The sequence below is a fragment of the Simochromis diagramma genome, unplaced genomic scaffold, assembly GCF_900408965.1.
Source record: "Simochromis diagramma unplaced genomic scaffold, fSimDia1.1 OVJJ01000334.1, whole genome shotgun sequence".
In the NCBI taxonomy this organism is placed as follows: domain Eukaryota; kingdom Metazoa; phylum Chordata; class Actinopteri; order Cichliformes; family Cichlidae; genus Simochromis; species Simochromis diagramma.
In genome coordinates, this window is record NW_024386764.1 from 6,594,028 (window position 1) to 6,837,820 (window position 243,793).

Below are 243,793 nucleotides of genomic sequence, written 5' to 3' on the forward strand. Positions count from 1 at the left end.
AGAAAACAAATAATAAGTGTTGGTTACCGCATGTGTAGAGATTAGGGGCATGGGCAAAATCAGCCCTCTGGTGAGTGTTTGCATTTTGTCTGAATATTCAAATTTCATGGGATTCATATGATATCCTACAAAGCTCTGTTTGTGAGCAGCTCAGAAGAAATCAATAAAGTTTTTCAGTTTTTAAAAATGTAATCTTAGTGGTTTCTAATCCAGAAAAAATTACTGAAATGTTGGTAATGGATAACTTTAATAAAACACTAACATTAAAACTGCTAATAAAATTGATTTAATTTATGTAACTTTTATCATTTTAATTTGATTATGTAATGTTTTGTGAGTGATTACTGTGAAACAACAGTTTGTTTCCTGAAACTATGAGTTAATTTGTGAGTTTGACCTCAAATACCTTAATTGTTCTAGTTTTTGTAACTGTTAATATTTCTTTTTGTAATGTTGATCCAGGAGTCATCACCAACCAGAGGATGAATTCACCTGACTTTGTTGAGGCTGTAGTTTTCCTACTTTTCCTGCAAATATTCACAAACTGCACAGTCTGGGATGTTTCTGTCTTCAGATCCAACTGTTTGAAGCATTTCTGTGAAATCTATGGATAGTAATGTTCCCATCAAGATGACTTGTACTGACTCAGGAGAGCTCCAGGCTGTTCTTGTAACACAACTATCATATCAGAGAGCTCCAGTACTTGTTTGAACAGGACTTTTTTCCATTGCAGCATCCAGAGCTGCTAAAGTGTATTTTCACAATAAAAAAAATGAATCTGTTGTGAGGCAAGTTTAAATGACTCATCTTCATAAAGCAAGAGGGTGATGGAGAGTTTCCTAAATTTATTTTTATCCCCAATTTAACCCCTAACAAGAAAACACGTAACGAGGCCGAGAGTGACGGAAACTCTTTTAGTTATGGGAGTTCCCTTTTCTGTTAAATGTGAATTTTCTTGTCAGTGAAATGCTGAAACATTTGAAAGATAATAACTTATAAATAAAGTAGAAATCAGTCATTCTTTTAAACAGGCTCGTTCTTATGTGGCACTTTTCTGCTCTGGTTTATATAACATGCCTCATTCACACACGCTTTATTCTGAGATTCAAGATTCACACGCTATTGAACACACTGCAGAGCAACTTGAGGTTCAGCATTATGCCCAGTGATCTTTTGACTGGAGCAGCCAGGGATTGAACCACCAACCTTCATATTAGCAGATGACCCATTCTGCCTCCTGAGCACCCTCAACACCTTAAGCCAGTGGCTCAGAGAGCCTCGACAGGTGAGGCATTTAATGAATCTGATGTTTTTTTAGGGAAGATTAACAAACTTCAAGAAGCTAAAATGATGTAATTCTTGATATAAAGGTCTCCTGTGATTCCGACTCTTCTCTGATCGAGTTTTAAAGGAAAAATGGTCAATGACAAAATAATCATTACTATGATGTAGAAATAGGAATCTATAGCCACTTAAACTAGAAGACTGCATCAGTTATTTATTTGTAAGCTTGTTTTTCTTGGAAATTCTGTGCATTTATGTGCGCAGAGGCCTTGAGACCAATGTAAATGTGTTTATGACTCCTTCCTGTGTGGCCTCATTCTGACTCTACTTGAGAAAACACATTTTGCTGCCAGCCTTTTCTTGGACTTTGATGCATACTCTGAGCTGATAGACAGGTATACTCCTACCTCCATCCTGTACGTACAACTAACTGCTCAGCAGGGAAATTATTTTACAGGTTATTGTTCTGATAAAGAGCCGCTGCTGCTTGGCCTCCAGCTTTGTTTTTCCTCCCTGGCCGGTAATAGCGTACAAAGGTTTCTACAATGTTACCATGAAATGCGGCAGTGAGAGAAACAGCAGAGAGGAGTGGTACCACTGATGGTACAGAATGTGCAGCAGTTTTTATTGCAGTGTTTGTCAGCATTTTAATCATTTCTCAGTTGGGAACGATTGGAACGTGCTGTGATCTCAGGTTTGTGTTTACAGGTGGTTTCTCTGGCCCCAAGTGGCCACATTTTTTTTTCATCCATCATCCATGAACAGATCGTTCTGGTGTTTTACTCAAAAATTACAAATAATTTCCTGATGAACTTCTGTTTTAGTAAGATCAGTGAAAATCTACCAGGAGAGTCTCCTCTGGTGTTGCACAGAGCAGGCGTGGAGCTAAAGCTCAGACTGATCCGAATGATAACTTCCTGGCTTTGTCGTGTTTAATGCACATTGCACGTTCGCTCCTGAAGACAAACCATCGCACTGATGGAAGTAATGACTCACTGAGAGAAACCTTGCCAACACACAAACAACCAGCAACCGCCCTATGTTTCTGGTGGGATGAACTGGGTGTTGACGCCATCCGTGATAACAGAAAACCTTTGATTTGTGGCAATATTAACAAACAAAAACGTTATGATATATTACCACATGTCCTGTGAACAGCTTAAAAGCTTCAAAAGGACCTTGAGAGAGACATGGAAAGAGAGAGACTTTGCCCACTGAAATCAAAGCTCTTTCTTGGGCATAATGGAACTCCAGATTTTTTTCTCCCACACATCTGTGTTTAAAAAAAATGAAAGGTTAAAAGGTTGACTTTAGCTGATTGCAGTCTCCTCTTCTTTTAGGAGGATGAGGGTGTGTCCATCTTTTTTAGGCATGATCCAAGTCACTGTGAGGGTGACCTTCTGAACCAGAAGTCGTGCTTACCTGGAGGAAAAAGAAGCCATAAAACCTTTCAGTGCTTCCAAATTGCTGCAGCTTCCTCCATCTGTACGATCCATCAGAACATCTCCTCATGCGAACTCCTGCACGTCTGTAACTGTGGCTGTAAGAAGAAAAACAGCAGCAACCTGTAGGAGACGTGCAGAACCATTAGCAGGAAAATGCACTGGTATACTGAAATAATTTTATAAATTTCAGACCATTTCTACAGTTTACAGAGGTTACAGCTGGGTGGGTCATGACCACACACAACAAAGAAATAAGTGAATGAGTGACTAAGTAAGTGACTATGGTGCCAGACAGGCTGGTTTGAGTAATTCAGAAACTGCTGGTCTGCTGGGATTTTCCCACATAACCAGGTTTACAGAAAATGGTCAGAAAAAGAGAAAAATATACAGCTCTGGGTTTCTCTGGGTGAAAACGTTGATGTAAGAGGAGAGTGGCCAAAACTGCTTTGCAGATAGGAAGGCAAGAGTAACTCAAATAACCAATTGATAAAACCCAGTTAAGGAGAAGAGTGTTTCTTAAAAAAAAAGGAGTGAATGAGGAAAGACAAAGGGCCCTGGGTTGGAATTGTGTCTCGCAGCACATCTCTTGCTCAACCAGGCGAGATGTACTGAGCTCAGAAGAGCATCTCTGAATGCACAACATATTAAACATTTAAGCTGACGGGCTACTGCAGAGCACACCAGCTTCATTCCCTGTCAGCTATGAACAATAAACTGAGGCTACAATTTGCACAGGCTCCCCAAAACTGAACAATTCAATTCAATTTTATTTATACTTACCATATATAAATATACCATATTTATATTAATCACAACAACAGTCACCTCAAGGTGCTTTATATTGTAAGGTAGACCCTAATAATAATACATAATACATACAGAGAAAACCCAACCATCATATGACCCCCTATGAGCAAGCACTTTGGTGACAGTGGGAAGGAAAAACTCCCTTTTAACAGGAAGAAACCTCCTGCAGAACCAGGCTCAGAGAGGGGCGGGGCCATCTGCCGTGACCGGTTGGGAAAAATGTAACCTTGTGTAACATGTAAGATTGGAAAAATTTAAAATGTTTGTTGTGATGAGTCTTAATTTCTGCTGTAGGGTCAATATTTGGCATAAACAACATGGATCTATCCTGACTCGTATTAATGGTGCAGACTTGTAGTGTGAAGTAATACTGTAGTAATACTGTACTGTTTTCTTATCACACTTTGAGCCCATTAGTACCAACTGAGCATTATTTAAATGCCACAGCCTGCCCGAGTATTGTTGCTGACTATCTCTATCCTTTTATAACCACAGTGTACCCATCTTCTACCTGCTGGTTCCACCAAGCTAACACTCCTGGTTTCTTTGGGATGGAAAATATCATGTCAATATAGACCCGAATCTCTGAGAGTTTTTCCAGAAGCTTGTTGAATCTGTGCTTTGAAAGAAAAGGCAGTTTTAAAGGCAAAAGGGAGTTCAACACTGACAAGGTGTAACTTCTTTTTTAACTGAATGTATTCAGTTGAAGTCATTGTTTGTTTTTGCCTTGTTTCATTGTAGAGACCAAAAGTTTTATGTTTTGATCCAAGTGGGGGAAAGGGTTATCTGTGTATGAGTGTTTCTTAAGAAGTGGACCAGGTCACAGGTCTTTCTACCAAGATCACAGAAGCAGCAGCTTTGCTACTTCTAAGTATCTGTTCCTCCAGGGTGGGATAGTTTGGCTCCAGAGATATGAACTGTTGAACTGCACTGCTCTTCCCGTCCAGAGCCTGCTGTGTTTTCAGTGTCGTGTTGCTCATTAATGTATTGACACAGTGTCATGTCGACCCTGCTGGGTCACACTGACCTGAAAGCATTGTTGCTTCAGCCTTCCTGTCCCGCAGCTCACACTCCATCTTATATCAGTCAGATCCAAACCAAGGTTCAACAATGTGTCACCTCTGCAGTGCTACAGTTCACAAACTGCTTGCCTCTAACCCAAAATCAAACAAACTATCTTGCCAGCTTTCCCCAGGTTTCAACATCTCATGTGCTTCTCAGAACTAATGATAACAGGTTTCATTATAACCACATTTAAAGGCAGTTTGACATTATAATCTCAAACATTTCTCTCTGTTTCCAGGTTGTTTAAACACTTTTTTTAAATCATATTTTTGTGTGTCAGTCAGTAATAAGTGATACAATACGTGTTCTATAAGAAAACCATGAGCTGAGATTTTGATGATTGTGACTCTCGTGTGTTCTCTCAAAGCTCTTCCTAAAAAGAAAAAAAGAAAAAGTTTTTTTCTTTCATTGTTATAGCTCTGTTCTCTCACCCTCATCCCATAAAGACTGTGTGAGGTGAAGAAATGGTCATGTCATCACTGTGAACTGTCTAAGTTCCCCATAAAACAGGCTTATAAGCAAAAAGGAAACTGCTTCGGGAGAGGGAGAGGGGAACTGTAACTTAGTCAAATGTTCCTTTTTCTCTCATAGTTTGTGGTTTGTTATGGCAGCAAAAACAAACCAGATGCTGGATGGTCTGGCTTCCCAGCAGCAGAGAAGGAGTGGCATTGTTCCCCTATTGTTTATAGATTTGGATGAAGGATGGCAATTTCTTGCTTAGTCGTGGGTCCAGGGTGGGGCCCTAGTAACGATCTGTGCAAGGTAATATGGACCACTGATCTTCTATCTTGGTCTTGGTCTGGCCTGACACCAAGGACCAGTTTGTCTTGGAAGACACTATCTGGGGCAAATTTCTCCTGGATAAGGTGAGATGTTTCGGGCAGGCCTGACTGGGAGCCAACCCAGGGCATTATATCTTTTGGCTGATATGGGAACGCCTCAGCATCCACCCCCAGAAGAGCTGGAGGAGGTAGCAGATGAGGGTCTGGGTATCATTGCTTAGACTGCTGCTCAGTGACCTAAAACAATGGATGGATGAATGCTAAACCCAGTAATAAAAATTTATATTACACTTTTTGAGAAAGCAAAGAACAGCTCTGTGTGATATGAAAAAGATAATAAATGGTTGAGAATGAGTGTATTATTTGAATTTTAATATGTTGATTGTTTGAGCTGATGCACAAATAAGAAACAGGTTGAGTAGACTCCAACAAAAATGCAGGCCCAAACTTTGAGCCTCAAGGCCATAAAAACAGATTTCACAATTAATTGCCGTGTAAGCTTAACAATGGTTACAATTCACCATTAACAAGGTTATTAAAAAACCCGTGAATCCTCAGAGACACATTTGAGAGCTGAAAGTACAGAGTAATGTAACGTTCATTTGAGGTCATTTCTGTGGGAAGAAAATCCCTGTGGACAGACCAGTCATCCATAAAAGTTCTTGGATTAAACCCTCCCATAACCACTGACAGCAGTAGTTTCATCTTTGGGGCCATCAGTTTGATTACCAGCATGAAAGAGCTCTTAGGTTTGGACCCAAACTTAGTCCTAATTGCACGCTTATGTTTGACTCATGCATGAATACTCCTATAACCCCCGTTGTGACTCTGTTCTGCATGCTGTCCTGCTGTTAAATTTCATGCAAACAGCAAAAACAAAATGCTCTTTATGTTGAACTTGCTTCATAGCTCAGACCAGAGGACCACTGCAGTAATGAACATGGAGCAAGGCGATGAATTAGAAATGACTGAAGATACACAAGAGCTAAATGCAGCTGTGCACACCCCAAAATACTGGATGAACTCAACAAGCATGTCAGGAGAATGATGCAACATGATAATCCTTAAGTTTTTAGTTTTTTTTATAGAGTCTTTGCTTTGACGGTGATCAAAATGGTGAGAAATAACCAAAACTTACAGCAGAAAAAGAATTTTGGGAATCAATTTGAGATATTTTAACATTTTGTTATGGTGCAGGGCTCTTCTCCCTAGTTAGTCTTTGTTACACTTCATTCAGTCTGGTATCTTTGTGTGTGGCTGATGTCTTTTTATTGTATTAAAGCCAATATTTTCATTCTTTATTTCACTGAAATGACCCTTTACAGTTTCTTTGTTTGGTTTCAAATATTTTGGCTCAGTAAGGTTTCTTTTAAATTTTAATTCAGTATAAAACATTTGGAAGCTTCTTTGTCACAGCCACTTTAGGAATCTTTTTTTTTCAGGCGTCCTGTTTGTTGTATGTAGAGAATCCCTGTGAGTACCTTCATACTGGAAAGACTACAGCGCCCTCAGCTGTTGGATGGCAGGTGATGCAGTTTACAGTGCTTTATGAAGGTACTTTCGAATAATAAGTCAATCATCCCCTTTTTGAGGCCAGGAAGAGACACACAATCCTTGGACGGTTTTGTCAATTTAATATCTTGAAATTTCGAATTAGGCATGTCAAAATCTCAACTTATTAACTCAAAATTCTGAGTAAATACCTCAAAGTAGGACCCAAAATACCCAGTAGGAGTTCAGTTAGACTTGACCAATAACAGCGTCCCCTGCCCTGTGGTTGGTGACGCTGTTATTTGTCATTAATCCTTCACTACAACTGTCAAAGCACCAAATGTGGGAAAATCTCTTGGAATCATGGTTTTTCATCCCTTAGGCAGACAGTCTAGAATAAATCGGCCACAAAGGCGTCTCAAGAAACTTTATTTTTAACCTCTCAGCTCCCAGTTTGGACTCAAGAGACAGACACCCTCTCTTCTTTAAAGATTAGGCTTTAAACTTTCCTTTTTGACAAAGCCCATAGTTAGGGTTGGATCAGGTGACCCTGAATCTTCCCATAGTTACCCTGCAATAAGCCCAGGCTGCAAGGAGCTTCCCATGATGTGCTTCTTCTTCACTGGCCTCCTTAATCATTAGTTATTATTCATCTCTGGTTCTCTTCCACAGCGTATCTTTTGTCTGTCTTCCTCCCGTAGCCCCTAACCAGTCACAGTAGATGGCCAACCCTCCTTGACCCTGCATCTGTTGGAGGTTTCTTCCTGTTAATTTACCAACCAAACCCTTTGAGTTAAGGAAAAACTTTGATCTCAAAACCAGAAATTTTAACTTGTGTTGGGCTTTTTTTTTTATTTATTTATTTTTTTTTTACAATGGCCAAATGACCTTACATGCAAGAAACAAAAGAAATATTTAAAAAATGATTTATGATTACATGCCAGATTTGGCGCCATTTGACCAAACTGACAAACAAGCCCCGCCTATGTGTCGTCGGTCCCTGGGGGCTCCACACAGGGTTCCTGATTGGAGCATTCAGCTGTTTGTCAGTGTTCCTTCAAGATGGAATTAGCGGCAAACTCTCCAAAACCTACGTCAAAATATAATCTGTCGTCGCAGCTAAACAGGAAATGACGGAAAAGAAGGCCTCTGCATTCAAAATAAAAGCCAGTTAAAGCAACATTTCATTAGACGTTAAACCAACATACTTATCATAAAATATAAAAACATAAAAAGCAATTAAAGTCAAAATAAAAAGCTACAAATTCTTATAAATAATATATAAAAGTTAAATATACACTTTAAGTCTGCTTTTGAATGTAAGCATAGTTGTAATTGCTCTGAGGTCAGCAGGTGGCTTGTTTTAAAAGTACCTGAAGAGCACTAATTTTCTGAGATCTGCTTTGGGAACAGTTAAAAGATTTGCAGCCGATAACCTGCTACAACATAAACAAATCACCGCTTCAATTGTTTTCAAGCTTCAGCTGACATTAACCCCCCCCCCCCCCCCCCTTGATATTCACTCACACCAATAGATACACAGCATGCTCACAGAAGATGATTTTCATAGGTTAAAAAAAAAAAAAAAACCCTGTAAGACAAGAAATATGTATAAACACCAATGATGCTTTTCCAAATCCTCATCACCCTGTGCATCCGACAAACACACAAGTAGAGTGGTAGAAAGCAACGCATCAGTCATGATATAAGCAGTCGTGAGTTTGAATTATGTTTGTGTATGCTCTGCCGTGTTGAAAGAAAACCTGTTTGTTGGACTTATTTACTGATCAGACAATGATCTTTACTAAAAATCATGCAAATGTTAAACCTACTGTATTATTACTGTATCACTACTGAGAAATAAAATAATAAAATGCATGTTTTAGAAAATCAATTTTACGATACAAAAGCATGAATGAATAAATAAATTAATTAAAAGTTCAATGCTCTAAATGTATTTATAATATCAGACAAAACATTAGATAACTGAAGCTGACAGGTCTGTCATCAGCGTATACACAAGAGCTGTGATAGAACGTGATTTAAGAAAACGAGATTAGAGATGTAAATGTATACAAGAGATAAAACAAACCCCTTCAGTGCAACGTGGTCGTTTTATTTTGAAATTCTAAATCGGAAACACATTTTAAACTTTTTCGGTAACTTGACCCAAAGGCTGAAGTCAGGGGGTAGGACTTTTTTTCCCCTCCCTCCTTCTCCTCCCAAACTTTTCTTACCTCTCCTGAAGTTATGACAAGCCTCAGTGTGACTGGACGGAGGGCAGCCACAAGGTAAGACAGCAGTGCCCGAGGGGGTCCATGGCTGTATTGATTAGCTGATTATTACTAATCGAGCCTCTGGCCAAAGTAGTTGTGTTTTATTAAACAGAGGCTGCTGCAAACTGTTCCAGTGGATTATTGATAATGTCTGAGTTTGTGTTTGCCTCTGGAACCTTATATATAATATATACATTTTTAAATTATTTTAAATGCTCCCTTTTTTAAATTTAGAGTCTACTCAGACTTTATTTAGGTTTTACTGAACTGTCTGAGTGGATGTGGTTTGTACTGGCTCCCTCGCCTCTAATTTGGCAAACTGAAAATAGTTTTTGTTTCCCAAACAGGGCTTTTCTCCCACCACTGCATTTGCTATGAGAACCATTCACTTTAAAGCTGTGTTTTATTGCCTGCGGCTGTCTCACATTAGAAATGACAGGATTTAGGTCAGTGTTCTTCCAACAGCTGATATCTTTTGTGGTTTTCTTGTTGTGTTGTTGTTGTTATTGCTGTTGCTTTGACTTGTCAAACCTCAGACGAGCCACTTCAGTGCGCATCTCCTTTTACACCTCTTCCTGCAGGACACACTGCAGCTTCTTCACATGTGAAGCAAACTAAATGTAGCTTCAGTAAAGAAGGGAACATCTTTCTGTGCCAGACATTGTTGTGGGAGGGGTGAGGCTGCTTTATAGGACGGAAATCCCCCTCCATCCCAAGTCAGCACCCCCAATATCTGTCCCCCTGGCTGCTTTCCTGTCTTATAATAAAGTGCTGTGATTCCAGTGTCTGGTTTGCCCTGTAGCTTTGCTGGCTTCATCAGCCTCTCACTATGAATCACTTGGGATGATGGACGGCCTGCAGCCACAGCTCCGGATGTTTAGCTTGAAAACAGCACTGCTTTAAAAAAAAATCCTAAGTGGCAGCGCTGTTGGGGGCGTGTTACATTAAATACCAGTGAGGTGATGAGATATTACCCTCAGAGGCTCTTTTTTTTCTTTTTTATTCACACATCCATGAATTTGAAGGTTTATAAGACAATAAAAACTTTTGCTGCATTTCTTTTCGATACAAAGACACAAGTTTTTACAACTCGACTTTGATCCTTCATCCAAACAGAAGAAGTGCACTTTATGTTATGAAGTTATTCAGTGGCTAAAGAATTGTGTTGCTGTCTCACCTGTATTAATGAAACAGGAAGTGCGTATTTAAGCTTTTGGTTAAAGTGATTAACGCCACTACTATTAAAAAACAAGTCTGCATACCCACAGCTTCATTTACCCTAACACTGGCAGTCAGTGTGGCAATGCTGCATATTATGTTGTAGGTCCTGTATGTAACGTTGGATTTTTGATACTTTTGAGATGTTTTGAGTTTATATGGTTGCCATCTTGACAAAGTCTCTGTTGTAAAAGAGATCTTAGCTCAGTGGTTCTGCTATATTAATAAAGTGCTGACTGTGGTATTAATGCTCTGTCTTTAAAATCTGATCAGTTGTTTTTCAACTGAATCTATAATTAGATGTGCATAAGTACTATAAAGCAAGATTGGAAGTTTTCGAGCTATGTGAGCTTGAAGTCCGAGTTTTCTGTTTCATCAAAGTGTCCGTCCTTACCTGGCTGAATCACCATGCAACTTATGCTGAACACATAACGTAGTTCTACTCTAAGTCTCTTTTGCACTGCTGGATGTGCAGCTACTAGAAGACAGAACACACACCGAGAATAGCTGTTCGGTCAGTAAAATTAATTTCACTTTGATTTGCCGACAAACTAAAGTGATCTCCAGGTCTCCTTTATTAGGCTGTGGGACGGTAACCTTGATGTTTAAATGGATCCAGTTTAAAGTTTCAGAGCTCTAATGTGCGGCCATTGTGTTGTGACCTTTGTTTGTATATTAAATAAGAAACCTCTGCAGATCCATCTGTGGCTCAAACCCAAGAGACATGTTTTGATTTTCTGGCCTGTTGTTTTGCAGTGAAGAGTGCTTTGTGCTGCCATCTCTCTCACTCACTCACACACACACACACACACACACACACACACACACCTCATGAATGTCACGGACGTTCTTTCGGTCAGGATGTTGTCGTTATGTTGCACGTCATGGGATAAAACAATTTGTTGCCTGTCTGGGAATGATGAGCTCAGCAGAACAGGAATCATGAGATAAGTAGGTGAAGCAGTGCAGCGGCTGGTGCTCGGTGGCTCGTCGTTACCTCGCTATTGTCAGCAATTCTGGATAATGTAACCTTTTTGGATTTCTTGTCCACCCGTCAGCTCTTCCTTAATTAACTGATGTGGGAGTAGGAAGAAAAAAAAGTGAGCTCATTTATTGGTTCGGGAGTGAAATATAGCAGCCGTATGGATTAACAGACTAAATATCAGGGCTCCAGAAAACTGAAATCAAAGAGGCAGTTGCAGTAAATACATCCTTAAGTCTCTGGATGAAGGGTAAGAGTGAGAAATTGATGGGGGCGATGAGGAGAAGCTCTTCAGAATTTGTGTTAAGCTCTTAATAACTTTGTGGCGCTCTCTCAGGGGAAGCTGCCTTTCTGCAACAGGACCCTGGGGTTTGACTTACTGCTGCCACCTCAAAAATAGCTTGGCAGTAAGTCTACTTGGAGGAGTCAAGAGGTCACTGTAACACTCTTGATACTCGGTGACAGTATTATATACATATATATATTTTAATAAACACTGCCTTCCTAATTAATGCATTCCTGCCTGATTTACACCTCGGAGCTGATGGAGAACAGTTTATTAAATTAGAACTAAATTGCATTTGAGTGTGTGCTCATGAGTCCTGCTTGATAAAGTACATGTGGTCGTATTTTTAGCTTTATTACAAGTGGGTTTAATTTTAGCAGGCCAGTGCACTGCGGTGACATGATGCAGGCAGGGAAAAGAAAGCTGGACGCAGCAGTGTCAGGAGAAGTAAAAAATAAAACTGACATATTCTGACCGGGCCACGTACTGAGATACAGCCGCCGCAGCGAGACCGGGCTATAAATCAATACTTCATTCGCTGTTGTTTTCCTTCGCATTTTGTGCCACATTCAGGTCAGATTTTGGTAATGGTAATTATGAGATCTAGACTTCTAAAGTAATAATTATGACTGGGAAACACAGACTTTTCTGACATCTTTGTTTATATATACCCAACTTGGTGCTGAGATAGTTTCATCAGTGTGGTATTTTTAAGCTCCAGAAACTGTAATCGCACAACTCAACGAAATACGTTTTCTTCTATTCTATTTCTGGGGTCAGTCTAGACTGACCCCATCACCCTTATGTGAAGAATTAAATTTTTGTATTGGTCTGCCCAGATCACGGCGCTCTAAACAAACTAGGTTAGTAAACAAGAGACCGCTGTGTGCCTCGCTGAACTTGGTATTGAATTTCTGATTTTTATTAGGGGTGCAACGATACACAAAATTCACGGTTCGGTTCGATACTTTGGTGTCACGGTTCGATATTTTTTCGATACAAAAAAAAGTTCATGCCTTTTTAATTTGTCATTTATTAAAATTATAAATATATATTTTAACTCAAAAGTACAGTTTTTAAATTTAATGTTGCTGAAACAAACAAACAAACAAACAAACAAAAAAAAATATATATATATATATATCTCAGGGCTCGTAAAATTTCAAAATCCCTGGTAGCCCTTCGGGCAGGGACTCTTCAGTTTTTGGTAGCCCAAAATAAATTTAAGTAGCCCGAATAAAAAAGAGAGCAATTTTTTTGATTGATGTTTTGTTTCCTTTACAATATTATACATTAAAGTATAATATTGTAAAGGAAACAAAACATTAATCAAAAAATTGTTGAAAAACAACATTGTATAAAAATTACAATCATCAACTCAAATACTTGGTTCTAATTGAACAGAAATTTCTATGAACTTGTAAGAACTGTGTAGGACATGAATCAGTCTGTGTCAGATCCTGAATTTGAAATTTCCACTGAAGTCACGGGTAAGAGACAAGTGGAACCAAGATCGAGGCCATTTGCTTTTTGAAGTTTGCAAAGACTGCTAAATTTTGCCAGTGGTAGTTCACTCTTTGCTACATAGTACGCTGTTTTAAACTGATTTTCAGGTTTATTTTTAGTATGTTATTTGCAATTGGTGTTTGTTCTGGGAAAGCTATTGCAGACTGAGCAATAATGCATTTCTTGCATTTCTCATGGGTTCTAATGGGGGCCTTTCTTAAAATGACTGGTCCCAGTAACAAAGGCGCTTGTCGACTCAGAAATCGAGGGAAAACCAACAACACACCCGGCAGAACATTATGTTATTTACACGGGTGCACATAAGTGGTCCGCATGTGCGCATTCGCTGTCAAAATAAAAGACGCGCACCAGATAAGAAGTTGCAACGCGCGTTTGCGTCCATATAAAAGGCAGTGTTTTTGTCCGCTAGAGTGGGATTTTCACGGCACATTCCGCACCACATCTCTGTGCGTTCATCATTTGTTTGAAGCCAGCTCACCTCCTGCAACCACTTTTCCGAGAATACGCGCTTCTTTTGTGGTTCGGACTCCTTCTGACATTTCTTTGGAGGTGGAGGAACACCAAAGTAATTGCTTAAAGGAGCTTGCTTCTTCGACAGCTTTAAGAGTTCTAAACAAATGTCTGTCCTCCAGAAAATCTTATGTACGCAAACACGCGTTGCAACTTCTTATCTTGTGCGTGTTTTTAATTTTTTTTATTTTTTATTTTGACAGCGGACCTGCGGACCACTTATGTGCAGCCCTGGTTATTTAGCTCGTCATATTGCAGCCACAGAAATTCTTTTGTCCATGAAACCATAAAGCTGCACTTTCTTTTTGCCTTATAGTCTGATTTGTCATAACTTCTCCGTTTTGTGGTAAGCTTTTCTTTGGCTGTCACTTCTTCACCCTGACCTGTCAGCAGAACTAAAATATATATCGTGCTGCTTTTACACACGCACTCACATAACGCTCAGCGATTCTCTGCGCGATCAACCTCTCACATGTTTAAGCTTGCTGTGAGAGATTTCACTTGTCAGGTTTGCATAGTAAGCTAACGATTGATAAGACGATGTCAGAGGAATTGGTGCACAAATTATCGTCACTCACCAAACAGTGCTGTCGCTCTCTATACACAGTTCGCGCGATTGCAAAGTGAAAGCAAAAAACAAGCGCAAATTCAATATGTCACATATTGACAGTGGTTCACCGATGCCAATGACGTAATTACCCAGCTACATTTCCGAAAGAATGCAAAAGCATTGACATATATTTTTCCTTCCTACAATAGCCCGACGGGCAAGGCAGAGATAGATTTTGGTAGCCCGACTGAAAAAATCGCTAGCCCCAGGACGTCGGGCTAGCGATTTTGCGAGCCCTGTATCTGATTGAGGAATCACTCATCTTTGGAAAAGAGAGTTTATTACAGAGAAATGGCTCTTTCCAAAATAAAAGCTATACTATACGCTTCTTCTGGGCTATATTCTCAGCAGCATATTAAACATATCAGGTCCCCATAAGGAGAATCATGTGTTAACGGCTGTCTAAATGACTCGGGTCAAGTTTGTAGCATGCATGCTTGTTGTTTTTGTCTGCTTCCACTTGTCTTTGCACTAGGATGCTGTCGGCGTAAATGTGCAGTCATATTCGTTGTGTTCCCACTAGTAAATCTCGTTGAAATGACCTTAACGCCACAACACGGCAAATCTCCGTTAACGAGCTACCCCTGATCGCCCTGTGCGTGGGGCTAGACGGCCAACACGTTAACGAGCTAACTGCGCTAACACACTAGTTCCCACCCATGTAATTGAGCATTGCGTGGCACATCCAACATACTGTTTTACTTTAGTCCATGACGCTTTTACCTTCAGGGTCATACGTCACATGAAAACCAAAATAATTCCAAACGCCAGATCTGAATGAGGGTGGGGGAGGTTCAATTTGCCATGTTGCAAGGAGAGCTTAACTTCTGTCTCGCTAGCTTGCCCTGCGCTCTTCCTTCTGACGATGCTGTCTGTGTGGAGCGCTCAGTGGATCTGCGCTCGACAGTGCAGCCTAGGCGGAGTAGTCGAACGCAGATTCACTGAGCGCTCAACACAGACAGCATCGTCAAAAGGAAAGTTGATAAAATAAATTACAAATTTTGTATTGTTCCATACATATGCGTACCGAACCGAAAGCACTGTATCGAACGGTTCAATATCGATACGAGTATCGTTGCACCCCTAATTTTTATGTAGGCCTATTTAAGTAGTTTAAGTAGTATTGATTGAGTTAAAGGGAAATTCAGTCATCATCAGAGTCTCTCTGCAGGTTTTTGGGAGTATTGCTGCTTAACGTTTTTGATAGAAAAGACCCAGAACAATGCCCATAAAGAGCAAAAACAAAAACAAAAAAGATTGGCTGCTTGTGAGGGACTGGGAGTGCTCCAGCAGTAGAGCTACAGTGTGTCCGGAAAGTATTCAAAGCGCTTCACTTGTTCCATTTTTAGTCCTGTTACAGCCTTATTCCAAAATGGATTAAATTTATTTTCCCATTAAAATTCTACACACAACACCCCTTGCTGTCTCAAGTCTTCCTGAGTATGATGCTACAAGCTAGGCACGCCTGCTTTTGGGCAGTTTCTCCCTTTCTTCTGTGCAGAATCTCTGAAGCACCATCAGGTTAGATGGAGAGCGTTGGTGCACAGCCATTCCCAGATCTCTCCATAGATGTTCAGTATGGTTTAAGTCTGGGCTCCTCACAGAGTGGTCCCAGAGCCATTTTCCCAGTTCCTGCTGGTAAAAAACCATCCCCATAGCATGATGCTGCCACCACCGTGCCTTCAACATGTTTTATAGGCCAGGTGATGAGCAGTGTCTGTTTACCTCTAGGCGTGATGCTTGGCGTTCAGGCCAAAGAGTTCAATCTTTGTTTCATCAGACCATAGAACTGCTAATGTAGTACTAAGGGGCCCAAAGTGTGCCAAAAAAAATATATTCCTTACACTGTTACACCAGCACCACCTGCCTGAGGCACTGAACAATACAAGGAGGGATTGAGCATCAATTTTAATTTGTTTACACCAAATTCTGATCCTGACTGTCACAGCAATTCTCAGCAGACCAGGCAACATTTTTCCAATGTCCTGTTGTCCAATTTTGGAGAATTGAAGTCTCTGTTTCCTGACCGTACTGGCAGGAGTGGCACCCAGTGTTGTCTTCTGCTGCTGTAGCTCATCTGGTTGTAACAAGTAGTTATTTGAGTTACCGTTGCCTCTTACCTCTGGCATCAACAAAACTTTTTCACCTGATCTCTTTTTCAGACTGTTCTCAATAAACCATAGAGATGTTGTGTGTGAAAATCCCAGAAAAGCAGAAGTTTTAGAAAAATACTTCGACCAGCTTACCTGGCACTAGCAACCATGCCATGTTCAAAGTCACTTAAATCACTTTTCCTCGACATTCTGATCCTCAGTTTAAACTTCAGCCGGTCATCTTAAACATGTCTATATGCCTAGATGCATTGATCATGTGATTGACTGGTTAGCATTAACAAGCAGTTTAACATCTAATGAAGTGTTCAGTGAGTGCATATCAAAGATGTACTTGGAAATATTTGGTAGTCTTACCCTTACTCCCATTTTCTCCCTGGTAGGTGGTACGTTATTAGAGGAAAAATGGAAGTGAGTGAAGAGTTTCTGTTTTTATTTGTTTCCATCAAGTGCAGTTGTAAGAAACATTTCAAGGGTTTCTGAAAGTTTAAAAGCTGAAGCATTTTTTCCTCTGGAGCAATTAGCTTTAAGTGCGAGACCTGCATGGAATTTCCATAACAATTAGCATGCATCCAGGCTTTTAAAATGGAAATGAACACTTTATGCTAAAGGAAACGGTAGGTCTTTAAAGCACATTGGATTTCTGCATTCAGATCTAGATTTTAAAAGGTAAAAACGCATATCGTAATAGTAATGGTGTTATTGAGGAAGTCTGAAGTGTCTTTCTGTGACTCTCAGATATTTACAGGAATCAAGAGCAGCTCTGTTTCTCATAATTGTATTTGCCTCAATAGTCTCGGGATCATGAGTCATTTACTTAAAACAATTTCGGGAGCTCATGTCCAGTTTTTGAGCTAATTGTACTGAGATTGAGTTTGCATTATATTGTTATCTCGAGATGTCAGACAGTTTTAAAATCATGGCTTTGCAGAAATTTAACTTGATCAGCTTAACTTAATCATGTTGAAACTTGTCGACAGTCCATGTCTGCATATTTTCATTATCTTAATTCCTTGTTAAATGAAATCAAACATTTGTGATCTTTCCTTTTGATACTGTATAATGCTGCCCAGCTATTAGGTACGCACAGGCTCATGAATGATATGATGTAACCACTAAAACTCAATTATCTTGAAAAAATGATGAAGTTCTGATCACAAGGGAAGGCGGTTTGATAATTCAGGACATCTTGTAATAATCATTTGTACGTGATGAAGACAAGATAATTGAGCTGGGTATGGATCAGAAGAAAATCTCAAGATAACAGATTGTGTCTGTAGTGAGGGTAAATGCCCGGAGTATCAGACAACGTAATGTATGTCCTCTCTTATTTAGAAAAATGGATATAAAGATAAAATGAATGTTGCTTTCTGACCTTCCAGCTTATATGTGGCTCTGATAGGCCTCTGATCCTCGGGCCTGTCGGTTTCCATAAAAGAAATCTTAAAAAAAGGTCAAGTATGAGTATGTATGTATGTATGTATGAATCTATGTACTATAAAAAACCTCAGCTAATATGTATATATAGATATAGTCCTTATAATCCATCCACTTGTTCACAATTAAGGTAATGTTTGCCTGCAAAGATCTGATTCTGCCATCTGAACAAATGTGAAAGTCATGTCATAGAAATGCCAGTGAGGTCTCTCACTGTGGTCCAATCAGACGCTCCTCCCTCTGCTATCTCTGCAGTCTGAGAAACACTCAGTGAAAAACAGGCTAAAAATACCAACATCAGCTCAAGTACTAGCAGGGCAGCACTGGGAAAGTCATCAGACTCTGTCCACTAACACCAGGGTGGGAAAACTCCAAATTTACTGAAGACTGGCTGCAAATTTGTAAAGTCTTTACTCAGCCACGCACTGGCCATCATTCAGGTTTTTTTTTCACTTAACTGGTTGGTAGAGTGAGAATGGATTTAATGCTTGTGGACTGAACATCTAAAATATCAGATCTCTCAAAGAACCAAACCACAACTGCTTTTGGAAATTTAGACACAACTTTCAATTTTTGGACCGAACAATAAACGCCCTGTTCGACAGGAAAAAATATGTTGGTACTTTCTCTGACGCCATCTCCCCAATTCTGCCTGACAAGCGTCTCTAAGTGTGAAGTGGGAGCGAGGTCACCTCTGTTCAGTGGTCTAGTGGAACGAATGTTGTGTTTGGTATTAAGGTGACTGTGAAAATGTACCCCTGCCCTGTGAAGCCACTAAATCATATAAAAAGATTTAACAAGGCTCCAACACTCAATGTTCCCTTCCTCATGCTGTTACAAGAGATATAACTGGACTTTATGGTCTATTTAATCCCTTAATACATTTCATTCCTGAGACAAACTCACTCTTGCTGCCAAGTATTGTATGTCCCATCGTTAAAATAAAAAAGATTTATAAAATGACGTCTAATAATACCAGTGCCACTTTGTTCTTTAAAATAATTTACAGGTTATAACTGATCGATGTATTCAACTATTTACAGATTAGTCTTCTTTATTTTGATCTTTTTAATGCTTGTTCGCTTCCTGGAATCTGATCTGGCCATATCCAGCAGCAAGATTTATCCCAAAACCCTAAAAATTACACTAGTGTGGGCACCCTAAGCTATCATCCACCTCTACAGTCTGACCATCCATAACTTCACCTTCCTGACAAACCCAACATCCCTGCACTAAGGTGGATAAAACCATCTTTTACTCTTCTGATCTGGCTTTTGTCCCAGGTATTGTAGCATTTTTCTCCCCCAGAAAATCTCTTTGTGGAGTTTACATGTTCTCCCTGTGCTTGCATGGGTTCTCTGCAGGTACTCTGGCTTCCTCCCAAGGTTAAACACAGTGTCATGCTTGGGGTTAGGTTAATTACTGATTCTAAACTGGCCACAGGTATGATTGAGAGCATGAGTGGTTGGTTTGTTAACTGTGTGATAGAACTGATGACCTGTCTAGGGCATGTACCCCACTGGATAAGCTCCAGTGCCCCCTCCCCCTGTGAACCTGAAGTTGAGAAGCAGAAGAATATTGTTAGATGGAGAAAATCTGTTTTCTGGTGAAGTGTGGAAATCTGAAACCCTTTCTTGCTAGTGCATTGTGGAAACTACTCTTTAGCATTTTTATTTATTTATTTATTTTTTAACAATGACGAGGCAAACGGCAAATATGGAGTAAACAAGGAGGGCAATATAAGCAAACCATATCTTGCTGGACTCAGCAGGATTGTGGTAATATGGCACTCACTGAGTCATCCCCAGACTGCACTTTGTAGAAATTCTTTCATATAGATGACAAAACAAAATGTTGTTTTCTTGAACAAAACTGTGACAAGAAAAGAAGACACGTGGTGGAAACATTCTGCCAACTTTAAACTTGCTGGAAACACTTAAAGACTTAATCCTAAGTTTTAAGTTGCTTGGTGACAAATGGGTCTCCAGATGTGAATGCAACTCGCATCTGGATGGGAAAAACTGGCCAAAGATGCAGATCAACAATCCCAGCTGTGCACAGAAACAGCCAAGCAATCAAGAACAAGAGCATTTTCCAATATTTTCAACATATCGTATTTTAGCTTCACTGTCTGCAAATATCTCACAAAGCTATGTTTGAAAATGTAGCTTAATTGGACAGTTTCTGAAGCATACGCTGGAAATAAACACACAATCCTCACATTCAGTCACACACGTTTATTGAGATTTCTCACGTGATGTCACTCACACATTGCTTAGGAGTTGTCCATCATATTGGATGTGATACAACCAGTTGTTGCACGGGAAATGCGTATTCTCCGAGCGGTTGGAAGGGGTTCCTGGAGGCTGCTGGCCCCTGCTGGAAGAAGGTACCGCGCCTAAAACCTCACCTGATTTAAATGGTTATGTCTAGATTTTCATGGTTGCTGGAAGTTTTTCATGTGTGTCTGCAAATGCTCGCTAGCTATTAGCTGAGCAGTGGCAAAACTTGAAAGAGTGATATGGAGAAGGTTCGCCTTCAAAGTAAAGTTCTTCCTTTTGGCTGTAGCACTAAGACATAACTTTTACTTTGGAGGCAAATCTCCATTTTAGGTTTGTGTTGCACTTTTCACAGTTTCACTATAGCTCAGGGAACAGCTGGTCACTGTTTGTAGACAAGTCTGTCACTTTCATTCAACCTATGATCGTAGCAATAAGCTAACGATCAAAGCAATCACAAGGAGGATTGAGCCAAAGGATTGGGATGCACATTTTTCTCTAATGACAGGTGATTGCCATCTGGGCACTCACTGGTCTGTGTGACTGGATCTTCAGCAGTCATTTTCTTAGTGACTGCCATCAACCTCCACCAGCCTATTGCCTTCACAGCCAATGGTTGCCAGATGGTTGTGAACCATTTTCTAGCCCTGTGTGTCTGGGGTCTTATTCACTTCAACCTACACTGTCAGCATCATTGTTACACATCCAAGTTAAAATCATGTGGTTAATGGTCATGTGTCTGGATTGAAAACCTCAATCCATGCAACCTGGCTACACAACCAACGAGTGATGTGATGCTGGTGACATTTCCGTCTTTAGCCTGTGGTAAAAACATTGTGGGGATTGGGATCGATTGATGATTTCTAGTAAATTTTGCAGCATTTTTATCAGAATCTTCATCACTTATGAATATGCCTTTTTGGTGGCTCTTTAAAAAAAATTGCATTGTTACTAAACCACAATAATTCAAAGGGCGGACACATGACATGACACATGACATGAATTTTTCACTTGAAGACGTCTTCAAGTGAAAAATTCATAGATCATTGAAATCTGTTTATGTTCTATCTTTGTCAGTCTAGAGGTTTTAATACTTTTGGATGCAAAAATGTTTGGTGGTTTTCTCATGTTGTCATAAGTGGTTTATAGCCAATGTATAGAGTTTTAATAATCAGGTCTTGTACCAAAAGGATGGCATAAATTCAGTAAGTAAAAAACAGACTTTCCTTGCCTAAAATCACCTGGCAGATTGCCTCAGGGTCAGCCGCAGGCCATCAATATGTTCGGTGCAGTCATGATCCCTGCACGATGTCCAATTGCATCTTAGTGTGAGTACAGCCATAAAGAAGGAGCTAACTGAGTCACTGCATTACGGAAAACTGAATTAGAGCCCACAAACATGTATTTTCCAGAGGAGCAGCCCAAAGCAGATGAAGGTGTGTGTAGAGAGACATCTCATAGGCGGTGCATCCTCTGCCTTGTCATTATACCGACCAGCTCCATCAACGACATGCAGAACTATCATAATTTCATCCAGTGAAGGAAATGATAACAGTATGGAGTGTGTTATAGTAGATTCTGGCAATGAAGCAACAAACACTTGACATCTGGTCTTGTTCTGTAGTTACGACAATCAAACATCTGGAGGCTCCAGTAGCTACTGTTGTGAAGGAGACAAATGGGTCACAGTCTCCTCTTAAACTCAAATCTGTGGACCAGATATCTGGGTCAACTGCAAAAAGGCTTTTAGAGATGTCAAGAGCTGCTTTACTTTCACTGTTCACTTAGCTAGAATAGCAAAGAGCTGAATGGATTACAAAAAAGGGAAATGAGAGAGCGACAGACCTGCAGTTTACATGGAAATAATATGGCTGATTATTGACCCAGATACAAGATTCTACAAGGATTCGGTCTGTTATGGTGGGAAGAGTTTGTGTCACCACAGAGGGAGAACAAGGCGTGTTCGGTCTGAAAGGCAACGTGACGTCAGAGCTGGAAACTGGCTGATTGAGGGAAACTTGACTTATGAACGCTGCTTTGTTTTAAAGAGGGACTGACTGGATGCTGCTGCTGCTGCTGGGATACAAAATGGGTGCGGTGCAGGAAGTGTATCTAGTTGTGCCAATACCATCATTGTTTCAGAAATAAACATGCAACATTTATTAATAAGAGATGGGGTCTTAAATCTTTGGAAGAGGAAATCAGCAGGATGACCAACATAAAACAACGATAGCAATCTGTGGTAGGTCCGTCCAAACGGCCCAGACTCTCTCACAGATTGGTTTAGTTGTAGCCGACATGACGGAAGGAGAGCCTTTGGTCAACAGGATGCATCTAAAAGAAGTGAAAGTCTTAACAGGGTTTCTGTAGGTGCCCTACTGGAGCTGACCCTTCCATCACTCTTGCAGGTCTCATGAAGTGCTGGGACCACTGTGAAGTTGTTTGGCAGCCAGAATCACCCCCTAAGCTAATAAAGTAATCTATTTGCTTTTTCACTTCAATTATATTGGAATTTCAAAGAAATCCAAAATCAAGAAACCCTTGTGCAACTTTTGCCAAGAGAGAAAAATCAGTACTCGTGCCCTTTATTACTGAAGAAAAAGTCCCTATTAATATGCACTCTGCCTTTACAAACATTTCGGAAAGAATGGGTCATCCCAAAGGGCTGCAGGCACGATGACCGAGTAGTCATTCCTCTTACTTATCTGAACTCTGCTTAAAATCCACCATTTGCGGCATATACATAGTTGGTGTATTGTACCAACAGAAATGTACATCACTTGGACCTGAGCACGCCCTAGTGGACTTGCGGATGCGAAAAGTATCATAATTTTTTTTTCAGGATGCTGCAGTAAGCCAGTTGGTGAAATTTCTTCCATCCTACATATTCAGTGATCGACAGTAAGTAGTACTACTGCAAAGTGGATGTGTTCAGGAATTCTCAGCAACTACATAAAGTTACAGAGTGGGGTGTGTAACAGTTTCCAACACTCTGCAGACTCGGGAACTGCAGCGCTCCAAACCACCTCTGCTATTAACATCAGCACAGAAACTGGAAGCAGCTCCTGCAGGTGGCCCAGTATTTTGGTGAATATAAGTTATACGGACACAGATTCCCCGTGTTCAATCTCAGCTTCTGAGGTAACTGGGTTTGGCCGAAGGAGATGAGAAGTTGAGGGCGTGTAATAAGAACCTGTACAAAGTCATGATCAAGTCATCTTGTATAAACTTCATGAAGTAATAGTCCTGACGAGTTTGAGAGTCGGTAAACAGTCGGTATTTTGACCTGCATTTGGAGTGACAACGTCCAACAAACCATAATGTTAACGCTTTCAAGGAAACCTAAGGAAGCAGGACACGGTGAGGTATTTAAGAGATCACAGATGGATGAGATCTGACAAAAGTGGAGTCAGTGGGAAGAAGAAGTCATTATTTGATGCCACCATCTGTGGACAGTGTCCGCCCTCTCTCCTTTATTCAGCAGGATCTCTTCAGCTTCAGATCCACCGTTGGAGCGGCTTCGGCTCTCCATGTTCAAAACTCAAGTGCCGCAGTTCCCCCACGACTTTGCTAAATTCACTTTGTGGCTTTTTGAACCTGGAAATGGGGGAGGAAAAAAAAAAAAAAAGGCAAGGAGCACGAAAGGGAGTGGAGGGTGAGGGGGTGGGATGGTTTGAAGAAAACAACCAGGCCTCAGAAAACTTTTGGAAAACAGCGTCACAACCAAAGAGGCATAATGCTTCATTGTGGAGGCTGAATGTGCATGATTGTGTGTGTTTGCTGGAGAATCTGGAAGGAAGAGGGAGGGGGAGGCGGGACACATGTGATGTTTGAATTCAACCTGATTGTGAATTTTCAAAAAAATAAAACTTTTTTTTTTTCTGTACACAACAAGATGCGATTGAGGTGAATTTTGTTATTTATGACACAGGAAATGGCATCTGGCGGCAAAAACCCTGCACAGAGGTGACTGTGTGTCACCGTGAGTGAGAGCGCGCACAAACACTTAAATGCTCGAGTTCTTGCCAAATGTGATAACATGTTACCTAACCTCAGTGTGATGCATCATGTGATGGCGGATTCAGTGCTGGTGTTGGCGGCAGGATACCTCTTTGTGTGTATGTGTTTGTTCAGCTCTCAGCTTTTGCTTGTCGTATGCTTCATGCTTTCCTGCTGCCTTCAGGAAGCAGCTTTCAGGACGGCCTGATGGGTTTCCTGGCAGGACCCTCTACCCCCCTCCCAGTTCCTACTGGGAGACAATAGGAGGTCTCACAGGGCATGGAGGTGTGTGGTGGTGGGAATTTATTGGGGGAGTAGTGGGCTTCCCTTCAGGAAACTGTAGACCTATCCAAGCAGCAGAGAGGCCTCTTGTGTGTGGATGTGTTGAGCTTCATTTTAGTTTCTGTTCAGCCTAAATGTCCTCATGAGGATGAGGACTCCTGTGAAAGAGATTAAGCTCAGGATTAGCAACTGGCTTTAAGTTTCAGATTATCAGATTGGAAGCAAAGATTCTGAAAACTGACCTGTAAACTCTCTAAATGCAGAGTTGATTCTTAAATGGTAATTACAGAAACTCTCACCTCTATTTCAGAAGCTTAAGTTTTTATTAATGTCCAATGAGCTTTGTTTAAAGACATGGTGTGTAAAATCTCATCACTAGATGTCAGTAGATTGGAAGTCGTAGTCAACTGAGCTCTGTTTTCTTACTTGTTCCAATTCAAGTGCATAATTTTTATAATAATCTATTTTTGCTGCTGTTAGCCACTGTTAGCTGCTGTTAGTGATTGTTTTGTTTTTGTTTTTTGAAATGGCTCTAACATTGTTAGATGCTTAGTAAATAAATTATATGATGTGAGAATGTAATCAAAATGTTTTCAGAGAGAAAGTGTGATTATAGGACATTCAAACATGACATTAGCAGGTTTTAAGCTAATGTTAGCTTAAAACCAGCTATTGTTGTTTAACTGGCTTGTTGTCAGCTGTCCAGTGATGTCTAATCTGATAACAATTTGTCAAGTAATTTCTGCACGTTTCTCACGTTTTAAAGCCCTGACTTCAGTTCATGAGATAAGGCTTAAAGTGAGGAGAAAAAGGATGAGGTGTTGATGAGTGTGGAGGAGGAGGGAAAAATAATGAACCCCTGGAAGATGGCTGCCCCTCCTCGAGCCTGGTCTGCTGGAGGTTTCTACCTGTTAAAAGGGATATTTTGCTTCCCACTGTCGCCAAGTGTTGGCTCTTAGGCACTTGTCTGTTTGTTGGGGTTTTCTCTTTATTATTGTAGAGCCTGTACCTTACAATATAAAGCAGCGTGAGGTGACTGTTGTTGTTATTTGGTGCTAAAAATAGACTAATGAAGATTGCTGACAAAATCAGGCAGGATGATTCAATTATTATATTCATGGATGTACAGAAAGTGTATTAGTTACCTTCAAACAAGAAGGTAAATAAATTCTAAGCAGCTCTTTTACTCTAGACTATTCTAGCTGTGTGTCTGGAAATGCAAGTTCTTTTGAATCTACAAATGCCTGTAATGCAGTGTAAAAATGCACAGATTAATGGATCAAAACTTGATCCAAACATCATGAGAGTTAAATTATATAATGATAAGTGTATGGTATCCATTCTGGGGTGGATGAGTGTGTGTCTGGTTTGTATCTTTGCTTCTATTAGTCTGTACGTGTTCACATTTCTGAATGAGTTTTTTTTTTTTTCTCGTGCAAATCAGTCAGACTGTACAAGCTACTGTCAGGGAGAGGATGTTGGCTTTCGTCCCTCTCCCCCTCATCATCAGTCTAGTCGTGTCTCCTCGTCTCTCTCCCTTTTTCTCTCACAGGCCTCCCTTCTCGGGAAAAGGGTGGCGTTGGGGATGAGGTCATTCTTTCAAAACATGGCTCCGATTCTCCAACCAACATGTTTCCTCCTCCATGATCTGGACTGACCAGTGTTCCAGTCCTCGTTAATAACACATCTATGAGTGTGTGCTGGGATTACAGGATACCTCTCCTCTCATGTTCCATGTTTTTTGAGGGGGAAAAAAATGCAGCAATATTATTCTGTATTTTCCATTTTTGTTGTAGCTTAAAGGTAACTAACATGCTGGGTTGTGTATCCAGTGCAAAGAAGCTCTGACTGATGCAATGAAGCAATTTTGGGAAAGTATACGATTTTATTCATTACTTTGCTAAGTGGTTACAACTTGAGTGCTAGTTTTTTCATTCAGTTAAATTCAATTACATTTGATTTATATAGCTCCAAATATGTGCTTTATATTGTAATCGAAAAGATTTGTAACACAGAGGAAACCCCTAAAATCAAACAACTCCCTATGAGCAAGTAGTTGACAACAGTGGGAAGGAAAACGTCCTTTTTAGCAGGAAGAAACAATCAAACCAAACTCGGGGAGGGGCAACCATCTGTCATGACTGTTTGGGGGTACATGCTTATGCTTGCAACTTTGTGCATAAATTTTTGCAGGTGATAGATTTCAGGTGTGTTTAGTGGTATGACTGTATGATGGATGTTTAGTTTTACTTTTGAATGTCTTAGAATCAAGCTGTTGTTGTTCTAACATATAGACATATTTTGTACCACATCCTATGATGTACAGTGGATATTCTGATGATTTTAAGTCTTTCATCGTTTACGCTGGATGGCTCTGAGGGTGTCCCAAACTCGCTGCAGTAGTGTTCTGGATAATGGCCGTCCCCACTCAGAAAATACAGGTGGTGATGTAGAGGTTTTGTCTGAGTGGTCCAAGAGAGTGGACCATCTCCATCTCTTGGAGCCTGTACTCCTATATCAATCAAGTGGCATGATGCTGGTGTCTTCCACTCAGTCATGTCAGCTTACAAAAATCAAGAAATGCACAACAAGCTGTAATGATACCAAAGTGTAGCTTGTGCCAGCAGACAACAGCAGCTGAACAGGTCTTTATGTTTCAAATATATTCAGTAAAAGTAACATAATACATATATTGTAGCACCAGCTGGTGGCTACTTGGACACATTACATGACTGTGTTCTGTAGCTGTTGCACAAAGCTGGCCAAAAAACCCTGTAGTTTACTAGTGCTGATCTGGATTCAAACCAGGAGACAAAACACAATCCTGAAATCAAAAGCTCATGAACTGCACTGCTAGTGTACCCACCGATGCTACCATTACCTGAGCCAGCCTCTTCCAAATTACAGCACACAATGTTCATACTTATCAAAAGTATTAGACTCTTTGGTTAAAGATACACGAGTCAAAATTTGTCAAAAGCACCCACGAATACAGGCAGTTGGAGCATTTAATTAATTTCCGCTTACAGGTGTTTATTTTTTAAGCGTTTAGTTTCTGTGCACCAGAATAGAGCTCCAGTAGCTATGACTGCAGTTCAGCACCAAATTTTAAGAATTTGTTAAAAACACAGTTTGTTGACATGGGAAGTACTGGAGCTGCTCAGCCACAGAAGCCCATTCCACTGAAGCTCCCAGTGTGCAGTTTCTGTGCTGATGTTAATACCAGAGGAGGTTTGGAGCTCTGCAGTTATTGAGTTTTCAGAGCGTTGGTGACAAAGTATGTGCCTCAGCTCTTGGCGATGTGCTGTAACTTGATGTAGTCTGACATTTTGCGGCTGAGTTGCTGTAAATCCTAAACAATTCCATTTTGTAGTAAATGGTAAATGGCCTGTATTTATATAGCACTTTACTAGTCCCTAAGGACCCCAAAGCGCTTTACACATCCAGTCATCCACCCATTCACACACACATTCACACACTGGTCGGAAGGTACATTGTAGCCACAGCCACCCTGGGGCGCACTGACAGAGGCGAGGCTGCCGGACACTGACGCCACCGGGCCCTCTGACCACCACCAGTAGGCAACGGGTGAAGTGTCTTGCCCAAGGACACAACGACCGAGACTGTCCAAGCCGGGCTCGAACCGGCAACCTTCCGATTACAAGGCGAACTCCCAACTCTTGAGCCACGATCAGCATACTCCTTATGCCTTGCAACAAAGCTGACTTTGTTGCAAGGCATGTCATTACAGTACCATGCTTTAATTCAGTGAATTCTCTAGAATGACTCATTGTTTCAGGAATGTGTGTAAAAGCAGACTGTGTGGTGCTTGATTTTATAAACCTGAATTCAGAGATTGAATGTTTGTGATGTTTTGTGAATAAATTGACAAGTTTGTTCACTGAAACTTGTAGTGTGACATTTGAGATTTGTTGTATTGTTTTAAAACTTTTACATTCAGACAAGCAATAATCAAAAATTAGCCAAACCAACAACAACAAAAAACATTTATCTAAAATAAATTAATGGTAGGACCTAGGATGCTGCATTGCATGTGTTGAGAAGGTTACTTTTGGAAAGTAATAGATTACTTTAGATAAGCTAATAGATAATTTCCACAGCCTGTCTTTATCCTGTCTTCCTTCTCACACCACAACCTGTCGCAGCAGACTGCCGCCCCTCCCTGAGCCTGGTTCTGTGGGAGGTTTCTTCCTGTTAAAAGGGAGTTTTTCCTTCCCACTGTCGCCAAAGTGCTTGCTCATACAATTGTTGGGTTTTTCTCTGTATATATTATTGTAGGGTCTACCTTACAATATAAAGCACCTTGAGGCGATATTTGTTGTGATTTGGCGCTGTATAAATAAAATTGAATTGAATAGATTAGATTAATAATCCCCTGTGAAAATGGATTTAATTATTTTGGAGTAATTAACAGCTAAATTGATCACTTGTTTAAGTAATGCCTTATTTACACAGGAAGGTCCTCTCTAGGTTGTAGTTTCAAATGTTAAAACAAAACCATGTCATAAACAAAATACTGCTGAATTTCCTGCACTGAAACACATTCTTGTCTGCCGTGCTCGTGACCAGCTGGCCACGTTCTCAGACTCCGGTTTCAGAGCAGTGGGCACCAATTTCATTGGCAGATGTGAAATTCGAAGAAGACGAAAGAACAAAAGCAATGCACTAAACTGCACAGTTAAAACAACAACAACAAAAAAAACCCTAAAAGTTATCAGTGGTGTGAAAACAATCACTTTTGAGCTGTTTAAAACGGTGTCACAGCTGTATATCTTTGTGTATACGGTGTGTTTTGTGCCAGCCTCAGACTCTGCGTGTGTGTTTGAGAGTGTGAAAGACTTGACAGCGGGGCTCTCAGCTGGTTAGGGCTCGGGGTGTAGAGGGAAGGAATGCAGCTTCTTTCCGCAGTCTGTAATTTGCTGTCATCAAATCAGAGAGAAAAACAGCAACACATGAGAGGAGCCGAGGGAAATGTGTGTGTATGTGTGTGTGTGTGTGTGTCTGTGTGTGTCTTGTGGATAGCTGGGGGTGAGAAGAAGGGAAAAGTCATGTGAGAAGGGTTAAGATGAGGAAGACAAGAGCTGGGAAACGAAGAGGAGCAGGGAGGAAATGAAGGGAGCTGTGGAGGAAGAAGTGAGAAATGAGAAAGAGGAGACTCGCCCGTTGACTCTTGTTTTAACAATCGAATGAACTTGCAGCGCGATGGGTGACTCTCTTTAATGAGTAATGCCTCAGCATGTCTCAGCATTCAATGTGGTGTTGATTTTCGGGAGTAAAAGTCTCCTTTTTTTGTTTTTTACTTTCTGAATGGCGCCTCTTACAGCAGCTGCTTGTTTACAGTATTTTCTTCAGTTTGTTTTCTGTGTTGCTCTGTATGGTAAACAAATTATCTGAAGTGGAAGCATTTCTGAAGGAATTGTATTAGCATGGTTGCGTCACTAGTGTCAGCCTTGAACTGTTAAGCCAACAATTTAATCATGGAAAACGCACTAATTTCAAGGAGTGTCCTTTCTTCTATTCAGCAAGTTAAAACAGCCCTACTGAACCTGTAATCCAACAGCTTCACATTAGTAAATATGGACATAATACCACAGTCTGCAAGGAGGAGGAAAATATACAACACACAGCACTGTGACTCATACCTAACTGGATTCAATAACAACAGGCTAACTGAACCTTACTAAAGCAAACAACACTGAGACTCAATTTGTGAACTGCAGACAAGTGCTCAGACAAAAACTGTAGGTAGGATTACATGTTACTAAAAGTGACCGCTGAATCGAGATTTCTGTGACTTGTTTTTGAGCTCTGCTTAGCTTGTGTTTGGTTTTAAACAAAGCCAATACAAAAACTCAAAGTACTGCTCTCTGCTTTGGTCGAGGCCACATCTTTAAAAAGCTTTTGTGTGGCTTTTGTCCGATTGGCACAGACACTGCAGCGTTGTGTTTGCTGTGGTCTGGGAGTCAAATGTGGCTGAAACACTGAGGGGAACCTGAAGCCCGTACTACTTAGCCAGGTAACTTAAGAAGTTCATACATTAAAGTCTTTTGTTTTTTCCTAACTTTTTTCTTTCTAGACTAAATATTATAACATATTACAGAGTTAGTTAATAATGTATAACAAAATAGCTCTAATAGATACAAATGGCTCTGCTTCTAAATATCCCAGTATATTGCACAAATTGGATATATATGTGGTTAACACTGAGGTGCCCCTCTTATCATGTGGTACTTTTTTTCCGTAGAGGATGTGTATACTTGTGCATTATATGGAGGAATTCTACGGGCAGGAATAATTTCCTGTGTCGTTCAGTGATGCATTTGGGTAATCTCGGTCTCTCACTGAACGCGCTCCTGTGATTGGCCAGCACGTCATGGAGTGGGTGGGAGGTGTTGTCCAGCATTGTCCTTATTTTTGACAACATCCACCTCTCTGACATCATCTCAAGGGAGTCCAGCTCCATCGCCACAGTTTGAGTCTGTTGGCATCTGCGACCCTCAACCTGCCACAACAGACTCTCAGAGAATCTTGAACATTGTCTGACAGATGTTAAGACGTCAGCTGCTTCAGAAAACAGAGTGTAGAGTGCAGTGGTGTTTATTGTCAATATGTACTCTGTTGTATTTATGAACCTCAAACAGGAAATTTGTTCATACTTGTCTACGGCGGGTCTGTAACCTCTGTACAGTCTATGAACTAACCTTCGTAAGTGACCAGCGTCATTGCCCACGTATATTATACATGTTCATAACCATGCGGTCAGTTTAAATGCATTATATGCCTTACACTGAGGCGATGTTTGCTGATAAATGATCTCACTGACAGATTCAAAAACTGCGGGTTTCCAGGAATTCCCAGGAGGAATTGGTGGTGCTGAACAGGCCAATTACAGGAGTGGCGGGCTGCGTTGAGCCAATGCTGACGTGCTGCTGGTAGACCTGTCCATGTTTGTGACTGGTCAGATGCAAATGCCAAATTTCTTTCATGGCAATGAGCTTGCAGCTAGATTAACAAACCCTGGGTTAACTATTGATAACCGCTTTCGTGTGACCGCTTAGCCTGATTGCGGATGTTGGGGAAAGTGAAGCCTGATAAGGGGGAAAAAAAATGAAACGTTTATCAGTACTGCATTCTTTCTTTTCTTTGCACTAAAGGTTCTTACTATCAAGTCCGAGACAACAACCTCTGACAAGATTTGGAATAGTTAGTCAGCAGCCTGTGTGAATGTTTACGGGCTTTTCTTTGACAGTAAAAGGTGTGTGTGTGTGTGTGTGTGCGCGTGTGTGTGTGTGTGTGTGTGTGTGTGTTATAGTCTGAGCTGTCAGATGATGTGTGTGTGTGTGTGTTTATAGGTTATCAGCAGTCTGCCAGCTAGAAGGACGACTGGCGTGCTTCAACAGCGTGTGTTAGGAATGTGCTTGAGGCTACTGGAAAACGTCTCTGTGTGTGTGTGTGTTTGTGCATGGCTACAACAGTGTGTGTTGTAAACTAAATGAATGACTATGTGTATTCTAAAGTTTTGATTGTGTGTGTGTGTGTGGGTCAGGTTGCTGTATTCAACTTCCTGTATCCAGTCTTTGCTTTAAATCTGAAACACACCAAAACAAGGTTTGTGCCAGTAACACTGACCATCTCAGACGCCAGCCACTATCACAGGTGATAGTGGCATGTGCTTCAGTGCCGGTAGACATAAACACTGTGACAAAGTGGGATTACATGACTTACTTCTCACTTCTCTAAGAGCGAGGAAGCAAAGGTGTATCCAATGTGCACGTCTTTTGATGTGTTTTTACGTATATGCTGCGCCTCAACATGTCATAGTTTATTCATGCAGTAGCACAGTGAGATGCAATATAATGGATAATCTGATTGGTGTAAATTTAACACTGTAGATTGGGCAGGCCAATTTAGTGCAACATGTTGTAGGTAATAACGATGCAAGTAGGTAAATGGTCTGAGAAGCAACGTATACACTGATGCATTAGGTTTAAAAAAAAAAAAGTAAATATTAAAAGTAATAACAGTAATACAGCTATTGGTAATTATTAATTTACTAATCTAACAGCGTTATATGTAAAACTTTCACCAGACTATTAGTGATTGTAATCCATCTATGTATGAATGATGGGCAACAAACTTTTTGACATTTTCATACCAGTGTGAAGGCTCCCAGCTTTGATTTCATTTCATTTATATGGCAGAAACACTGCTAACTGATCAACAATTAAAAAAAAAACTAAATGGATGGATAAATAAAATGCACGAACGAACAAAGAGATGCAAGTGAAGGAAGTGAGGGGACATGTTGGTGTATTAAAAAACAATCGTAGACATGGACTCAATGCCAGCCTCAACTGTTTGACATTAACTCATCAGACTGTAATCAGAGTTGGCTTTCTCCACAGAACAACTTTTGAATTTTATAATAGTTTATTGTTTTGTGTAAAATCTCTAATTTCTGTGCGCATCAGTTGGTGGTGAGCTTAGCCGGTTTCTAGTCTAAAAGCGAACTCTTTCTGCAATGCAAATTCTTATTGCATCACTAATTATCTCTTTGTTTGAAATGAACGTTTTTCTTTTTGCCTTGACTATTTATTGGTGGGAAGTAGCAACATCCTGTAGTATTGTAGTGACAGAGTGAGCCAAACAACTCGAGGCTTGAAAACAAAAAATCCACTTCCTGTATGGCATTCCTGCTCTTTCTGTCTCCTTTCCTGTCTGCTTCACTGTCCTATTCAGCAAGAAAGGTTGAAATGCCCAAAAACAAACCAAAAAGAAAATACCTGGGAGAGAATGCATTCTGATCTGTATCATAGCGGTGTGTGTGTGTGGTAGATTAACAGGAAAAAAGACAAAGCTGTAGAACAGCTTTCTCGGTATTGACCCACCATTTTCCCAGTATGCTCTCACTGAAGGTTGTGTGTGGCATTTGGTCACTGTAAAAGCCAGATGTGATGATTCACATCATTTTCATCTTCAGCAAACTGATACAGAAATGTTGACTCATCAGTTTATTCAGTTCTCCTCTATTGTGACAGAAGTTGTTTATGATGATAATTGATGTATGTCTCACAGGGCTGTGTGAAGCAGGGAGGACGAACGACCTGAGCTCCAGCTGCATGAATTAATCAGTGAGTGGCTGACAGAGATGAACCTCTTTAACACACTGTTTTAAGCTTCACTTTTACGTTTTTCCTTTGTAATTGGTGTCCAAAATTCAGAGTTTTCCACATGCTGTTTGGACCTAGGAGCTTTTCTGCAGCACAGGAAGCATTTTATATTTCCTGAAGAAGAATCAGTTAGTAACAGCAGAGACAGCTACTGTGGCTAAACAAAGAAACCTCTCTTAAAAAGGCTGACTAACAGCAACTAACTACGAGATGGGTTTAACTGAATTAGTTAAAGTGAAAGATGGGGATTCGCAATCTTTTGAATTCAGTCACAGGTTGTTACATGTTCTTACAACCCATAAAAGACGATCCTCTGCGCTTGGTTTAAAAATTTTACCAATTAAGAAAAAAAACCCAAAACATGGGAAAGTCTAAATTCTACTTGCAGAAACTTACTTCTGTGCAATACTTTATAGCTTCCTTTATTTCCACTGGTCTTGGTTCAAGGTCATCTATAACAAATGCATGCATGTTGATCTGTTTTTTTTCTTTAAGCCAGGTGTTGATTCAAAGCTGTGTGCGTGCTGAAAGGTCCTCGTCCTGAAAAATGACTCAGTCTGTGCAAGTTAACCCAAAGCTGCCTGGTAAGAAACTCCATAAAGAAGTCTCTGTTATTGAAATTAAAGCTTACTGTCAAATGTAATTGTGTGTCCTGAATATTTCTGTTCGTTACGCCTAGAGATGAGGTTTGGGGTTTGCAACATGTAGTTTTAGAAATGTATCAAGTAATTTGTTTTGACCTGACAGGACGGTGATGAACTAACCACATTTAGATAATTAAGATGATATCAGAGTATGATGCATCTTTAAGACACCTAAATCAACTACAGTTGATAATGAAATAACGCTGAAAGTGTTAACCTTTGCCAATGCTGAAGCCAAAAAATTAGACATGGCTTTTTTTTCTCCTTTTCTTTTTTTTTTTTTTTTTTTTTTTTTTTTTTTTTGGCGAATACAACAGGAGTGCTTTTTGTTTCCTGTAAAGGTATAATATTTTGATGATAGCCTGAGGGGTTTTAAATCTGTTAGTTATATGATGACACAGTGCTTTACAATCACACTCCTGGTTTGTTTATATAACTGTTGATCATGCATACCAGGATGATAAGGAAGTCTGTGAGGAAGCAGCTGGCAAAGACGGATATAGACAAAGGAAATAAACACATGCACATGTTTAAAAAGGAAACGCAATTCAACTCATTGCCAGGTCTCACTGAAATCAAATGTAACTTCTGTTTATAGAGATGCCCTCTGGAATTTCTTAAGTACCGATCACGTGTTGTCCATAACATGTCTTTCCCCTTTCAGATCTAGGCTCGCCTTTCCATTACCCCAGTCAAGAGGAAGCAGATCAGCAAGCTTCTTACTCTGTCCAGACTCCGTATGGATTTCAGCTGGATCTAGACTTTCTTAAATATGTAGAAGAGATAGAAAGTGGGCACAACCTCCGTCGCGCACCCATCAGTTCTCGACGCTCTGGTCGGGGGCTAAAACTCTCCCAGAGGAGTCCGGGTGTGGGGGGGCGTACCAGTGGCTGGACGTCCACTGAGTCGCTCTCATCCCCGGTCAGCGAAGATGGCAGAGCTCCACCGCCACCACCGCCTCGTAACCGACTTGGGTCAGCTCCCTGCGAGACAGTCTCCCTTTCCCCTGTAACTTTTCTCAACGTTCCTCCGCTATCTGCTGGGGCAAAAGTGCCACCGCCTCCACCACAACGTAACCCCAGAGTTGAGCGGACTCTCCTGGAAACCAGCCGGAGGCTACAGCAGGAACAAACCCACCAGAACCAAAATGGCGCCCGCTTCCAGCTTGCAGATCCTCCCAAACCGCTCTTACCCTCTCCAGCCATGCAGCCTCTGCAAAGTAGTTGGACCAAACCCAGTCCTCAGACCTCTGGGCGCAGCACTCCAGCTGCTGGCACCACTGTGACCCCAATCCCACCCAGCCAACTGCAAACAGTTAGAGAGCAAATGGCAACAGCCTTGAAGCAGCTGAAGGAGATGGAAGAAAGGGTAAAAGGTGTTCCTGCACTTGAGAAAGAAGTGGCCAAGCTTCGTGCAGAGAAAGATATGCTCTTGTTAGCCCTGCAGGAGAAGAAGGCAGCCATGGACTTGGCCCAACAGAAGCAACAGTTTACAGAGACATCCACCCAAACCGTAGAGATCCTCCAAACTGAACACAGTCGATTGACTTCACTGACCTCGACTGGACACAAAGGCTTTGTAAAATCTGGTGAGCTGAAAAGGCTGACAGAAAAGTTTGAAGGGAAAGAGGAGAAACCCCTCAAACTGTCAAGTAAGACTTTAGTAAACGCCCCTGAAAAAACAGTCATTCAGAAGAAGTCAGTGGCTGTAGGGGACGACATGCCGATGGCCTCAGTTGTTTTATACTACAGAGATGGTGTAAAAGATGCATGTGAGGGCACCAGAGTGAATGTTTGCGAGAAATGCACAGAAACAGAACCCCCCCTGGTTCAGGAGGAGGGAATACAAACCAGAGTGGAGACAGAAGAGGCTGAGGTTTGGGTCATGGAGTCACTACTTGGCCTGACCACAGAAGCACAGCGGGAGATAGACACCTTACAGGACACCATTAAATTCCAACAGGAGTCCATTGTGGCTCTAGAGGATCGGTTGAGTGTTGCAGATAAAGACCTTGGAGTTCTTAGAGCGAAGATGGAGGAAAACATCTCCAAAATCACATTTGAGAAGGGGGTTCTTGCCAAACCTGTCATGACAAATGCCCAAGTAGAAACGCTAACTTCTGCATTAAAGCACACTGCAGTTTCTTGTCATCCGGAGGTGGCCGATGCATGTGTAGGTGAAGACGCAGAGTCAGATCAAAGTGAACAAAGCACCCAGACCGATGCATTAGAGACACTAGAAGAACGAGCTCTGGCTGCTCCGGTTGTACTCGTTAGCACCGGGTGTCAATGGGAGAACTTAAGCGAGGAAAAGACTGAAGAGCAAAAAGTTACTGTACCAAAGAGGAGACAGCTGACTATTGCTGAATACAAGGTCTCACCAGAAGAAGAAGAAGTAGTTGGAAAGGTTAAGAATGAAGGAGGAGATGAAAAAGAGAAGACTGCAGCCAGCAGCACCAAGACAGGTAAGTACTGTTTGGCTTTGCTGCTGATTTTATGAGCTGGGGTCAAATATTGGCTTGCAGTTAACATTAAGGATGCATGGATCCAACTTTGCCCAGTTCTGATTCGATCCAGACATCCTAACTTAAACCCAGTGATGCAGTAATGACCTGTAATTATCACCGTTAGAACGAGGCTGAATCATTTATGTGCAAGGCAATGTCAGGCTCAGCATCACGAATTATTTAGTAAGATAATAAGTAACAAAAATAATGAATTCCCATTAGCAGTATTAATTTTGATTTTAGTTTAAGTCATAATTTAGGCATCTAAATTCTTTTAGTTGAAAGTCGACACAAGATCATAGGACACACTTGCTACATGCAACATACCGATAGTGAGAGTGAGAGAAGGCGCTATGTTGTCAATGCTCAGTTTTTCAGCTCACTTGATCACAATTTGCAGTTAAATTTAAAAACTCCTGCAAACATACAAATAAAGGTTGTTTGGATGGCTTGAGTCAGTTGGCTTCAAGCACTTGTTGCTTTTCTGCTAGCCTCTTTCAGGCTATGTTAGCTTAGCGAGTGTGCTGCTAGTGGGAGATATAGTACTGAACTGAATGGCTCATCTGTGGATTGGTTGTCATCACTAATGCTGATTGACTGCAGCCTAACTGTGCTGCCTGCATCTCTCATTGAACCTTCTGCTTGTGTGTGAGACACGTTCTGCTCATGCACAAGCATTTTCACTATTTTTTTCCCTCTTTTATGGCAACAGGTTTGCTGAAATCAATCATGAAGAGGAAAGATGGGAATAACGCAGGGGAGAATCGCAGCAGCAGCAAGAAGAGCCTGCAGTTTGTTGGTATTCTAAATGGAGGGTGAGTTACTGTAATGTGAAACCAAATTTTTATTTTTACCTCTGCAAAAATAAAATAAGTGGCGACAAGTAGTCTCGAGGAGGGAAATGACACTTTGACCAGGTGACAGATTTAACAAATGAGAAATAAAGAGCCAGAGATGAGATATTTGAGATATTTGGCTCTTCCAGGTATGAATCAACATCCAGTGAAGAAGAGGAGGAAGAAGAGGAGGAAGATGGGAGTTCTTCTGGAGAAAGTGTCGAAGGCGAGTGCTTGGACAGCACTGAAGAAGATGAGGCAGCTTTGGAGGAAGAAACGTCAGAGGAGGAGAGAAACGTTAACCTGGATGAGAGTGACACTGATGAGGAAACGCTGAGAGCTGCAAATTATTCATCTGATGGTGTGAAAGAAAAGTGGGTTGTTATGAAAATGAAAGTAAATGTAGTTTTGTTGACTTAGAGTGTAATGTATTGAGGGAACAAAAGGCCTTATCCTCTAAATGCGATTTTATTTCTGTGTTTCAACTTCACACGTTTGTCTGCTTTGTCACAGATTTGAGTTGAGCTCAAAAATGCGAGAAGCCTGTCTCATTCTGAAGAACCACCTAAACGACGACCTCAAAACACTGAAGAGTAAGGAAGTGGTGCGTCCCTGCTTTCCTCTTTTTCAATTTTTCCTCCAGGGGACACACGTAACGCTTTCGCCTGCAGTGAGGCAATATTTAATCATGCAAAAGTGTTTAAAATCAAACTTTTTGCTCCTTCTCTTGATTATATAGCAAAAATATTCTGAGAAAGTGCCAAATGTGTCTTGAATTAGTGATTCATGACTGCCTGGTAGGAACTCTGGGGGGTAAACTGTTAACCTCATCACTGCTAAAGTGTGCCTTGTAGAAAAACAGCCATCATGTAAAGAAAAACTCATTCACTGGGTCTAACTGGCTACTAAAAACTTGAAACAAAAGCAGTTTTACTTGTGTCTATACTGTATGCCGATCTAATTCAGGCACTTGTCTGCAGTTTATAAGTATATATCACTTCCCGTCCTCACCTCCAGCTCTCCAGCACACACACTGTCCAACTAGAGTGGTTTCGTATCTCCAGCGCGAAGATGGCTCAGCCGCCGCGGGTCTCCGACTACCTGATGGCGTTCTCCGAGGTGTCATCAATGCTGCTGGAGCACGTAGTCAACATGACAGATGGCAATGGGAATACAGCTCTTCACTACAGCGTCTCTCACTCTAACTTTGGTGTGGTGGAGCTGCTGCTGGACACAGGTTAGCAGTAGCTTTCAGAGAAGGATAATCCTGACTTGAATTTAATGTTTGCGCACTGTTACTATCTTGATTTGAGGTTTGATAAGATCAGGCAACATGTGGTTCTGTGTCCACTTTATGCTAGGCAGGATCAGCAGTTTTCGGGTTTTGGAGTTTATAATTCCTGTCGACCTTATCACCATGCCTCATGGGAAGAAAAACAAAAAACAGCACACACTTAATGTGCAGCCACAGGAAGTAAACAATGAAATGAAACCTGCTTTTTCAGTGAGTGTAGCACTATCCTTTTGTTTAATAAACTAACAGTCAAGGAGAACTTTCTTGTTTGCACTGTGGGGCTGTGTATACATTTAAAATAATGAATGTTTGAGGCAGATATAAAGGGGAATTTAAAATGGACGATAACGCTCATTTCTAGCTCCTTGTGTTTATTGCGCTAGAGTAGCTTTGCATGATTCATATCTCAAAATAGTTGTAAATGTTATACTGGACCTCAGGGACAGCCCTTCAGATCATCCAATGTATAACTCAAACTGATGGTGTGTGCACTGCAAGTGTTCAACTCTTCTCGCTTGAAGGCGAGCTTCCTTTACAACGTGCTTGCTTATGATTGGCTGGTCCTTGCAAACCTTCTGTTTGCAAGGACCAGCCAATCATCTGGAGCAACCTTGAACATCTGGAGCCATCTGGCTGTAGCCATCTGGCCGACCCTGAGCCTGGGAGTGACGGCCTCCCAGGCTCAGGGAGGGGCAGCCATCTGCTGCGACTCCAACTGGCCCCTCCCTGAGCCTGGTTCTGCCGGAGGTTTCTTCCTGTTAAAAGGGAGTTTTTCCAACTGTCGCCAAAGTGCTTGCTCATAGGGGGTCATATGATTGTTGGGTTTTCTCTGTATGTATTATTGTAGGGTCTACCTTACAATATAAAGCGCCTTGAGTTGACTGTTGTTGTGATTTGGCGCTGTATAAATAAAACAGAACTGAATTAAACAGCAAGAGGGTGAGTTTGCTGTGCGCACAGCCAGAGTTGACCCTCTTAAGAATATACCATCTCTACATAATCATGCAGAGCCAAGAGTATCAATAAATAAATAATACTGACAGTTGACAGCCTCCTAATAGATGGACCCGTGGTATCAATTTGAAAATCCTATGTTGTCTCGTTCTTGTTCTGAGTTATTGTGATCACAAAGTTGGTTACTTGCACACACCTAATTTTTTTTAAAGACTTTCGCCATGTGTATATAGTCAAGTCAAGTCATCTTTATTTATATAGCACATTTAAAAGACACAAAGTCTCAGCCAAAGTGCTGATATACATGATCGAAATATAAGTTGAACATATTATGCTTTTCCTAATCTGATGATATCTTTTTAAAGAAATGGTAATCAGAATACCACCACAGCAAAACTCATTTTTACTCAGTCACGAGCAACAAATGTATTTAAAGCGCCATCTTTGGAATATATTGTTACTTTTTATACACTATTTACATAGTGACAGCATTTTCATTGGCATTTCAGTGTTATTCACTGGTCAACTAACCTAATACCTGCTGACAGTCCTGTCCTTACGCTTCAATAAGTGATAAGCATATCTCCTACAGGTGTGTGCTCTGTGGATAAGCAGAACAAGGCGGGCTACACAGCCATCATGTTGGCTGCTCTGTCAACTGTGAAGAAGGAGGAGGACATGGTTGTGGTCAAGAAGCTCTTCAGTCAGGGTAATGTCAACGCCAAGGCCAGCCAGGCAAGTCATCAGCAGTTCATCATCCAGCTCTTAAAGTGGACAAACATGCCACATGAATGTGCAGATATTTGGAAGCAGCCATTTCTTTCGTATGCTAGTAGCTTATATCCTGTATTTCTCATTTATTTTGTTCGTTTTATTTTGAAATTCCACAAGATTTGATGGGAACAATTTGTGGAAGAAAGTTTTAGTACTCATGTGACTTTAACATGCCAATACTAGTTATTTTTATAATAAAAACAACCTCAGCCCTGGAGAAATGCGAATGCGCAACATGTCTAGAAATGCACACAAAGAGCTTCTGTGAATGGATTTATAAAGCTTATTAACATTTAATAAATAAAAAATAATGTTATGAGTGAATTTATTTTTAGACTACTGTAATTTCTTTATTCCCTGTTTATTTCAAGGTGGAGCTGTTTTATTGTATTAAACTACTATACTGCATTTAAATCTGGAAACCTGAGGTGTGATTGGGCATATCTCAGATTAGATTTAGCAAATGTGGAGCCTAACATGACACAGAAGCCACTCACGAGAACCTGTTGACTTGAAGTCTTCTTCATTCCCCGGCTGATCTAATCAGGCTGAGTAGTGTATGTGTTTTGACACAGCGCCTGATGGGTTTTTCCGCTGCCAAGTCATAGGACTGAATTTATAGCATCACTGTCTATAAAACCAATTACTGCTGCTTGTTATTGTTGCTGTGGGTAATTAAGCACGAGTCACGCAATGCAGTTTTCGGGTAAGGACTTCAGACTATATTTTTTTGCTATATTTACATTTTGGATCAGTTTTGTGCTTAATCAGACAGCCAGAAGACTTTTCTTGTATACTTCTTGCAAAGCTGCCGTCTTGATTCTCAAGTATGGTGTGTATTCAGTTGTGCCAGCTTTCCTTGTAGCTGGACTTTAGGGAGACATCCTCCCTTTAATAATAAAAAAAAAAAAAAAAAAAAAATCAGATTTTAGCATAAGTGTCCATTTCTCTGATTCTTTTTGGCAAGATCGAATCAGCTCATAGATGGCAAAAATTAGCATTGTGTGACTGCACCTGCAAGTGACGATGCAAAATCAAATTATGTGTCTAGAATTTAATTTACTGCCTGCTACTGAGTAAACAGCTGTCTGTTATATGAGGAGTAGTAAATGAGTGAATGACCAAGAGTGCACGATGCTCAAATGTGAGCGTTGTTTTTGGGCAGTAGCAGTAAAAGGAAAAGTGCACCATGCAGGAATGCCATTTATCCAAAAATAAAGCAGTCTGAAGTCTTCTGAACACTCAAGCTTTAAATGGCAGAAGCTTCCTCGTTAATCTAAATCATTTAAAATTCTTTACCTCTGCAGGCAGGCCAGACGGCATTAATGTTAGCAGTCAGCCACGGGCGTCAGGAGATGGTGCGGGCGCTGCTCGAGTGTGGAGCCGATGTCAACGTGCAGGACGATGAGGGATCGACGGCTCTGATGTGTGCCAGTGAGCACGGCCGAACTGAGATTGTCAAACTGCTCCTGGAACAGCCCGGGTGCGACATATCCATTGTGGATAACGTAAGACTTCTACAATTTAAGCATTTGAACTAGCTCATGCAATGACAGAAACATGAGCCTAACACTGAAGCCAGCTGTTTGATGGCTGCCAAAAAACATCCAGGAGCTTTCTTCTCTGGGATTTGGCTTAATCTCTTCTCAGGAAACTGCTCGTCTGTGTAGTTTCCTTTTTTCTCTATTTCTTCTTAGAAAGCTGAGGTGTTACAATCAGATTAGACTAAAACGGATGCTGTACAGAGGAAACGCAGTGACTGGACCCCAGAGGAAAAAAATTAAAACACACTTGCAGATTTCAGACACAATGTCCTGCAGGCATTACACTGGTCCTCTGCATTTTTCACCACTTAACCCATAAAGAAATACAAAAATCTGACAGCATTAAATGCTAACGCTAGCAAAGGTCTGCTCAACACTCCTGCTTTTCTCCCCACTTGTATGTTTTAAAGTGATTTTACAGTGGATTTCTGTAGATGCTTGAAGAGAAGCCAGACAGACAGATATTTGAGCATTAACATCTGTGCCAGAATGAGTTGGCCATTTGGTGCAAGCAGCTCCTGGTTTGTGTTTCAGTACAGCACAGCTGGACTGAGGGGGTGGAAGGAAAAGCCCCCACCTCCCCTCTCCGCTGAAAAAACAAAACTGCGTGACAAAGTTTGACTGCAAGGCTGAGTGGATACAGTAACGACTGCAGAACCATTTTTACTTTCAGTTCACTTGTTATATTAAGCAGTATTGTTACTACAAACCCCATTTTCAAATGTTGGGACCATGTTTAAAATGTAAAGGGAAAGCAACGATTTGCAAATCTAACAAGCTCATATTAGAAAACATATCAAATGTCTAAAATGAGAAAATATATTGGCTCACTTTGAATTTCTTGGCACATTTCATGAAAGCTGGGACCTGGCCACGTTGACCACTGTGCAGCATCCCCCAGTCTGCACATGTCTGGGAATTGAGGAGATGAAGCGAGTTCAACATACCCAGGGTAACTTCCGAAATCTGGATTCACTTACCCCAAAATCAGCGGTCAGGATAAACGGTCACATGAAGCTAGTTATCAACTTTCCCCTCTTTGTTCAAAAGAAAACAGTGGCGCTGCCAGCATCTGACCAATCACAAATAAGGATAAGTATACTGACAGCAGTGTGACTGGTTTTTAAAAAGGATCGTAAAACCAAACAGACACTGACTGAAGGTAGCAAGACACTGTACTTTAAATTCTTTGGCCAACAAAATAACTCCAAACTGACCATTTTGTCTTCCTGTATTATAAACAGTCAAACGTATCATAAAGCAATAAAAGTCCCATAGTTAACTGGTTAAGCAAAGGTGCATGATGGTAAAAGAAATAACAAAACTGTCCAAACAACTGGAAAACAGAGCAACTGTGCGTAACATGTATCACATGGTTGCTCTCACACTGTAAAGCTTTCTGCTCTAGTTGAAAAGCTCTCCTGGATACTCATGTGTCTCTCTCCATCTTTGCTGTCTGTCTGCAGGATGGAAGCAATGCTCTGTCCATCGCACTGGAGGCATCCCACAACGACACAGCTGTGCTACTCTACGCTCATATGAACTATGCCAAGACCCAGACTGCTGCGGTGAGTTCATATTATCAAAGATGGACTTTGGTTTATTCCCGACTCCTTCTTCTCCACTTTCTCGAATACAGACGATTTATTTTAGGCTAAAGGGGAAAATCCGCATAATCGCCACATAATCTTGTCACACTGTGTGAATATTTAAACTGGTAAGAATTGTTAGGGACAGCTGAGTATTGGAGGCAGAACTCAAAGGCGTTTAAACAGTTGAACAATATTTTTATTTCTTTTTTTGCCTCCTTCACAGCAGTAGATTAGTGCACCGTATGTTCATGGCCAAACTAAAGTGGAACGCAAACGAAGAAAAATAATGGAGAACAAAAAGTAAGGCTTGCTCAACATCCAAAGTAAATGTAACAGTTAAGGAAACACTTCTGCACACTGCTATAGAGTGCAACAGTGGTGATCAGGAAGTAAAAGTCCCATTCATATTCTCCATAAGTATTATGAGCCATAAAACTCACCACACATACAACACTGTTCGCATGTTTTCCCTGTGTTTGTGTGGTTCTTCCTGGGTACTCTCCCACAGTCCAAAGACATGCCATTAGTAGGGTTAGGTTAATTGATGATTCTAAATTGGTCCAAAGGTGTGAATGTGAGTGTGAATGGTCCGTCTCTGTGTTAGCCCTGCGTCAGACCTTGTACCTTGCCTCTTGCCCTATGGTAGCTGGGATAGGCTCCAGCCCCCCCTCAACCTTGATAAGGGTAGGTGAAAGAGTATGGATGGATTGCTGGAAGTAATTTGCTGTGGAAAACTGGGATTTTTAATTTTTATGGGATGAGTAGTCCCTCCAATGTTAATTAGGTGCACAGTCTTAGTATCTTTGACTCTTTTTATCCAAATCAAATCTTTTTTTTTTTTTTTGGTCACAATTCACCTCGTAGCTGGTTGGCTCGATTCAAGGCGTAAAATTCATTACTTAAGGACTTTCTCAGACTTCACTGGAGAACATGAGTAGAAAAAAAAAAGTTTGGTCACTCTTGTGCTCTATACCTAATTTTAATAGGGCAGAAAGCTGTAATAGGTTAGCAGTGGAAAAACAAATGTTGTTCTATTAAGAGAATGTACCTGCTCTCTAACTACTTAAAATGGAAAGATATTTCAAACATCAGACCAAACTTCCCCTCCTTAATACCACATTTGACACATTTCCCTAGGAAGTTCACCATAAAAGGAGCCCAAAAGGGCCTGGACTGAACTGGTTTGGCAATTCCTGGGATCAAACCAGACAGAGGCCAAGTTTAGTCTAGAGGAGAGGTATCCAAACTAGCAGTTTCAAAGTCAGGATTCACTCACAAATCTTAACGATTTCATGAATGACTTGGCAACAATACACAAGAAACACAGCATAGTTACAAGCACTGTGTGTTTTGTATAAAGGTCACATGCCACCCTGTGACAAGAATAATGCCCTTCTGCATAAAACTCTAATAAAATGCCACAAGCCTTCTTCACAAAGTCTGGCCCATCTTATATGAACAGGGTGGTTAGAATTAGTTGTGATGCTCGCATTGTTGCTTAAGTTTATCAGATAAGAAGGACCACTTTCAAGAATCAAAATTATAATAGTTTTTAAAACAGTTTCTCTTTTTCTATCAGGGAAACACTGAGCTTCATTTTTCTAATAATCACACCAGCAGTAAACAGAAAATTCAACTTTACACACTTTGAATGAGGCTATGCGACATCACGGCTACATCTGATGACAAAAGCTATCATTTTTATTCAAATCAGCATGTTTATTTCTTCTGAGCGGGCCCGCTTCAAAGAAAGTCTCTTCAAAATGTTTGGAGCGCTATAATACAGTGATTTGGGCCAAACATCACGAGAATTTCCCTTTTGCCAAATCTGATTGTAAAGTACAGTACAATTTGATTAAGTCATCCAACGTCAGCAGAACCGATTCAGCACTTCAAAGAGAAGCCAGGCGGTTCCTTTACAAAACAAAGCCGACCCCAATCCCCCGTGTTCGCCTTGTAACTTTGAGACTTTTTGGTTATCAGCTCCCATCTCCCAGCTATTTTTATATTATGCAACTTACAGTGTCCCTAATGCACATATTGCAAGATTTCACATTGTAGCTTGCCAAGTTTAAAATTAGGGTTGTAAAATCACCTTTTGAATCTAATAAATAAAGCGTGCGAGTTAGTTAAAGTTAGGTCACACTTATAAACAACTTGGAGTGAATGATGCCTCTTGTATTTAAAGGTGGTAGGATCAGTTCCGCTGCAGTGCTCCAAGCTATAGTTAGGGTGTGGGCTGCACTACATGAAGGTGCACCGCTGCCCCCTTTAGGTGTCACCACAGTCATGCAAGCTATGGTCTTCTTGGGAAGGCGATGAAGTGAATGCATACAATCGTTACCATCAAGCCTTTAAAATGTAACCCTGTCCTTTATGTTGTCTTTCAGGGGAGTCCAAAGGCCCAGCCACGGAGCCCCACGAGCCCACACAAGTGCTGGCCTGCAGACTGACACGATCAAAGCCGCTAACTGGGGCAGACACACCAGCAAACATAACTGGATATGAGCTGTGAAAAGCTCCACTGGAATTTACTTAAACGCATATTTATAGTTTGCCATGTCCTCCATTTACACTGATCAGCCACAACATAAACACCCGACGAGTGAAGTGAAAAATAATTGGATTATTTTGTTAATATACTTTGTTTAGCTGGTCAGCTTTGATTTGGCTTATGTCACTTGATAGACAAAATTTAGACTCTCACACCACAAAAACTGCTGAGGCACAGCTCAAGAACATGTGGAGTCAGCCTCCACAAACCCACAGAACCAAAAAAACCTGTTGCCAGAAATCCCTTTTCAGGCTCCAACGAGTCAGAGCCGGGATACTAATGCTGTTGCTGATCAGTGTATAAAATATTGTTAAGAGAATATTATATTTCCATAAGATTCTTCAATGGTTATTATTTACTTTAGGTCTCTAAGATATGTTTATTTTCTCTATGACATGCCTTGAGATGTTACATTTATCATTTGCACACCACTAATATTTTACTATTAAGGGCAACACATCATTACCACATAATGTACATCCAAAAAATACATCTATTGGTTTTCCATACACATGCGCACACAGTGGTGTAGTGTACAGTTATACCCCAATGTCATCAAAAATCATCACATGGACGTCACATCGTCCAGCGTGACTGAACTCAATGAATGTTGCTCTGTAGTCTTCCTTTCCTGGCTAACTGATGTGTAAACCTTAACTGTCATAGTCTGCACTAACCGTCTGTGCATTATGTTGTTATAAAAAAAAAAAAATATATATATATATTATTGTCTAAAATAAACATATTTACATAAAAGTTTGTGGGTGTTGGTGTTTCAAAGCAAGGAGTGCCACATGTTTGAGTTGGCAGCTATAATCTTTTTGTTTTTAATACCAGAAGAACTGAATGAGAGCTCTTTTGCTAATTAGACAAATAGGTAAACCACTGAACTATGGAGCTACACGGTTACATTCGAGTGGGGATAAACAGGACTAATCCGTTTGAACACAGTTTTTAAAAAAGCTGATATTAGATGGTATCAATTTAAAAATTCTAGGTGACATCCTTTTTGAGTTGAGTTTGCAAGATTTTTTTTGGAAAAACTTGACTTCTGACCTGGACCTTGAGGTCAAGGAATCCAAACTGGGAGCTTGGGAAAGGGGTCTGGTAACTGATAACCCTGCCTCCCATTCTACATTTAGAAATTCTGGGAACCACAAGTTACCCTCCAGTCTGAGTGTGACGCGTTCCACTGTGATAATGTGGTACTTTGAGGTATTTAAGATATGATGGAACACGATAGTTCTGTATGTGAGGAGAAGGATTTTAATTTCAATTCTTGGTATAATATAGACCCAATAAAGAGAAGATGATATTTGAGGATTAGGGTCTCTCTCTGTAATCCTTGTTAGTGCTCCTGATTGTCTCATCTGACTTCATAGATAAAAACATACAGTGCTTTCTGATAACATTACCAAAGGGAAGCACGCATAGCCTAAAAAGTCTTGGTCCTAGTGCAGAACCCTGTGGAACTCCATGACTAACTTCTGTGTGAGATTTCTCATTTATATGGAAAAATTGGAATCTATGAGATAGACGATGATTCAAATTCATTCAGTGTATTTCCTTTAACTAGCAAACTCGTGCAGTATGCACACATGTTGGTTCAGTGCTCAACTGAACTTTTTGTGGGATCTGTATAAAGTATTTGTATACACAGTATAGATGATGGCATTCACAGTGCCCTAAGCAATGTTTCATCACGATTGCTCCAATTGTTTAGGAGAAGATGGGGGAACATACATAAGCTAAGATCATTATAGTGTGATGATTATGTCAAAGGTGTATTCTAGTCTCTGTATTAAAATGTTGTGATCAGCATTATTTAATAATGAGGCCTAGCAATACAAGCACCTGAGGAGATAAAGACTGTATATTTCACTCTTAAGCAGTCTTGCTCATTGATTTGTAAGATTGAGTCTACATACCCGGACAGTCAGCAGTTACGCCTCTTCCGCAGCACAAGGCAGTCAGCTGAGTGAGGTTTAATCTTGTGTTTAATCGTCTTTCATTTCAGACCGCTCTCTCACTTTCCATGTAGGCGCCATGAGGGCTGTGGCCAGACGTTGAGTCTAACCAGGTCACTGGAGCTGCCGGAGGCTGCAGATAAATATTCATGAATACCTGTTAACTCTTTCCATCTAAACACCAGGTTATTTCACTGCCTATTTTCCAATGTTTTCCTTTTCTAACAAATGCCTCATTTTCCCTCTCAGCTAGATAGCCAGCTGTGTAAGCAATTGCCTGTCACAACTAAAAACAGCAAGCCTTAATAATCTTCCCCCTCACCCTTCAAACTTCAGTCCAGTGCTGCTCATCTCCCTTTTATGCTTACTCCCTCTTTCTCAGCCTTGCATGTCCTTCACTCCCCTTACCCCTCTTTATTACCTCTTTCTTCAACTTCCTTTTACTTCTTCAGATTACTCTTCTGTCTGTCTGTCTTTCTTTTTTATCTGTCCTCATCCCACTTTTAAAGTTGGATAAGACTTCACAACTGAAATGAATACAACCCTGCACAGGCAGACCAGAGCACATCACAGTCAATAATACCTGCCATGTGTAAAGAGGAAAATGCTTTTCAGACCTTTTGCATGCATCGAATCTGATGCCTATTACTGACTGCGTAAAAGGGCGATAAGCAAGATAAATAATGAACATATTAGATGCATCTTTAAAAATGGTTGATATTATTAAGGAAATCATATTTTCCAAATAAACAGAAAAAAGGCAAATACATCACACCCCTTTCTAACTACCAAACAATGTTTGAGTTTATGAAGTCTAAATAATAATATTTATGATATGAATATTTCTGTTTCTTGCTTTTAATAATGAGCACAAATTCATCTAGAATAAGGAACTGTCCCAACTCTGTTGAATGTGCTAGAAATGCAGTAGTAGTGTAATTTAAGACATATTAGAGAGATGACTGAGCATCAGTCATACCACAAATGTAAACAGGGCACAATTGCAGATGAGCTTTATTTTTTTTCCCCCCTCAGCACTCAATTTGTTTAATTTTTAATGCATGGACCTGATTTGCTGCATTGCTGCTTATATATAAGTTTCATCAACACCATGTGCAAACTGTAGGTAGAAGCAAAATGCTTTAAACGGCAAATACAAAAATTCTAGAGAGAACATGAATCTGTTTTCCCCATTACTGTAACTGTGCTGGCTGGGACATCACGAGGGCGCTTGGGTGGTGGAGGTGAGGGGAGGGGGGTTGTTTTGTCTACAGTGCCGTAACATTTTTTTTTTTATAACCAGTTACTTCCACACCACTTCTTTCATTATGCTGATCCGTGTAGTGGAAAGTAACGCTGGCGGAGTTGAGAGGTCAGGGACTCCTGCTGCCTAGATACATACAGTCTAATATTAGAACATTTCCTTGATTTGTTAGCAGCATCTCTGTTGTCTGCTGAGCACATGGCAACAAGCCGACCAATTGGATTTCAGGAGAATACTAAGCCCCTCGCTCTGTGTAGCAACAGTGGCATCCTTCCCTTATTTATTTATATATGAGTTTTTTCTCCCACCGACTCATTCTCATGCTTCTGTCCCCCCAGTGTGCAGCCACACCGCGCTGTCAAACTGTGCAAAAGAGTTACAGTGCTGCTCTTTTAGTTTTGCTTTTTCTGTTAGCAGCATAAGCTCTGAAATGTACATTGTACATTTAGGCTTTTCATATTTGTTTATATTTTTATAGACACTTTTCCCCCTCTCTTTCCTCACTGCACCCCACTGATCAGTGGAGTTTTTCCTGCTCTCTGCACGTGAAAGTAAAATCAAACTGGGGGAATGTCTCAAGAAGGCTTCATTTTTTAAGAGGACATGTTTTAGTGAAGAGGAGAGGAAAAACGCAGAGGAATGACAGCGTGGGAAAAAGATGGCACTCAGAGGGGACCATTAACTACCAAATGGAGAGGATCTTTAAAAGATGGAGGACATAAGAGGAGAAGCTGTACGGGATAGGATGAGTTGCGGTTGGAGGGGGATGGAGGGACAGAGAATGGCGTGAGGACCGAGGACAGTGGTTGGTTTGATCTGAGCCACGTGTGCGTCCAGCCACGTCTCTTCGCTGCTTCGTGGATACCGATGAAACGCTGGTTTCCCATGTCGCCCGGTCCCTTCTGTCTGAGCCCAGGTAGGTGCGTACTCTCCTGTACATCCAAGTTTGATAATGATCTTTCATTTTTTCAGGTTCTCTGGACGTTAGTTCTACCAGAAGCTGCCATTTTGAAAGTTCTGTTAACGTTTAGCCTTCACGTCTCTTCGTTGTCGAAGCTCTGGTACAGGATGAGAAGCTTGAAGGCGTTGAAGAAAAAAATGGCGTATATTAGCCGTTTCGTTTTTGTTGTGGGGTTCAACATTCATTGATAAGACACTAAAAACACAAGCTAAGCTGCAAAATGACCCCTCCCCCAAATTAAAATAAAACCAAAAAACTACCAAAACCAAACCGGTAACATATGATCAGTTTCTCCAGTACTATCTGAGAGACGTTGGACTGATTACCAACTGTCGCAGACTACGTGAAAGTATGAGACGTTGTGTAATGCAACATATTTGTGAGACCAAACTGGCCACTGTCAGTGGCGTTTCAAGTGGCGTAAATGATAAGGTCACGACTGGAAGATTGCTAGTTTTTCAGATAGGACATTTTTCTGACTTGCGAACCAAAAAAATGGTTATGGTACAGCTGTGCCATTCCAGATGGATTGGGTCCGGAAAGTATTAAAACACGACAAAACTGGCTGGATGCAATAATGACACTTTTGTAAGTTTGGGCAAAATCATGTTTAGTATCTCATCTCAACTGGAAATCGACAAAATGTACGGTGAACATCAATCCATGATGGTTGCGTACCGCGTAAAACGCCATTTTCAATGGTCTGAAAATCTGTAATGTCTGTAATGTTGCATAACTTGGACACATTACATTTGACAATTTAGTAACTACATATGCTTTTTTCCCCTGTTCTAAGTAATCTCAAAAACTAAATTTGACATAACAAAAAATCAGTACATATATTTAAAATCTGGTCAAATGAGAAGTATCACTCTTCTCATTTTACCACATTCTCATTCATAACTACATTAGGTTTTGTTAGTATAATAAATTAAATGAAGCTGATTTGTTTTTCAGTTGCAGCGTACAATGACAGCAACTGCAATCTCTTCATTGTCAAAGACGTTATTCATCACAACATGATGTGCCACATTTGCAAACAAATTTAATTCTTAATTCAAAGATAAACACAAGAGATCAACTATGTGATATTGTCACATTAGTTCCCTTAAATAAGGTCTTGCAAAAGAACACAACTGTAGGCAGCCTTATCAGTATTTTCACAAATGATCTACTTTTACATATGAAGATCTGTTACATAAATGGTTGAATATTTGATATAATATTAATGTTTTTTAATTGGATGTATTTTTAAATCTCACCAGGTATCTCTTGAATAATTCAGGGTGATACCATTTAGTGCTGAGGATTTCACGCTGCCTTGTATTTTAGCAATAAAAAAAATTTAAAAACTATTTTTTAAAATACACGCTGGTGTTTTTATATGATAGTACGTCTGTAAAAACGAGTGTGTCAGAAATTGTTGCAATTGTCTAACGAGCTTTTCAAGTCAAAATACTTCATCACAATGAAAAAAATTAATAAATTTTAAAAAATGCAAGATATACTTTATAACCCAACGGGACCCCTGCCCCTTATTTTATGGTTATTTATGATTTGACTTACTTTTCTCGATTCCACTGGTCTGTGTATGTGTCTCTGTGCATGAGAGAAACACACTAGTGTTGACTGATACATTACATTTGCATTCATTTCATTCAATGAATGCGTAGCAAAAATCTGCAAATAACGCATCGTTTTTACCCAAGTCCTAACAAATACAGCCCCAAACGTCAACCTGGGGAATTTGCCCTCAGTAATGTAGGCAGCTTTTCAGGATTTGTCTGTGGAAATAATGTTATGTGATTCGTGGTCAATTTACCATTTTCTTGTAAACCTAGAGGATTTTTTTAAATCAGAAGTTTCATTATTGATGAATGTGTTAAGATTGAGTATTTCTACTTACATTGTTTCTGACACACAATAATTCAAGGGACAGATGTTGTAAGTTAACATCTGCGAGTTAAAAAATAAACGATAAATCTGCACATAAAAATGTTAGAGATGAACATTTAGCCTGGTTTTCACATGCTGCATCACATTTCAAGCCCTCACAGCTGATATGTGTACATCCGACTCATCAGATGATGCACTGAACACTTCATATGTAAGTAATGGGTTTCTCCTAACGTTAAAAGAATTAGTGCCATTTTTTAAGAGCACAGTTTCGCAGTACTGCCAAACACAGCTCTAATTTCTCTCAACGATGTGCAGGACGTGTTTACACTGAGAGGTCTAGCAGTGACAAAAGGCTACCAAATATCATTTCATGCCAGTGAAATTCAGCCAGTTGTATTAATAACAGGTCCAAAAACCACTGGCTTTGCCAATAGTTGCAGTAAATGCCACACTTTTGACTGCATTTACCAGTAAAATAATTGATGACGCTTATTTTTTTACCTGCTCACACCACATTTGAAGCAATGCTACTCTCGCCAAAGCCTTGATGCTTGCTGTCCCGACCTGAGCAGAGCGGAGCAAGCGACAACGAAAGTGTGAGACGGAGCAAAATTAGTCACAGTATTCCTTCTTCTTACGAATTTCTTGAAAACAAACCAAGCAAAAAACAAACAAACAAACAAAAAAAAGGATATAAGGCTGCAAACAAACCCCACAAAGACTAAATACTGCAACAAATTTAAGATAGCAACGATTTTGACTGAAGCATCTTCTGCAAATGTGCACAAATCTCAAAATTTGAAAACTGCAAACCTTCCAATGAACATCTAAGGCTGACTGTTTGACTATTCACTGTGTCACTGCCATAGTGACTCCCAGTGACCTGGGAGGTGATGTCCCAGATCCAGTTAATAAATCTGAATTTGATCATTCACAAAAAGTTAAATAAGTCTCCTTTCCCTGCCATGCACAGTACAAATTACTTGTTGTTGCACTGCTGTTGGTTGCAGAAACAAATTCTTAGTTTAATGCACACTGGCCCAGGAAATCTGGAAAGTTTCCCTCTTACCGATCCATAGAAAAAATGTAAGCTATGCAGGTGTATAGCTTGCAGGATAGTTATGAAGTAATGTGTATAAGGATTTTGGTCAGAATAACTGAAAATTTGTGCCTTTTCTAATTTAGGTTTCCTGAGATGAGATGATGCACGGGTCCTCGAAGCACGAATTGGGCAGTTTTTCCTCAGCCTGCTGTTCTTTAGCAGTTTACAGCTTAGCTACTAGTGTTGAGGTATATAAGAAGCACTCGTATCGGTAGAGTGTGATTGTTCTCCATTGCGCCTAGATATGAACCCCTTTGAGCAAACAGCGACGAAGCACAAGAGCACCTGAATAAGGAAAACTCCACTGATTATAAGGAAGTGAAAACTGGATCTATTGGCAGTGCCATCAATCTACTATATGATATGCTTAAAACCAAGACTCAAGGTGAGGAACACGCTCTACCTCCACAACACTGGGCAGCCATGAACTCTGCACTGCCACCCTCTCTCTTCTCAGCCATGAGTATAACTGTAAGCTGATAGTATGTGATCAACCACACTGTGGGGCCGACATCCTGCTGCTTCACCTTCTCAATAAATCCTAGCTGCACAACAACAATACTAAGTTAGCGCTTTCAAAATGGCAGATCAGAATTTACAGCACAGCACAGAGGATGACAACCTTCAGCCAGCTGATTACCCAACGTCATCACTAGCATCGCTCCATCTCAGGGATGAGGCTGTTGTCACAAATGAGAACACCAACCAAATCGGGGATAATCCTGAGACCGGTTCAGTATGTCCTGTGGTGATGTCATCAATGTTTAACCAATCACGACAGCAGGGAGACATATCCATGGCTATCAAGCCTGAGTCTCACCCAGCAGATCAAGGTAAGATTAAAACATAAAACATAAAAATGTTTTATAATGTCAAAAATCAATTTGACAGTAATATCAATTTTTATGAATGTAGCAATTATACAAAAAAGATGACAGAATGATCAAGAAACAACAACAACAAAAAAGAACAGACATGCTGGGTTCTCTTCTTTTTGGGGTAACAAACAAAACCACTTCTGTGAAAATGACCAAATTAAAAAAATATTTTGGCACAGAAGGAATCAGGAGGCTCGAAGGATAGAAGACGAGGACTGTCATTTCTGTTGACCGGCCACTTTGTTATGTGAAAAAAGTGCATTTAAGGTAAATCTTCAACATTAAGTTTTCTCGTAGTCAAAGGAGCTTGCAAAGAAAAGTGTCTGGACTTCTTTAGGTTGCTTGAAGACGTCCAGAAAACAGCTTAAACAACCGGAGTATCAATGTGTATAACCATCACTCTATGTGATAGGTTATACTGGCTAAGTTTCGCTAATGAAACTATGACACAAATGTAAACTTTAAAAACCAACCAAACAAAGACAGACAGGTTAAATGTTTTTGTCAGGTCTGAGGCTTTCATGCGGTTAGCTAATGTTGAAGCTATGAGGGCTCAAAGATGCTGAAAAAAGTTGGGGATTAAAAAGTGCTTATGTTTGACCCAAACATATGGACTTTTATTAGCTTGTAAATATTTTCATGGGTACATTACACAATAAAGGATAATCATTAGGAGCCAGTGGACAGAGGCTGAAACACTTTCATCTTAAGGAAGCTTGGAGGCTGTTGAAACACTATCAAACCAAATGTTAAGATTAGTTTGCAACATGTGGGGCATGTCTCCAAAGGTTGATTCTGTTCATCTGGATATAGCGTTTTCAGTAGGAGAAACATTTCATCACTCATACAAATCACTTATTCAGTCCCAGCTGACTGCAGATTTCCCCAATCTTATAAACATGAGGGCATGGTTTAAAAAGGAACCAGCAGATGGCAGAATTTACCCTTCGATGCGCTAAGACCGAGTGACATGGTGCTCTGTTTTGCTTCTGCTGAACTCCAAAAATACTACAAATAGTATTTCTACACACAGTTGTTTAGGGAAGTTGGCACACCCAGGTCAGTGGACCTTCAAAGGTGCAGAAATGCTACAGTGCCTTTATTTAAAAAACAAAACATGCATTTCAGAAGTGTAAAAAAGCCAGTAGCACTTTTAGCCCAGAAGACCAGTTGACTTTTAACTGGAATCAGGTAAAGAGAAGAAGCATTCTCCTGGCAATCCTTCCAAACAAACTTGTGTTTTTGCCTTTTCTGCGAGCACTGAGCAGTCTGACCTTGGGCGAATTTGCTGGGATGTCTCCTCCTAAGAAGATTGTGGTACTGCGTCAACACACTGGAACGCGCCAAACCAGCAAGCTATCAAAACGTCTGCTTTTATAGAGGCGCTCGCACTCATTGATGATCACTTAATCAAGTGCATCTGATTAGCAGCACCCAGCTGCCAATTACCCTCTTAATTCCTATGGCAGCAGTAAAGGTGGGCTTAGTTTTTCACGCTATAACACAACACCATTGCTTTAGTTTTTTTTAAACATTACAAGCTACACCACGTTGAGGAGGAAAATAAAGCAAAGAAACCTAAAGTTAATGAATCTACCATCTACTATCCAGCTTTTTTTTAGTTGAACAGCTTTTATTAGGTTTTTATACAAGGCAAGTTTTGACAGAGCTTCACTGTGTGTAGACCCTGGGTTAATGAGTTGATGCCCTTTCTAATTTTACAACAGTATAAGTATGATTCCCCCAACACACAGCTCTTTCTGGAGCAACGATTTCAAGCATCTCCAGGCATGCCTTCACAAGTGGTGAGGGGACGATTTATGTCAACTGCTTAGAGCACACCTCTTATTGCACTCAGTGCTTGTGTTGCATGTGTGTGTGCGTTTACATGCTGGGAAACACAAAGAATTCCCACATAAATGTAATGATTGCGGAATATGCCTGACAGACCGGGTCTCACGTTTCCCTGCTATCCTAATGTAACACTGACACAACCACACACGCAGGGGTAAAAATCACAAGCATCCACAGTGGAGCATCAGCTCTGGACCTTCAGGCCAACATTGCATCTCGCTGTAGACAGCTGTTGTTTGTTAGGCGAGGCAAGGCGAGGTCGGGCACTAAGCAGCGACGAGTCTAGCCGAGTGTGCCTGAGCGAGGAGTGCCAGTTCTGGTATTTTAGGCAGTCAGACACTGTCACCTGTCAGCGAACTAGTCTAGACACGGTCTCCCACGTGGTGCGAGAATAAGCTACACAACGATATCAACCTCTCAGCAGCTAGTCAGGAGGACGGCAGTGTGTGCAGAACGGCCGCAGAGCGCAGATCGCCAGATACAGACTGATGTGAACAGGCAGGGAGGGTAACGCTGGGTTGTTTTACGGTTGATGTTTCAGAGTTCTTGGAAAGTGAAATGGGCCAAAGTGAAAGTGAGGCGCAGTCCGACACCCTGGCAGCGTTCTTGCAGGACCTTTCCTCTCATGATCATAATGATGGTACGTCTCTTCCAGGAAAAACCAACAGCAGCAAGGAAGGAGGTGCGCTCCAATATATTTGCAACTGACTGTTTACTCCTTAGCAGTTTTGTTTCAAATTAAGGTAAAATGTTTTTATCCTACTTAAAAATGTAACTGCATTTTTTTCTATTCAGAAATATATCCAGAGAACAAAATATACAAAGCTATGGCAGAATGTGACTGCGGCGCTGATGACCACCAGCTTTTTGAAGCAGAGTGGTACTGGGGCAACATCTCAAGGTACTTTATATTTCTATCACTTTTTCTTTCTTTCAGCCAACACCACTGTTACAGCATATCTAATTTTATTGACGTTGTCTTCCTCCGACCGTTATAATTAACAGAACCCTTCATGTCCATTTGATTTGTTCAGAGAGGAAGTAAACGAGATGATGAGAAACACTCCTGATGGTACATTCCTGGTTCGAGATGCTTCCAGTAGGATTAAAGGAGAATACACGCTGACATTAAGGTAACTACTAGAAGATTAGTGACAAGTATGCATATGGCTACACTTTCGTAAAGTGTATCAAACACAACTAGTTAAAGACTGTACCAGGTTTTATAAATTTTATTGCTGCATTACAACCAGTCATCAGTAGTCTGTATCTCATGTGAAAACAAAGTTAACCCCAAATTAAATATATATATTGTAGTCAAAGGTTAGTTATTATTTCCTGGTCTCGGAGTCTAAGTTTAGTTTTACTGGTTTTAAAGTGTAACTTTATACGTTTTGTGGTTTCGCTCTAATTTTAGCGGAATTGGGACAGACCAGGTTTCAGATATAAAGCTTTGTTGATTAGAGTTTGGCGTAGACTCCAGTGTTCAGCAACATAACACCCTGTCCCCACAAGATGTGTTTCACGAGTGTTTTTCCAGTCATCCATCTTACATTTGGATGAAAGAACACACACACACACACACACACACACACACACACACACACACACACACACACACACACACACACACACACACACACACACAGAGAGATTTTAGAGATCTAAAAGTCTCCTGTCAGGAAAAGCGAGAGTGACTAAACAGAACCAGGAGAGGCTCTAATGGGGAACAAAGCTCCCTACTTGCTAGCCTAAAATGACAAGAAGTACCATGTTATTTATGGGACAACTATCCTTTGACTTTTGCAGAAAAGACGCTTCAAACAGACTAATTAAAATCTTCCATAATGGGGGCAAGTACGGCTTCTCTGAGCCACTGGCTTTTTCCTCTGTAGCGGATCTGATCCAGTATTACCAGAAGAAGTCACTGGCCCAGTACAACTCTAAACTGGATACACGGTTACTCTATCCAATATCCAGAAACCAGCAGGTAAACTTTTTGGGGCAATTTAACTGTGAACTTTTGTTTTCTTACATTACAACAACATTGCAACAAGACATAATCAACTGAAGACTTTTACCACATGGTCTGTTACTGGTATTGGAACAAAACCGCCGTGCTAATGTCCAGACTAAATCCATCATCCTTTTTTACCGTTTTGTGCATATAGCAGCAGGTTGTGATGGAAGCTGACATTGATGCAGCTGGAGAACAGCTAAGGATATTTCAGGATCAATACAAAGAAAAAAGCAAAGAGTATGACCGCCTATTCGAGGAGCTGAATCTGACCTCCCAGGTACATGATCTTAATCCTTTCTTTTCAGAGCCCTTTCCTTTAAAGACTTAAAAACAAACAGTTTGTTTTCTCTTCTTCCTAGGAACTGCAGAGCAAGCGAACTGCCATTGAGGCTTTCAGCGAAATCATTCGGATCTTTGAGGAGGAATGTGAAACCCAAGAGCGCTACAGCAAGGAATACATCGACATGTTCCTCACATTAGACAGCAGTACAGAATCCGACAAGTACGTTCACAAAGCACCTGGTTTTCCACTTTTTGTTTAAAAACAAGTTGAATTAATAATAGTTGCTAGATTAGTTGAGTAATTCCTTCATTTTTACTTTCAGAATTCAAAACAATTCAGATGAACTACAGTCGAGGGTGGAAGAGATCCACAGCAGCAAGAAGAAGTTAGAGGAGGAACTGAGGAACAAGGCACTGGTTCACATGGAGGTCGACAGGAAAATGAACAAACTGAAGCCTGACCTTGTGGAGCTCCGGAAGCTCAGAGATCAATACCTGGTGTAAGTTCAACCCTTCACTGTCCCATGTTTAGGGTTGTTGTACAGTGGTTCCAATTTAGGTCCCAAAATTTCCAATATAACAGGAGATCGGTATCAGCATGGGCCAAACTATGACTTTAAACATTGGTGTCAGGGCTGGATTTTACAATCAGTGCGTCAGTGAAGCAAGGACTGAAAGACAAAACACAGTGTGTCCTGCACAGCGTCACAGCTACTGAAAGATGCGTGTTGTGACTTCACAGTCAAACGAGTATCTCAATCTGATTCTTACATTTCATCACATACCAATAACACAGCTGCGTTATAAACATAGAAAATAAATCAGCTGTTCTCCATGTTGTCACAGCTGTGCAGCTCAACTATGCTTGGTATGGAGCTTTATCATAAGCCTGATTGGTAGTGCGTGTCTTTCTAGCCAACTGTTGCCCTTTCACACGAAGTAAACCTGAACAAGTATCAATATAGTTAGCCTAAAGCACAACTGTAAATGTACTTAATTTACTGGGCAGTACAAAAAACAAACAAACATGTAAATACTGTATCTCTCTTTTTACTGTGTAACCCTTTGATCGATGTCGTTGATCTGGATTGGATTTCTAGCATATAGGTGAAATAATCTCCTTTTTAAACTTTAAAGTGACATTAGTGAATCAATAATCATCCACTAATACAATGTGTGTGCTTCTTTGTAATAAGTGCTTATACTTTTAGCACTTTAAGTATATTTTGATGCTTAAAGATTTGCACTATTACTTAACCAGTGGTCAGAATCCTTCTTTAAGTAAAGGGACTGAACACTTAAAGAGTAAAGTTCTACAGCGGCACTTTTTATAAATACCATCCGTATTAGGCGAAAGTGATGCCAGTGAGTCTGAAAATCATAGCTAATGTTTTCTACACCAATTTACTGCTCTGTATTGATTTGGATTTTCTGATCAAATAGCCTGATTACTCATTGGTGTTCCTTAAAAAAAAAAAAAAAAAATCCTGGAAATTACCCTGATAAACATGTAACAGCACTCCAACTGTTTTTTGTCCATGTTTCAGTTGGCTAACTCAACAAGGCACCAAGCAGAGCCAGATAAATGACTGGCTCGGTATTAGGAGTGAAGAAGAAGAGTAAGTATCCTTTTTCTCTTGGCCTGTGGCCACATTAGTCAAATCTTTTGGAATAAAATGTCACAAAGGCATGTTCACTGACAACACACATACTGTATATGTGGCTCATCATGCCACCCATGTTGCTATTTTTGGTTCATATGATCGATACTAACACCAACGCTCAACAAAACTGAGCACAACTGCTTCAAATCATCATACCGCTCCCTCTCCACCGGCTAGCCCATACACCCTAGCAGATGATACCCACCAGGAGGAGAGGAGCTGGTACGTTGGTGCTATGAGACGAAAGGAGGCGGAGGAGCTGCTGAGAGGGAAGAGAGATGGGACATTCCTAATCAGAGACAGCCAGACTCGGAGAGGCTCCTTTGCCTGCTCTGTCGTGTGAGTGTTTTAGGTACTTAATGTTTAGATGCTCTGTAGATAAATCCTGTAGATACCAAATAATCAGTTTCCTCTCTCATACAGTGTGGACGGGGAAGTGAAACACTGTGTAATTTACAGGACGTCCACGGGATACGGCTTCGCTGAGCCCTACAACCTGTACTCATCACTGAGAGAGCTCGTCCTTCACTACCGTCACACATCCTTGATCCAGCACAACCAGCAGCTGAATGTAACCCTGGCCTGGCCCGCTCTCAGCCAGCAGCCCAGCTGAGACACACCAGCACACACCCAGTAACAGTACTGTGGACACACCCGAACAGACACTATTACCAGGCTCAAAACAGCATACCGGTTAGTGTCATCACCGCACTAAAATATTCAGTGCTAAAATTGGATAATAATCTAAACATTGCTTTTATGCCAAACAAAAGTCATTTTATTACTCTTTTGTTATTATTATAATTTCAGTGTTTAAAAAGCCAATTTACTTTTCATCACCAGCTAAAGTTTGCCAGAAGCTTTTGCAGAAGTCAGCAGTAAATATTCAACTAAACTGTCCTAGTACAGAATTCAGCCTCACTAGTTTCCCCAAAGTGTTGCAAAAAGCTGTGCAGTGAATTGGATTCTGAATACAACACTTCCATTAAAAGAGTAACTAAAGCAAAGGCACAAAATATTTAGGAAAACACACAAATGGTCAAATTTGTCATTGCAATGTTGATTTCAATTATTCTTTAGTCCTGAAGCTAAAACAATCCAGCACAAGTTTCTGTATTTTTTTCTAGACGCAAGCACAAGCACTATTTTAATGAAGAAGCCAAATATAAAATAGCTTCACCGCTATCAAGTTTTTGTATTTATAGTTGGCCACGCCTGACCTCTACCACACTTGTTTTAACTTGTTTGAACAAAAACAAACCAGTGTGCATTTCTTAAATTGATTTCTTAAGCTTCGTAATCATCTAACAAATGCATAGAAACAGTGAAGCAACAACAATATGAACAGAAAAAAAGCCCAGTATGGGACAGAACCACCCTGCATTGCTGACTATGGTTATTTTAAGGCCAGAGCATCCACACAAACACTTTCAAAATAAGATAGCCTGAATACACACAGACGATTGGATTCCTGTATTTTAAGACTTCTCCAGTTCAACTTCACATTTAGATGATATTGATATTTTCATTTTCTGATAAGGAGCAGCAAATTTGGATCAAAAAGTTTTTGAAATACCAGGTGTTGGGTGTAAGTGTGTGGGGTGTTAGAACTAATGGAGCAAGAGGTTGAAAGGCTAGTCTAACTGCTTTAATGGTGACTGATCTGGTCGCATTTGAGGCTTCTTAGGCACAAACATGACATTACAAAACTACATTAAGTTATAGTTATGAAAACTAACCTTAATAAGGGTCAGTAAGGAATTTGACAGGATTTGGACCTGCTCAGTGAGAAATCTAAATTTAACAGTCATTTGGTTTGAAGTGATTTTGGTTGGAGTCCAGGAGATTTGTTAATTCAATTCAGTTCTATTTTATTTATACAGCGCCAAATCACAACAACAGTCGCCTCAAGGCGCTTTATATTGTAAGGTAGACCCTACAATAATACATACAGAGAAAAACCCAACAATCATATGACTCCCTATGAGCAAGCACTTTGGTGACAGTAGGAAGGAAAAACTCCCTTTTAACAGGAAGAAACCTCCGGCAGAACCAGGCTCAGGGAGGGGCGGGGCCATCTGCTGTGACTGGTTGGGGAGAGTGAAGGAAGATGGGATAAAAAACAAAGTTAAGAAGTCTGATGTGAGGTGACCTTACAAGGTTATACTACAGGACTTCCAGGTTCATAGCAAACTGTAGAATAGTGCCTTTAAGTGCTTCTTTCCAACCAACATGATTCTCTTGCAGACAACAACAGTCTGATGAACCAAACAGATAGACAAACCAATCTCTAGTTGAATATCTTATAACAAGGTAGTTGCTACTTCCCTAAATGCATGGCGTCTGATTATAAAAACAAAGGTTAATGATTTTAATGATTTTAGCCATGACCCTGGTGGCTACAAACTGTCAACAAAAGACACAAGGAAAAAGAAGCAGGTATGATTGGTTTGTGAAAGCAGTGTGTGTGTGTTGTGGCGTTTTTTAAAGGCTTTATATTGAGTTTAGATTTTAAATTTTCTACTTTTTTGGATTGAGAATGATAAAAAAAAATAAGGGGGATTGGTACCCACTAACAAATTTCGGTTATATCAACACCCCTAGCACATAACATAGAGACTTACAACTGACCAAACAGCTGTAACAATTTTTATCATTACTGCTAGAATTTTGCAGGCATATTCGCTAGCTAGGTATTAACTAATAATGTAAAGATTCCAACTATGGGGACCAAAAACTGTATGTTACAATAAAATTAGATAGGTAATGATTTTTAGTTTTTTGAACCACACCAGCAGACCATACCTGAGAAGTTTTTTTTTCCTCTTAAGTGTAAATGAGATATATACACGGTAGAAAATTGTGTCTATATTGATAAAAGTATCATTTAAAATTAAAACTGTTTACATTTCAGATCTATCCAGGTATGTGCAGCCTTGGATAAGTAGCAGGTTTGTAACCCAGGGACTTCTTTGATTGTGCAATTTTTGAGCAGAGATGAAGTGGTGCTTGTGGATATCATCGATTAAACTATTTTTATAGAGGAGAACACAGCAGTGAATAAACCTTGGTCTGCCCATGAATTAAGAAACAATTAAACATATATAAAGATATGAAGAGTTAATGTTACATATCGTGACCTGTATATATTTTTTCTTGTGTCATCGGGTCACATTAAAATGCACTTCTCTCTTTATGGTCACACGTTCTTGATTGTCATTGCGTATGTACACTTGAAGTTAAATGTCAGACTGTTTATTGCCACGAAGGGAGAGAAACTGTCAAGTTCCTACTTTGTGGCAGTGAAAAGGTGTATATGTTTGATTTTTGCATGCTATTATTGTGTAACAGGTTTTAAAAGGTATAATGCATATTACTAAATCAGAATATTATGGCTGGAAACTGTTTTGATACCAGTTCTGGTATTAGAATGACACCAGCAGCTATGAAATCAATTTTGTTTAGCCTCCATTAATGGTGCTAGGCACTTATTGCTATAGTTTTCCTTTAATGCGTCTCTTTCGATCACCTGTCAGTATTAGTCAAACTGTGACGAGTTCTTTATCAAAGCAAATGGAAATGTTTTCGTGTTGGCCGTGGTCTGTCGTGCTCGTAACCACATCAGTCTGTGAAATAGTGTTGCACAGTAGTAAACTGTCCATCGCTGCATTGCACAGGTCGCGGACGGAGTGCGCCACAATCGTCACATGACAGCGCGAGGAGGACTGAAAGCAAAATGTAGGCGCCCGTTCCTCCGCCACGTTATCTCGTTGTCGTCTTTTTTGTATTTTTTGCACACTGAATAGATTGAGTCTATAAATGCAATATATTTATTTTATATATATATATATATCTATATATATATATATATATATATATATATATATGTGTCTTCTAAAAATGAAGTGTTAGCTATATTGGTAAATTTTGTAGCAAGAATTTAAAATATGAAATCAATTTACACAGGTTATATGTGCACAAAGACCACTGCTCTGTGGAGTTTAGGTTTAAAGCATAGCATTTGCACACACGTAACTCCACATTTGAGGTGGAGATGCTGTGACTGTCTTCACCCTGTTACTAAGGCAGGTGGACATGTGGGATTTGTAAATATGGTCAAGTTGCTCATGAGATTGATGCATAGTAGCACTGATTTTTAATATATATATATATATATATTTATCTTCAGTTGGTGGCATCTTCATTGAGCTGACCACTTAATAGGATTTGTACTTCAGCAAAGTCATGCCTCTTTGTAATTAGCATTTGCACAATTCGGTCTTTTTCTGTCTCTTCGTGTATCTTAATGTTTTATCACTGTGCAAACAAAAACAAAATAGAGATGGTGAAATGATCCCTGCAGGGGATCATGAAGTGTCATCATGATCTGCTACCTAATGATACAACCATTACCATGTTGTATCTGCTGCTGTATATGAATAGAAATATACACAGCTACAGAAATTTAACAAATATTCACATATGTTACAAATACACAGATGTTAATTATCAAAGATAGGCTCTTTAACCAGCCTGCTGAGGTTTATAACTAAATAAAAGAAACAAATGATTGCCATTTAGCGTTTGACCTTTAGAACTGTGTAGTCCTTGAATTTGTATGTGCGAATCATATTAAGGAGGTTTAGTACCAGTAATATTTGTTTTTTCCCTTCAGGAACCTCCAAAAGTTTGTTGGCATTTATGCTAGATACCACAGATTTGTGGCATGAAAGTGAAAATCGGGCTACCGTAATTAGTTTATGGGAAAGTAGCAGCAGAAACAGTTATGTTGAGGTATTAGTTATGTAGGGCAAGAAAGATGGTGTGGCATGTGTTCAGGTACAGTATTATGATGGAGGTTAGTAAGTATGTCAGTTGGAGGTGGTATGTGGGGATGGATTAGGTGGAAGGAGGCTGGTGAGATATTCGTATTCACCCAATCTCTTGGCTGTTGCCCTTTCTTTCATGCCGTAACCTGATGAGATCTAGCAGGTCACGTGATGTGGAACTACTTAGTATAGAATATATATCTGTTTTCTTTCTCACGATGAGCTGTGCATTTGATCCAATGCCTCTGTCTCTGGCTCACATGCATTATCGTATTTGTTAAAATTATGTTTCTGTATCTTTCATTTTAATCTTTTCATTGTGTCTGTATACACTTGTTCTTTTTTTGTATCTGATCTAAAGGATTTAGCTGCATTAGTTGTACGACTACTGCTGTGAGAAAATACTGTTATTGTAACTGTTTATTTACTGTATTGATTATGCAATAACATTCAGCTTGTTGTCTTGAATCAGAATCAGCTTGTGCGTCCTTTGAGGAGTTATAGAGGAAAAGTGGTATTAAACTTCTTCTCCTTTTTTTTATTTTTTTTTTTAAATGTAAACCCCAACTTTACCAACTTCAGAACTGTACTGTTCATGTATGCACTTTCAGATCCCAAATAAAAGATTATAGCTTCACGGGTTGTTTGGAGTATTATTTAATGCCATCATTTCAGCACCTTGTTGGATCTCTCTAAATGGCGTCACAAAACAGCAGCTAATGTAGGCTAGGTCACCGATATTAATGGATCTGTAACGGCTTACAGATTATTAGCCATTAGACTGCTGTCATACAAGCTAGAGTACTTTATCATTTTATCTTATTTATATTCTGGTCAAAGTGGACTTTATTATTATATTTGTTTATTTTTTGTTGTTTGTTTTTGTTAACAGTACAGATCCAGTGAGAGCACGTCAAAAGCATGTTACAGTACGTGTCAACATCCAGCAGCAGCCCATATTCAGTTTCAACACTGTTATCATTTGAATTAAGATTTTTAAATGTGAAAGGGGTTTGCAAGGCACTGTATGTATGACATTATGCATACAAAAGCTTTGGTCCTATAATCCCCTGTGAATTACATAATCATGTGTCAATGAGTCACATGAACGCCAATTATTGACAGAGACAATGAGCAACCGTCTTACTTATCTGCTCTTGAACTCTCTTCACCCTTTAGCTTCTTAGTAAGTTCCAATGCAGTACAGATTCAGTAGTGTGCTTCAACGCAAACGTTAGCCACCCTTTGATCTCAGTAAGAGCAAAAATAGCAGACTTTCTCGTTTATAGCCACAGAGATGCTAACGGTTAGCTTCAAAATTGTGTTCGTGCAATTGGTGAGAATTTAAAAAGGCAAACAGTGGATCTGCCCATAAACAGTTCATAGAATTTTAGACATTACCAGTTAATAACATCAAAATCCAAGGCCAAAATCGAAGATGGCGCAAGATGCCGCCTTTCATCTTTCATTAGCTGTTTCTGCAAAGAAAAGAAGAAAAAAAAACCCCGTCAACGCTTGCTCTGCGTTTCTTTTTTAAATTTTAGTTTAGTGGCTAACTAGTTAAAGCTGGAATTTTTTTTTAAGTAAATACTAATATATATTAAATCCTATCAAACTGTCAGCATTTTCAGATCATTATTTTGTTACTCCCTTATACTCCGGAACCAGAAACGGTGATGTCCGAGGATTACTGAAGGCAGCATTCACACCTGTAGTCAATCAGCTGATTGGGCGGTTCCAGTGAGGAGCATCTTCGATATTCTCCGTCCTACTTTTTCAGATTTGTGTGGATTCCTTTGCAGATGCCAACATGAAGCTCTCGGGAATCCTGGCTGTGCTTTTGCTCGTCTATACTGAACGGAGCGGTTTCGGGATGTGTCATCCCAAACCGGCCTGTCGCTACCCTCCCTCCCAGTGGTGTAGGTCCCTGGAAATAGCGATAGAATGCAGGGTAAGTCTGACCACACTGGGGGTCATCTATGCTCCTACTAGTAATTTTGTTTAGTATAGGCTAGGCACAAGTAAGCACAGCTGAACGAGATTTAAGAAGTTTATTCCATTTTTATACGTTATTCGTGTGCTTTTACTCAGTAGAATGTAAAATGGTCCTCTCAGTATGAAAGCGTCTTCATAATGTAAACACTTTAAAGCAAAGGACTAGCAGGAAAACAAGAGGAAATGTTTAATATTGCTACTGTGCACCCAAATGGTATCATTCATCACTGTCGTACTTATAGAGGACAGTTTTTGTGGAGTTGAAAGTTTCCCTGGTCTGGACATTAATGAGAGTCATGCCTCAGAAATTCAACACCAGTGGTTGTTCATGTGACTGACAGAGCAGCTTGAGGTCAAATCATGCAAACACCTAATCAGTTTAGAGAAAACAGTCTGGAGGAGGAGATGAATGTGCAGTGGCGCTTCCTTAGACCATTTTGAGCTTTGTCTTTTATTAATGTTAATCATTGTCCTTCCCTTATTATTTCAATAATGTAGAAAATGCTCAGAGCACCCAAGAGCTATTCTTTTCAGTTTTCCAGTGATTGTTTTAAACTTAAATTTGCAAAACTGTTCAAGTCACATTTGTTACTTTTTAAAAATTAATCCTTGTACATGATACATGTCATGGAAATGTTCTTCAGCACTGAACTTCTATGTGAGTGTGTTTGATGAGCTTCAGAAAAGTGTTTTCTGTAAATGTAAATCATGTAAGCAGTTATGAAAAACACTTTTTATTTGTCTTAATTCTTACTGAAATGGGATGACATCAACTCTGTTGTTTTGTAGGTGGAGAAACAGTGTATGGAGGTTAATGCTACCAGGCCAAACCAGGCTGTCCCTGGAGTATCTGTCACACTGTACTATGAGAGTCTGTGTCCAGACTGCAGAGAATTTATCACTCAGCAGCTTTTCCCCACCTGGACAATGCTGCAGGACATCATGGCTGTCACACTGGTGCCCTATGGGAATGCTAAGGTCCATCAGTCCTTCCTCTGATGCATGCAGCATTCAAAAACAAAGAGGATGTTTCACCTGAATAAACCTGGGCTTTGTTTCTCTTGTAGGAGCTTCGCTCAGCAAACTCTCCCTTCACCTGTCAGCACGGAGAGCCTGAATGCAGAGGAAACATGATCGAGGTTTGAACAGCTTAAACTTTGCATGTGTTTTTTGTTTTTTTTTTTTTTTTTTCTTCTTCTTCTTCTGCTGGGTCTTCTAGACTGATTGATCTCTTCCTCAGGCCTGCATCCTCCACTTTAACCGAACACTCTCTTGCATTTCACATCATCTACTGCATGGAGTCATCTGCAGATGTTCTGAGCGCTGCACAGTCTGTGAGTAACTTCAGAAAAAAATGTTTATTTAATATAAGGGTCGTTTTCATTTCCAGTGATCACAACTGTTACTGTGATAGCTGAGCTCATGGTCCTGAGGAGCCAGCACAGGCCATCAAGAAAATAACCCCCCTGCTAACCTGATTCACGTCCTCGGGAAAACTTGTTTCTTGATGAGTTTATGGTCTCAATCCCTGGTTTCAAGTCTAATTGTATACAGTGTGATGTTTACTCTCATGCTGATTAAATAAAAACAACAAATGAAAGGAGAAAAGGACGGCCTACTCTGTAACTGAGGATTGCAACAGCCCCTGACATCAAAAAGCAAAAATGGCAATCACAAATGCTCGGCTCAAATTCTGAACGGACCGATAGGTGACATCACATTCGCTATGTCATTGCCCTTTTGCTTTTTCTGTTTTCTTTTTTCTTTTCTCAGTGTCTCCGGCTGTATGCTCCCTCTGTGCCCTGGTCCAGAGTTGACTCGTGCGTCAAAGGAGATCTGGGATACCAGCTGATGCGTGCCAACGCTCTTATGACCAGAGCCCTGAACCCTGCACACACACATGTGCCCTGGATCACCTTCAATGGGGTAAAACGCAAGCTGAGATTTGTTTAACATACTGAGAGGTCTATCTGCTTCTCATTTTAAAAAGCTAGAATTTGAAATTAATTCTGAGCTGCAGAGAATATGAACTAACTCATGTTTTCAGACAAGGCTTGTGCATCTTTCTGCACTTCTAGTTTCTACAGTTATTCAGATTACACCAAATCTGTAAGAGCTGAAGTGAAAAGATCTTAAATTTTTTTTCTTTTTCTTTTAAAAGTACAAAAATCATGTAGTCCCTATCAGCTGCTTAAACTCTTAACTGATATGACAAGGCTGAAATTATTACTGTGGACAGAGTTGTAAGTTTAAAATTCATAATTTGGGTTCAAAGTTTAAAAAGGAAAACTTAAATAATGAAATATTCCAAGCGAATTTAATACCTTTGGTGGGGTTTACAGAAGGAAATGCTGGGACTAAGTGCTGTCCTTATTACAGGAATACACAGAAAAGAATGAAGACAAAGCAATGTCGTCCCTTTTCCAACTGGTTTGTCATCTCTACAAGGTGAGTAGATGTATTTGTGAATGAAGTGCTTTGATTCAAACACAACTCTAGCGCAGGGCTCTAGACTAACTTTTTGCCATGGGCATACCACTCTAGAGCCCTGTAGCGTCTGACTTTTTGTGCATGTTTCTGCTTCTACAGGGGGTGAAACCTCCAGCCTGTACTGGAGCTCCGGTCCGGCTCGACAGAAGCTTCTGCTGAACATGAAAAATAAAGTTATATGTCAGTCCTACAGGCAAACAGCCAAATGTGACACGTTAAATTAGCCATACTAATGTTTAGTTTGTTTCAGTGTTGTCGTTAATACTATGAAAATGTAAGCATATAGAGTATTATAACTTTCTTGTGTAACAGAGCAGATAACTAAGTTGTCTCTTAATTCAAATATGGTTTATAATAACAAATGCAGCCAAACACAGGATAAAAATTTCCATATAATTTATTGGCATTTTCCACTTAAAACACCCTGAACTCCCGAGACTCTTTTGGCTTAAAATGCGAAACAAAAATAGATTTAATTTCTCTGACAAAAACATCGGAGTGGCAGGTGGATACATACTTGTGAAGTATACTTGATTTTTAGGCTCCAGAACATGAAATCAGACATCCTATGTTACAGTACTTTGTATCGACAGACACATCTGAAGAATAAATATCTCTATAGAAGTTTGCACGACACAGAGGCTGAAAGAACAAGACTGCATGGACGTGGGTGGAGGCGGTGTCAGTGCAACACGGCCTCTGTGTAGAAGCGGGAACGCTCCCGCTCACCAACACAGATGGCGCTGTATGGCACTGACGTCTTCCTGCAAAGAGCCACGGTGCTGAGTTTAACCTGCTGTAACTCCTCAGACTGTTCAGTGCTGAGAAAATTACACCTGCTGTCAGAAAACTGTTGCTGTATATCTACTTAAACTATCACACAGGATAAAAATATGAGCTTTTAATTTGTTCATTTTTGTGTTACAATAAGAGAAAATAATGACTAACTGGAAACACATTATTTGTTGTGCCACATCTGAGGAAAAATCAGTTTAATCTCAGAAGCCAAATTTTTGAATGTATTTTTACATTTTTGGATGATTATTCCTTAAATGTAGTACAAATATAATAAACTTCTTTTTGGGGTAAAACCATTGTTTTTGCTCTTTGTTTGTGCTCTTTGATAATGTAGCCATGTGAACATTGCTACATTATGCAAAAATGTAACTAAAATAGGTTTTCTCCTCATAGAAAGCTGTTTGACTCGATCAAAACCAACCAGTGCTAAAGGATCTTGATGAATGGCTGACAAACCAACTTTTGACACGATACATGTGTTTTTTGATGATGTAACAGAAAACAGACGTTTAAATGCGGTGTTTTGAAAATGTTTACTCTTCTGGGTGATGCTCAAAGGCTTTGAGGTTCACTGGCTTACATTCAGCCTGTTACACTCTAGATAATTATAAAACTAGCCAAATGCAGACACTTCTGTCATATGAAGGCATCTGTGGTCAGCTGGATACTGATATCTAAATATGCTAATGAGTAAAAATTACTGCAAAAACTGAACTGCTCTGATTGCAGTGTGAACGGTTTAATAGGAGACACTTTTAATATGACATATCTACTCACAATTATTTTATTAGACCTCTAAACTGTCTTTAAATCTGGAGCCTTTGAAAAAAATCTTCTTTTGCACACTTTGTAAACGTTCTCAAAAAATGTAAGTCTGGCAACAGTTTTCCCACTTTCCTCTTTCTCCACGGAAAAGTGAATGGAACAACAGTCTGAGGATCAGCATTTCGAAATCATCACAGTGGTCCTTTAGCACAAGGCTCAAAACGTTTATAAACCACGTAAGGCTGATCAATAAAGCTTACTAGCTGAAATAATGAAATACTGTTGGACTAGTGTTTTCTACTACTGCCTGACTGGGAAGTGCATCGTATGTTGCGTAGTGCTTGCTTACTTCCCGGTCTTTCTACCTCAGTGACGGCGACAAACACTGTTCTAGGCTGAATGTGTACTTGGTACAGAAAGACAAAGTCATGAAACACCTGAAACTACACACATCCTCGAGTCTCAGCTATCTGATTAGGAAAGAACTGAACAGACGGATCCAAAGCTGCACAAAATCTATTGAATCGTTTGCCTTAAATACTGTTAACATGTATCATTTGTAAAAACTAACACTATAAAGTTAATGACTTTGATACAATCATCAGGTTAAAATCTCTAGTGTAAAAATGTACAGCATTGTAGGCTGGCAGGTGTTTGTGTGTTGTCAACACTTGTGGCACACATTTATCCCAGTCGAGCACTATCTACCAAATAAGAGCTGATGGAGCACAGTCTGTTTAGGATGAACTACAGGTGACTTGTTTCTGCCACCTGAGCTCTCTCTGATCTCTACATCGGTATCTGTCGGCAGGGTAGGAAAACACACCACTGGGATTTTAGAATTCAAAGATCCTCGTTGGGTTTTTTATGGAAAATAAAACAATCTAGAAGCAGCATTTTTAGTTCAGATGTGTAAACATGTTTTACTTTTGACTGAGGTTTGAAGGTTTGTGTGTCGAAACAACATTTTACCATTAAAGGATAAGGCTGGCATTTTTTACATTTTCTAAAATACCTACAAAAAATCAACAGCAAGGGCCTCTTTTATAAAGTGCTCTGAGCTCAAGTATGATTTAATCAAACAGGTGTCAAAGCCTGTGATGAACTATGCTGCTGGTTTTTCTTCCCCCCTCTGTTCAGATCAGATGGTTGATGGCTCAGGTGCCCTCAACATCTAGACTTATAGCATGGCTGAAGCTTTTAAATTTCCATCTATCAGCCATTATAAATGCACACACTGATAGTTTGTCAAACATCCAAGTGGCTTCCTTGGAGGGAAGTTAACAGGATGCTCGCAGAGTTTTGGGAATTCTATCTGATCTGAAAGACATGATGAATACACGTGTTACAGAAGTAATATAGTAGATTACTTGTTACTTTTACAAGAAACAAGCAGTAAATCTTAAATTTCCCTGGACATAAGCACAGATCTCCTCAATAATCTCTCTAATCTCTTATAAGCACTTTAATAAAATATAACCACAAAAACAACTACACAAATGTTGGTTTTAAAAACAAAAGCAAACATTTGAATGAGCATAGAAGTTCACAGAGCTTCAAAACAGTAGTAGCTGTAGCTGCTGATTTTAATTGTAGCAGTACAGACAGAAATAATGTGACTGCATGAATAGTGTTTCCCAACAAACATGTGGGAGCCTTTAAAAAATGAACAGTTTCTTTGTTGGACACATTTTCATCAGGATGGTAGAAATAGGATTGAATGAAAATGGACTAAATTATAATTAGGGAGCATGTGCATCTATGGAACATCTATAGAACAGATGCCACACAATACTTTGTTATAGCAGTGGTTCATTGTTTGCTGATTATTAAAAAAAGAAGGTTTTTGCCAGCATTATTCTTTTATAAGAACAAATATTCAGAATCGGATTCAGTTTGGGTCTGAGGTGAGAGGCTGAGTTTTATATTTCACCTACAGTTGTTGGTGAAAGTTGTTGGACTGTCTCAAAACAAACAGATGCAGTCCTAGAATTCCAATATTATCTGACCGGTAGATGAATAGGAACTTTATTATTGTTGCACGCCATCAAATCCTTTGTTGAGACGCTAGTTTGTGAAAGCTGGTTAGTTTCCCGCCCTGCCTTCTGGTACCTTTAGTCAAATGCTTTGTACTGTGTTTTTGTGATCAGCAGGCCTACAGTGGGTGAAGCCCTTTTTTTGTGACTGAACAGAAGAGCTGAAATGGCCGAGACAGTAAAGTGCTACTGCGGACTGGAGGCACCCTGATTTAAAAAACCGAACAAAACAAATGCTTTTTAAGCACTTAACCACAGACGAGATCAGCTAATGTACAACAAGGAACAGGTTGAAAATCAAAACAGAACAATGACATCATTAAAAGTCATTACAGGTACAAAATAAAATAAAGCTTAAACTAATTATACAGGTGGTGTCTTATAGTATCAACAGGTGAGACTGGGGTAAAGTCTTCTTCAGTGTTCAGTTTCTGTGGTGCTACAAGCTGGTTTAAGTATGTAAGTTGCCAAATTGTATATTAAAGGGTTTTGATTAAATGTAGAGACACACCATGGGTTAAAGTCTCATTTGTCCAGCTTGGAGGTAAATCAAACTGGAAAGACTGTTTGGGGTGGTGGTCAGGTTAGGGGGTACCCAGTACATCTGTGCTACATTAGATTTATGTTTCTCTTCATACCCTGAGGTTAAGGTCCACCGATTTTTCTCATTTACATCCCGTATTTGGTAAAATGATTCATCTCTCACATCATTCTTAAAGAAATCAGACTCACTTAATCCAACGAGGACTCAATAATTTTATACCTTAAACTGAAACTATGGTGCAAAATAATTTCCAAGACCCTGTCACACCACTGCGGTCCTCATTCGCTGCTCGCGTTCAAATGTCACAGTTATTTTGAAGGAAGACATTTCCTTTACCTTGTTACCTCTTGTTAGAGAACAGGCCTCAGCTTCGTTCTTCTTCCCAGAATAAACGCAGCAGTTTCGTTTTCTTTGTTTCTGTCTGGGACTCTCCAAACTGAAGCTATAACAAACCAGGATGGCCTATCAGGCACCCAAAGATAGGCAAAAACTATTCTCCCTGCTGAAAAACGAAACCTAAAACAGAGGGGGAACATTCCTCTGTTCTCCAGAGTGGGTGTCTCCAGTGTAAAGGGACTGTGGTGATTTTACAGACATTATTGGTAAAGGCTTGCCCTGCCTCCATCGACATACATCCAGCACCCGTGTCTCTCAGGCAGGGCAGGTTGTGCTGGTCATTATGTGCCCAAACGCAGGCAGGCCACTCCGTCGCCCTCCTGGCTCAGTTCTCTGTCCGTGTCGGCACCTTCCCGCCCTGGGGAGACTGGCGCTCTTTGAGGGCTGGGGCTCCGCACTGACATGGCAGCCAGGTTCAAGGTCCGAGATGGGTGAGGCGAAGGGGGACGGTACCTGCCGCTGCTGCTGCTGCGGGGGTCTGGGGAAAGAGATGGGGAGGAGGAGTCTCGGTGCCTCTCCGCAGCAGACTGAGACTCATTCTCTATGGGGCTCTCAAGGTCAGAATCTGCCTCCTCCTCTTCTTCCTCCTCTTCCTCCAGAGTTAATTCAAACTGGAACTTGTCCCCTCCTCCTCCTCCAGAAGGAATGGGTGCACCTGCTCCCAAAGCTGCTGGTCCCACCTCAGCCTGGTGCTCTTCTGGGGTGGAAGGCGAGGGGCTGCGGGGGATCATGCTCTGGTACCACTCCCTGTTGTCCTCCAGCGTGTCCAGGATGTCCTGAGCGTCGGGGTGCACTAAGTCGGCCCAGGTCTCCCACAGCGGGTGCACAATGAAGTCAATGAAGCTAACCTGGTTATGATAGTAATGTTAACAATATTACAACAGCAAACGCGACAGGAGTACGATACATAAAGGACAAACAGGATCACGTTTGCAGAGTAAATACTGGAGAGGTGGTTTCAGGACACGTAGGAAGAATAACAAACTGTGCAAATGTCTTGAGCCACTCCTCATTTTTTAAATATTTTTCCCAGAAAAATGGGAAATATGTGCAGCAATTTATATAAATATTTTTAAATATACATAGAAATGAAGTATATGAGGCAGAAACAGCTGAACAATCAGTGAGGATTGCTTGCTGTTTCAGTAATGTTGGAGGCTAATCCATGACTGATAGTGTTCGATTATGTGTTTTTTTTATCCAGGTGTGCTTTTACTGCATTGGCAGTGTGTTTGGGATCTTTGTCATGCTCAAAAAGAAAACCGGTGCCATTTAGACACTTTCCAGATGGTGCTGCATGATGGATCAAAATCTAACTTTACTTTTCTGTGGTCATAATTCCATCAATGCTTACGAAAGCCTCCATTGTGTTTTACAGATATTCACTGTGGCACTTTCTCTCATTTTCAGTCCTGTTCTTATGTAGTTTGGCATACCTCAGCTGTTCTCTGTGTTTCCCTTCCTTAAGAATGGCTTCTTGACAGCCACTCTTCCACTGCATCAGCTCTAGAGCCAGATGCATTGCACAGCACATCCATCTGAAAAGGTCAGGTTCAGGGCCTGAACTGAAAGTGAGTGAAAAAGCATCCAAATGTCTAAAGAAAAACTTTGAAAGACTTTCAGAAATCCCAGAGAACTTTTGCTCAAGAGCACTTTAAAAGGATTATAATAAAGTTTGCCTCCTTGGAAACAAAACACAAGGAAATGAGGGGTGGCTAAAGATATGCACAGCACTGTACTTTTAGATTCAACCTATGAAGGTGTATATATTAGCTCATTGCTTATTGTATTGCAATTATGTATGGAAGCATTATGTAGACAGGTTATTATGAGACTAAAACATCTGTTAACTTTGCCATCTGTCAGCACCTGACTCTTTTCTATGGAGGCGTTGTGTTTGTCACACATGGGGCTGATCTCCATGCCTCTATCCCGCTCCCTGTCTCCCTGGGTGAAACGCTCCTTCATGATGCGGTCCGTCCACTGGCGGTAAAGCTCCAGCGGTTTGGTTGGATTGCTCAAATCTGCACAATGGACCATGTTCTGCAGAACCTGGAAGAGAAAAACGCAGTCAGATGTGGCGTGTCATGCTGGGCAATGTTAGAGATGCAATGCAATCTCAACTGTAAAAATAATCCAGAAAAAAATTCAGTTTGAAAAACATTTTGAGCTTTGGCAACAGTCACTCATAAAGCTAAGAAAGTTAGTTAATGTTACTGTCATTTGTTTTTTTGGGGTCTTAAATCTGTCCATTCAGAGCAGCAGTCACTGCTGACAGTAAAAACTACTGTTTATTCAAACAAACTGCATTTTGTAAGTGCTGTCAAGGAGGTGGGGTATTTATTACCTCTTTTTTTTTTTTTTAAGAAATTACACAATTTATTACTTAGAAACAAGATGAACACAGAACAAAACAATACAGATTTTCATTGGACTGAGAGGTTAAATACCCAACTTTATTCTTTATTACTATGATCAAAACCTTTTACTTCCATCAGAACCTCAATACTCAGCAAAACTGTACAGATGTTATGACTTATCTGTCCAGTAGGTGGCAGCACCGTCACACAGACTGCCTGGTTTAAGTGCACGCTGTACAGCTGTGCACAGGTCAAAATCGAAACACGCTGACACCAGTGTCTTCGAGCCACTGCATAGTTTTCATCTGTCACATTGAGCAATTTTAGTACCAAAATCCTTTTTATTAAAGACCTAATGGTGAAATGTACAGAAACAACTCTCTTCTGCTCATTGCACTGAATGGACAAATGGTTTGCACATGTATATAATTGAAAAAATATAACGTATAGAGATATGTATAATAATTATTTTTAAACATATACTATTAAAGTGTTATGCCAGCAGGAATTGCTCTAACCTGGATACGGTCAGAGTAATTGTCTAGTAGAAGGACTCCCAAACTTGTGACTTTCTTGGTCTCCACCATTGTCTTCATGTCTGCCAAAAAGTTCATGTGTTTGGACATATCTGTGGCCAGCACCTACAGAGGACAGCAACCACACAAACACACACAATGCATTACAATTGTAAAGGTCTCATGCTCAACCTAAAGATGACTTCCTTTTGATTACAAGGAAAAGGAAGGATAGATGCAGGAAGTGAAGTGTTGTCTTACAGTGCCTGGGTTACAAAATGTAATGCTGACAAAGCAAATGCACACAGGCTGTTTTATCATCTATCAGATTCACTGCAGCAGTCCTGAGCAACACCTGATCTCTCTCTCTCTCTCTCTGTGTGTGTGTGTGTGTGTGTCTGTGTGTACCATGTTTACATATCTTTGTGGGGACCAGAAATTTGAATGTTACTATGTTTGTGGGGGTTAGGGTGAGCGGCTACGGATAGCATTATGTCAATGTGATGTGCGACAGCAAAAATTATGTTTCTGAGTTCAGCTCACAACCTTCTGGTTTTCTTTGTTCCGTCCAGTTGTAGATGCGAAAAAAAGGAAGCTGCAATTTTGTTCTCAGGAAAAATATATTACCAAGACTTTTCAGTGTGTCAGCAAGCATTCACAAGACAAACAAAAAACTGAACTGAAATGATCACATTTCAAAGGGACAGTATAACTAATGTTATAATATAAATCGCATAAAAAGGGCAGCGCTCTCACCATGTCAATCACCATCTTGCGGAGAGAGTCTCTCTGTTTCTTGCTGAGGTTCTGGAAGATGTCACAGTTTTCCTCCTGCAGCAGTTTGAAGCCCACAGCGAGATGGTGGTTTTCCAAAACTGACGCGTCATTATACATCAGCGCCAGCTCTGAACCTGGAGAAACGGAGGTAGAAATCCATAAAAACAAAAAACAGAACACCTTGAAGATAATTCTACTTTATTTAGCTTGATGTAAATCGGAGCTCACAGCAACCCACTGGGAATTAAATCATGTGCCACAGTGTGCAAATATAATAAAGAACCTGACCTGGCATCATTTCTATGTATTACTATGTATTTTAAAGACTGGAAAAGTTAAGGAAACATGTTAAAATATTTTGGCTGTAATTATTATTGATTTTAATCTGTATGTCTTTTTTTTTTTTTTTTTTAGCTAATTTTCAACTTTAATGTATTTACATCGTCAATTCAGACTCTTGTTTTTACATTTCTGAGCTGCATCTAAACTATTATTAATGATAACGACTGAACAAAGCTGCTAAAATAAATGTGCAGATTACAGAGATCCATATAGATTAAAATAGACATATTAAAATAAAGGAAATAACCCTTTAATGCATAGTGGTCACTACAGTGGACAGCTATTCAAAGGCTGTGTTCTTGTATTTGTGTCAGTGTTGATGGTACACTTGCACATAAACCACTACAGTAGACACTGATGTGTCACTCCATACCAAATTCATAAGTCAAAACGTATGACTTATGAAGGGCCAGAGTCGTCTCTATTTTTTGAGGCGACTGAGGTCCTTCAACATCTGCCAGAAAATGCTCAGGATTTTCTATGAGTCTGTTGTGGCCAGTGCGATCCTCTATGCTGTTGCATGCTGGGGGAGCAGGCTGAGGGTCGCAGATGCCAACAGACTTAATAAACTAATCCGTAAGGCCAGTAATGTTGTGGGGATGGAGCTGGACTCCCTCAAGGTGGTGTCGGAGAGGCGGATGCTGTCCAAGATAAAGACAATGTTGGATAACACCTCCCACCCACTCCATGACATGCTGGTCAGTCACAGGAGCACGTTCAGTGAGAGACTGAGATTACCGAAAAGCACCACTGAACGACACAGGAAATCTTTCCTGCCTGTGGCCATCTCCCTGTACAACGCATCCACTTAACAGACTGGTTACTGCTACAACTACACATGTTTCTTTTCCAGCTATTTATTTATGAGTGACTTATGTATGTATATATATGTATATATTGTACTATTCTTAGTTACCGTGTTGTCTGTCTTGTCTTAATGTTGGTTTATGTTGGTTTATAATGGAGCACTGTAACAAAAAATAATTTCCCCCAGGGATCAATAAAGTATTCTGATTCTGATTCTGATGTTGTCCACCTAAGTGGACATGTAAAAAAACTCTTTGAACAGTACATGTTTTAAAAAAAAATGAAGTTCAAAAATCTTTTTTTTCATGTCTAAAGATGAATAAAAATACTGATTGAGGTTGTCATAATTCATGCATCAAAGGGTTAAAGGAACAAAAATAACAGAAATCAATAAAAATCAATAGAAAACCTGTGGCGTGTATTTGTATGAGAAAGTGGAATAGTGACACAGAGGTATGCATATTGTTTCAGGTCTGTGAGTTAACTCAGATCAGTCTGCCTCCACCATTTGATAAATATATCATCCTGAGGTCTCGGGGAATATGGCGTTCCGATCTGATATATGTACTACTGTATCTTCTTGACCCGCTGTCAAGCACGCAGGGGATGGTTTGTGCCATTTAACTGTGATACACCTGATTACTGCAGTTATCACTATACTTAGAAAATAGTGTTCATATCTGGTATTTGATACAAAAATGCCACCTTTTGATCCTTAGTGACATTTTGGTGGAATACCTCTTTGAAAGGCGGCTTTAATCCTAAACTTTTAGCTACAGTTTCTTAACAGTCAACTTTTAAACTGTCCTTATTTACCCCAAGCTGTGTGCTGTTTAAATAGAAAGACAGAAGCCTACTGGTGTTTATGAGGAACTGGTTGGTGACTCCTGGGTGGTCAACATCGTGGATAGCACTGGCAAACAGAGCGGCGATGATCTCCAGGTCTGTGAAAACCACCTGAGGTGAACGAGGAAGAGAAAATTAATTTATTCAGAAGAAAAAGTAGGTGGAGCTTTGCTCGGTCCACTGAGAGATCAGAGCCCTGGAGCTGGTAGGGTTAGATAATGCCTTATTTGCTCACCTCTAAAGCTGGGGTGGAGAGGAGGACGTGGGTGGACTGCACCACATCAGCTGCGTGGATGCTGTTGTGATAAGCTATGTCTGCATGGTAGTGGTCCTCTAAGGTCATCATGAAGGTGATGAAGGTGTCAACTGGGATATCGAAGGTTTTCAGAAGGTCTCGCTCCTGTCACATTGATGAGGAGCATTCAAAATAAACATGAGACACAAATTGGGTCGATTCTGGTCTTTGGTGGAGCGAACAGATTTCTACCTGGAAAATGGTGTACATGGTCACTGTCAGAGGACGGTTTCCAGAGTATTCTGCTACTTTGAATATATCCATACCCCAACGATCGATATCCTCAAATTGCTGCAGAAATAAAAGAGAGCATGTAATGACAGCGCATTTGTAGGTGTGTTTGTGTCTTTCTGTCTTTGCAGCGTATGCGCGAACCCACCTTGGCTAGCAGGTTCTCGTGTGGTGTGTTGACTCCAAAGCGAGGGATGGAGGCAGGCGCCAAACCCGGGCTTTGTGTGACCTTTTTCACACCGCTGATCTGTGACATCGGCCTCTTTTTCTTCTCCTTCTCCTTCGGAGGAGGAGAAAGGATTTCCACGTCATGTTGTTTCTCTGCAACATGAACAGACACGTAATGTTATGGCCAGATGTGATCCATTAGATCTGTAGGTGTTAGAAAAACCGTGACAGAGTGCTCACTGCATCCACTTGTGTCTTCAACCAATTTAAAATACACAGCCACTTGATTATTCAGTTCTACCTGCCTTACATTTAGAGGGAGATAATCACGCTGGTTTTCTTATCTTTGCAAAGCTTTTTACTCTGACAAACGCAAAAAAATCAAAAGTTCTCTCAGATCTGTTAAACTGACTCACCAAACTGTCCACAATGTAGCCATTTCTATGAAGCAGCCCTGTTTCCACATAATGCGGGTCTGACTGTCATTTAGACACACTGCTGTTAGCAGCTGTTCATGAACCTAAAAACAGGACGACAACCTCCTCACTGCAATCACTCGCAGAGAGATTGGCAAAGTTCTTGAAAAAAGGTACTGTCGGATTTAAAAATGCAGACAGACGCAGCCGGCACGGTGTAAGCATGCACCGATGAGCGTACCTCATTTGTGATGCGCTTCTTTGGAATTGGGAACTCAATTGATCGCAAAGTGGTTGTACTCCTAGTAAAAGCTTGGCTGCTGAATGCTAGTGTTACTGCGCAGCTACTACATCACTATTGGTGGACGGATTTGCAACCGACTTGCAATTTTTTTGTCAGTTTGTTATAGTTAATCACCATATTGCCACAAACATTTTACATATTGGATGTAATTCCTAATTTGACCCCATTCATTTGCAAACCCATAGGAGGCTGACTCCATCTTATTGCCATTCGATCACAATGCTCCGCCTTAACAGCCCAAAGTTACTTTCAAGACAGGAACTGACTCTAAGTGGCTGCAGACCTGGTCCCTGTTTTTGCAACAACCATTTCAGAGACAATGACATTCCAAGTTTATTGCACAAAATCACAATGATTTTGCTTTTGCTGTGGCCTCCTATCACTGTAGAACTGCCCTAGACAGTGGGAAGTATATGATGATGTGTCTGCATACTTTTAGCTACTGCTACAATTACTACTAATACTGTCAATATTTTAGTAATCATTGCACTACTAGAAACACTTAACTCTGTAAGTATTAGATGATAGTGTGACTGCAACAGCTCACGCAAATTCTCAATACTGCAGCTGGAACTTGTGATTCTTCAATTGTTGCTGCAGTCACATCCACTAGGTGTACTTTATAGACTTACTAGGACTTTAGTTGACATATTGTGAACAGTAGCTGTTACTACAACTGCTATTAACATAGATAATACAAGTCCACCTCAACAACCAACAGTTTATGGAAAACCTGAGAAAAAAAAAGAAAAGCCTGGACATCCATGAAAGACTACAGAGGATTTTCAAAGGATCCTGTCCACGGTAAAGAAGAAGAACTTTTTCACAGCGTGCAGCAGGATGCAAAACACTCCACTCCCAGGGCTACTGTATAGACAAGTTATCAAGAGAAAATACTGAGGGTTCATCAGTGTAAAAGCAATGTAGAAGTAAAGTATGTTACAAACTAAGCTAAACTAAGCTAAGACTACTGAATAAACAGAAAGCCTGCAGTAAATAATCATAAAGGCAGAAATCCACATTTTGGTGATATCCATGAATTTAAGCAATTAATTTATATTTGTGATGTTGTTTTCCACTTACAAAGACTGTATAAAAATAGTGGCAAATCCTAAATGGTTAAAGTATGCATGTCAGTTGCATCATTTGCTTCATTTCAAACCCACTGTAGTGGTGCACAGAGCTAAAATTCAGGAAACCGTCACTGTGCAACCTGACATTTTCCTAAACACATGAATTCCTGCACAAAGGAACTTAAACATACGGAAAACATGTGTAAACCCATCTTCATCAGCAGTATAATGACACATTATCATTATAATGACAATGAGACTCAGTTCACACCACCTGATCAGAAACCCGAAATCTATTTGTTCGTAGCTGAGATAATAAAACAAGGCTAAAAGGAGCAACAACATTGCTGGTTTTGCAGTGCTTGCTGAGAGATCTGGCCAGCTAAACACAATTAATGTAAGTATTGCACAAAAACACCATGAAAACAGATTTTACGGCAGCAGGTGAAGAACACTAGCAGCAAAAATGTAACGATGATGGTTAAAAACCATCTGTTTCCCAGCAGTTTGATGACAAAGCACACTTGATTAAGATCAAAGGCAGGAGATTTTGTTTTTCAACCCAAATTAGAGAGCGTAGTCCTTGAGGCAAAAACACAAAAACACCAAAAGGTTTCCTTTGACGGTATCAGCATCATCTCAACATGATTTGTTGACTCAGAGGTACTGCCCCAGCAGACACGGCTGTGTTGAAGACGACTCATCCATTTTTTGGGGGGTACAAACCAAGGGAATAATGATACCATTGTGACATCACGGACAGCCAGCTTTACCTCACGTCCACACATCCTCTTCGGTATTTTCCATTCATTGTGTTTCATTAGCACAGAGGCACGAAATCCAGATACGAGCACACGGCACCTAAGGATGCACAGCGATCTGAGTGGCAGCGTCACACGAGGCGCTGTCTGGCCTTTCTCACCTCTCTCACAGTGCCTTCTCTTCCTCACACCCAAAACCATGGTGCTCATTTCCAAACGCAGCCAGACTTGAAGAAGAGGCACTCATATCAAAACGGCGTCCGACTGACAGCGCCATCCTCGTTCAGCCGGACCATCCTGCCGGAAGGGCTGTTGAACACTGAGCCTCCTATTCATACGGCACGCCGTTGAATAATGTGCACCCTGTTGCCGTGACAACGCCACACAATGTGTCCGGGAATGCTGTCTGCAGCCCCGCCTCCTTCTTTTTCAGAAAAAGGAAAAATCCTCACCTTCTCCATCTGTCCTGTTAACACAGTCCTCACCTTCTTTCAGAAACGCGCTCTTTTCATTTCCATGTACAAGAAAAAACCCCCACATCCTTTCTCCCTCACAATGACTCCCTTCTTCTATATAGTAAAATTCCCTTTTCCCTGTTCCTTTGGAAAGTCATCCTCTCCTTCCCTTCCCTTCTTTCTGTCTTCTTTTTTTGTCCCTATTCATCCTCAAACCACATTTTTATCCACTCCAACAAAATACAAGAAGACCTCCTAACATTCAAATATGTTGAAGAGCAAAAAAGAAAAACAGGAGATGCAAAGAAGCAAATTAGTTTACTGGCAGTGTTTCCCCTCAGCCTCGTAGTAGATACACCTGTGGTATCAATTTGGAAATCCTTCTTCAGTCGTTGCATTCACAAGATTTCAAAGTTCTAACTTACCGAGGAAGGTGTTGGCGATGTACTCTGACACCTGATTCCCTGAGCGGCTTGTTTCCGATAGCTGTGTCAGCTCGCGGTTCAGCATCCTCTTAAACTGTGTAGACATGACAAAACCATAAACAACACATGGTTAGTCTGCAAACACACACCAAGCATATGGGTGTGCATGTGTGTAGCAAGGCATTTTATTTCAAAATCCTTTCTGTAACTATAAACACTAATACAACATGCCTCCTTCCCTTCATTTGACTCTTAGAACAACAGAGGAAACATGTAGCAAACTACGTTACCAAAATATGGGTGCAAACAAACAGAAGGACCAAACAAAACAAACACTGAAGCACTTTCCAACGTTTGAATGAAATTTGTTTCATGTTCTAAACACGGAGACAAAACGGTAAACAAAAAGGTTTCCAAGGACAAACAAAAACCAAAACAAACAAACCCACAGTGCATGAAAGGTCAACGGAAAAAAATGACTAATATGTTACTACAGACAACCTAATGGATGCATGTCACATTTTAGCTTTTAAATTGCACATTACTAATTTGCTTAGATTTTTGTAACTGCAAAAACGTGGGAGAAATGTGAAGAGGCAGGTGAAAGATCGCATAACTAAAAAACAAATCATTATTTGTGTAACAAAATAGAGGGAAGAAGACAAGGTGCTGTGATGAAGGTGGTAACCTCCATGTATCCACGCTTTACACAATATACTTGAGCTACCTTGAGTTACCTGATACACATGGCTCATATACATAACCCTAAATGAGGAAACACAATCTGTGATCACACCACGCTCATTTAATTTGCATTTACTGAAATTGTTTTATATGTAGTGTATGCATATCATTATTTTTTATAGGTTTGACTCATTTTTAGAAGTCTGTTTGGCTGCTGAGGCCTCTGGGCTGTTCCTCCAGCATGCGGTGCTATTAAATACAGGAGGTGCTGATCGGAACAAACCAAGTATTGTGACTCCATAGGGCAGATAGCTAGAGTCATTTATCTTTGTTCTTTATATATCTTAGTTTTGTGAGTTAGATATTGAGTAATTTGGGGTTTCATTGCTGTTACTAAGCAAACTGTAGATTTTTTTCTTTGTTATTAGATAATTTACAAGTGTTTGTTCCTCACCCTGCTCAGAGTATCTACATTGGTCTGATTGAATCTCTTTGTATCTACTTTATTATACTGAGTTTGGTTCTGTTTATTTAACCTCTTTTAAGTGCCAAGAACTAAACTTGGCACATAAATGAAGGAAATCTGGGTTTGGTCGATTACTTCTTTGTTGCAACAAGGCTTCTGCGAATAAATCTTATACTGTTGGAGAGCCTGTTTCCTCTGAAATGGTGCCACATTTGTAAAGAAAATGCATTCGTGGGTCGAGCAGAATAGTTCGGTATGTGAGTTGTGCCCATGAAAAATGTGGCAAATCTTCTCTGACAATATTAAAACTCTTCTTGACTCTTGTTTTGAGCTTCCAGTAGCCCAGATGCTAACAATTTGGTGCCTGATTAGCAGCAGTTGTGAGCAAGGTCCCTGCTACAGCAGTCAGGTGGTGTCTGTCTGCTCTAAAAGTGCCACATTTGACTGACCTGGAAAGGGCCCGTGCCATAAGGCAACTTCAAGCTGGTGTTTGGGATGTCAGAGACAGGCCATGAAGTGGGTGTCCCAATTCAACATCTCTTTATCTCAGTCGGTGATCCCCACATGCTTCAAAGAGTCCATCATTGTTCCTGTCCCGAAGAAACCCCACCCTGCTTCTCTCAATGACTATCGCCCTGTAGCCCTCACCTCAGTAGTGATGAAGTGCTTTGAACGCCTGGTCAGAGACTTCATCATTTCTTCACTACCAGACACACTGGACCCACTACAGTTCGCTTACCGTCCAAATCGTTCCACAGACGATGCCATCTCTCATCTCCTCCACACATCACTCACTCACTTGGACACTAGAAGGGGGAATTATGTTAAAATGCTCTTCATAGACTACAGCTCTGCATTTAACACCATAATTCCCTCCACACTCACCACCAAGCTGGAGCATCTGGGACTCAGCTCATCTATGTGTCATGTGGATCTCCAACTTCCTAACTGGCAGACCACAGGCAGTAAGGATGGGCGGACATGTCTCAGCCTCCACCACTCTCAGCACTGGAGCCCCCCAGGGGTGTGTTCTGAGCCCCCTGCTGTACTCTTTGTACACATATGACTGTGTGGCCACTACCAGCTCCACCACCATCATCAAGTTTGCTGACGACACCGTCGTGGTGGGCCTGATCTCTGATAACAACGAGATGGCCTACCTGAAGGAGATTAGGAATCTGGAGAACTGGTGACAGAGGAGCAACCTCCTTCTAAACGTCAGTAAGACAAAGGAGCTGATAGTGGACTTCAGCACTAAGCAAGAGAGGAACTACCAGACCCCTGTCATCAACGAGTGCCCAGTGGAGAGAGTGGACAGCTTCAAATACCTCGGAGTTCACATCACGCAGGACCTGTCGTGGTCCTGTCACATCAACACCATGGTGAAAAAGGCCCGTCAGCGTCTCTACCACCTCAGACGCTTGAGAGACTTCCAACTGCCCTCCAAGGTGCTCAGGAACTTTTACTCTTGCACCATAGAGAGCATCCTGACGGGAAACATCTTAACCTGGTTCGGGAACAGCACCATGCAGGACAGACGAGCTCTACAGAGGGTTGTGCGATCAGCTGAGCGCACCATCCGCTCCGAGCTCCCTGACCTGCACTCAATCTACAGCAGGCGGTGCTGGACCAAGGCCAGGAAGATCGTGAAGGACCTCAGCCATCCCAACAACAGACTGTTCTCTCTGTTGAGGTCAGGAAAGCGATTCCGCTCCCTGAAGACCAACACAGAGAGACTGAGGAGGAGCTTCTTCCCGCAGGCAATACGGTCTCTCAATCACACCACCACACAGTACTGACCCACACATACAGTTCTTACACACACTGGACATTCTGGACTTTGTTTTCACTTCATTACTTAAATCACTTTAAGCATATTTGCACTGCAGAAGACATAATGTGGATTGCACAACACTGGACACTACATTCTTCATTTCCGGTTAATACTTGTACAGCTGCTGTTATTGTGTATATATTTATTTATATTTCTTCATACATTCTTATATAGTTCTATATTGTGTATTTTGTTGTACAGTTATTTTATTTTCAACTTTAATTTATATATTTTATCTTATTCTTTCCCAGTTAAATTTACCCTTCATTCTAATTTGTGTTGTACAGTTATTTCCTTTTTAACCTTAATTTATATTTTATTCCTTCCTAGTAAAATTTACCCTTTTTAATTTTTCATATTTATTTCCCTTTTAATTTTCATATTATTCCTATCTTATTCATAGCCTTTTCCTTTTTTGTTTTCTTTAGGTCATGAGCAGTTGTCCAAGCATTTCACTGCATATCGTACTGTGTATGACTGTGTACGTGACAAATAAATTTGAATTTGAATTTGAATTTGAATTTGAATATTACACTACACCATTACGCTGGCATTGGCAACATGTGCACTGGGACCTGAACACTTGGAGGTACATTATGTTCAGTGAAGAGTCCAGATTCTGCCTACAACTATTGGATTGTAGGATCAAAGCTTTAAGAGGACGTGGACAACACTGTGCTGACTGGTGGACCTTCTGGTGGAGGTAGTGTGATGGGGCGGGGTGGCATCTCCCTCACTGAAAAATAAGGCTTGTTATCTCAATGCAGAGAGATGGAGACATTTGCGAGAAATGCTGGTTGAAGAATGGGATGCCATCCAACAGCAGTGTGTGACCAAGATGATGACCAGCATGAGGAGGAAGTGCCATGGCTGTTGTGGCAGTGTTCTTCCACATGCTACTGAGGCCTCCATTTGTTAAACTGTCAGTACGCATCGTTTCTTCAGACTTCCATAATTCAGTCCAGTAAGCTGTTTGCATTGGTAGAGAAAAGTTGGCAAGTTCTTAATGGGCACGACCCACATCTGTATTTTCCTTGTTCATTTTCACTGTTAAAGCCCCAAAAACTTCACAGCCAAATCAAATGTTTCATTGTTTTTGCTTCGATTAAGAGTGAAACAAAATGTTCACTCAAAATGTGGGGAAACCCTAGCAGTGCAGCACTCATAGGATTATGCTCCCAGCCTACAGTCCATGAATACCCTTTGATATACCTTTGAATACCCTTTGAGATATATATATATATATATATATATATATATATATATACACAAAAATCAAAACAAGCTACAATATCTCTATAATATCTCTAAGCACAAAAAACACGTGCACTGTTTGTAGGAAAAAAAACACAAGTGAAATTTTCATGAAGTTTTACTAAATTAAAAGAGTTCAGTGTTACTCCGTTGAATTTGATGGCAGCGGTAGTTTCCACACTGATTATGTAACAGTCTCAGCAGGTGGAAGCTGAGGGAGGAAGGAGGGGATCTGGGTGAGAGTGTGATGCTGCAGTGGCTGCACGGCTATTTTGTGGCACACATACAGGCCAACGCAAACACATGCATCAGCCTACATAACTGTTTATCATCTGTTTGATTTCTCCTGGAGCTTCTCATCACGGCTTCCCCCTTTGTGCTTCAGTACTTCCTGCACGCGTGCGCGCACACACACACACACACACACACACACTTGTTTACATGCGAGCCATTCCTACACCTATGAATCATTTCTCTTAAGATTTCGTGTTTTGTTTTTTGACAATCATGACAACTGTTTCCTCTAACACGCATGGCTATTTTGGCCCTTTTTGTTGTCATTTCTGTCCTACACACACACACACACACACACACACACACACACACACACACACACACACTCACATTCTGCCCCTTTGTGGATCTTGTCCTGAGTCAGATCCGACAGGCGGGCTCACTCAGCATTCATCCCACTGCAAAGCCTGCACTGCTGATCACTAGATCCCATTGTCAACAAGGAAAGCCAGCAGGGCTCCCCATCGCTCACCTGTCTGAGTCTCCAGTACAGATAAACCCAGAGAGCCGACGCAGGCATGTCAGCTCACGCATGTTGATGTTAGTAGAGGCTAAAATCCAAGTTTGCTTGCTTAGTAATAGGCTGCAATTTCCCCACTCAGTTCTGCTCCATGTTCAGCAGAGATGGTCTGGACATGAAAAAAAAGTCCATTTAAAAAATTAAAGTTCCCACAGTTCCTAGCTGCAATCCTGACGATGAAGGGGGGGCGGTGCTGGAGGGATAGGGTGGGGTATAGCTGAGGTAGAGGAGGCAGGAGAAGAGCTCTGCCATCAGGGTGTGACTGCAGTCTCTCATTCAACTACTGTCACACGCTGTCAATGATAAACATAAAGAGGGAGAGCAGGAGCTAGAGTGAGGGAGAGTCTGCGAGGATCCCCTGCCCCCCCTGCCCCGCATGCTGGTCCCCCTTCTTCGACCAATCACGTTAGTCTAGCTTAAGGGGCTGAGTGGAGGAAAGAGATATGATTGGCTGAGTGAGGGAAGGAGGAGGTTTGCAGCCAGACAGCAGGAAGAGCCAGCAAGGACGTGCGCTCAGTGGAGAGAGGCGCCATTCATGAACAGTAGTGTTATTTACGCACGCCTCAAATCTAATTTTCTTCCTGTACAAAGGTAATTTGTGAACAGTGAAAGCAAGTTTGCACTACAATGAAAAAGCTGAAAATCTCGTGTGTAGTTGATGCATGAGGTTAGATTGCAAAGCTCCTAGGACACACTGACTTTTCCCCCTCCATCTACCTTATTACAGCCCAGTCACAGCCAGTCTGTGTACTCTCTCTACAAACTAAAGTACAAAGAAAAAGTTAAAAGATTTTAGTCAATGTAGTATTTCAGAAGAAAACTAGTAATATTTAGTTTTTTATTGATTTTTATATTTTTGTGTGACCCAATTTGCACCAAATCATCTCAGCTGGAGCTGTTATCGGTATCACAAAATTTAAAAATTTTAATCTTGAAAACTGGATGCTAGACTGCCAACAGACAGTCAAACAGCACAGATTGGATACTCAGTTGAATAAATACATAAATACATAAACAAATGGGCATAGATCAGAGGCTTTTGTTTTCCACCTGCACTTCTTCACAGCATTAATGATCGGTATGGACACAGCTGAGTTGAATCACCTCACCTTGTTGGATGCCATCTCGCTGACCGAGTGTCTCGTCTGCAGGGTCTCCAGCTGGTCCAGACACCAGTCCAGCTCCTCCAGGGTCTCCATCGCCAGCTTCTGGTAAGGCTCCTCTGAAAGGTCAGAGGTCAAACAAAGACACGTTGCAGTTTACACCTGGGACTGCTGTGGAAACATCCACATCTTTAACATGTTGCATGGGTCTGCTGTTGATCTTGGTAAGAGAAAACTTGATCCTGTCATGCTGCACCTGTCCTGACTGTTAATGTCTTCACCATTCATTTACCAGCACTGTTATATTTGCATCCGTTTAACTGTAAGAAGCGCATCTTTCAGATTTACCTGAATCAACAATCACTTAATTCTTTTTCTATGTATTTAAAAAGACAACAATATTTTCATTTTCTATGAGAAAGGCACCATTAGTCACAGAGGAACTAGAACCTCTCAGTGTCCCATCACCCAGGGGTATTAACACTGACCTGTGAGACATGGATTACACATGGGCGGCTGGTTGCTGCTTGGCGGCCGCCTGAAACACAAAACAGATGATGTGTCGGTAGAATAACAAAAGAGCAAATTAGTCATCCGCTCCACATCGTGTTTGTGCTCTTACTTGTTTCCCACACGATCTTGCAGATGTGTCAGAACAGCAAAGTTACTTCTCACCGTTCGTAGACTGGCAAGAACCTAAAAAAATGAATAAACAAAATACGTGAACCAATTTTCGTTCAAAATAAAGAACCATTCTTTTAGATGGTTGAACCTTTTTTACCTGTTACCGTGAATATAGTGACTTTGATATTTGTTTTGGAACTTTTAACCCTTTTTAAAGACCCTATCAGGAACTTTTAGCATTTAAATAAAAATGCAAAATGGACTTTGAGTAAGAAGAGAAAAGCTAAGTGGTTTAAAAACATCACACTTTACAGGCACAGCATGCAAGGGTTTCATGTCGCTGATAGTACTATCTGAGCTTAGCTAACTTCCAAAAGCCTGATGTAAGAGAGGAAGCATGCCGAAGCACTGCTCTCTCTCATATCTAACGTTTACTGATGATAAACTTTTATAGGGTAAATATTGGACTTTAGTTTGGAATTATCACATGTACACAGATCATGTTAGTAGGTCGCTGATGATCACACACACACACATAAGAACAAGCTGTTCAGCACAAAGAGAATGTGTGTGGGTGTTGTCTGTGAAAAATGAACCATGTCTTATTTCTCAAACTGATGAGTAAGCAAGGAGCAAGGAGCCATGCAGAGCATCTGGACAGCGCAACGCCCCAAATTAGATGGATTTACTTTGAATGGAAACAATTATATTTCACATCTCACTTCACGGGACAGACGGTCTGTCATAAATAACAAACACTTCGGTAAACAAATATTTTTTTAAATACATCATCAGTGGCTCTATAGTAGCTTTAATGAAATTCACTGTGAAAACAGGGCTTTCAGGAGTTCAGAGAATAGTGTAGTGCTTAGCTGTTTACTAAGCACCATGCTTTCACTGTGGGCTGTTTCTTTATGAACTGCTTACATGTAACTTGCTGCTTGCTGGCTTAATGCATTGATCAGCAGATCTTCACACAGTTCAAACAACTGTTTCAAGTAATAAGTGTATAAACATTCATTTTGATGCAATGTCTGTTAAACTGTAAAGCCTGTGCTGTGTTTGGCCTGTTGCCGTACAGGTTGCCGGCTTCTGCCTGTCATAATATCAGTGCTGGCACCCTCGATCCTGAGTTTGGCTTTGATTCAATGACAGCAAACAACGGAAGCTCTTAAAGGACCAGCAACAAGCATATGCGACTAACCTGTGCAAATGGAGTCACTATCATGTCTTCTCCATGCCTGCAAATTAAAAAAAAAAAGGCCACGTGAGAGGGGAAAGAGCAGTTCATGATGTATTGTGTGATTCCACACCACAAACACACAAATCATGACAACAGTCAGGTTGCTGTTACTGGGATATTTGACTGAGCAGGAACGTCGCAGTTGGATGAGACCGTGACTGGTCTGAATATCACGCTGGACAAAGAAAGGAGAACAACACGTTGTATTAGTTACACAAAATCCTTCTTAGAGGCAAAGGTGCTAAACCTCATAGATATATTGTTTTTGTGACTACGTGGTAATTAAGAGTTGGCAATAAGGAATAGAGGAGCAGGATGAATGTTAGAAAGGCTAGCACTAGTTGCTAGGCAAAAAAACCCTATTCGTATTGTATCTAAGGACTAAAGTTAATTAGTTAAACTTGCATTTAGTGATGTTTTAGTATTCACTTTGATTGACTTCTAAATTTAAATTTAAACAACAAGATTGCGTCTCACAAATAAACCCAGCTACGAGTAAGCTGTATCTCAAGGGAAATGTTAAAAAAGACCAATCCCACTAAAGGTTAGAAATGATGGGATATTAAGTTTATCTATGAGGGACAAAAAATGCCTCTAAGACTTATTTGTATAACTAGAACAACATGCAGGTGAGGAACAGAGCTCATGCTTTGGATGCTTGGGAAACCAGTTTTAGATCAGCTAAAGCTTTCTGGAAGCTTTAGGGTGACAACATGCACACAGACCTCCAGACCTCAGGGTGAAATCATGCTAACTATGAAAAACACTAAGTTGGCCTTCACTGTCCAGCAAACATTTTGATGCATGACTGTGAGCGCCACCTTGTTTAGTAAAATATCAAAATCCTTTGTAGTCGTCAGGTTTGTGACTGAAACACGGGTGGCAACACATCAGCATCTGTCAAATGGTTGCTGGGACTGTTTCTCAAACTTTTGAGCTTGAGATGCTTTTGGAGCCGAGCATCCAAGGTAAAGTTGTTCGGATCGTGTTTGGGAAAAGCGTGGGAGATGTGACTCATGACAGTGTGACACAGGCCAAAGAGATAGACAGAAAAATCACAGCAATCTTCACACTTTGTCTCACCGAGGTAGCCAATTGACTTCCCAATGCTTCAATCCCTCCTCCCTTCAAAACAAAGGAGCGACAGCTATTGGTGGTCGAGGCCCCATTAACACTCTGGCTTCAAACAGACTGCTAGCTGCACAAGAGAAATCTTCAGCTGTATAAACAGACAGAAACTAGTTGCTGAACTAGCGTAGCGTTACCAGCATGTTTCCCGCTAGCTGGCGACTTCACTGCATTTACACCTACAACTGGTTGCTCTCGTGTTTACATTTTTAAACTCTAGCTGTGCTGCCTGAAGTGTCTTTAAAGCCTTCTGCCAAATGCATGTAGTTCTTCGAGTGTAAATAGGACCTTAGGTGAGCTTACTAGAAATAGTTTTAAATGTATTTATTATAATTTATTGTATTTATGACACTGACACAATCAATGTGATCTCGTGAAATGCAAATCATTTCAAACCTTGACTTAAATGAAAATTTTATTTTGTTGTGCTAAAAAATGTTAAACGAAATACACAACTAGCCACTTTATTAGGTACACCTTCATAGTACAGGGTTGGACCCTTGTTTGCCTTCAGGTCTCTTTAATTCTTCATGCATTGATTCCACAGTGTGCTTGAATCATTCCTCCGAGACTTTGATCCATTTTTGACATGATAGCTTCACATCAGAAGCTCTATATTTGTAAGCTGTAGATCCATGATGTGGATCTCCTGTTCCAGAGACACAATTCTCCCTTTCAAACCTTTTTTTTTCTCCCCCAAATTTCTATTTTGTTAAGCTTGTCCAAACTTTCGCTGTTTGTAGGGTCCACTGTGCTCTTCTGCTCTTGTAGAGCATCTGTTTGATGTGCGTTCAGAGATGCTCTTCTGCAAACTGGGACGCTCTCCCCCAGACATGGCATCAACGAGAATAGCAGCTCCCTGGATTTTGCTGTTTTCAGATCGTTCTCTGTAAACCTTAGAGATGTTTGTGCAGGAAAATCGCAGCAGATCAGCAGTTTTCAAACACTCAGACCAGCCTCACATGATGTCAAGAGTCACATAAGTCACCATTCTTCCTGTGATGCTCAGTTTGAACTTCAATAGCTTGTCTTGACCATGTCTGCATGCTTCCATGTGATTGGCTGACTAGATAACTGGTGTACCTAACAAAGTGGATAACATGGCTAACTAACAGTTTTAAAACATATTGCTGGAATCATATTTAAAACTAACTTTAAAGTTTTCATTTTCATTCAGAAAATAGTTTGTTTTACTGTGCAGTTTCTCAGAGATTAGATGATCTGTAGGTATTCGGCGCCTTCATATCTTCAGCCTCTTTCTGAAACGTTTTGATTTCTCTGGAATGATGAGATAAGTTTTTGTGCTCTTAAGCACACTATATATATTCCTCCAAATCCAGCTCTGCAACCCCACCAACAAAAGAACAGAAAACAAAAATCTCTCGGCTTATTGTTGCTGAAACAATACAGAAAGCGTCCGAGAATACTTACAGGTCGCTGGCAGTGGACGAGTTGCGGGACATAGTTTTGGGCGAAAGGTCGAAGTCTGAGTCAGAGCGATAGAGGAAGGACTCGCGGCGCTGACTGTGGGGAAAGTTGGCCTGAAGTACCAGACCAGAACCCGGGCTAGTCTGAGAGTCCAGTGGACTGCGACCCACCGACAGGCCATTCTCCACATCAAAACTACAGAGAAAAGGAAGAGAAGAGAGAAAAAATTAATAAGTATTCTGTTGTTCCTACCCACAAGCTAGCATCACAGCCTGATTTTTAATGAAATAATTTTGTTGCTTTTATTTATTTTATTTACATTTTTGGCATGATTAAAATTGCATGCAGTGACTCAGAGGTCAGGTTAATACCTCTATTAGTATTAGCTGCTATTAACTGCTATAATTGTTGACTACTTACTATAATATAATATTGAGCATAAAACCTAGCCAGAATAACAAAGAAATGCATAGTTCCTACTGTAGGAAAAAAGCACAAGAAATATATGAAAACATGAGACAGGCAGCAAAGATTTCACATATAAATCTCAGACAAACACAACTATTGTGATGCACAGCACTAACAGTTTCTGCAGCAGCTGCTGATCTGCATGTAGAGACAGAAAGGATAAGACCGTGGTGAGACAGGGTACAATTGCACCTCTATGGAACAGCTAAAGTTGAAAGTACAGTGCAGAGGGCTGCAAATCCAAATCAATTTCCCAAAGTGCCCCCAAATCATCATAATGGAATCTCTGACAGCAGACACAAAGGAGCTACAATTATAAAGTGACACAAGAACGGGGTTCATGCGGACTACCTGAAAATTATAGTAATACAATGCACAGGATGCCACTTTTATTGGCAGCACAATGGGAAAAAAATGTATTCAGATAGAGTGTCTCCTCTGAGTTTAAACAGGTGACCTTGTGATTACTGCTTTCACAATCTAGCACACACTCACGCACATCTTTCCCCTTCACCATCTCTGTTTGACGTCAACACTGGCACGTTGCCTCGGTGCAACGACAGCCAATAACCCGCCCCGCCGCTCGCGCTCTTGCCCGTCATAGCAGCGACATCGAAATATGCCCCCAAGTGTTCAACAAAGAGTTGCCGAAAATAACCACACAGTATTTTTTTTTTCCATATTTGCAAAATTTTGATTTTTTTATTGGTATGATAAAAGTGGGATTATGTCAATTCCAGAAAAGCCTCTGTCAGCAAACAGCAGCACAGCTACAAATGATCAGATTGAATTCTTCTCAATTGCAGGTTTCACTATGACAGTAAATTCCCTTTCCCTCCTAATGCCTTTGAACCAAACCACACTTTTTTGTAACACGCTGTCCAAGCAAGAGCCAGCACGGCGCTGCAACCATTGTGGGCAGAGAGGAAGTGGAGGAGAACTCGACTTTGAGTGTTGTCTGGGGGGGTCAAAGCTTATCAGCTCGGAAATTCATCTTCTTCTGCTGATCTCTGCACTATTTGAAGCTCACCGTGAGCCAGCGTCCTCTCGGCTAAACCTCTTTCCTTCTAAGGAATTCACCTGACTGAGACCTCGGAGCTCCATTATGCGGCCGCCGCATGGGTACGATTAACAGACCGTCTTTATCAATTAGATACATTCTCATTCATGCAAACTCCCCCTTTCATAACAGCTGAAAACAGAGCACCAGTCGAGCAATGGAAGCTTGCTCCTGTGTCTATTTTTAGTGCAGCCTGCCTCCAGCGCTCCAACAATAATATTGCGTGATAAATGAAAGATGGCCATTAAGCAATCGATGCTGAATGAAATGGGCCCAGTTCATAGAAACAGTGAGATACAGCGAGATCAGGAGGGGTTGGGGGAGGTGGGGGTGGTGATGAGGAGGGCTGTATCCAGCACAGTGATGTGCTCAGCACCTTGCATCTGATTGGTGCAATTTCCCGGAGGGTGGGTTGGTGGGGGTGATATGCAGCAGCAGGGCTTACCTCAATGATGCCACCCCACCACTACACCTCGTTCAGCCCCACTCTACACACCTCCTCCACCCCTGGCTCGGTGTAATCGGCCGTGACGAGGCTCCATCAGAGGAGACCGGTGACGTCAGAAGCTAAAAATAGACCTGGCTGACAGGAAATAGGGGAACTGGGAGACTTGTGATGGTGCTTACGTAGATGCACCCCCCCCCCCCCCCCATCCCAATGCAGGGTGCAGATGATTTCACCCGTCCGCATGAATATATTTATGAAGGATGATATTTAAAATTCTACTAGGTGAATCCTAGTAGCCATACAGCTCTTTTCCTTCCAATCGTACAGTCTGTGTTTTCTTTTTAGATATCGGCGTGAGCAAGTACGATGGCATTCAAGCACATTTCTCAAGGACATCGTGCAGGTGACACGGCAATTCGTAGCATACGTTTAAACTGTTGCTAAATTTCATTATGAGCAAGAGTCTTTTCTAAACCAGACCAGAGGATCCCACATTTAGAATTTCATGCAATACAATATTTCTGTTGAAATGTACAAGAAAATGACAAGTTTATTTGTGTTCACATCAAATTTTCCATAATGTTTAGGGGTAAATGACAAAGGCTAGATACAGATGTTTTTTAACAAACACTCCTTAAAGTGGACTTGATGAATTTATATGAAGATAACTGCACAGCAAGACCTAAAATATGACAAATCAAGTGTGAAAGAGAATTTTGATGTGGCATAAAATAAAAACAAAATACAAAAGATCTATACAAAGTTTTTCAGCAGCAGCAGCTCACTTCAGAAGGCTTCTGATAGTGAGACAACTCCCCCTACTGAGGAACAAGAAGTACTGCAATGGCCATTGCTTTTGTGGTATGCACAGCAGACAAGTTATGGTTTAAAATAAAAGAATCCTAATACTCAACTCATATCTCATCTCTTGCATCCTGATCCAGGTACAATGCATCTGGATCTATCTGAATTTTGTAAAACACTCTCCACGCAAGAGACTGGCGACCTGTTCAGAACTGCTCTCCCTATGACAGCTGGAACAGGCTCCAGCTACCTCTTGCTTCTCTGAATTGGAAAAGCAGGAAAGAAAATGGATAGATGGACCCGACTCCCAGTAATCTGGCAGTTTCTGTGTCTTCTGTAACACAGTTTTAATACAGTGTGGTTATACTTCCTTCCATCACCAGTAAAGCAGAGTGGTATTCACCAGATTTGACCATGATACACCTTAAATGCACTTACATGTGCTGTTACGCTGAGCTGTGTTAGACTTGTGACCTTTGCCCTATGACAGTTGTGATAGTCACCAGCACTCCCGAGGAAGCGGACGGATGGATGTTAGAGTTAAGTTAAACAGCTCAGTCCTGGAAGTGCTTTTTAAGTTTTTTAAGGTGAATAGTAGAATTTGTTAATATTACATAAATGACGTATTTGTAAAAATGCAGAAAATGTAGAAAGCGTCCCTTTTTTCACTGCACCACAGCTACTGTTAACAAGTGAATGGGCATCCACCCTTTAAACAGAATGACAGGCAGACATTCAGCCAGGCACACTGGCGTCTTGTTCAGTTACAGCGTACATAACACGCTGACCTTGGTCTGTCCCCTGACTCGAGCATTGTTCTTCCTTTCTCTGACGTACATTATGGCTCCCTTTTCTGTCCTTAACTGTGTTTTTGACTGAACTTTTCTCACACATAAACACATCCCTTGACACCCACATCCTAAGCTCTGCTTTTGTTCCCAGGATGTTTAGTTTTTCCCCTTATCACTATATCAAAGAAGGGGAAAAAAATCTTTTGTCTGTAAACTAAATTAAAAAGAACTGCTTTTCTGGTTTTATGATCAGTTATTCTTTTGCTAGAAAAGTGCAGCTATGTCAGGCATTTTCAGATTCATGTTTCCCAATTGTGAGGATTTGCTGAGTTTTGTAATTCTAAATTAAATATTTTGGTTTTAAATTGTTTAAAAAATAATTTAGTGCATTTGTGTCCTTAATCTTGGAGCAACTTTTGAGTCTAAGTACAGATATACTCTGTATAAGTGGACCTTGAGCAAAAAGTTTAAAACCTGTCCGTATGCCATGAAATGAGATGCAGAACTGATTGCAGTTATTGTTCGTTTGTTGTTGTTGTTGCTTGTGATGTGCTCATGGGAAACAAGGCTGAGGGATTTCAGAAAACATTCTGTTGTGTGTGTGAGAGTGACCAGAGTCCAGATGTTATTTGATGGCTGAATGACACAGAGCCGGGGGTTGGAGGTCAAAACACATACTTGCACACACACCCTCCCTCCTGTTTTCTTCCCTTGTAGCGTGGGAATTGGCCAAGGGGCCTCAAACATCACACCAGGAAGGAGACAAGAGGTGAGGGGGAGAGGAGGAAAACAGACCAGGGAATAATTTATACCACTGAGGCTCAGTCTTAGCAAATAGTGAGTTTTCTCCAAGGCTCAGGTTAGCATTAGAGTACAGTGTGTGTCTTCTCGTTGCATTATGTCACTAAGAAAGGAAAGACAGAGAAGCGTGTCTGTGTGACAGTCCAGGGAGTAAAGAGGGTTTGTTTGCTTTACACCTCAAGCCTATTGTATATTTGATCTGAACACAGCAGAAAAACAGCCTGCTTCCCTTCGTCCAGCAGCCTGCCAAACAGATCTTTCCTCTCACTGTCACTCTGTGCAGTTTGCACGCTCTGTGCGTGTGCGAACGTCATCACGACAGCAAGGCAGGGCACGGGAAGAACAAGCAGCGAAAGTATTTGTGCAAACCCAGATTTGAGCATTGCAAAAAGAAAGGAGGCCCCTGTGTTCAAACTCTTCTCCCGCACAAACTGTGAATTCTAGTGAGTTAATGATAAACATGCTGCGCCACATTAGGGAGCAGAACATCATTTTCTGTGCTGATAAAAATGTGCTTTTTTTTTCCTGAAAGAAAAATACATTACCCACACACGGGCAACAAGCAAAACACGCTAGATATCTTCCAGTTGTTTGTGATATCACCGGTGCTTTTCTTAGCCCTCCATTATCTTGCGAGGGCGTAGCAATCCTGTGAGAGTCACAGGATCGCACAAGGTGATCTTGGAAGTGATCTCCATTTATTCTGACAATAACAAATGAAATAGAAACAACAGCTTCAGGCTCATCTCCCACAGGGGAACAGTCCAAAAGAGTTAATCAGTGTGTGGAGCTAGCAGCAGGTTCAGAGTGGTCGCTGAATGGACACTTTTCACTCTTAGCTCTCTATATGATTTGCCTCAGCATGCACAGTGTTTACAACTTACATACAGGACATAAACAGAATGTATTAAAATCAATAATGGTGTATAAATCAAATTAAGCTTTCCAAACTCCCAAATTTCTGTTGTTTCTAACAGTAAATGCACTGAATAAATAAACATGGCGTTCCAATTAAGCATCCTGGAGCTAAACTGAAACCCCAAACTGCAATCAGTTACAGCACTGCCCGCTCACAGTTTCCAGAGAGCAGAAAAGGTGATTTTAATGAGTGGAATTTCTTCTCTACTTATACTGGTCACACGCTGTACAGTAAAATATCACTTTACACTTTACGGCAAGCATATTGTACCATCAGTGGAAACCCTAACAACCCTAACAAATCTATCAGCTCCTCTCTTTTATAAAACTGCACTGGAGCCGCACCTTCCTTAAGAGCCAGTTGCTCTTTCCATTCACCTGACCAGCCAGCCACTGCGGATCGCTGTCCAAACAGAGCACGCACTCTGCGTCCAACATCAACATCTGATCTCAGAGCAGCTCGTGTCTCTCTAAATATAGCCAAGGGGAGGAGAAGGTTGCTGAGAGTCAAACCAGCTGCTGTATTTATTATTTTTCTGTCACCTCTGACCTACAGGCAGAGGAAGGACTCTTGTCTCTGAAAACAGCAGAGCTCTGTTTTAATTGCTGTCACAAGAAACAAAGGAAGGAAGAAAGCGAGAGAAAAATTGGTGTCTGGGGCTGTGTGCATAAATTAAAAAAAAAGAAAAAAGTGTGACACAGTGTTTTGTGAAATCTGTTTGCAGCCAGTACAACGGTGCAGCTATTAACCACTACTGCAACACATCTCACACACATGAATCATCTTATAACATAAACCTAATGCACACATACTGACATAAAACACTCCAATCAGACCATCAGAATAAGAACTAATAGCATTTTTTGTCCTAGGATCACGCCCTTCCATCCACATTTGAAAAGCTGAAACTCTGAACGCTTGAACCTCATTTTAATAAAAGATAATTTTGTAAAAGTGTGTGCCGTCTAACGTAACAGTAAGAAATTTGGCTTTTTTTTTTTTACAGACTTTTTACTGGTGTGGAGCTGAAGAGGTTAAAATTTTGGAGTTCAGGGTGCCTCAAAGGTTGATTCGCTCCTCCGGACGGGTATTGATCATGGAGGTCTATGTGCAGTGATTATCTCTGTCCATCCAGCCAGGCTGAAATCCATACAGTGGCTGATCAGCATTAACATCATTAGAAACTGGTTAGGTGGGTAACACACTAGGCCAGAATGACCCAGAGCTCCACACACACACACACACACACACACACACACACACACACACACACACACACACACACACACACACACACACACACAAAGGCAGTGTGTGATTACAGCCCCAGCGGTAGAGATCCAGATTTGGCTCCAGCATCGACCTGAAAATCGAACAGCCTTAAATCACACTGGTGCGCAACCGGACAGGCCGGTTTGGGGCACGAACAGACACGCATCCGTCTTTGCCCAGCAACAAGCCGTGCTGGGTGCCCCTTTAATCAAGTCCATACGCCAGTAATTGGCGCCTTTCAGTATACAGTGATTGAGTCCAGTGGTGAGGCAGGAGCATGCAACTTCCTCCTCTAATTAGCCAAGGGCAGCCCAGGAGCAGCCAATCACATCTCTGATCAGCAGGACACAACAAAATGGAGACAGCACAGAGAGAGTGTTTTTTCTAACCCTTTGTTTCCCGTAAGGGTGGAGAATCACACTTAGTAAATTTAACAGCTATGAATACTACATACTGTAGTAATGCATTAAAAGGACAAATAAAAAGAGAGCAAAATCTACTTACTATGTATTTATTGATGAGACATGCACTCATGCAATATACTCAAATGGAACAGGCAAGATACTGACCTTTCCAAGTGTATGAGGTGCCAGTCACAACATTACCTGTTCATGTTAACGCCATGTTTGTTGCCATCACTGAGGACTACAGACTCACAATCCAGGTCTGTTGTAGTTTTTCATTAAATGATCCCAGTGCATTCAAGCACATGGATTAGTTTATTTCTTAGGCTTAACAGGGACCCTAAGTTCAGGCACTGGTGTTGTTAGACAGAAAGTCTTATATTCCTATATTTTACTTATATTTTGCATGCATATCTTTGGCACAAATACAGTCCTAGATGATATCCGTTCCCCTACATATTCAACGTCTTTGTTAAACTTCCACAAAGCAAAAAACAAGAGACAAGCAGACTCTGAGTCACTTTTCCTCTATGTCAGTATTTCTTTCTTTACCTTATTGTTCCAGTTGTCTTGCAACTCCACTTCCCAAAAAAGGTTGCGTCATCTTTTTTCATATAGCTCGATTATTATTTAATTTTACCTGTCAAGCCAACTGAAGTGCGATCTCCGGGCTTTCCCTACCTGGCCTCCCGCTGTGTAGGCGGAGCGCTCAAGTCTATGTAGGTGATGGAGTTCACCTGTGACAAACTGAGCAGAAGCAGGCTGCATGTGGACACCTTAATTCCTCATTCGTTAAAAGTCCGGTCAACCAAACTATTGTCTACTGCGAGAAAACAATTGGACAGCGCCTCTTTGTTGAGTGTTTGCCTGGCTCTGAGTTGATCATCATTCCTGGAATCACACAGATGTCAGGATAACACTCAGTCCACTATTCTAGTAGTGATATTCAACATGAGTACACACACACACACACACACACACACACACACACACACACACACACACACACACACACACACACACACACAGTCACACTTGACTGCTGACGTCAGTTGTGGTTTCATAGCTGTCGCTGCAATGCCGATCGACCAGCATGCAGGCCTGCAATTATTCCCAGCCCAACGCTCCTCTCACTGCAGTTTTGTTTTCCACCAAACACAAAGGATGCTATGAAACACGCTAAAGAGAAACCAGCTGGCCGAGCTTGCGGACGCGGTGGGATTTCTGTTGACACGTGTTTGTTGTAGGAACGTAGAGGAGCGACTCTGGGGACTCTGAGTCGAGGCGTCCCGCGGTTCAGCGAGCTGAGCCATCATCTGTGAACTGGAAATGATTTGGGATCATGTCCAGGGAGCAGCCATCAATATTTCCTGTCCTCACATCAGGGCACATCCTTTGTCACAAAACGGGAGATTAATGATGGAGCCTGTTATATTTGTCTTGAAGGTGCTAAATAAACCTCTATGTAAGACAAGAACCAACTGGAGAGGAGAACTTGTAAAGATGTATGGCATCATCGTTGTGTCACATACAAAAAGCTACATCTGGATGACAGATTGAGTGAATTCAGACACAAGATCAGAAGACTAAAGCACCAACTGGGAGGGGGTCAAATGTCAGTGCGGATAAACATTTATAGGGTCCACTGAAAGCCTTACCTATAGATAGGCCATGTTTGCCAACCAACTATTATCACAAGACCAAAGTTCCAGTACAATATCTAACTTAGTTACATAATTACAATAAACTAGAGAGCTTCAAAAAGGCCTGAAAGCTCAGGTAAAAACTCTTTGAAAAGTAAGTAACTTTAAAAATAAAATAAAATAAATTATTCAATTTTCTTGCCACCTCCGTCTAAGTGGAAAGCTGGCTGAAATCCCCTCTCTGCTTTGTAGCACATCCAGGTCTTCGGGGAAATACTTAACCAGAACAATATATGCCATGTTACACTTTTTGGAAGAGTAGTTACTATTGTTGAGATTTGTAAAACCCACCAAACCCATGAAGTTTAAAGAAACCCTGCAAAAATAGAGCCAACAGAGCAGATATACATATCAGTGTGATATGGCAAACATGGGCTGAGATATGCCTGTGACAAGCATGAGTTATACAGATGGAGCTGGTGCAGGTGAGTAAAGCCTAAGCAGCTGCAGGGGCATAATGAGAGCACTGATACTGTCAGCTGATACTCACTGCTGACTCATTCTCACTGTGAGCACAACTCCACAACTGCAACAGCTAACATTACTCTCTATTTACATTATGTGGGAATACATACTGGCAGCTCACGGTGACCTGTGACCATACGGGGAGCGAGCTGTGCATCGCTTTGCCGTGTGTTGACATGGCCTGGGGCCCATGGCGCCGGCCAAGCTGCTGCAACGCCACCAAAGGTCAGCTCTCATTGCTGAACTACTGGGAGGGGACAGGCAGCTGTTTGATTCCACGTCTGATTTTGATTATTATTATTTTTCTTTGTGAATAAAAAAATTAATAAATCACATGACGGATGTTGATAAAAATGTTTCTTTTAAATGAGCTAACTGGTCATCATGTTTAAGTCAATAAATATGTTTTATGTGTGAATCTAATAAGAGTACTTTTGGAGACGTCTTGCGTTTTTCAACTCTTACCACCTGCAGCTAGGACACAATAAAAAGATATCAGCTCAGTTTTACTACTTACAAATGACTGCCTGTGAGGTCAGTGGTTTGGCATTTGATTTTCTGGAACATCTACACGTAATTCTGATAGTAGATGCTCATATTTAGAAACATTACAGGTAACACTGCGGTCTGGCATTTTACAACAACAAGGGAACCCGTCTGCAGGGCAATGCAACAGTCGGCATTGTAGTACGGATCTGACTTTGTGAGGCAGCACTATAAAGTATGTCGCTTTACAAGCAGCAAAGACCATTTCACTGTCATCTTCATGCAAACACCAAACACTTCCGAGCCCATCCACTGAAACCTGTCTGCTCTCACCTTCAACAGAGATCGCACTGAAATTCACTGAAAAACTAAAAAAACAATTCCATCTATTTACATGTAAAAAATCTATCCTATCTATCTATCTATCTATCTATCTATCTATCTATCTATATATCTATATATCTCTATATATCTATCTATATAAATCTTAATCTGCTTAATGTGCAGTTTTAATTTGTACAAACATTTGCAACATTAGCCATAATTTCACAATTTAGTCATTAAAAATGTGTCATGCAATTTATATCATTTTTTAAGGGTAAAAACGCTGATGAGGTAGAAGTCTCAAAAACTCACAAGAGCACATGTACCAAATATGATATTCTTGGCTTTAAAGGGTTAAAATATACATTTATGATTAAATCAGGACAATATAACATCTAGCAAGATTTCCAAGATTTTGATTTTTTATTTTAATTATATTCTGATTACAGCTACAACATAATGTAAGATGTAGCTTTTTTTTTTTAAATTTAATTTAAATAAATGACTGAAAATGACCAAATTGGTCAAAATGCTTACTTTGACAAGGTTGCAACTTAAAAGTAAGAAAGAAGTCATGATGTCTATTTTACTTTTTGCCACCACAGGCCTTACAGTCTCCTTCATTAAAAAACAAACAAACAAAAAAACTTTATTGGAGTTTAAATTGTCAGTGACAAACGGGGGCTTGGTATTGAACTCTAGTATTGAAGTCACAATGCAGAATTACCACTAAAATACTTTTATCAGTTCCTAAGGCTCTCAGTGGTTTGGCCCCTCAGTACACCTCCTGTTTGCTTACTGTTCACAGTCCGGTCATCCCCCTTAGTTCATCAGCTGCAGATCTTTGAACTGTTCCCAGAATCAGATCTAAGTGAGCTGAAGGTGCTTTTAGTCACTGTGGTGCTGTTCTTTGGAACAAGCTCCCAGCTGATCAATTAAATTGTGCATCAAAAGCATTAAATAAATCTATTTTTATCTACGCAGTCCTACAGTAAATAGGAGCTTTTTCTTTTGTTCATTATATTTTGTTTCCTTTTAGGAACTGTAAATGTGTTTTTACTGGTCCTCATTTAGTTTGCATGTAATGAAATGTGCTCTATAAATAAAATTTCCACTGCCACAAGATACACTTAAAAAATTGTACTATGCCTGCTCAGTTCTTAAAGACAACCTTGCGAACATGCTATGGTTGAAGAACAGAAGCAGACACTGAGAAAATATTCAAGCCCAGAACAAAAAGATATTCAGGCTGCCAAAAACAGCAAATCTTTACACTGGAGAAACTGAAAAGAGGCGACAAATAATAATAAAAAAAAGTCGCTTGCATGTGGACTATTTTTTAACTGAAAAATTATCGCATCATAGTCATTAGTCTATAGAAACAAAATTTGTAAACTAAACAATTAATCAGACAAATATTTTATTAAATATGAATCAATAACTAAAATGTTGTTCCGGGTCCAAGTATTTCCCACAATACTTACAGTCAAGTACTATGTACAGTACTAATAGTATGTGTACAGTACAGGTCAGAACAAGGAAAGACAAGACGTAACGCGGTGCTATGAGTCGTCGTGCAGCGTCAGTGTCAGTGGGGAAAAAAAAAAAAAAATCAGGACATAATTAGAAGGGAGGTGAGTGATACATCGTCACTGACGCTTTTCCACTCTCAGCAAACTCCCCCTTAATCATAACCCTAAAGGCAAAAGCTAAATATTTGCACTCTCTGAAGACTCTCTGTAAAAGTACTACTAAAAGTAGTAGGTTTCCCTGTTAAACAGATTTGGCAGATTACACTCCACGTTGAGCTCTCCTTTATGCGGTTCATCCATCAGGCCTATAAATACGTCCAGCTCAGCATTCATTAGGTATCTGCCTTTGAAGGTTTTTTGTTTTTATTGGTGGGTTGACATTATAAAATCACTTTGATCCCCCTCCCTGTCAAACACGGCTTATGTCGTCATTACTTTTCTGGAAGGTCAGCTGCAGAATTAGTCATATTTCCTTCTGTGCCCTTAAAGCAGCGGACACTTTCAGGTATACTCATACGTGTTGTAACACATGAGGATGTGTCAACTATACAGGGTTTTTTTTTAATGTCATATAGAGATGTAGTTAAATATTTCTGTATCTACAACTTCTACATCCATCCATCCAGATTCTGCACATTCAGGCGTCAGCTGTTCCTTCTTCAATCATCTTAAAAAAAACTTCTCTGTTTTGTAAAATCACTACAAATATGGACAATGGTCATACTCTAAACAGTCAGTATTTAAAGTATCAGAGAAAACGAGCTGAGGTGGTCAAGCAGCGGGTTAAGCTGAAATTCACGTATAAATGACGACTATATAAGACGCACACACACAGATTTACAAAAAACTGATTCATAAATTCCAAAGATCTCATCAGTCCATCTGACTCACCATTAGAATTGCAAACCGCACAGACAAACTCTGATGACTTTGTCATTGTGAGCTAAAAGCCACTGTGTGCTTGCATATTTTCCACTCATATGCACATGTCACTCTCTATTCCGTTAATGTCCTGGAATAAAATGATTTGGATCCAGGAGATGAAGAACATTTTTGCACAGTGTGAACATCAGGGGCTTGTTTGGATGTAAAGATACTGTGCTTGTTAAATAACAATATCAAAGTATTCATTGTATGTTGCTTTAAAGGGAAACTAACACACGTACTGAGAGTGCAGCTTGATGGTATGAACACTAAAAGAAAACACGATGTAAATGCCACATACTGGAGGATACACCACTTGGAATTTCATTCTAATTTCTCTAACCTAAATAGACATAAATACACATAAAATAATATGATGCATTAATGCTATTTTAGGTTAAAAAATGCTCTAGTTCTTCATTATGTTGCGGGGGCCAAGTTACAGTTAAACCCATAACTTTAGTTATTTTAAGTTAATATGTTAACATAAAAGAACTTTACTTTGTGTGAAAGAACTGAAAAGTTTTCTTAAGAAAAACAAAAAAGTTCAGACACCAGTGTGCTCAGGGTTGTGCAACAACAACATCTGGATTGAAACCACATCTGGCCTACCGCCTGCGCTTTTGAACGATGTCGATGGGACGGTTGACGGCGCACGGCGACCCGCAGATATTCCCGTTCCGCATTTTGAAGTAGCGATCCTGGACCGAGGGCGTCAGATACACACAGTTAGTTGGTAAACTCATGTCTACAGTTTGTCTCTCAGCTGCTTTTGTTCTCCACTAATTATCCTTTTCCTCCTCCTCCGGGCGCTCCTCTACTCCTCGGCTCCCGCGCGCTCTCTTCTCTCCCTTCACGGCACACCGGGTTTCCACTGACACGCGGGCAGATGGAGGAAAGCCCTCCTCGGTGTGTTTTGGCAACATGACTCCAGTCCGGCGTTTGGAGAGGGCGAAGAAAGGAAAAGGGATCAAAGCAGTGTGGGTTTTAAAGAGTCATTTCCTCAGCGTCATGCTGCTGTTTCATGCGGTGAAACACAGAAAAGCTAAACAAGAGCAGAGCGTGAGGAGGCTTCTTTCTAATCCACGTTGAGGAGTTCAGAGCTGAACTCTCCCTCCCTCTGGAGACACGCTCCTTTCTCCCTCCCTCTGTCTCACTCTGTCTCCTCCTTCCAGGCACATGGACTACTGAGGCTTTAAAAAAGACATGAACTATGTACATGTACACGTACAGTATGTGTGGGTTAGAGAGGGGACTGATATGGGTGTATTTGCTTTCAGTTGGAGTAGCTTCATTGTGTGCATGTGGATATACTTCTGCCATATATCTCAGCGAGGACCAGTTTGAGTTTCAATGAGAACTGTGAGGCAACCTTCGCCTTTTAAGACCCCTTTAAAGAATTCAGTTTTGGTTTAGGGCAGGATTGCGAGCTTAGTTTGATTGTTAAGTAGGGAGGGAAGGTATTATGTAAATGAATGCTGGCACAAAGACGTGTACGTATGTGTATTGTATAAGCAGTGTATGTGTGCGTAAAAGAAGAGGTGTGTCTCCCATCTTACTTATTTGCAGGATCAACAAACACACATGAGTCACGAAGCATTCCTGCCTCACACCTCAAAAATGTCATCACTTCATTCGTTACATATGAATATGAGAAAATTCACCCTATTTACTGTATGAATTTTCCAATTATTACCATTGTGAGGTCACAATAACCTTTGACCTTTAAGGAGGATCTAGTCAGTTCCTCGAGTCCAAGTGATCATGTGAGACAAATTTAGAAAACTACATCTACAGTGGGGCAAAAAAGTATTTAGTCAGCCACCGATTGTGCAAGTTCCCCCACCTAAAATGATGACAGAGGTCAGTAATTTGCACCAGAGGTACACTTCAACTGTGAGAGACAGAATGTGAAAAAAAAAATCCATGAATCCACATGGTAGGATTTGTAAAGAATTTATTCGTAAATCAGGGTGGAAAATAAGTATTTGGTCAATAACAAAAATACAACTCAATACTTTGTAACATGACCTTTGTTGGCAATAACAGAGGTCAAACGTTTACTATAGGTCTTTACCAGGTTTGCACACACAGTAGCTGGTATTTTGGCCCATTCCTCCATGCAGATCTTCTCGAGAGCAGTGATATCTTGGGGCTGTCGCCGAGCAACACGGACTTTCAACTCCCGCCACAGATTTTCTATGGGGTTGAGGTCTGGAGACTGGCTAGGCCACTCCAGGACTTTCAAATGCTTCTTACGGAGCCACTCCTTTGTTGCCCGGGCGGTGTGTTTTGGATCATTGTCATGTTGGAAGACCCAGCCTCGTTTCATCTTCAAAGTTCTCACTGATGGAAGGAGGTTTTGGGCTCAAAATCTCACGATACATGGCCCCATTCATTCTGTCCTTAACACGGATCAGTTGTCCTGTCCCCTTGGCAGAAAAACAGCCCCATAGCATGATGTTTCCACCCCCATGCTTCACAGTAGGTATGGTGTTCTTGGGATGCAACTCAGTATTCTTCTTCCTCCAAACACGACGAGTTGAGTTTATACCAAAAAGTTCTACTTTGGTTTCATCTGACCACATGACATTCTCCCAATCCTCTGCTGTATCATCCATGTGCTCTCTGGCAAACTTCAGACGGGCCTGGACATGCACTGGCTTCAGCAGCTGAACACGTCTGGCACTGCGGGATTTGATTCCCTGCCGTTGTAGTGTGTTACTGATGGTGACCTTTGTTACTTTGGTCCCAGCTCTCTGCAGGTCATTCACCAGCTCCCCCCGTGTGGTTCTGGGATCTTTGCTCACCGTTCTCATGATCATTTTGACCCAACGGGATGAGATCTTGCGTGGAGCCCCAGATCGAGGGAGATTATCAGTGGTCTTGTATGTCTTCCATTTTCTGATGATTGCTCCCACAGTTGATTTTTTCACACCAAGCTGCTTGCCTATTGTAGATTCACTCTTCCCAGTCTGGTGCAGGTCTACAATACTTTTCCTGGTGTCCTTCGAAAGCTCTTTGGTCTTGGCCATGGCGGAGTTTGGAGTCTGACTGTTTGAGGCTGTGGACAGGTGTCTTTTATACAGATGATGAGTTCAAACAGGTGCCATTCATACAGGTAACGAGTGGGGGACAGAAAAGCTTCTTACAGAAGGCGTTACAGGTCTGTGAGAGCCAGAGATTTTCCTTGTTTGAGGTGACCAAATACTTATTTTCCACCCTGATTTACGAATAAATTCTTTACAAATCCTACCATGTGAATTCATGGATTTTTTTTTCACATTCTGTCTCTCACAGTTGAAGTGTACCTCTGGTGCAAATTACTGACCTCTGTCATCATTTTAAGTGGGGGAACTTGCACAATCGGTGGCTGACTAAATACTTTTTTGCCCCACTGTATGTGCAACAGGAACCATTGACACTCTGACGACATGATGGCCAGACTCGTGTGGGAAAGTATCAAGTACTTTTAAAGTATTTTCAAAAGAAAAGCGAGCAAACTCGCTTAGTGCATCTAAAGAGCAACATTCAAACAGCGGTGTGTTAGGGATTCAAGTCAGTTTTGGTAAATATGTTTATATATATATATATGTTTTGAATAATTTAAAATGAAAAGTATCTCATACAGGGAGTGCAGAATTATTAGACAAATGAGTATTTTGTCCACATCATCCTCTTCATGCATGTTGTCTTACTCCAAGCTGTATAGGCTCGAAAGCCTACTACCAATTAAGCATATTAGGTGATGTGCAACTCTGTAATGAGAAGGGGTGTGATCTAATGACATCAACACCCTATATCAGGTGTGCATAATTATTAGGCAACTTCCTTTCCTTTGGCAAAATGGGTCAAAAGAAGGACTTGACAGGCTCAGAAAAGTCAAAAATAGTGAGATATCTTGCAGAGGGATGCAGCAGTCTCAAAATTGCAAAGCTTCTGAAGCGTGATCATCGAACAATCAAGCGTTTCATTCAAAATAGTCAACAGGGTAGCAAGAAGCGTGTGGAAAAACCAAGGCACCAAATAACTGCCCATGAACTGAGAAAAGTCAAGCGTGTAGCTGCCAAGATGCCACTTGCCACCAGTTTGGCCATATTTCAGAGCTGCAACATCACTGGAGTGCCCAAAAGCACAAGGTGTGCAATACTCAGAGACATGGCCAAGGTAAGAAAGGCTGAAAGACGACCACCACTGAACAAGACACACAAGCTGAAACGTCAAGACTGGGCCAAGAAATATCTCAAGACTGATTTTTCTAAGGTTTTATGGACTGATGAAATGAGAGTGAGTCTTGATGGGCCAGATGGATGGGCCCGTGGCTGGATTGGTAAAGGGCAGAGAGCTCCAGTCCGACTCAGACGCCAGCAAGGTGGAGGTGGAGTACTGGTTTGGGCTGGCTATCATCAAAGATGAGCTTGTGGGGCCTTTTCGGGTTGAGGATGGAGTCAAGCTCAACTCCCAGTCCTACTGCCAGTTTCTGGAAGACACCTTCTTCAAGCAGTGGTACAGGAAGAAGTCTGCATCCTTCAAGAAAAACATGATTTTCATGCAGGACAATGCTCCATCTCACGCGTCCAAGTACTCCACAGCGTGGCTGGCAAGAAAGGGTATAAAAGAAGAAAAACTAATGACATGGCCTCCTTGTTCACCTGATCTGAACCCCATTGAGAACCTGTGGTCCATCATCAAATGTGAGATTTACAAGGAGGGAAAACAGTACACCTCTCTGAACAGTGTCTGGGAGGCTGTGGTTGCTGCTGCACGCAATGTTGATGGTGAACAGATCAAAACACTGACAGAATCCATGGATGGCAGGCTTTTGAGTGTCCTTGCAAAGAAAGGTGGCTATATTGGTCGCTGATTTGTTTTTGTTTTGTTTTTGAATGTCAGAAATGTATATTTGTGAATGTGGAGATGTTATATTGGTTTCACTGGTAAAAATAAATAATTGAAATGGGTATATATTTGTTTTTTGTTAAGTTGCCTAATAATTATGCACAGTAATAGTCACCTGCACACACAGATATCCCCTAAAATAGCTAAAACTACAAACAAACTAAAAACTACTTCCAAAAACATTCAGCTTTGATATTAATGAGTTTTTTGGGTTCATTGAGAACATGGTTGTTGTTCAATAATAAAATTATTCCTCAAAAATACAACTTGCCTAATAATTCTGCACTCCCTGTATGCATTCAGGAGCAGGTGTAATTAGATATTCCCCCTTTTTGTGAAATACTTCAGTCTGCAGCAGCTCGAGCACACCAGCACCAGTTAGTCTCACGACACAGAGCGGTGGACTCGGTGATCTCACCAACTGGCTGGCCCGCTGCTGTCGACACTGCAGGCAAATATTTGTCTTTTGAGACAGTGGGCAGGAGCCTGGGTCAGATGTGTTGGCAGACACACGGGAGAGGAGGTGGAGCAGAGGGGGATTTAAATGTCAACCCGTTTTTAAAAAAAATGGTTGGCTAACGATGCCGCCAGATGTTGTGACGTAGTCACAAAGGGGGGGACGCAGATGTTTCACCCTGATCTCTGAACTTTTAAGTGGCTAGTTATGACAAAGTCTTTCTGTGCGGAGCTATTTCTCAATGGCTGGTGTTCCCACAAAGCCACACTTTAATAGCATAGCAATCATCTTTAACTTCAGCAACAATTTTTTTTAATCAGTGAAGATTAAAACAAAAAGAAAGCTCATTATTCATGGCAGGTAAGCTCGCAGTTTCTGTGCGACTCCAGTGTAAGTAACGGGTCTAAGAAACCCTCCAAACACCACCTCTCTCTCTCTGGGACATTGCTGCTGGATGGGCTGCTCAAATCTATGAAAAACATAATAATTCAAGGTGATCAGGAACATGTCTGTGGACACATAAGAACCACACTTTTTACCAGCTTATTATACCATTATGCTGTATCCTGTGTGACTGTAATCATAACTGACCTCCTTCTAGCCTCCCAAAAGAACTGGGTCAGACGCTGGTCCCTCTAAACCAGGGCAGCCTAATAATGACGTCAACACACTTATAAAAATAGTGTTAAACTAATCTGTTGCATTACCCTCATTCATAAAAAAGACCATGGGGAACCCTACACATCTTCTGGTGACTTTCCTGCAAGGGGAATTGACAGTTTCACTCTTTATTTGTCTCACAGTTATAGCCAGATGCAAACTTTCCCTGCACCTAAGTCAGGGACTCCATTCATGTGAATAAAGCATAATAAAAATAAATAAATCAAACTGGTCAGCCGTCACTCATCGTGGAAATTATAATTGTAAACAGACTCACTGGCAACAGTTTTATTGGAATCAAACAATCAAGAGCACGTTTGGTTTGCTCCTATAAATGCAGACAGAGTAGGGCACTCTAAACTGTCACTGTCAATAAAGACATAAAACATCCCTACAAGCAAACCTCCTGCAAACCCATAAAACACATTAAGACTGAATTCCCTTCCAGCCATCTGGCATAAGGTTTTCCAAGAAGCCCAAGAACCATGCATCAATCAGGCTTAACAATATGACCACCTGCCAAATATTTTGCTGCCAAAACAGCACTGACCCATCAAAGCATGGACCCTTACAGGCGTGGTATCTGGCACCAAGAAGTTAGCAGCAGATCCTTTAAATCCGGTAAGTTGCAAGGTGAGGCCATGGATCGGACTTGTTTGTCCAGCACATCTCACAGACGCTCGATTGGATTGAGATACAGGAAATGTGCTTGTTGACACCGTTCTATCAGAACCAGCATTTAATTTTTCTGCAATTTGAACTAAAGTAGCTCGTCTGTTGGATTGGGCCACAAAGGCCAGCCTTCGCTCCCCAGATGAAACACTGGGCTTTGGCCTCCAACGATCCTGTTGCTGGTTCATCGCTGTTCCTTCCTTGGACCACTTTTGACAGATACTGACCACTCCAGATTTGGAACACCCCACAAGAGCTGCAGTTTTTGGAGATGCTCTGATCCAGTCGTCTAACCATGACAGTTTGGCCTTTATCATCCTTACATCTGCCAATGTTTCCTGCTTCTAACAGATCAACTCACTGCTCCCTAAAATGTCCCACCCAATAACAGGTGCCACGCTGAAGAGATAATCGGTGTTTTTCAGTTCACTTGTCAATGGTCATGATGTTATGCCTGATCGGCACACACACACACACACACACACACACACACACACACACACACACACAATCAACAAATTCAGATGTTCAGATGTTGGGTTTGGCAAAATAAAGACTAATCCATCTGCTTAGTCTGCAACGATAATATGATAAATATTTCCTGGTTTGTAAAGGACGGTCTACCTGGAACAGCAGCAGCTCCTCTGGGCGTCTGGTTAATAACCATGTTACACTTTTTGGCATCAGACCATTTTCGGTCAGGGACACAACATCAGCGAGTGCCTGGTGTTTTCTGGGAAGTCTTATTTTCACAATTGCTTCTTGTTCATTTTCCCACATTCCAGTTTATCTCGGAATGCAGATTCCCAGTTTATAGTTTTGTTGAGTTGATTAAATTGAAAAGGAAGGCCTCACAGAGCTAAAGTGGCATTACTAGAATGCAGAATATTTTCAAAAAGGTGAAAAACTAAAGCACAGAGGTACAATTCATTCCTCCCTACTCCTGCATTTTTCCAGCGCTGTCTTAAAGGCCATTTGTAATATCTGGAAAGACAGAATAAACTTATTTTGTTCCGCATGCTGTGATTTCTGGTATCATATTTAAATATTTGTAGTTAAACTAAATGAAAACTCCTGTTGTTTCTCCCCTCCAATGCTGGCATCTGTCCTTGTGAAATGTTCCTGTGTTGGACCTCTAAACAGATGCCAGCGTGGAGATTTGCTGAGAATGAGGTGTTTGTGAGGCCGCTGTGTAACCAAATCCAACTGGCCAAATGACTTCCACGGCCCAGCTGGCTGCTGGCTCCTATGACATTACCTCTGCTAATGAGAATGAGCTGTGAGGGCAGAGTGTCATGAGCGTGTGTGTCTGAAAGTGTGAGAAAGTGTTTGAGGAACTTTTCAGTACAATGAAGTTTTGTTTAACTCCTCCTTTAAGGATCTTTTAGTGCGCTCTGCATCAGAAAGCAGGGAGAGTCTATTCTACAGTTAAAGATGCGAACAGTAAGACAGCAGCACAGATATTCTTGCGCCACCTTGTGCAGAAATCTGTGGTGACCAGTGTTGGGACTAACGCCTTATTAAGTAACGCGTTACAGTAACTACGTTATTATTGTGGTAACGAGCACGGTAACTAGTTATTATGCCAAAATCAGGAACGCGTTAGTCGTTACTGGGATTTAGATAGGGTCGTTACTCGTTACTTCGTGTGGTGGCTATCGCGGAGCTTCCACAGATTCAGTAACATTAGCAAGTGGTGGAGGCCAGCAGGTGGATGAAGGAAAAGGGACGCAGAAGGAAAAGAGACCCGAGGCGGCCGCCGGTCCAAGTGTGAACTGAACTTCAGGTAAGAAGTTATGACCTGCAGTCTATCTGGGTCAGATATAAACCAAGTTTAGGTGGAGTTTATTTTCGTTATTCTGACTTTTTCCGTACTGCGTGCTAGCTAGCATGACGGAGTTTCTATACAGCTGGATGGTGCTATGAAGTTAATGATGTTGAACTTTATTTTGTTCATAAGTTATTAGAGTTGCCAACCGTCCCGTCTGGTATTCAGAGAAAATATTACGCGTTTCTTATTGAGGTGAAAAGGAACAGTTTGTCCCGTAATTCATTCAGCTACAATAAAAAAGGCACAAAGCTGGAGTTATTCTGTGTCTTTACGCTGCACAGCTGCCTCTTCTTCTTTCATTCTCCCCCCTCCCTCTCCCGTTTCTACTTCAATCATGAAACTGATCAATGATCAGCTGATCGGCTTTTCTCTCTTGTTTGTTTATCGCTCACTTTGCGCCAGAAAGAGGAAACCAGCGGATGTCGCGCTAAACAACAGCAGCACGTTTAAGCTTGATCAGCTATTGTTAGAATTTATTTAATATAAATTTCTAGTATCAGCTGATGTTTGCTGGAGCCACAGCTGCAAAAAAGCTGCTGGTCATGATATGGTTTGGTTATCTGGTGAGAGGGAAACATGAAGATGAAACCAGGAGATGTCCTTACTGAATCATCAGAGCTGTGATGGAGAAACAGGTTTACCTTTTAGGTGACATGAATGAGTTGAAGGGAAGTTATGAACTGTTTCTGAGAGACAACTAACCCCAGGATCCTTTTTTAGGTAGCTGACAGCTGGTAACTGTGCAGGTGCGGATCTAGCAAAGTGTTGCCAGGGGGGCATGTAGGGCATTAACAGGGAAAGGGGGGCACAAAGAAATACTTTTCTTTCTTATTCTCATTTAAAATGTCTAGCTTTTAAAAAATAATTATCTGAATCTTACAACAAACGATTGATAGATTGATGCATATATACCATCAAAACAGTGTACATCACTGTCACAACAGTGTTTATTTTCATTCAAAGGCTTTATGATTTTTCCTATAATGGTGGGCGGTCTCTAGTCAAAATGCCCGGGACGATTTTCTGTCCCAGTCCAGCCCTGTATGCAGCTCATCTGCAGTCTGGTGTTGCCTACATCTTCCTATTCAGAAGACAGAATTTCCGAGTTCTGAGTACAATCGAAAGCACCACAACTGCAGTTTTTGTGTTGGATGTAAAAGGCGCACATGACGCTGTGACGTAGGCTAGAATCATGGAAGCAGTCAATGACGGTCCAGGCGTGGGATTTCTCTCGTGGAAATATGCACATTATTTTTTCCTTTCTATTGGTAGGTGGCACAGTGCACTTGTGGCAAGTAAGCAAGCTAGAAGACTGGCAAAGTCATGGAAGAAACACATTAACAAGAGAATTCTGAGTAAAACCAAAGTTACTTTCTCTAGTAACTAGTTACTTTGAAAGTAACGAGTAACTTGAAGTAACTGAGTTACTTTTGAGAGAAGTAACTAGTAATGTAACTAAGTTACTATTTTAAAGTAACTTACCCAACACTGGTGGTGACACAGTGAAGTGCACGCACAAACTTTAAAATACTATTTTCTAATTCAGTATTTTCCAAATGCATTCATACCACATCATTTATAACGAAATCTTAACATACTTTTAGACCTATTACTACCATCTTTGGCTATTCAGCAGTTCACACACTCCTCTTGATGGACTCAGGTCCTGCATCTCCTATAACACACACAACAGTCTTATCTATACCAACTCTTATCATTAGTTTTTTAACATTTATGTTTACTTGTCCAACGCAAGTTAATAAGATGATGAATGAATATGAAATGTGGACATTGTGCAAACAGGAGTTTTGTAAAGCCACAGTTGTGACTGAGCTGAGCTGACAGCCCAGCAGAGGTTGCTGTTTGCCAGTAAACTAAATGGAGGAAAGCCAGACACACACACACACACACACACACACACACACACACACACACACACACACACACACACACACACATAAACAATGCAACAGATCTCTGCACTCGTTAGCACAAATGAGAGTAGAAATTGCAATAATTTGCAATTTCTACTCTCTACTCAGCATCGTGACAGCTACAGTCTCCTTGTACTGATGGAATGCGAGGTAAACATCAACAATACATGATGTGAAAAGTGAATTATTAAAAAACAAAACAAAACTCAAGAGCCTATCATCAGTAATAACCCAGCAATAAAAAAATACCACATCTCTACTTCAAGAACTGATTTAACGCACGCCCTGTAGCCCAAGATGACCTCACACACTCTTTGGTGGAACAATCAGTATGGATTTTGTGACTGGCGGCTATGGCTGTGTGCACGCAAGGAACGACAAACACGTGTCACATTCACGTGTTATTTGCTGCCAGCCTCTGGTGGGGCTGGGGGAACAAATTTAGGCTCGGGGGGGTTTATTTTGGGGGTCTGGTGTGTTATTGTGGTATCAACCCCCCACCCCACATCTCCCCTGCCCTGCTTAGACTCAACTGTGGCGGCACTAGGTCAAAAGTCAGTCCTAATATTAGTTTACTTGTTACAAACTGGGTCTAATGGGTAACTGGTTACTGATATTCTCTGTCAACCTGCCAAATCACAAAGTACTAAATATTCCAATATCCCTCATCTTAAAACACAAAAATTAAAGCATTTCACACAACTTAGAGCTTTGAAGCTGAAACTATTTCCCAAAAAAAGATTTTCTCTTATTTTGTAATTAAGAAAACTGAGTTATGTGACAACAGTCGTAATTCAAAAATAAGGAGCACCAACAAATCCACTAAAAGTAATTCTGGGAGTAATATTAAATATAAAGACGTTTAGGAGGATTTAACTGGATTAATACTCCTAGTTCGCAGATCATGGTCACGGAGGTAAAGGTGTGGTTTTGCTGAGATGTGGCGTGCACGACTGAGTCAACTGCTGAATTGGCAGAAAAGAAGAAACCTTCGGCCCTCAGATTTCACCTCAGTTTACCAGCAGGGAGGGCAAAAACAGGCATGAGCAGTCGAGTTTGAATACACACAAACACAGCACAATAAGATCTACAGAAAGCGTGTGTGCAGTGAGAACTTGTGCAGAAAACTTGCTTATAACTTAAGAGACGTGCAGACGCACGGGAAGCCAGTGAGGGATTATCATTAGAGTCAGCTCCTCATTGTGACGTCAGGAATAACTAACGTCACATCTGTCCAAAACATCTGCCTCCTGCTCGGAAACATCAGTGAGAAAAGTTTGTTATTCATGAAGCGGAGCGCACACAATCATTCGACTGTTTGAGCAACTTTATCTGCTGATAAAACACTTGTCTGTGTTCAGTCAGCGACATATGTGTCGGTTCATCGTGCAATAAAATGTGCGTGACTTGCAGCAGAAACAGGAAGTCTGTTGGCTGGAACTTACCACAAACGCAACTTGCTTCCTCTTGAAAGCTGCTGGTTTTAATGCAAGCAAATACAAAATAATTGCATTTAAAAAAACACCAAACCACAACTTTAAAAACAATGCATTGGCATTGTCAAAGAAGTTGGTACTATGAAATCTAAGTTCCAATTACCAAAATTGTATAATCATTTGAATATTTATCAGCTGCTACACGCCAGCTCTCTGCTGCTGTTTTTTTAAAAAAAAAAGAAGTGAGATCTCATGCCAGAGTGCCTACTTTATCTGCAACAGCCTTCTCTGGGATATGTGTGTTTGTTTAAAAAATTATTATCTACAGTCTATTTTCCATGTTTCTTACTGTCGCAGTGACACTACAAGTGCAGATCTCTGAGCCAATCTCGCTGAGCAGCCTATCTGAACACTCCCTCTCATGAATACGAGTGCCAAGGAGATGCAGGATGCAGAGTTTAGGAACATACCCCAAGCACGAGTGTCTCCGACCGTGTCCAAAACCAGTCAGCCCTCCTTTCCTTGTCAATCGGAGGTCTTTGTTCATTGTCCCTTGAGCGCCTGACTCATATGAGACACTTTGGGCTGTAATGAAAATAAACTGCACATCTGATCTGAGCCTCTTACAACAGTTCTTCACAGTTTAGTTATTTTTCTCCCGTAAACCTCCGGGGGTATCTGGATCGGCTCCATGAGGTTTTGCCAAAAAACCAAAAAACATGAAGATTCCAGGTGAGAGGCAAAAAGAAAATGGAAAGGATCAGATAGAGAGCAGATCTGCCCAATCTTCTGTTCCTCGGGATGCGGGAAGAGAAATCGTGGAATGCTGCAGAGTTTCTGCGCCGAGGTTTCAGGCAAGCCCCAACAAGGCAGACAGGAGTGTGATATTCAATTAGTCTCCACAAGCAAGAAGCACACATGCAGCTGTTGTAACTGTAGACTCAACTGAATTGAAGGATTTTCCACAGTTGTCTGTCCATTCTCATTGATTTGTTGTTGTAAATACCCAAACTAATCCCAGACATGACACTGACAGCATTCCTGAAGGGGTTTTCAGTAGTACAACTCCAAAACAGAGAGAAAACAGGCGACCTGTAGAGAAGTCTGAAAATTTTGAAAGTAGTGTTTCTCTACTTCTCTGTCAGGCACTCACTCACTGTTCGCAGGAAAGGGGAAGGGTTGAGCCACTTCTGAGAGCAGTGACACTGCAGGGTAGCGTCAGTGAGGGTTTGACCTCTTCCTTTGGCAGTGCAAACACTGGAGGAATCCCCCGAGGTCGCTGTGGGAGCTGAGGACAGACCACCACGAGCTCCAATCTGTCTAGTACAGGATATCCAATGTCAAAATGTTCAAGTTACAAACTGGTCGCGTTTCGAGCCACACTTGCAGCTTTCCAAAGAAAAACCTCAAAGAGAGAAAATGCTCCCACATTTAGAGAGTTACAGGGCTGCACAACATTTCGGTGTGTCCCAACTTGTTAAAGGGAGATCTGACTCGACTGTGTGGCTGGCGGGTGTTTTTGTGTCTGGCAGAGCTAGCTTGACGCAGCCTTCGTTGACACGTGAGATCAACATGCTGCCTGACCCAATACCCTCCTTCTGTTGCCCTGCAGCTACATAATTATAGAGGTTATTGTTAGAGTTGGTGCTGGGCAGGGTGGCAACGGGGGCTGGGTGGGCCTGACAAAACACATGTTAGGATTTACGGCAAAAAAACTTGGATAAACTAACCATAGGGAGAAAGCCCTGAGTTTCAACTTGTGCAGTTACCTTCTTTTCTGAAAAAGAAAAGAAGGTAATGCGATGGCCCGGTCAGAACGCAAGCTGACTGAAATGCTGTGGCAGGACCTTAAAGATACCTGAGGCAAAGGTATAAAAAAGAGCAGGCCACAGTTCCTCCACAATGATCTGAGAGACTGATGGAGTCACATAAAAAATTCAAGTTATTGATCAGGGGAATTTGTTGCACATCTTGCATGCAGACTGCAGGATCCTTTTCATCATTTGCAGTCATTGTGAAACAGGCTAAAATTTTGAGCATCAGTTGTGTGTTTTCTGCCTAACTTATCAATGGCAGTGATAAATGATATAAATTGCACGCCAGTGTAAATATATAAGATATATGGATGCATAAGTCACACGTTCCTGGCTTTATTTCCACACTGCTAACAGCAGAGGGGACTGGCCTTTGAGAGCTGTCAGGGCAAAACCCATGCAGATACTGACATGCCAATTCACTTTCAGACTGACGGACACTTGTTGCACGGCAACAACCAAAGACACCACAACCACTTCCCTAGGCACTACATGAACTGCAAACTAAAATAGGGCGTTGTGCTGATAGATCATTTATCTTGTTGTTAGCGCATGTATGTAAAGAGGCTCATAAGTTAAAACAGATCAAATAAACCAAACAGGATGTAATGAAGACAAAGAAACAGTAAAAATGGTCTGGCTCATTTAAATCCTACTGAAAGGTACCTGACAGTGCATGGGCTTTATAATACTAATGAATATCTGTCCTTAATGCTATTTTTTTGCTGTTAAACATTTAAATAAGCAATAAAGGTCGTCTTCCTGATTGCCTGTGGGTTTATTTTTGTCATTACAACCACCCTGCTGTGACTCTTGTTATCCTTATTTCTTGTAACTATCCTTCCTTTAATCTGTCAAAAAAAATGATAAGGAAAAGGTTAGACAAATAATTAAACTCACCACTTCCTCCAAAGCATTTTAACTAGAAGGAATTGATTGAAATACTCTGAATTTTAAATGGCTTAAAGCTGCACTTTTGTCCTCATCCTTCTTTTGCAGTCTTGTTTGGGTTTTAGTTTCTGCTCGGTGTGGTTCATATTTTATTTATGCTGGCACTGAGACTCGCACACCTGACAGGGTGGGGTGGCGGGGAGGCTCACAGTTTAAAACAATAGGATGTTTAAACATTACACGGGCAGGCATCAAATGACATCAGTAAAATGTCACGACTGATGACGTAGGTACACGCAACGTGTTTACAGGTCGCTTCCTCTACATAGTCACAGGCAGGCTGCCAGGGAGGCAAACAGTCAGGGGGTTTGGAGAGAGAAGGGCTGCCGCGGGGGGGCAAAAGCACCCAGGTTTCATGTTTATCTGATAAAGACAGTTTAACTTTCGACTAAATGGTTCGTGACTGCGTGTGGGAGCTTTCTCTTCAGTATGACATCAGTTTGCAGCCTCTATAATTAAACTGATTGGTGAAATGTGTATTTATTGAGAGCACGATTATAATTTTTAGTACCATGACAACTTAAAGGTTAGTTGCTTTATATAATCTGGCATCTTAACGCTAACGTGGGATCATTACACAACATATTATCTTTGGCAAATTTATCTTTAACAATGGCATATTTTACAAATTTAAATATTTGTGTGTGAATTGCAGCTTTTTTTGATGCTATGTTTTAAACTCAAGCATAAGACAGCATTTATCACCATTGAATGAATTAAGAAAGGTGTGTATGGAATCTGTGGTCATGTCCAGGCAGCTCTGATGCCGTTTGTGTGCAAAATTGACAATAACAAGGGTGAAAATGAAAACCACAAGAAGAAACCACCAATATTGCTGCAAACAGCCTGCAGCCACATGAGGGTGGTGACGGCAGAGACAACCTTGTTAAGAAAGTCGTATAAAATGACCTTCCCCTGTTAAAACTCTGCTCATTTTCCAACACTGTGACTGCTCTACAAAAGAGATAAAAACATCAGTTATTTACTACATATAACTGATTTTAATGCTAAAAAACACTTCTACGCTTGTAAACTTGCATCTCCGTGACCCGAAAATAGTTTTTTCCTGGAGTGTTTACATACATGAGAGAAAAATGGGGGCTTTAGACTCCAGGGTAATTTTCACAGCTTTCTCAGAGTTTCCTCAATTGACCTACTGGTCACGATTACGTCCGTGGAAAATCTAAATACGTCACTACCCGGCACTGCTGCTATTATTTTTCTTAAACTACCATAGTGAGTTCTCTTTGGAAAAAAAATCAGCAAATGCCTTCATAGATCACTCTGTTATTTAAACAGCTTGATCCATCAAACTTTGAACATTTAGGCTCTGTCATAGCCTGAACAAGATTTACTCAGCTCCATCTTTTCTGACGTAAAAACAAAAAGCAGGACACAGGCTGCCTGTTTTCAGTCACAAGGACTGACAAAGTGACGATGCAGCATTAAGCGTCATCTTTGTGTTTACTGTGGTGAGCCACCCCGAATCCCTCCAGACTTTAGCTTTGTCTCTGCTACACAGAAACCCTGGTGGTATAGGAAACCTTTCTCATCTCTGGCTCCGCCAGGATTGCTGAACACCTTGGGCACGAAACAAAACCCTCTCTTTCATTGCCTTAACAATAAGGTCCTTTGAGATGACACCGGTCCCGACGTCAACAAAACTGTGATTTCCCACAGTTACCTTCTTATCAGACAATGAGGCTTTTTTGCTACTGCCAACCCATGACACATACCGTGATGACGTGAAAAAGCAGCCTCTGCAATGTTACCTCAGAGCTGCTGAACAAACACTGGGCCTATAGTTTATTAGAGTTCAGCAGAGTTCAGAGAAGATGACCTCTGAATCCCAACCTTCTGATTATCTTATCAACGTACAGCTGAAAGTTGTACCTATAAAGAACTTATACAACATGTCTCCTTCACCCATTCACCCCACTATGTCTTAGTGCTTTCTACCTAACAGCCACACTTCGATGAACACATCAGGAGCAACCCGGGCTTCAGTATCAGATTGAAGCGGCGAGGGATCGATTAGTAGACAACCTACTCTACCTCCTGAGCCACCCCTTACACACAGCTTTCCACATAAGCTAACAACAGTACTTAGATCCATGTCATTGACTCTACCTGGGTGTGTACGCCAAGGTGAAGCGGCGTTGCAGGGCAATGTTACGGTTCATGAGGAGCTTGCGGAACAGCAACGGCGAGTGGCGGGGGGAGTTCCGAGGAGAGTCACCGGGGGACATCCTGGGAGATTCATAAGGCGAGCCGGATGGTGACTGCGGCTTCAGCTTGATGGGTTGAGGACTGCTGAGTGGGAAGGAGCCAGCCTCCCCTGAGCTTTCCAATAGGGCTTCACTCATGCTGTCGTGTAGGAGTTTAACAAAATGTTCCTCTTACGCTGCTCTCTGGTGCGACCTTCTAACCCCTGACAGGGAGTCCAAGTCATCCATCTCAGCACAGCAGCATTTATCAAGTGAATTAGGTAAACGGCTCTCAAGCTCGTCTTGTGATGATGCAGCTCAGAGTCGGAGCCGCTCGTAGTTGGCTCTAAGTGCTTCACAGCCACTTTTGCGCTACGGCTTCATGGCTTTTCTCTACGGAGCCACCTAAAAGCCCTGTTGACGGACGTGGACACGAGTGCAGGAGTGTGCCCTCCCCTCGGCAGTAAGCTCTGTTTACATAGCACTGAGCTCTGCCTAAATATGGCCAGGCCTGAATTATAACGTTGTTAGCTCGTACCTCGGGTGAACTAGCTGCGTCCTGCACACACTTCACAGAGGAGTGAACCGTTTTACGTCGGCTTCCTTCCTCAACTCATCAGTACAGAAATATTAGACAGTGATTACAGCTCTGACTGTGTAGACACATGCCAGAGCTGTGCAGTGTCAAGAGGCCACAGTCTGGGTAGATTTTCACTATGATGGTCGCTGGGGTGGGGTAGTGGGGGTGGGTGGGGGCGACACTGTGTCTAAAAGCAGAGCCTGCTTGAGATAAAAGATAACGAGAATCCTGGAAATGTCACTTAAACTTTTACTGGTATCTTGACTGAGTAGCGTTTCCCACTGGGGCTGAGGGGTGATGGAAAAACAGAGATCAGCTCGAGTTTCATCTCTGACCCCCAGACAGCCAGTGACCCAACCCTCCGCTGCCCAAAACAAAACTGAACTGTACTGCTTGTGCCTAAACATTCCCCTCGATAAAGAGCATCCTGTAAATACATGCTGCATGTGCTTTAGTTGTGCTTAAGTTAATACTCGGCCCCAATCTATTAAACATCTAAATGACAGGTTCGCATTCAGGCAGTCAGGGATCGTTGCCATATTTATCACTGATCAGTACACGTCTAGAGTTACAGCCCACACATTAAAAAACAGATCAAGAAAAGGGAACTGCAAATTACATGAAGAATCTCAAACATTATTAGGAGCTTCACCCAGTAGTTAAACAGTTCAAATTAAGCAAAACTTTTGATTCTCTATTCAAATGTAAAGTATTCAGTGCTGTGCTGGTTCTGCACTGCAATCATCACAGATTGCTTGTCAATCAAACAGTGGACCCACAAAGTCTTTATGCAACACTATTAGTTTCTGGGGTTTTGTGGAAAGGGTTTTTCTTTCTTTCTTTTCATCTGTTTCATTATAAAAACACGAGACCTGCACAGATGGAGTGACTATGACAGCAAACCTTTGAGCTATTTAAGCTACAGTGCCACGAGGGCTGGAGTTAAAGTATGTGAGTAATACTTAAACCTACAGTTACTGTTTTTGTGACTGCACCATAATGCATCTAAATGGGATTAATACTTTCACAGAAAATCCAGCCACAATTATCCCCACTGCCATAATGTCTCTTTGCCTCTGCATCCATTTTAATGATGCATTAAAGTAAGGACGGAGAAGGGCTCTTGAGTTTGAGGGGCTGCCTGCCAAAGTACTGATTTAACTCAGGAGGGAGTGCAAGAGGTCACTGCTATGAGCTCATGAACAAAAACACTGCTGTTGTATGAAGTGCTGTTAAATGTGACCAGCAGATGGCGCCCACGCACAAACACAAGGACACAAATGCTCATGAATACACACACGCACAAACTCAGCATTATGAAATGTCAGTTTATTCTGCAAGGTTTTGAGCTGTAGCTACTGAGCTCTGGATCATTTATTTGCCATTTTCTTTAAAGCAACATAATGCAAACCCCAATTCACTTCGATCCTTTTAGCCCTGGAAATGGCCCACATCATTTGCCAACACAGTATACCGATACAGTTGTGACTAAGTGAAGGTTTGGCTGAAAGGTAATTTAAAAACCTGTAGACTGTGTGGGCCGACTCAGTCATACGGTTACCATTATGAGCCAATGGGGAGAAAAGACAAGGAGATGAATCCCGTGGCTTTTCTTTAAGTGACTAATGCCAGGATATGTGGAACTATTTATTAGACTGAGTCATATAACCATACTCCTCCCACCAGCAACACCAGATCAAACACATGCAAACACACGGCTGACAGCAGAAAACACACACACACACACACACACTGACATAGACATGCATGCACACGGACACATGAATTCATTTTAAAAACACACAAACAAACTGGGTTTCAGCACCTGAAAAGCCAGACAGCATGCATGCTGCTTTATCAATTAAGCTCCAGTATACATAAGTGCATCACATACCCAGTCAAGGATGTTTAATCATAAAAACGATGGAAACAACCTAACTACATAACCTAACTAGACAATTGCAGCAACTGCAGCTATGAGCTCGCAGCAACTCCTAAGGCTACTTACTGTATGTTTTTAATAAAAAGAGACTACTTTCTCATTAATCTGTTTTCTCAGCAGATATGCATGTAAGCAAAATCACATTTGTGGTGTGAAGACAGTGACAGATCCACGCTTTCACAGTTGGTGGAAATTTGGTTGTAAATACAAAGTCACAACAAGTCCAACGAGTATCTGTAAGAACCAAAACGGATTTGTTAGACACATAAAAAACAAACAAACAGTGATGCAGTGGTTAGTACTACTGCCTCACAGCAAGAAGGTTCTGGGTTCAAAACCATCTTCTTCCTATGTGTTTACATGTTCTCTAGCTTCACCCATCAGTCTATAACATACTTGTTAAGCTAACTGGTGATTTTAATTCAAAGCATGAATAGTGGTATTTTTGTCTGTGTTACCCCTGTGATGGACTAGCAGCCTATTCAGGGTTTACCCCACCTTTCATACCCTTGAGAGCTGGGATACGAGACGGGATTGTGTTAAAAAAGCAAGACTGTGACAACATGTGTGCAGTGGGTTGCTGGATTAACCCTTTAAGACCTACCATAGAACCAAGTCCACCAGAGCTTATCTTTATATTTTTACATGCTGTAGTGCCATTTTTGAGAGCATTTCAAGTTGTTATACATCAATACAACCGTTATAGCCCAAATATTAATAATATGTATGCATTAAGTCCACAATAACTACATAAATTTCCAAAAAGTGTAATAAACTCGTTTTTGTTTTGTTTTTTACATACATTTCTAGTTAGAGAAATTTCAGAAGTTTATCCCTCAAAACTGTAAATACAAAAAAGTTGTACAAAATAGTTTCCAACAACAGGAAATGTATTTTGAGCGTCTTCATAGTTTTATTTTTGAGATACACCAATTTTTATGTCCTGCAGGAAAAACAAAAATAAATATTATAATGCAATTTTGCAAAAAAACAAAACAAAACAAGTGCATAAAAATGAACTGTTTCCAGAAGTGCAATTTGAGTTCCAAGCATCCCAGAAACTATTCAGAAAAGCATGAAGTAAAACATGACTTTTAAAAACACCAGTATAGGCTTATAAGGCCCCGAAGGTAAAAAAAATTTCCGCGAAATGACGTCACTTCCGGTTTCGGGCAGGTAATGGCGGACATGCTATCGCATGTCCAACATAGGAAGTGTCCAACATAGGGAGTGTTATGAACAGCTGATCGGATCGGCAAAGCATGTTTCTGAAAAATTATGTTTTTGTTGCTGCAAGTGCTTTTTATGCAGTTTTTGCAAAGCCATATGTGGAAGGAAACCGTGACTTAGGACAAGCTGATGGCATAAGATGTAAGTACAACTCCTCCGGTTTCATATGCAAAAAAATTTATTGTGCTAGCTTACGTGGTTCCGGTTCTACAGGGATTTAAAAATAGTTATGCCGGCTTTAAGGGGTTAATGTGTTCAGCATAAAAGAAGAGATGTACAGTGAGACCTAAAATTGTCTCGTTGAGGCCAAGTTATGGCCAAGTCTCCATCACTCCACTTCCCTAAGTAATTGTGTGGCACCCTGAGTATTTTGAGCATTAAGAACAAGTCTCAGATGTGTTTGCATCATAACACAGAGCGAAAAGCTCATTTGCTCCCACCTGATGTGATGTTAGGGCGATATTTAGTTCCGCCAATAGGTGGCAGTGGCGGCTCAGCCAAACGGGTAACAGGCAAAATAATCCTTCACAAAAGTAACGCTAGTAACATTTGTGTGCTAGCTAAGTCATGTTCGCCTCCTGCATTAATCTCTGTAACCGTGTTGTTCCATCAGTAATGTAAAAGGAAACTGTTAGCTGGTTTCAGTTAAAGTCATAGGAAATAGACCAGCCAGTACATGTTATGTTGTCTATTGTTTACTGGTCATTTTCTCTGTGTGTTAAGGGCTGATTAATACAGGGCCATTACACGTAATGCTACAAAAGTAATGCAGGCCAGTTATTACAATGGAAGCCGCCAGTAACACTGAATTCCTTTGCTGTGTTTCAGCGCAATAAACCTTCATGTGCACCTGAATGAACCCTGTCGTCCTTCAGTGTGTAACAATTGCATTTTTTAGTTGGAAAGGTTAGTACCGACATTACTCATTATTGAAATGAAGAATTATTAAGTTAGATTAGCATAAAAGCACTGTCATAGTTCTTTTTTTAAAATTTCCTCAATTTAATCCAATGGGAGGTGAAGGAAACGTTTTATAAACACAGCTGAATCCCTGTTCACTCTGTAGGTTCACATGCTGACACAGTCTCTGTCTCTTAATACGACAATGTGCAAAAGTCTTGAGCCACCCCTCACTGCTCTATATTTTACAAGGAAACGGGTGCAGTGATTTATTGAAACATGCCAACATACATTGAAATACAGTACATAATGCAACAACCGAGTCTGCACAATTCTTACAAGCTTGAAAGTCAATATTTGGTATTGACTTTCTTATAATTGGCTTAGGTAGTTTTAACGAGAGTCAAAGCTCCTTCAAATGTTGGCTGCCTTTTGTTACGTTCTCTCTGTCAAGATCACACACTGCTTCAGTCTTTTCTGGATATCTTAATAACATGACTTTCAGACTGTTCGCCTGCTGCAGAGGCCTTACTTACTTAGGCCTGCCACTTCTTCACCTTCCTTCTTTCAGTTTCATCCCTGAGGTATGCTTGAATTACTCATAAGTCAGACTGTGCTGAGAATGAGCAAAAAAGCAGCAAATGCCCGAAGACCTTCAGAAAGTCTGGAGAACTATTGCTCAAGACTACACACACAACAAAAGAAAGAAGAAAGTCATGTTTCTTAGAAACAAAATATAAAGATATGCGGATGTGTAACAGTATTGTATGCACTTCAGTGTCCCTTTCTCCAGCATCGACATGTGACAGCAACAAAAAAAAACTTTATCCCATTACCAAATTCTAGCATAATTTATTTGATGGGTGTCAAATCCATCACTGTAGTTTTTATGTAGTTCTCAGTATTCAAATTATTCAACTTCTTTGCCTTAAAGGTTTTTCAAAGCGCATTAAGTGCAGATGAGTTTCTCGAGACGATTTCTTGTCTTTGTTTGTTTTTTCAAATAATGTGCGCCATCTTTTTTTCCTTCTGGGATAAAAAGGATGCATGCACCATTGAGTTGAGCACTTTGCAGTGATTCTGCTCAGATGGGTGGCACATGAAGCTCAAACTAAATAACAGTACTATGTGTGTAGGCAGCATTATGACAGATGATAGTTCATCAAGGTGACTGACAAGAGATGGAGCAGGAACTTGAGAAACTGAAAGGGATGAAGGCTGAATAAATAATACTTCACTCCATCAAGGAGAAAAGATTATTTTGTAACTGGTAATGAAGAATAACTTGATTTCAATGTCTCGCAGTTGCTAACACAAAGAAATTGAATTATTCAGCCTAACCATCAAATTCAGCCTTTTCACTGTGAAGATTTATCTACATAGTAACTATTCATGTTTTCTGCAGGGCAGAATTTCATCACTGGTTGGCATTTAAGAAATGAAGCACATCTGAACATTTATTAGTGAGCAAAAGCAAAGATAGGACACCTCGAAAAAGTGCAGGATAAAACGAAGCCATAAAAGCTGGAACACTGAATTATACATACTACAAACTGTGGCTGAAACACACATACAATAACTCCTCTCCTTGAATGCAAAAAACCCACAGTCTTTCACAGTATTTCCAAGTGAAAATGATAAACCTTCATAATATATTCATACATAAAGAAAAAAGGCAAGGTGAGGAGGAAAGAGTTGTGTTTCTACTCAGACGCTTAAAGAAATGAATGCCCACTGTAAAGACGATTAGATATTCGCTCTTTTCAAGTGGTGTTTGGCAGGCGTTCAGGTTAACACTTAAGTTAGTAACAGCAACAAGAATAACACTAATAATAAAGTGCAAAGAAATATTTTTAGTGGTCAGGGGGCATTATTGGTGATCTCACCAGTCTGTACTTACACAGTCATAAAAAAAACTAAACTTAAGTGTATTAAAATCTCAGTTCTGCACTTAAAAATTAAACATACTCAATGTGCATTGTGATAGCACACAGCAGTGTGCTAGGGCAGCCTGCCCTTTAAACAACGCTCTTGATGGCCCGTGTTGTAAAGAAGTGACCCACTTTGTGTGGTGAAAATCTTTATCGACGGTGAAGAGGATGCCAAGCTGCCACGGTATGAAGATGGGCTCAAGTTTCAGTGTAACACTTGTTGTCAAAGGAGCTTGCAAAGAAAAGCGTCTGGACTTCTTTAAGTTACTTGAAGACGTCTCACCTCTCATCCGAGAAGCTTCTTCAGTTCTAAGGTCAAATGGTGGAGAGTCCCAGATATAAACCTAGTGGGAGTAACCCCCCACAGAGGGACAAAAGGACCCCCTGATGATCCTCTAATCGCTTGAGCCAAGGTGTGAAACTGGGTGTGGGTCCCAATCAGCCAGAGTTTCGGGTGAGCTCATTGTGAAACCTGGCCCCACCTTATCATGCGAATTCCTGAGATCAGATGGCCCAGGATGTAAGTGGGTGTTAAGGCGTCTGGGAAGGGATCTCAAAACTGGATTATAGATGGCAGAGAGTTGGTGTCGTAAACCACCGCCTCTGTTCAAAGATGGTCGCTCACAGTGGACATAGATGGCTTCTTTCACTCCTCTTTCAAACCATCTGTCCTCTCTGTCCAAAATGTGAACATTGGCATCCTCGAAAGAGTGTCCTTTATCCTTAAGATGCAGATGGACTGCTGAGTCTTGTCCTGTGGAGGTGGCTCTTCTGTGTTGTGCCATGCGCTTGTGAAGTGGCTGTTTGGTTTCTCCAATGTAGAGGTCTGGGCATTCCTCGCGGCACTGTACAGCATACACCACATTGTTAAGTCTGTGTTTTGGCGTTTTGTCTTTCGGGTGAACCAGTTTTTGTCTGAGCGTGTTGCTGGGTCTGAAATGCACCGGGATGTCATGCTTGGAGAAAACTCTCCTGAGTTTTTCTGATACACCGGCTACATAGGGGATGACAATGTTGTTGCGTCTGTCCTTCTTATCCTCCCTCGCTGGTGTCTGATCTTCTTCAAAAATCTGTCAAAAATGTTTTAGTACGACTTAAGCTACAAAGCCGCACCGCTTCATAGATTGTCTGAGCATTATGGCTACCGTAGTCATGAGCCTCACGGAGTAATCCAGGGACGTGTCTCAAAATGCTACTTGTGTGTACTTGCGTTCTCGTGGACTTGTGATACATCAGCAGTCGGAGACCAAGTAGGGTTCTAATTCAAAGTACGCATCAAGCTCAGGTCCAAACGCCGCTTCAGGTCCCAAAGTCAAACGAACACTGCGGCATCACTGAGAGTTAATACTGTCTAAATTCTTTCATCTTTAATAAAATGATCTGTGTTGCTGCTTTACCAGGTGTAACAATTAAGTTTAATATCCAGGCATCCATGAAAACAGAATTTATTAAATTTAACAGAGTTAGAAGTTAGCAGGAAGTTAGCTCGCTAGTTTCCACCTAAACATGATATACCATGTTCTGACTGAGAGATTTCTGAAAAAATTCAAACATACAGCTCTGCTATCACTTCCAACATAAATGAAGACAGAAAATTAAAAAGCATTGACTTTTGTAGGGTTACTGAAGTTGGGCTAGCTGATATATAATGATGTGGTACATGATCGCTAGTGACACAGCTATGTTAGCATAACACAAACATAGTGAAGCTGGAGGATGAATGCGAACTTTTTTCCACTTGATAAAAGTTAACGTGAGGGTTCCTGATGGTTAGGGACAAATGCAATCGCATGGCAGGATGCTGTAAACAGACCAAACATCAGTCAGGAGAACAACTGAGATAATCCAGCCGTCGTTGGCTCTGGTTGTGTAATACAAATTACAGATCATCAGGCTGTGATTAGATCATAGAATTTCACATAATGATGAAACATCATCTTATGTTGCATTAAGTGTGTGTAATCACTGCTGTTTTTCCATAACAGCCCAGTGGTTTAGCAGTTTAATGTATTTTTATTGTGCTATAATCATCGGTGATATAATTCAATAAGAATTATATTGCCAGGAATATGCAGAGGCTCAGTCTGGAGAAATTTCTCTGGAAAAAGCTACAAGTTGAGATCAAAGCCAGCAACCTGTGTGAGAGAGACAATTGTCTCAGACCACGTTGTGACAATGTTTCAATTTAATCTTTAGGATTAATGGTTTCTCAGTTTATGCTTCTTAAGACTGCTGTTCATTCAAAATGACTCATTCATCATATTTTGTAGCCAGTGTTCAGTGCTGACAGGCAATTATGTTACTAAAGATTATAAAATACCAACAATAAATGCTTAATTTTAGGAAGCACTAATTAAACGATTATACTACTTTGAGTATTTCCTAATAATAGCTGACTGTCCTCTGAGGATCTTTTATGTAAAATTCAAACATACTGATCTTACAGTATTTATATTACAATACTTTACCAGGCAACATGAGACTTAGCCAACCCACAGAGTTAGCCAGAATAAAGCATCTGGTAAGAAGTTAATGACATTCATGACAACAAATGCAAATGCAGACAATATTATATATCGGAACAAGAAGTTGATCAGCACAAAATCACTCAATACAACTATACAACAATTTCAGTCAGGGCCACTATGATGATCGTAAGATTTATTTACACATTTTGGTGCTATGGCTCTGTACTGGGCAGGGCAAAAATTATATTTTCTGTCATCTTCATGATAACAGAAATTCAGCTTTACTCTTTTCCCGAAACTGTATTAAGCATCTTCTCTCAGTTGAACATCTCTGAAAGAGGTACACATAATGAACTGAGGTGCTGCACAGCCCCCTTTACCCAACACATTTTTCCTCACGTCAGATTTGCATAACAAAACAAATGTCAGTTACATCATTTTCCAGTGTGTGTTTACAAGTACACAAGATAACAGGACATAGATCTCTCTGCTTTTTCATTCATTGTAATGACTTTGATCATAGCTGCTTTGATCTTTTCACTGCTCATAAGGTGGCTGACTTTTGACTAGCTTAGCTTTAGCCACTTTTCCTTTGATACCTTCTTCTTACTGGGCTTCTTCAGCTGAGTGAGGGTGAAGCAAGTCTCATTAGGTTTGTTGTTCTGAGCGTCTTCCTGGTGGTTGCGCCACGGGTTACTTTGGCAAGCTTCCTCACTCACAGTGAAGAACTCGCTAACAACCACAGCCACAAGCTAAAAGTGTGCGTGCAACTATTTGATTGCACCACTGTGTGCATGTTGTGCACAGACTGGACTGACTGGTCAATTACCAGACTGGGCCATGCACGCTGGTAATCGCCCAATTCCAGTCTCTATCTTGATCAGTCAGTCTTGATCAATATATCTCTAATCTCTAGGTTTTCAACTGCTATCAGGTTGCAGACAATAAGAGCGCCAATCTGACACTGATGCAATTATGCTGATGTAATAAAACCAGAACATCAATGACATAGTAACGTATCCAGCTCACAATCCATCACAATTCACATATTTGTAATGTACGAAGTACAAAGAGGATTGTACAAGTTCTGTTGCCACTGGTTGGCTTCACTGCACAAACTAATGAGAATTAACATCCACTACAAAGTCAAGGAGGCTAGTTATATCCAGCACAAGTAAGTCATCTTTCACTAAAATTGGAGTAAGAAGAAAAGTGAAGAGTTACAGATGCCTTGCAATAACATAAGCTTCTCTGATCTACAGTATGCTGTAAATTTGAATGACAGTAATTCTTATATCATAATGTTCAACACCATGGTATGACTCTCACTTATGAAGGTGGCTACCTGTCTTTTCAAAGCACAACCTTGTTGTCAGCGGTTCAGCACTCCTTTTATGCGCCGGCACAAGGTTCAATAAATTCCATGAGTTCCTGAAAGTCGAGGCTATATAAAGCAAAATCACCAAAGCAACAAAACACAACAGTTCTACACCACATCGGGTTATTTCACACAAACAGTCAGAGCCTTTTTAGCATAGGATTTTCTCACTTTTGTACCAACCAGGTGACTGTGTTGATGACAGACTCAGTCATCGCATCCTTGATCACACGGCATCCCATCCAACTGTCTGTTAGGGTCTGCTGCATCTCCTAGGCAACCGGGAGCTCCTCAAAGGCAAGTGCTGTCTTGTTATTAAACATCTCGTCATCTAAGGCTTTACCTACGCTTGGCGACCTTGGACACAGTTGGGCCTACGGCCAAAGAGATGGTGTAGTTTAGCACTTCAAATCCAAAAATGATTTAGGTAAAAAAAATAATCAAAGTTCAAGTAAAGCAACTACTAAGATGATATCACATATTAATATAGTTAGAGTTTATCTTGATATTGTCACGGTTTCTTACTGACAAGCCTTCAGGAGATTTCAAGAGGATTTCTTGAGAGATCACCTTATAAAAGGTTTGGAGTGAAGAGAAATAAACAGCTGAGGGAATTTAAGATTTAATCTGCTGCTGAAGGCAAAGTTCAGAGCAAAGGCAGTAAACAAGGAAAACAGCCCATATGGCACGTAGTTTGTTCTGCAAATATTGCCTTGTTTTTATAAGAAATTGCTACTGCTTTGTATTTATAAGAATCCACCAACGGGCAAATGTCAGCACTCACAGTGGCTCTGAGGACGACGCACTGCCTGGATGTGGGTTTTTACAACAAATTGAAGAGAGAGAAGTTGAGATGTGATCTCTAACGAGTTGGTAGAAGAGTTTGAAAGTTTTTTTTGGCACCCACGTCTGTGAGAAATACACAAAAACTGTGTTAAGTGTCATCCTTATAAGTTCACCATGGCCAGAACAGTATCAGTATGTTCCCTTCTGTTTACTTCATTGTAATGTATGTTTGTTCCTGTTAAGCAAAGTGTGATCTATGTCAAAGTCGGATATTATTGTAATGAAATGAAATGACACTTGTGGTCTGTCAGCCTGTCAGCAGCTCTGCTCCACAAGAGCAGTGTTAATAGTGTAAAAATAATTATTCTTTTTTTCCGCTAAACTAGGCAACTTGTAAAAGTGATTCTCTGTTGCCTTAGTAAGCTAATAGTTTGGTGTGTTTCCTTTGACCTATCTCTCTTATTAAGCCTCCTTTTGGCTTTTCCTTGACTCGCTGACAGCATCAACTCTGTATTTGCAGCGTCGTCATCCCACTAACTGCAATCTCAAAAGCCCTCTGGTAGCTTTGCAGTCACACTCAGCTTACTGGCAACTTAGACAACTCCACAAAACACATTTCACCTGGTGAGAACAGACAGGCAAGGCCTCCAAAAGAACAAGGACATCCTGCACTGAACACTTTGTTAAAATGTTCACAAATTCATTGCTCGGTCTGACACGAAAGCAGGTTCTGTGGAAAATGAGCAGAGGTATCAAATTGGGCAGCACTATGCTTGAGCTCACTTGCCTTGTTTCATGTCTCAGACTAACAAGAATGAAAATTAGACAGTAACTTCCTCACGACTAAGAAACTAAGTGGTTGCATGGTCATTACATTAAATTATTTACTGTCACAGACACACCGCAAGTAGTTGTGGCAACCACTTTCAATCAGAAGGTGATTGCACAGTAGGAGACAACCTGCCTGCAAACAACCGTGATCTGACTCGGCCTGTCAAACTGATTGATAAAGCTTGGAAACAATCACAGTGCAAACACAAACAGATTGCCAACACGTTACAATAAATCTGAGTCACTCTGCTCTGATGACGCATGTCTTTGCACAAGGGGAGTCGACTGGTTGTATTACATTTTTATTTCCTTATAAAAGCAAGGTTGTTAAATTGCCGCCCAACAACAAATATGTCACTGAATTTCTGTTTCGAATCTACGAGGTACTGGCTGGACATTGAATGTCAAATTCAAATTCAAATTTTATTTGTCACGTACACAGTCATACACAGTACGATATGCAGTGAAATGCTTGGACAACTGCTCGTGACCTAAAGAAAACAAAAAAGGAAAAGGCTATGAATAAGATAGGAAATAAATATGAAAAATTAAAAAGGGTAAATTTAACTAGGAATGAATAAAATATAAATTAAGGTTAAAAATGAAATAACTGTACAACACAAATTAGAATGAAGGGTAAATTTAACTGGGAGAATAAGATAAAATATATAAATTAAAGTTGAAAATAAAATAACTGTACAACAAAATACACAATATAGAACTATATAAGAATGTATGAAGAAATATAAATAAATATATACACAAGAATGTAAGTAGTTTATATGACTTTTAGTTTAATTAGAATTAATCTGCGTGTAGATGGCAACAGATTTGCGCTGATATATCACAGCTAATGAATAAACAGATTGCATTAAACTGCCAGACTGACCCCAATCAACTCCACACTGACAACAGATTGACTCCACCTGATTGCTGTTCTATCTTGATGTGCCAAAGTTGCTTTGAAGACAATAAATTGTGAGTAGTTGCAGCCCTTGCCCTGATATTTGAACAATCATTTTAAAGAATGCAAAATCATTGCACACGGTCACGTTATTTATTACATGTCTATTCAGAAACTGATTCAGTGGAAGTATGTATCATGTTAAGAACCCCGGCGATCCTTAGAAAAACTCAAAACAGCTTTGCTAACCAAGTAAGCAATGCATTTGGCTTTTTCAGAGTTTGAAACATCAACTTGTGGGGTTAATTATATCAGCACAGGCTCAACTGTCTCCTCCCTGACCGTACATAAAGCGTTCATGATTCATGTTTCCAGTGTCTTTAGCTGTCTTTTAAACATTTCCCTATAGTCTACAGTATTTTTTTAAAACTGTTTGTCCTGTGCTACCTAAAGTTCACTGTGCAAATCTCTATTTTTTATGTACGGCTCATTTTGTTTAGACCATAAAACTCTTTCTTAATGCTGACAAAAAAACTTAAGAATAGGTGAATTTTCATCACAAAAACCAACGCTTGTTTCAACACTGGAAAGTAGCACCAGAATGTGTTACTAAAGCTGAGGAGTGTTAATTTACACATGTCCAATCTGCTTCTGTTACCATTAAACTACTTCATGCGCACGATGTGTTTTTCATCGGCAGCAGCGAGAACGGTCTGACATGTCGTCAACCTTCCAGTTAAAATGGAAAATCTTCAAAGGAAAACAACGGCTCTCTGAAAATCTCCAAAGATATTAATATTGTCAAAATTAATTCATCTTCGCTTTATCTGAGCTTCTTCAGTATGTGTGGCAGTACCTGTCAAGACTGAGAACAGAAGGTGGCAATGTACTTCCCAACAGGAATATTCAGCTCACTGCACAATAAATTACTGAGGCAGAATCTTTCATGTGTTTATCCCATTTGTCTGATTCACTTTTTCAGTCATGTGTGACATTTTTTCAGTGCCAGGATTCTCTTTTGTGAACAGTAATATATGCTCTCTACAGCAAATAAACTGCTGTAAAGGTTAAGCATCCATTCACGAGACTCCACAGGGAGGGAGAGCTGATCCAAAACAATGGGAAACCACGGACGAGTAAACCTTTTCCAAAATGGGGCAGCTCATTTATAATGTCTCAAACAGAAGGTCAAACTTTTCTTCTGGATGAAGAGCCTTTGAGAGCAATATCATCAGGGGTTCTTGGTTGTTTGGGAGACCATTTGTCTCCCATGAAAGTAAATAAATATCATGATATTTGGAGGCCCAGGGTACCATTTTTCTTTATGTCATACCTGTAAAAGTAATGGAAAAAGGTATCTACACTGACCTTATTGGTTAATTGCGATATTTAAAATTAACGCAGCAAATAATCAAAGACACTGGAGAAAGGTTGACTGCATGAGCTGATGTCCCACTCCCCATCACTTTGTTTCCTCCTAAGTATGTCCTTTGTAATTGCAAGGGAGTGACAAAACTTTAGTATTTAGTAGCATTTACCAAACTGTACTAACTGTAAAACTGCATTAAAAAGACCAAATATTCATACATCTTTTTCCAGAGTTTGTGCCTATCTGCTGTGCCTGGAACCATTTAATCCATAAATTGTTAATAAGAATGAACTCATCTGGTTTTGAGATACAATCCAACAACATGAGAAGTAAAGTGAAAACACTTCATGTTTTGGTGGTGAGAGGAAAAATGACAGCGCATTTCTTCATATTTGGCAAGGAAAATAGGAAATGGATTTATTAAACATGTGCAAACATAAAGAGAATACAGTATATGAGGAATAAGGCAAGCTTTCTTGAAATTTCTTCAAGTAGTCTTCAGGAACAGTTCTCCAGGTTTTGTGGAGTACTTACAAAGTTCCCCTCTGGACATTGGCTGTCTTTATTATGTGCTCTGTCAAGATGATCCCACACTGCTTCGTTAATGTTGAGGCCCGGGCTCTGGGGAGGCCAATCCATGACTGATAGTGCTCAATTGTGTGTTTTTCTATTCAAGTATGCTTTTACTGCATTAAGAGTGTATTTGGCATCATTAAGCCAGAGATAATCAGATGCTTTCCATATGGATCTAATTCTGATAGTACTTTTCTGCATTCACAATTACATCAATTGTAACAAGATCCTCTTTAAAAATTGTGCCTTGGCAGCCAAACTTTCATTGAGACCATTTCTGATAAGGCTTTCATGAACAGTAGTCGATCAACTGAAGGGGCGGGTGAATTTCAGGTCCTGGTCTTGTTTCTTAAGGATTCAATTTTCTGGTATCTGAACACGCTGTAGATAGTTTTTTAGGTATGAGACATGCCAAGTCTTTGACTAACAGCTTTTTGGGAATCAGCTCATTGGTGGAAAAATCCTATTTCATGCCTGTCAAACTGAGTTATCTTTGGCATGTTGCTGTGTAGACACAACACTGGTTCATTGCTTGAGTCAGGTGCTTTTTAATGATTCATAGGTCAGTATTAAGTAACTTAAACAAAAAAGCCAATGATCTGAAAATGGGCAGGTGTAATGGTAGGAAGACCTTCAGAAATCCTGGAGAACTCTGCTAAAGGACACTTTAAAAAATTAGAAGTCTAGCTCCCTGGAAGCACAATATAAAGAGATGTGGCTCAACCTGCAATCGTCATATTGCCATTTAAAATGATTTAGCACCCAGTGAATGATGACAGGTAAATCCAGGTAAATGTTACATAGTATTGAATCCTAGAAAGCTTGCCACAATTACAATAGAAAATACCATAGAAATGAGTGGGACACTGTGCAAGTGTGGGACTGCTAAAGAATGATTTACTTGGGAGCTCTAAGAAGTAAACAAATAAAGCTTTGAATCCATATCCTGATTACCCAGTGATGCGTGGAGAATCTCATATGTAAAACCAACCCAGCAATGTGTCTGCTTGTGCTGCACTGGCAGGATTTCCTTTCAAATTTGATGTAGTTATTTTCTGGAAAATGCGAAGTGTGTGAACAACAAGAAACAATGTAACACTCCTAAGAAACTAAATGTAACTGGATGGAGAATAACATTTTCATCTGCCTCCATAATCCTTATGTAACACATATACTGTCAGTTAGACCAAACAAAGTACTTGAGACATACTATAGCCTGTAGGTAAGTACAGGTAGAAGTGAAGACGCTAGGGTGTCGCAAGCACTTCTCTTACAAACAAATTAAATCAAGAATGACAAATCCCTGTGGCTATGGTTGCCTTATCAATAACAATGGCATACAGAAGTAAAGCTAACAGGAGAATGGTATAGCCAGTAACTGCAGGAGCCGAAATATGAAGCAGAGGCCACCTAAGCAAACTGACATTCGCTAATGTCAACAAACATCTACGCTCAGACCAAACATGTAGCAGAAAAGCTAACAGGTGTAGTATCACTTACTTTTTACAGACTCACCTGCTGCCATTCTTTAGAAAATGCAAACATCAGAATCAACACTAAATACTATTCAGCAGGCCACTTGATTTATTATTCACCGTGCATGACTATCACATTGAAATTAATGTCACCAGAAAACATGCCTCTGGTGCATCGTAATGTTCTGTATGCAGCCTGTTGTTCCTCTAAAGAGCAGTTTCTAACTTGGAATGAATAAATCCCTCTCTTTAGCAATGCACGTTTTTGACACAGCTCAGCTCTCAGTGGTAACAAGAGCTTTCTGCAGCTGCTCCTCAACAAAGAGCATCACCACGACACCGGCTGCCATCGTGGATGTTCCATCATGGCTTCAAAATACCAGCTGTTGCCACTCCAGTTAAGCAGTTTTTCTTTCTTTTACCACTATTTAATGTGCTGCAATCTAGGATGGATAAATTGAACTGAAAATAAGGTGAAGATTTTCTTCAAAGGAGCTTTAAAAAGCTTTTTTTGTGCAGGCTCCGTGTGTTCGGCTGTTCGGCTGTCTGACAGTGTTAGTCTGTCATGGGGATTACTGTCAAGTGTGTGCGCAGTGTTCCTCCTGAAAACCTGAGAGTGTAAATAAGAGAAAAGAAAACCCTTCAAGAGGCCTGCGACTGTGAAAAATCCTATAAGATGTTACAGACCTACCCTAACCTGATGGTCATAGGTTACAATCAGTGTGAGCATGCTAAAGATCAACTGCTGCTGTGCTTATGGGAGGGCAATTATTGTTAAGGTCATAAAAAAGACTGAAATTTTATTGACGTGAAATATTCTCAATATTGCTATCACTGGTTGGCAATAAATCAAGAAGACAGCGAGAGATGTTTACTGACCCCCTCCTAGAACTAAGAGACAGTCTGCATGTACGTGTTAATTAATGTCTTTCTTGCAAAAAAGCTCAGCCATCTTTGTAATTCTCTCAGCAGCTGGGTCAGGACAAGGTATACACATAACAGAGTGCATGTTATTTGTAGTTTTGCACTCTTCAGCTTCATAGTTTCTTTCTGTGTATAAAAGAGATTTCCTTATGCCAAACAGGAATTAAATAACATCTGATCAACAGCCCCTCAACCAGCCTTCTTTTTTAACAGCTTGTGATTTAGGCCATTTATGTGGGTGTATTTCAACACACAAGTCTTCCAATGCAGCTTTAATTCTGTTTGCAATAAATGAAAACACAAATTATTACTTTAATCAAACAATAAAAATCTCCCAAGGCAAAGAGTTTGATTGCTGGCTACGCAAAGCAAATATCCCAGACCTCCTACAACACAGACGCTTGTGGAGGAGACATTAAGTTGGATTAGGAAAACCAATTAATAATTGCAATAAGTCTTCAGCTTCATATTGCTTCTGTACAATAGCCAGACAATAACCCGAAATGAACAGATTGCAAACCATTTTGACAATGTTTTACTTTTTTTTTTTAAACCTTTCCATGTTTTACTTCTAATGACATAACTCTGAAACTTTTGTTTCTTCATATTTTCTATTACATATCTGATTTTTACAGGGCAAAAAGAAAACCGAGCACACCAGACGTGAGCTGGAGGCTACTCATTGTCTGCTCCACGGTCTCTTTAGTTTCTGACAATTAAACGGATGCATCACTGTTAATTTGGCAATAGCACAAAAATGATTAACATAACATTATGAGTGGCAGGGGGACTACTGTCTGCAGCCAGAAGCCCAGACCTTCCAGCTTAAAACAGGAAGAAGAAAATCATCCCGTTCTGCTTTGTCTGACTAATCAGCACAGTGATTCCCCTTGACTCAACACACCAACAGATCTGCATCGCTGTGATGAATCACAGTCATTATGCTTACCGCCTCCTGTTTTGCTCCTAGAACTGATCTGTAGTCCATGCTTCTCATATTACCGGTCAAACTAAAACAATTACAGATATTACAGATGTATTATTTAGACAGATTATTTCTGTGTGAAGTGACAAAGAGTGAAAGAGGAAGGTTACAGCTGCTAACAGGAAAGCAGAAGGCAAAGTGGCAAGTGTCTCCAAAATAACTTCATTTAAATATACAGCTGCTACAGCTCACAGTAACACATGTCGCTGTCACAGAACCCAATACAGATAGTCTCGATTTTTTTATAACATCTTTTGTATAGTTTTCTCTCTGTGTGAGGGCTGCAAAATCATTGTTTATTTATATGTATTTAATTATCAATTCAGAACACCACTCAGGTTCAGATCCCCTCTGCGAATCGTGGTGAAGAGAGAGCTGAGCGTAAAAGCAGTCGATCTACATCCCTACTCTCACCTATGGGTTCACGCATATGTTTCGTTCCCCTAAAAGGGTCCAGGTGGTGAGGGGGAAGTAACAAAAAGTGTCCGGGTCAGAAAAAGGAGTCAAGGAGGCAAAAGGGTTAAATTAAATAGTTTTATTAAAGTAGCTCAACTAAAAGAGACGGACAAGCCGCTATCACCATTTAAGAAAACACAAAACTCAGGCGTTGGTCAATAAAGTAAAACGTAAGCCAAAAAGAAAGAGAGCAGCTCACTAGCTGAAAACACGGACATGCAGCTCACTAGCTGAAAACCACCAAAAAACGCAGCTCACTAGCTGCAAACACAACTAACACTCAGCTCACAAGCTATAACCACAATAATGGCACTCTGGCCCAGAGCTCACCTTTCCCTGGGCTTAAATACTTTTAATTACTGACGTGAGTCAGCTGTGTAACAGGGAAAGGTGGCACCTCAGGCAGAAGAGGTAGTGGGACACGCCCACACAGGCACCTTCAGGAGGAGGCCCTGCTAGGGCCGTAACACCCCCTCCCATAAATACAAACCCATGGTTTGTCAAATGATTATGATAAACAAAACCACAAATCAAGTCCGTAACAAATCAAGTCACATCAACAAATTGAAGGCTTCCCACCTACCAAACCACATAGCAACGGTTAGGCATTTCCTGCGGAAGCTGCCAACCCCATCTCAGTGGGTTCACAACATTGACAGAGAGTGGCCCCAGACCCTCGAAACAGTGTCCCATGTGATAGCCAGGGCTTTGAACCATCACATGTGGAGAACCAAGCAGGCAGCTAGTGGGCCTTACTGAAACACTTTGCAGACGATTCCTCAAGTCACCGGTACAGGCATGTTTGTTAGCCAGGGTTGCGGGTCTTACTGGTGGTTTTATACACAGTCTGTCCCCCTGCAGGTCATTTTGAGGACCTGGGAAATTGTCAACCAACGGCAGCTCAGGGTTAGTTGACCTCTTACACTGATTACAGGGCGCTACTGAGCAATTGTGCTCCAAGTTTAGCCTTTTACTAGGCCTGGCAACCTTGTCGGTTTGAGAACCACGACTGACTTTTCTCAAAGCAGGCCCTTTTTGCATTGAGTGGGCTTTCTGTTTGAGTGCCAGTTTGACACAATTGGCAACCACATGGCCAGGCTTGTGACAGAAGAAACACAGTTTGGGCCTAGATCTTAAAACCATAACTGCATTTGCCTTGTTAGCTGGCCCACTCTTACCTGTCCAGGATGCGCTATGGTGCAGATGGATATCATGTCCTACAGCACTTGCTTTATGAGTCAGCTTAAACTCATCTGCCAGGGTGGCAGCTTGCTGTAAAGTTAAAGCCCTCTGTTCACTTAAATAACAAGCAATAGACTCAGGAACAGAGTTTTTAAAGTCCTCCATCAGCATAAGCTCACGTATGGACCCCACATCGTTAACCTGGCTTGCAGAACACCACCTATCAAAGAGCTTTGCCTTCTCCCTAGCGAAGTCAAGATAGGACTGACCCTGTGCCAACTCCAAACCTCGAGTGGCTAAAATGAGCTTCCTCCAAAGGGTGGCTGGCCTCTCCCTTATAGATAGGGTGAGGAGTTTGGCCATCCGGGAGGGGCTCAGAGTAGAGCCACTGCTCCTCCACATCGAAAGGAACCAGTGGAGGTGGTTTGGGCATCTGACTATGATTCCTCCTCGGTGAGGTGTTCCGGCCATGTCCCATCAGGAGGAGGCCCAGGGTCAGACCCAGGGTACACAAGAAAGATAATATCTCTTGGCTGGCCTGGGAACACTTTAGTGTTTCCACGTACAAGCTGGTGTGGGCAGTGATTACTATGTGGCAACATGGCCACATAGTAGGGTGACGATTCAAACCGTCAACTTCAGATTGTTTTAGTGGGGAACAGTCTGTAAAAACAAGGCTAGACTTTGCATAGGGATAAAATAATTTCCCAGTCAAATGGTTTATGTGATTTCCTTCTTAATTTTTTCAAATTGCGTGATATCCAATTCAATTCAATTCAATTTTATTTATATAGTGCCAAATCACAACAAAAGTCGCCTCAAGGCGCTTCATAGATACAGAGAAAAACCCAACAATCATATGACCCCCTATGAGCAAGCACTTTGGCGACAGTGGGAAGGAAAAACTCCCTTTTAACAGGAAGAAACCTCCGGCAGAACCAGGCTCAGGGAGGGGCGGGGCCATCTGCTGCGACCGGTTGGGGTGAGAGAAGGAAGACAGGATAAAAGACATGCTGTGGAAGAGAGACAGAGGTTAATAACAGGTATGATTCAATGCAGAGAGGTCTATTAACACATAGTGAGTGAGAAAGGTGACTGGAAAGGGAAAACTCAATGCATCATGGGAATCCCCCGGCAGCCTACGTCTATTGCAGCATAACTAAGGGAGGATTCAGGGTCACCTGGTCCAGCCCTAACTATTAGGGGTGCAACGATATTCGTATCGATATTGAACCATTCGATACAGTGCTTTCGGTTCGGTACGCATATGTATCGAAAAATACAACATTTGTAATTTATTTTATCAACTTTCCTTCTGACGATGCTGTCTGTGTTGAGCGCTCAGTGAATCTGCGTTCGACTACTCCGCCTAGGCTGCACTGTCGAGCGCAGATCCACTGAGCGCTCAACACAGACAGCATAGTCAGAAGGAAGAGCGCAGGGCAAGCTAGCGAGACAGAAGTTAAGCTCTCCTTGCAACATGGCAAATTGAACCTCCCCCACCCTCATTCAGATCTGGCGTTTGGAATTATTTTGGTTTTCATGTGACGTATGACCCTGAAGGTAAGCGAGTCATGGACTAAAGTAAAACAGTATGTTGGATGTGCCATGCAATGCTCAATTACATGGGTGGGAGCTAGTGTGTTAGCGCAGTTAGCTCGTTAACGTGTTGGCCGTCTAGCCGCATGCACGGGGCGATCAGGGGTAGCTCGTTAACGGAGATTTGCCGTGTTGTGGCGTTAAGGTCATTTCAACGAGATTAACCTGAAAGCACTAGTGGGAACACAACGAATGTGACTGCACATTTACGCCGACATCATCCTAGTGCAAAGACAAAAACAACAAGCATGCATGCTACAAACTTTACCCGAGTCATTTAGACAGCCGTTAGCACATGATTCTCCTTATGGGGACCTGATATGTTTAATATGCTGCTGAGAATATAGCCCAGAAGAAGCGGATAGTATAGCTTTTATTTTGGAAAGAGCCATTTCTCTGTGATAAACTCTCTTTTCCAAAGATGAGTGATTTCTCAATCAGATACAGGGCTCGCAATATCGCTAGCCCGACGTCCCGGAGCTAGCGATTTTTTCCAGTCGGGGTACCAAAATCTATCTCTGCCCTGCCCGTCGGGCTATTATAGGAAGGAAAAATATATGTCAATGCTTTTGCATTCTTTCGGAAATGTAGCTGGGTAATTATGTCATTGGCATCGGTGAGCCACTGTCAATATGTGACATATTGAAATCGCGTTTGAATTTGCGCTTGTTTTTTTGCTTTCACTTTGCAATTGCGCGAACTGTGTATAGAGAGCGACAGTACTGATTGGTGAGTGGTGATAATTTGTGCACCAATTCCTCTGACATCGTCTTATTAATTGTTAGCTTACTACGCAAACATGACAAGTGAAATCTCCCGCAGCAAGCTTAAACATGTGAGAGGTTGATCGCGCAGAGAATCGCTGAGCGTTATGTGAGTGAGCTGTGTAAAGCAGCAGATATATTCAGTTCTGCTGAGCCAAATAAGACAGGTCAGGGTGAAGAAGTGACAGCCAAAGAAAAGCTTACCACAAAACGGAGAAGTTATGACAAATCAGACTATAAGGCAAAAAGAAAGTGCAGCTTTATGGTTTCATGGACAAAATAATTTCTGTGGCTGCAATATGACGAGCTAAATAACCAGGGCTGCACATAAGTGGTCCGCAGGTGCGCATTCGCTGTCAAAATAAAAAACACGCACAAGGGTTAGGGTTAAATTTAAAAACTGTACTTTTGAGTTAAAATATATATTTATAATTTTAATAAATGACAAATTAAAAAGACATGAACATTTTTTTTGTATCGAAAAAATATCGAACCGTGACACCAAAGTATCGAACCGAACCGAACCGTGAATTTTGTGTATCGTTGCACCCCTACTAACTATATGCTTTAGCAAAAAGGAAAGTTTTAAGCCTAATCTTAAAAGTAGATTAACACAGCATCCAAAATAAAGCCATCCCAATACAGCATTGGGAACTCGAGAAAAAACTCAGCTGATCTCAAGTGAAGCGAAGGTCAAATGGCATGACTTGTTTTGAAAGAAGTTCCTTATTAATTAAATGGTGGCATCATCGTCTCAGTCCCATCCAATAATTCTTGGGAGAGGAATGTTGCAAGTCATAACGGACCACATTATTTTGGAAGCTGTTACCATCATTTCTAATCTCTCTGTATGAGAGAGTTATTAGCCTGAGCTATTAAACTGGCATAACAGATTGGCTCCTAAATGTAAAAACAAAAAAAGTTGCATGGTCATGCAGTGACATAACAGCATGTTTAGAAACTGTTGGCACAGGTGTGTGCACCATCTGACAGTTTCTTTTTTTTTGATAGCATAAAAGATGAAAACGACAACGGAGACATGCAATTTTCCTTCTACTCTACCACTGCCAAGGGTGGTAAAATAAATGAAACAGGACGTGCTTCAGCTTGAGGTCAGTACAAAGGCAAAGATACAAGTCTGTGCTCGAGAGGATGGTTCGGTAATTCATTGAGGTTTATCAAGTGCTCCTGCATTCATTTCTCTGACCTGCTGTACCACGACTGAATCAGCGGGCACTGTATGCACACAGACGAGCGTCGCTTTACTCATCTCAAGAGCTCAATCGCTGAGCTATCGCTGCTCTCCTGCCAGATGGATCAGAAACCCTATTTTCTACTGTGATTGCCAGCTACTTAGAAATGCTTGGTCACCTCACAACCCACACTACTGCAGATAAAGGGAAAAACAGCCTTTAGGTTTTCTTAGTAATTACAATCAACATCGATGAGAAAGTAACTTCCATTTGTTGCCATGTCATTTAAGGACTCAAATAATATTTCTAAATATTTCTAGTCCTTGGCGTTATGCTTCTAATGTGAAATCAGCAAACAAACAGTATGTGTGCTGTATCCTTCTTGCTGTGAGGTCACAGAGCTTGCTGACTCTAAGATTTCACCACCTGATTGTGTTTTGCGGATCCGTCTTCTGTCACTGGAGAATTAATAAAAGAGATTCTTCACATTACAGATAGCATCTGTTGACTCATTTAATTTTTCACTTTCTGTTTGTCTGGCAATTATAATTAATTGTTGCAGGCTGACTGGGAAGCAAGCCACCGTGGGTAAGTCGCTATTTCAAGATAGAGCCTTCAATAAAAGCGCTATTTCAATGTTATGCTGCATCACAAATATGCCACAGTGACAGGGCTCTTTATGTTTTGGCAGGAAGAGGACAAGGGATAAAATGTGTAAATGTCACGCCTGACACTCATTTCTATTCCCTGTCTAAAATTTCAGGCCATTATGTGGTTGTTTTATTGTGAAGTCACCGGGTTTACAAAGAATGTCTGATCAAATGGCAGAAAATTACAAATTCAGGTGAGATTTTTAAAAAACGGGACCATGAGTAAGGAAGAGGATTAGGGAAAATGAAAAATGATTTCGACTCCTTTCTCGGAAATGAGCATTAAGGCCACTGAAAATTTTGGGGTTGTCATGAAGATAAAACAAAAAAAAAAAATCTGAATTCTCAAAGTTAGAACTCTGACTTTAAAAGTCAGGAAAACTTTAAATGGCTCTAATCCTTTTCTGTACCCAATTGTAGGTTGAGGGAGAAGGTGATGAATTCATCTGTATGTTTGATTAATTTTTACTTTATAATAAACAAACTCTGTTAGTGGAAAATAAGGGCTTCGTGGAAAATGTTATCTTTTCTCTGTGTAACTTAATAAAAGCTTCCTTGCCTCCTTTCCTTTGCATTTATTAATTTCCCTAATCAAATAAAATGTAACCACCCTAATTGTCTGTATAAGCGCGCACGCTTCAGTGAATCAATCTGTTGATAATGTATGAGTCATATTTACCCACAGTTTTACAAAGGATAGCCTCAAGGTAATTTATTTTTCGACACTTGAAATGAAAACTACGAATATTAATTTTCTTTTTCAGGAAATTATGACAGTGATTAACTTATCTTTGAAAGCATTAGAGCACCATTAAACATTACATCCTGAGTAAAATTAACAAACAAGTTCATCAAGAGGGCAGCAACAGCGGTTTCCGAGAAACACCTGACCCGTTTCTGAAACAGACGACACGACTCACTGGGAAACGGGAAAGCACTGTCATCTCTGCATGTGTCCGGACACCAGCTGTAAGCAAATGCACCATAAGCAAGAAGGCAGCAATCGTTTGTTAAATGGATGTGCCTTTACATCACAGCTATAAATCTGAGTTTAGGACAAACAGTTCTGCCAGAGTCAAATCTACATGAGATGAAGAAATGAAGGTTTGCACTGTGTTTCCCATGAAATCAGAGAAAGTTTAAGGATCCAAATCGACATGTTTGATCTCCCAGAGTAAAACGGTGTGTTTGCTATGCTGGCTCGAACTACCACACCCTTTGATATGAGTGTTAGATTACTGGAAAGTGAACAGACATCCTGATATGTAATTAGATTTAGTTAGCTGCTAAGTTTAATTATGCCTTGACTTGAGTCTACCCATTGTCCTAACAGCCCGACTGTGATAGCAAGACAACAAGATGGCAAAAAGTCAGTGCACAGTCTGCAATGTTCATTTTTTTAATGTTTATGCACAAATAAACAAAGCACAATGCGCTAATTGTTCAGCTTTAAGTCGACGGTGGGCACAATTTTTTAAAACATCTCTGCAGTCTGATTATGTTCTGGCTCCATTTCTGACAGATACTAACTGTGCCTGTGGAAGAGAACATGACTGAGCATTTTTCATTTAAACCTTGTAGGGAGACGGTAAAATGAATGTTTCTGTGTCTGCTCTCAAACTAAACACACCATCATGATGTCAGTTTTGAAGATCTACGGTTTATGACATAAGAAGCCATGCATGGTCAAAAAGACTGAGGTCAAAGAATGAATATATAAATATAATGTGGCTAAAAGCATATTAATGCAGCCAAGCAAATAAATGAATAAAATAAAAGCTGATAATCAGGAATCAAGATACGTAAACATTTGAAAAGCACAGATGGGATCGCAGACCTCAGAAGCAATGTCCACTGTTTGTCTTCATAATCAGAGACAACTTTGAAATGTCAGAAAATGTGCCAGATTTTCTGTGAGCTGCAGGTTGTTGTGCTGGTAAAACAATTAAATGTGAGGCTCTTTCATAAGAGACAAAGCAAGAGGAGGGGCCTTTGTCTTGCTTTATTCTAGCTAGCATAAATTAAATCCATTATACCTTCTGAGTCTTTTTAAAGAAACTTAATAAGCAATGCAGGCGCGGAGGTACACCTCCACCTCTTAGGGCATTTTAATTCATCAGTGTCCTTTCAAATACATTTTTAATGTCTGTCTTCTGTGCAGTGGATTAATGCATTAAATATATGACAAGGTAGACAACGCACTGTACTTTGACATGGATCCAACAATGAACGAATGAATGTCACAAACGATGATTAGGTACATTAGGAAAAAACATTTGCTAACAATATTTGCCTGAATTTGTTAGCTCATTTTGTTTTGGGTGGATCCAAGAGCCAAAACTGGTACATATGCTTCATCTTTTGATAAAGCCTATTAGCAATTTTCAAGATGGCTGCCAAAAAAAAAAAAATATATATATATATATCTGTTGTTTTATTTCCTAGACGACCCTTTTGAATGATTTTTGTGTGAAATCATGTATGCCCCATCACGTAGAAGTCAAAAACAGCTATAAGCTTTTAAAAATTTTTTATTTTAAATCTCAGTTCTTTAGAATTTTTTAAATATTATGTTCATTTCATCACCCCCGTACAAATGCGATGTCACAGTCTTCATTTGCGTGTTTTGCGTGTTGCCTAACCGTGCCTGGTTAAATATACGTCACCTGTATGTAACTGAACTATAAGCAGTGGAACTTTATTCCATTCATGACTAAAACTGATGAGCGTTTGTGCCAGCATGATAGAGCTGAACCAGAGGAGTCCATCAAGAGTCACCGAATTTAAATTTGAATATCTAAACCTAGCTGTATGCATGTTATCAAAAGGATGGCTGTACAGTTCTTTGTCTCTGGACCATCGGAGCGCCATGTAACATTTGTGTCATTATAGTTATTCTGTGTGACTAATTTCACTTACCTATAGTCAAAAGCATTTAAAAGGTTAAGAGTAAAATCTGGTAATTTAATTCTGGAGCTGTTTCATGGAAATAATGACAATATTGGAATTTTAAATGTTGAAAATTCAAGTGGCTAATGGGATTTTTTATTTTTTTAAATTACTAGCTCCAAAACCTTGCAGATTTTGCTCGTATCCACTTGTGAAAATTGTTTCAGTTTACTGAAGCCAAATAACAGCAGGAGACCCAAAGAATACAGAAATGTTAGACGTAGTTTTTTAGCTCTTTTGTTTAAAAGAAGACTCCAGAATCCTGACCCTAATTGTTATTGGCTAACATATTTGGTGAAAAACAAACTCAAAGACTGAACAGTGTCTCCGTGGACCACTCTGATTGTTTGGCTGACAGTGTAGAGGAAAAATGCAGGCTGCTTCGCATTGCCTCTGTCAGCCTTTCAATAGACTGCAGCGATAATGAATCGATGTTCCTGCCACTGAACGCTCATCTTCACCTTTTACAATAACAAATCTCTTCCAAGCCTCTCCAAAAGGAGCACCACGTACTTGGACTATCAACACGAGCACTGCTGACTGATAAATTAACCATTTACTGACACTCTGTAAAAATCAGACACTAACGAATTCACGTCTTCGCCAAAAAGAGACACAGTTACTAGCATGAGACTTGTTAGAGTAGATTCATTATCAAAGAGCAGAGAAATGCTCAGTAAACTGAAATTCCCAAAGGTTTTTCAGCTTCCTTCCTTGAAATGACAACACATTAGCTGTTATCGGATGGTGAAAACACCGACCCATCAGCACCCTCTAATTTCACTGGAAAATCCTCCCCTGCAGGGGTAGCAGTGGTTAAATGGTGTCGATTAAGTAATGGAAGTTGATTGATGCAACATGCACATAATAAGTGGCACCTGCAGGTCAGCTCACACAGCAGGTATGAAACATGACAACATTGCTTTCACTAATCTTTGCTGTAGTGATGGAGCCAGTCCTCTTTGGGTCTTTTGTCAACATGAGACTGGTTAGATAACATTCAGCGAAACTGCCCCTTACTCTCTGATAACCTAGTGGGTAACCCTTCATGCCATTATCACTGGAAAGCAGGGCTCCATAGCAACGAGTGTAATTTTTCAGTATCACCCCATAAGAAGTGCTTTCAAAGCAGCCCATTCCCGATTCAAGTTGACCAATTCTCCAGATCACAGTTTCTTTTCTCACTACTCATGGCCTGGAGTGTGGAGCCACTGGTAATGCATGAACACACTGCAGACCTAATGACGTGAGAACATCCTGTGGCCACGAAGCCAAAAATCCGTTCCCCCTGGGAGCTGACACACTCGCATCAACAGGACTGTGCTGCTGAAGCCCGTTCTCACTCCCAAAGCGTAACATTTTACGCTAGGTGACAAATCGTCACCATATTACGTTTTCGGCTACCCACCACGTTCCTAAATGACGACCTCGGAAAAAGAGGAAATATGAGAACCGTCTGGACTGAACCTACACATGTTCGCTCTTTTTCTTCAAATCGCTTAGAAACACGCTATTTAACATCATTAAAGTCCTGGTTAAGGTCAGGAATAAGGTTATGGTCAGGGCTAGGGATAAGGTTAGGTTTAGGGCTGGAATACAGGGCTGGAACGTCTACTACCGTGGGAGCGTCATTGCACTGGATTCCAGCCATAACCCGCCGTGTACCATAAGAACGCCGAAGGTCTCCTTTCGCGTTCCTCAGGAACGCCGCGGGATGTGACAAAACGTCGACATGTTACGCCTCGGGAGTGAGAACGCTCTGGCTGAAGACCCCCGAGGAAGACAGTGCAACCCTATTTGTTAATTCATTGTAATTCAGCCTGAAGCGCGGCCTTCAGCCTGACAAACAATCCACTCTGTCGTGTCCATCTGGCCTCTGTCTTTCTGTGCCATTTGTGAGCCAGTCAGCAGGACCCCAGTTACACCTATTAACAGTATTAGGTGAATTTCAGAGTTGTCACTTTCACCAAAAGACTAAAACCTTGAAAGGCATTTGTTCTTTTGATTAATAAAGAGAAAATTATTGAACCTCCCAAGGACAATGATGGCAAACAGAGTTATCATCCTGCTGGACCCCCTTTTGCCTTCAAAAGGAAAATTGCCTGAAGACCTGAACTCTTTCATGGCATGCATTTTCAATTTCTCTTTGCTATTCGGGCTGATTGGGACCTGATGAATGTAAAAACAAAGAATTACCTGATTTTTTCTTTTTTTACCTGAGTTGATTTTTTTTTTTTACCTGAGTTTTGTTTCTGTGAGAAATGAGATCCACAGATGAGGACATTCAATTTAAATTTCGATAGAACAGTGGCAGTATAATGTCCTCGTAAGTGGTTATCAGGTCCTTGTAGAGCAAAATGTAATATCTTGGTTTAGACAACCCAAAATGTGATGTCCACATATGTGGACACCAGGTCCTAGGAGGTTAAATCTTCCTAGCGTAGATTCAACAAGGTGCTGGAAACTCCGAATTCTCAGGGAAGAATTTTGACAAAGTTGCTGCTGATTTTTTGGCTATACGTCAGTGATGTTCTCCTCTTTCACCAAATCCAAAATCCAAAGTGTGCTGTATCATAACACCACCAGATCCACTGATACAAGCTGGGATGGATTGATGCTTTCATGTTGTTTACTCCAAACTCTGACCCTACCATTCAAATGTTGCAGCAACAAGGCAGCATGATCTTCTGCTACTGTAGCCCATCTGCTTCAAGGTCTGACATCTCCGTTTTGGGCCATTCTCTGTAAACCCTAGAGTGTGGGAAGATTGAGGAAGATCAGCAATTTCTGATATACTGAGACCCACCCATTCAACACTGACAACCATCCTGTTCAAAGTCATTTAAATCCTCCATGACGATGCTTGGTTTGAACCCCAGCAGGTGCTCTTGACCATGTCTATATGCCTAAGCGCACTGAATTACTGTCATATGACTGGGTGATTAGATATTTGCTTATTACAAGCAGTGGAACAGGTGTACCTAATGAAGAGGTTGCATAACAGCTGTGCTCCGATATCGGCTGTATTTAAAAGCAAAATTATGGTGCAGAGAAAAAGTTAGAGGAACACTCTTATCTGTCATTGACTGAGTACAGTAATCCAAGAAAGAGCTGTTCGTGCCACAAGAGAGATCTGCTAGCACAGTATTAAGCTCCACATCATTATACCTAATGAAAAAAAGATCCAATTAATATTATATGTGGGTACAGCTGTAGTGGCCATGATTCCAGAGAGATTCTGGCATAGAGAGAGTCACCAAAAATTAAAGTTTGGTCTACTGACTCATTTTTATTAATATTATTTTTTATTTTTTTTAACTGCAGACTCAAATTCATAACTCATTATGTTTTTTACTGGGTCTTACATAAAATTTTAGCCCACGTGTGTTGTAGATGATTTATATTTAAAAATAATCTGAGTCATCCAGAATGATCCACAATCAGAGGCATTCTGGGACGAAAAAGAAAAAAGGAAATACGTACTCAGAGCAGGGTAAAGGCAGTGCCAGCGGTGTTGTCGTTGGTGGCTACAGAGCGGGCTGACTCACTGCTCTTACTCCTACCTACACCTCGAACTGTTTGCATTTTCTCGATCATCATTGAGAGATGAGAAGCTGGCATTCACACTGGCAGGATCATATGGGGAACTAACGGATACGGTAAAAGCAGCAGGCCTACAGTGAGGGTGACGGAAGAGCTTGAGGGTAAGAAGGCAGCAGGCTTCATTGTCCAGTCCACTGTGCCATGACTCTACTCTACAGTGCAGTGAACTTGGACAATCCATTTTAATTTATAATTTGTTTTCACAGACACACGGATATACACAGAAACCTCCCCAAACACATGCGGCATACGGTATCCCTGCCAGTCTGCGCACATACTACCTTCTTCTTACATATTCTACTATAATTGTTTTTTTCATTTCAGGTTAGTTTTTCAGGTACGCTGAGGTCTGACACAAATTGATGTCAGACCTCAAATCAAATTGATATTGATTTAATGTCAGATTGTGACCCAAAAGAAATCCTGTCTGGCTTGTGGCCTTTCTTATTTTTCTGTCCGTCGATTCATAATAGATCACGTTCAGTTTAGCTGCTCTCACATTTGCTGCCTAACTCCCACATTAATGCTACCATTTTGCTATTAACCTCTACCCACTACCTTAACCTCCTAGGACCTGGCATCCACATATGTGGACATCACATTTTGGGTTATTTAGACAGAAATACTCAATTTTGCTCTACAAGGGCCTGATATCCACTTACAAGGACATTATACTGCTACTGTTCTATCAAAATTTTAAATGAATACCCTCATATGTGGCTCTCATTTTTCTTAAAAACAAAAATAAGGTAAAAAAAAAAATCTGGTAATTCTTTGTTTCTACATTCATCGGGCCCCAATATGCCCAAATATCATAGAGAAATTAAAAATGCATGCTGTGGAAGAGTTCGGGTCTTAGAAGGTTAATGGTAACTTAACAGTCAATGTGGGTAACTGCTAATAGTTAAACAGCTGATGTTAACACTTATTAACTATTCAATGTTGTTGAAACAGGAGCTTTACTGACCTCCTGAATTCCTCATAAAGACTTGGACATCAGTCCTTAAGATGCTTCACTCTGCTGAGTTGCTGTTCACATGTTCACCTTCTAGTGAGGGGAGGGGCTGTGTGGCTACCTATCAGCAGCAATGAGGTTGTGTGCCAGCTAGAGGTGAAGGTGAAGACAACACTGTTGGTGTCAAACCGCCAAACCTGCAAATATCTAACCTGACAGTAGTTTTCAGTATCAAGTAGCATTCTATATAAAAAGCCTGCCAACTCAAATGTGGAGCCACCCGCTGTGGTGACCCACTTTAAACAAAGAAGCCGCTGAAACTAGCTAGTTGTCGAGTATCATGCTTTGTTTTGAGGCTACTACTCAGTACATATGGTGCTGTGGTTGTGAAGACCCCCAAAACCAAACAGACACACATGCAAAAAAAGTGCTGTTATGTTTTCAGAATTTTTGTATCGAATGGTGCCATCAAGCATCAAGTGCAGAGCATGCACTTCTACTCAGAAAAGGAAAAATGACCTGTTGGAACAAATTGAATCATTAATGATTATTGCCAGGAGCTGTTGAGAAATGTTCAGTTGATAATGAGAGATGAAAAAGGGAAACGAGAATATAATAATGAGCCAGGCAGGTGTTTACTGTCTGTTTGAAATTATGCAAGTGCAGGAGAAATTTCCCAGTGTTACCCCAAGGCATGTTAAACACTGAATTAATCTCAGTTCAGCTACATTATATCAACACACCAACCAAATATTGCACTAAGCATGCATGCAGATGGAGGCATACATACTTACCTGTTTGAATTTTGGGCACGGCTGCACTGAGCCTCTCAGTGTATTTGCGTTGTTGGTGTTAAAATGAATATGAGTTGCTGTACAGTTCAGACTATCCAGTGACTCAATACTTCAGTTCTGATGCTTGAAAATTGTCCATTTGGCAGATATTAGTGCCAAACCAAGGGTACAACCAAGTTAGCACTCCACCCTCTTGTTACTTCTGCTTTCAGAAAACAAGAAGCTCTAAAGTTGAGACTTCAAAAACCTAAGTCCATAACCAGTTGTTGCTACTGCCATCTTTATACAAAGTCTATATTGTCAGCACATGCCATACACATCTTACCCCGGCCTTTTTCTGTCTTGTTACAAAAACAATTGTTTGTTGGTGATTATCTTATTCTTATTCTCTTGGTGCACTACCAGGGGACAAAAACAAAGCACTTCAGTGTAGTGTGAGAAAGCTCTGAGGCGAGACGAGCTGCCGCATTGCTTGTTGACAGCGTCTGGGGAACGGAGCTGAACTGACAGTGGTTTTCATGCCTGTTCAGCTCTGCTGCATCCAATCACCAAAATATTTTATCAACTCTATAATTCAGCTTTTTCTTTCCTATAGGAAATACCGAAAACCAAGGGTCAGCGCGTGTTACATAAACACGCCAATGTTTCCCTACAGTCTTATTAGCAATGGAAAGACACTGAGCCGGGGTCTAAACTATCGTGGCACTAAATCTCGACAGAGAAAATGAAATAGTAATGAACAAAAAATGAGTTTTGCAAAACTCGTTTAAAATAAAATGTAATTTACAAGGCTCTCAAGTTTAGTGCTTTTTCATTTCTTCTCCTTGAGTTAAAAGCACATCCTTGAGGCTCTTTTCAAACTCAGTACAGTAAAATCACACAAATAAGGGTGAGGCACAAACACCAGCCATCAATCTCTCGCCTGGCAATCTCTGGGTGCAAAAGTAGGGAGAGGAAGTCAGAACCTTTTCCCAGCCTGGCTGAGCAGGTTTACAGAGTGCACCGTTAACTACATCCTCCCTCCTCCATCATTCCTAAAAAGTGAAAGGTGCAGAACACAAAGTCAAGCTCGAAGAACAGGTAGGCAGCCTGTGCAGGAGACACCCACGCAGTCACAGGGGATTATTTCGTGGGCTGAATAATCCAAAACGCCTCTCATGGCATGATCAAAAGGCTTTATGTTTGAGTTTCTTATATGTTAAGAATCAGATTAAGATGAGCAATCAAGGGAGAAGATTATTCAAAAATTGTATGTTACATATTTTTATGAACTTGTAATAAAGAGCAGAATTTTAAGTTTTCTGAGGATACAGCATCAAAGACCCCAGCAATCACCTCTGAAACCCTCCTACGTACAAGGAAATGCGTAACAGGTCAGAAACAGCCTGGAACTAAAAAGTCATATGAGCCTTATCTCTGAAATGTTTGCAAGGATGCAATTTATGCAGGTTTTTAACAAGTCACTATAGAAAAAAGAAAAAGCTCTTCAACAACACAGACGCTGTTGCAGGTCCATTACTGATTCACAGCTCTTATATTTTCTACATGTGAATGAAACATTATCTATAATGACATTACAGGGATGATCAAGGAACTGACCTTTCAGCCCATTGTTCATTCAGTGGGCTAGGTTCAGTTATTGTGCAAATGTACTGTTTATAAGTTTGGGGAAACCTGCAGAAGTCACCTGGATGAAACCTATCTCCCACTGAAAACATCCAAATGAACTGAATCAACCTTTTCGGATGTTAAAGGGAGTTTTTAGGGCATAGAATCTAAAACCCATTTAATATGTTTGCACTGTGTGCTTCAGGGTCTGACAGTCATCACCCGTTCGTGTCAGCAGCATTAAAGGTTTTGGTGGGAAACAACACTGGGGGGGGGGAGCCTCCCCCTAACCCCCAGCCCCACCACCCATGACTGCAACAGGCAGCAAAGACTAATGGCCTAACATCATCTCTCAGACACTAACATCATCTAGCCATCACCGCTCCACTCTGCTCAGCTACATAAACAGGCAGCTGTCAAACTGAGCACTGTTAAGTGTAAAGATTATGACAAGTTACACAGTTTCACTTTAGCTACACAACTCGTCGAGCTTAATCGACTTTCAGAGAGCTTTGGTTTGCGGGTTCTTCTGAACCTTGACAATTAAAACTATCGTCACGCCATTATTTCATCGTGTAATTAGTCAAAGCAACGCTCCAGTGGGTGTTCTGAACTTTTAGGCTTTTCAAATTGACTCTCATCCCGGAAGCGGTGGAAAACAATTCACTTGCTTTTACTTTAGTGACTCGGGAGATTAAAGAAGGTTACCGTTTCAGCGAGGAGGGCCAGGACATTCGGGGTTGCCTCAGTCCGGGACGGAGCTTCTCCAGGGTCCGGTTGCGGCACAGGTAGCGCTCGGTGTCCGAGTTGAAGCGCTGTTTGATGCGTATGTGAGTCCTGGGCTGCCGCCACAGGTGTTTGGGCGGCTTGGCGAGCCCCGCTCCCTCTCTGCTCAGCGTGGTGCACTCCATTTTTTACTTTTACGTGCTCGCTGGATTTTTTTTGTTTTTTGGGGGGTTTTTTTTGTCTGTTTTTGTAAAAAAGCGACTTCTAAGCTACAAACAGTCTCGGAGAACTGCGTAGAGCTCGTCTGCAGGGATTGTGAGGAGGAAGGCACGCGCTTCAGAGAGGCGCGCGCGACGTCATGGTGCGCTGCTGTCCACGAGGCGGAGTGCTGAAACGACTGTGAGCCTCTCAGTCAGTACCAGCTCCCCCCGTCTCTCTCTCTCCATCTCTCTGCTTCCTCCTGCTTCCTCCCCCTCCCTCTCTCCCTCTTAGTTTCTCCCTTCTTTTATCTCTCTCTCTCTCTCTCTCTCTCTCGCCATCCTCACTTCTTACTGTGCCTTTCTCGACCAGCTTCCTCCTGCCATCTCCATCTGTTTCCCTGTCTGTCGCGGTCTTATTTGTCAAACCGCCAATCATCAGCATTACACAACATTGCCTTATCTTTATTGTATTTGCTCTGGTAGAGCAAAACTGCCTGTTCATTATTTGTAATTGATTTTTGGAAAAATCCATCTTTTATCTTTTGTGTCATATAAGAGATATTGAGCATGTTGGTATATAGCCATCATAAGGCCTATAGTTTAATGTGCAGTGCAGCTTCCTATAAGGTTGCAGTAAATTTTATATGTCAGACTTTGTACCCTACATGTCATTACCAGCTGGAAGATTGGGTTGCGTTTTATAAATTCGAATAAATTCAGGTTTATAGGCACAACAGGAAAACAACACAGGGCTGGTTCAAATTACTGATGTCACCAAACCCACTTATTTTTATTATGTAGGAAAAATAGGGGCTGTATCATTAGCTAACGAGCTGTTTATCCAAAAAGGATTTTCAGTCTGAAAAAAGCACGATTACGTTACAAAGATCAGCCGTTTTATTTATTTATTTTTTGGTAATTAATGCCTGGACAGCACACACATGTTTGTAGATGTTCAAACATGAAAATGGTCAGCCTTTATGTCTAAAAGGGAGTCAGGGGAGATACAAGTGCACACCCACACCCACATGCATGACCTTTCAGTGGGAGGTTTCTAACTGTTGTTCCAATTACTAGGCTTCTTTTTTTTTTAAACACAGGAGATGCCTTTCATTATCACCAGAAACCACAAAACAACAGTCCACATTTCTATTTTTGTCTCAGTGTCACACAGACAGCCTCTGTCTGCTGCTTACGAGCACTGACCTACCAAGACAATCACCAAAACATGACCATGTGACAGGAATGTGGTACAGACGAATGAGGCAAATGTCTATTTGCTGAGCTTGACTTACATAATTTGTGTTAATGAAACAGTAACAACAGCTGCTCCAAACCAACACACAAGACTTCATTTCGTGAACAAGAAAAACATGATTCCTAAAACTTTTAATTAGAATGAAAAAAACTTAACTAAAGTACTACACAAAAGTCGGGAGTCACTCCTCATTTCTTTATATTTTGCTGGGAAAGTTATGGTGATTTGCTGAAACGTGCAAAGAGACACATACCGAGTTTGTGCAATTCTAATGAACGCGAAATTCAGTATTCAGTATGTCTGAACTCTCTTTGGCAGCTTTCTTGTCATTTCTTTAAGAAGTCCTCAGGAATAGTTCTCCATGCTGAAGGACATCTTTGAATGTTCACTTCCTTTTGTTTCATTCTCTGTCAACATGATCCCACACTGCTTCAATAATGTTGAGGTCCGAGGTCTGGGCCAGTCCATGACTGTGTGTGTTTTTCTATCCAGGTATGCTTTTACTGCATACACTGGCAGTGTTTTTGGGATCTTTGCCATGCTGAAAAATGACCCGCTGCGAATGACTTGCTTTCCAGATGGTATTGGATGGTGGATCAAAATCTCGCTGTATTTTTCTGTCCTTTAAGATCCCCATCACCACTGACTAAATGCAACACAGACCATGACAGCCTTTCTCTTTGTTTCCCTTCCTTAAAAATGGCCTTTTTTAACTTGTTGGTGCAAAAATGTTATGCCATGCCTGTCGATGTGTTTTTTGTTACCGGCTGGTTGTAACAAGTTCCTAAAGATATAATTTACAGTTTTTCCCAATTTGTCTTTTATGCTTAGACACCAAACATGTTCTTTCCTTGAGTCAGTGTTAAGTGGCTTAACCAAGAAAAAAGCAACTAAACAGGAAAGGACCTAAAATGAATGAAAAAGACCTCCAGAAAGCCTTGAGAGCTGTTGCCCAAGTGCACTTAAAAATGTAAGAAAGTCAGGCTGCTTGGAAGCAAAATAAAATGAAACTATGGGTGTGTTAAAACTTTTGCAGAACAGAGAAAGAAGTTGTCTCAAAATTACTAATCTTATTCTCCATTTCACACAGAGTTCATCATCTGTGTGAATCATCTGTGCATTAAGCTTCATCTGATGAAGCTTAACAGATAAACAAAGCCCCACAGAAAAAGGAAGATCAGCAATTTTCCCTGTTTAACCACATCCACAGTTCACTGAAGGAATTCCTCAGAGGCAAAACAAACAAACATACAAACAAACAGTGTGTGTCACTGACCGGTGCTCATCATGGGTGGCCAGTGCTAGACTGTACAGCTCTTCTAGCCGGGCTAGCGGTAGCATGTGTCCTTGAGATGTTCGCCGGGTATCGAATGAGTGGTCCTGATGGGAGTGTCTCCTCCACAGCGGAGGCAGCAGCAGTGGGCCTGAGAAACGCCGCCGCACCACATGGTTGCCCACTGGTATAGAATCCCGAAAATGCTGCATCCCAAAGGAAAAAGCAAAAACATATTTTTAATGTAATATTATTCTCCAGTCAAGGTGACGTGTGTGGCAACAAGCAGAATACGCACTCATCTGAAAGTTTAATCACTCACAGCCAGTAAAACTAATGCAGTACAACACAAGAGTCCAGAACGCCTCTTTAAAGGATTAAACCATTTTACTTAAGCCATTTGAAAGCTGCTCATAAATCAGTCACAACATTAAAACGCCCATTACGGTGTACTGTGCTGCCAAAACATGGACTGCATTGGCCCTTTGAAAGTGCGCATAAGATGTTAGCAGCAGATCCCTTAAGTCCTATCAGCTGAAAGGTAAAGACTCGATAGAGCTGAGCTGCTTTTCCAGATCATCTAAAGCTCAAGAGAATTTGGTGACTAAGTTGAGACTTTTAACTCTTTGTCACGCTCCTCAATCCATTCCTGACCAAAGTGTCAGAGGGTGCATGCTAAAAAGTGTATCACTGAGCCTCAGGAAGCCTATGCAGAGGCTACCAAAAATGGTCAAGGATGGGCTTCCAGTGAACTGTTGATGGATGCCTGAGGCTCAGTGATTCACCACTCAGATCTTTGCGTTTCTCAAAGATTAACTACAAGAACTGACTGTGCACTTGGTGGATAACAACTCTGAGACCTTAAAAAGTGTCATCATAATGAGATAATCATTTTACTCACTTTTTATATTGTTTTTAATGCTGTAGCTAACTGGAGCACAGCCACTGGAGGCTGCAGTTGTGATTCTGAGTGAAACCACCGAGAGGACTGGCAAGAAATTGGCCCTGCCTAGAAATACTTTGTAACAAGCTGTAAATAGGCCAAAACCAAAAAGTAGCCTTTCCAAACTCTCATCAGACTTTGCTGTATTTTGTGTTTCATGATGATTTGCAAAGATAAAATCAGCATCCTGGGCTTCAGCTGAAAGCGTTCACAGAGCTACTTGCAAGTCTACATTTTCCTAGTGATGCTTGCTCTTGCTCATGATAAACCTCCCATAGTGCGTTTGAAACGTACATTTTAAAGCCTTCTGTATACCGCTTTAAATTTGCTTCACAAATGGCCACACAAGGTTCCCGCTGAGTAGCCTCCACAGTGAACTCTATGAAATTAGGCAAACAAATCACTCAAAGATTCGTTAATAAAAGAACAGAGACGACACTTTAATAGCCTAAATGTTCTGAAGTATCATCTCATCAGTTACAATTACCATATATTTGCAATACGTCACAGTTGATGCATGGACATGTACACAGTTTAGGATGGAAAATAGGATTCATAAGCGTGTACCCGTGACAGACTGAAAGCTGAAATTATTTCACTGCCGCAATTAGAAATAGTTCAATAAATAACTAAAATAAATGTATGTGTATTTTTCCAGGGACACGTGGCATCTACCCAATCTGCCCCGAGGGCACTGCAGGCACAGCACGAACTCTTTCCAGGTTTCAGACCGAGCATTAATTTGACTTTTTTTCACCATTTAATATCCAATGAGTGGAAAGTGATTAGTCAACAGGCGAGTGGGCAGACAGCAGCTTACTCTGCCTGACAAACAACTACATATGATTGTGAGTCTTCTTTAAACAGTACATAACCAAGTCTCCCCATTAAAAGGTCAAATGAGAATGAGGCACCCTGGGAAATATACATTCTCCAAAAATCCATGTCCATTTCGGTCGCTCTGAGCCTCTGCTGCTGTAATTTGGGCTTCGACTGAGTTCACGAGTGGAGTTCGGTGGGAGCTGATGGATATTGATCTGCCATCCAGCAAGTCTCCTTTCCCTGATCGGTGCTGTCAAGCATCAAACATGACATGACTGTCAGGCCTGCTGCCCACCTTGGGCTACAGCGTGCACCTATCATCGCAGACTGCTTCGCCTCCAGTGATCTGGTTTTCTCCACCTCTCTCACCTTTGCCTATTTTCTCCCAATCAATACAAACAAACAGCTTCAACCTTTGTATCAGACTGATATGAAATGCATCTCGTACTCAAAATGTACCCCGCATGGCATTAGCTGACCCTGTTGGAAATGTCATTTACCAGGAGTTCAAATCCACGGCTCCTTTTTCACCTGCACACATTTATGGGATTGCAATAGACAGCGGGCGTGAATGTTAAACAGCTGATTTTGGCAGAATACAGAGATTGTAAAGATGTGGGGGATTCTGAAGGTGCCCAACCATCTGACATGTTGTTCAGATCTTGGCAGCTTAAATGTTCCTGACTGTGGACCTGGTGCTGCATCTAAAGTCTGGTTTGTCTCTTTGTGCCTGCTGGCCTGGCGAGTGCAGACCTGGAATTAAAATCAGTTTGTCATTTGCTGTTTAAAAGAGCTGCTGGCTCTTTTAAAACCACAGTTCAGTGGTCAAAAATGCAAACTTCAAGAACTGCCTCCCTTCCTCTACTGACACGGGATGTGTGGTAACGGGCGGACGATTGGATTGGGTACCAAAGAAATACCTGTCACGTTTCCTTCCTGTCAGTTACTCTGTTGTTTCCTAACTTTCTTCGAGCAGCTATAGGAAATCTGTTTCGCACAGGCATCAGAAACAAGTCCCACATTTCTGATAGCATTCGCACAATCAGTGTTGTTCAGACTGTGCCCAGCTGTGTAATATAAAGTCTACTGTGGTTTCGTGTTGACATGTTCAAAAAAGGTGGACTGTAACCCGGTTATCTAAGGGCCTGTGAGCACACCACAGAGATTTGGAACATCTACGCCTGCATGCAATACTTATTTAACTGCTCGTCTTAACCTGGTTGACTAAATGGAGACTTTTGATCAACAAAAACAAAATTTCTCTCTGGTCCCTGCACACAACCATTTGCCAGTTTTACACAAATCTAATATTTTTCTTCTAAAGCTGAAATTTCCCCTGACAGCAGTTCTTTTCTGATTTTCCTAAACACGTATTTTGACATGACACACATGTCCCGCAGCCAATCGGAACCGGGGAGGAAGCATCTGACTCTGTTATCACCTGGCCGATCTCCTGCCATGCCACACACAGGAAGTGAAAATGAGTTGGTGGCGGTAGGCCTCGTGCATGATAAGATGGGATGGTGGGTTCTCAGCAGGCCTCTGCTGCTAAAGAACCAATGAGCTGATTCCCAATGGCGGCACGCTTTCCCTTTAATCAAGGGTACGAATGAACACTTATGACTCACCCGTTCTCTGGAAGTGCTTGTCGTGTTCTCGGCGCGGTGCGGGAGGACACAGCGAGAATCAAAACCCAAAGCACAACTGCATCTGTGCTCAAGTAGGGCTTTAACACAGCTCAGTGTTAAGTACAGATGGATTTGTAGTGAACAGTAGAACTGATAAATCAACAGTCGTGCATTAAAGCTTCCAGTGTAGAAAAAATTATTGGGCCTAAAACTGCAGTTTGAGTTACATACAGATTTGTTTGTAGCTCAAGCTTATTCATCTTTCAGGGAGATCAGCTAGTTCATATAGTAGTATTCATTTACTGGTTTAATAGTTTATGATTTACAAATCTGTGATTGATCAATACCAAGCCTGCCACAATGCAAAACTCCCAATATGAATCTGAACCCAGCCCTCCCTCCACTAATCCACACTGAAATATCTTTTTAACTTTTCAATTAGTTGAAATTTTACAGACATTCAAGGTGCTAAGAGGTTAAATCACCTAACCTTTTACTCGTCTACACTTCAATTTATGACTAAACGCTTGGAAAATAATAATATTAGGCGTCATATAAAATACAACAATATTATATATCTGTGTGTTTGCACCTTTGTCCATGAAGTCCTCCAAGCCCTTCAGGAACTCAGCAACCAAACTTGGCACACAGGTACATATTAGGACCCTGAAGGTTCTCATCTATATCAGATATTATCATGTCATCACGTTGCTTGGCAACCGCCTAGCAACAGGCAAAAATTACATTTTATTTAGCCTTAATACACCTGCAACGCCATCCTATAACATCTTATCCATAAAAACATTTATGATTCATGCCTAGCAACCGCCTAGCAACAAGCTAAAATAACCTCCTTTTTAGCATATAAACGGTATATGAATATTTTTTACCTGCAAAAATTGCATTGCTTTTCTCAGTTTAACTGAATCCAACAGTGGTCAAACAATACTCTAGTACTACTATAATAGAGTATGTACTAGAATAAGTTTGGTCACTGTGGGCTGTTATAGAAAACTCAAGATTTTCCACTTCTTCTTCACAATAATTGCCTTCAAAGAGCCACTGAAGACTTCCACTGTACAGTAAGGCCAAGAAGGGAAATGACTCACCACCAGCTAATTTCTTTTTGAAATGGGGAAATTTTTTTTTTAGCGCTTTAAGATAATTTGTCTCCCTGCCAATAACAATGATGAAAATTGATAGCTAAAACCAGACTGGTTATACAAACAGCTGCAGGTGATGAGTTGTGAACCTCAATGTGACCCACATAGTGCTGGTTGGAGTAACAAGTGTGCTTTAATGCAACTACCACCCAGCTGCAGTCATGGTAAGCTGACACACTGAGAGACAGACTTCTAGATCAATGCAGCAAAGATTAAAAAAAAGAGTTTTCTGGTCATTTGCACTTCAAAAAAAAGAGGAACCACTGACTGCGCCACTGCATCAGCAAGCATACTGCTGCACTGACATCATCTCATGCATATGGTTGCTCATGAAGTGGTGTTTCACACATATCACAACACGTTATAAATTTGAATCTACCCAGAACATCGAAGTAACATTTTCAGTCTGAGCTGGGACAGCTTGAATTTCTCAGTATTACACTCTGTGCTGTTGTTAAAATGATCCAAGTGGAAAGATCCAAAGAAAGACTGTCTGCAATCTGCTGTGGCTTTTCGAGCAAGTCTTGCTAGTAAATTTATTTCCATTGTGATAGTTTTATTTTATTCTGGGTTTATGCTCTTATAATTTGTTTTATAAACTGAAACTGCATCTAGGCCCTTCTGTTTCTCTCTGCCTGTCTAGCTTTTGATTAGGCAAATGACTTGATTAGCCTGTTGCGTAAATGAGGCAATCAGCATCAACCGCAGTCAATCAAAAGCTTGCGTGTCACATGACAGCTCCTTGTAATTTGGCTCTGGACCCCTTCCACCAATCACTTTCCCCCAGATAAACACTGGAATGCTGTTCATAATCCATCTCCTGGTGTTCATAACAAAAAAGGGTGTCATTCTTCATCAGGAGGACGCTGTGCATTATTTAGGATCTGGCAGGCTTTGTTTATGGCTTACTGAAGGATGTATATTTGCCACAGTATTTGAACAAATTTAGATGCCCAGGTCAAATAAAGTAAAAAAAAGGTTGTGAAGTGTCAGATAATCTCACATTGGGGGGTTTCATACAGCGAGGCAGGACCTGATATTCAGAATGTGTATTAGCATGTGTTAAGAGTGCTAATTGTAGCAGGCCAGACACCTTGCTGCTCTGACCACAGACTAACAAGCATCCGATGCTTAACACCACAGGTATCCCACGATTCACTGGGCTCCCATCTGCTCTGCACAGCAAAGCATCTATGCACTGTGCTCTCACACGTGAAACACAGGTACATAAAGAAACACAGCACACGCACATCACATCCTGTTAATAGCACAATGATGTAATCAGAGATAACAAGACACACTGATCCTTCTTGAACTTATGAAAGCAATCACAGCCAATGCTGTTTCTCAAAATGGGAAAATGAATACTGAATCCAACCATCATAACGGTGAGGGGAGGGGAGCTCAGCAAACCTTCCCGTTGTGTGATCTGTGCATCATTGCACTGGCAATGTTCACCTGTATGCTTAATGCCACCTGGAGGTGCAAAGAGCGCGATTAGCATCGCTCCAGAAATAGAGCCAATCAGACATCTCCCCCTCAGACCTCTCTTTGCCTCTGGAGGTGCGTGTATGTCATGATTAACTCTGCAGGCAGATAGAAAAACAGCATGTTTTCATGAAAGCTGAAATTTTCCAGACGTCACTTCAAAAGTTAACTTACATGAAAGCCAGCGGCTACAGCCAGAGGCTGTAGGGTGGTTACATTTCTGAGATTAGTGTTTTGTAGCTTGTTCGTCTGTAATTCACTCATCTGTAAACAGGATTCAAACATAGAGCAATTTTACTTTTCTAAGCTTAGTGTTAGAAATATTACAGCAAGCTGCACGCAGGGTTAAATAACACTTACACAGGGAGATGCTGCAGTTTGTTTTACAGTAAGATACCATCTGTTAGCTGAAAGCTCTTTGCATAATGAGGTCAAAATCTTACAATTTTAGCAAAAGAAACCCAGTAATTTACTCTTTCGTAAGGATTTAGTGATAGTTGGGAGGAAAAAGGAGGCCAGTAACAGATGTCCACCTCTACCTGTTGGAAAAAGACTTGTTGTTTTTGTTGCTGAGAGTAGTTTTATTCCATGTGCAGCTCTGCAACAACCTGCAGTGCTTTCCGTAACAGATCACAACTAAGCTCTGATTTTGGTGTCTAAGTGTACCTGTGTGCAGTCCAGGACAGAGCACAGGAGTCTGTGCTCAGTTGCTTAATTGCAAGGGTGTTGGTTCAATTCCAAGTTCAAAGTGTACCAAAGTATTCTTGGACAGGATACTGATACTGATGGCAGGAAAGCACAGGGCATAGTGCTGCCCTGCTGGGTGTGTGTGTGTGTGTGTGTGTACATGAACACATAGCAAACACCTTAACACTGCTTGTAAAGCTTCAAGTAAAAGGTGCTGTGGCTTTCCTGCGAGCCTGCAGAGGACAACTGCAGAAAGCACATGGTGCATACTGCTGGGATGACCTGAAATCAACTTTACCTGTCTGAGCCGACATGTTAAGTGTTCTGTTCATGTGAAAGCGTCCAACTTTACCAAAAACCCCTAAAAACAAAAAAACAAACGTTTTCTAACCTCAGGTCTGAGTTACTAAGTAAACTTCATTATCAGACAGTGAGCATGAGGGTCCGTGCAGGCATCTCTGTGCCTGTTTTTGTGGACACGTGGACACGTCCTTGGACAAATTACATTATAATACACTGACTGCAACATGATTTAGAGCTTAGCTGTCATGTTTCCAGCTTTGTGAACTAACTTCTATTGCTGCAGGTGTCATTTAGACAAAGGTGCAACTAAAGCTTCAGAAAACATACAAAATACCAGTTTTCAACCTTTTTACTCATGTTCTTATTCTTGAGGTGTAAAATTGTTGTGCAATAAAATCCAAACCCAACAGATCGTCTGGATGTTAGGTAGGTGAGTAGGTGGAAATATGAAATGTTTCAGTTTGAACTGCTGTGAAGTTTTAGTGAGTGTGAAAGTCGGCTTTCAATAATCTCACAGTATTAACGCAACCCCTCTGTGGAGTTTAATTTTCACTGGTGTAACTTTTAAACCTTCCTGTGTGGCTGCAATCCAGTTTAAGAGCTTTTGAAGCAAGCTCACACTTTTTACATTAAGATGTTATCAAAAGCCTTTTTGAAGTGTTTCTCTCTACGCTCAACAGATTTTAAATGTGCATGCGTTTGTTAGTAGCCCCCCTCTTCAGTGTCTTTATTAACTAACTGTGAACAAAGCCCTGAAGCACAGATAAACCTTTTTACGTCTGCGGGGCAGTCCAAACCAGTCATCATCTGACAGGAAGGTGCTGTGTCACACATGCAGCACAGTCACAATGAGGTTTGGATATTATACACTTATCGCTAAAGTCAACAGACTTGATAAGGCAAGTAGAAAGGGTGTGTTTGCATTTGTGTGTGTGCACAAAGAAAAGGGCCAAATTATTTACCTCAAGCCGAGACATTGATGCTGGTTAAACGTTGCAACAGCCAAACAGTAGCTGGAAGAAAGAAAGAAACAATAGAGAAGAGGTGTTAAAGTGACACTCATCAAACTTGTTATTACATTCAACATAAATCCAAGTTGATCATTAAACTAACTAGTAGCACCTTAATAAAAAAAGAGATTTAAAGTATAAAAGCATAAAAAAAATATTGTTGAACTTCACACGACTCATTAAGACCACCTGGCATTACCACGTGCTGATGATCGGTGAGCATGCCAGAGGCATCAAAAGGCCTAATGAGCCTTTCTATCTAGCCAGAAAAGAGCATGATAAAGCACTTTTATTACTTTGATGTGCTGTTTTTTTGTATTATTATTCTTGACTCTCTCTCTCGCAGAGTGTTCAGCCCCTTGTCAGCCCATGTGGGTTCCAAGGATGCTGCAATAATAATAAAACCTAGCACAATAAACAGAAAATATTGCACAAACAACAGCAGGGACAAAATGTGCCGTCTCCCCTTCAAAGGCAAATTAAATTATCAGACGTGGACATTCCTCAGCGCCTCATATAAACTATGATAAATCAAAAAATTGGCAATGGGCTGGGGTGAAGTTTCTAACTGACTCAAAGTGCTTCTCAATATCTCATATTCAGGAATAAATGTTTAGACTCAACACATAAACTTATGGGTGGAATTCAGGCCGACAAATGTTATTTTATTACTGCCAGTTACGCAGTTAAGAGAACACACTGTGTATTTACAGATGTTTTTCAATTAAATGACTCTCCTGTACTTCTTAAGCCACTGATTCTTTTCCTTTTTTCATGCACTGTGCAGGAGACGACAAAGAGCTTATCTGTTTTTTACCTGTAAGATCATCTAGCAAGTGACACGGGCCTAATCAGCTTTGAAACCACATAAACAGACACCATTGCTCTACTCTTGTGTTTTATTGTTGATGTTGAGATAGGGACAGGAGGAAACAGCGCTGCAATCACGTCAGATGGCATATCAGGCAGATGAGCACTTTAAACTTCTCTTAAAACTTGTAATGATCCAAAACTGCTGCTGAATTTACTTTGTGAAAACACCTCCAGCCATGCGCTTTAATTTTCTGAGGACATACACAACCAGCTACATTAACTCAGGCGGCCTTAAAGTAAAGAGGTAATAGAAAATAAATACATGATTTTAAAAAAAAGCTAACATTAATTTGGTGTTGGGATTCAGTGTTTTTTTGTGTGTGTGTGACTCCCAGCACCTCAAACTGAACTAAACTCTAGTTAATGGCTAAAGTTAAGATACTTTGGCTTTTACTTTTCTACTGTGGTACACACTCACCAGTCACTTTATTAGGTACACCGGTTCATCTGCTTATTCATGCAAACACCCAATCAACCAATCACAGGCTAAGAACTCAGAAGTTTGAACCAAGCATCAGACTGCTTTGAGCTAATAGGAAGGCAACAGGAACTTAAATAATCACTTGTTGCAACCGAGGCATGGAAACGAGCATCTCTGAATGCTAAAGCAGCAGAAGACCACACCAGATGGTCTTCTGCTGCTTTAGCAGAAGACCACCTGGTTGGAAAATGTTGTTTCCTCTGATTAGTCTCGATTTCTGGTGTGATGTACAGATTGCAGGATCGACATTTGGCGTAAACAAAATATAAGCATGGATCCATCCTCCTTGTGTCAAATGTTCAGGTTGATAGGGATCTGTAAAGAGGGAAAGTTTTTGGTACACTTTGGACTTCTTGAGCACTGTTTAAACTTGGCAGCCTACATGGGTATTGTTGCTGTCCATCTCTTTATGACAGTGTAACCATCGTCTAATAGCTGCTTTCAGCTGGATAACACACCGTGTCACAAAGCTCAGACTATCTGAAACTGGTTTATTGAACGTGATGATAAGTTCACTGTACTGAAATGGCCTCCACAGTCACAAGAACTCATTCCAACAGAGCACCTTTGGGATGCGGTGGAACAGGAGATTCACATCATGGATTTGCAGCTGGCAAATCAGCAGCACAACTCCCTGAAGAACGTATTTGGCACCTTGATGAATCTATGCAGGGGGTCTGTTTTTGACTACTAAGAAGGTTGTGGTCAGTATCGGCCCAGTATAGTGGCTAGTGAGTGTAGGTCAAGTTCCCGAAGCCCCGAGTCTTTACACTCCCCCTTAGCACAGCATTAATGGCATTCACCCTCTGGAGCCTCTTTCAAACCTCCAGTTTGTAGTGCAGTCTGGGCGTTAAAGATGAAATCAGAAATCTCCTGATTAAACTCTGCTCCTCCATCACTGTAACATTATCTCTTCCTGAGCCCATAAGACGGATAAGTGTTCCTTATAATGTGTAAAATTGGTAAAATTATCACCTCAGCAGAGGATCCTGCTGCCTTTTCAAAGTCGCATGCTGCACAAGCTCGTCCTCGAGCAGCATTTGACTGGATTAGACTTCATCGGATTATTACTCTTTGCCGCTCGGCTTTGCCATTACGCCTGTCAGTTACAAGCTGCAGTAGCTCAGGGGGACAAGATGTAGAGAGCTGGACAGGAAAACTGTGCTTCAAGCATCAGTTTGAGCTGTTGTAATTCCTGCTGTTAGTCGGTTTGAGAGAAAGAATATCATGGATTATTAAACTTCCCTCTGGGCCATAATAGAAAATTCAATCTACCGCTCGGCTTCATGTTTGTCCAGACAATATGTGTAGAAACTGTCAGTACCAATGTTTAGTAGCACCTAGCTTCCTAAAAAGTGGGGATGGCACACGCGGACACCCAGGATCTAATAACAACACTTTTTTTTCCTGATGTCAGAACCAATCAATACCAAAGATTTTGAATATTTCCTTCCTCTGTGTTGCTAACTCTGCCCATCAGTCTAACTTTTGTCCTATTTTCTGCTGACTGTAAGATCCAGAAAGTGCAGGTCTACATATAATTTAAACACTGTGTTTCACGAACATGGACTGGCTTTCATCAAAGGGCTTCACATGTTTATTTATATATTGTAGTATTGCACCATATATAAATGTACACACACACACACACACACACACACACACACACACACACACACACACACACACACACACATATATATATGTATATATTACTCTATTGAGTTGAACTAAGTAAATGTGTGTTGCTACCCTATTTTACCTGAACATTGTCATTTTTTATTTTAAGTGTTATAAAGTAAAAATTGACTCATTGCCTTTGCTGAGTATGACAGTAAATTCTGGTTTATCTCTGCAGGTAAATGTGACTAATTTATGATTAAACTGGAGTCACAACTATTGTTTCTTCTGTGCTCTTTGTTTCACTGACACCAGAGTTTTCTCTGTTTCAAGTTTGTACATTTCCGTTTCAGTTTGCCACATAACTGAAAACCTTCCTGTGCTGATTTCATAGAATTATAAAACTGATCAGTGCACATGTGCACTATAATTCTGGCTTAAAGACTATGTATTTGCAAATTTTAGCCTTGCCAAACTTTAAGCATGCATTGCAATTTTTGTTTTCTTGTACTTTTCCAGCCCCTTGCATGCCCACATTTGAGAAGTCAGTCTGAGCTGCTTTTCAGATTGTTTCTGATTATTTCTATGATTTTCCCCCAAACTGACAATCTAACATTGGCACTCACTTCACACTGTAACTGGCCAGGTGTGTGTAGGTGAGAGGCGACAGAGATTGAGCTCAATCTTCTTGCGGCTCATTTTAGGTGACTGTTCCTGCAGCATTTCACATGAACACAGTGCAACATTTTCTTAACAGCGTGTTTAACTGGGGTCACAGTGGGAATAGAGCTTACACTGGCTGATAGGAACACTGGGGCTGATTCACACCCACATACTCACATCACAAGGGAACCTAGCATGCACGTCATTGGACTGCTACAGGTTGCTGGGAGAAAGCTCACATGAACAGAGGGAGACTGTGAAGACACTATGGCTCAAACCCAGAACCCAACAACTGCTCCGTTAAGCAACACACTTACTTCACACATTTACTAAACTTCAGTACGAGCTCTTTGCACATTAGAGTCTTGTCACATTTTGCACCCCACCCAACAATTTCTTTTGCATTCTAATATCTGAAGTAGTTAGTACATACTCCTATTGTGTGCATTTATATTAATATTTACATAGAGATGTATAGATTACATATGCACTGAAAATTTAGTATATTCTACATTCTATTTCTGTACCACAGAAATTCCTGATTTGTGTACAAACTTGCCAAAAAAAATGATTCTGATTATTTTTATGTTACTTTTAGATTTCTATATCCAAGATGGTCTACTTTTACCAGGGGTGGAGGAAAAAAAAGTCGAGACAACATACTTTTCAAATATTTTGTGTGGTGAGCCTGGTTCTGCTGGAGGTTTCTTCCCATTAAAGGGAGTTTTTCCTCCCCACTGTCACCAAAGTGCTTGCTCATAGGGGGTCATATGATTGTTGGGTTTTTCACTCTATGTATTATTGTAGGGTCTACCTTACAATATAAAGCACCTTGAGGCGACTGTTGCTGTGATTTGGAGCTGTATAAATAAAATAAATTGAATTGAATTGAAAATATTGTATTGATGCAGGGACGCCAAATGTTGTTACTTTATTAAATAAATGAAAGTACTCTGGGAATAGTACTCATCTCATGCATAATGTTAGCGGAGCAGACTTACATTAAACTGACTCAATTGAAAAACCATCCATCCAACACTGGACACACTTAGCTTGACAGAGCTGCCAAGCTAATGGCTCAGTCACGCTCATAAAAATAGGACAGCACCCTCCCTGCAGCTATAAACTCTATCTTATATCAACATTTATGGCAGGTTTTAGTGACAGTGTTGGTACGCTTGACAACCTCAACAACAATTTTGCAAGAACAAAAGGAAAATGACTAAATTGAGATAACTTTATCTTATTGGATCAAACCAACAGAGACAAAGTTTAACTTTCAGGACAGATAGATCTATCTATCTATCTATCTATCTATCTATGTATACACTATCTATCTATCTATCTATCTATGTATCTAGATAGATAGATAGATAGATAGATAGATAGATAGATAGATAGATAGATAGATAGATAGATAGATAGATAGATAGATAGATAGATAGATAGATAGATAGATAGATAGATAGATAGATAGTGTTATTGCAATACTGCAATACTCTGCATATTGCAAAAAGTAAAAAAAATTGTGACTAAAGTACTGTGACAATATTGTGTCATGGGGTGCCTTTAATTTTTCCATCATCTCCCAGTGCAGCTATTCAAGACACATGCCAACTTCACATTTCCAGCAATGTCAGACAAAATGCTCCACCAGCGTGTTCCTTTTTAGCCCAACCTGGACCTTTGCTTCAGTGAACAGCTCTCCTGTCCACAAGGCGCTGTCCTTTCCTTCCTCAGATGTGTATGCACCTTTAGCAATCCTATAAAACATGCATACACATCTGAGGTTTCTGAGCCAGAGACGTGGAATTCGTTATTAGACTGAGCAGCATTACAAAGGCAGCCGTGCTTACGTGCACACTCTGATAGATGAAAGTGATGGGAATGTACAGAATGAGAAAAACAAACTGTGCTCAGCATATTAATCATTAATCTAAACAGGAAACTCTTCTGAGACACACATGTACCATCAGAGTTTGTGGGTTTTGCACAGACAATAGTATGATAGTTTCACTTTAAACTCAATTAAAAAGGTGAAAGTGCATGATGTCTAAAGTTTCAGTGATGCTGGCTTTTCTGTTTGTTAGACAGGAGTAATTCTGTGAAGTGTGCTGTGTGTAAAGCTACAAGTAATAAAGCAGCAGGTATGACTGTTAACAAAAACACAAAATGTAGGTGTATTCAGTTTAGCAGTTTATGAGAAAGCACAACTACACTGATGTGAGTGAAACTCAGACCTATCCCTATCTGTTCTGATACATCCTTTATTTTCTACTTATCCACAGTCATGCTGCAGGGAAATCCAGAGATCTCTCTCCCCACCACACCTTCCACTTCCCCCCGAGGGAGGCCAGATGAGAAATATAACCACTACAAGGCATTCTGGTTCTACCCCAGGGTCTCTTCTCAGAGTGCCAGGAACACCTCCAAAAACAGGCAACCAGGAATCATCCCATCCAGATGCCGGAAAAAGCTCAACTTAGAAAGCCGGAATGAAATGGAGCTGGTTGACCATGCCTGGAGCCAGGCCTCTCTCCCGGAAAGACACCACCCACAGGGGCAGGCACTGGGGTCATTAGCAACATGAGCAAGGCAGTAGGGGTCTGGGCATGTGGACTAGTTCTGGGGATGTGATCTTCGTTTTGATGTACACCAGAACTTGTTTATGGGCCTTTTTCACACATCACAGTAAGAAAGGTTGAATCCCATTTAACCGCATCAGTTTTAGGGTGCTGATATGACCAAAGCCACCTCGTTACTGAATAAAACAGAGCCACTATTACCAGAAATAAGATGGCCCGATCAAACTGAGCTGCGTCGTCCATGTAGCACACCTCATTACCCTCAAACAATAGACCAAACACGACTTCTCAATTTGAGCTGCAAATTTTCCCTGTGACGTGTGCGCCCGCTAAATCCACCCCTTCGTCATCCCTGCATCCACCTGCTGTATCTGAGGGTATTTTTTACACCATCATAACCACAAATATGATAGATGAGGAAAGTGTGGAGATCCAGTTAAAATTTCTATAGAGGGGAAGCCATCATCCAGAGATAGCACAACACAATAAAGTGAGCGTGTGCGTGTCGTTAGGGCACATCTCAAGGTTTCAAAAGGCAGCAGTTTGCAATGAAAATGCATCTTGGAAGAGATCGTTAAATGCCTCCCCCCCAACCCCACCTCCAATGTATAGATTCCTATACAGTCAATATATTTTTTAATTGCACCGATGATTCAACCAAGAGCGCTGCAGAGGTGCCTCTGTGTGAGTCATGAAGTCCTACCTACTGGAAAAAGGAAAATGAATGGGAGTTTTATGCTCAGAATAGCTGCTTCCACTTTACAACTGCATGACAAATGAAGATGTGTGCTGTGAAAAAGGCCTGCTATTGAGAATCATTGAAGATAGACGCTGTGACAGAAGGATTCTCATCTCAAGTTGTAACACCAAGTGGATCTTTCCAAATTTTTAAATCTTTGGAGAGCTCACTGTGATGCTGCAGTCTTTATTTGCTTTTGCCTATAAGGTAAAAAGGACCTTCTTGAGACCTGAAAACCCTCTGTCCTTTGAAGCGCACCCCAACAGGAGGGTTTTTCTTCTTCTTTTTTTGATGTTCTGGTTTCAAGATGCTTTTTGGTAGAGTGCAGAAACAATTCTTCAAAGGTCTGTCTATTTGTGGCAATCTGTCGCTTCTTGAAATAATGTCAGGTGGCTTTTTTACTTGACAGGAGATGACTTTCAGCTCAGAGGATGATGGGTTTCTCAGGCACAAATCTCTTGTGAATCCTTACTTGGGAACACCCTGACCCCAAGTAAGGTGTAAGCTACCAACTTTCTAAAAAGCAGGGCTCCCTGACAAAACTACTTAATAGAACCACGAATAGCATTTTAGTTATGTGTGCAATTGTCTGCAATGGCTATTTAGAATGTGTGCTGGAAGATGGGTCTGTTTATAAGCATAGCTGGCAGAATATCAGAGCCCTAATGACTATTTAATAAGTGCTTCATTAAATGCAGGCGTGGTAGAAAGGTTAAACCACTTAAAGACGCTGAAAAGTGATTCCAGACCTTTGCATCGGTGCACTCCACTGAGTTGATGGTCCAGGATTGCCACATAAAATTGGGCCGAAACCACACATGGCTGACCCAATGTTAAGCTGGGTGACGGCTGACGATTACCCGTCACTATTTTTGTCAAACTGTGGGGTTTGGCCAAGGAGTAAGGTGATCATCTTTCTCTGCAAACATCAGTTAGACTGGAAGCGACGCCACACTTAAGGTAGAAGTGCAACAAGTTGCAACTTCTGTCTGCTATCAGGCAAAGTGAGTAGTGATGGGTCGTTCGCGAACGAAATGGCTCTTAGAGCCGACTCTTTGACGTGAACGACGCGAGCCGGCTCCTTATCGCGAGCCGTCACGTTTTTTTTTTTTTTCTTTCTTTCTCTCACCCTCTCTCTCTCTCTCGCACTTTTTGTCTGCTTCACTCTGCACGCGAGCCTTGTGCTTTACGCTGGGCAGAGGGGGGAGGGGCGGTAGTTATACTCAGTAGCACAGGAACAGAGCCAGAGGGAGAGAGAGAGAAAGAGAGCCAGGGACAACAATGTCACATTAGAAAGGTAAAGTAATCATCCACAACTATTTTCGGTTGCAGATGATAAAGGATTCAGAAAGTTTATTCATGCGGGCCCATATGACAGAGAATATGCATCTTCTTTTTGTTTTCATATTATAATTTATATTTAATTGTGTTGTGGTTTGCAGTGTTTTGTGTTGTTTTCACTTTAAATTTGTAAAAGGAAACAGCTGAAAATTTAAATAGTTAAAAGTTGAAATGTGAATAGTTGATTTTTGTATTATATGATTTATTTATTACATTTTATGTGGAGTGAATAAATAAAAGTATATTTACGGTGGTCCCTAGAGACAAAGCACATACAAACTTCAAATCACGTACGAACTCTGAAGCATGTACAAACTCCAAAACACGTAAAAACACGTACAAACTCCAAAACACGTAAAAACTCCAAAACACGTACAAAAGACAGCAGAAGTGCTCCAGGATGCTGGGCGCAGTGTTGAGCTTTTGTTATCTTGTGGCTACACAAGCCAGCAAGTACCAACGACCGGATTTGGTGTGTGGTAGTAACAGGTAAATGAACTTTTTTAAAAATTATTTGAATATGTATGAGTGCCTGTGTATAAATACACAAACAATACACACATGCTTTCAATTGTGTAATTTAAGTGATCTAGTAGCTCTACTTTGGAAGTTCAGTTCATGTGTTTTGGAGTTTATAGGCATAACAAGATCGAGTGTTACGCTTTTTACCCAGTGCAATCATGCATAAAAATATTGCGCACATTTCTCCGTTCGCTTAAGTAAACCCAGCATCAACAGCTCTCATTTTACACTACTTTGCGACGCAGCCTTGCAAAAGATCGCACGTTGCACGTTAGTTGAACTCCCCACTCTTGTACAGCACAGCATGTAATGATTAACTATAAGAGCGGCGGCACCTTCTTATACATCCTCCAATCTTGCTACCATAAAGTGAACACCCAAGGCGTCTTCTGATGCTGGTATTTGTGGTGACGCACAGCAGATAGCAGACAGGCTTCTTTCAATCTAGGTTGATAAGACTTAGAAAAAGTCTGCGCAACAATCATGCATGACTTACAAACGGCGCTATAACCCAAATCAAGTGGTTGATCTAAAATGATTGAAAAATGACGCAAATAGATCCTCGCAATAAATGCGACATAGGTCAGAATCAAGTCATGACCGACGTAATTTGTAAGAATAGTAATTACATGAAAGAAACGCTGCTGATAAAATTAAGACTGTAAATTAGTCAGATGTCAATAAATGGCACGGTGACTTTTTTCTCTCTCCAAAGCCTCCCCTTCTTCTTCTCACCATTGTCAATTCTAATAAAGTGACAAGACAAATCTCATTTTTCTGTCAAACAGAGTGAGTCACAGTTTCAGGCACAAGCTTTGTGATTCTGCTCAGATGAGGAGAGCAGGACGCAGGAGGATTAGCAGTGTGGCAGGCTGCCATCTAATGGATGCAGAGAGAACGGTCTCCCTCGGGTGGCTGTGCCTCCAGTCGTACAGCCCCCTAACTTTAGGGTCCGTGATTCAGGAGTCCTTAGGCAAGAACTCCAAGCTGCTCTGGATGACTCCAGGTGGCACGGATCATTCTGCATTTTCTTCCTTGTTTATCTTTGTTTCTCAAACTGATGATACTGCAGGATTTCAAAAGTTTCCCAAGGCAAAAAAAACGGGTCTGACCGAACAAGAAGAAAACTGCAGAATTATGTAACCCGTTTGTGTGAATGAAAGCTCTGGGACAGAGAAAAACTCTCTCACATGTCACAATGGGGAGACCTTATCACTCCTGTTAATGGGTTGATGGAGGGAGGCTTAGAGAATCACTGCTGACCCACCAAAAACTCACCCCATCTCAAACATTCTCACAGAAATGGGGAAAAATGGAAGCGCACACGCCTTTATTGTTAAAAATCAGTTTTGTAAAGGTAGAGCATTTGTTTTATGGTGTTTAAAAGGCAAACATAAAACATACTCCAGTAGAGTTAAACGCGGGAAACATGAGTTTCTCTAAAAACTCAGATATTTAGAAAAGTAATTTCTGATCTGTCATTCCTAATCGGTAACAGCTGTATGTATCTGTATGAGCATTTTCTATAACAATAACCCCAGTCTGTTTCAGGAATGTAATTATATTAGTACTTACAGGAAGGCAAATGCTGCAAAGTGGTAAACAAAGTACAAGCAATACAGCAGAGAAATAACAAATCACCCACATTTGCAAGATCCAATTAGAAGCTTAAGGCAAAGACAAGTGTGCATGCTGAGACATGAAGATGTCGAGACCGCTTTCCTTGTAACTTGTGGCTTGGAAACTATGCGTTTGTTTGTGAGAAAACAAGTCAGAAAGAAAAGGGAGATAACGACAAGGTGATGATCAGGCGAGATAGTATTTCAGCTGTTGCTGTCAGTTTTTTTGGGTGAAAGCAAGAGAGACAGAAAGAAGGAAAGGAAGATCTGTGTGAAAATGAGGAAGACGCTCTGAGTGTGCGGGGGTCACACAGAGAGAGTGAAGGAAGCAGATATGGAGGAAGGAAGGAGATAAAGGTAGAAGGAGGGAACATTCCTTGTGGCTTTGCTGGGGAAGATGAATTATTCAGAAAGTTTAACGCACACAGTTGAAACTACCCCTCGAAATGCTTAATGAATCCTGCCGTTCAAAGTATTATTGACATGTAATAGAGCAGAACTATACCACTACAACAGAATCTTATCACGATTACAAGGAAGAACATGCATGGAAACATTTATGGAGTAGACGGTTTTTTATGTTTGCTTTTGTTTGTTTGCTTTTTTTTTTACACAATGACTATTATTAGAAGTAGGTGAGTGTGTTATATATGATCAGATGTGACGTTACTTTCTTTATGATCGCTCTGAAATCAATGCTGAGTATCTGGGCAGGGTTCTGATCGCCACCGCAAGAGTGTGAAAAGGAAACTGGTGCTCTTCTAAATGTCCTCTCTCATGAGAAAACTGTCAGCGCTGAAGTCTTTAACGTCGGGTTACTCCGTTAAAAAGCTGTTTAGGAATTACCCATCTGAGCGCATCTGAGGTGCAGGTTACAGTTAGTCTGGAAGTTAAAGTCTTATTTCACACTCACCGCAGCGACCCGCCGTCTTGTCTCGTCTCGTCTGCCTTTACAGTGAAGTACTGCTCGAACTTGCTCAGGTAACACTACTGCATTTATCCATTTTTATTGCTGCAAATTAGTCACTTACTTTTAGACTTCAAACTCTGCTGCATGCAGAGGTCCGTGCCCTTCCGTCACTGCGACGTCAGCCAGCGGATCACATGGCAGGAAGCGAAGCCGCGAGACGTAAACAAGCTCACTACGCCGGCCACGAGGTCTGTGGCAGGCCAGCTTCACGCCCGGTGCAGCTGAGTGCACCTGGCTGCTGAAGCGCCTTTGTACCTTTTTACTATTCGATTGATCTGGCACGTACACCTGATTCCGTTTGTTTTGTTTATCTGTCATTTATTTAGGTCACTTAAACTTATCGGCGGTGATATGGTTCTGTTTTTTCCTCCGCGTTTTTGGTAAAAACTACGTTTTATGGACTGTCAGTCTGCGCTCACCTTGCTAGTACTGGATAAGACTATCTTTTGCATTAACACGTGTTCATAATTCAGTTAATACGTGGCATAGATCTATTTAGATTTATGAATATTTAATAATGTGATGGAGTCATTCCTGTGAGATTTTTGGTCCGTATTGACACGAGAGCGTCACACACGGTTGCTGCAGAACTGTCGGCTGCACGATCAAACCCTGGAGATGACTGCGTGGGAAAATCCCTGCAGATCAGCAGTTTCTGAAATACTGGGACCAGCCCATCTGACACCACCAACCAACCATGTTCAAAGTCACTTAAATCACTTTTTTTTTTTTTTTTTTTTTTTTTTTTACCTCATTCTTATGCTTAGTTTGAACTTCTGCAGGTTGTCATGAGCATGTACACATGCTTAAATGTTGCTGCCATGTGATTGGCTAAATAGATATTTGTGGGGTACCTTACAAAGTGGCCAGTGAGTGTATGCTACAGACCATCAGCCATCGTTGTGAATTTGTCTATGTTTGAGTCCAGTATTGAAAAAAAGTGGAAGATTTTACAAGAAAAAGAACAAAGTTTTAAATACTTGTTTGCGTTAAGACTACTAAGTTTGTTTTGCGTTCCTTTTGAGTAATGATTGTGCCCGTTCTCAATTTCTTAGAGGAAATTTCTTTTCACAAAGTAACTTCATCAGCAGATTTGGATCATTATAACAAAAGATCAAAGTTTAAGAGATGCTCAAATAGTTCTTTCCCTGATATGCCATCTGACCTGATTGCAGTGCTTTTTTCCCTGTCCTTATCTCAGCATTAACAATAAAACAAGAGCAGTGCAGTGGTATCTGAGGAATTTAACGAGATCGATCTTTTAGCCAGTCCTAATTTGCCCTGTTTGTTTCCTTGCACGAGTTGCACACATAGTCTTTTTTTCACTGAGTGTGTCTTTCTATCTGGAATTTAAACCTCTCTTTTACTTTCCACTGTCAGCTTGTGCAACTCTTTAGATCCAAAAAAGTTCAGTTACACTCATAAAAGGTCTTGTGCTTTAACCAAACAAGGCTTTCATGTTAATGCCTCACATCTGAGATTCCCACAGCTTGTTTTTGTGTCTCTCTTAAAGGGTTAAAGGGTTTCCTCACAAAATATGAATCATTTACAGTTCTAATACAAACAAAACCGCTTGAGTGGTCACACTTTCATGTAGCCCATTTATATTTTCATTGGCAGGATGTCTTGGTAATGAGGTCCCAGTCACATTCTTATCCAGACGCTCATTTGGTTTAGCCTCAATCTCCAGTCCTCTTAAATAGTCATGGCCTTTTTGGGTAATCCTCACCTTCGAGCCCTGGAGATGTTTCTCTTTATCTTTGGAGTGTGAGTCATGTGTCTGAGGAGCTCTGGCATGTTGGTGCATAGCTGAAGACAACAGTTAGTAGGTTAAAGGAAGTTGCTGGTGGGGTTTTCCAGATAACTGGCTGGGTAAAAGGTTTACGTAATCTTAACCTGAGGTAGCAACAAGGGACACATTACAGGAAAGTGAAAAACACCACATCAATGTTTTTATTTTCATTAAAACATCACAATTATGTACTTGGTACACAGCATGTGATCGTCCCGATTTACAAAACACTGACTTATTAAATCATTTTGTTGAAATAGCAGGAAAGCATTCAAGTCACTGCAAAATTGAGTGTAGGATAGCAGATTTGCCACACAGACTCAGTGTGACAGCATTTCATGAAAAAAGTTACTTTGAGCCACAATTAAAATGTCTAGAAATATGACTTTTATCATTTTTGTGCAGGCTAGCTCAGGGATATTAATTATTAAGGCATTTAAAGCAGAAAGGATCCAATTCTATATTTGAATCTGTTTATAAGCATAAGCAAATCTGTTTACATTTATCAAGATTAGCAAGACAAAGTAGAATTGCACGTGTTTTTGTTGGAAATGAGTCCCGAGATTTTCCTGAACCTGGAAACATTTCTGATGTGACTAATGTGAATGGCCTGATATTAATTTTAGAGTGAACATAGAAATAATTAGCGGTACCTGTTTTAGTGCATACAAATACACAAGTATTTTTTTTTTATCAGTAATAAGAACATGAGCCTATTGTTTAGTGTTTTTAGCCATAAAGATTCTGTCAGTGGCCCCACAGTTTTTCTGATATTTCCAGTGCATAACATATTTATTAGACTACCTGCTATTAGAAAAACAAAAGAAAAATATTTTTGAAATATGCCAAAAAGCTCATTTAAAACAAGTTTTTTAATACCCACACTGAGGATGTCTGTAGGAAGTCAGAAATTAATCAAGCATGATGTTCAAGCAGTAATTGTTCTGTTCAGGAATGCAAGTAAGTAACTGTAATTTAATCAAATTTAATTTAATCATAAACTAATGATGACTTTACTCTTTTTATTCTATTTTTATAACAGTAAATTTGAAAATAATGACAACAATATTTATATTTTAGCATTAAAAATATGATCTTAATTTAAGAGCACACGTTTAACTATTACAGAATCATTAAAAAATGATTTTGGTAAGTACCAGAACTGTTAATTTATAACAGCTATGGCATAAACCTTACACTGGCCGGTGGTCTAAAACATGTGCTCAGCACTGTGACTTTTTGCGTCTGAGCTTTGCTTGCACAGAAGACCTCAGACCCCACAATTCATACGCCATATATGCCACTCCAGATAAGATCACATTTGTACACTTGTGCATTCCAGTTATGACTTTGTTAAAGCGTTATGTAAAATCTAAATCTGCACTCTTATTAAATCACCAGTGTAATTCTGAGTTGTAGTGCTTACAAGATTATACATGTCACCAGTTTAGCAAGCGTTATGTATGAAGGTTACCTTTCAGGCTTATTTTCAGATTTTACTATGGAGGAAGCGACAGTTGTAGTTAGCTGATTACACTTAATTAAAACCAAAATAAATTAAGCAGGTCAAAGGCATTGAATAAAGTGCTACGTAAAGACGAGCCTGATGATGTCAGAGTCGTTCGGCAGGTTGGACCCGTCCCGGGCCTTCGGCGTCCACAAGCGCATTCTGTCATTTCGAGTAGTGGGCGAACGGAGACTCCTCATTCACTTTGCCCTGAGAGTTCACAGAAAACAAACAACCCATTCACAGTTAACCAGCAGTTAGCGTGGTGATAAAGTGCCTGCACTGAATGTCCAGTACCTGCTTTACCATCTGAACTAAAGTGGTTCTTTTACAGTACAATGTGTTCTGTTGTTTTTCTTTTATCCGATTACAGTGATTGCCTGCATTCTTTTCCCCGTTCAGATTAACAATAGGTGAAGTGTTTGCTGTCCCGCTTTAGGCATATTAATGTAATTAACGTTAAGGACTGACAATCAGCTGACGGAGACAAGCGTCTAAAAAAATCGTCTTTTTACCCGTTTTAAATGTTAAATTAGTGAATGTCAGAATGGATTACCATGTGAAGATGAGGTTGAGAAACTCCTGGGAAGGGAAGCTTAAATGTTTCATACTTATCTTATTCTCTTTTCTCATAATGTCAGGAATAATCAAAAGGAAATTGCTAAGAATGTGTGAAGAAAAAAAGCGTCATGGATGTGGTCATACATGGACATTATCTAGATCATATTATCCGATTTCTACAGGGGATTGTTTGTCATTTATTAACCCTGCAAGTTATCATTAAGTCCCGACCTGCTCATTTTGGAAGATCAGTTGTTTTTCAGCCCATGTTGTCGGATATGTAGCTCGTACGGTATAAAGTACACTCCAGCACAATGCCCAGTCATGCAGCAATAAAGATTTACACTCGTAGAACACCTTATAAAGAACACTGGTCCGTACAGCGCGGGTCTTGTTTTGCAGCGGTTACCAGAATAGCAGTATTTTATTCTATTTCACACATATTGGCAGCCTCATTGTGGGTCATCTGAAAAGTCTTTGTGATATTGTCTCTGCACACTAGATACATACATGAACTTGTAAGTGCTCCGTAAGTGTGAGAGAGAAGGTTTGCTTTTCAGAAATCTCATTCTTGATTAGACCCTTGCTGCTGAGTTTGAGATATGCCAACAGTTTAAAACTATCTGGCGACGCACTGATACGGCTCTAATGATAGCTTCTCTTGAGAAATAGTCACCACACTTTTCATACACAGACAATCCACTCACACTTCCTGTTCGTGTAAATGAGAAACCACTGTCCTCATTACTAAGGAGACAGGAACAAGAAGAAGACGACATTTAATGCTGGGAAACTTTTACGTGTTACTCATGGTGGGGGGCTGACAGTTAACATCCCCGTGAAGCAAAATCCTGGAACATGTTGGCCTTGCTCCAAATCCATGTTACGGGCAAATCCATGTTTTCTACGTGTTAACCAGCACCTGCCTCCCCCTGCTGGGATGAGTAACCTACAGCAGGCAGAGCCTCATACTGTAACTCATGAATTATATTCTTGAAACAATATTCAAGAAGTTTGTCATTTTGTGTGTTTCAGTGCTGATTTTTAAGAGGTATACCAGACCTACAGTAAGATTAAGATTAGGATTCACCCTCTGGAACTGTGAATATCTGTCACGTTTTCTATCTCACCATCGGCATATCTTCGAGCCTCTCAAAATTGGATCTCGGCGATCGGATACATTTCACTGTGAGTACCACGAGAACGAGGGCGAGGACGATACAGAAGATGCAAATGATAGCGACTAGGCCGGGGTTTGACGCCAGGTCATCTTTTTCCCAGTCGGATGAAAAACCTGAGGGGGGGACAAACAGAGAAACGATGAGATAAACAAATGCAATATTTGCTGGACACAGCTGAAATTATACTAATGTAAGAAGAAATCATATTTGCTTTGCACAAGTCACACCATTGGTTTTATGCCTCATTTATTAATTGACTTAAACAAACAACTGCCCAGGGGAATTTATTTGTCATGACAAATAAATTCCCCTGGGCAGTTGTTTGTCACTTATGGATATAGTTGTTTTTCTCATCACAATGCTTATCCAGTTTATCACAAGCCAGTATTCTTTGTGTCATTGTTCTTTTCAACAGATGCAGCCTTCCAAAAACTTATAATCATGATAACAGAGCTGATCAGAGAAGTCAGGGACCTCCGTGAGAAGTTCAGAGCCTTCCGTTAATCCTGCAGCACTGACCCTGTTCATGCTAGGGTATTGCCTCTGGATTAGCCATTTAACAACAGACGAGATGAACTGCAATGACCGGAGGCAAATAAAGCAATGGTAAGTTCTTAAAGATTGTGGGACTTTAGTAGCCCTGAACTTTAGAAATTGTCAAATGTGGTTAAACTGCTTAAAAATGGCCTTCTCCTGTATGTTCTGCTTGAATAGACAACAGCAGGCTATCGTTGGCAGATCCAACGCATAGGAATAGAAATGCATTTCACTGCAAATAGTTTAGTTTATTCGTTTTATCTTTATAGGCTTTGAGCTTTTTAACTAATGGCTCTTTGAGAATCAAAGTGAGGCAGCAGTTTGCTGATTTCTGCCTTGTGACTTTCATATTAATCAGCCTAGTAGTTTAGATGCTTTCTCCCTGCTGAAGACAATAGACAAGAGGTTATTCATATTTAAGCTCTAATTTGGCAATTTTTTCTTCTTCTTTTTGTGTTTGTTTGTGTCCTAGATGGCCTGACTCAGCGGGTCAGGGGGTAAACGCTGTTTCTGAGTTTGCCTTCGCCCAAGCAGTGCGTGCAGAAATGTCTCCGCTACCCTTCAGAAAACATGGGTGGTGCAGGATGCCCGATATCCAGTTTGATCCCCGAGTAAACTAAAAAAAATAAGTGACCTGTATCCAATACATGTAACAAAGAAACTTTTTTAAAAATATAATAAATTACTTTGTAATTGATACAGAGATGTCTGTCATTTTTATTACATAATGCCAGATGCTTCATTTTATAGGGATATTATTATGGACATGACAAATTGTAAGACAATGTCCAGCATATTATGGGTTTCCTATTTGTGGATCATATACAATTGTCTTTTTTGCAGGTTTAAGTATTGCTGGTAATTTGCAGCGGTTTTTTATTAATACAAATACCTTTTAAGTACTGATTTTTAATCATGACTTTATTGTTTCAATAGTAACCAAGGGTGCAAAAGTGATGGAAAATCAACATCAGAGTTCAACAGTGATTCAATATCAGAATCTGACATTGTTTCAACACTAACAGTGTTTGAAAATTTGACGTTGAATCAATGTCAGCGTTCAACATTGATTCAATATCAAAACCTGACGTTGTTTCAATATTAGAAAAGGGTGCAAAAGTGACATTGGGTCAACGTCAGATTTCAACGTTGATTCAATAGAAGCACCTGATATTGAAACAATGTTTAGTCAATGTCTCCTTGCTATCTGGGTCTTGTCATCAAAATTTCATTGAAACCTGAGAAGAAATCCACCATAACATGCAAATGAATTTAATCTTCTGTGCACGCAAAAGCATTTTGTTTGCTTTAGGTCATAAAGTATGGCACTGCTATGTATAAATTTGTCCATCTGTATTGTTTCTCACTGTCCTTGAACCCCCAAAAGTGAATTAATTTCTTTTAAAATGGCAAAAAAAGAGCGGACTGGATGTTTTTTGACCTGTGTCGGTTGTGTTCACAGTGGTGGTTGCAGTGATGTTTGGTGATGCTGATGCAGATGGGAGCGTTGTTTCAGTTGGCAAAGCTGTCTCATTTGATGTCTGGTTGTTTGCTGTGGTTTGAGGAGGTGGGCTGGGGGTGGTGTCGTCTGTCTGCTGCGTTTTTGGTGAAGCCGAAGTGATGACGGTCGTGGACTGCACTGTCGTTTCAGCTGTAGGTGGATGTGTTGTCGTTTCAGCTGTAGTTGGATGTGTTGTCGTTTCAGCTGTAGGTGGATGTGTTGTTCTTTCAGTGGTAGTCTGGAGTATTGTTGTTTGTGACTGTGGTTTGTTAGTGGTTGTTTGTGCAGTGGATGGGCTGGAGGAAGTGGTGGTTTCTGCAGAGCAGCAAACAGCACATAAATATAAGATGCTGCATTCACACCTTATTGAGATAATGATCAAGTGGTTTGTTGGCATCTTAAAGGTGCCAACAAACCACAAAGAAAGTTTTAATTACATTTTTCCATACTTGCACTGGATGTTTTTAATGCATGAGAGCACTAATGCAGACAAGCATGGCTTAATGCTGTGCACTAACCCTAGCCCTTCCTATTGACAGAGCATGGTGTTGTTGTAATCATCAAAAAGTTCTGACACAAAATAATTGCTTTGTATGATTTTTTTCTATAACCAACTTTTAGATCATTGAATATCCCAGAGTTTGAATAGCAAAATACATATCTGATGTCTGACACAGACTAACAGAACGTTGCTGGTACTTAAATTTTTGGTAAACTCTATAATAAGGATATATTTCAGCTGCGTTTTACTCAAAATTATTGCTGAAAAATCGTTTTATTGAGTGCAAAATATAGTACAAAAATAAATCCCACGTGATTCTGAAGTGGTCATGTAGGCTCTTATTTCACATTTGATTCATTTTAATCAACTAACCCTACCTTAACCTAAATATAAGCTTTATTATCACAGATTAGAAATTTTGAATGCTACACCTTTAAATTCACTATTCTGGAGTTTTGCCACTATTACTTAAGTCACACGTAATTAACATGATAGTAATGATGCATTACGCAAAGCTCACTTTCACCATGGAACTCTGTACGTTTCATCTTCTAGTCACCGCCCACACCCACTCACACCATGTTTATCATAAAATCATGTTAAGGAAGCTACGTATGTTAGATTCACACCCCTGAGACAATAACAATCTATATGTGCATCATCTTTGTGGCCTCGGACTGTTTATGAAGACGGTTTTAGATTTCTTTACGGAGCCGTGTGGGAATGAAGTTTGGCAGGTGTTCGAGTGTAGGCACTTTAGGGTTCAGGTTGGGGTCCTCATCAACACTGTAGCTGCTCTACCTGTTACTGTTTTACCCCTAAAATCCGCTTTGTGTACAAAGAAAACACACTGGAAAACCTTCAAACTATGACGAAGCTGAGATTTTAAGTGGTAAATACGTGAGCGTTTAGGAGCTTTAAATCACATAACTGTACTTGTACAGTTATGTGATGTGGGCAAAGATCCAGAGGAGCTTAAGGTAAGAATGCTGTGACAACTTTCTGAGGCAAGAAATGGCTTTAAACTTGACAAAAGAACAAAAACAAAGTAAATTTCAGAAAACTACGACATGCTGCAAGTGTCTAAAAGCAGATTGTGTTGGCGCGTAGCAGTGGGTCAGGTAATATTAAAGCAATTGCAGCGTGTGTTCAGTAAAGTGTTTGCCACAGGAGGCTCGACTTCAGCTCACTATCACTGATTAAATATTAGCCCCAGTCTACACCCAGGTGTGAACTTCCCATCTACCTTAACTTCCCCTTATGTTTTACAGATACACGCTTTACTTATGATATGAATTTTGTAGTAATGAACAGCAACAGAATGAATACAAATGTTTCTGTGACAACACACGGTTGCTTCTTATTACACTTAAAACAAGAGCCAGAGCCGCGCTGCCACAGGCAAACCGGCCGACTGTCTCTCACTGCACGAAGCTTCCTGTTTGCATAAATTTGCACTTCTACAAGACTTCAGCCTAACGTTCAAACATATAGAACACAAAATTTTGAGAAGTGAAAACTTGTTGAAAAATGCTGACTTACCACTGATGACTGTCGCTGTTAACAGGGACACCAGCAGAGTGAGGTGCATCGTTGCGGGCATGTTGAGAGGGGAAGTGGCTGGCAGTCATATCAGTGACATTCACAGACAAACGCACATGCACACACACACACACACACACGTGGTAACTACATCCTTGACAGCAGGATGTGCTCTAAACACGGGCTGTTCCATATCAAGCATTAAACCCTTCACACTATCAGTCAATATTTAAACAAGGTTGTGTGTGTTTGCTTTTGCTTCTATTCCTGCTGCAGGCAGCTGCAGATTAGTTTTTACTTCTAAAATAGATTTTAAACATGAAAGTTGTCTCATGCTGCCAGCTGCAATGACCTATGCTATCCCAGGTCTTACTCTGCACTGTGCAGGCTGCTTATGCTGCAGCACAGAGCTGGACACTTTATTTTTGATGAAACAAGAAAATCATTTTGTCCACTGCACGTTTGACACTTTTGTTGAATCAGGTGCAGTGGAGCTTATTTCTGCCTCGCATGTTATTCTTTTTAAGTTGAGTCTTCAACTTTACTTTCTTTCATTTTTATGCTGTTTTAAGGTTTTTGATATTGTGTACATCACTTAAACTTTATACATACAGACCAGTCGTTGTGTAAATTTGACTTCGTGGCATCGATCCTTCCCCTGAGACCATTTCTGATGAGGCCTCAGTGAACAGTAGTGAACAGTAGCTGAAGGGTCAGGTGTGTCTCTCAGGTCACGTTTCGGGTCTTTTCTGGATGTTTTCATTTTTCAAAACGACGTGACTTTCAGACATCGTTCATCTGCTGTAGATATTCAGTTGTCTCTTTGTTTTTCTTAGGTCACACTGCCATCCAGAGGTTCCCAGCTTAGAGCTCTTTAGGAACCTCCATGCTGGCACAACACAACACGCGGTGTTATCGTTGGCATATTTCAGACTCGGCCAAATAAATGGGAACAAATTATGCATTGTTGTGATGGGCTGCTAGCAACAGCATGCCCTGCTAATGTTTCCTCTGAAAATGGTACAGAACAAGGACTGGAGTGAAAATGAGTAAAAAGGCAGTCAATGTCCAAAGGAAACAACTGAAAGAGATCTAGGGAACTATTGCTTAAAGCCACTTTAAAAATCCAAGAAAGTCTGGTTATTGTGAAGGAGAATATTTGAAAATGAGGGGTGGCTCAAGAATTTTGCACAGTATTAAAGAATACATTTTTAAAATGTCATTCATATGAGAATAACTGTAACATTGTCCCTAATATTTCCTGTTAAAACACTAACACAGTGACGGTAATAGCCTCCTCCATTATAAGGAGGGCAAATATAACCATATTTACTTTTGGGTTATAAAAATAAGGGGGGGGCTTCATCCCATTTAATTCTCAATTGCTTCAATATTGATAACATGTTGTAACATAATGTGTCCAAACTAAACTATATGGATAATTAGGATAGAACCACAAAAGTGCCAAAAGAAAGATTTTTTTTATTTGATTTGAATTTATGTGAAAATAAATTCTTCAGCATTCAGAAATCTTAGCAGACTTCTGATACATGGCTCCTCAGTTCTTTTACACAGGTAGTACACCAATGATGCATTTTATGTGGAGAACTCTGGGAAAATATTTCATATAATAAATACATTATACGAACACAGCAGCAGCACCGAAGATGGTGTCGCTCCCCACCCTCACAGTGTTTATGCTAACACCATTTATACTGGTTTTTCTCCCCCCATCATCACATAAACTAAATCATCACTGGACCTGCCAAAGCTAAAAAATAAAAATCATCAATAAATTAAACTGGTAGAAATATACAGTCAGTTTTACTGTAACTAGTGAAAAACTACTGCACAGTTAAAAATTACTTATTTTCAACGGTTATTCTATGTGATATGACAAAATACAAATAGATCCATAATCATGCTTCATTTGACCTCAGAGGGTCAAGTTAAATGGAGTGATTGACATTAAAACAAACGCAGCACTGGATGATATATTAAGGCAATGTTCAAAGACGTGGTTTGCTGCTGAAGCAGTTATGTAGTAGAGCTCTCTCACATCAATATTGATTTTTTATTTATTTATTTATTTATTTTTAAATAAAGCATATTAAAAAAAATAAAGTAAAAGCATTACTAGAATCAGATTTAAAATTTGGGTCCAATGACTTTTGGGACTTTTTAAACCTTCCCCTTAACAGCCGCTCAATTCACTCTGACAGTAAATGCTGTACCTGAGGGCAGTGAAACAGCTTCTCATCCATGCGCACATCATTCACACATAAACAGACACATTTAAACTCTTTGGGAGTTAAGAAGACGTGTACCAGCACTTTAACTTCAAACTTCCCAGAGACGCATCAGTTTAAATCTGAGTGACCAACACAGGAACACACACTGTTGCATGAACACAACAGTCCGACAACAGTTCCAAAGGGAGGAAGAGTATAAATGCATAAAAACAGCAACACGTATCATCTCTACTGAGCTTCTTTAAGCCTTCTCCTCCAACGGTTCGGACTGTGGCAGCACTTCCTTCTGTACATCCGCAACGTTGCTGTCTAATGCCAGCTCAGCATGGGGGTCGTCTTTCTGTCAAGACAATACAAATCAGTGGATGCATTGACATGATCGACATCACTTCACTTTTGTACATAAGTGATTAGAAAAGTCAGAGATGCAATGAACCTCATGGGCAGCGCTGGTGAGTAAGAGTCCCAATATACCGTATTAATCCTTTTGAGCTCATACTGAGCCTTTGTAGAGCCCCTCAGTTCACCCACTGTCAGCCTCCTGCTTAAAGCAGCTTTCCTCCGACTGGCTGCCTGTATACTGGAACCTATGGTTCGGCAGGGATGGCGTTGGCAGTCCAGGGATGGCCTGTCTATCTGCAGGGAGCTCTGCTGTATGATGGAGGCAGCATACAAAGTATGTGGTGCAACCCGTCTGTAGATCATTCTCTCTTGTGCTGTTGTTGGTCAACCAGCCGTGGAGAGAGAGTTCATTTGACATTCAAAGAGCTGAAGTGAAACTGTTACAAACAATGAATAGTGTCCACTGTAGCTGCCTGCGCTTTCCATGCTGCTTTTCTTAATCTTTGAAATTTTCTTCATAGTTCTTCCATTCCTGGTGAACTCCACTGTCACACTCTTCCCTATTTCAGCCCACTTGTCAGCCAATCAGCATAGAGCAGAAACATACCATCTGCTTCCAGTGACACACAGTTTCAGCTCCATTCGCCATCCCAGAGGAAATGTGTATGCAGACAGAACACACACAGCTGGGAGGAGCTGCACACAGCACCGTACAGCTGTTAATTGGTAAAATAAGAGTTAACAAAACCAAAAACTTCCTGTGTGGTTGACTTACTCTGTGTTTGAGGTAAGAGAGGTAGGTGTCCCACCCTAAGGTGACAAAGTTGATGTACACGACGCGGAACTTGGGCGAGAGAAAGTAGAAGTTGATCATCTGAGCAGCGGGCCAAACACAGCAGTCTACCTGTCAGCAAGAACAACACACATAAGATAAACAAGCAGGTACTAATTACTCAGAGAAACAGACAAGAGGGGGGAAGTGTGCTCCGTCTGCTCGGCAGGTTACCAGCTGAGACTGGGAGGTTTTATCTGCTCTGCTGGGTTGGGGTTTTTTTTTTTTTTTTTTTAACCTTCTGAGTAACAACAACAACCTCAAGATTTAAGACAGAAGAGCACAGAGATAAATTGCTACATGTAACTTATAGTCGTAACTCGTAAAGTTCCTCTGTTTGCCGTGTAGAGCACAGTTATATTTTATGTTACTCAATGTTCAGTTACAGTTTAAACGCTAATTTCTCATCTTCTGTTAAAGACAAAGAAGAATTTCAGTTGGGATGAATGAAGAACAATTAATGTTCAACCTCCAGGTTTACTTACCTTGTAAAATTCCCAGAACTTGCCTCTAAACTCCACCCATCCTTCGGATAAACTGCGCCCCTCCATGAGATCCATACCTGCGATAAACAGTTTTCTGTCAGACATGCGTCAATGCCACACTTTATTAAAACCACCCTCAGATAAGCGCTCTTATAAACATGAACTGCTAAACTTGAGCCTACTCGAAACAGATACCCTTTGAACCCCATATATGTCTTATACGCGGGGTTTTTCCTTACCCACATCTTTATGCGCAACCTTTGCCTCTGTACATGATCTCTCAAGTGTGCGTGCGTGTCTGTGCGCGTCACTGACAAACTGTTCAGGTGCTCACACCCTGAACAACGTGTGAGAAGCAGGACTTAGTACCAGTAAAATCCTTCTCACCTAAAAAATACCATACGCCCAGGGTCGGGGAAGCAACCAGCTGGTCCACCACAACCTTCTTGACCAAGGTTTTGAGAGCTTTGCCCGCGTACACTCTGTCCAGCCAGATGTACCAGTAGTGCAGGAGAGGACCCATGGAGCAGCCCACGGCAAACATGCGAGCTTTGAAGCCAAACAGAGAACAGCCGTGTATGAAATTAATCATGATAGCCCAACATGAGATTATTACAAAATAGTAGGAGTTCCTTTTTATTTTGTAAGAATTGTTTTTTTAAAAAGTGTTTAAGCATAATCCTGTTGGCAGAATCTTTGCTGCTGACAACTACATTTGTTTTTGCATATGTTCTTTGGCATGCTCTCCTCTGTATCCCCAAATCAAATGATAATTCTAACAACAATGCAGATGCTTTTGTCCAAAATTACTTGAGTTCATTATATTTTTATTTTAGAAACTGTACAGATCTGGAGCTCTCCTGCATATCAGCCAAAATAAGAAAATGGTGTATGACATTAAATGCATAAAACTCTGTGTCACCTGTTCGGCTCCAGTCTCTGATTTTGCCAGGATCCCTGTGTTTCTCCCGAGTCTGCTGCAGGATGTCTCCCAGAGACAGCATCACCCCTCCACTCATGATATTGGTAACCAGCAGGTAGCGGCCTTGGAAGAACGGCCTCCAGGAGAACCGTATCCGGACCAGAAACTCTTTACCCGCACGGGGAAGCATGATGTTCAGACAGGAGAAAGTACAGTCATCTGTGGAGAAGAAGGAAAAAGACAATAAACATTTAGGGTTCATGCACGGAAAGCCAGCGGATAGGTAGATTCATTGTACTAAACAAATTGTAATAAAAGGAGTAAAACAAATGACACAACTTGATCTTCCAACACAGGGAGAGAGGAAATATAATGCTAGCTGACACGTGGGGGCATGTTTGTTCACCTGTGAGTGTAAATGCACGTGCCTGTGTAAATTACCAGTCAAATACTAAATTAGCGAGAACACTACTTGGTCCCTATTATTTGTTGATTTTGCGCCGCAGTTTTCTCACTTAAAACCTAAAAGCAATTTTATGTGCACAACGTATATTATATATACACAAACTGCGAACCTCTGTGAGAAGAATACCACATATGTAGTTTAAACACCACTACAGACTTTATTAATCTCCGAAAGTGCTGAAAAAGCTGTAAAGCTCCGAGTTCAAAGTTCAACTATCCAGCTGCTGCTCGTTAGCTAGTTTCTGGTCTAACAGCTCAGAGACGAACACTTTGTTTTCTGTTTAAAACAATCCAGTCCCGGTCGGCACTGACGTTTACATGAAATTTTACATTCGGTTTCACAATGATACCAGTGAACGCGACATGCAACAGAGAGACAGATGAGGCGAACCTGAGCCGGTATGTGCGTTTCCGCGTAGATGATGCGTTTCCCTGACTTAACAACGCAACATTAATAAACCCACAGTCAAACACACTAATCCACCAGCAATGAAGAGCGAAACGACGATAAAAACCTTACAGGAAAGAGAAGTTTTTTTTTTCTTGTATCCGCAGACTGCACCCACGACCTGACGGGTGAGCAAATGTCTGATTAGCGCAGTGATGTGATGGCGACACCTGCTGGTCGGGAGGAACAACGAAAACTCGTTGTACAAAGAACACCCACCACCCACGTTCTTGGACACCCCACATTTCTTTATATTTTGCTTCCAAGAAGCCAGACTCTCGTGTAATTTTTTTAAAGTGGTTGTGAGTAAACGTTTTCCAGACTTTATGATAGTCTTTAAAAGCTTTTCTTGGATATTGGCCGTGTTTTCACCCATTTTGAGTCTAGTCCTTGTTCCTGACCATTTTGAGAGGGATGTTGTTTGTTTGTTAAGCCAGTTAACACTGACATATAAATCACTGAGGCATAGAAGTTACCAGATTCAGTGGATGAACGAGTGCTGTGTCCACACAAGGATGAATATTGGTACTTTATGTCAAACCAGTGATTTATGGCCCCCTGTCAAATCATTTATGACTTAGGACAGTAATAAAAGAAGTAAAAAAAGTTAATGGCAGTAATATTTTTTATGAATATCATAAGATTATGATAGTTCATAATTCGGTAATAATCAATAATCATATGTCCCAAAAATATATGGTCATGAAAATATGGTGATGGAATAGGAAGATGAATATGCTTGAGATAAAAATTAAAACTATAGAACAATTTTTGTGCTGTTGTCAAGTTTACTTTTTTAATAAAAAATGCCACCTTGGCAGGACCCTGTCTTTGGGGACCTGTGTATGTGTGTGTGTGTGTGTGTGTGTGTGTGTGTGTGTGAGTGAGAGAGAGAGAGAGAGAGAGAGAGAAAATGTGTTAAACCCTAGTAAAAAGGTTCTTCTTAATTAAACCGGTGCTTTTGTAACAGTGATGATGAGGAGATGGAAAGTTTATTACATTTTATTTGCATTTGTTTAACCAAAAAAGGAAAATCAGTATCAAACTTAGACTTACAACTGTTCCACCTCAGCGGCCAGCGTCCTTCCTGGAGTGGCCAGCCAACTTTCCCAGATGGCGTCTTATCCTTCCAAAGGGCATTACAGGAAAGTAGGAACGAAAATTACGATCTATAGAACAGAAAAAAAACAAACTGAAGAAGAGAAACTTCAACTAGAGGAGAAGTGCAAACAAATGGAGGCACAATATAAACGCCTGGAAGAAATGCACAACGAATTTCTCATGAACAGACAAGACCAACAAACTAACAATACGCAACGCCAGCCCAACATAAAGATTACTTATGAGGGCTGGGGAATCATGTTTGGTCAAGCACGAGAGCAGATGTGCCTGATTAAAGAAAACAGGAAAAAGAGCACTGGATTAAAAGAAATGTCTGACCAGTTTCAAGACAGGGAAGCTTTTATTAAGGAGATACAGTTGGATCTCCAAGGAATATGTACAGAAAGAATCAGGAGCTCCAAAGAAAGCTCGATGAAGGCCTGGAAAAAACCTCAAAGAAAATCAACAGGACATAAAACAGAAAGACATGCAGTGCAAACTCCAAGACACGGAGACAAAATGCAGAGTGCTGCAAATAAGGCTTGATAAAACACTGCACAGAAATGAAGAGTTTCTTCAAGAGAAAGAGCGACAGGAATTAAAACCGAAAGAAATAGATTGCAAGCATCAGAACATCGAGAAACACAACGAAGGCTAGCAAATACACTGAAATGCAGGCGCAAAAGCAACAAAAAGAGAAAATACAGGAAGACCTGTATACTTCAAGAAATCCAGAGGAGAAATCAGCAGTTAGAAGGCATGCACAACAAAGTACAACAGACTCTCTCTGAGCCTGTTTATTCTCGCTTTGTGTTTATCAAGTCTGTATGTCTCCACGGTGGTTTCCTGTTTTATTTTGACAGTCTCTTGTCCTGCTTGTGTTATGTTCAGTTTTGCTTTCCCTGTCATTTGTCTCAGTTTACCTGTGCCTTGTATTGCCCAGCTGTGTTGCATCTTCCTAATTACCTGATTTGGATACGACAAGCAAAGTATGCATATTATGCACACACACAAACACACATGTAGCTATTACCCATTTCTTGTTTTTATGCTTAACATGAATTATTCTTGAATAAAGACAGTGATCTGACACATGTCAAATTTAGCCTTGTGTATATTATCCCTGCCATCTCCCTAACCTGTGCTCTCAAAAGTGAACACAGGTTAGGGAGACAATGGAGGAAATGAAAAAAAACCCCATCTTGCATAACATTCATTCATTCCCATTTTTTTAGTGGAATCCCCGAAAGTAAAAAGTCATTTTTATAGCATAAAATAGTATTATTATGCCTATAAGATGATTCTCAAATAATGATTAGCTGAAAGGTTGGCATATCTTGGCAGGCTCTGCAGTTTTGATCAAACTGGACAGGTGGAGGACAAAAGAGGAAGCAGCAGGCTGAAAACTACATCCATTAAAACAGCACCTGAAAGTCATGCTCTTAAAAAATATGAAAAATTGTGACAGCAGTGCTATGTGTGGGCACTGAACGTGCACAAAAGACTGTCATTAGTTTGGACCATCATTTTTCATAATGGCATCACTACAGCACTGCCAGTGCTATGAAAGCATAACTGGACAGAAAAATATGCAGTTATGAAGTCTCGATGTCTTGATGCATGTTCAATCATCCTGGTAAGGAAATCCCAAAAGGTTGATTGTGTTCATCTGGACGTAGCGATTTCAGTGGGTTTTGTCGCTCATCCAAGTGACTTCTTCAGTCACATGTCTATCTATCTATCTATCTATCTATCTATCTATCTATCTATCTATCTATCTATCTATCTATCTATCTATCTATCTATCTATACATACATACATACATACTATACATACATACATACATACATACATACATACATACATACATACATACATACTTAAATACATATACATATATATGTATGTATGTATGTATGTATGTATGTATAGATAGATAGGTATACTGTATTTCTATTTATGATTGCACATGTTTCAACTTCCAAAATAAATCAATTTTCTGTAAAGCAACTGCCCTGACACATGCCTTACAATTTACAGACAACAGTGGAAAAGCCTATACAGAAACAACAGTAGTATTTTATGTTTTTGTTTATTGAAAATGCTTTTAACTTTCCACATATTTTACATCTTGTGAAAAAATAGTTTAAGCACCACAATAAAAAAAACAAATGTGTTGTTAATATTCACACTTTGCAAAGCCATAGAGAACGGGAACCTTCTGGCCCTTATGTCTGACTCCACTGCTTTAGATAGCTTATATTTTATTATATGGTCTGATAGTGTTAGTAAAACACTTTATCAGCCTCTCCTTTACAACATACTACTGTTGCCCAGGTTGAATAAGCTGTGAAGAGTAAAACGTGTCTCTCAAGCTGCTCCCAGTTCTTTAAACAGCAGTTCTTGCATCACTTTATTCAAATGTCTGTGAGCCTCCACACAGGACAATGGCCCCATTAAGTACAAACACAACACTAACAAAGCCTTTTATTACACCATTATGCAAACATTTAAATCGCTATAATTCAACACTTGCAGGTGCAAACAGTAGCGATAAAAACACATTAATATTTCACTCAGTCGTTACCAAGGATAGGACACTGTTTGAGTTCTCCAATTATGTTTATATAAATAAATAAAAATTGTGAAATGAAAGCCACATTTTGAACTCTGATGTAAACTACTTATTACTATTGTATTATTATATAGACTACATGCTATATATATGATATTACTATTATATAGATTACATACAATAGCAAATAGATAAGTAAAGTGCAGGTTTTTTTTTTTAAAGCATTTTTCACAGACAAGCAGTCAGTTGACAACAAAATACAGAAAAATAAATGAGAACATTAGGTGTTAGGTTTAGATGAGGACGTGTAGCTTGTTGGGAAAAAAATGATTTGATGGTTGTGTCTAAATACAAAAATATGAAAATTACATACAATACATAAAGCATTGAAACTTGACGATTAACTGCATTTTCACTTGGCTGAAAACCGTTTATACAGTTGTTGCACAGCTGTCACTTAAAAGACGCGTTTGTCCGCTCAGGAACACTTGCAGTGTGTTTGTGGAATTTAATAAGGAAGAAAATAACAGCAACATAAGTGCATTAATACATGCTCATAAAGAGACACTGACCATAACACTGAATGGACTTTACAGCTGACCATGTTTCAGGCAGCAGGTCATCTCTAAACAGAATGTGGATACAAGCTGTTACTCCTCTCCAGCAAACAGGTTTTCCCAGTAAAATGCTGTCACCTGCTGACATAGTAACAGCACAGCAGAAACTATGGCAGACAGCCGCAAGAATACTAACACGGTGCCTACAACTGTATTTTCTCTTGCCTTGGACACAGATAAAGGGCTGTTGGGACTAAAACACAATTAGGTGCCTATTTTCATGACCAAAGGAAAGCAACATTTCTATTTTTTTTATCCTTATTATCCTTTTAAAAATGTTATTGTGTCTCATTTCAGCTCACTGGCTCATAAATGTAAACAGTTAAACACTATGATAAAGAACGTTGCTCTCTCTGTGGATACTAAGCATGATTAATAAGTTAAAAAACAAAACAAAAAAAATACTGAATGGCAATTGTTTAATTCCAGTGACATCATCATCACGTGCAATTTCCTACTAAATGTAGGCTATTCTTTAATAATCAGTGACATGCTTTCAGTATAAAAGATCCAGCTGTGCTTAAAATCAGTTTCTTGTTACTTTACAAAATCCGCTCTGCAGCGCTTACAGCTGTCTTATGAAACAGGCGTTGTACCTTACAGCGCATCCGTATGAAACGTATATGAGTGTGATGGTTTTGCAGTGCATTATGGGACCGGTGTCTTTTATTGGGTGGGAATGGACTCAGTGGTTACTGCTGACCCCGTAATCAATAATTCAGCCTCTCCGGCAGCTTTCATCAATAATAAAAGACCAGACCGATTCAGTGTTTGAGGTGGAATATTTCAGGACGCTCCGGATTCGTTAGACAGGACGTCAATCCTTCTCGTACCCCTAAACCCCGCCCACTTGTCATTCATTTATGTCGCCTTCACAACCCGAGTTACAAAACGACTGGAACTCGTTTTTTCCCTTTTCAAAATAAAAGCCAAGTTCAAAGAGGTTGTTTATTCAAAAAGACCGTGAGATATCCGTTATTTGTTTACCAATCGCTGGGATTACAACTGCGTGTATGAAGCAGTTTTTTCAACCGATGGACGCAGTTAAATGAGATAAGTTGGTTTTTGAGGCATTTCACTCTACTAAATAGTAAGTAACTATTTTCATAATCACGTGAGGTATAGGGATAAAAAAAAGAGAAAGATTTTAAAAACCAGAGCTGTGGCTTCTCTTTTCTGTCAATTAATTTCGTTGTTTCATTATTATTTTCCTGCATCCTGACCTTTACTACTACAAATACACGTACCTCATAACGCATACACACTTATGTAACAGTCTTAATGCAGAAAGCTGAGGTATTTGCCTGTGTAAAGGGTCAGAGTACTTTCCAACCCTGTTTAAAAAGTTCACCGGGTACCAGGTCTTGCAAAGGAAGAAAAGCATGTCGGTTCTGATGTAGGACTGTATGTTTTTTCTCTTCACATTACAAAGAATTGTCCATTTTGTTGTAAATTTTAATCTTTACAAACAATTCTGTAATACATATATAAAATACAGTCAGATCAGCTAATCAGAATCGTCTTTATCTTTCAAACACTTTGTGCCGTTTAAACCAATCTGCTTTTATTTTGAAAAAGCCAACAGGATGTTGCGTCGCGCAACCATTCCGACTTAACAGTGAGTGGTGGTGTTTCTGCGGGTGCTGGACGTGGAGGATAGCAGCCAGACAGAAATATATAAAGGTGGGTTTTCTTTCTTTATTAATTTGGAGATAATGGAGATAAAATCGTACATTAAATTTAGCGCATTTAGTGTCTCAGCTGCAGTTTAATTTAATCATCCAGCAAAATATTTCAGATGACAGAAGCCTTGACGTGAGATGCCTGCCTTAACAGCTGTTTCCATTGTGAAAACCATAAACCGGCGTCAGAATAACCCGTAAAAACATGCTGATTGTTGTTATCTGTGTGGATGGATGAGGGCTGCTGCTGCTGCTGTCCTGGATCTCTGGCTTGACTCACGGCCTGTCCTGCAGGAAAAGGCGTTTCACACTGTCCGATGGGTTAAATGAAGAAAACAGGTTTGAATGGATCTGAGGCAGGATCAGTGGAATACAGTACAAACACACGTAGAGCACCCTGCACGAGAGTAAACATATGAAACATGTGGGGGGGTTTAAACCTTTTTTTTTTAAATAGGTTACACATTTAATAGGTTAATATTCAAATAAGCATCATGACATAACTAAAGGTCGGCACAGAGAATCATTCAACAATCCGAATACCAGGATTACAGGAGTATTTAATCCGTGAAACGCGGCAGCCATATGGAGGACTGTTGTGTTCCAATGCTGAGGTAAAACACTGAGTCAGATCTCTGGGAGTAAGTACTGAATGATCTGTTCATTCATTCACAAGAAAAAAAAACCAGACTAAATCATAAATATCGTTTTTATATATTTTAATTATGTGCAGCTAATGAAGGATATGGATGAAAGCACATATGAAACACATATGAAATGCATAGAGTTTCATCTGGTTTAGCTGCTGTTTCAAATTTTATACAGGAGCCTACTGAAAACTGTACAGTGCAGTTGCATTGTGTCAGCCTATCAGCCTGCATTTTGGCTTTTAAGCTTAATCAATAAGTATAATACAATAAGACCGCAAGCATGTTCTTAGGCTTTTTTTAAAGAGTCTCAAAGTGAGCTCACAGCCTGCAGACCACATCTGAATGTCCTCGCTGACGGTAAACTTACTGGCTGAAGGCAGAAGTGACGCATCTGCTGCTTCACATGGCAAAACACACACTAATGTTGCCTGGGAGAGATGCCACTGATATGCAGGGTGGATGCCTTTTTTATTACATTTCAGTCAGTTTGTCAGCAGTAGTCTGAGAGGTGCCTGTCTGAACACATGTGCAGAAAAACAGACTTAAAGATCGGATTTCTTGAGCTAATCCGTGATCATGATGCTTTAAACTATGATTATAGATGCTTTTGAACATTACACACACACACACACACACACACACACACCCACATAAACACAATGTCTGAGAACAAAAGCTCTACCTAAGCAGAGTACAGCTCAGCAGATTTAGGGGGCGAGACTAGTTTAATGACTGTAACAAGCTCTCAAAGATGTATCCAAATACAGCATCTTTCAGCATGAAGTGGGAAGAAGCATTTTCAATCAACATTATAAATTAAGCAATGCACTTGTGTACAAACACACATGACTACTTTTTAATGTCCCGGATTCACCTGCAGACTCTAGCCTCAAAAAGCATCTCTCACATCCTGGCTGCTCTCATTGCTGCTTTCTGTTTTCTGTGCACGGGGGGTTGGGGTGGGGTGGAGAATGAAGTGATGATATTTTTAGCTTCCCCTCCTCTCATCTGCATCTCCACGCTTCCTAGAGAAAGGAGGCACGTGATTGGAGGAAAAAGGGGGGAGAAATGCTGTCTCAGGAAAACTAGGAGAGCCACAGCAGCGGAGTAACGCCACTGCTGTCCAGTTTCAGTAGGTTGTTAGTTATTGTTTCACACATAAGGCTGGTTAGTAGCTGTAAATGTTGCATCACATTGGTTTTAGTAAACATCAGTGTTTCTAGGCTGAGAAACACTGACAAGACACTGGATTTTTCTTTAACTGCCACTGCATCAAAAGCACCGCACAGAAAGACGGCGGTGCAGGAGGAAAGATGCAGACAGCAGCGTTTTGCTAAAGAGGTCAGAGGTGAAAAGGCTGCTGACTTCACTTTTAAATGGTGATCATCCAGCCAGATCACGCAGATTTGAGTTTAACAAGCCTCTTGGCCAGTGTGAACCGAGTCAGTGAAAGGAAAGAGTTCTGCTGCAGCATCCACACACCCATCGCACTGCATTCAGTCTAGTGCTGGATAAACACTGGAGCCATTTAATGCTTCTGCTCCTAGTTGTGAGTCTGGGGTGAAGATTATGGGTAAAAGCAGTAATGCTACATTAAAACAAGATCTTCTTTTATCAGTCAGTTTATAGATTTGACTTGATTTGACTATTGGGTCTATACGGAGCTGATTACGTGACTGTTTGTTGGATTCACAGCAATGTGTCCATTTATAAATGCGTCATGCATTGTAATCTGAAAAGTAAGTAATGGAGAAATGTAGCTAAGTCAGTAAGTGCAGCACTTGAGTAAATGTAATTCATTATTTTCCATCACTGTCTGTTTGTTCTAATAAAGGAAGGAAGGAGTTGCATTAGCTTGCCGTATTGCAGATATGGGGATCTCACCACTTTCATCAGGTTAAAGAGGAAGGTGGCATTGACCCCTCGATTAAGAAGTATTGATGGTGCCTTTTCAGGGTAATGTACTAGGACGAGAAGGAGAAGGATGCTGCAAGGTGGGGACTGCAGAGCAGGAGAGCAGATAAGAGTTTGATTTGAAGATTTGTTAAACATCGTCCCCACTATTGAAGTACCAGTCCAAACACAAAATGATCCAAATAACTGATTTATGAAGGAAAGCACCGTGAACCCTTAAACGAGACAATATTTTTACCCACCTGAGAAAATGTCCTCAATGAAAAAAGGTCAAAACCTTTAGCTTCATGGAGAAGTGACACATATCCACTTCCTCGTCCTCATCTGCACAGCAGACGAAGATTGGAAAAACTCCAACAAAAACTGACATTTATGCTTCTGCCAAAGCCACAAATCAGAAACTGAATGGCATCCTTACAAGAACAATCACTCTGTGACACTCACAAAAATGTTCTAAACAAATGCAGCTTGATTCAGTTTGATGGAACAGAAATAAAACAAAGCAGGCGGCTATCAGTCAGAGCAGTGACACGTGGCTTCTTCGTTGAGCGCTTGACAACCTTTGAAAAATGGAAGCCGTTTTTATAACAGATAGAACCTGTCCTGGTACAGGGACCTGCAGGGAGGATGACTTTTTTATTCTGTAAAAATCACAGATGCTCTTAAGTTTCTGATTTAGTTATTTGTAATAAAATCGACTGGGGATGTTAGGTTCACATAACCGTCCTCTGATGTTGTTAAGAGATGTGGAAAACTTCTGAGTGAGTCATCTCAGTAACCATCTTAAAGCAAGAATGTGTTTAGGTGATCTGGGATCAGCTGTGGATTAGCTGTCCGTCTGCACTAAGCCAGCCAATCCTGATTAGATGAACCTGACTGGCTGGCTGCAGGAGCACTTAGCTCCTGCAGGGACATCAATCTCCTTTAGGTGGCAGGTTTAGAGGGGGAGCTCAGTGATGTCATTGTCCACCAGTGAAACCTATAACTCTTAGTCCTGATTGGATTAGTGTGGGAAAAAAATGGAAAAGACTTTGCCTGTGGTGTTAAGGTGTAACTATTGACAAAGTGCTACTGAGTAAAGCAGAAAGACTCAGAAAACCAAGCTTCCCAGAGCTGTGACTTATAAAGATAGCTTATCCTCTTCCTTTATATCACAGTTTTCTTAGTGACTCATCCTGATCTTACATGTATATATATATACAAACAGAGACTTGAGCAGCCAATCTAATATTAAAACCAGAAGTCGCTGCGGTAACAGATTTGGTTATTATTAGCCATCTCTGCCTGATAAAGCGTGCTTCCCTTCCTCCATCTTCCCTGCACTCTCCGCCGCGATGGAAGGAGTTATCTTTGAACTCTGAAATCTTTTTTTCCTCCTGGCGTTCAGTCTCATCTCCTTCTTATTCAAGACCGAATGCCATTGCTACTTTTCGGATTGTGAGGGAAGATTTGGAAATTTCAGAGCCACTTTGATGGGACCCTAAATGTGCAAATGTACTGACCGTGTGGATCGGCATGCTATTGTAGTTTTCCATCAAAAACACACTGTGTGAAGCCTTGACTTAGACTCAGATATTATTATATCATACTTGATGCCATTTAGCTTCAAATTTCTGTTGATAATTATATATATGTCTATATTATTTAACAGATGATGCAGATGATGACTGTCATGTTAGACTGGATTGATCCCTGTGGGGAAATAGGGATGTGAGTCAGCATAATCAGCAGCTCAAAGAACATATGCTCAAAAATTCAATATGAAATATTATTATACCAGGAAAAAAAAAGGAAAGGGAACAGGAAGAGGGAAGGGATGCATGCGCTTAACAGATGTTGTCACCATCTTTCATCTCAATAACCTACATAAAGGTCAAAGTGAAGTTTGATTATTATTTATAGCTTTGTTTTTTTTAATCAAAAGTGGCAGAAAAAAAGTTCCCGGTTCTCCAGCGTCTCCTATTTCTTTTAGTTTTCAGACTGTTGCTGGATTGTTGGTCAAGACATCCGAGGATGTCACTCTGGGCTGTAGAAGATATTGATTTCCTGAACAGGCGCAACAGATAATTGATGGTTCAGTATTAGGAGAAACAGCTGCAATAACAACAGGGGTCTCGGCATGGGCTTGTGAACCTTCAAGGGTTGAAATCCAAATATCCAGGCAGCTCTTACAGTGCACATACACCTGACTTGCTTGGAAGTTTGCTAGCAAAGCCAAAAGAAAGCAGCGGCATTCTGGAAGCTGAAAGGCATTTGCATAATGAGAATTTGTTAATTACTTTGAGATTAAACACAAAGGCCTCTCTCTATAAGCTTCTGTATCGAATTAGTGAAGGTTAAACCAACTCTCTTCTCTGCAGCTAATCTCAGAGACGCAGAGGAAAAGCAGCATAATCTCACCGCACCGTCACAGAAAAGAAGCAGTGGTAGTGTTTGGCAAGACCTACACTTCCAGCATTGGTTGGTCATTTTTAAACTCCTGGAATCCTTGCTGTGAATACTGGAAACAACAACACCGCAAAAGAATCAATAAGAATTTAGGAGCCCAGATTTTATGAAAAGGTTCTAAAACAGGTTGCGAATCACAGCACTAGGATAAATGCAGCAAATGTTCCAGAGGGGGTTAAAAGAAATATGAGCGAATGTGGGTTTTTACAGTACAGAAAGTGGAAGGAAATATAGTAATGCATCTAAACTGACTCCAAGACCTGGATTCGAATGTTTTTAAGAGCAAAACTTTGTGTAATTGCCTGACGTGCTGTCATTGTAACACTGCTGACTCGGCTCGGAGAAGCTCATCGATAACGAACACGTGGGCAGAAATATCTGCAGAGCTGAGCAGACCCTGTCATGCAGCGGTAACAAGAGCAGATACATTTTTAATAAGGCTCGCCAAAGAGGAAATCAAACACCAAACCCTGACTGTGATCAAGTGCCATCTCACCTCCGGCTGGTTCACCGGAGCTTAGCCTAAAGATAACTGTTAAGTTATAGGTGTCAAATCTTAGACTCTTCCAACCTGACGCTGATATCATACAGCTCTGATCGGATGTGTCGGTAAGCATGCTAGTAGCCAGCTTTTCTTTTTTTTGAGATAAAAAAAAAAATACATGTAAAATGTAATGTTTTAAACCAGGAAGTCAATCAGTTTAGTCAGGGATGGTTGGTGTCAGTGCCAAATCATAATAAATACCATCTACTGTACCATAGTAAGAGTAAGATGAAATATATGCTGGATTGTAAAGACAAAAACTACCAAAAAAAAGTCCACTTGTTGTCTCCGGGGAGTAAAAACTCAGGAATCAGGAAGAAAACCTCACACAGGTCCAGGGTGGGGTCTTAATGCAAACTAGGCCACATAACAAAAAAGATCAAAGTAGTGACATATGGGCCAATCCTGAGGCGGAGCGTTGACTTAAGCCTGCAAATAATACCCAGTTTCCTCAAGAGCTAAGCAGAATTGCGTGCATAGCAAACAATATGAGCATGCAATTGTATGACAGATAAATAAATTAGATTTTTGGGGCTTTTCTCGCTCAGAGAAATTCACCGACACCACTCCGTAGAATGAAGTGCTGTTAGTTGTAGGTGTGTCTTCATTTAAATACTTCTGCAAGGAATTCTGAGATGGAAGCGTCTCCTGTTGTTTAGGTTGGACCTCCGTTTGTCAGGAAGGGACAGGAAAAGCAACACTAAACCAAACTGATTGCAGATCAGTTAATCCAACATGCTGTTCATCCTCTTCAGCTGCACGTTTACTTTTTATTTTCTAATGTTTGTGTAGATTATGCTCATCACACTCAGTGAGTCACACTGCAGTGCCTTTGCTGTGACTGAAACTCCAACTATTGACCGTCAGCTGAGTGGGGTAGAGTTGAGCGGTGTACAGTACAACTGCGCAGCATCAATCTCACCTGAAGTCAGCTGATCCCAGATTGAGTGAACAGGGTTGATTAAGCTGTAACAGTGATGATATCAGTGAACCCTAAACTACTTATTAGCTGTGAGCTTTTACAGAATAGAGTCCAAATGAAGAAATGGCTCTGAGTTCAATGTGCTTATGTGTCTATTTCAGTTTGAAAACAAACCTTTTTACGCAATTTTAAATCAGTTTGACAAGTGAACTGAAGTGTTTACCTCTTTTGCTCCATATTCTTTGCAGTTTGTTTATTCAGTTAAATTGTCACCTTGTCTTTCCTGACTGCTATCTTTGTGTTTGTTTGTTTGGTGGCTTTTTGCCTTTTGTCTGATGTTCAGTAAGTGGGACTTTCATCGGATGATGGGCTTGTCAGTTATTTGGAAAAGAAAAATATTCACTTTATTATGTTTTTGTGACTGTTTCTGTATATAGTCAGTCTGGATAAGATTTCTGGAGAAGTCTGACCATTTTGGCATTTTTAAAGTTGTCTTGAGCTACAGGGCTTCAGGCTTTCTGAAGGTCTGTCTTTGGACACTGGCTGCTTTTTCACAGATTTTCAGTCCAGTCCTTGTACCTGACCAATTTCCAGTGAGTGTCTGGATCCTGGACTCATGCATATTAATATAAATACAAGCAAATGAAAACAATTGCATGCAGAGGTAAATAAAAAGAATGTAGAACTGATAAATATTGCACATTAAAAACAGTTCATTGTTCAGTATGGTTATGGTTGTAGGGTAAAAACATGGAGAAGGATCAGGAGAAAGGTAAAACACGGTGGAGGTTCTGTTATGGTTTGGGGCTGTTTCAGCCAGTACTGATTTTTCACCATGATAGTCAACCTAGAAATGCAGTAAAAGCAAACATGGATAGAAAAAACACACACAATGGAACCGCGTCAGCCATGGATTGGCCTTCCCAGAGCCCAGATCTCAACATTTTGTTGAGGCCAAAATCCAAAGTAGAGCTTTGAATGTCTTCAAAAAGCCTGGAGAACTATTGCTGAAGACTATTTAAGGAAATTAAAAGAAAGTTGACTAAATTTGTGAAAATGTACAAAATCTTTTTTGCCATATGTTCTATATTTTCATGTGTTTCAATAAATCTCTGCACCCATTTCCTGTATCCCCAGCAAAATAGAAAGAAATGGTTGGCTGCTTCATGGTTTTGCACAATACTGTATGCTTTTAAAAGAAACCTTTAATATCTAAAGTAGTATTTTCAAAATATATACTGTAAGGTAAAAGTTTAGATTTCTTTACTTGTGACTCAGTAAGTCTAAATTAATCCTGCATATCCATAATTCTTATTGATTAGGTTCGGCTCTTTTGAAGAGTATGCACGTCTTATTTTTGCACACTCTTGAAGTATTCACAGATCCTCCGAGCTGTGAGGAACTGTTGACGTCACAGGCAGAACAGAAGCCATCAACTAAAAAGATACTGGCAGCCATGTGGCTGCTGCATTTTCCGATGCTCTCAATTTAGCAACCTGACTAAATCCTATTTACATGAAACAGTTTTATGAATGTTTATTAATGTTTTCTGTGATCCTCTGTGCAGCGTTCTCACAGTAGGTTTATCACATCTCGACCCACCTGCTCAGCCCTCGTTTGCATAACAGAATGTGTTGAGGAAGGGTCGGGGCTTCTCCATTATTTAACAAGCATCTCTGTGTTCATGCGTGTAAGCCGATAGGCCCGAGCTGTGAGGACGGTGCACTTGTTTTCTTTGTTCTTTATTCTGTCTGAGTTCTAGTGTTCCGCTGCAGCCGAGTCGAGATAACAGTCTAAATATAGAGGCGGGTGAAGGGACTGAGTCCTGTGGGCTACAGTCATCGTGCTCTGAAGAGTCACTCACTCTGTTTTCTAAATCCTTTTAGGTCTCGTAGGTTTGAATCTTTGTAGTCCTGGACAGCTAATGCAGTAACGTAACGGCAGTGTGAGTTTCAGTGAAGCTGCTGTTGTTCTTTGGCTGACTGTTAGAGCAGATCTGCAGCCCAATTTAAAACACAGCAGTAGTTTGACCTTGCTGAATAAATATGTAGAACTAGCTAATGCAGTGCATAAGATTCATAAAAAGGTTCAATGTATAATAAGGAACTTTGAGGAAAATTTGGATTTTAAAGTGAGTGCTAGTCTTATATTTTTATGAGATTGTGTTCCTCAAAAGAAATATGGTCTCATTAATAACTGCATGTTACACCTTTAGATGGGTTTGAACCTAACACCTTATACTGGAAACCAAGAGAGTGGAGGTGTCTACAGTTCCTTAGGTTAGGCGCTAACTTAAACTGTGATCTAGCTATGATAGTAACCAGAATCATAGTTAGACCCCAATCTAAGGACTAGAGTAGGTTATTTTCTTAATTAGGAATATCTGTGTCTAAACCCAACTAAACTTTGAGTGAAAAAGAAGGCAAACAGTGAATCAAAGTCTGAAAGTTGTCAGACACATCTGTCCCTGCATCCTTCGCCTGTCTGCATCCTAATGTGGACTTTTTCTTAATGCCTCTGTTAGTCATTTAAAAGAAGCTCGCACGGGCTCTTTCAGACAAAAAGAACAAAGGACCATTATGACTACATTTTTTTCATCCATCATTTAAAGTAAAACATGGTATTTCAGTATTAGCAAATGCACCATACCAGATCCTATATTGGCTTTACAATGAAGTCAGGATGCTGAACAAGACTCGTTACAAGTGAGCTCGGTGCTCCCTCGAGTTCACACCCTGCTACAGCTTTCCAAGAAATTAATTAAATCTGAAGTTTATCCCTTTGAACGTAAAGGTTTCATGCTGTACATAGTTCATGGTTAACATAGACTTAGAGTCCCCCAGAAATCTGTTTGAGGAAAATGGCTAACCATTCAATTCAATTCAATTCAATTCAATTCAATTTTATTTATATAGCGCCAAATCACAACAAAAGTCGCCTCAAGGCGCTTCATAAATACAGAGAAAAACCCAACAATCATATGACCCCCTATGAGCAAGCACTTTGGCGACAGTGGGAAGGAAAAACTCCCTTTTAACAGGAAGAAACCTCCGGCAGAACCAGGCTCAGGGAGGGGCGGCCATCTGCTGCGAGAAGGAAGACAGGATAAAAGACATGCTGTGGAAGAGAGACAGAGATTAATAACAGATATGATTCAATGCAGAGAGGTCTGTTAATACATAGTGAGTGAGAAAGGTGACTGGAAAGGAAAAACTCAATGCATCATGGGAATCCCCCGGCAGCCTACGTCTAATGCAGCATAACTAAGGGAGGATTCAGGGTCACCTGGTCCAGCCCTAACTATATGCTTTAGCAAAAAGGAAAGTTTTAAGCCTAATCTTAAAAGTAGAGATAGTGTCTGTCTCCTGAATCCAAACTGGAAGCTGGTTCCACAGAAGAGGGGCCTGAAAACTGAAGGCTCTCTCTCCCATTCTACTTTTAAATACTCTAGGAACAACAAGTAGGCCTGCAGAGCGAGAGCGAAGTGCTCTAATAGGGTGATATGGTACTACAAGGTCATTAAGATAAGATGGGGCCTGATTATTTAAGACCTTGTATGTGAGGAGCAGGATTTTGAATTCAATTCTGGATTTAACAGGAAGCCAATGAAGGGAAGCCAAAACGGGAGAAATATGCTCTCTCTTTCTAGTCCCTGTCAGGACTCTTGCTGCAGCATTTTGGATTATCTGAAGGCTTTTCAGTGAGTTTTTTGGACATCCTGATAATAATGAATTACAGTAGTCCAGCCTGGAAGTAATAAATGCATGAACTAGTTTTTCAGCGTCACTCTGAGACAGGATATTTCTAATTTTAGAGATGTTGTGCAAATGGAAGAACGCAGTCTTACATATTTGTTTAATGTGTGCGTTGAAGGACATATCCTGGTCAAAAATGACTCCAAGGTTCCTCACAGCGTTACTGGAGGCCAAGGTAATGCCATCCAGAGTAAGAATCTGCTTAGATACCATATTTCTAAGCTTTTCAGGGCCGAGTACAATAACCTCAGTTTTATCTGAATTAAGAAGCAGAAAGTTAGCGGCCATCCAGGTCTTTATGTCTTTAAGACATTCCTGCAGTTTAACTAATTGGTGTGTGTTATCTGGCTTCATGGACAGATAGAGCTGGGTGTCATCTGCACAGCAGTGAAAATGTATGCTATGTCTTCTAATGATGCTGCCTAAGGGAAGCATGTATAATGTAAACAGAATTGGTCCTAGCACTGAACCCTGTGGAACTCCATAATTAACCTCAGTGTGTGAAGAGGACTCTCCATTTACATGTACAAATTGGAGTCTATTAGATAGATATGATACAAACCACTGCAGTGCAGTACCTGTAATACCTACAGCATGTTCTAATCGCTCTAATAGGATATTATGGACAACAGTATTGAACGCTGCACTAAGGTCTAGCAGGACAAGCACAGAGATGAGTCCACTGTCAGAGGCCATAAGAAGATCATTTCATTCTTGTGCAGTGTGCTGTCATATGCTTACTCCTTAATGGTGTTGCTGTTGGTGTAAATGTTAGGCTGGATTTTTAATAGAGTGTAACTTTGATCAAACATGTTTTACATAAATAATTAAAATAGAAAATTATGGACGGGACTGGCTTTAAACTACATGGCTAGCTAGTGGGTACAAAACTCTATGCTAGCATGAAGTTCATCCTCATATACCTCCATCCACCGATGAGAATATTGCAATATGTGGTTGTGATTAATGCCCATGAAGCAAATGTGCATTGTGTAAAGCATACCAGTTAATCACTATCCTCTGTTATGCTGAGTCTAACAGATGCTGACAACGTCGTTTGTCTTAACATGCATTAAACGTATGACCTCTTCTGTGTTAAACAGCTCCTCTGCTGTTGTTTCAGCAGCCTCTTCTGTGTGTGTTTAATGAAATCGATGCTCATTAATTTAGCGTAATGTCCTGGCTGACAATAGAAGCTGCTAATGCGTCTTAATGAATGCCTGCATTTTTATTTACTAGTCTGTGTATCTTTCGGACCCAGAATGTAGCATTTAGAACCTTCACTAATTGGCAGTGCCCATCCTTGTTCTTATTGTCACTGTGGTTCTTTGCACTTTGTACTGTGCAGATGGATGCCCCACAGTTTGGGGGTCCATCTGCCATCACCAAGAAGGATGGCCACCCCGTTCCACATCTTACATGCAACTATTTTTAACGTGTCATATATGGTTTTCTTATTAAAATGCTGGTAAAAGGAGAAATTCAAACTGGGGCTTTTGAGGTTTTGCCAGCAGCCCATTATCCTTTGGAAATAATAACTCTTTGGCATTTTTGCTTGAAACATTATTAAAGTCATTAAAGCCGATTAATTCCTTGTTAATTACCTAATCTCTGCATTTTCCTACTTCAAAGACGATACACATTGTTTTCCCTAAAGCTTTATCAGATCTTCTACGCTGGTTTTCTAGTAACCCCAAGAAAATCTTATATTGGGTATTATCCTGACTGCTGATATCCATCTTCTATTTTCATATCTACACCTACTTCATATCAATTTGTGCTCTTTCTTGTTCTGTTGCTCATGATTTGTGCACCATATCTGAACAGTGTGAATCTCTCTTACTCAGAAAGCTCAGTTTGTCACTCTACAGAGTATTTTAGAAATGGAAGAAACAGAAAAATGTCATTTCTATTTCAGAGAACATTTACTGTGATCTTACAGTGAGGCCACTGCAGGAGTTTGGTTAAAGACTTTCTCTGTTGTCTTTGTCCACAGATGGCTTCAGCAACAGCGACCTACGGGCAGAAGGAGTCCTCTGACCAAAACTTTGATTATATGTTCAAGATCCTCATCATCGGCAACAGCAGCGTTGGAAAGACCTCCTTCTTGTTCCGCTACGCCGACGACTCCTTCACGCCGGCCTTTGTCAGCACAGTTGGCATCGACTTCAAGGTGAAGACTATCTACAGGAATGACAAGAGGATTAAATTACAGATCTGGGTAAGATGACAAGAAAAGAAAAAAAGTGCTATGAACCAAAAAGTATACCTACTTTGCTTACTAGTATCTGGTTAGTTTATATTATACTGGTTGACAGGTGTAAAGAAAAAACTGAGGTTCACACATACACACTTATGAGGGAAAACAAGACAACAGACACGGGGAGACAATATATATGCACCCAGATAACATGGGGAGAGGTAAGTGATGAGACCCCAGCTAAAGCCAGGAGGAAGTTAAACCTAACATAAGACACAGTGAGCAACTTCTGTCAAAATAAAACAGGAAGTAACTAAACATGGAATCGTTAGCAGACAGGAATTTTCACTTCATTTTAATTCAAACAGTCACAAACAGTCACCTCGAGGCCCTTTATATTGTAAGGTAAAGACCGTACAATGATACACAGAAAATCCCAACAATCAGATGTTCCCTTAACAGCAAGCGCTTGGCGACAGTGGGAAGGAAAAACTCCCTTTTAGCAGGAAGAAATCTCCTATAGGACAAGGCTCATGGAGGAGCAGCCATCATGGGGATGAAGCCATAGAGAAGGCTAGATTAACTGAACTCAGAACATAAACAGTGCTAAATACTGACAGAAGCCAGATAACAAAGGTAACAAGAACTAAAGACTATATCAAGTTTTTTTAAGATATAAAATATCTCTAAAAACAAACAAGGATTCAGAGCCCAGACACACCAAAGCCCAGGATGATGACAGATAATTTCTTTCACGTTGTTTTCAAAGTCTGCCCATAATTAGTACGACTATATGAATTTTTGAAAGTCAATGCATCTGGTTTGCTTTTGGTATTTGGTATATTTGGTGGTGTTGATTTGATCACTTCCTTGAGTTATTTCAAACTAGGACACACAGATGCTGTCCAATGAGAGGTTAACTTAGCAACACCAAGGAAATGCATCTGAAGTGTGTGTGTTTGTGGTGAGGAATGAGCTAATGCAAGAAGCACTGCACTTCATCACACGTTTCACACACATTTGTTGGTCAAAGCATTTATGTTTCCTTTCCTCCACTTAGCTTTTCTGCACAGCAAATGCCCAGATGGGCTTACAGACAAGCATGAAATGTTTCCTCTGCACTGACATGTGAAATACATAAACAGGGTGTGTGGATGTGAGAAATAAAGCTGGGTTTCAGTTCCTTGTAAGTCTTTTTTTTTTTCTCCATTCTCCAACTATTTTTGAAAGCAAGTGCAATGCCACAAATACCTTCCAGGAAGGATCGTCCTGCACGCACACACTTTTCAGACCATTTCGCCCCTGTCTATGACGTCAGGATTTTAACCTTGCCTTTAAAAATATTGTCATTGTCAGATTAAGGAATGTAGATATTCATGTTTTCCAATGGATTCTCATAATTGAGCAAATAAAAATAAAAAACAGGAGTTGTAAGACCCTGCCCCGTGGTGCTGTTTTATTATGCAAAGTCAGATTCCAGTGAACACACAGATTTGCACACACCGGTGCCTTCGCTGCAGCCTGCACGTGCAGATGAACACCAACAGAGCAGAATACATTAGACGGTTACGGTGACACATCCCCGGGAGCAAACAATAAGGTGTTTCCTCAGATGTGCGTTTGCTTCTACGGGCGCGAGGGTTAAAGACAGCTGAAGCTCTAAACTGCTCTAAACTCTTTGGTTTGAGCTGCAGGAAACTGGTGTTTAGGTGCCATGCTGTAGACAATTACATCATTTCCACCTTCACACCAAAGTTCTGCAGCAACCAGAGCTGTGATGGTGAGCAGAGCATTGAATTTGTGTGGCTGTGCACACGTGGATCTGTTTTGTGTGTAAGGCTGCCTCTGTTGTCAGCCTTTCCCAGGTCTTGCCTCTGGTAAGAAAGACACAATCGGCCAATCGGAGAAGAATAAACCTAAGACTGGGTGATGCTCTCCCCTCCCCCATTACTACACATCTCAGAAGATGCCCCCCTCCCTTTTGTTTCTGTCTCACGCACACAGACACACACACACGCACACACACTTCCTCCCCCACTGCTCAGCTAGCAGAGTAAAAATGAAAATGTTGGCATGAGCGCACAGTGCGTATATTTGTGCCACAGTGTGCAGTTATTCCAGTGTATGTTGATTTGTGCAGACCCGTGACATATACTTAGATGTCATACATGTTATTTAAATGGCCACGTTTGAGAACGTGTCACGTTGCAGATAAAACTGAAGGCCTGAGAGGCCATGTGGAGCTGCTTTCACAGCGCTCATGACAGCTGCAGTCCAAAGTAAAGACTTCTGGTTAAACGCGACCAATTAAAAAAAAAATAAAATAGAGCTTCAGAATTACCAGATTCATAAAGGTAGACAGATAGGATGAACTATGATGACACTAATATAATCTGTTAGCTGACATCCAGTAAGACAGACATATACACACCGGCCAGTGCTCAGACCCTCCTTAGTTGGAGCTCCTCCATTAGATGTCTCTAGGCTCACACACACAAGGGGAAAACAGCAGAGATGATAATGTTGCAGCTAGTAACAAACAATGATCCGTTCTCTTCTCCATTAAAATGCTATAGGCTACATTATCTCTTGCCAGTTGGAAAGATTATCATTTTATATTCCGTAGTAAGCCCTTAACTCTAAATTTGATGCTTAGCTCAAATATGAATAGTCCAGTGTTCATTATATAACACCACTCGGTGCTACCTACACTGACATTTTAGGTATAGAGCTGATGCACTTATCCAGAACAACTTGCAGCACACACTTAGTGGGTGAGCAAAAATAGGGTGCAAGCTGCGGTTGCAGAACATTATACAGTAACCATCAGTTTGGAAAGCATAGATCAAAGCGACAGCTCTCTGAAAATGCAATTTTCTAGTGACCCGAGAGTGATAATGTATGGCTGAGTGAATAGATATATTCATGTCACGCACACACACACAGGCACTCATCAGTTTTTTGTGCACATGATGCTTTTTTTTTGTGTATTTATCTGGTTATCAGGACTTTTATTAAAAATGTGTTCTTGAAATGGAATTTTTCAACAGATTATTGAAAGGTAGGCATTTAGTTTATAGGAGCGTGTGTGATAAAATGTACCTATAGCAGTAATGATTTAGCTAAAAGTACAAGTTCTTTTGACACGATTTCAGCTTCTTCCATAGCTGATTGTTGAGATTATCTTTGTCTTTCCTTCAAGTAAACCCTCAAAATGACTTAATAAGGATTATAAGGGTTTACGTAAAAGATTAATTCACTTTTTTCTTTCACTCTCTTATTAAATCTTGGCTGAAAAGTCTGACACTACTATCATATCTTTAGCTGAAGCTTCAGGTAGCAGCTGGTTAGCTTAGCATAGTGAGAAAAAACAGATGAAAACAGCTAGCTCTGCGCTGTTTGAAGGTAACTGTTGCAGGTTTGACAGCTCTTTTTGGATTGGCTGAGGCTCAGGAAGAAAGGTTGGTGGTTTGAGCCCTGTCATCTCCAGTCAGCATGCCAAATGTCCTTTGGCCAAATGTCCAAACTCCACTCTTCGATGCATCCATCAGAGTATGATTGTGTGTTAATGTTAGAAAGAAAACACTTAAATCGGAAAAAGCTCACCTGTTAGCATGATTTATGTTATTCTATCTACAACCCCCCTCAACTTATAAAACCTTTGAGATATGATTTATATCTGTGCTAAGTTATCAGCTACAGCTAGCAAACTTAACACAGGTAACACATGTACCTGAATATCAGTACTAACTAACAGACAGGTGTAAGGACTCAAAGCAGACTCTACAGGCTGTTCAACAAACAGCTCATGTTTAATGGTGTAAGAAACAACAATTCAAGATAGAATATAGAAAAAAATCCAAATTTGTCAAATACATAGGGAGGAACAACAGGAAGATAAACAGTCATCACAACAAAGACAAGCTGAAGCCATTAAATACACAGGTGGAATAATCAGAGACAAAGGAAGTACAACTAAATACAAGGAAGAAAAGACAAACCAAAACAGGAAGTAACATAAGAACCACTTAGAAACTTGACAATGAGACACAGGAGGCAGGAAAACCAAAGTCTAAGAAATTTACGTATGTGACAATACAGCGTTAACTATAACTACAAAGAAAACTGGATCTGAAAACTAAAAGAGATTGTAGGCAAAGCTAACAATACAATCATAAAGAAACCAAATATATACTTTGTTAAATAGAACACAAAACCCAAAGAACGCTGTAAATATGCGAAATCAATAAGTAAGTACAAAAACTCAGGGTCCATGACACTGTGCCACATGTTATTTGTCAGATAATTAAAAATGTCCATAAGGAACAATACTACAAACACAGTTTGGTAATTTTTACTGGGAGTGGCGCCTGGCAGATAGTGACCAGCTACAGCCTGCACTGACAGCCCGAAATTTAAGCCTTAGGTTGAACTTCTGGTTGAGCCATAACAAATGTGCCCATAGTACAGCTGTTACCCAGAGAGAAACTACCCATAAAGGCCAAAGCCGACAGGGGGAAAGAAAAACTCCCTTTTAGCAGGAAGAAATCTCCTGTAGAACCAGACTCATGGTCAATAGGCCAAATATGTCTTCATTTAAGCGTGTAATGGTTAAGCTCACAGAGGGAACTTTTAATTTTTGGGTTAAGTCAGTGTTTAGTTAGTGAAGTTGTAACCTGACCAAATACAGCATTTGTCTGGCTAATAACCCTTCACCATAACCCAACAGGCAAGAGAGAGGCATTGGTCACCTTAACTGACTCTTGGCAAGAAACTAAATAAGCACATTTCCCAAAATGCCATATGTGTGCTTGCAGAAGAAAAAAAAACCCACACACATCTCTGATTGTATGCACTGGCTGTATGACTATCCAAATGGTTTTGAATGCCAAAGTGTCAAACAAAGAGTTCATCCTGTGAAGTGTAAACCAGCATGAGACTTTTTTTTAATCTCTGCACCGACAGCTGAGGGATGCTGTTGGAACAGAAGCCGCTCAGCTTACAAGGTGAGGCAGGGTGTTGGCTAGCTGTAACACTGTGCTTTAATTCCCTGAGCAATAATCAGGGTAATACTTGTATTACCTGCAAAAGTGACTGATTACATTAAATTAAACCTTTAAAACACAGTTATGTACTTGCCCGATGTGTCAAAGCTGTAAGTAAAGATAGGTTTTCTAATACTTTCTGCTCTGAATCGTCAGCACCTTTCCAACAGCAGTGAGAGCTGTAGATAAACTCCCCAATTACACCAACACACACGGAGCTGCTGTTTGCTTTTTCTACTGCTTTTTCTACTTCTACTCACAGTGCTGTGGGAGCGCACTGTGACATTAAAACACACACCTGAGAGATACACTGTGTCACATTGTCAGCAGGATTCTGGCACTGCTTATTCAGCAATATAGATGATGTAATTGTATTGCATGTTATCAGCTTTTCATTACCTGATTTAAACTGCTGTGTGAAGTATGAGGAAATATAATTCACGTTTCTGCTCCTGGGTAACCAAATTGTTTCTTTAATTCTTCTTTTTTCAGCTGCCACAGTGGATCCTCTGTCTCCATTGTACCCTGTCTATCGTACTCTGCCATCTTCTTCAGTCACACCAACCTTCTGCATGTCCTCCTTTATTACATCCCTAAATTTCCTCTGTAGCGTTCCTCTTTTTTCTCCTGTCTAGCAGCTCCGTCTTTAACACCGATTGCCCAATATGTCCACTATCTGTCCTCTCCACATGTCTAAAACCAATCTTAATCTCCAGACTCTCTTTGTTTGAGCCACTCTGCAGTAACATGATAAAAACAATCACTGTAATTAAATTGCTCTTTTCTTTCCTCAGGACACGGCTGGCCAGGAACGTTACCGCACCATTACCACAGCTTACTACCGAGGAGCCATGGGCTTCATTCTCATGTATGACATTACCAATGAGGATTCCTTCAACGCTGTCCAGGACTGGTATGTCATTGGCTGGGGTAGTGCTGATGATAAGGGGGACTACAACATATAAGCAAGTAGGATAAACACCACTAAAAAAATTATTATTTGGATGCTGTATCCTGTGTAAAACAGTGCTGTTATGTTCTTTTTAAGTTTCTGTTTGGTGCGGTTTAGGCACCAAAAATCACCCTCTATCGCTGTTTTTCTGGTGAGACAAAGAGTTGTGCGGATGATGAATGAAACTGCATCTAGAGATTTAGTATCTCTCTAGAAATAGATGCAGGGATACAGGGGGATAGAAGAACAGAGCCACTGATCCGGTTCAGGTTTCTGTCTATTTTAATAGACCACAGTATGAGCTTTCTGTCTCTGCAGAGTAATGAGATGCGATCGTGATATCTTTTCCTTTTTGTTGTGCTATATAACCTGACCAGCACATCACAGAGGACCATTCCATTTATTTTCCACCTACTCGGTCATACCTTGTTGTTGATATTGCCTGTGTTTATGGGCAATTCAGTCTTTAAGTTTCAGTACGGACTTACAGTAAAATCAAATAAATCACACTGATCCTTTGATTTTTATTGTGTGCGTGCACAATTTGAGAGTTTTTAGATTCAGATTCATTTTTTTACCTCTTCAATCAGTGCGATCCTGAATTTTGGGGGGGAAAAAACCCTTTAATGTTGCATTCAGACGTCCCAGCCTTTGACTTTCCTCTCTGACCCCACCCTCAGGTCGACTCAGATTAAGACGTACTCATGGGACAATGCCCAGGTGCTGCTGGTAGGAAACAAGTGTGACATGGAGGATGAGCGAGTGGTGAACTCAGAGAGAGGCCGTCAGCTGTCCGAACACCTCGGTGAGTTCATGCTGAACACACACACGCACAAAATTCAACCTTGCGAGTTTACAAGATATGTAACTTTTTATATTCAAATGGCTCTTTTGCAGACTAATAGTGCTTGCGATGTTTTAGGAACATGAGTGGAGTCTTCTCTGAGGCTGGTACCGCCTGATAAGCCAGGAAGGAGTTTGCAGTTTGCACTTTATCTGCCCCTTTGGGTTCAAACCTATCGGCCAGCTGTTGCTTTTCTGTGCAGAGTTTGCATGTTACTCCCTGTTCCCGTGTTGGTTTTCTCTGGCTGTTCTGGCTTCCTCCCACAGTCCAAAGGCAAATACGCTAGGTCAAATTGTTGTAAAAGGTTATCTGTCTCTGTGTGTTAACTTTGTGAGTCACTGGAATGATCTGCAACCGCACCACCAAATGTAATCTGCCCGGCAGATAGCAAGGTGTATCCCTTGTTGACTGACAGACCGAACACAGCTCGGCGACCTCTCTCATGCTCTGTTTCTCCTCCAGGTTTCGAGTTCTTCGAGGCCAGTGCCAAGGACAACATCAATGTGAAGCAGACCTTTGAGCGCCTGGTCGACATCATCTGTGAAAAGATGTCTGAGAGTCTGGACGCCGGCGATCCCGCTGTCACAGGGGCCAAACAGGGGCCCCAGCTGACAGAGCAGCCCGCTCCTCCTCACCAGGACTGTGCATGTTAAAGCTGACTCCTTTCCAAAACCCTTTTCCACTGTCTTTCTCCTTGTCCTCCTTTCAGCTGGACCCCAGGTCCTTGGGTCTGTACTTCATCACCCGTTTCACTCCTTTTCCTGCTCGTCTCTGTAGGAAGATTGGCTAAAGGTCACAAGAATCAAGCTGAAAAGTGTCTGAAAAGTGTCTGAATTAGTGTTTTTACTGTGGTTGCTCCTGGTTTCTCTGCACAAATGAGCTAAAAGGTCATTCAAAAAGTGCAGGTGCTGGTATGATGCCAAAGCACCTTAAATCAAGCTGCAGTTTCAGACTCTTTGCAGCCTGGTTCTTGAAGCTTTTCAACCCGTCGTATGTTGTTTCCCTGATCCTCGGTGTGGTTTTACAAGAAGGATTTGACGGCGTAACGTACACCCTCAGAGTGCCATTAAAATCCTTCCCATGTTTACAGTTCTTTGTTTCATGTCAGTTGAATATCTTGGAAAAGATGCCAGCCTTGGATTTGGTGACCAAGAGGGCCACACTGCTCAGTTCGGTAGGAGTGGTGATCCAGCTGAGATCTGCTCGGTATCAATGTAATGCATTTCATATATGTCATTAAATGTCTCTTTTGTTGTCTCACCAAATTTCAGAACAGATAGCAAGCGTTCTGTCTTTCCGTTGTTCATCTGACTATTTCGCTTTTTTTCATTTTTTACATTTCTTTTTGTACTTTGGCGCCCCCCTTTTTTTTCCCCTACAGCAAAACACTTAGGGGGGTGAGAGGGATGCGAACAAATTATAACTAAGTGAAAAAATAGCAAAAAATGAAGAGACACATTTTATTTACTTATATTTATTTCAAATGTACATATAAATGTTGTGCAATATATATATCTATATACATAACATCTACAGGTATGCATTTCTGGATAGGTATGAAGACGGTACGAAGCTCTGTGAGGACAGTATCTGGTATAAAAGGCCTGTTTGTTTGGAGGTCGTGTCGAAGCGTGTCTCCTGCGAGCCGCTGAATTTCACTCTTGTTTATGTCTCGTGCTACTTTCAGAAATAATGCACCATCATAAATCGAAACTTTCTGCTAAACTACTAACAAGTCTAAATCCGTCTGGTGTGGTTTTCACTGCTGTGACACGTAGCATCGTTGCGTAAGTTCTATTTTAGAGGAAGGAGATGCATTTCTTTTTCAGAATAGTCTTAAAGCCATTTAGGTTCTCAGTGTTCGTATAATAGAAAAGGTTTTAATGTGTCTTTGTCTTTGTCACTGGAAGATAAAGGGGAAAATAGGAGGCTGTCTAAAAAGCATCTTTGTGCAACACAGTTGAAAGTATTTTCCATCAGGTGGAGAAAATTCTGCAGATACCTTTTTTTGTAAAATACTGAAGTTGACGTCATGTAACAGCGAAAACCTTCAGACTTCAGGCTTTCATCTCTTTGATTGCTGTCCTCAAATATAAAGACACTGAAACATTTCATCAATCTTTGAAGGACAAGAGCGATGTTGCTTCTTTGATATTCCAGGGTATTTTGCTTTCTATTGGTAGCTTGCCTGCAGGCAGTGAAAGAAACATCAGGATAGATTAGGATGATTCCCAAAACGGCCAGATTGGAGTTTGTTGTGGTTACTTGGCAGATCTACTGATCTTTGACCTCTAGGTGAGTACAGTATGCTGGCTTGCTTTCAAAATCATTCAACAACTACAGTCCTGAGCTTCTGTCTTGCTGGTTGAGACTTACAGAGAGTAGAGATCATGCTGACACATGGTACAGCACCGTAGCGAGATTCAAGACAGGAAAAACATGTATGGCAACATGTGTGGGGTGTAATCCGTATATATGTGTTTGATTGCATTATTCTGAAAGAGAACTCGTTTCTTTTCTGGACGGAGACAGCGTATCAAAGAACATGTTGACTCCTCGTGTTTATCTGCTTAATAAAAAAACACTACGCGATTAATACCACTAACACCTCAGTATTACGGATAAATGTGGGCTCTTGTGTGGGTGTTGGTTTATTTGTGTGTTTGCGTTTGATCTCAGTCTTCAGGTAAATTATGGACCGCACTGTTTAACTACGAAGCAAGCGTAAAGCAGCTGAAGGCTCGAGCCAATGCAGGAGTTAAATATTCAGTACTGGGAAAGTATTTGCACTTTGGTTTTATTACAGTTTTAACGGTTAAAACTGGCTTACTGGGTATTCCTTCTTTATACTTCACCAAAGATTGCTTAAGAAACAGCTCGCTGTTTTTGATGTGGGGTGCCAGGTCGAGGAGCGTAACCAATTTTAAACGTTTAAACAAGTAATAAAACAAGTTCCTCACAGGGAAATATTGTGAGTCCTGTTCATATCAAAAGGATTTCATATCAAAAGGATTTCATATCAGCGTTAACCCATATTGATGAATGGGATGACATCTATGGACTGAAAGGGCAAAGCGCTACTGGATGAAAATCAGTAATGAATGACTTTGTAAAGCTGGTGTCTCATGTTTGGCAGGAACTTCAATACTATAAAAAACTGAGTCTCCATTCAGAGTGGTGTTATTAGAACAGGAAGTGATTTGGCCAGTAAATATGACTATAAACTGGGGAGATGATTTTGATCCTGCATACATTTTACTTCTTACTGGTTGTGACTGTTTCCTTTCTGGTAAAATCCAAAACTTTGAACTGTTCTCCTTTCTAATATGTCTTCCTCTCCATATAAACCCTGTCTGTAAATACTCTACCTTTGAGTCATATGTGTGGATTGTGTTGTATTGACTCAGGCTTGCATTGAAAAAAGAAGAAGAAAAAAAAGACCTGAAATCCCCCAAAGAGCCATGTTGTACTGTACCCTGCATTCATTTCTAGGCCTGCTTGTGAATGAATGTGTCACTCAGCTATGAAGCAATACACACTACAGTATGTACACAAAAACAAACGCCATCCAGCTTGGTAGAGGTTGCCGACTGTAGAGCTTCTACTAGCACGCAGAAATAACATGTGACTTGATTTGGTCTTGTATCACTGCCTCTTCAGTTCCCTCTCAGTTTGGGCCATTTAAAGTGAGAGAATATGCTGTGGATGTTTTTATCTGTACTTTGTGGTAAAACAATAATTAAAAAAAAGTTGCTAACATTCAGTTTACTGTGGTTTTTGAAGTGTTTCTGCCCTCAGTGAATGCTTTTACCTGGCGCTTCTTCAACATCCAGTGAGGTTTTTACTCTGAACCTAAGATTCAGATTAGTTTAAAATAATAACATATGACAGACGCTTGAGTCACCAGGATTTAGCATGAAATTGTCATTTTGGTGGCAAATATCTAGCTGCTAGTAGCTTCAACATCCTCAGGATGTCACTCTTTCACTTTTCATTTTTGAAAGAAATTTGAAGAAAATCTCAGAAACTAGTCAGTGTCTGTCAAAGACCCAGAGAGAGAGAGAGAGAGAAGGGCATTTAAATTTTAAACAACTCACCTGCCACTTTATTAGGTACATTTATTCAATTGTTTGGTAACATATATGTGCAATCATCCAATCACATAGAACCAACTCAATGCATTTTAGGCATACAGTTCAAACCAGACATCTGAACGGGGAAGAAAGGTAATATAAGTCACTGTAAATGCAGCTGATAGGCGGGCCTCATGTATTTCAGAGACTGTTGAGCTATTGAGATTTTGCCATGCAGCCTTCTTTTGGAGAATGGTCTCCAAAAGAGCAGCAGTTCTCTTATCAAAAAGCCTTAATGATAACTGAGATGAGAGGGCAACAGCAATTAAAATGATTACATCTTAAACAACCAAGGTATGCAGAGGAGCATCTCTGAGTGCACAACACACTGAGTCCTGAAGCAGATGGGCTACAGCAGCAGAAGATCGCAGTTCAGTCAGCTAGAAACATTAAACTGAAGCTATAATTCACCCAGGCTCACAAAAACTGGACAGCAGAAGATTACAAAAAATGTTCTCTGGTCTACTGAGACTCAGTTTCTGCTGCAAGATTGAGAGGATTATACTGATGGCTCATTTAAACACCACAGCCTACCTGAGCATTGTTTCTGACCCTCTATCCCCTTATCACCGCTCTGTATCACCACAGTGAACTCATCTTCTGATGGCTGCTTTTAGCAGGATAACACATCGTGTCACAAAGGTCAAATCATCTTAAGCTGCTTTCTTGAACATTACAGAACATGGCCTCATAACAGTCACTGGAAGCACCTGTGGGCGTGGGAGATTCTTATAATTTCAGAATAAAATATTGGTACAAATATCTACAAAACAGCTGGTTGAGTTCTGCTCGGAGTTGACAACATCCAAATAAGTGATTCAGGCAGCTGTCATGACTTGGAGCTATCAAAATAAAACGGAATTAAACTGAACTGAATAGATGTGCTGGATGAATCTCGTCCACTGCCACGAAGGTCAGAAACATTTTGTCCTAAAATGCTCTTGTTTCATTTGTAATTGCACAAATAACCAGCAGAGGGGGAAATCCTCCAGCCTGATGCTTTTATACAGAAATCTAAACAACAGATGAAATTATACTGCCAAAATGTGTTAATGCAACACTGAATCACTAATTCTGAACAGCAAGATAAAATTACACTCCTTAAAGGGATCATTTCCATAAAGTGGCAGAGAAAAAAAATAACAGGTAAACAACAGGTAGTTTCACAATCATTCGAAAACTAATCTGCTCCGCATTGGCGCTTTAATGTAACTGCCCTTCATGAAACTGACCATGAAGCCTGACCTGTTTAACACCTTATTTACTGTAGACTACATGTGACCTTCATAACGTGCAGGTAAAAACCCCCCAATAAAAAACAGCGAGGCTGGCTAAAATATGGAGGAAACAGTGTTTATTGCCCAGCAGCATTTATTTCAAACACAACCGCATAAAGCCGAATAACTGTAGGCTAGAGGTGATCGCAACAGTCAGCGCAAACAGAAAGATTACACTCTTCTTCACATTTAAAACAAGAACACATTTGCAGTAAAGACTCAGTAGAGTATTAAAAAAAGAAATAAAGAAAGAGAAATACACAAGTGTGCAGGTTACAGATAATAAACACTGATTAATTCCTCATGTGAACCCAGCAGCGGGCGACATTCGAGTTTGTCAGCAACATGCAAATTGTTCCCTACAGAAATACACAGCATGTAGGCTATAAGTGTAGATCAGATCTCATGTATCAAATATGGGTGTGGTTGGCGTTTTCCCTTCTTCTTTTTACAACCAAATTCCTCATATTTTAAGAATATCAGAATCATAAATGTGTATATTATCGTAGAAAGACTGTCTGTCTGTTTGGTCCAGCTGACGACTGCATATAAGCAGTCAGTAAACACGTATACGCGACTCTTTCTCCCATTAGGAAAGCCCATGGCATCATTTCATTGAAAATACTGGCAGTTTAAAGCTGCCTTGTTCAACAGTAAACATACATAGAATTAGTTATGTAGAATATATTAGAGGCAAATGCCCTTCATTTCGGCACCAAAATAAATACACCAATTTGACTTAAAAATCAAATACATCATATTGATTTGTTCTATCCGCCAAGTGGGGGCGAGTTTGAACAAATGGTCGAGGAACGCAAACACAGTTTGACTTGCTGCTGGCTGGTATCCGCGCTGAGGTCCATGTGTTGATGTATTTTGTGCCAGGTGTGTTTTATGTTTGACCAATCATAAAAGTTCAGTTTTCTTTTCGATTTTTTTTTTGTTAAACAGACGAACATGAATGTACAGTTTTGGCCTACGTGGCCTGGCATTCATCCCCTGCGCGTAACGGCACACATCTGGGCTACGACACACACGGAAACCCCAACATTAACAAAGTCCAAGGAGCTTATAAGCTGGTCAGTGGCCCAACAGCAGGTTAGTCCCTCCGACTAGTGCACTTGAACCTCGTGTGGCAGCAGCTGGCAACCGCTGTTCACATGGGTGAGCACCTTCTGCTTCAGCTGGGCCACTTGCTCCCTCAGCAGGCTAGCTGTCGAGGCCAGGTCGGTGTTTTGGGTTTTCAGCGATTTGACCTTGTCCTCCAGCCTGGAGATGCGCTCCAATTTGCGCCTCCGACACTTGGAGGCTGCGATTCGGTTCCTGAGCCTCTTCCTCTCGGCTTTGATGCGCTCCTGAGAGTCCATGTCGATCGGAGACAGCGGCGGGCTCTCTCCGAAGCTCTGAACGTCGGGGACCGTCTGAGGCTCCTCCTTCAGCGGCTGGACCCGAGACAGCTCTGGCTGCGGCGGGGCTGCCCCTAAATGATGTGACGGAGGAGGCGGGAAAGGGACCGTGTCCGTGGTGTAGTTGACAGTGGTTCCCAGCGGCCCACTGCCGTAACTGTTCAGGTTCGTGTACACCGGTAGATCCGGCTGCACGGTGACTGGGGCGATGTTAGCCCCGAGATCCAGGGTGCTGCTGGGCGGCGCGCCTCCGTTCAGCTGGTTCTGCTTGTGTAAATCCTCCAGCGCCTTCACGAAGCCCTCGGCGAACTCCTGCTCGTCCGTCACCGTCTTCGGGTAGAGGAACTGGGAGCTGGTCGGAGTCGTGGTGACCATTCCGTTGGACTGGATGATTAGCCTTTCCAGCTCTGGAGAGGCCAGCTTGAGCAGCCCAAGGTCCGGGGAGCTGAGGATGCTCTCAGCGTCGCGGAGGTGCGGTTTCAGGTCTGCGTCGTCCGCCAAGCTCAAGTTAATATCCTTCTTCATCATTATTTCCGTGGGTACAATGACAAGTGGCGCTGCTCGACACTCCCTCAGAACTGTGTCCTGCCCATAACCTCACAGAGACGAACCGCGCCGGGAATGATCTGCTCTTAAAATGAATACAACACTTGCAACACTTGTGTGAACACCCCGTGTCGCTCTTCTCCTCTCCTACAGGATCTGAATACACGCCCGCGCGCACCGCCCCGAGCTTTTCTAGCCTGGCACGTTCCATTATGTCACGCCGGAGCGCGCGTATTGGGTAGAAATTACGTTTTCCAGTCTTATATTTGAATAAAAGGACGAGCCGAGCAGAGGATGCAGACAGAGGTCTCACTCTGCGCTGTTTTCAATAGTTTCTCTCCCACCCTGTTTATTTAGTCCCCACTTTGATTTATGAGTCATCCAGTTTAAATCGAGCATTACGCACACCTAAAAGCAGATCACTAACAAAAGTGGCTCAGAAATGTGTGCCGTGGACAGACTGAGTCACCCTGTTAAAAGTGAAGTAGTTTGTAATTACAGTTAGATCGATAAGATAAAGGAACACTCTTTTATAGTTGTGCACTTGTCCACCACCACAGTGGATTATTAAATCAAATGATCAATATAAGACTGAAGAGCAGACTTTCAGCTCTAACTTGAGGGATTAAAAAATCTTACTTTAACTGCATTTTATAGCTTTTTGTTGATTGTAATTTTAGATATGAGGACCAAAGTCAGAAAAGTCTGGATAAGGCTGAAAAACAAATAAAGTAACAAACTATTTGGTTTACTATTGTCAAAAAGGAATGCACTGACCAACCTGGCTTTATATGTATGTATGTATGTATGTATGTATCTATATATATATCTATATATATCTATATCTATATATATCTATATATATCTATATCTATCTATCTATCTATATATATATATATATATATATATATATATATATATATATATACATATATATATATATATAAACCAGCGGTTGTAAAGAACAGGAAGGCCAGATCAAACCAAACTTTTTAGACGAAGAGCCTGCACAGTTCTATAAACATGACAGATGAAACCAGAGTTAAATTGGACAAAAATGATGGGAAGAGAAAAGAAACAGCTCATGATCAGGAGAGTAACACATTATCTGTCAAACACTGTGGACATAGTATTAAGGATATCAAATGGTTAATGTCTCAAAGCATACTGCAAGAGCAACCCAAGAGTTGCTCAAGGAAAAGAAATGAGATATTCTTCGATGGCCAAGTCAGTCACCTGATCACAACCCAACATGCTTTTCAGTTATTAAATACAAAACTGAAAGTACAAAAACCCACAACCAATCAGCAAAAAAGTGGCTGCAATGAAGGCCTGACAGAGCACCTCAAGGGAGGACAGAATTTTCATCCACGCACTGAAAACAATCCTTATATTTAAAATCATGTTAAGTTGTTGAATGAATGGTGAGCCTGTGATAACGAGGGAACTGTGTGTAAAAATGGCTTTAATTCCAAAACAGTATTTTTTTTGTAAAACTTCTCAAATAGCTGAAAGTCTACAAACTGTAAACGTTGATTGATTGTTTTGTTTTTTTGTTTTCTGTTTTTTAACTCAGTCTTCAAGAGAAACAGTAGAATATGTTAAGCCTTATATAATATTCCAGATTTTCTGTATGCTGTTAAACATGTAGTGCTTTTACTCTCATTCTACCACAAACTCCAGTCACAGCGAGGGACAAAGTCAACTTATGTGATTAAACATGTGAACAATGAGTTTGTTGGGGTTTTACAGAAACCCTGCTGTCCACAAGTGATCATGCCACATTATTTTTTAACACTTGGATTAAATGTTATTGCAATTGTTGCTGTTTATTGCTGTAGAAAGGAAGCTGGACAGGCCTTTAAACCACTCACTGAGCAAAGGGGTTTAGTGGGTTTTCCCAAAACACAGCAACAGTGGCAATAACAGAGTGCACGTCATTCCTCTTGCATGTGAAACGAAGTCAAAAAAACACAACATGTACCATGGTAAATAACAAATATTGTAACTTGACGATAGCTGCACTTCAAGCTTAATATGATTTAAACTTTAATCAAATGTAAAACAAACCCAGTAATGATTAAAGATCGTATTGTACCAGGTTCATTTTCTATCAAATATATTTAAAAAAATGATAACAGCAACACTGCACATTAAAATGGAAATGTCCCTTTGCACAATTCTGGATACGAGTTGTGGTGACCCATTGGTGAATCTGTGTGCTCAGACTTAATACTTTTCTCAGAAAAGAGCGTTCACTTCTGTTTTGTGCTCTCAGTCAGCGATTTTAGGACATATCAATTAGGGGAAGTTGAATCTGAAACTGGTTCAATTTCAACATTTCCTCTGGTCAGTGAACAGTTTCCCGCTTTTGGTTTTGGTCTCGCATTTTGTTCATTTCTTCTCTACTTTGGAGTTTCCATTTTCTGACACACATTCCCCAATTTTCTTTTTTTTTTCATTTGTAAAGCTATTTTTAAAGTCAGACAGTTTTTAAACATCTCCATAAAATCAATATTGTATACAGCAACAACACTTCAAACAACAGTGCTGCCACTTCAACAGCAACTGAAAACGACGCAATAAATTAGTTTGAGTAATCATGGCTTGAAGAAGCCTGTATTGTTTGCCCTCCTTTTCATGTGGTAGATGTGATTATTTCTGCTTTGTACATAAAAACACAGAGGGGCGACTGAACCGACCATGATTTAGTCAGCTGATGAAGAAACCCTGGTTTCACTCATCGGCAGTTGTCTGGCTTTTGAAGGGTTACAGAAAGTGGGTATATGCGTCACCGGTAGGCCCCATCCATCACTGCAACGCTCTGTGCGGGTGGATCACATGATGGACCCTGTGATGTCAGATCTCTTAACTTGGCGGAAATGGAGGTGGGGGGGAGTAAACCAACAGAGGAGAGATATTTTTGTGTATGAAAGAAGTGAGTGGGGGTGTTGAGACTGGAGGCTCTAGCTGGGAAAGGATGTACCTCTCTCTCTCTAGCTCGCTCTCTCTTTCACACACACACACACACACACACACACACACACACACACACACACACACACACACACACACACACACACACACACACACACTTGTTTTCATATCTTAGTGAGGACAAAAATGAATGCCTAACCCTCACCCTCAGCCTAGGAGTAACCCTGCCAATAAAACCACATTTTGAGTCTCAAAAATGCCTTCAAACCCATGGGGATCGGCATCAGTGTGTTTAGCTATTCTCTGGTGAACAATGGGCTTGGACGTCAGTTCCTTAATCATTAATATGCAAATCCTCATGACCATAAATCAACTATCCCCGATCAAAGCTCACTGATCAAAGACCACTGATCAATGGCCATGAGTACCATTCACAGAGAGTTGGGGAATGGCTGCAATCACAGGATTGTAAGATGGTGAAAGATGTACCCTTAGGCCCCCTCCTCAATTCAGAGATGGTCTTTCCCTGTTCATGTAAATGGCCTCCTTGATTCCCTGCTCAAACCGGCATTCCTCCCTGTCCAGGATGTGTACATCCTCATCCTTGAAAGAGTGTCCACTGGCCTGTAGGTGTAAATAGACTGTGGAGTCCTGGCCTGACGAGGTAGCTCTTCTGTGTTGTGCCAGCCGCTTCGCCAGAGGTTGTTTGGTTTCCCTGATGTATAAATCATGGCAATCCTCCTGGCACTGAACTGCATACACTATATTACTCTGTTTGTGTCAGGGGATCCGATCCTTGGGGCGGCATTGTGCGCAATAATTACTAAAATCTCACATGTATTATAGGAGGAGCACCGTCTGTCCTCAAGTTGTCCTGGACATACGGATTGGCGTCGGCTACCTGGTTTGATAAAACTGGTTTAATAATTGTTGAGCTCAAAGTCACTTGGTTTCTCCTGCTGAAAACAGTACGTCCAGATAAGGAGCATCGACTTTCTGCCATGTGGAAGTCAGTAGGTAAGAAATTGATCTGAAAAAAATTAAAAATTAGAAAAAATGTAAATATATATATAGTGTCGACTAAACCATAAATGAGTAGATAAATACATGCAGGATCCAGGATCCAATCTCATATTGATTTACACACTAACCTCATTCTGATACAGATTCCTCACATCTCATTGGAAAGTATTCCAGTAAACAGAACTTGGCTAAGAGCCTTTTTACTGTAATACATGCTTGTCATGTGATTTCTGAATGCTCTGGAGTGTTTCAGCATGAGTCAACAAAGACGCTGTGGAGCAAACTCAGGTCTCCAAGAATAATTTTCAAGGCTGCATGTTAAGGCAAACCACTATGAGCAGTCAGGAATGCTTGGTATTATTTATTGTAATGATTCCTCTGTGCTCCAAAGAGCTCATTGGTGCATTGAGCAAAATTGATGTGTGGTTTGCACTTTAAACATTAAATGTGAATAAAAGAGAAGAGTAGCACAGATATGAGCCCTTTGAAGGTCTTACAAGAAATCTGTGTTGACCTCCTGTTTTCAACAACTCCTTCATTTAAGTGCTGTAAAGTTTGAATAAATGAAAACATATGTGATTCTGCTGGAAAAACTTAACTGAAATGTTATTAAACGATGCACACGTTTGTATTTGTAGTTGCTCGTGCTGATCTCTGTAAGTGAGACACTGCCTGCGTTGCATGTGACACTGTGGGCATCTGTGTTCAAAAATAAAACAGATGTTTAAAAAAAAACATATCTCAGCTCTCATTTCCTTTTGTAGCACTTATCTTTCATGCGTAATCATTCTGGTTTCATAGAAATATACTGTACTAGTATCTGTGGTACTGTGACAGCATTTGCCTTCCTCCTACATAAATGTCAGAATTGGCAGGCATTTTAATTTCCAGCAACCATCAAATATACCGTTCCCCTTCATACGGCAGTGAGCCAGGCATGTGGAGCTGAACAGTTAGCAGGATTCAAGCTTATCACATACGCTTTGTTTCATTTTTTTAAATCATAGATTTGAAGCATTTTACACTTAAACAGAAACAAAGGTTCAGTGTGTTGGGAAGCGGTTAGCACTAATGCTTAACAACACCAAGGTTCCTGGTATAAACCTCCAGATTAACTAGAACTTTTCTGTGTGGAGTTTGCATGTTTTCACAGTACCCGTGTTAGTTTCCTCCCCCAGTCCAATAATCTGTTACGTATGCAATATAAACATCACGTTTTCCCCTACAAACACGGCGATAAGCTCCAGCTCTCCATGACCCAAAGTTAGAGAAGTGGTTAAGAATTGTATATTGACTTTTTTCTGTTCCCTACTGAAGTGCCTGGGATTTTAAATGTGATTAAAAGCATCTTAAAGATTCGCTTCCAGTATTTCCTGAAATAAACTCATCTATTTAGTGTCTAATTAGTATTCATTCAGCATTAGATGGAGTTCAGTAACAATCCTTAATAATACAGACACGCATGCAAGTTCCACTAAGCTGCTCCTCTGAACCTACTGACGTAGTTTCAAAGTGTAGGTGAAGTTCCACACTCACGGGGGATGTAGGAACTGTGTGCGTGCGTCTGTAACGCTGCTCGGCATAAAACACACCGGCATCCACAAAAACACGCTCTGACAATTTCAAGCAGGTAACCACAAAACCTCACGGGCCCACACCTTTTCATAGTTATGCATTAGGTGATGAAGAAAAAGGTAGCATTTGATATTTGATTATTATTATTTTCCACTACATGCTACTGTTTTCCACTGGATGTTTTTTCTGCTATGAGGGAACAAAACATTTAACCCCAAAACCAGTCATATTTTTCAGTTCTTATTGGGTTCAACCTTTTAGTTTAACGGTCCAATCTGATACCTATTACATTATGTTTCTGGTACAGCATTACTGTTTTTCTCGATGATGCTTCCCTTAGTAGCGGTAAGGTGTTCACAAAGAGTCTCAGTGATCTCAGACAGAGATTTCCATCCATTTTCCAGATCAGCTTTGAAACTGAAAAATGTAAATTGCATTCTGTGAAAAAAATAATCTAAGGCTGAGGCTTTTAATCAAAACTTTTATGCTGAATGTCAGCCCAAAGACATTTAGCGCTTTCTAAAAATAACAGCCACAGGTTTTGCTCCACACGTCTTTATCGTGATTGCCTTTAAAGATCATTAAAGCCTCGAGAACAACAGTAGGACGATAACAGGTTGTCTCTCACGTGTGAACAGAAACTCAACTGCTCAGTGGTAGTGGCTCAGTGGTTGATACTGCCACCTCACAACAAGAAAGCATTGGGTTTGAGAATCGGTCCAGATGGTTTCTGTGTTTCGGCATCTCATGTGGGTTTCCTTCACAATCCACAGACATGCAGGTCAGGTGATATGACTACTTTAAGTCGCCCACAGGCTGGCACATATAGGTTCACATCACAGTGCATCACGAAAGTAGTTACATCCTCCCACTCTCTGCCAGAATCAGCCTACAATAAATTTCCCGGTCCATGTTCTTCTTTTGTCAATAAACTCAACCTGAAGTGACGATTTGCTGTGTGTGTTTTGCTTTTTCTTTTTTTTTTTTTAAATCTGTTGATTCAGTATGTCACTCCTCAATATACACAGCTTCTTAAAAGTAACGCCTATTATTTCCAATATGTAGCCTATCTATGCCTTTAGTTATCTTTACAGACAGTATAACCGGCCCGATCCATTTAGCATAGGCCTTTCATAGGAGTCTATTGTAGCAGTTTAGCAAACCCCCCAAGGCCCACCATCCATCCTCCAGTTGGCTAACTGTTATTCATTGAAACTGATAATATATTACGAGTTATTTGCTGTGATGCTATAGGGCTGCAGGCTTGCCTTGGCACATTTCTGTTCAATCATAACGTGGTATTAGCATGACAATAGCTTTAATCAATCAGTTTTCTCTCATTACTGTACGGCAGCTCTGCCAGACATGATAACAGCCTGTAGTGGGAGTGGACTGCTGTTCATCAGGTGTGACAACATCATGACATTTAGGGGGTGTTGTTTCAACTCTTGGATTTTAAAGTCAAGTTCTCAGCAATAAATGAGAGCGATAACAGTAAAGCTTCCCTCTGGCAGAAGTTGCATGTTTTTTTCTGTTTATATTAATTATATCTTAGTTTCATGTTGTTTGTGGTTTTGACAAATTTTCCTTTTAGTATTGTGATAAAACGGTCTGGAATTGACTTGATCAGAGGAGCTGACTTGAGGTCCCTGATATTTGTTGCAAACAGTAAATTTGATTTAACTTTAACTCAAATATCTAAAAATGCAGAAAAGCAAATCCTCAAAAATTTTATCAGTGATATTTTCGTTCACTTGTATGTATTTATTTCTGTTATTGAAGGTCACGTTTTTATGCTCAGATGTTTGGCAGGATTCAGTGAGTGAATCTAATCAGCATCATTACAAATATTAAGTAATGTCAACTGTACCCTCATACACACAATAATAACATGGACTGAACCACCACTCACAACCACTAGCACTTTATATAGCCTCTGTAGAAATTATCCACATATCTCACTTATCTTAACTGCACTACTGTATAATTCTGTGTAATTAATTAATTAATTCTACAACTGTTTATAACCTGCATAGTTCCCATTTCTGTATAGCTGTATATCTCATATTTCTGTATAGTTTTTTTTATTTCATATTCTGTATAGTTTTTCATATTTATATCCTGTTTATATTATTGCTAATATATATTGTAATATATCTATATCATGCCTAAAGTACTTCTGGATGGATGGAAACTGCATTTCGTTGCCTTGTACCTGTGACATGTGCAATGACAATAAAGTTGAATTCAATTCTATTCTATTCTAATGTCTGCTATTACGTATGTCTAACATACTGGATGACTGTAAACTTTATCACAGTACTGTAAACTAACCACTAACCACTATCTTCATGGAGACTTTGGTATACTTTAATTTTTTTTTCTTCACAAAAACAACATCGGACAGGAAAATGGCATGTATAGATCCAAAATCAGATTTAAAAAAACTAAAGTGAATGTGAACCTTAGGTTTAATATTTTAATTTCCATTTTATAAAAATTTCTTCCGAAGTATTGTGAACATTCTCGAGCATCTGCCACCTCTCTCTCTTACAGTCCCACATTATTAAAATGTGTGACTAAAAAAATTAGTCAAAAACAGCAGCTGTACATTTTGCTTTTAACATTTTGTGACAAACTGCACAGAAGCAGCTTCTGTGCTGGGTGATGTTTGTTAGGCTGTTTATTTACTGCATTTATGCTCACTCCCTTTAAGTAGTTCGCTAAGTACTACAACAACCACAACTTTACATCTGCACTGTGAACAAATCACAGGGATGAGAAGTGCAAAGGAATGTGGTGAAGTCAGCTATGAGCAGTGTTGGGTAAGTTACTTTAAATTAGTAACTTAGTTACATTACTAGTTACTTCTATCAAAAGTAACTCAGTTACTTCAAGTTACTCGTTACTTTCAAAGTAACTAGTTACTAGGGAAAGTAACTTTGGTTTTACTCAGAATTCTCTTGTTAATGTGTTCCCTAACTGGATACCCAGCAAGATTGCCAGTCTTCGAGCTTGCTTACACGTTAGCACTATCCTGCCACAAGTGCACTGTGCCACCTACCAACAGAAAGGAAAAAATAATGTGCATATTTCCACAAGAGAAATCCCACGCCTGGACCGTCGTCGACTGCCGGCATGATTCTAGCCTACGTCACAGCATCATGTGCGCTTTTTACATCCAACACAAAAACTGCAGTCGTGGTGCTTTCGATTGTACTCAGAACTCGGAAATTCTGCCTTTCGAGTAGGAAGATGTAGGTAACACCAGACTGCCAATAAGCTTGTGTCTTTTTTTTTCATTGTAGCTGAAGTGCGGTTCCTTTTCAGCTCAAAACAAAATGCGTAATATTTTCTCTGAGACGATTCCGTTTTTTTACAGCACAGCTGGCAACTCTAATAACTAACCTTATGAACAAAATAAAGTTCAACATCAGTAACATCATAGCACCCACCCAGCTGTATAGAAAGTCCGTCATGCTAGCTAGTAGACAGTACGAGTTATTGTAACTGACTGTAAAAAGTCAGCACAACGAAAATAAACTCCACCTAAACTTGGTTTATATCTGACCCAGATAGACTGCAGGTCATAACATCTTACCTGAAGTTCAGGTCACCTGACACTCGGACCGGTGGTCGCCTCGGCTCTCTCCTCCTCCCCACCATCGGCCCACCGAATCCAGCTATGGCTGCATATGTGTTAAGCAGTAATTTCTTTTTATAGAGGGCTAGCAAAACAACCGTTTTCGAGGGCATTGCCATATTGGAATCCCGACTTCTCTGACGAGACTAACCAGAATGCCGTTTACTCGAGGGTCTGTGTTCCGATTTCTGAGGTAGGTCAAACGAAACACACAAAGTAACGAATAATGACCCTATCGAAATCCCAGTAACGATTAACGCGTTCCTGATTTTGGCATAATAACTAGTTACCGTGCTCATTACCACAATAATAACGTAGTTATTGTAACGCGTTACTTAATAACGTAGTTACCGTAACACGTTAGTCCCTATACTGGCTATGAGATGCCATTATTTTCTTGTTATTGAGCAAGTAGAGTTCAGTAATAATGAAAACAACACCAGACTGGAGCATATTATGAAATAAAGCCCCGATCAAAAGTTTAAGACCGCTTTTTGCATGGCTGGATCTTAACAAGGTTCCTGGTAGAGCTTCAACATGCAATAAGAAGAACTGTGAGTAAGACCAAACATTTTTTTGAGCATGCAGTTTATTGAAAACAACGCTTAAACTGAAACAGGCTGTTTTGCAGCTGATCAAAAGTTTAGGACCACACCTCCAAAAAACCCCATAAATCCCCAAAATATAAATTAAAGTTCCAAACATGAACTCAGTAATGAGTAGCTCCACCATTATTGTTGATCACTTCAAAAATAGGTTTCCATGAGGTGAGTTTGAACATTTCCCCAAGTGGTGAAGATGCCTGCACGAAGGGCATCTACTGTCTGGACTGTTGTCCATTTTTGTATACTTCCCTTGCCATCCATCCCCAAAGGTTCTCAATTGGATTTAAACAGGGGAACACGCAGGATGGTCCTAAAGAGTGATGTTATTCTCCTGGAAGAAGTTCCTTGTCCTGCAGGTATTGTGTACTGCAGTATTGTCCTGTTGAAAAACCCAGTCGGTACCACAAAGATGAGGCCCCTCAGTCATGAGTGATGCTCTCTGCAACATCTGGACATATCCAGCGGCCGTTTGACGCCCATGCACCTCCTGAAGCTCCATTGTTCCAATGAAGGAAAAAACACCCCAGACCATTATGGCCCCCGTCCACTGTGCCGCATAGAAAACATCCCAGGTGGGATCTGCTTGCCATGCCAGTAACGTTGGAAACCATCAGGACCATCATGGTTAAAGTTTTTCTCATCAGAGAATAAAACTTTCTTCCACCTTTCAATGTCCCAAGTTTGCTGCTCTCTTGCAAAGTACAAATGGTCAGTTCTGTGGCGTTCAAGGACATGAGGCCTTTGCAGACGTTTTTTGTTTTTGAAGCTCTTCAGTCTCAGATGCCGTCGGATGGTTATGGAGTTAATGCTTATGCATTTCAACAACCCAACCATGTTCAAGGAAAAGTTGTATTTTTTTGCCTTTGCCATCAGAACATCATGACAGTGTGACTACCTGACAGAAGATGACAATGAATTCACATTTTTGCACAGATTTGGCCTTTTAAAGGCATGTGGTACTAAACTTTTTATCAGGACCGTAAATCATTCAGTAGTAATTTGTACAAAACCTACCGATCAGATTTAACAATTTATTAACTGGAGTTACTTGAATGCTGTGCCAGATCTTTCCAGCTGACTTTGACCCCTGTATGTGTAAATATGTATATATATCAAAAGGGAAAGAACCATTGAAAGAGGAACATAACTGCTCTGATCTGTGGGGCATACAGCACTACATTATTAAAGTTTATCCTACAGATGCTTACAATTTGTTTATTTCTTGTATTTTAATTCTAAACATGTACACAGGATAGCTTTTACCTGACCAGCATGTGCAGTATGGATGATCGTGGCTGTGGCAGATGCTTCAGGCCCATCCAAAAAGGTCACAACAGCATAGGGCACTGATAACTCAGTAGGTAGAGTGGAAGCCCTGTGATCAGAAGGTTGGGGGTTCAAATCCACTGAATAGTCACCTTGAGGTACCCCGGGCACTAGATTGGTGACTGCCTACTGCTTCCCTGAGTGAAAGGGGTAAATCCAGTGAGGAATTTCCCCATGGGGATCAACAAAGTATACATTATTACAGTGCCCCCTCAGATTTTTCTGGTGTACTTTTACAAATATCAATTCAATTTAAGTCACGCAACTTAATAATTAAAATATTAAATAGCCAAAACAATACTGTAGGAACAGCCAAGCATGTATTAATTATTCAGTTAATAATAGCTTACCGATTATACCAACATGACTGATTTTAGTGCACAGTGGACTTTAGTGGGAAGTTAGCTACTGAAAAAGGTCATCATTAGCTCATGAGGCAGACTTAAAAGCATTTCACTTGAAATTTGCAAAACAAATTTGCTATAATTATTTCGTACATTTGAATACCGGTTCTCTTGGTTTCCCATGAGCTTCTTTATACTTGGATTTTTTTGTGTAGGCTGTAGAGATAGCAGCATTGATTTGTCTTGGGTGGGTTGACCTTTTCTAAATTTAGTAACCAACATTTGTTAGCAACCCACTGATGTAGGTAGGTAGTTAGCTATAAAACGTAAATAAATAAAGAAAGACTTTACACGGGCCTATGCTGGTTTAAACTTATCATTTTGAAGGAGTTAAAGGAATCATCTAAAAATACTGATGAAGTCCTTACATGTGGATTGCCTTTGAAGCAGTGTAGATCTTGTCCAGACCAAGACCAGGTTATCACAGAAAGACCACAGCAGGCGAGCAGGATCAAAGGACACAATTACAATACACAAATAAATTAGACAGTCTGAGGTGATACATATTCTCTGTACTGATACACACCAAAGATACACACATTAATACTTTCCATTTTCCTTTTCTGTTATTTGTAGATTTGACATCACCTTAATTTAAAATATTCTGTAACATATTTTTTATCATCCAATACCTGCTCATTTTTTTCTTCTTAAATTGGCCAGCATAGTATAACGATAACTAAATTATGCTGTGAGTATATAACAGTATAAGCTAGTATAGTATAGTATATTCTTCAGTTTAATCAGTGCTTAGCTTTTCAACTATTAAACCACACAGGAGAAAATGGAGCAAACACAGGCTCATTATTTTGTAGTAAAATCAAAGGAACTCTGCATAAACATGATGCTAGGGTTCCTCTTTCAGGTGTTCGCCTACTTTGGAAACTATTGCTCATAAAAGCGTTACTTGTCATTTGCGAAGAATGTCAGGGTGTGTCCTTTATAACAGGAATCATGTCTATACCATAATCAGAGCGACCACAATTGATAACATTTGCCAGTTACTGTTGTTGGGAGACTAAACAAATAAAAGTGTTAAATGATTAACTTCGCCCTGGGTTTAGGGTGTGCACACTAGCTATTGTTGCTACATAAGATAAACAGAAAGATGCGGTATGTGGCTGTGTCAGGGACCAAGCAGTAAAGCATAAAGGACACAGGTGGTTTTAATTCAAAAAAGGGGTTTTATTGACCCAAAAATATGAAAATATATTTAACAAAGCCAAAATTTAAACAGGCAGACCAATAAAAGAGGTCAACTCAATAGACTAAACTCAAGATAATAATTAACAATACAAAATACAAAATAATTAAACAAACATGAAACACCCCCCAGGCAATGAAGCATGTGGTGCTATCCAATTAGGCTGTCAGTGGTACTTCAGGTCTCGCAGCCCTTTGCCACACCTTTTGCCAGACAGGAGGAGAAGCCAACCCTCAGGTAACTCAAACAAAGAAAGATGTATTAATATAACATAAAACAGAACTTTGACCTTGCAAGGTTAATATGTGTGCACGCCATATAAACATTGGAAGGTGTGATGGAAAAATAAACACATTTAATAAAGAAAAAATATTGAACAATAAGTAGAATATTTTAAAGTAGTGACTGTAAATTAAACTAAGGTGAATCAACTGGTGGTGAGGTGTGGAGCTTACCATGTGTGGCATGCCATCACAGGCTGCTTTGACTTTTTTCATTTTTGCATCCATCATGTCCTTGATTTTTGGTATTTTTGTAACATTTTCTAATCCCACTCACCTTTATCTCCTCACATCATTATTTCAGTTCTTCCACTAAAACTAACCGCATAAACTGCCTCCTGGTTTCAAAATGACTTCTAGGTTTCCTTCACAGTTATCCTTCCTATCACAACAAAAAGGAAGTTATTAAGCTAAAGTGACCTTGAGCAAAACAGAAGATTGGAGCTCTACTGACCCCTGATTTTCATCACATCTCAGTCTCATAGATAAAGAACAGATATTCTAACAAGATCACTCAAAACCCTCACAGGTACTGTCACCTCAGCTCAAGGGGAAAACTGTGCCTTGAAAGGAACAGCTTTTCTGAGAGATGAATGGAGCGAGAGAGAGAGAGAGAGAGCGTGGGGAGAGATGTTTCCTGGCAGGCTGGGATTAGATGCGCTTCCATAAATATGCTGGGCAGCTTGGTATACTTTGTGCCCACTGGTAAAAATAGGCCTTCTTCCCAAGGGAAGTGATGACGTTTGCAGCCTGCCTGCATCACCAGCCACGAGTCGGCTTCATCTTCATACTGGAACAGCACAGACACATTTGTGGGGGGGAGGGAGCATCAGTGATCACCATGGCAACACATGCAGAGTGACGCAGGTAAAGGCAATAGAAAGGAAAAGAGGTAGTGATTGGCTAGCAACTGCTGTGGTGTGTTTATGTGTGTATGTGTGGGTGGTAAAGAAGAGGAGGAGGACTCAGTAGCCCAGAATTGAGATTAGCATACACACACACACACACACACACACACACACACACACACACACACACACACTCACACACTCACACACACTCAGTGTCCAAGTCTGTTAGCACGGTCAACAATTCAGCCTAGGAATGAGATGATGTGATTTCGCACGCTGCTTGAGCAGTGACTTCAGAGGCAGAGGAAAATTGTGTTATTTGCCTCTCTCACAAACACCATCCTGGATATTATGCATGCATACATTTAGGAAGAAATATTCCCCACACTCTGATTAAATGCTCTCAAACTATGCAGATGTTCTATTTCAGTCCTCCTAAATTACACCTTGTTGACAATATGGTTAGTTTTACAAAGCTTTGTGTCACATTCTTTACTGTCCTTTCTTGTAGAATAGCCTCATTTTTGTCATTTTCATTACAGTCTAATATAAATATGCTTTTAATGTTAATGTGTTAGACATATAACTGAATTTACAAATTATCAACACTGTTGCCAAAAAGCTGAACATAGAACATTGTGACATTTGCAGTGATGTGTCATTTTTGTTTTTATATTCTTAGCATTTACAGTTTTTTACAGACGCTAGGACACATTTCTCAATACTTAGGTCACGTTTGCAAAACTCCTCACACAGTGAGCACAACAGAAGTCTATGTGGGCTAAACTGAGGACCAGTTATCATTGTTTTGGCACAAAATGCATTCAATGACTACATCTCTCAAATTTCATGAATTATCTTCTCACTCAGACACAACAACTGCCAAAAATCTTTGTGCGTACAGGACATTTTGCATGTGCTTACATACTGTTTTCAAAACTGTTAAACTTATGGCCAAAACAATAACACAATGCAAAACTTGAAAAGACAGCAAAATCCAACAGCAATATTTTATTGAAACATATTTCCAATCTAAAAATGCAGTTTAACCAGCCACAGCTGATTCTCATTGTAGATGAACATCTACACAGATGTTACTCCTTCAATTTCATTACAAAAGGAGACAACTGCTGAATAGGTTTTTTTGTGATGTAAACATGGACCCAGCCAGAAATGGAGTAGATTAGCATTACTATTGTATGTGTATCAGTGGATGGTGTGTATACAAATTCTTGTATTTTGGGATTACTTAGTGCAAAAAAATAAAAATACATAAACAAATATTAACGAATTCTGCATGATGTCTGATTCATTCCAGTAACATATATTGAAATTATAAACAGAGATGTGTCCTTGTTTTACACAAGAAAACACTGTGTAATGCTACATGTTGTTAGTGTTTTTTAGGTCATTGTTTTGTGGGTGACAAAGTGTGTTTGTCGGCTGTCAACCTTTGCTAGTGTTCTGGAAGAATGAGTTTATTTGAGACCTGAATAAAGTGTTTTGGTAGTTGTAGTGCATTTTGAATGTGAAATGAACTGCTTTGCCAAGCTGACGGTCAGTTAGGAGGATTGTGTGAAGACTTTTGCAAAAGTGGCCTAAGTATTGAGGAATGTGTCCTAGCGTCTGTAAAAAACTATAATAAAACGAAGAAGGTAACAAGTCACTCCAGAATGCTCTGCAGTAGTTTGGTACTGTGTTGGGAAAGAGTTTTAGCTTGCAAATAAAAATGAAATATTAAAATGTTTGAAGATGAGGTAGGCTAAGTGATCATTTCTGGGTTTTTTTGTTTTGTTTTGTTTAGCTGAAATTGCAGTTCTTAATCAGCTGCAGTTAGTATGTATGTATATTCAACTATTTGTGCAATGTAACTTTAACTGC

General features: G+C 40.6%; 7 protein-coding genes, 1 long non-coding RNA gene and 1 pseudogene across 23 annotated transcripts; 5 read left to right on the plus strand and 4 right to left on the minus strand.

The window, feature by feature from the left end:
• Nucleotides 1–9,068: 9,068 nt before the first annotated feature.
• kank3 (KN motif and ankyrin repeat domains 3) lies at nucleotides 9,069–47,036 on the plus strand. 2 transcript variants are annotated; one of them, XM_040033718.1, is made up of 12 exons: nucleotides 9,069–9,165; nucleotides 33,488–33,543; nucleotides 34,078–34,166; nucleotides 34,891–36,690; nucleotides 37,445–37,547; nucleotides 37,718–37,942; nucleotides 38,082–38,172; nucleotides 38,586–38,805; nucleotides 40,409–40,551; nucleotides 41,898–42,098; nucleotides 43,601–43,702; nucleotides 46,117–47,036. In XM_040033718.1, exons 3-12 carry the CDS (start codon nucleotides 34,130–34,132, stop codon nucleotides 46,177–46,179), a joined length of 2,985 nt encoding a protein of 994 aa, XP_039889652.1. In that variant the 5' UTR covers nucleotides 9,069–9,165; nucleotides 33,488–33,543; nucleotides 34,078–34,129; the 3' UTR covers nucleotides 46,180–47,036. The 2 variants fall into 2 exon arrangements, with proteins under 2 accessions (XP_039889652.1, XP_039889655.1); XM_040033721.1 differs by having other exon boundaries at nucleotides 34,082–34,166.
• Nucleotides 47,037–47,452: 416 nt separating this feature from the next.
• On the plus strand, nucleotides 47,453–61,603 carry LOC120734772 (phosphatidylinositol 3-kinase regulatory subunit gamma-like). Of its 7 annotated transcripts, none has more exons than XM_040033755.1 (13): nucleotides 47,453–50,431; nucleotides 52,530–52,579; nucleotides 53,557–54,306; nucleotides 56,747–56,887; nucleotides 57,001–57,106; nucleotides 57,240–57,338; nucleotides 58,015–58,195; nucleotides 58,377–58,502; nucleotides 58,585–58,727; nucleotides 58,831–59,007; nucleotides 60,055–60,126; nucleotides 60,349–60,510; nucleotides 60,595–61,603. In XM_040033755.1, the coding sequence occupies exons 3-13, from the start codon at nucleotides 54,054–54,056 to the stop codon at nucleotides 60,782–60,784; spliced, it is 1,650 nt and encodes a 549-aa protein (XP_039889689.1). In that variant the 5' UTR covers nucleotides 47,453–50,431; nucleotides 52,530–52,579; nucleotides 53,557–54,053; the 3' UTR covers nucleotides 60,785–61,603. The 7 variants fall into 7 exon arrangements, with proteins under 7 accessions (XP_039889689.1, XP_039889679.1, XP_039889671.1 ...); XM_040033745.1 differs by having other exon boundaries at nucleotides 47,453–50,427; XM_040033737.1 differs by lacking the exon at nucleotides 52,530–52,579.
• A 5,176-nt stretch (nucleotides 61,604–66,779) lies between these two features.
• LOC120734828 lies at nucleotides 66,780–70,407 on the plus strand (annotated as a pseudogene).
• Nucleotides 69,865–180,706, minus strand: LOC120734801 (cAMP-specific 3',5'-cyclic phosphodiesterase 4D-like). 7 transcript variants are annotated; one of them, XM_040033795.1, is made up of 18 exons: nucleotides 180,526–180,706; nucleotides 169,122–169,172; nucleotides 161,129–161,331; nucleotides 94,381–94,572; nucleotides 92,905–92,946; nucleotides 91,783–91,819; nucleotides 90,577–90,650; nucleotides 90,443–90,492; nucleotides 89,961–90,073; nucleotides 83,800–83,893; nucleotides 80,346–80,518; nucleotides 80,159–80,257; nucleotides 79,907–80,071; nucleotides 79,683–79,782; nucleotides 77,656–77,810; nucleotides 76,903–77,025; nucleotides 75,894–76,076; nucleotides 69,865–74,872 (listed from the first exon to the last, which is right to left on the minus strand). In XM_040033795.1, exons 2-18 carry the CDS (start codon nucleotides 169,134–169,136, stop codon nucleotides 74,306–74,308), a joined length of 2,385 nt encoding a protein of 794 aa, XP_039889729.1. In that variant the 5' UTR covers nucleotides 169,137–169,172; nucleotides 180,526–180,706; the 3' UTR covers nucleotides 69,865–74,305. The 7 variants fall into 7 exon arrangements, with proteins under 7 accessions (XP_039889729.1, XP_039889735.1, XP_039889763.1 ...); XM_040033801.1 differs by lacking the exons at nucleotides 169,122–169,172; nucleotides 180,526–180,706 and having other exon boundaries at nucleotides 158,377–161,247; XM_040033829.1 differs by lacking the exons at nucleotides 161,129–161,331; nucleotides 169,122–169,172; nucleotides 180,526–180,706 and adding an exon at nucleotides 119,138–123,681.
• A 1,805-nt stretch (nucleotides 180,707–182,511) lies between these two features.
• Nucleotides 182,512–190,091, minus strand: LOC120734841 (integumentary mucin A.1-like). 2 transcript variants are annotated; one of them, XM_040033892.1, is made up of 4 exons: nucleotides 189,706–190,091; nucleotides 187,600–187,976; nucleotides 185,573–185,728; nucleotides 182,512–184,091 (listed from the first exon to the last, which is right to left on the minus strand). In XM_040033892.1, the coding sequence occupies exons 1-4, from the start codon at nucleotides 189,764–189,766 to the stop codon at nucleotides 184,047–184,049; spliced, it is 639 nt and encodes a 212-aa protein (XP_039889826.1). In that variant the 5' UTR covers nucleotides 189,767–190,091; the 3' UTR covers nucleotides 182,512–184,046. The 2 variants fall into 2 exon arrangements, with proteins under 2 accessions (XP_039889826.1, XP_039889818.1); XM_040033884.1 differs by having other exon boundaries at nucleotides 185,573–185,736; nucleotides 187,602–187,976; nucleotides 189,706–190,085.
• Nucleotides 186,044–186,827, plus strand: LOC120734853. The gene is made up of 2 exons (XR_005696125.1): nucleotides 186,044–186,229; nucleotides 186,633–186,827. It is a non-coding gene; the product is annotated as an uncharacterized LOC120734853 (long non-coding RNA).
• Nucleotides 190,092–191,167: 1,076 nt separating the features above from the next.
• Nucleotides 191,168–195,645, minus strand: mpv17l2 (MPV17 mitochondrial inner membrane protein like 2). 2 transcript variants are annotated; one of them, XM_040033869.1, is made up of 6 exons: nucleotides 195,524–195,645; nucleotides 194,539–194,757; nucleotides 194,004–194,165; nucleotides 193,617–193,693; nucleotides 193,075–193,203; nucleotides 191,168–192,297 (listed from the first exon to the last, which is right to left on the minus strand). In XM_040033869.1, exons 2-6 carry the CDS (start codon nucleotides 194,726–194,728, stop codon nucleotides 192,199–192,201), a joined length of 657 nt encoding a protein of 218 aa, XP_039889803.1. In that variant the 5' UTR covers nucleotides 194,729–194,757; nucleotides 195,524–195,645; the 3' UTR covers nucleotides 191,168–192,198. The 2 variants fall into 2 exon arrangements, with proteins under 2 accessions (XP_039889803.1, XP_039889794.1); XM_040033860.1 differs by lacking the exon at nucleotides 195,524–195,645 and adding an exon at nucleotides 195,395–195,517.
• A 5,684-nt stretch (nucleotides 195,646–201,329) lies between these two features.
• LOC120734863 (ras-related protein Rab-3A) lies at nucleotides 201,330–224,442 on the plus strand. Its single transcript, XM_040033925.1, has 5 exons — nucleotides 201,330–201,428; nucleotides 213,657–213,881; nucleotides 219,700–219,818; nucleotides 220,538–220,662; nucleotides 221,164–224,442. Exons 2-5 carry the CDS (start codon nucleotides 213,657–213,659, stop codon nucleotides 221,352–221,354), a joined length of 660 nt encoding a protein of 219 aa, XP_039889859.1. The 5' UTR covers nucleotides 201,330–201,428; the 3' UTR covers nucleotides 221,355–224,442.
• A 1,729-nt stretch (nucleotides 224,443–226,171) lies between these two features.
• LOC120734856 (transcription factor jun-D-like) lies at nucleotides 226,172–228,262 on the minus strand. Its single transcript, XM_040033912.1, has one exon. The coding sequence runs from the start codon at nucleotides 228,043–228,045 to the stop codon at nucleotides 227,224–227,226; it is 822 nt and encodes a 273-aa protein (XP_039889846.1). The 5' UTR covers nucleotides 228,046–228,262; the 3' UTR covers nucleotides 226,172–227,223.
• Between the last annotated feature and the right edge of the window lie 15,531 nt (nucleotides 228,263–243,793).

Excerpts from the sequence above, each read along its gene's own strand:
- kank3 (XM_040033718.1), top strand. The coding sequence starts at position 34,130 with ATGACTCAGTCTGTGCAAGTTAACCCAAAGCTGCCTG. Across the intron at positions 38,173-38,585 it reads CACTGAAGAGTAAGGAAGTG|CTCTCCAGCACACACACTGT; the intron begins GTGCGTCCCTGC and ends CCTCACCTCCAG. Across the intron at positions 43,703-46,116 it reads CCAAGACCCAGACTGCTGCG|GGGAGTCCAAAGGCCCAGCC; the intron begins GTGAGTTCATAT and ends GTTGTCTTTCAG.
- LOC120734772 (XM_040033755.1), top strand. The coding sequence starts at position 54,054 with ATGGCAGATCAGAATTTACAGCACAGCACAGAGGATGACAACCTTCAG. Across the intron at positions 58,728-58,830 it reads AGCAGTACAGAATCCGACAA|AATTCAAAACAATTCAGATG; the intron begins GTACGTTCACAA and ends TTTTACTTTCAG. Across the intron at positions 60,511-60,594 it reads TCCTTTGCCTGCTCTGTCGT|TGTGGACGGGGAAGTGAAAC; the intron begins GTGAGTGTTTTA and ends TCTCTCATACAG.
- LOC120734801 (XM_040033795.1), bottom strand. Across the intron at positions 91,820-92,904 it reads GAAGTCAATTGGCTACCTCG|GCATGGAGAAGACATGATAG; the intron begins GTGAGACAAAGT and ends TTTAATTTGCAG. Across the intron at positions 74,873-75,893 it reads CCTCCATAGAAAAGAGTCAG|GTTAGCTTCATTGACTTCAT; the intron begins GTGCTGACAGAT and ends TATCATAACCAG.
- LOC120734841 (XM_040033884.1), bottom strand. The coding sequence starts at position 189,766 with ATGCCCGCAACGATGCACCTCACTCTGCTGGTGTCCCTGTTAACAGCG. Across the intron at positions 187,977-189,705 it reads AACAGCGACAGTCATCAGTG|AAACCACCACTTCCTCCAGC; the intron begins GTAAGTCAGCAT and ends GCTGCTCTGCAG. Across the intron at positions 185,737-187,601 it reads TGTGAACACAACCGACACAG|GTTTTTCATCCGACTGGGAA; the intron begins GTCAAAAAACAT and ends TCCCCCCCTCAG.
- mpv17l2 (XM_040033869.1), bottom strand. The coding sequence starts at position 194,728 with ATGCTTCCCCGTGCGGGTAAAGAGTTTCTGGTCCGGATACGGTTCTCC. Across the intron at positions 194,166-194,538 it reads CAGAGACTGGAGCCGAACAG|CTCGCATGTTTGCCGTGGGC; the intron begins GTGACACAGAGT and ends TTGGCTTCAAAG. Across the intron at positions 193,694-194,003 it reads GGGCGTATGGTATTTTTTAG|GTATGGATCTCATGGAGGGG; the intron begins GTGAGAAGGATT and ends TGTTTATCGCAG.
- LOC120734863 (XM_040033925.1), top strand. The coding sequence starts at position 213,657 with ATGGCTTCAGCAACAGCGACCTACGGGCAGAAGGAGTCCTCTGACCAA. Across the intron at positions 213,882-219,699 it reads GGATTAAATTACAGATCTGG|GACACGGCTGGCCAGGAACG; the intron begins GTAAGATGACAA and ends TTCTTTCCTCAG. Across the intron at positions 220,663-221,163 it reads TCAGCTGTCCGAACACCTCG|GTTTCGAGTTCTTCGAGGCC; the intron begins GTGAGTTCATGC and ends TTTCTCCTCCAG.
- LOC120734856 (XM_040033912.1), bottom strand. The coding sequence starts at position 228,045 with ATGATGAAGAAGGATATTAACTTGAGCTTGGCGGACGACGCAGACCTG.